This window comes from Trichosurus vulpecula, chromosome 5 (genome assembly GCF_011100635.1).
Source record: "Trichosurus vulpecula isolate mTriVul1 chromosome 5, mTriVul1.pri, whole genome shotgun sequence".
Lineage (NCBI taxonomy): Eukaryota > Metazoa > Chordata > Mammalia > Diprotodontia > Phalangeridae > Trichosurus > Trichosurus vulpecula.
Genome location: NC_050577.1, coordinates 105,559,455 through 105,847,812, shown reverse-complemented (window position 1 = coordinate 105,847,812; position 288,358 = coordinate 105,559,455). Strand labels below are relative to the sequence as shown.

Genomic DNA, 288,358 nt, shown 5'->3' with positions numbered 1-288,358 from the left:
CTGAAAATTTCAGGGAAATTTATAGTCACCTGATCAGCCTCTGAGAGGGATATATTGATTGAGGGATATATGCCACTGTCCTCGTTCTCATTCTAAGTTTCACCATCGCAAGCACAGCCAAAAGATATCAAGCTTTTGGTCTCTCTACCATGTTTCAAATCGAGATCCATTTTCCCTAAATTTCCTTTGCAGCATTCGGGTATTTGAAGGTTTCCTACGTCGGTCTGTTTTGTTAGTGTGGCACCTCTAAAGCTGGTTCTAGCCCTTCCTTTGCTTCCTTTAAAAGGACTGGCTCTTCACTGGTCCATCCTTGGGAATGAGAAGCCATCTGTTCTTAAATGTCTTCGGCTTGGATTCTGAAATGTAAGTGACCAGGCATCCTCACAGCGTCAGCAACGACTTCATCAGCTTACTCCCCAAGTCCCTGGGAATCAGAAATCAATTCTGGGCAGAGCTAGTACCAGGATAAAGAATCATCCCAACACATTAGGGTGGGAGTGTTATCATTGGGACAGGATTAGGACCCTGTTGAGGGCCAAAAGTGTTTCCAGTGGATCAAACTGTAGGCTAAAGATAAATAGTAAATGCTCATTGTCAGAGCTGTTTGCAGGGAAGTTTAATTATTTTTTTCCAAGTATGAGACAGCATTTATTTCTTCCTCCAGAAACTGCATAAGAGGAAAAGAGCTCAAACCCTCCACAGACAAATATAAGAAACACAAAATTCTCAAATAGCTCATTACTTTCCTTGTATCCCACCCTTGCTCCCAACCAAAGTAAAGGTCCTACTAAGCAATATTTTGATAGCAAGTTTATTCTTAAGGATACACCAAAAAGTAATAGTCACTAATTGGCTGGAAATTTTTTTCTTTCTGTCTTTTTGAAGCAATCAGGATTAAGTGACTTGCCCAGGGTCACACAGCTAGTAAGTGTATGAGGCCAGATTTGAACTCAGGTCCTCCTGACTCTAGGGCAGGTACTCTATCCACTGTGTCACTTAGCTGCGCCTGGAAACTTCATTTCTCCGAAGAAGATCACAATAAGGAATAAGGAATGCTAACTGAAGCAGAAGATGAGAGGAAAAGAAAGGAAGCAGAGTCGGCAAATTCAGGAAAAGGAGTTGGCAGGGAGAGAAGCTCTGGGATCTCCCAACACAGGGATTTCCAGTCCACAGGAATGCTCCATGAAACGTGCACATCTCAATGGTCAATGAAGACTTGCTCAGAAGAGAAAAAGTTACAACTAAAAGGGTGGGGCTGGTCATGAACAGAAAAAAGACTGTTGAGCACCCAAGGGTGTTGGTGGGAGAGAGATAATAGCATATGACATTGCCACCAATCCCACCATCAAACTAGAGTTAGGCTACAGTTAGCTGTCTCCCTCCCTGAATGGCAAATGAAACAGTCAACTGCTTACATCATTGATGTAAGGGTTGGTCTATGCTGCTCATGTGGGTTAGGTGTGTCTACACAAGTCTATCTAGATGATCTCTCTCAAATTCTCTCCAACTCTGACCCTCATGAAGACGTGGTATTGAGTAATTGGTCTTAGACAACGAAGACAGTCTTATGCAAATGATCTTTGAGCTGTGGGTTACATTGTTTCCAAGTGACAGACGGAAGGATAACAGTTAAAGCAAACCATAATTTTTAACATGACTTTTTATAAGTGTACACCTTTTCCAATTTAAATTCATCTTTTGAAGTTGGACACAGAATATCAAATGATCCTCACCAAGCAGAGTTAGAGTCCCCCAAATTCTCTCTAAGTTTAGGACTGAAATTTCTCATCTGAGGCATCTTTGTTTCCCAGTTATATTTTCATCTATGTTTATGTTGAGCACCTTATATCCCCATTTTACAGGTGAGGAAAATTCAGAGAGATGAGGTAGAATTTGAACTTGAGTTTTCTGACTCCTTATAAGCAACACAGTAATTGAACAGGACATAAGCAGCAAGCACCATAGAAACACCACCAATACCTCCTTTCAATGTACTTTTTATTAGCCTTATAATAACTTCCATGGAAAGAGACCCTACTTTGTTATCCAGGCTAGAAGTTTCTGTTCTTTAGGTGGTAACCAAATTGGTACATTTGACACCATCTTGCCTTCTCAGAGGCTGCCCAGTCTACACACATTTTTAATGTCAAAAAATTCTACTCTTCATGAAAAGTTGCTATTTTTGTGACCCTTCAAGGTACACAACATACAGTGAGGCCTCAAAGTCTCCAGTTAGCATTACACCCAGGGATCATTGCTTTCAAACCTTGCCTAAGGTATACAAATGGCTTCTCATGTACTGATTCTGGACATCTTCCTTCTAAACATAGTTGAGGGCAGATTCTTTAACTTCCAAACTTCTTCACTACTTCCAGGATTTTAGACCCCTTCCAGAATTCCTAGGGGGGAAAGGAGAAACTCTCCTTATTGTGACCTTCTTTGCAAAAATGAAGTTTCCAAGATAGAGCACCAGCCCTGGAGTCAGGAGGACCTGAGTTCAAATCCAGCCTCATACACTTACTAGCTGTGTGACCCTGGGCAAATCACTTAATCCTGATTGCCTTCCCCCACCCCACCCCCCGTAGGGAGAGGATATTAGTCTAGCAGGGGTGGGGAACCTGTGGCCTTGAGGCCACATGTGTCCCTGTAGGCCTGGCCCTTTGACTGAATCCAAACTGGACAGAACAAATCCCCTTAATAAAAGGATTTGTTCTGTGAAGTTTGGATTCAGTCAAAAGGCCGTAGTTGAAGACCTAGAGGGCCACATGTGGCCTCGAGGGTCCAGGTCCCCCACCCTTGGTATGGTATAGACAGCTTCGACAGAAGTTCTTCTAAGGTAAGTTAGTCCCTTAATACAAAAGGATCTACTGGGCCTCTTAGCTGGAGAAGTAATGTTGGGACAAGCAAAGAACATCCATGAAGTTTGCATTTGAAAGGCACTCTGTGTTCTGAGTGCCCATCTAAAAGACATCACACTCTTCAAGCAAGTTGTTCTTGGAAAAATTCAGAACAGCTGGTACAAAATGGTTAGTGTAACATTCTTCAAGAAAGGATTCTAATTACCGAAGCTTTAGGACTTGATTTCTAGATGATTAGAGTCTATCTTTAACATAACCCTTAGATGCTCTAGGATTTTCTGCAATACGCAAGGGAAGGTTTGGAGAATAATTACCTATAACATTTGAATTCTGAAAATGCATAAATATGCCTTTAGCTGCTTGGAAACAAGGCATAGATCTTTCTTTGGTTGCGGTACATTGTGTAGCAGTGGAAGGCACTGGGGCATTGTCGATAGAGTACCAGACTCTCCCTCTTACTAGCTGTATGACTATGGGCAGGTTACCTCATCTCTTTGAATCTCAGTTTCTTCATCTATAAAATGGAGGTGATTATAATAATTCCTGTCCCACAGGATTGCTATGAGGATCAAATGAGATAAAACTTAAAATTTCTTATTATTCTAGAAAGTATTTTCTTCTAGAGCAGCCCATTTTCATTTACACTGAAGGCTTTCCTGACATGAATACACAATTTCTTCACAGAAATGAGAAAAGTTTTTAAGGAAAATTTTGAACTATTTTCTCACCAGCATTATGAATAATGCTTAAATCAATATAATAAGCATGAATAAATACTTTGCCCTTCATCCTTCCAGGAACATTAACAATTTCACCGTATATCCTGATATCATTCAAAATATACTTGCTTTATGAGTCACTTGGGGCAAGATGTCATCTTTTTGTCTCTTATCGCATTGGTGCTTCAGAATACCAAAAAGAGCCAAAGCCTGGTCTGGAGAAATAGCTAAATTACAAGGTAGCCAGGTAATGCAATGGATAGAACACTGGGTCTGGAGTTAGGAAGACCTGAGTTCAAATTCAGATTCAGACACTTACTAGCTGTATGACCTTGGGCAAGCCACTTAACCCTGTTTGCCTCAATTTCCTCATCTGTAAAATGAGCTGGAGAATGAAATGGCAAACCACTCCAATATCTTTGCCAAGAAAACCTCAAATGGGATCACGAACAATAACAAAAATAAGGTACATATGCTGCCACAAAACTAAATTTTTCCATCTTAGTCTCAAATCCTGCCAGGAATCTTGTACTAATTGACTGCAATAAGACTATTTTTCTTTCCTCCCTCTCCCCCACAAAATCTCTCTCAATAATTTTGCACAGGATTTTGGGTGGAGAAGGCCAGTCTTTTACCAATTTGTCACTAATCACTTTCACTAAATTTGACCATACAATCCTAGTTGATCAGCTACCATAGTAACTTTTCTTATCAGAAACAGCAGCTGAGCCTAGCTTTTTCTAGATCAAGAACTGAATACAGGATGATCTTCCTTTGTCATTCTTTCTCCTTTCTTTCCTGCTCTTCCCTCATCCCATCCCTGAGCTACATACCCCCCTAGGCAACACAATAGTTCTCTTGAAATGACAGCTGGAGAGGGCTAGAGAGGGACTGTGTTTGTTCCTGTTGGCTGGGAAGCAAAGATAGCCCCTGGGAGAAAAACTGGGCAGGGCACGGGAGAAGGACTGCGGAGGCTGGGGAGCCAAAGGCCTTAAACAGAGAAGTCAGGAACCCCATCATTTCAGTACTGCCTCACAAAAGTGCTCTGAGTGACAACATGGGTGTAATTGGTTGAGCATCTTCAGTGTGAATTGCTGTAAATCAGACTGCCTCGAATTCCTTTCATAAAACAGGAACCTTTAAAACTTTATCCAACAGAGCATTTGATTTAGTAGGAATGCGCCTCTTGGGAGGTACAATTTGCAGAATTGCAGCCCTGAAGAACACAGCTTGTGTTCACTCACTGAATGAACAAAGCTCTATTCTCCTCCAAGCCTGTTGCCTAAGTTTGGGTTGGTCTCTTAATCTAAGACAGAGATAATATAGGTACATCTGTCATATGTCCCTGAAAAGTTCTGCATAGAGGGAGTTTAATTCCCTCTTGGCTTCCTTTCTCATTTCAGAGCTACTTTGCCTTCATTAGTGATGGATCATCAGCGGCTGGAGGCTCAGAATACCATCTTTTAAGCTTCTGCATCCCTGTCCTTGGTCCTGTAACTAACAGGTCTGTAAGTATCTGTGTAGTAGAAAGTCTCCTTTTCTGAGAGTCATTTAATACCAATGGAAACTTAAATCATCAAATTTAAATTTTAAATTTTATTTTTTTAAGACTGGGTTTCCCTACCTCACCCAGGCTACAAGTGCAGGGGGCACTCATACAGTCGCTCCCACTGCTGATCAGCAAGGGAGTTTTGATCTGCTCCATTTCAATCTGAGCTTAAGTAACTTGATGGCCTGGTGATTCACCATACTTATGCCTGATTAAGTGTAGACATGCAATTGGCATTTTAAATACAAGTTTGGATTTTAGGGGAAGAGGAAAGGAATAAGCATTTATATAGCACATACTATGTGCCATGCGCTGTGCTAAGCACTTCACAAATATCACGTTGTCATCGTCATAACAACCCTGGGAGGTAGGTCCTCTTGTTATCTTCGTTCTATAGTTGATTAAACTGAAGCAAAGGAGGTTAAATGACTTGCCCAGAGCCACACAACCAGTAAGTATCTGAAGCTGTATTTGAACTGAGGTCTTCCTGACTCCAGGCTCAGGGTTCTATCCACTATGCCCCCTAGCTGTCTCTTATTAGGGGAGAAGTTACCCCATTTCCATACTATGGAAAACACGAATAACATTGTGGTAGTAGAGTCTTGAATTAGATTTCAAGAGATCTCAAGCCAATCAACCAATCCAGCAACAAGCAATTATTAAGCGCCTATTCATGTTCTTGGTACTGTGGATGGTGCTAGGGATACAAAGACAAATGTGTAAAAAAAAAATCTTGGTCCTCAAAGAGTTTATAGTCATGGAATCAGAGATTTAGAGCTGGGAGGGACCTTAGAGATTGAGTCAACACCTCCCCTCCCCCACCCCACACACACTGTATTGATAAGGAAACTGAGGCAAAAGGAGGTTAAGTGACTTATCTGGGGTCACAAAGTAGGGGTCTGAGGGAGGATTTGAACCTATGAATTTCTGCCTTCAAGTCCAGTTCTCTAGCTAATAGTCTGCCCTATCTCTATCTAGGGGAGGCCAGTCTATTTATAAAATGAGGAACTAGATGATCTTTAAGGTCCTTTCCATCCCAGTGACTACGGGTGTTCCACACAGTTCCTATAGTGATTCATTCTGGCCTAGGGGAGATCCTGGGCTCTCAGAGACTCTATCAGTGGGGTCTGAGCCCCACTTATCGATACCAAGCTAGAAAGACTTGGTTTTGCAAGCCCCAGTCATAGCCAGAAGTGTGCAGGGCAAAGGTCTCCAGCCACATCTCACCCCCTACACTATTCCTAAGTATCTCCTTGAGTCCTGTCAAAGGTCCTGGGTGATTTGTATGGCCTTGGTATTAGCCAACAAGTGCATGATAAGAGTTAAAAAGTAATTTCTTCACTACAACCTAGATATCAAAACAAGCCTGAGGAAATTTCCAGTAAGGGGAGGGGTGTGGGGGGCTGGGATTTAAAAGAAAAAGAAAAAAAAATCCTGAGGATGTCACTTTGGACGATACTACAAAAACAAGGTAAAAGTTTGTTGATTAATCCTAAGCATGTTTGGGCTGGACAGTCTCACAAAGGAACTATAACACTCCTTGTTTCAGTATTATTTTAGAAGGGAAGCCCAGCAGCAGATGACAGCATCAGCTCCATAGTGAAAGCAGAGGATTAGGGGAGAGAGGAATAACTTCTGAGAGACAGTGAAGTATCAGGGAAATCCAGCTGTTTGCTAGAAGATAGAACAATAGTCAGACAAGTGTCTCACCAGCATGCAAATCCAGGATCTTGAAGTACCAGGTACCATGGGAGGACTGTATTTTACCTGTATGTACATGAAGGAATTTTCCTTGTTATTTGCTTTGCTCTCTCATCCTTGTTGAAAGGTTCATTAGTTGACTTGGGATAATAAGAGCTAGAATTTATAAGCACTTTACATATGTTAAATTCACTTGAAACCTGTAGAGCATTTGTAGTTTTACCTACATAACTCTGCAGACCCATTTGCCCTCCAAAGGCAGGAAGGAGGTTGGCCACTAAATGGTTAATTTGGGAGGGGAGAGAGAGAGAGAGAGAGGTTGACTCTCTGTGCCGGTCTCAGTTCTGCTTTTAAAAGACCAAGTTCAGGCTATGTGTGAGGTGTATGAATTGGGTGGGTTTCAATCAATCTTTCTTAATATGATATTAAAAGGAAGGGAAGGAAAAAGTAAAAGGAGGGGGGAACATTTATTAAGTACCTACCATGTGCTAGGCCCTGTGCTAACTGCTTTACAAATATCTCATCTGATTCTCAAAATAACCCTGGGAAGCAGGTGCTATTATTATCCCCCATTTTACAGTTCAGGAAACTGAGACAAACAGAGGTCAAATGACTTGCCCAGCTACTAAGTCTCTGAGGCTTGTTTTGAACTCAGGTTTTCCCAACCCCAGCAGGTGAATTCATACCTTATCAAAGAGCTCTCTTTGTGAACTGAGAACCTTTTTAAAGAATCATAGGAAGGATGCAGAAGTTTCCTCTTAAGCACAGCTGCTATACAAGTATGAATATAGATAAATATGGTAATTTTTAAATGAAAGGGGAAGGAAGGCTACAGAAAGTAGGATGTCTTTTTAGTTGGAGAGCCTTGCTGGGGCACTTGGAGGCTGAGTGGCTTGTCCACTGGTTCCCATTGCTAGTATAGTCCAAGGAAGGACTTGAACCCTTCTTGGTGAGCCTTCAAGAGGTAATTAAATGTTAGGCTGCCTCTGGGGACAGTTTTATACATAGTTTCATTCGGAGAAATAAGGAGGCAGATTCCTTCCTTTATAAGGTACGATCTTTTAGTCAGGTCCCTAAAAAGCAATAGGAATTCGGATGGCATCCTGTTTCTTCCAGTTCCATTTTGAGCACTGAATAGAATCAGATTCTGTCAGGAAATTCTCTGTGAGCTGACATTTCATTGGATACAAGATTTTTCGTGAGCCAATGACTGTGAGTGCCATTCACTGGTGTTACTAGGGCAAGCTGCTGCCGGCTGGGAAGCAGAAGGTAAGGAGGAAAATTACCAGCTGGAGGTTACAGAACTCTGGAGGCCTTAAAAGATATAAAAAGGGTAGGGGTGGAATTGAGGGAGCAAGGAAAAAATGAATTTTTTTTTAGACTTGACCATCCTTATGTGGAATATGGTCTGGAAAGCTCAGGTCAATTGATTTCAGGCTGAAAATAAAGCCCAGATCACATGTTTGATTCCCTTTGTGGCCCAATTAGCATTCCAAGGCATCATAAAGTGTTTCTGTGACTAACAGCACAATAATAGGATGAGGAATCAGATGGAGGAGTGTGGATGTCTCGATGCAAATCCATCATCACTGATGGGGGAAAATAACTGATGGGCCATAATGTCATAAATCACTTTGAGGTTTGAAAAGCACTTTACATAAATTATGTCACTGGGTGATCCCATCCACCCTGGGAGGTTTGTAATATGAGAATCATCCCCATTTTGCAGATGATTAAACTGAGGCTCAAAGAAGACTTTCTTAAAGGTACCCAGCTCACAAGTAGAAAAGCCATGATCCAATTCAACAAACACTGAAAATACCAAGCACATCAAATGACACAAAAATGTCATTAGTCCTTCAAGGTATTCTCAAATTCCTCTGTGTCTTTAAGTATATCTTGCTAGGTTAGGAGGTACGTATTTAACCACCAAGAGGCTCTACTAGCCACTACATTGATCAGGTAAAGAGCCAATCCCAAGTTGACCTTGGTAAGATGCTTAGAAGTGTCATGCTCTCTCTAGTTCCCATAGACTCGAGTATTAGATCTTATTTACTGAGCTCTGGCTCTAGGGGGTGTCCCTATCAGGCAAGGGACATAATTGGTATAGATTTACTTAATCAGACCCAGCTCTCAGCCACGATTCTACTGCAAAACCCCCTCCTCCTCCCTGAACTTTCCATATATCACTGAGCCGTAAACACTTAACCTTGGCATGATGTAGTCACTTCCAACAAGGACAAGCAGAGCATGTTTTATTGTATACACACCTTTGCTCTTGGTATAGAATCAATAAAGGCAATAAAACAATACAAATAAAATCTCCTGTTCAAATGGGCCCCTATAGTTTCTTCCAGAACCAAGCAGTTTCCTAAGGAGTCCTAAGGAAGGCAGAATCCAGTTTGCTTAGCCCCAATAGTAACTATTTACTCTAGCAGTCAACCAAAAAATTACCGTAAGCAATATTCAAACAATTCAAAAACAACTTTAGATGTACACATTTGGTAATCTTTTTTTAAAGGATTCTTCTTTTCTTTCTTTTTATTTTTTTCTTACAAGGCAATTGGGGTTGAGTGACTTGCCCAGGGTCATGCAGCTAGTAAGGGTTATGTCTGAGGCAGGATTTGAACTCAGGTCCTCCTGACTCCAGGGTCATTGCTCTATTCACTGCACCCCCTAGCTGCCCCCATCTGGCAATCTTTAAATGAGGACATAGGAAATCTGGATCTAAAATCTTGGCTCTTCCTTAGAGCATGGGGCATGGAGTTGGGGTCTGGTGCTTTTCCATTTGTTGTCCTACTATTGACAGGGACCTTAAACTGTTTCTTGCTGAGTCTGCCTATGGTCCATAGAGTATAAAGTCAACAAGTGGGCCCTAGCAAGGAGAAACCTACCATCACTCTCTCATCCCCCTGCTCCAATTCGTATTTCTGTTTAGCAAAAGGCATATCCTGACCCTTCTGTTCTAAGCCAAATCACCTTGTCCTGGACATCTCTCCCTTAATGTTCCATCTCATCACTTCCTCTTTCACAATCTCCTCTCTCATGTTCTAGGCATAGCCAAGGTCCCACTCTGAGTAGCAGAGGGCAGAGATGGCAGAGGGGAGGTACTGTGCAGAGATAAAATAACACAGTTTCTCCCCACAAGAAAGTTACGGTATAATGAGAGGTGGAGGGGTGTCAAATAAATATACTGTGATGTATCCTATAAGCAACTTAAAGTTTTTGAACAAGGCAGAGAAATGTTCATACTTGTGAGATGAGAAGATTATTTTGGTAACTGTGTGAAAAATGAATTAGAAAGAAGAGGAAACTAGAAGAAAGAAGACCTCCTAGTAGAGTAGTGTAATAAAAAAGGCCAGAGGTAATGAGGACCTGAATTAGGGTGTTGACTGTGTAAGTGGAGAGGGGAGATGGGGATGAATATATGTGCTATTAGAGAGGTAGGATCATAGTTCTTAGCAACTAATTGTATTTGGGGATGAGAAAAAGGGAAGAGTCAGTAAACTCCTTTACTCTCTTGAGGATTTTAATGATTCTGGCCCCTGGAAACATCCTTTTCTCTTTCCCCTTGCCTGCCTAAAGCAAGTCTATTAGCTAGAAATAACAACTGAGTACCCCTTACGCAAAGCTTTTGTTTTTATCTAAGACTGGTTTCCGGGCAGCTAGGGGGTGCAATGGATAGAGCTCTAGGAATCAGGAAGACTCAGTTTCCTGAGTTCAAATCTGGCCTGAGACACTAGCTCTGTGATCTTGGGCAAGTCACTTCAACCCTGTTTGCCCCACTTTCCTCAGCTGTAATATGAGCTGGAAAAGGAAATGGCAAAGCACTCCAGTATCTCTACCAAGAAAGCCCTAGATGGGGTCGTGAAGAGTTGGATACAACTGAACACCAAGAGGCCTTGACCACCATGATTTCTTTTTTCCTAGTCCTTGTTCCACCGTGAACTCCCAGCCTGAGTCTCTCAAGACTCATTGTTCTCTTCTTTCCTGAACCTTCTTCTCTCCTTACTCCCTTCTATCTCCCCACTCTCAGGTGTCTCTAGTTCATTGGCAGAGCTGAGATAACTGACATACCCTGAAACCAATGAATAGGTGACACCTTCTCCAATCCTGCCATTTGTTCTACCCACCTTCCTATGTTCTGGTTAATGTCTCATAGATCATGAGGGAAGTGGTTTAATAGAATCCAGATTCTCAGTAGAAAAACACCCCAAACATGTGGTAAATAAAGACAGGTTGATCTCTCTAATTATAATAGCTAACATTTATATGGTGCACGAAGGTTTGCAAAGTACTTCATTCGTTGATGTTTTCTAATTTTATCCTCCTAGCTCTGGGAGGTAGGTTCTGGTATCCCCATTTTACAGATAAGAAAACTGAAGCTGAGAGAAGTTAAGTGACTTAAGGGTCACACAGCTAATGAGAGCTTGAGGTAGGACTCAAGCTCAGATCTCTCTGATTCCAAGTACTCTATCGATTGAATCACCTAGCTGCCCCTTCCAGTCAGGGCAAGGTCATAGCACCACAGGAACCTCCAAGAAGCTTTCGGAGGAGCCCAACCTAGGTTTTAAGAGACCCTGGGTAGCAGGAAACTAGAGGAGTGTGGCAGCAGCTTGGGATTGTATGATGAAGAGGCTCTTCTGCTCCACTTCAGAGCAGGCATAGATATCCTCTGGCTACTTCCTGTTAGGCATGATGACTCCTTTAATTGGTGGCACCCATGGTGCCTGGTTCAAGGCAAGTGTTTAATAAGTGAACATATAATGTGGAGATAGTAAAGGCCAATCTCTTGCTCCTCAGGTTTCTTCCTCACTTTGGCCCAGAAGCATATACATACCTTTCTGAGCTCGGGGTGGTTGCGGTGGTGGAAGGGAGAATGAACGTCCTTCCCCACTGCAAGCAATGGACTCATGGCCTCCTAGACAATCCTGTGTCTGACATAGGGGTAACTTCTATTCCTTTCTTCCAGTATTAAAGGAAAGAAGACCCCATCCCAGATAAAAACTTGTCTAAGAGGCCATGAGCCCATGAGCCAGTGAGAGGAAATATGTCTTTCTCCTACGGACCCTCCAGACGTCATATCTCAAAATTGTCCTTAATACTTTGAGGTCAGAAAGAAAAGGGTTGAGGGGCAAAGACTGTCCCTTTAGAAAATCCACAGAGTTCTGGCTCAGCAACCAATTAAAAGGATCCTCAATGAGTAACAGGAAGTAGTCAGCGTATATGCACACCTGCTCTCAAGTGGAAGGAGAAGAGAGGATTCCTCTTTCACCAAGGGATGCCATCCAGGGAATGGAGGCATCCATGTCAGTTATTGTCCTTCCCCCCCAAGCTCCATGCTCCCAACTCAGAATCCCCTTTTCTGTTTAGTTTCTATTGCTCCCTGGATTCGAAGGTGGCTATCTCTCTGCTCCAGCTTTGGCTCTCCCATATCCTTTTGTTTTTGCTGCCATCACTTAATTTGGCCAGTAGAGGATATGCCACTCGATGCTCTCAAAACGACCTCCTCATCTCTTTAAATTTTCTCAGTTTCCTGGCTTGACTAGGTTCTCCCTATTTCTGTTTCCGTGAGGCCATACTCATAGATAGCCACAAGTTTTTTATAGGCTTTTACTAAAAGAAACAAAGGAGAAATTATCCAGAAACTACAAAGGAAAAGCTTTGACCTATTCCCTCAAATCTCTCCATTTGTTAATGGACTTCCTTCTCTCCCCCAAATGACTTGCTCTTTTCTGTGTATGTATTTTACATTTGGTTATTTGTATACCCTCTGCTTTCCTGCCACCCCCCCATTAGAACATAAGTGCCCTGAGGGCAGAGAGCATTTCTTTTTTGCCGTTATGGTCACAGTGCCTACCTAGCACAGTGCCTGGTATGAGGTAGGTGTTTAATAAATGAATATATACTATATACAATATATATAAATGAATATAGTAAATAAAAATTCTAGGAGCTCTTCCAGCTCTACACTAATGATCCATTAATTGAACTGAAAATTAATTCTAAATCTTAGCACTACTCCTCTGAATATAATGGCCATCCCCTCAAAATTTAGCTCTGTTTACTCATATGTACCATAGGCCCCATACAACTCAGGAAAACCTTGCTACTACTACAGATGGAGGGGGAAGGGGGCAATTAGGGAAAAACAATTATACAAATAAAATTCAAGCTCTCATCCAGGGCCTTAATTTGCTTTTATGTCAGTCAGTAGACCAACAAGCACTTATTAAGTGCTTACTATGTATCAGGCACTGGGCCAAGCACAGAAGATGTAAATTAAAGCAAAAAGAAAGACAGCCCTTACCCTCAAGGAACTTATATTCTAATGGGAAAGAAAACATATAAAAAGAAGCTGAAAAGGGAAGCGGGGCACAAGAAAGAAGATACCTGGCTTTGGGGGCATTATGGAGACCGAAGTCCATAGTGCAGCACAGTGAGAAATGAAGAGACGATTGACCCAGGTGGCCTTCTTAAATGGAGGTTCAGAAAGGGGCCATCCAATCAGAGGGAATGGCCCCAGGGGTAGAAGGTACTTCCAGAGGGTCAATTCCAGAGCTGCAGTGATCTTCCAGAATGAAGAAGTTTCCAGGGCATGATGGGGAAGTCTAGAGGACTGGTGAAAAATGAGTATTAATCACAACAGCATCTACATAGATTTGGAAAATTGCAAAACACTTGTATATAGACGTTTATTCAGTCTACAAACGATATTGGGTTTTTTTTGTTGTTGTTGTACTGAATTGTGCAGGAAATTTCTTCTGGAACTAGATAAAGACCAAAATGACTGTGCTTGAGTTGCATACGGAGGCAAAATCCCCTTGCTATAACTTCCTAACGTATGAAAGTCCTCAGTCCACAAATTAAGAAGCATTGCTTTACTCTATAAAAATGATGGAACAGTTTTACTTTTAAACTATCACAGACAAAATACTATGTCTATTACTATTGCTATGATTGGCTTAAGTAAGCTATGTACTATGCATATGTGACCGAATGCCACTGGCTGAAGACATACCGCCGTGATAGGTCACTTAGCATTTGCTCCAACTGAGTTAGGACAGAGTAAATTATTTCCAAGGCCCATCTTGTCCCTGGCAGCCAGTAGTCCAAGGGCATCACAATTTTTTAAAGCTGAATAAGTCTAAAAGAGGCACTTAGCAATACTTCGGGGGGCCCAGCAGATTCATCAACCTTCAGTCTACATTTCTGCCACAATCACAAAAATCCCTAGAGACCTAACATAGAGATCAGCCCATCATAGAGTTCTGAGCTTTTCTCTTGTCCTAGCACATCAAGAGATTTCCTCAACACCCCTCCATCCCGAATTCTTTCCACCTCACCACTAAGAGCGTAATGAAGGCCAAATGTCCTGTTCAGCAATGATCTGTCTCTGACAAGAATGACAAGTTGAATGAATGAATGAATGAATCAACAAGAAAGGCTTTAAATGTTTTCTGTGTTCCAGGCACTGGCTTAGAGTGCTAAATTCTGGGGATACAAATGCAAAAACCAAGACAGTCCCCACCCTCAAGGAATTTATTTATATTCTAATAAAGGAAGAAACACATATAAGATAGTGGGTTATTTTGGTCCAGGAAATAATGGACATGTGAGTGGGTAGTTGACTTGACACCTGCTTTCCAGGAATGGCAGTATTGATTGGATTACTGTAACCATAGCTAGAGGTATAAAACAGAGGAGGATAGGGGAAAGGTACCATGAAAATGGCAGAAGAGCAGCAGTTGTGAATCCTGGGAGCAATACTCATAGACAGCCATGAGCTTTTATGAGGTCTCTATTTAGTCCTATAGATTTCTTCAAAATCAAATTAAGGCCATGGATGAAGGCTTGAATTGTATTTGTATAATTGTGTTTCCCTAATTCCCCCCACCCCTCCTCAGCCCTCACTGAACCTGGAGTGGCAAGGTCTTCCTAAGTTAGATGGGGCTCATGTTAAATATGAGTAACCAAAGTCAAATTGGGCAGGACTAGGTGGGGGTAGGGGGCGGAGGGAATGGTTTGGGGACAGCCATTATATACAGAGAGGTAGCACTAAGATTTAGAATTAATTTTCAATTCAATCCATACCTAGCTACATATAGAGAATTCTCACCAATCAGGAACTGAGGATAGGAGGGGGAGTGCTGGGTAGGAGAATAAGACTCTAAAGGAAATGTCATACAAAGATTCAGTGTGAGTTGGTTGTTCCAGTTGGTGAAGGAACCCCTCATCCCTAGGCAGACCTTTTGCATCTTTCTATAATCTCAGTCCCGACTTTGCCTGTTCTCTTGTCTCTCTTCCTGTCCCTGGTGCAGGATACCAGGTTTCTCCTTCTTGAATCTCTTCCCTTACCTCCCCATTATTTACCTGGGGAACTTAGATGTCATTTTGGCACAAGAGAAAGAGGATGGGATAACCCATCTTCTCTGCCTGGATTCAAACAGAGCTTCGTACTTCAGTGGAACTGAGACCCATTTAGAGAATACATTCACATGCTGCATTCCACCTCATTATGACAATACTGATAATTTTCTATATGTCTGGATATTTTTTTTAGATACAGATTTATCCTTTATCTTCTTCCTCAATTTTTACCTTTGTAAAAAAATAGGAAAAAAATATGATCTTCTGTTTTTCTCTCTCAGAAAGAGAGGAAGAAAACAAAGAAGGAAGGATGGAAGGAAGGAAGGAAAGAAGGAGGGAAGGAAGGAAGGAAAGAAGGAAGGAAAGAGGGAAGGAAGGAATGAAAGAAGGGAGGGAGTGAGGGAAGGAAGGAAGGAAAGAAGGAAGGAAGGGAAGGAAGGAAGGAAAGAAGGAAGGAGGGAAAGAAGGAGGGAAAGAAGGAGGGAAGGAAGGAAAGAAAGAAGGAAGGAAGGAGGGAAGAAAGGAATGAAAGAAGGGAGGGAAGGAAGGAAGGGAAGGAAGGAAGAAAGGAAAGAAGGAGGGAAGGAAGGAAGGAAGGAAAGAAGGAGGGAAGGAAGGAAAGAAGGAAGGAGGGAAGGAAGGAATGAAAGAAGGGAGGGAGGGAAGGAAGGAAGGAAAGAAGGAAGGAAGGGAAGGAAGGAAGGAAGGAAGGAAAGAAGAAGGGAAGGAAGGAAGGAGGAAAAGGAGGGAAGGAAGGAATGAAAGAAGGGAGGGAGGGAGGGAAGGAAGGAGGGAAGGAAGGAAGGAAAGAAGGAAGGAGGAAGGAAGGAAAAGGGAGGGAGGGAAGGAAGGAAGGAGGGAAAGAAGGAAGGACAGAAGGAAGGAAGGAAGGAAGGAAGGAAGGAAGGAAGGAAGGAAGGAAGGAAGGAAGGAAGGAAAGGAGGGAAGGAAGGAAGGGAGGAAGGGTAGGAGGGAAGGAAGGAAGGAAGGAAGATTCAGGTATAAGGTACCATAAGATTTCAGTCAAAATGTCTCAAATTTTTGATGGTAAAGATATTTTTACACTAGAAATTTGATTGCTGTTGGTAATAGAACAGATCACATTCTAGGAGAAGTTTAGTGTCAAGAGCCACCTTTTAGACATGTTGTCACAAACACAGTTTGATTTCTAGATTAACAGAAAACAATCTTTTTCTTTTCTTCCTTCTTTCCCTCCTCCTTCTATCTACAGCACAAGATGGTGCTGCTTTTTAAAATATCTTCAATGATTAAATAACTGTTTAAACCCAGAATCAAAATTCCCTAGCGACTTAGAACTGAAAATATTATCTGTTTTATTTTTGTTTTGAAAGCTATTTATCTGCAGTGTCCTTCTGACCCTGTCCAGTCTTTCTCCTAGAAATGGAAACTAAGGCTTTGAAGTTTATGACTTTCATGAATTTCAATGGAAATTTCTTGACCCTGGATTCTGATTTATAGGAGATCAGCCTTGACTCTCATTTCTAATCAATGCAGTTTCTTCAAGTGTCAAAGTATTTCTTCTTCCTCTTTCTTCCCATAACATCATCTGACAACATTTAAAAATAATGTTTTGCTTAAGTATATATTTCAGGGTGGTACAGCCATTCTCCTCCCTCAAAACAGTGGAAAATAAAGGAAGCATGTCTCTTTTTTTGTACCCAGAACCTTAGGGTTCTCATCTCCCTTTGTTGATTCAAACTAGAATCAAAGACCTCAGGCTAAGCCACCAAAGGGACCCCAGGATGGAGAGACCAGCCTTATAAGCCAACTGTTCATCCACAATTGGCTCCTACTTCTGAGAGAAAAGTCAAAGGGAAAGGACAAGAAACATGTAATTCCCTATTCAGAGCTGTCAAGGAGAAACTAAAAATACATGGTTTCCTTAGTTCCTTTCATCTAAGAGCATCGGTGTGGGCCAGACCCCACGGACATCCAGTGTCTAAGCAGAGAAATAATCTCAATCAAACAATCAATAAGCATTTTTCAAGTGTCTCCTATGTGCCAGGACCCGTGCTAAGTCCTAGGGAACAGATCTCTCCAGGAGACTCTAGGAATAGCAAAGGTCAAGAACAATGTCTTCTGTTTGCCTGTCGCCCTCTCTTCAAAGTGAAATAAGCCAGCCAAACAGGCAAGAACAGTCAACTCCTTTAGTCTATTATTGCTAGAAGATTTTGAATTTCCAGAGCGATACCACCAGATTCAATGCAACAGATATCTGGGCACCTAATAACTAAAACTCATTTTTATATTGTAATATACGCTTTACAAAATACTACTCTTAACAATAGGTTTTGGAGAAAAGTAGCGAAGGTTAGTATTGTCCCCAATGATAGGGGCAGCAAGCTAGTGCAATGGGTAGAGAGCTGGGCTCGGAGTCAGGAAGACCTGAGTTTGAATCCCGCCTCAGACATTGATAGTTGTGTGACCATGGGCAATTCCCTTAACATCTCAGTTGTTTCATCTATAAAGTAGGGATAATAATAGCATCTGCCTTATAGGGTTGTTGTGAGGACCAAATGAGGTAGTAAATGTGAAGTGCTTTGAAAACTTTAAAATCCTGTAGAAATGCTAGCTATTAGACATAGTGAAACTAAGCAGCCCAGGGTCACACAGTTAACGAACATTATATTGTAAAGGGTTGTATGCATGTGCATTGCCATTCATCAGTAAGGCTATGAGACTAATGCCCATCATGAAAATCAGTCTCTATTTTATTTACAGAGGTTATTATCCAAAGAAGTTTGAGTGTGTAGATCCTGCCTCCCCTATGAAATGTCAGGTCCTTTTGCACATGAGGATGTGACCCTGTTGTGTGAGACAGAAGAAATGGGACCAGAGAGAGAATTCAAGGGAGAGGCTAGGCAGGGGGAGGAGAGGATTTTGGTCCAATTAGGTGCCCTTCTTTAGATCATTTCATTTAGATATCCCCTCTGTCTTTAACCCTCTTCTACTTTGTGTCACACTAGTCTGTGTCCATAACCTTATCCCCACAATAGACTCTAACCCCAGTGGAGAGTAGGGGCTGAATTGTTTGTGTGTTCAGTAGCCAGTCTAGTTCATGGCACGCGGTAGTTGCTTCACAAATATCGGTTAACTGGAAAGACTTACATGAACTGAGGCTGAATGAAGTGAGCAGAGCCTGGAGGACGTTATACTCAGTAACAGTGACATTGTGTGATGATCAGTTATGAATGACTTAGCTCTTCTCAGCAATACAATGATCCAAGACAATTCCAAAGGACTCATGATGGAAAATGCCATCCACATCCAGAGAAGGAACTTATGGAGTCTAAATGCAGATTGAAGCATACTATTTTCACTTTCTTCGGTTTTTTTCATGGTTTTTTTCCCCTTTTGTTCTGTTTCTTTCACAACATGACTAATGTGGAAATATGTTTTACATAATTGCATATGGCTAATCTATATCAGATTGCTTGCTATCTTGGGAGGAAGGAGGGGAGAGAGAGGGAGGGAGAAAAGTTTAGAACTCAAAATCTTATAAAAAATGAATGTTGAAAGTTGTCTTTATATGTAATTAGAAAAAATAAAATACTATTTACATTTAAAAAATAAATGTTGGTTAAATTGAATTATCCATAACCTAAACAATCCAAATTTCATTTAACTTTTCTTCTTGTTAACTGATTACTTTTGTTTCTCTTCTTGGGACTCCCTCCATTTCTCTCCCATTTCTCCACATTTTTCCTAAAGAATGAGGTTACTGGAACTGGGTATGGCACACTAATAAGAATCTGACTATTGGAGAGTTCAAGACAATGATTACTTCCCAGCTTTTACATATCAAAATCCTTAAAATAAAGCTCATTATCATTTAGAGCTATCCACAGTGCAGTGCTGAATGGTTCAGCTTGTGGTCAACTCTGACCTCCAGATGTCTTTCTGTTCCACCATTGCCTAATCAGTCCTCTCTGATGTATATATATTGTGTTTTGTTTTGTCTCTGAGCTTTTTATCTTTCACAGACCAACTGTTTGTGGAAGATAACAGATAAGAGAAAGAAGGGACAACTACTTAATTTTTATTTTGTTTTTGTCTCCTCCAGAGAGGAAAACGGTCTTCAAACTGAAAATGATGGAAAGAGAGTGTGGTGACCCAGGATAGGTAAGGAAACAGTAAGTTGCTTTAAATGAGTTTTCTTCAAGCCAGACAAATTACATCCTGGGAGCCTAAAGCAACCAGTAGATGTGACCTCAGAGTTAGTGTTGCTAGTCTTTGATTTATCGTGGAAAATGGAGAAGGTACTAGAGGAATGCAGATGGGGAAATGTTGTCCTGTGTGTCTTTTTTAAGGAGAAAAAAATAAATCTCAGAAATTACAGACCAGTCAACTCGATGTTGATTCCTCAGTGAAATTCTAGAATGGGTTACTAAACAGATGTGAGCATTTAGGAAAGATTGTGGTGGTTCCTGGTAACCAGCGTGATGGTGACAGTAGACGTGATGTTTGGTTCTAGCCAGCTTAAATCTTCCATCTGTCTTTCCATTGTCCTTTGGTTTGCCTACTGTTGTTATCATTATTTGTTCTTCGTTTTTGAAGAGGACCATGACATCAAGGAGGTGATGCCATGACATGCAAGTGAATTGGATTTAAGTGAGAGAGGGCTGTGCAAAGTCACCAGTCTCACTCTCTCCTCTGGAGATATAGATCAGAACTAATGGAGGTGGATGCAGCGGGAGACTGTGCTTTTTAAGCTAAGGTCGTCAGCACAACAACCACCTCTGGTTCACCTGTAATTTTGAGCAGACTTAGCAAGGATATGATGACTGTCTTCTAGCATTTGAATGTCTGTCATATGGAGGAGGCTTTAGACTTTGTCTACCCCTATAGGAGAGAACGAAGAGTAATGGGGAAAAGATGAGTAAAGACAGACTTAGCTTTGATATAAGGAAAAACTTCTTATCTAAAAGTAGAATGCACCATCTTAGGTGGTAATGGAGTGTCTCCTTTCTAGGTGTCTTCAAGCAAAGAAAGAATGATCAATCACTTATCTGTTATATTCTAGAGTTCTTGTAGAAGTTAGACTCGATAGTTTTTGAGATTCCTTCCAATCCTGTGGTCTCCTGGTCTTCCATGATGATAGTAGTAGTACTAGTACTAGTAGTAGCAGTGTTTGTGGTAGCAGTAGTAGTGGTGGTGGTGGTAGTGGTAGTAGTAGTGGTTGTAGTAGTAGTAGTAATAGTGGTAGTGGTAGTAGTGGTGGTAGAAGTGGTGGTAGTAGTAGTAGCAGTGGTAGTGGTAGCAGCAGCAGTACCAGCTATCATTTACATAGCACTTTAAGATCTGCAAAACACTTTACATATGGCATTTCATTTGATCTTCACAGATTGTTGCTGTTTGTCCTTTTTTCTCAAAGAGGACCAATGACATCCAGAGGGTGATGTCTTGACTTGCAAGTAAATTGGATTTACTTGAGGCAGAGCTGTGGAGAGTCATCAGCCCCACTCTCTCCTCCAGAGCCATCAGATTCCAGTGGCAAAACATAGGTCAAGACAACTGATGACGGCTCCCTACTCTTTACAGAAATCCTATGAGATAAATGCTATCATTATCCCCACTTTGAGAAAACCAGGGCTGAGAGAAGTTAGGTAGCTTACCCAAAGTCACACAGCTAGTGAATGACTGAGGCATGATTCAAACTCAGATCTTTCTGATTCCAAGCCTAGCACTCTCCATGTACTTCATCTCCTAGCTACATGGTATCATGTATCATCATCACTGTAAAGATGCTGGCATTAACAACACAGGATTTTGCAATAGCAAGTAGTTTAAACTTATTGAAAGTACCGGATAGTTTCCCAAATGAAATATAGCTGTTTCCTTCTCCAATGTAACTCTGAGCCCAGTTCATTGATCATCATCACCACCTGTTTATATACTGATGGACTTACTCCGTGGTCTATACATTCAACTCCACAGCCTCATTTGGGCATTTGCATTTTCCTCCACTTTTGTTCATGCATTTCATTGGGAAGTTTTATACTTTCTCTGGATTGATGCAACTAATGCCGTGTCATTTGAAAATAGGAGCATTGGAGAACCTCTGATTCAATAGGGAATCCTTCTATTTTGTCTCTTTTGTTGTCATGGACAATGTCCAGGGAGCGCAGGTCTCACTATTTTCTGTTTGATATGTTGAAAAGCTGTTGATAAGGCAAAAAAGCACTAAGCTCTAAAATCAGGGAACTTGGGTTCAAATCCTGCCCCTGATGATAACTACCTGTGTACACTTGGCCAAATCACTTAACTTCTTCAGGTATAAAATGAGGGGGTTTGGCTGAATGGCCTCTGAGAGCCCTTCCATTTCTATATCCTTTATTATATCATTTACAGAGTAACTTGGGCAGCTAGCTGGTGCAGTAGATTGAGTTCCAGGCCTGGATTCGGGAAGACTCATCTTTCTGAAATCAAATCTAGCCTTGACTCTTACTAGCTGCATGAAACTGGGCAAGTCGCTTAACACTCTTGGCTTCACCTGTAAGATGAGCTGGAGAAGGAAATGGCAAACCACTCCAGCAACCTTGCCTAGACAATCCCAAATAGGGTCACAAAGAGTTAGACAGGACTATAAAACAACAGCACAGAACAACATCTTCCTTAGCATATTTTATTATTTTAATGGATGCAGAGGAGATACTCTATTTGAGGAGAGCTTTAAAAGGAACATTTCGTAACACAGCATCGAATCTTTTCTTTAAAAAAATGAACAGTAGACATGGTGGGATCTGACATTCAGTCATACATCCGTACAGTATTCATCATACATACAGTCATTCAGACATACAGTGTAACTATAATGATGTGGTCTGTAATCAAAAATTAGCCATGAAGGCATACCTGTTCCCTTCTCATGTTTTTATCAAGGATATCCTTAATGCATGCATCAATCCATTCTCATAAAAGATTTTAGAGAGATTATTTAAATAGGCCTAGGGATTAGTATCTTCTGATAACTTCCTAGATCACCCCTCTCCCTTTGTTTGTTTGTTTTTTTCCAGTAAAAGCAGCACTTGGTACTGATTCCATTCTTTTGGATTTATTTCCTTCTTGAAATGGAGAAGGAGGAAAGAAAAGGAAGGAAGGAAGGAAGGAAGGAAAGAAGGAAGGAAGGAAGGAAGGGAAGGAGGGAGGGAGGGAGGAAGGAAGGAAATCAAAAAAGAAAAATAATTCCTGAGTACCTTTTATTAAATTAATTTTGAACTTAGATACAAAAAGACAAAAAAAGAACACTTCCATGTACACAACACAACATAAAAAGAGGATTCAACATAAAACCATGAATTTCCATTTCACACTGTTTATGTTTTTTGAAAAAATAAATACTACATGCACATTGTTTTTGAAGCTACCCTGCTTTTCTGTGCTCCCTTTGAAATTTTATTTTGTTCTCTGCTGTGCACTTTTTACCCTGAGTACCTTTAAAATTGGATTATCTCCAACACCAGTGTTTTCTACAATCATGTATTGAATCAGTTCCAATAACCTTTCTGAACTCCAACTTCCAGGTTACATTGCTACTTCCTCACATAACACATTGGATACTGAGGTGGTAGAATCCAGATGTGATAATTGCCTAATACCTCAATGAGAATAGATCACTAAAGATACGAAGCAGATCTGTACTATTTCTGGTCCATTTGTTGTACTCCTTGTGGTTTCATTTACAAAACACCTATTTTCAGGATGACCTGGATTAGTAGGATCTCACTCAAAGATCTCTGTGGGTTCATTTTATCCTCAATTACATTTTGCTGTTTTCTGAGGCAACACCATCAGAAGTAATTTTCCATCATGCTCCAATGTAATGTCTTACGAATGAGTTTGCATTCTAAACAGGTGTTGTCCTTGGCTGCCATGTCTCTCTGTTGGCAAGATTAAATGTCTACAGGTAGAAGCAGTTTCCAGACTTCTTTTGACCTCTTCATAGTATTGACTTTTCCCTGAGTTAAATTTTTCTAAGAAATGTTGACAAACTCAACCTTTATCCATTTCCCATTTTTCAGAATTGACAGCTCATTTAAAGAGGTCAGATTGGAGCTGCAACAATCTTACTCAATGTCTTCTCTTTGTCCTTTCTTCTAATTTGGTATCTACTTTAATCTCTGCTTTTGACTACACAGAGAGAGCCAAAACTTAAATGACTGCTCCATCTATAACCAGTTATTCCTGTTTGTTAAGACATAGTCAAGGACATCACAAACAAATGAAATTAGGTCTTCGACATGTCCAGCACCTCCAGATTCTTTCTGAAGAATGCTCCAAGTCACTTAACCCTGTTTACCTCAGTTCCTCATCTGTAAAATGAGCTGGAGAAGGAAATCGCAAACCCCTCCAACATCTCTGCCAAGAAAACCTCGAAAGGAATCATGGAGAGTTAGACGTGACTGAAATAACTCAGCAATGACAACATTTATGATTTATGATTTATTAAGTATGCTGCTGCTAATTCTGACTGAGACATTTACTAGCTCTGCGACCCTGGACAAGTCACTCAAACTCTGTGAGCCTCAGTTTCACCATCTATAAAAAGACCAAATGAGATAACATGTATATAAAGCACTTTGCAAACTTAAAAGGGCTATATAAATGCTAGTTATTATGATGATGGTGACACTTCCAAGTACTCTACAAGAAAGGTGTCAAACATGTGGTTTGTGGGCTATAGGCGGCCTGCAACACTTTCAAGTGTGGCCTGAACTAGATTAGAATGGAATTGGAAAATATTTAATAAAAAATAAAATAAAACAAAGATAATACTACATTTTAGTACTAAGTGACCTAAGTGACTATGTGGCCCACAGTGATCGTTATGTACAGTCCACTGGCCCCCATTTCTGTTTGAGCTTGACACCCCTGTACTACAAGTCCCTGAACTCTTTTTTTCTGGCCTCTTTCTTCATCCTAAACCATGATAAGCTGACTTCCTTATGAGTCCTGTAGAATAGATCACCAAATGACTTGTTTCTTGTTGCTTTTAGACACACAAGGAAACCAATTCCACCAAGTTCTAAAGAACATATTCCCTAATGCACCTCTAGAAGGAGAAACTGACTTGTCTCTCCACTTCATTTTGATGTCTTCACATCTTCTAGTCTCATTTCAGAGTAAGGGGTCAGTTCCTTCAATATTCTGTCAACATGCTGCTTCTTAGCTGGAGATTAAGGGTACTCCCAATTAAGTGAATGTTGGTAGATGTCGAAGGACTGTTTTCTGTTCCCTTTTCTGATAATATGCCATGGCACTGAAGAAAAGGACTAACAGGACTGATGACTAGTTTACATTTTTGTCTGTTTTCGTGAGTTGTTGTGGCTAAAAATATCTACCGTCCACCATCCCCTGTAGTCATGAATCTCTCTGTTCTTAAATAAATCCGTGAATAGCACACACAGTCTATCATTGGGCCTACACCTGAGAAGTTCTGTGTAACCCGCTAGAGATTTTTCTTGGCTGAAATAGCCTATACAAATTTAATTATCACCCTCAAATCTGGATAAGTTATCAGAGTGGGAATTTTGTGGAGGAGGTAAAATGATACAGAAGAAAGACCACTGGCTTTAGCATCAGAGGAAATGCGCTTTAATACCAGCTCTAATATTTAATACGTGACCTTGGGAAAATCGCTTAATCTTTCTGGGCCACGGTTTCCTCATCTAGAGGGGGTTGGACTAGATAGCAGCTAGGTGGTGCAATGAATAGAGCACTGAACCTGGATTTAGGAAGAAAGACCTGGGGTTAAATTCAGGCACAGGCATTTATATCTGTGGGGGCTGGAGCAAGTCACCTAACCTTTCTGCCTCAGTTTCCTCATCTGTAAAATGAGGGTAATAATTGTGCCTATTTCCCAAGGTTGTTGTGAGGATACAGTGAAATAATATTTGTAAAGTGCTTTACAAACCTTAAAGCTCTATAAAAATGCTAGCTATGATGATGACAGGGGTGGTGATGGTGATGATGGTGATGATGATATAAGGTATGTGATTCTATGAATATATATCAAAAAATAAATCATGTGTATCAAAAATTACAGGAAAATTGTCTATACTACTTCCTATGTCATCTATTAAAAGGATTAACAAACTGGGTGTGCTGGTGATACAGCAGGAATAACTATAAAACAGAGGAAGTATTTGACAAACTCCCCATCTGGCAGACTACTTAAAGGCAGGTTTAGCTATCTCACTTGCCCTGAAGTCCCTGTTGCAAAAAGTTCTCCCTCTCTGAAAAGTGGTTTTGTGTAGAAGGGTAATTCCAAATTGGAGGACAAGAGAGCTGGAGAGCTGAGTAAAATGGAGTGAAACAGGAGCAGTGGGAGAAATTGCAGAAAGAAAATTTCAGCTTAATGTGAGGGGGAAAAAAGCTTCCTAACAATTAATTAGAGCTGTCCAAAAGTGGAATGGAATACCTTGGATGCGTTGGGTTTCCTGTCAAGGAAGATTATGATACTCTAAAAAAGAATTTCTGGTTTTTTGCATCTGACTATTTCTGCTCTAGATATGACTTGCCCCTAGTTACCACCCTCTTTTCTCTGTTAACACTCCCCTCTTCACCCACCCCATTCCCCCACTAGTCCCTATCCTCAATATCTGGATGCTCCTTTGCTGGAAACTTCCAGCTTCCTTGAAAATTTCCTACTTCTGTGTGGCATCAAAGGTGGAAAGGTAAGATGTGCCTGTTAGAAATCCAACCCCTTCTTGCAAAACACCAGACCTTCTCCCACCTGAGAGAATGAACTTTGGCATACCCATATGGAATCTGGGAGGAATGACAAGAGCCTGATGTAACCTAGATGCTACCTCTGGAAGGTGCCTCTTCATGGACCATCCCCTTCTTCCTCCCATCATGGTCTAAAAATCATTTCATTGAAGACCCAGACACTGTATCCTGCCCCTCCAGATTCAGTTGTATCTTCAATCATGACTGTGATCCAAATATATCTTTTTCCTTCTTCCCTACTCTTTCTCGTTCGTGCCCTTAGATGTCTCATGTGAAGTTATAAACTTTTCCTTTTTTCTCATTTCCCTTGAGTTAAAAAGTCTATTAATGTCTATTAATGGCTGATCAGATTTTTCTGGCAAGCCCCATTTAAGATCCAGGCAAAACAGTGCTCTTTAAATGGAAGCTTGATGACCACTCATTGGGGATTTTATAGTGGGGATTCCTGCTCAGGTACAAGCTGAATTATATGATAAACCTTTTAGGCCACTTCCAAACTGGAGATTCTATGATTCAGAGAAAATGTATATTTTAGGTATGTACATTTTAAAGCTATAAAGAAAGATAATGCTGGGATCTCCCAGTATAAAGTGATGTCTTGATGTCTTTCTCTCTTCTTTCTCTTTTTACTTTCTTACTCTTTTCTTTTTCTTCCTTCCTTCTTTCTTCTCCTCCCTCCTTCTCTCCCTCTTTTCTTCCTTCCTGCATTCCCTCCCTTTTTTCCTCCTTCTGTCTTCCCATTCCTCCCTTCCTTCATTCCTTCATCCCTCTTTCCTTTCCTTTCTTCCTTCTTTCATTCCTTCCTCCTTTCCTCCCTTCTTTCCTTCCTTCCCTGCCTCCTTTCATCCTTTCGATTAGAGTTCTTAAGCCTCTCAAAATTGTTTTTCTTTATAATGTTGTTATTATTATATACATTTTTCTCCTGGTTCTGCTCAGTTTGTACTACATCAGTTTATGCAAATCTCCCCAGGTTTCTCTGAAACCACTCTTTTTATTATTTTTTACCATCCGATAATATGCCATTACATTTATATAACACAATTTGCTTAGCTATTCCCCAAATGATGGCATCCCTATAGTTTCCAGTTCTTTGCAATAAATATTTTCATATATGTAAATTCTTTTCCTATTTCTTCAAAGTTTTTGAGTATTGTGCTAATAGTGGTATCATTGGGTCAAAGGATAAGATGATGACTTCTTGTAATAGGCTAATCGCATCTCCTCTCCCTTTCTATTCTCTAGTTCAGATCTTTATTATCTCTCTCCTGGACTAAATCACGAGAATTTTCTAACTAGTCTATCTGCCTCCTGTCACTCTCTTCTTTAATTATACAGATTGCTGCCACATTAAATGCTCCTAATACATAGCACTGATCAAGTCGTTCTACTGCTCAAATGCTTTTAATGGCTCCCTGTAGTCTACTGAATACTGAACAAACCTGGAAATGAAAGTCATGCAAAATGTGGACCCAATAGACTTTTCTATCTTTCTCTTCCACTGCTTCTTTTATGTACCTTAAGCTCTAACCAAACAGGGCTATTCTCTTTCCCGCTTCCATCACTTTACTCATACCCTTTCTCTCACCATTAAGTTAAAGAAAAATATTAATACTGTATTCTGTATTTGAGGATCAAGTCATCCAGAAACAATTTTTATTAATTTAACATTATTACAGATTTAAGCATTTCTAAACCAGAAAGAAATGTTCAATCTTGTCAGCCAGACCAAACTGGCCTCTAATCTGTGGATGGCCAGAGCCAGACATAGCAGGCTAGAGACAGGAAAGTCAGGAATCAAAGAGAAGTTTAATTTCAAAGTAAAGGAGATGGCTTACAGACAAGGAGGGGATCCAGACATATGTGCCGGGGCCCCACTCCTAGTGGGGGTATCTTGGGCAGTGGGGCTGAACCTTGATTTATATATTGGTAGCTAGATAAAGAGTCAAACAGTATAGTGTAGCAACAGTAGTGAGACACAACTGTGAGGCCAGGTTGTCCAGTGACAAAAAGTTCATTCATAGCAGGGCTTCATGTCTGGGCCTGCTGGTGCTTGCCCCAGCTCAGGGACCATCAGTTTTGTGATTTAGTCACAGCAGTGTTCATCCAGAGGGTGAGCGTAAAGGATTGTTGTTATGCCAAGCTCAGGGCACAACTTGCTTGCTGAGCCTTAGCTCAGGAAAACGGGGTGTCTCCTAATATCTTATCACACTGTGATAAGTCCCAACTATCCCCCCTCAAAGGCCCCACCTCCACACATGTCCTATGAAGTCTCTTTGTCACCAAGACAATCTGAGATAACATTTATAGGCCTCTTGAACAAGGAAAAGTTCATAATATGTTAAATATAGTTTGGGATTAATATTCTACTCCATTAAGTAGAATAGTTACTTAATAATGACTCATTTCCTTCCTTGAGCACTCAAGGGGACCTCCTTGTGATCAACACCCTAATCTCTTCAGAATGGAAAAGATGATGATCTTAATTACACCAGAGATATTTTTTGTTCTAAATCTGATTATCGCCCTAAATCCGTATTCCGGGAGCCTTACTTATTTTTTCTTTTGTTTTTATTCCTGTTCTTCACCTTCTACACACTTTCCTAAGGGGAAAAGTCTGGGGGTTTTAGACTGAAGAAATGTATTTCCAGTTGAACTAAAGAAAGAATTTTAACCTGCGTCTATACTTCTACAACAACTAATCTGCCTGCTTAATTTCAACCTATCTTTCAAAGACCCTGTCAAATGTCATCTCTTCTGTTAAAACTACCTTGATCTCCCCCATACCCTCTTCAATTTGAATTCCACTTAACTTTAAACCTCATGTCTAAATTTTACTTTTTCATTCTACTTTCTGTTTTTAGTTACTTGTGTATCTTTTTCCTCCCTTACTAGACTGCAAACTCCATGATGACAAATGCCATTTTTATGCACTTGTGTATTTTTCATGGCACCAGCAGAGTGTCTTGAACATAATGGCCGCTGAATTAATGAGTGATAAGATATGTTGACCTAGGAGAAGAGGACAAGGTAATATCCTCTGGTCATGTGTCAGTTGGGATGGTTTTGGTATACTAATGATGATGAAGAGGACCATGACATCAGGAAGATGATGCCATGACTTTCAAGTGAATTGGATTTAAGTGAGGGAGAGCTGGGCAAGGTCACTAGCCTCACTTTCTCCTCTAGAGCCATCAGGGTCCAGTGGCAAGATATAGATCAGAACAACTGGAGATGGCTCTGGTTACAGTGGGAGACTTTAAACTAAGGTCTTTCTGAGTTCTCACTTTGACTGAGGCAGAGGCCATTGAGTGTTTAAGACTGATTAAGAAATGAACCAAGGAATGGCCCCTTTGTCTAATAAAAATAATTAATCTGGGAGGGGAAGACTCTCAGGGTAACTGGCCAAAACAGAAACATTTATTATTTACATTCACCCTGAGCTATTGGGGCCCAAAAAATGACCATAAAGTGGTGCTTGGACTGGGATCTATTGTTAGCCAATCAATGAGAGCCAGAGTGAATTGGGTTTAAGGCATGGTCTTCAAGAAATAAATCTACCCAGTAAACCCCAATATATCCTTCTAGGTTTCAGTCATCAAAATTTACATTCCTTTGGGCAGAGCACCCACAGGTAAGGGCATGATGCCCCATGTGGATGGAAGGAAGAAGAAAGGAGAGGAGAGGAGCTGAGTTGCCCAACTGGGACTGGCCAGTCGAGTCTCTAGTGGGGCAGCTCGGACTACTCAGAAGTGGTTGTTTGTCCTTTGTTCTGGAGGAGGACCATGACATCAGGAAGATGAGGCTATGGCTTGCAAGTGAATTGGATTTAAGTGAGGGAGGGCTGTGCAAGGTCACCAGCCTCACTTTCTCTTCTAGAGCCATCTGGGTCCAGTGGCAAGATATAGATCAGGATGACTGGAGATGGCCCCGAGGCTGATGCTATGATGTGCTGAGAAGACTTTTTTAAGCTATAGGTTCAGAGAAATGTCTAGAAAAAAGAATTGAGGATGAATTGGGTTAGAGTTGGGGAAAACAACCTGTTATAAAAGTCTTAAAGACTAGCTAGTACAGGAGGATGTAAAAAAATAATACAGAGTTGAAACGATGGGAACTGAAATGGACTAATAAAAATGGATAGGTCCGTCCAAGAAAATGAGTAAGGGATTATGTGCCAGTAGCTGGGTTAAAATAGTAACTTCCAAATTGATGGTGCTAGGGCTGTTGGGATATACATCCGAAGTGTTGTAGTCCTACAAGTGAAATCTTTAGACTAGAAACTGGCATTGGGAGCTTCTGGAAATTCTCTGAACTTCAGTTTCCGCAGCTGTAAAATGTTAGGGTGGAACTAGAAAATCTCTAAGGCCTCTATCAGCTCTAATTCCTATGAACTCTTGTGTTAAACCTTTGTCAACATAAGATTGTTCCTGAAACTTTTCTCTGTTGTATCTGGTTGTTTGCAAAGTGTTGGGATTGATTTTCACGAGTGACCTAACAGCATCCATTCCTTTCTTTTGTAATCACAATAGAGATATAGATATATTACCCTATAATGCTCTAAACTGTGGTAAAGGAATGGATAGCATACACTGGACCTTAGTGGATGAGATGGGGAAAGATTTAGTAAAGTGAAGAAAAAAATGAAAAAGTAAGCAAAGGGAAAAGGAAACAAAGAGGATCCCAAGACTTTCTGTTACTTTTCACGGATACTAGCAGTGAGAAGGTCACCTAGACAAGCAATGTCAGGAACTCCGATGGAAGTGTGCTGACAAGAATGCTGGATTTGGTGTAAGAATATGGGTTTGAATCCCAGCACTGCCTACCATTTTTGGGTAGTCATTTTTACTTGCCTAAATCTCAGTTTTTCTATCTGCACATTGAACTAGATGATCTCTAAGGACCCTTACAATTCTGATGTTCAGATAGCCAATAACTTTCCACTTGTGGTTATGCTTCAAGTAAGTTAAGCAATAGAATCTGTCAGAAAATAGATTATGAACTTTGGGGTTGAACTGAGAGCAAGAAATGTAGCGTCGGTCCCATATAACTCACAACCTGTGATGTTAGTGTACCTGTCTTGGGCAATTAATTATATAGTTCATCATATGAGCCCCATCAGTTTTACTTTCTATTCCTCAGCCATACCAAGAGATACATAAAAACTAACTTCAGAAGTATTTAATTAAGACATAAATCAATGTAAATTACATGGAATGAAATTGTGGTAAAAGGATTTTCTGCCCCTCTGTGTGTGTGTGTGTGTGTGTGTGTGTGTGTGTGTGTGTGTGTGATTTCCCATGGGAAGATGGGATGGAAACTTTCCTGGAAAGTAGGGAAAGTGTCCATCAGTTCATGGGTGGTCAAAAGAAATTATCAATCAGCCCCTCATCTCATCTTAGGCAGGTTGCAAAAACTCCAGTCCTTGGGGTTGTCAGAATTTCTGGGTTAAGAAAATGTCAGCGCTCAGCTTGGCTGGTTTTTTTTGTCTCCTACTTTCAGTCGTATCCCAGAGCTTGCTTCTCCTGTGTCTACTTATCCCTCTGCTCATTCTTCTCTTCCATTTGTATTCACACCACTCCTGTGGCTTTTTCAAACCCCCCACCTTGTATCCCACCCTCCACCAATCAGTCTTCCCATGGTGATGTTAGCATTCTGCAGCCAGATATAGAGTCTTTCTAGGAAGCATGATCCAGACAATTTCTCCTAATTAGCAATATTCTCTTAGCTCCAAGCGTTGTAGATAATGAAATCCTAGGAACCTTTTTTTTTGCTTAGTCACCCACTCTATGGAAAGAAAGGAGTGTTTGATGGGGAGGAATAATGGCCGTATCCCTTATTTAAGCATCAGACTGCTATCCTTGGTTTAGGGCAGTTCACCAAGTGGGAAGAAAAGATGTGGCCATAAGTTGACTTGGTGGGATTCCTGACAGCACTTAAGATTGTCTGATCTCTGCTGCTCAATCCCTGTCCCCTCCTCAACTCCCATTCTTCCCCTAGTACATCCTCTTTACCAGATGTCTTTGCTCCGGACTCCATCTCTCATCAGTACTGTGTTCCTAATGTAGATAATGTTCCTAAAATATAGACCAAAATGTCAGAGAAAAATAAATGGGAGAGATGAGAGAAAACCAGAGATAGTTCCTCCTCAACAACAGAAAAAGTCAGGGAGGGATGTTTGCTTTACAATTTGTTGTTGCTGCTGCTTCTTAATGTAGCAAATCAAGTTCTTAAGCTTTGCTGTCTGAGAATCAGAGACATTTCCTCTGTAGATGAATTTTCAGGATCTCTAATGTTCCCCCAGAAAGGATTCAAGACCTGAGGCTCTGATGTTTAGAAGCTAATACTGTTGGGTAGAACTAGCTTGTTACTAACTGATGTCTACTGTGCTGGGGAGATTAGGAGACCCAGAGTCGGGGATGCTGCTCCTGCAGGAGTGATCAGTTACTTTATGAGCTGACAATGTTTCATAGTTGTCATTTCTTACAGCATAGTAATATTTCAGTCGTGTACCCCAGTTTGTTTGTGTTTCCCTGCTTCTGTGGGTCTAAGCAGCAGGAGAACAGACTGATGAGAAGTGGGAACTCAGAGCTTCTCCCACTTGGTGCTGAAGGCAAGATTTCAAGACAACAAACACTAATGGGCAGTCAAATACTTTTCCTTCTTGTCCCCATCTCTCCTTTTCCCCCTGTTCCTTGTATCTTCTCCCTTCTCCCTCCCCTCCCCCTAAAATGTTATAGTCTTCTCTTGCCCTCCCTCTGACTTCTCCCTCCTTCCCCTTTCTTCTCTTCCATTCCCTCTCTGCCTTTTCTATTTATTCCTCTTCTTTGCTTTCTCTTTTCTGTACCCCAACCCTGTGCCTCCCCTCTTTGCTACACCCCCTCCACCTCACTTAGAAAGAGAGGAAGGGAAAATGGTGAGCCCTGCATTCTGCTTATCCAGTGGCAACATCCCTGCTGTGAAGGTGCCCAATGAAATCACTCGGAAGCAGTAGTAACAGCTCAGTTCCTCACAGGCAGCTACAGTTAAGTGCCACTGTCTGCTGCCAAGGTGTCTTAAAGGGATCTCTCCTTACCTCTGCCTTTCCTCAGCTTCCTTTTCTTTCACACATTTTTTCCTAAATCTCACCCTTTCTTGCTTTGATTTTCCTTCTTTTTCTTTTTTCACCCCGATTGCACCCTCTTTCCTGTCTTTCTTCCTCTCGTCCCTGTCCTATTGTTCTGCATCATCTCTCTTTCTCTTTTTCCCCTTCCATCTTTCACATCCTTCCCCCCCCCTTTTTTCTCTCTTTTACCCCAACACATCATAACCACAGATCACATATGAGAATTATAGTACCTGTTTGTGCTGAGGAAGTAGAAGGCATCCTGGAAATCTGCTCTCACCAGACATCAGTCAGTCAGTGACAGATTTTTATTAGCACTGTTGGGGAATAAGGTGTTTACACATAAGGGAACTGTCCGGATAGTTGACATTTCTTCCATAAGTACCCAAATTTTTAGTGCCTTAAACATTTCAGATGGAAACCTTTCTGATTTGTATCAAATGATGACATGCCTCCTTAAATGAAATATGTTTGAAAAAATATAAACTTTTCTTGATGCAGAGAGAGAGTGACAGACAGACTCAGGGACAGAGAAAGTCAGAGACAAAAGCCAGGGAAAGATCAGCTTAGTTAGCTTAATGCTCAGTCTCAGTTCCAGATGTCTTTATTCTGATGGGTTCCTCAGGAGCCCAGACAGTTATAACTGGGACGGGGTGTCTTGGACTTTGTCCCAGGACACCAAAAAGGTGGGGGCGCAATTCTTCTGCATCCTCTTCCCAAGACTTCCTGGTGTTCTGCGGGGATGGTAAGGAAACTTCACCCAGATCTACTATCTGCCTCATTGCCACCCCTACTATCTCATCTGCCTAGGTGTTGCCCAGGGCCACTGTACCAGGTAGGTCTTCCTCTACAGGAAAGATCTACCAGACCCTTTTCTCTCTCTGCCCTTTGACTCCACCCTAAGTTTTCCCAGGTCTGGCCCCCTCTCCTAGGGATCCGTCTTTTTTTCCTGGAGGAACCTACCCCACTATAGAACCCCTGGCTTGCCTGTCATTTTTTTTCTCTTATGGGATCACACCTTCACCTATGACCAAGATTATACTGAGTGACTAGATAATGAGAGTCTCATCCCTTTCCTGGGACATACCTTCCACCCTTAGTCCTATTCTTTAACCTCTGGACCTCTGCATCTGAACCTAATTAGCAGGTAGCCATATCTGTAACCCACCCCCTCCAGAGGATTGCCTTGTACAGTTGTGTAAGAAGGCCCTTCTCCTCTACCACTAAATCTACGCCCCCCACCTTCTCCAGTGTTATCTACAGGACAGTACCTGAAGCAGGATCTATCTTCTGTTCCCCATCTTCTCTACTTTCAAGAGGTAGGGGAGTGTTGTTCAGCATGACTGGGCCCGAAGGGCCAGCACTTCTACCAGGATCCACCTTTTACTAATAGAGTCTACCCCTCTTCTGTCCCACCTTCAAATCTCCCTCACTTGACACCTGACACCCTCTTTCCTTCCTCCTAGAGATTACACAGTGCTGCTGGACTATGAGGGTCCCATCCTCTGGCCCCACCATCTTCAAGAGGTTGCAGGATAGGACCACATGAGACTGGGCAAACTGTCACTTGTGCTCCCCTTTCCCTAACCCACCCCCCACCAGGAATTATCCCTTATGTTAATGCAAAACCTGGGGGGACTGGACCCTATATTTCCTGCTTCTCTCTTTGCCTTCAGGAGGTGGAAGTTGCTAGATGAAACTGGGTCTGCAATACCCTCCACACCACTCCTACTTTGCTCCAGAAATTCCTGGTTATTGCTCAGACTCAGACTCTAGTCCTCAGGTTTTTACACGTTCAAAAACTCAATTTTATCAGTTTACCCAGAGGGTATTAAGCCTCTGAAGAACTGATCCATGAACCCAAACTTACAAAGACACTGATTTATATACCAGAATGTCAAGTTATTAATTTACAGTAGAAAATAGCTTTCTAGTGACTGGAATACTGATGGCCTCTATCCAGGGTACCTTTTTCCCAGTATCAACGTAGCTGAAAAAGCAAAGTATCCATCAGATGGTAGCTAAGTAAGGTTAGAATCAGAACCAAGGGAGTTGGGTATTCTCATAGGGTGTTTAACCCAGGCTGTAGTAGAGTCCAGAAAATTATATTGACTGCACTATACTGTACTTTTCTAGTGAGTGGAATATTCAACTCAGCCAGGTACAATGTCTCTCACTTGGATACCATTCAGTAAACACTAATAAATTCTTAAGGCTTCAGTCTTCTTTTTCTAGGTTTTATTCAGGGCACCATTCTTTGGAGATAAGAATACCACTTCAGATTCTTTGCAATTAATTAAATCATAATGATTATCCATTAATTTCATTTCAGTTTCCATGATGAGATTCTGGAAACATCCTAGACTCCTCAGCTACACAGTCTCAAATTCTTTAGACCCTGTTCAAGTCACACCATGCTTACAATGTGTGAACCTGGGCAACTCAGTCTGTTCAGTCCCTTAGGCAACTCTGTAATGCAGCTCTCTATAAATTGTAGAGAAAGTGTTGAGCTGCATTCGTAGAGGGAATTTCCTCACCTGAGAATTCCCTATACAACTGAAATCACAGGGCCAGCATCTAGCCTAGCCCTTCAAAAAGTGACTTTAAAAAAAGTCCTTGTCCCAAATTCTTAGGCTATTTCATTGTTGGAGCTTGCATTTTTCTTTGCACAAGCTACACCAATTATGAACATTAATTATTCTATTGTGCTATATAGTTCCTTGATGTCTTCAAAGGCTATTGAGGCATACAGAGAGGTATGTCCCTACGCTAAATGCCTGAGACTATGCTTTTTAAAAAAAAATGTTGTTCATATATATATTTACATGACCTTCATTTCTGAATACATCTCTCTCCTCTCAGCAAGCCATCCTTCATAATAAAATAAAAAAAGAAAGAGAAAAAGATAGTTCAACAATGCCAAAGAATCCATCTGCCTGTGTTTATGGAATATGCAATATTCTGCACCCACAGTACTCTATCTCTGCAAAGGAGGGAGGGAGGTATATTTTCTCAACTCTTCTCCAGGGGTCAGTTTATGAAGATTGCACAGCATCCAATTTTAAGGGTTGTCATTGGGTATAATGTTTCCATGCTTATTTCACTGAATCTGTTCATATATCTTCCCAAGCTTCTCTTCATTCCTCACATTTGATATTTGTTAATAATCCATTGCAGACATATACCCCAATTTATTTGTTTCCTCACTTCTAAGTATTTATAAATTGTGGCAGGGCAACTCTCCCATATCTCTACCCTACTCCCTTCTTCCCACTCTCAAAATGGCAAGGGGGGTACGGTTCTGCAGGGTGGATCAGAAAGGATTTGATTGTTCATTGCCAGGTAGCACCCAGATCCTGAAACAGAAGCAGAGACCAGAGAAGAAGAAGGTTCTGAGTACCCCAAAACTGGTAGTTATAGAGAATCCTGGTAGTTGGAAATTAATGAGGAGAAAACTGCTTTCTCTCATTATACTTTCTCTGCTTTCCTCTGTTCACATAGTCCAAGACCCTGGAGTAGAGTCTGGATACATTCTAATTCTCCTAATCTTTTCCATGATTTTGGGGTAAATGTGGTTCAGGATTTTTCCTTGGTTTACCACAGGAACTGGGAGGACAGGAAGAATTTTTGGAAGATGACTGAAAGCAGATAAAATATTCAACTCTTTTCCTTCTTTTATCATTTCAATGAACTATGCAGGCACAATTTTTTGAGTATCTGAATCCTGTGAATATGGGGGGTTGTAACTTTAAAAAGGAAAATCCAGATATGGGCCCTAGAATTATAGGTTTTATAACTTTTTATCATTTGAAAAATATTCCATATTATGCACTAGACACATTCTGAACCTGGCAAGTGTGGTTTCAAACTGGTCAGTTCCACTTCACTCCTGGAAACTGGGCACCATCGTGTGTGGAACATGCTGGGTGTTTGCTTGCAGAATGCCCTCTAGTGGCCAGAGGAGATACTGCAACCTTTTGGAAGGCTATCCCATTGGAACGGAGGTGTTGCTGGATTGGTGGTTTAAGGACAGTGCCACCTGGTGGACTACTTAAATATTATATACCCTTCACTGGATAATTAACCCAGTGACATTCAGTCATCCTGTAGGCTTAAAGACTGCAGCATGCAAGCTGCTTTGGATTGCTGCCAATACTGCAGTGCCCTAGGTGTCACATATAGGGCAACAAGGTATAACATTTTTCCCCCTTGCTTTCACAGAACAAGAGAATTTATGCCTCCGATTGAATGAGGAGAAAAAGAATGAAATTACTACCATCTTATGCCTACAATTACGCAAATGTAACATTTTAAAGGTCTCTAACAATAGTATGCTAAGAGGCACAAAACAGATAATGTTATTTTGGGAAGGCAGACTTTTTTTTGCTTAATATTATATACCTACTTCCCTGAGCACAGAGCTAAAGAGTTTCTGTTTTGAAACAGATGAAAAGAGATGATTTCACAAATGTCTCAAATTTAGTTGTTTCTCAGCTTTAAGTGGAAATTAAAACACTTAATATCGATACAGATACTGTCTTCAAAGTGTAGTTCCAAAATCAAATGAGATAATATTTGTAAAGTGTTTAGCACAGTGCCTGGCACATAGTAGGGAGTTAATAAATACTTGTTCCCTTCGCTTTGCTGCTTCCTGTGCCATTTTTGTCCATTTTCATGTAAATCCTCCATAGGGGGTCTATCCAACATTCTAGGAGCCTCTATTTCCTAACATTTTGTGGGTACTCATACAGCACAAGGGGCATCATTTTCTTATCCCTTTTTCTTGCTCTATGGCTGCCCTACCTATCTCCTCCAGTCATACATCTTTTTGATTCTATCTTTTATTCTGTTTCTTACATGAGATTGATAATATCATTGGTAATATGCTACAACCTATTTATGTCCAACATACATCTCTGCATTGCCCTTTGCATGACCCATAATTTTTATTCTTCTGTGATTATGGTATTCCATGAGTCACAGCCACTGGAAGAATATTGGTGTTAAAATAGACGGGATTTGAAGCTGAACATTGAGTAATTGTGAAGATTGATCTTGCCCCAGAGAAGAGATGAGGAAGTACCTCTCTCCTTTTGGTAGAGTTGTGGAAACTATGGGTGCAATATGTCTCATGTACTGTCAGATGCAGTCAGGATCTGATTACCTGTTTTTCTTTGTCACAAGGGAGGGTTCTTTATTTTCCGAGGGGGAGGTAATGTGTATTATATATATATATGTATAAAATATATACATACACACATATATACACACATATACATATACAAATATTTCTATAAATTGCTAAGCTATAAAATAAATGACATCAATAAAATTTATTTGAATTTAAAATAAAATTGTTTTAAAAGCAAAAAAAGATAGGGTTTTTTGTTGTTGTTATTGGATTTCCAAATGTATAAATCCCCAAATACAACCTAGTCCCTTTTCCTTCTCTTTATTTCTCATTCCAGCTCAGTGGGCTCTCCATCTGCCTGAATGTCAGAGTAGGGATTGTAAAGTAGTGGAAAGAATATCGAATTGAGAGTAAGAGGACCCCAGTTTGAATTCTGACCTTGATTTGATAACTACTAGTTGTGTGACTTCAGGTAACTTACTTCCCCTCTCTGGGCCTCTGTTTCCTCCTGAAATGAGAGGGTCATACTGGATGTCCCTAAGCTCCCTTCTTTATGTGCTATGTCCTATGATCCTAGTCTAAGCAATAGTTATTCTTCAGCCATTTGTTTTTTTCCTGCATAGATTGCCAAACCCAACTCTTTTGAATGATTGTGCATCTTACCTCAAAAAATCAACAAGATTCCCAGACTTGATATATAATAAGTGCAAAATCATTCCCAAGTTCTGGCATCTGGTAGACCTCCTCAACTCTAGGAAATCACATTTTTTGTTTGAATTCTGGGCTTGACATCATTGGTAAACACACATCTTCTTTTATGCTAATTAGTAATCATGAGGTTTGTTTTTTTTTTTCAACACTTACCCTTGTAGTCACCTCTATCCAGGAATCTTGTATGGCCTTTATACATTTAAGGCACCTTGCTGGAAGAGGGTCTTCATTTTTGTTCTTTTGAGTTGACTGCTTTTTGATAATCCAGGAAAAAAAATCCACAAATTGTGGCTTCTGTAGTCTCTGTAACTTTCAGTCAGTTGTATGATTGTCAAGAGATGGTGTATAGATAGGAATAGTGGATAAAATCCGGGTCGTATATAAGACATAGATTTGGCCTGCAGGCTGTAGTCTGACAACCCCTGGAGTAGCTGGTCTTCAGAGTTCTTTCCAGTTCTATATCTACAATTCTTTTAATATCCTCTGCAAAAGTCTTCCTATTCCCCTCTCAGAGTATCTTTTACAATGCCCTTGGCAAGTGTGAAAATTATTCTCATAGCTTGTAGTGGGTCAGTATTATTTAATATTATTTTATGTTTTCACAAAAGTCTGTCTCCAATGCCTCTTTGTGGTATGGAGCTGCCCTGGCCTCTCAAGGACGATGCCAGCAGGCCTCAAGATCTGGCAGCTTCCACCATGCTGGAAAGGTTTTAAGAACTCAGACAGTGTCTGCTGGTTTTCCAATCCTCCTGGCTAAGAAAGAGCTGCTCATCGCCAATAAGTTAGCCCACTAAATAATGAATTATTGGACCATGGAAAGATATTAAAATGAATTTCATAATAAATTCTGGAGCTGTTTGCCCTTTTAAATTTGGAAAATTGTGTGTGTGTTTTTAAGTTAGTCAACAAGCATTTTATTAAGCACTTCTTGTTGTGCTAAGTTCTGGAGATTCAAAGGAAGGCAAAAATATGGTCCCTACCATCAAGGAGCTCACATTCTGTGGGGGAGACAACATGAAAAATATTGTGTACAGACAAGATATATACAGGATAACTTGGAGGTAATCTCAGAGGGAGGTCACTTGCCTTGGAGGGGACCAGGAAAGGCTTTTTGCAAAAAGTAGGATGTTCGCTGAAAGGTGAAGGAAGCCAGGGAAGCCAAAGTGCAGAGACCAGGAGGGAAGGCATTCCTGGCAGGGGTGACAGCAAATGAAGAGGCATTGAGGGCAGAAATAAGAAGACCAGTGTCACTGGTTGTAGAGTATTCAGAGGAGAGGAAAGAATATAGAAAGAAGTAAATGTAAGAAGACTGGAAAAGTAGAAAAGGGCCAGTTTGTTAAGGGCTTTAAAAGTCAAAAACATTTTATATTGGATCCTGGGGGTAGCAGGTTGCCGCTGGAGTTTATTGAGTAGAAGGGTGACTCAGTCAGATCTGCAATTTAGGAAGCTCACTCTGGAGAATGGACTCCAATGGGAAAAGACTTGAGGTAAGGACTGAATGTATAGTTGTTTCTCAAGGCTTGTCAAACATCAAGACTGAATTTTTACAAAATTCTTCAAAAACAGATTTTGTCCTCTCCATTGAGTAATAAAAATTGCTAATTAAATACAGCCATTTATAGTATTCAACACTGTCATGTAGATAATTTGCATTTTTGTATTTTTACTAAAATTTTTAATTAAAAAAAATTAGTGTGGCCTAGGAAGGTGATTCTCAGTATAAAAATTGGCTTATGCAGATTGACCAATCTTCATTAATTTAATCATTTTAAAGATTGCTTAAAATTGTAATTGTTTAGGAAACTCTTCTTTCACAACATGACTAATGGAAATAGGTTTTACACGATTGCACATATATTAACTATATGAAATTGCTTACCATCTTCAGGGAGAGGGGAGGGGAGGAAGAGAAGGAGAAAATTTGGAACTCAAAATTTTATTAAAAACAAATGTTAAAAATTTTCTTTACATGTAATTGGAAAAAAATACTATTAAAAAGAAAAAAAAGAGTTGCCTGGAGTAATCAGAGATTAAGCTACTCTTCCAAGGTACTACAACTAGTATGAGACAGGTCTTGACTCCAAAGGAGGTCTCTCTATCCACTCTGCCCCACCAGGCTTGGGAACCTCTTTCTTTTATTCTTTCAGTTTTTATATTTAATTTATTTATTTTCAGTTTTCCACATTCATTTCCATAAGTTTTGAATTTTCTCCCCCTCCTACCCCTCTCCCTCCCCAAGACAGCATCCAATCTGATATGTGCTCCTCACATACATTCCTATTCAACACATTTTCACATTAGCCATGTTGCATGGAAGAATTAAAACAAATGGGAGAAATCATGAGAAAGAAAATAAAACAAAAGAGAAAATAGTCTGCTTCACTCTGCATTCAAACTCCATAGTTCTTTCTCTGGATATGGGTGGCATTTTCCATCATGAATCCTTTGGAAAAGTTTTAGGTATTTGAATTGCTGAGAAGGGCTAAGTCTATCAAAATAAGTCCTCACACAGTGTAGCTGTTACTGTGTACAACGTTCTCCTGGTGAGGCAGCTAGGTGGAGCAATGCGTAGAGCACCTGCCCTAGAGTCAGGAAGACCTGAGTTCAAATACAGCCTCAGACACTTGACACACTTATAGCTTTGTGACCTTGGGCAAGTCACTTAACACCAATTGCCCTGCCTCCAAAAAAAACCCCAATGTTCTCCTGGTTCTGCTCCCTTCACTCAACATCAGTTCATATAAGTCTTTCCAGGTTATTATGAAGTCTGCCTGCTCCTCATTTCTTATAGCACAAGAGTATTCCGTTGTATTCATAAACCACAGCTTGTTCAGCCATTCCCCAATTGATGGGCATCCCCTCAATTTTGAATTCTTGGCTACCACAAAAAGAGCTGCAATAAATATTTCTGTACATGTAGGACCTTTTCCCATTCCTATGATCTCTTTGGGATACAGCCCTAGAAGTGCTATTGCTGGGTCAAAGGATAGGCACATTTTATAGCCCTTTGGGCATAGTTCCAAAATGCTCTCCAGAATGGCTGGATCAGCTCACAGCTCTACCAACAATGCATGAGTGTTCAAACTTTTGGGAACCTCTTTCTACAGAATGAAACCACGGCTGAAAGATGGTGGTGGCTTGTCTGGTGTGTCATCTACAATAAATCACAGCTGCAAAGAAAGACCTGTTAAATGGACATAAAGTGGCAGAAGGAGAATTTGAATACAGGTCTCACTCATAACCCTGGGTTCTTTGCTCCATGTAGCTAAATAGTGTTTTCAAGTGATTTCCTGGGTATTTTTAATGGACTCCCTTGCTGTGGAATTGTGCAGTTAAAGGTCTAGGCTGTGTTTTCTGCCCGGCTGGTATTTTCACCCTTTCAGGGTTATAAGGGAGATCACATACATTCCAGAATGCTTCATTAACTTGAACGGATGCAAGTCTCAGGATGAGAACTGAGAATTAACGTATAAAAAACTCAGAAGGGGCTCTGGCCCAGCCTTCCTTTTCCTTTAGCTTTCCTTTTACAAACAGGAGATCCCTTTGTCTTCAGCACAGCACCCTAATGGGGTCACTAGAGAAATCATTATCTCCGCCATTGTACAGACAAGGAAACTGATCCACACCGCAGTTAAAGAACTAGACTAAAGTCACACAGTTAAAGATAAAGGCTGCAGTTGAATGTCCTGACTCTCCACACAGTTCTCTTTCCCAGATGCCCAGATGTTTTGTGCCTCATTTTCACTGAAGCAGTTCCTTGACTGACAGGCAAGTTCATCCCAGAAAATGAAAAGAAAAAAAAAAAGAAAAACGGAGCCAGGCAGGGATGGGTAGAGTAGAAAAGCCGGCCTCTTTCAGCAGCCAGCATTCCTTATTTCTTGCTGAAGTATTGGCACCTTTAAAAGCCTTTGCTGTCCTCACCAACCTCCCCACTCAATCACCAGCAACAGCTCCTGGGGAAAAAAAAATAAGGAAAGAAATCAATGTATTAAATCTCAGCTAAGCTCAGAGGCAGCTTTCCCCACACCTTCCCTCTGGCAGTGTCTCCTTCCCTTTATCTGAATTAGGCCCTGGGACAAGGCCTCTTCCTCTCCAGGACATCACTAGCATAGACAAAAGGCACCAGACTTTGGGAGAGTCTAGTCATTAGTGTTCAGTGAGTACTTCACTATTGTCCTATCCCCTTTTCCTCTCACCCACAGCTTGGTGGCCTAGAAAGAATCCGGGTTCAAAACCCTCCTCTGCACGCAAAAGCTACATGACCATTTAATCTATGTGAGCCTCAGCATTCTGTATCTGTAATATGGAGCTAGTAAGGCTCAGGGTACCTGCTTGAGAAGTTCATTGTGAGGGAGAGGCTTTGTAAACCCTCAAGTAGTATGCTTTAAGTAGGCTAATAAATAAGTTATTATTTTTATTTCTAGGATTAGTATATTTACCTTCTCTCTATATACCTTTAGACTTCTACTGTCTCTCTCCTCTTTATCTGTGCATATTTTATCCCATTCAATATAAAGCTTCTCACTGTATGTGTGTGTATGAGAGAGAGACAGAGACAGAGAGACAAGCAGACACAGAGACAGAGACAGAGAGACAGACACAGTGAGAGAGAGAGAGAGAGAGAGAGAGAGAGAGAGAGAGAGAGAGAGAGAGAGAAGAGCTAGCTAGATGTATATGTGAGTAGGGTTGTATACAACCTTTATAGAAATGACTCTGCATTTCTATCCAGTGCATAGAGATTCAGTCAATGCAGCAAACTCACTTTGAGGGCCTGAATTCTATGAGATGCTGACAAGGGTTGGTTGTAGAAAGATCATAGAAAGAGTTTTTAGGGATTATCTAGATCAACCCCTCATTTTACACATTGTAAATGTAGTCATTTGCCCGACTTCACACAGATAGCAGTGGCTGAGCCAATATTTGAACCCGGGTTTCTGACTCCAGCACTGGTGGGTTTTTTTTTCATAATGTAGTGGTGCTGCCTCTCAAGAACTATTAAAGAAATATAAGGGATTATAGTATAGATGGAATGACAAAAAGACCTGAGATTTTAAAGGGAGCAAGACCCTCAGAGATTACCCAAGCCAGCCCATTCTATAAATGAAGAAACTCCCACTGGTGAGTTCCTCCTGGAAGCTCCGTTTTGAAGAAGGACCTAGACCAGCCATCCTTCATTCCTCTCCCAGCTTGGCGTCACACTCTGGATTTCACTACCTGCCCTCATTTAGATTCCCTGTGTTATCTTCCCCAGTTTGAACACAGACTCCTTGAGGGCAGGGAAAGTCTTTCCTTTTGCTTATATCTGTCATGGACAGACAAACCACAACAACAGCCCCCAGCACTTAGCTAAAACATGTTAAGCACTTAATAAATGCTTATTGATTTCTTGTTGACTACAGCCTGAGCAGAAATCAGGACTCAGGACTCAGGTCATAGGAGCACAGATCTAGAAGTGGAAACAATCTCTGCTGCTGTCTAGTCCAGATTTGAACTCAGGTCTTCCTGAATCTAGGCCTGGCACTCCATCTAACCTATCTATACCACCTAACTATCTCATAGCAGGTGTATGAGGTGTTCAGGGAGGACTAGCGCCTCTCATATGAAGACTCGCTGAGCCCTTTTCAGGGCTACTCATCCATATTGGGTGTCCAACTGATCACCCAACTCTCACCTATGGCTCTAAGAAGCTGTATTATGTGCAGGGGCCACAAGCCATATCAGCAGACGGGCAGTTGAGGGTAACCGACAGGCCTCAAACCTGTTGGTGAGTTAGAGGGATAGCTACTCCAAGCATGTAAAGACTTCCCCCAGTGGAATGGACAGATGAGAGCAATTTGTTCCGATGGCCACAAAGGCAGTTCAATCAGGAGCTGTATATTGCTTAGAACTTGATCAGACACTGAAGACACCAAGGTCACCCGCCGCATCCTGGGCCATCACCAGTTGTCCTGACTTTTGTCTTGCCACCAGCTATCGATGACTCTGGAAGAGAGTGAGGCTGACCAACTCTGCCTCACTTAAATGAAGCTCCTAGCAAGTCAAGATATCATTCCCTGATATCATCGGTCCTCTTCAAAAACAAATGACAAACAAACAATACCATAAGCTAACTTAGGACTCACCCTCAGATCCATTGACTCCAAATTCAGCTCCAGTTCCACCATACTGTGCTTTCTTGAAGAAGAGTAATAGTCTGGCACCTTCTAAGAGACAGTTAATAAGCTAATCCCTCCTTCATGCTGGTCCTCCAGTTTTTCTTCTCTCCCTTCTTCTCCTCCTCTAGCTCCTATATCATGTCAGAGCTGACGGCACCAGATGCCAAAGACATTAATTCAATCCAGGAGCAACCCCATCATAGCACCCAGGCTAAGTCCAAGCCAGCCCCTAAACTAGAAAGTCTTACAATGGACAGCTCCTCTGAGTCTGGAATCCAGGCCTTCAGACTCTAAATACATTAATACCACAATTACCACTTCTTCTTTTTTTCACTGTACCACATTGCCTGAGAAATGGAGTCCTGAAGCTAGGTGACACAGTGAATAGAGCACCGGCCCTGGAGTCAGGAGGACCTGAGTTCAAATCCAGCCTCAGACACTTGACACACTTACTAGCTGTGTGATCTTGGGCAAGTCACTTAACCCTAATTGCCCTGCATTTCCCCCCCTCTGAAAAAAAAGAAATGGAATCCTGAATCAACAAACAAGTGTTTATTAGCAGTTACTATGTGCGAGGCATTGTTCAATGTGCTGAAGATACAAATAATCCAACCAAACAGATTTATACACTGGGAGTGTTCTGGAGTAAACATCCCTAACTTGTTCCCTAAACCAAAAACTAGAGAGCATGAGCTCACATCACACCCTGGATTTAACACCCCGGGATTTAAATTGATGATACAGCATATTTATCTTCTTTTCTTCTTACCCGTTCTGCCTGAGTTCCTAGTCCTCGCTATGTCCCCCCTGTTGGTGCTCTCCAGATGAAATTAGTAATTCTGCACACTTCTGATTGTCTCCGAGGAGTTTCTCGCCAAAGAAAGTGATTTTATTGGGGAATGTGTACATGTCGCATTTTGAAAGATACTGCTCCGCGGTATAATCTGCAGGTGGCATTATGCTCCTGAGCATGGCACGGTGCCTAGTGACTAAAATATGTTCTTTCCAATCTCTACATTTCTACAATCTGTGAAAAATAGCTTAAGCTAAAGTGGTGAAGGCTCAGTAAGCCAGAAAAGTCAGAAGCAAAGTTCCTGTGGCTCACCTACTTCTGCATATTTGAAAACTGACGTATTATTAAACAAAGCCTTCAACTTGAGTAACATCACCATTTATCCCCTTTGCCTTTTTTTTTTTTAGTATGGCCTAGGATTTCACAGGCATAGGGAATTGCTGGCTAAGAAACTTCCTGAGAAACCTAGGCAATCTGGAACCTCCTCTAAGAATTGAAAGTCTGAGAGCAAGGATTCTTAACCATGGGGTAGATTTCAGGGGGTACATGAACCTGATTGGGTTAAGAAATTACCTTTTTAATTTTCACTATCCTCTCAATAAAATTTAGCTTTTCCTTCCATTACAAATGTAGGGAACAAATCTGAGACCCTGGCCCTTTTAGGCTTAGGCCTTTTCATATTCTCACTTAGAGTGAGGTAACTCCCAGTCAGTGAATAGGCCTCTTTAAGAAGTGAGTCAAAGCATGGCCCCTTTAATTAGAAAAAATAATCAAGCTGGGAAGGGAAGACCCTCAGGGTTGCTGTTCCAAAGAGAAAAAGTTACCATTGACATTCACTCAAAGCCAGGAGGGCCCAAAATACAGCCATTAAGTGAAGCTTGGGCAGGGACCTATTGTGGTCCAATCTATGAGCTTCAGAGTGGGAAGGGAGAGGAGAGAAGAGGAGAAGAGAAGAGAGGAGAGGAGAAGAGAGGAGGGGAGGGGAGGAGCTGTTGCCAATAATCTCAAAATATCATTAATTCTCATCACTACTTCAAAATTACTATAGGAGGTATTAGATATGCTACTAGATCCTGTGTGATTGCAATCTTCTTGCCTATATGCTTATGTAATATAGCTAATCAACTGCTGGGGTCTGTAGGATTCACCAACAGCAACTTGAATTATTAAGGACCTACTATGTGCCAGGCACTGTGCTAGGTAGTGGGGATACAAAAAAAAGGTGAAAACAGTCCCTGATCTAAAGGAGCTGACAGTCTAAGTTCACTAGATTGCCAAAAGAATTCAGGACACAAAAGAGGTGAAGAACCCTGTCTTGGAAAATCTCCTAGGGCACTAAGAGGTAAAATGTTTTTGTTCGGGGTTACAGAATCAGTTTGTGTCAGAACTGAGACTTGAACTCAGGTCTTCCTGACTCTGGGAATTCTCGCTATCCACCTTTGAGGCTATCTTCCAACCATTTCCTTACTGATGCTATTTAGAAGAGACTGCAATCATTTAATTCTTTTTGAGCTAGAAGAGATGGTTGATATTTCTGGTCCAATTCTCTCATTTTACAGATAAAGAAATTAGAACCCAGACAAGTGAAATGATTCATCTGTATCCCCAGAGCTTAGCACAATGCCTGGCATATAGTATATGCTTAATAAATGTTTACTGAATGAGTGAGAAAGGCATCTGGTTAGAGGCCAAGCCATCACAAGAATCCAGTTCACCTGGTTCCCAGTAATATGCTCTTTCTGCAGTAACACAGTTAGCAGCTTCCTAGTTTGACTTAACTGAGACAAATATTCCTTTCCATTAAAACAAATCTTCTCTCAATAAGAGAAAAACAGAAGGCTGCTCTTTCTCTGAATGTCACATGCAACTTCTCAGAAACTAGAGAAGAAGACTTGACACACCTCTATATTCAGTTTCTATTCCCAGGAAAAGCTATTTAATCCTCCCCTTTCTCCTGACCCCCCTCACATCTTCTCTCCTGCTCTACCTTCACAGAAGGAATGAACCAGTTATGTTAGACTGAGAGGGGAAGGGATGGGGGTGGGTAGTGGGAAAGAATGCGAGTAAGAAGAACTATGTTTAGTGTGGTACTTTACATTAATCTGAGCCATGAGATTATCCAGCCCCAGCGTGAAGCAGATGAGGAAAACTGAATAACTTTTCTCCTTCTCTACATTTGGAGCATCATGGTGCCTCCTTATTATTCACAGTGCACCTATGTCATTTTGCTTTAAGTATTATGAATTCCAAAGTTTGTGATATAGAACCATGTTCATCTGCAAATACAGAATGCATTCAAAAACCAAATAGAAATGCTGGGTTTGACTCTCCTTTTTAAATTATCCCACACTACTGTTCCTCTCCATCAGCAAGCCTAAATCCTAGTACAATATGTGAAGATGTGGCTTAATAGCACTGTTCATGTGGAAAAGACTTAAGGATTTTAGTGGACTCAGTATGAATCAGTTGTGTGGGATGGCTGCCAAAAAAGTTAATGCCAACTTAAGTTGCATTAGTAATAGTGTCCAGGGGAAAAAAAAGATATGTAATAGTCCCACTAAACTTTGTGTTGGGCATCATGTTCAATTTGGGGTACCATATTTGAAAGACATTGACGAATTGGATCACGTCCAGAGGAGGATGCCCCTAACAGCATCATATGAAGATAATTGTGTTGCAGTGGAAGATGCATTGAATTTGCAGTCTGGGGACTTTGGATCAAGTCCAGACCTTGCTTCTTGTTACTTGTGGGACCTTAGGCAAGTCACTTAATATCATTTTTCTCATCTATAAAATGAGAGGGTTGAACTAGGTGACCTCTGAAGTCTTCCAGCTTGATTTTAATCTATGAAATTATGAAGGATGACTGGAGGCACTGGTGATGCTTGACCTAGAGAAGACATGACTCTGATGAGGAGTCTGGCACTCTACTGTACCACCTAGCTGCCTAGAGCCAGGAAGACCTGAGTTCAAATCTGGCCTCAGACACTTACTAGATGTGTCACCCTGGATAAGTCACTTAACCCTGCTCGACTCGGTTTCCTCATTTATAAAATGAGCCGGAGGAGGAAATGGCAGACTGCTCCAGTGTCTCTGTCAAGAAAACTCCAAATGGGCTCACAAAGCATCAGACACAGCTGAAACAAGATAACATCAACAAAGGCCTCTTTCAGCTCTGCATATACCATTGAAGAGGCTAGATGACCACTTGTCAGGGATAATTATACAGGGGATCGTAGTCTGAGTGATTGGATTAGATGATTTTAAGGTCCCTTCCCACCCTAGGAATCTCTAATTCCATAGGTGCCAAAAGATCAATACAGAAAAGTGCATGAGTAGAACAAAGAGAAACCTATCAACACACTAAAATGTATTGACCTACTATGTGTAGGACACTGACAAAGAGGTGGATAAGAAAGGCTTCACGAAAGAGTTGGTCTCTAAGATAGGCTTTGGAAAATCAATGGAACTTCTACACAGGACCGTGGGATCAGAAAGTTAGAGCTGGAAGACACCAGAAAGATGAACAAATTCAACCACATTTTACTGATGAGGAAACACTAGTCTGTTGGAGTTGAGTGACTTGCCCAAGGTCACACATCTAATAAGCTGAAGAGCGTGGATTCAAACTCATGCCCAGTATGCTATGCTTTACAACATGCGGCCAATTGCTATTAAGTCATTTTAATTCTGTCTGATTCTTTATGACCCCATTTGAGGGTTTTCTTGACAAAGATACTGGAGTGGTTTGCCATTTCCTTCCCTAGCTCATTTTACAAATGCAAAACTGAGGCAAACAGGGTTGAGTGTCTTGCCCAGGATCACACAGCTAGTGAGTGTCTGAGGCCAGATTTGAACTCAGGAAGGTGAGTTTTCCTAATTCCAGGCCCAGCCTTCTATCCACTGAGCCATATAGCTGCCCTCTCCTGCCTCCTAGGCCAGTGCTTCAGAGCAACAATTTCTCAAAGTGTGGCCCCCCTCAAGTGGCCACATTACTCAAATTTACAGGATATATTTCCATTGGAGCCAATGACCATATTTTACATAATTGAACTTCAAATGCTGTAAATATATGTGTCCATATCAGGATATTCTATATGCTCTAATAAGAATTTAGTCTTTCTAAGACATTATTTTCCTTTTCCAACTATGTATCTGTGTGAGGCCAGATCTTTATATACTTCAACCAAAAACAACATATTGCAATAGATTGAAAATAGAGGTAGTTCTAAGAATCTAGCTGTTTTCTATTAGACTGACATTAAAGAAACCTGCAAAAGAATATGTAAAACGGTGCTATTCTCACTGTTTTTTGTCTTGGAAAATAGAGTTATTTTTCATAAAATATGTTATATTGACATGTAACGGGCAATATGTAAGAGGCCTCAGTGGCTAGAGAGCCAGGCCTGGAGTCAGGAAGACCTGAGTTCAAATCCAGCCTCAGACACTTACTAGCTATATGACCTTGGGGAAGTCACTTAACCTTGTTTGCTTCAGTTTTCCCATCTGTAAAATGGGCTGGAGAAGGAAATGGCAAACCACTGCAGTATCTTTGCCAAGAAAACTCCAAATGGGATCTTGAAGAGTTGGACACTACCTAAAGGGCTGAACAACAACGATGTAATTTGAGGTCCAGTACTGTGAGGCCTCTTTGTTCCTACTTTTCTTCAGCATTTCCCTTGAGATCCTCGACATTTTGTTTCTCCAGGTAAATTTTGCTGTTATTTTGTCTAAATCTATGAAATAACCCTTCGGTAGTTTGATTAATTTGGCATTAAATCTGTAAGCTAATTCAAACAATGTGACTATTTTTATTACATTAGCATGGCCCAACCATTAGCAATTACATCACATGGGTTCAGGTGTGGTGCCTCCCTTTGTATCAGAGAAGAAGTCTGAATTTTTTCTCCTTTTGGGGGGGCGGTTTACAGCACCTTATTGTAAAATTTGGGTCGATATTATATAATACTATACATATATTTTATGGATTTCTGAGTTTCTAAACTTTTTCTGTGCTGTCTGCTGGCCTTCGTGTGTTATCTGCAGCTTCTGCAAAACTCCCTTTTAATTTCTTGTGTCAACCTGCAATATATCAAAACTGCAATGGGGAAAGTCACAATGTGGAAGGGATAACTGTAATAGCAATAAGGAGTGGGTCTGGGATTTCACTGGTACAGAGAATTCACTGAAGAAATTTCTTCTACCTTTTCTGCAACTTATGGTCACTTAGAGAGTCACCTGAGGCATAGAAAGGTTCTAAATGACTTGCCCAGACCAACGTAGCCAGTCTGTTAGAAGTATGATTTAAACTACTTTTATGTAACACTATATGGTAAATGAATATAATAGAATACTACTGTTCCACATGTTAGAAGTAACTCTTTATGGCTTTCTGGTCAGTTTATATATTTACTACTCCTCTGGGTAGTTAATATTGCTCCAAGTATTTGTCTTCCTTTATTTCTGTGAAGTGTTTTATACTTGGAGTCACGTAAGTACTGAGTGTATTTTGAAAGAAGGACTCCCAGATACTTTTAAAATTCTGTAGTTATTCTGAATGGGATTTCTTTTTTTGGCCTTTTCCTACTGGGTTTTGTTAATGACATACAGAATGACTGATGATTTTTATGGGCTTATTTTGTATCTGTTGCTTTACTGAAGTTATTAATTGCTTAATTTTTTTCTCTTTCATAATTATGAATCTGAAAAACACCAACAAACATGAACTTTTCCTTATACAACAAAGAATAAAATTCCCTAACTGATAAGTAGTCCAGTGATATAAACAAACAGTTTTCAAAGGAAGAAATCTAAGCTATCAATTGCCGTATAAAAAAAAGTTCCATGTCACTAATAATTTAAGAAATGGAAATTAATGCAATTCTGAGGTTCCACCTTAAATTTATCATAAAGATAAAAATAACAAATGTTGGATAGGCTGTGGGGAAATGGGCATATTACAGTAAGGTACTGTTGGTATGGCCGTGAAAACTGATCTAGACATTCTGGAAAACAATTTAGAAGTATGCCCCCAAAAGTTAGTAAACACTGCATGCCCTTTGACCTAGAAATACCACCACTAGGTCTATACCCCAAAGAGATCAAAGAAAGAAGAAAAGAACCCATATGAAAAAATATTTATAGCAACTTTTTGTGTTACAAAGAACTAGAGACTAAGGGTTTGCCCATCCGTTGTTCCATAGGAAATAATGAAAGGCTTTATTTCAGAGAAATTTGTTAAGACATAAGAAACGATGCAGAGTGAAGTGAGCAGAATTGGGGGAACAATTTATGTTAAAAAATAACATTGTAAAGATGAACAACTTGGAAAGACTTAAGAATCTGATCAATGTAATGATCAATAATGATTCCAGAAGATTGGTGATGAAGAATGCTACCCTCTTCCTGAAACAGAAGGAATGGCCTCCAAATGCAAAATGAGCCATACATTTTTGGACACAGACAAGGTGTCCAAATGTTTTGATTGACTGCATATGTGTTACATAAATTTTCTTTTGCTTTCTTTTCCCCCTTAATGGGGAGGAGGTAGGAGAGAGAGAAAATAAATGCTTGTTGATTTTTTAAAATTAATTTTTAAAAAGAAAAAACAAAATTAAATAGTTGAAAACTACCTTACTCAGGAAAAAAGAACAAAAAAAAAGACTACATGCAACCATGAATCTCCATTAGGTACATGTTTTTTTTAAAGTGTAAATTAAATTTAACATAGTTCTAAAACCACCTTGCTTGTCTGTGCCCTCTTCTGAACTTCTTGTTGCCCTCATCTTTGTATTTTAAATTTTTCATTGATGCTTTTTTCCTTTTCTCCTTTTTTTTGACATCACTGTTATCTATCTCTCTACTTCCTCTTAGGCCTCCCACTCCCCTCAAAAATGATTCCCACCCAAAAAAAAGCAGCCTCCATTATAACAAATACACATCATCAAGAAAACCCAAACCACATAGGCACTTCTAAAATGTACATCATATGATGTACTTTTAGTCCATCACCTCTCTGCCAAAAAATGGGAAGCATGAGTCATCATTAGTTTTCTGGGGTCATGACTATTCATAATGTTGATCCTAGCTCTTAAGTGTTTCAAAGTTATTTTCCTTGATGAAGTCCTAATTATCATATAAATTATTCTCCTGGTTCTGCTCACTTCACTCTGTAGCAGTTCTTTCAAGTTCTCCCAACTTTCTCTAAATTTGTCTCTTATCATTTGTTACGGTAGAATAATATTCCATTATATTCCTGTACCAGAATTTAGTCAGCCATTTCCCCATGGATGGGTACCCACTTTGTTTTTAATTCCTTGTTGTAACAAAAAGTGTCTCTATAAATATTTTTGTACATATAGGTCCTTTGCTTATTTCCTTAATTTCTTTTTTCTTGATTTATTGCTATAGCTAGCCTTTCTAGAACTATATTAAGTAATAGTGATGACAATGAATATTTTTGCTCTACCCCTAATCTTATTGGGAAGGTCTCTGCTCTTCTCAATTATATATAATGCTAGTTCTTCATTTTTAATAGATAATCTGTACCATCTTGAGGAAAGGTACAGTATTCCTGTGATTTATGGAGATTTTAACATAAATGAGTATTGTATTATAAAGGGTTTTTCTAATTTTATTGATATAACCCTGTGATTTGTAGTGTTATTTTTATTATGGTCATTGCATTTATAGTTTTCCTATAATTGAACCATCCCTATATTTCTACTATAAATCCAAGCTGATTATGTGGATAATTTTAAAAAAAATATGTTGCTTTAGTCTCTTTGCTAATATTTTATTCAGCATTTTCATCAATATTCATTGGAGATATTGCCCTATAGTTTTCTCTCTCTGATTTCTCTCTCCTTAGTTTAGTATCAAGACCATACTTATATCACAAAAAGAATTTTCTAAGTTATCCTTTTTCTCTATGTTGCCAAACAATTTCTGTACTGTTGGAGTTCATTGGTCTTTGATTGTTTGATAAAATATACATGTAAATCCATCTGTGCCCAGGTTCTTTTTTGGGGCGGAGGGGGATAAGCATTTATAATGCCTCCTATGTCCTAGGCACTGTGCTAAGCACTTTTTACAAATATTACCTCATTTGGTCAGTTGACTAAAGAGGAAACTGACAAATATCAGTTCATTAATAGCTTGTTCAAATCCTCTGAGTTTCAGTTATTTAAATTTTCTACATGGTTTTATGTTAACCTAGGTATTTTATATTTTCGTAAGTATTCATCTGTTTCTTTGAAGTTATCAATTTTTACTTTATATTTGGGCAAAATAATTTTGAACTGTTTCTTCCCCTGTTATTATTTTTCCTTCTCGTATTGGTAATTTGATTTTCCTCTCTTTTTAAAAAATACAATTAGTAATAACATAGAGAGCCTTTTTAAAATAGCTCCTAGTTTTATGTATTGATCTGAAATCTTCAGAACCATAATTTCTTACAGAACAGCAATATTCCATAATATTCATTACTATAATTTGTTTATCTATTACCCAATCTGTAGTTACCTATTTTGTTTCAAATTCTTTGCTACCACAAAAAAAAAATGCTGCTTCGAATATTTTGATATATATGGGACTTTTCTTGACTTGACCTTCTTGATATACGCCCAGCAGTGGCATCTCTCAATCTTAATTTTAACACAGTATTTTATGAGTTTTCACTAGTCAACAACAGCTGAGATTTCTTGTTCATAAACCATTCCATGACAGCCAAGTGAGGAGATTGCCATATGTAATTCCCATCCTGACCCAAGTTCTATCACCCTCAATTTGTGCCATGAACATAAGCAAAGCAGCTTCATATCTCTCTGCCATTTTCTTGCTTCCAAATGCTCAAAAAGTGATTAATGCATACTTCCTTTTCCAACCCTAAGTATATTAGCCTAGATTTCCCAAGTCAACACGTACCATTTTAACAAGTCAATTCACATCATCTCCTCCCCAGCTATACTGTGATTTTTTTAACAACAACAAAAACTCAACCATTTTTTCTGCCTGACTCCCTTTCAACTCATTTTTTTTAATCAGCAAGAATTTGAGGATGAAGGGCCAAGATGCGGAGGTACAAAAAATCGAGACAAGTGAAGGCCATAGAGGGGATTCTACTTCTATAATTTACTAGCTATGTGAACATAGGCAAACCACTTAAGCCTTGTGGCCTGTTTCCTCATCTGTAAAATGGGAATATTGCATATGGTACCCTGTTTGATCCATACAACAACTCTGTGAGGCAGGTGCTATTATCACACCCATTGTACTGATTTAAAAAAAAACTAAGTCTAAGAAGAATTAAGTCCTTTATCCAGTATCACATTGCTCGGAAGAATCTGAGCTGGAATTTGAAGCCAGGTGTTCCTAATGCCATGTCTAGCACTCCTATCCACTATGCCATAATGACTTTAAAAATCTTTAGAATTTGGGGTGGAGCCAAGATGGCGGCTTGAAAGATCTTTAGAATTTGTCTCACTGTATTGTTTATGAGGCCGAAGTGACATAATGTGTATGAAATGCTTTGGAAACTTTAGAGTAGGAAATAAGCATAGGACATTATTGTTATGACCATCATCATTATAATTATAGTGGAGGGACAGAGCCCAGCTTCATTCCTCAGAAAAGGATTATTGGGCCAGGTAGAAGAATAATAGCTTGTTGCATGTGGTCCACATCCACATTCAGAATGATGATTCCAGGTTGTGTTCATATAGAAACTTTCTTCTGATGATTCCCAGTGCCCTCATAACTCTCTATTGTATCCCAGGACTTGGAGGGACGGTTAACAAAGAAGGACACTGTTTTTAGAAGCTTTATCATTTCTGTTTGCCTTATCCCAGCACCTATTCCCAGGGGTATACTGGTAAATGTTTAACAACTGGCTCCAGGGGAGGGGGGAAAAGAAAAGGGGAAAATGTATACATGACATACTTTTAAGTTTAATCTGCATTATTACCATTTTCTTCATGACTTTTTAAAGTCTAGACAATCAACAAAACAATAAATCCAGCCCTGCTTTGTAGCATTTGCTGATTTCCAAAGTATAAATGCTCACACTGAAAATTTAACGATTGGCTCTCCCAAGAAAGGTACAAGCTGGCTCCAGCACATCCCTGCCTATTCCTCTAGTATTTTCTTCCCACACTCAGCCAAAAAATGTAACAGAGATAAATCTGGACACTTGTGAGATGCCATTTAATTTAGGTCTCAATCATGGGAGTTTATGGCTAGGATCTTTGTGATGATCTGTTCTATCTCCATTCTACAGATAAGAAAAATGAGGCCCAGAAAAACTATATTACCCTAGGTCATACATTAATTTGTGGCACACCTGTGATCCAGGGCATATTCCACTAACACCCACATCAGTAAAGCAAAGATAATTATTCCCTTTTTAAGATGGAAAAAAAACTCCTTTGTAGAAAGGTCATGGTGTTCCAATGTTTTAAAAAAGGAAATCATTCTCATAACAACAGCTGACATTTATATGGTGCTGTACAGTTTACATAAATTCTCCCTTGGTCCTCACAACAGCCCAGTGAGCTTAATACACAGATATCATTAGCTCCATTTTACAGACGAGGACATTGAAGGACAGAGACATTCAGTGATTTATCCGGAGTCACACAGCTAACCCAGGACTTTAACACTGTTCTCCTGACCACAAATCCAGTTAGCTTTCTTCTACTACTACGACGATGATGACGACGACGACGACGACGAAGAGGAGGAGGAGGAGGAGAAGGAGGAGGAGGAGGAGGAGGAGGAGGAGGAGGAAGAAGAAGAAGAAGAAGGAGAAGAAGAAGAAGAAGAAGAAGAAGAAGAAGAAGAAGAAGAAGAAGAAGAAGAAGAAGAAGAAGAAGAAGGAGAAGGAGAAGGAGAAGGAGAAGGAGAAGGAGAAGGAGAAGGAGAAGGAGAAGGAGAAGGAGAAGGAGAAGGAGAAGGAGAAGGAGAAGGAGAAGGAGAAGGAGAAGGAGAAGGAGAAGGAGGAGGAAGAGGAGGAAGAGGAGGAAGAGGAGGAGGAGGTGGCGGTGGCGGCAGCGGCGGCAGCAGTGGCGGTGGCAAAAAAAAAAGCTTGAGTCTGCATTGAGAATTCATTAGTTCTCTCTCTGGAAATAAACAGCATTTTTCATTCTGAGTCCTTTGTAATTATCATGGATCATTGTATTGATCAGAGTAGCTGTCTTTCACAGTTGAGCATTAGCATATTTTATTTATTTCATTAAACATTTCCCAGTTACATGTAAAAAATTTAACATTCATTTAAAATTTTTTTGAGTTCCAAATTCTCTCCCTTTCTCCTGTCCCACACCCCTCGAGAAGGCAAGCAACATGGTATCAATTATATATGTGAAGTCATGCAAAATATTTCCATATTAGCCATGTTAGAAAAGGAAACACACACAAAAACAAGGAAAAAGAGAAAGTCTTTAAAAGCATGCTTGAATCTGTACTCAGAATGCAGCAATTCTTTCTCTGGAGATGGACAGCATTTTTCATCATGGGTCCTTTGGAATTGTCTTGGATTATTGTCTTGATCAGAATAGCTAAGTCTGTAGATGATCATCACTACAATATTGCTATTACTATGTAGAGTGTTCTCCTGGTTCTGCTCACTTCACTTTGCATCAGTTCATATAAGTCATCTCAGGTTTTTCTGAAAACCATCCTGCTCTTTATTTCTTATAGCACAATAGAATTCCATCACAATCATATACCACAACTTGTTCAGCCATTCCCCAAATGATTACCATCCCCTCAATTTCCAGTTCATTATAACCACCAAAAAAAAAGTTGCTATAAATATTTTTGTACAAATAGGTCTTTTCCTTTTTCCCCTGATATCTTTTAGATCCAAATGTAGTAGTATTGCTTAGTCAAAGGGTAATGCACAGTTTTATAGCCCTTTGAGCACAATTCCATATTATTTTCCAGAATGGTTGGACCAGTTCACAACTCTACCAACAATTCATTAGTGTCCCAAGTTTTCCACATCCCATCCAGCATTTGTCATTTTCCTTTTCTGTCATATTAGCCAACATGATAGTTATGAAGTGGTACCTCAGCTGTTTTAATTTGTATTTCTCTAATTATTAGTGGTTTAGAGCAATTCTTCATATGACTATGGATAGCTTGGATTTCTTCTTCTGAAAACTGCCTGTTAATATCCTGTGGCCATTTATGAACTGGAGAATGGCTCCTATTTTTTTACAAATTTAGCTCAGTTTCCTATATAGTTAGGAAATGAGGCCTTTCTTGTGGAAACTTGCTGTAAATCGTTTTTCTCCAGTTTCCTGCTTTCTTCCTAATTTTGGCCGTTTGGGTTTTGTTTGTGCAAAAAGTTTTTAGTTTTATGCAATCAAAATTATCCATTTTACCACCTGTGATTTTCTCTGTTTTGTTTGGTCATAAAATCTTCTCTTATCCATAGCTCTCACAGGTCATTTTTTCCCATGCTCCCCTAATTCTCTTATGAACTTTCTTACCCATAATATCTAAATAATTTTCCCATTTTGACCTTATCTTGGCATAGATTGTGAGATGTTGGTTCCTGCCTAGTTTCTGCCAGACTTCTTTCCAGTTTTCCCATCAGTTTTTGTCAAGTAATGAGTTCTTGCCTCAAACGCTTGAATCTTTGTGCTTATCAAATATTAAATTACTATGGCCATTCACTACTGTGTATTGTATGCCTAATCTGTTCCACTGGTCCACCACTCTATTTCTTGGACCATATTAGATTGTTTCGATAATTACCACTTTATAGTCAACATTCTAAGAGAAAGATATATACCAATATCTTATTACTTATTTCTCTTCTAGCTCTAGTCCTTTGCACTTCTCCATCATGACCTGAGCCCAGTACCTTCCCTTCCTTCCCCTCTCCCCCCATTTTTGGTTGGCTTCCTTTTGCGTGTTGTCTTCTTCCATTAGATTATAAACTCTTTGAAGGCAGGACTTGTCTTTCTTTTTCATATTTGTATCCCTAACACTTAACACCATGCATGGCACATAGTAGGTGCTTAAATAAGTGTTTATTGACCATTATGATATTACATGAGGATTAGTGATTTCTACATAAGACTATCTTAATAAGAAGATAGGTATATTAGAACTGACTAGGATCTTGAAAGTTGAGCTAAATATGATTTTTTTCTCCGAATGAAGTATTTATTGAGAGTGTCTACATTGTGTAAGTTCCTGTGCCAGGACCGGTCTTACCAGTGACTCACATGAGTTGTTCCAGTGGGCCCTGCTATGTATTAGGAGATTTTTATTTAATTTGAGCATTTTCATTATTGTGTACATTTTTATTTATTGTGCACTCTTTGGTTCAAGCTCTCCTACAATTGTAGTAATCAGGTTACTAGTCATCAGGGACCGAATTGAAAGAGCAGCAGTTAGATAAATTGAATGACAACCCAGAGCGCTGTCTGTCAAGTAGAAATGATCACAATCTAAAGTAAGTAAATTTAGGCAAAAAGCCAAGACCATTAACCTAAAATACAGTCATTACCAGCAACTAACAAGTGCCCAAGGCTTTCAGTGTGCAGGAGCCCAAGGAGTATAGATTTTGCAAGGCAATTCCTATGCCCCTTCAAAATGGTTCCCCTAAAGTGCCCCTCATTAACATATTCACCTTTTGCAAGACTCTCTTCTTAATTTCCTTGTTCTTTTTCTCTTTTTCCCTCTTACTTTTTTTCTTTCTTTTCTAGCTCAATTAGTGATATTTATGGTACTTGCTAAATCACAGGCCGTATTGTAGCCATATTTCCAATTTTAGGGGAATTTCAGAGCTGATCCCATTCACCTCTCTGATTACTGCTCTCTATTCTTGTTCCACTCACTTTGCTGAGACTGTACATCTACATCCACATCCCTAGGAATGTCCAAGGACTTCTGCCATGGGACCCCAAGCATAAGATTCTTTGATATTTTTCCCCCTTTGTACTACATTGAGATTTCTGAAATCTGGTCACTCTATGGGACTTTCCAGTCTACTGAAGCAGTTTCTAACATCTATTTTCAGGTTCTACTCCAATGTTTCCTAAGCTCCTCTTCGTGAGTCTAGTTGTCAATAGTCGTAGCATGAGGTAATAGGCCAGAGTGGTAGCAGTGGTGATGTAGAAGAAAGGGCCCATCTGAAAGATATTATGAAGGAAGAATCAATAATACTTTATGATTAATTGTCTATGGGAGATTAAAGGAAGGGAAGAGAGTCAAAGGTGGCATAGATCTTAAGCCTCTGGGACCACTGACAGAGATAGAAAGAGGAACTAATATGAGAGAGGAAATGATGAATTAAATTATACATGAAACACATTTGTAATACATACCTTAGACATATTTAAATGAACTACGTTGCTTTTTTATTTTTTAACTTAAACTAGTATCCATAAATCTGGGAAAATCTCTACATTGGATAGCCCAGAAGATGGGCACCAGTTTCCTAAGTTCTAAGTATTCAGATTGCAATGTACACAAAAGAAAACTGACTCTAATCTATCTTTCCAGGCTGACTATACTTTAGTCTTTCTAGCATGTTCTATGTTCCATCCCAAATGCACCACTTGCTCATCCCTCTACATAACATTCAAGCTCCCATCTCACTACCTTTGCACAGGCTGTCCCCCATTCTAGGAATGTCCTCCTTTCTTATTATGTCTTATCTCTCAGAAATTCTAGTTCCCTTTAGGGTTCAGCTCCAGGGTCACTTCCTATAAGAAGCCTTTCCTGAACTGGATCACTGTCAGAACTTCCCCCCTCTAAAATTATTTTGTATTTAATTTATGCATTAATTTATGTTCACAAGTATTCAAAGTAATCGAAAGAGACAGAGACAGAAACAAAGAGAGACAGGGGGAAAGAGGAAGAAAGAAAGGGAAGGAGAGAGGGAAAGGCAGGAGGGAGGTGGAGAAGGGGGGAGAAAGGGCAGGGCACAGAGGAAGAGAGAGGAGGGCAGAGACAGAGAGAAATGTAGACAGAGACAGACACACAGAGACAAAAAGACAGAGAGAGAGAGAGAGAGAGAGAGAGAGAGAGAGAGAGAGAGAGAGAGAGAGAGAGAGAGAGAGAAAGAGAGAGAGAGAGAGAGAGAGAGGAAGAATTTTGGGGAGGAGAAGGAAAGGGCTAAAAACTTTAGGAATGTATCAGGAAAGGGAGTGGTACCTGAGCTGTTTTTTAAAAGTTAGGGATTCTCCAAGGTAGAGGTGAGGAGGGAGAGCTTTCTAGACATGGGAAACCACTTGTGCAAAGGCACAAAAGTAGGAGATGTAATTTTATTCACTTTACTTATGTCAGGCAGGGGTACTATTAAAGCCTTGTACCTCTCCGGGCCTCTAAGCCACATCTCACCAAATATCAGTTACAGCTTTATTCTGAGGACCACTGTTTTCAATTTTTCTCTATGTAAGCACTGGGAAGGTCCTTTTTGGAGGTCATTTCTCAGAACTCCTTCTCCACCTAAGTGATGTTATAGATATATTGAGTTTGAAGTGGTGACAGGGGAGTCAAACAGCAGCAGGAAATACAGTCCTAGGGCTTAGGAAAGATGTTAGGGCTAGAGCTGAAGATTTGGAAGGCACCACAACAGGATCATATTAAGCTGTGAGGATGAGCTTTCAGGGGGAATTAGTATAAAGGAAGAAAAGCAGAGAGTACAAAACTGTGTCTTTGGCAATACCCACAGTTTGACTGCATGAAGGAAGATTTTATGAAGGAATGGCACTGTTTTATAATAGAGAGTCAGAAAACCTAGGTTCAAAACCTGACTCTGCTAAGAATTACAGGTCTCAGTTTTCTCATCTCTAAGATAAGGGAGGTGGATTACAATTCAGTTTTTAAAAAGCCATTAACAAGAAAATATTTAAAGTAACAAAGTATCTAAAGTCCCTTCTACATCTTAAGTCTTATCACATGGAGAGGAGAGAGAAGAAGAAATAGGTGAATGTAACATAAAGAAATGAAAGAAGGAGACATATTTAAGAGAATATTTAGTGTCAAATGCATCAGAACTTGGATCCCAGAATCTAAGTAATCTTGCAGAAGGTGGGATTTCAGTTGAATATTGAAGCAATCCAAGAAAACCAGGAGACAGAGGTGAGGAGGGATGGTTTTCCAGTGTGGAGGACTGGCAAAGAAAATACAGAACTGGGAAATGATGTGCCTAGAAATAGTGAGGAGGCCTCTGGAGCCAGATTGCTCACTACTTGGAGGGGAGTAAAGTTTAATTATAGAGACTGTAAAGAAGGGAAGGAATCAAGTTGTAAAGGCTCTAAATGACAAATGGAACACCTTCTATTTGATCCTGGAGGTAACAGGAAGCCATTGGTAATCATTGAGTAAAGGGTAGGAAAGTCACTTTGGCAGCTGAGTGAGAATGGACTGACTGAAGCAGAAATACTTGGGGAGAGGGGATCAGCCAGCAGGCTATTGTCATAGTCCAGCTTCTGATCTTTTACCCCCTAATCGGAAGACTAGTTCTACCAAGCCACAGCTCTGGTTAGACCTAGTTATTTCTGACTTGCCTACAAGGCTGGGAGTGTGTGTGTATGTGTCACTTCTGCAGAAACAAAACTCCTTCCTCTATTTCTCACAGTTGAGACTCAAAGAAAGCCGGCTAAGTCAATAGTTGGAGTGGAAGAGGGAGAGTATTCCAGAGTATTGAGAAAAGATCCTTAGACCTGACATGGCTTGGAAGGGGGACAGGAAAGGAGGGCTCGAGAAGAAATAAGAATGTCTGGAATAGTCACTGTGGTGAGTGAGATTGCATGTTGATTAGGTATATATAACAAAAGGATTGCCTTCCTGAAGTAAGGACCCAGATGAGATCATATAACATGACTTTGTAGTGAACGCAGTCAGCCCAGTTTCATGATTTCCTCCAACTGCCTAGAAACAGAAAGAAGTCAAATTCATTGACCAGTGGTTTGCAGATTACTCTCTTCCCTTTTCTTAAAATCAGAATATTTTCCCCTTCTCTGTTCCTGGAACTCTTCTCCTGATTTCCAAGATCTCTCCAAGACCATAGATAGCAGCTCAGGAATCACATCAGTCAGTTCTTTCAGGACTCTAGTGTAGTTTGTCCAGGCTTGGTGAATGAAACCAACTGAAGACAGCTAAGTACTATCTTACTCTTGAATTTCTACTCCCTGAAAACCATTTTTTGTTCTATCCCCATCAGTCCAAATATCCTTCTTGGAAGAGAAAACAGAAACAAAATGATATTTGAGTAATTCAATTTTCTTACCACTGACCATTGCTAGTATCCGATTCCTTCCAAACAATGGTCCTGTCCCTTCTTTGATTCTCCTCTAACTCCACCCAGCTTGCTGAGTAACTTCTTCATATTTTGTTTTAAATCTTTAGGCTTCACTGTCTGTTTCCTGTCGCCTAATATTCTGTGATTTCATCAGCATGGCCTGGGGCCAGGGGAAACAATAATTAATCCCCCCTACTACACTTACGTGTTTGTGCCAGTTATCCAGTTATCAAGCAATAAGTATTTATTAAGCATCTACCACATGCCAGGCACTGTGCTAAGCACTGGGGGTGCAAAGAGGGACAAAAGACAGTCCCTGCCCTCAAGGAGCTCATATTTTAATATGCCATTCCTCCATATTCATTCTTACTTATTCTTGTGTCCATCTTCTATAAATGTGTTTTAAAGATCTAAATTGGTGGATGAGTTTCCAGGGTGCCTGAATCAGTCTTTTTAGGTAGTTCTACCTTTTTTCTATTCATCTGGAAATCTGCCTGCTTCTCCAATATTTATTCTTTTAAAAAAAATTTTATTCTCAATTTAACTACCCCCAAAAAACCCATTTCCAAATGCAAAGTGGAACAGAAAAAGGGGGCCAAATAAGAAAAAAAGAATCTCTATTACATATGGCTTGCTTTTTTAAAATGATGAAATAAATTCAATATATTACTTTTAAAGCTATCCTCTGTGTTTTCTTCTGAGTTTCCTTCAGTTTTCTTCTGTGCATTAAAATGCTTCAATGATCTTCTCTTTCTTTTTTCCTATCACTATCCCTAGCTCTCCTCCACTAAATAAATTTTTTAAAAGGCACGATCTTTATAATAAGCATAGTCAAGCAAAACAAATGCATACATTTGCCATTTCTGAAAATGTCTGTCTCATTCTGTACCTTGAATCTTATCACCTCTCTCATTCAAGAAATGGATAAGCACACTTTCTCATCAATCTTCTGGAGTCGAAATAGGTCACTGCTTTGATCAATTCTTAAGAAGTCTTTCGAAATTATTTTCAAAATTTCATTCTTAAGAGTTTCTCTTCTCTCTTGGGCTAACTTTCCCCCACAGAATATTAGACCATTGGATTCTACCTCTCATACTTCTGGATCCTTTGAAATCTGTTCTTTCTAAATCTAAGGTATAGATGAGACTATATTGGGCTTTCTTCTGGTCATCTTTCACAAACTGTGATGAAGTGGTCACTTGTGTCTAAGGTTTCAGTAATTTCTCTTTCAGCTACCAATTCCTCTTTGTTGATGAAACTAAAGTGTAAAACAAGTTGGTTCCTTCATCTTCTGAAAGATGAAAATGTCATTAAGTTAAGGCACAAATTTTTCAGCTGCTCTGTCTTCGGCAGAACATTTCCCATCCTCTACTCTCACCCTCATCTTTCTCTCTCCAAGGGAAGAATGAAAAAAGGTCATCATCTAACTGTCACCCATGCACGTGAAACCGGGAGGAATTCCATTTTATCTACAAACTCTATTTGGGAGGAAAAAATTAGAAGGGTATCTCATCACCCCACACTCTCCCAGCCTTCCAGAAACCCTGAACCACCCTTAGTAGACCTTACTCCTTACATATACAATGCCCTTGCCATGTACTATATGGAACTGAGGATGAGACAAGGATCCCCAACTATTTAAGGGTGGCATGAAGGGGGTCCTAAAACCTCTCAGTGATGGGCAGTCCTTCCCATGAAGACCTGGTAAGGGGCTGCAACATGAAGTAACAGAGATTGCACCAGTTTGGGACTCAGGGATCTGGTTTCTAATGTACCCTACAATTAACTATCTGTATATCTGTATACCTAATTTTCTGAAGTTCAGGTTTTCCATGTTTAAATTGATCTCTAAAGACCCATTTTCAGCTTTGAAATGCCTTCAACATTGGCCCTCAGTGACACCCAAGTTCAAGGTTCTCTGGGTCATCATCAATTCAAATCCACAGCTCATGAGCCTCCTGCCACTGCTTTCCTTTTTCCAGATGAAATGAGATTACACATTAATTCAAAATAAAAGGCACTTAATTAAAACAATATAGCAAAGTAAATAAGGAAAATCCTCCATACACATTTGGAAACACACTCTCCCACAGTTTTCTTTGCAGATGGAGGGAGAAGGAACATGTGGACAATTCACACTCCTAAGGATACATCCCAACAGAATCATTCTTTTACCCTCAGAGTCTCTGCTTGCTGCTTCCATGTAGAGTGGCTGGTGTTATTTCCTGGGCTGCTGTTTCTCCCCCTAAGAACTACAAATTCATTGAATTTCACTCCTAGTTGGCCTCTTTTTCACAGGGGAGTGGTCCCAGCTCTTTTGTGAAATAAACCATAACTTCAGGGCTATTTCAGGTAGCTCTACAAAAGAAAACCCACAGGAACTCTGTGGAGAGCAGGGCTATAAAGTCTTTGTTTTCAAGATCCTCTTTGGATGAACATGCAATACAAATTTATTAAATACAATTTGGCAGGGAATATGCTAAGTACAGGGGATGCAAAGAAAAGCAAAAACATAGTCCCTGCTCTCAAAAAGCTTAGGGTGAATGCATGATATAAATAACACATGCACATAAACAACATGCAAATAACTGTACCTATATGATATGTACAATGTAAATGGAAGGTAATCTGTGATGGATAATATTAGCAACTCTGATGCCAGAGGTCACTCTCCTTGAAGCTGCTTCCTTCTTCAGCGGACGGTCTTTCTCTATCCATGTCAGTCTGGAGGGTGTCTCTACTCTCCACTACAGACAGTGCAAAGGTAATGGTCCAGTAGCTTTCTTCCAAAGCTATGTGGTTGATAGGAGGAGGAGGAGGAGGAGGAGGAGAAGAGGTGAGAGAAATATTCCTCCCTGTCCCCTTGCTATAGTCTCCTCCACAGGTTCCTACTGGTTTGAAATCTCTCCTAGTCTTGAACTACTTCTCTAAATGTTGTACATTTCCCTCTGGACAAATTGCTGCTACCATACTCTCTCTGAGCCTTAGCTGACTTCCATGAACTCCTCAAGGTTAGCTATTTCAAGTTCCCAGATGTGTGGCTAATTTGTTTGCTCAACCAATTCCTTCAATTCCTTTATTGACGCAATCAGAGATGTAGGTGATCACTGTATAAAGAGATCAGGGCTAGAGGCATCTTTAAATTTAGTTTAATACCTCATTAACATCTCATGATTATATTTTATCTTTTCACTACAATTGGGGGGAGGGGCAGAGTAGGGGACCACCTACCCCCCCCCTTATCAATCTAATGTAGCATCCTTTCTGGGATTCACTTCCTCAACTTGAACTCACAATCAAGGTTTAGAGTCCGAAGATAGTTGGCTGTCTACTATCATCAAGGTTCTAGGAGGAACCCTAAGGGGCTGAACTTCTAGTACTATTACTCCAAAGCCCCCACTGGTGTGCTCCTCGTTAAAAATCAGGCAGGTGCATCCATTGGCTTTTAGAAAAAGTGTTTAAAGAGTTAGTAAAGTAAGAAAAGTTGGTACGAAACATTTTCCTTCAAACCTGGGGCACACTATTCTACAAGTATATATAATTCAAACATAGTATGATGGCAGTAGGTAACGTGAAAAAAAAAATGTCTAGCAAAAGGTACCTTCTGTTTCCTTCCCCTGGAAATCCTCTTCTCCATTTGTACAATCCCTTAGGTATAGCTCTCTGCTGGGCTCCAACAGTCACTGACATGTCCATAGCCAGAATTTCTCTCTGCCATGAGGGGTCATGAAGTCTTAGTTGAATTTCTTCAGATAACTATTGTTCTATATACAACTGCAATAATTTCCACTGCTACTGGCCACTACCACTCCAATGGACACTGCTACTGGATTCATTCAGTTACGGCTACTAATGAGATTTCTGGATTACCCGAACTCCTAAGGTGTTCTGGACATGTCTACCTCAGAATACTTAGTTGCCTAAGATTCAGAGAGAACAAATGCAAAGAGACAGAGGAGGTCAGGTACTCACAGTCACCGTGGCCAAGTGGGAGACAAGGCAGCCTCCTTTCCTCCACTCAGCTCTCAGAAAGGCTGCTCAAAGTAGCCCTGCCTCATCATAGTGACAAAGGGGCAGCTCACTTCTTATCTATGTCCACTGAGTCCTGGCTCTGTAATCCCTGGATCATTAGTTCTTTTGGTTCAGTGATAAACTAGAAGACTTTTTCTCTTCACACATTGCAAGCCAATCAGTCACACATGACTGGGAACAGGCTCTCCAAAGTTTCCACATGGTCATTTAGACAGGAATCAGGTGGAGAATATCCCTGAATTTCCCTAGGACTAGACCCCATAGACCAATGCACTCCTAATTACACTAAGATATAACAAAATTAAGCAAAGAAGACAAAGTGATTTTCTTCCACACTCCTCAGTCCATTGAGATTACCCCTAGAACACTGAGTAGTAATTGCCCTATAGTTACTTGACCTGCAAAGGGCAAGTTGGGGGAGTGAGCCCAGAGAGGGTGCTACATATTCTTTATGTCCCCAGAATCTGTCACAGTGTCTGACACATGGTAGAAGCTTAATTAATTCTAGTTGCTTGCTTCCTCACTCCTTCTGCTATGTACGAAGCACTGTACTCGGCTCTGGAGGGACAAAGACAAAAAGTGAAATCTTCCCTCTCCTCAAAGAGGTTAAATTCTGCTGTTAGCCATCTGATAGCTTGAATGGCTCTGGAATGCTCCTTGGCAGAGTCTCTTTAGTCCTAAGAACTGACTACATAAGGCCTGAGGCCAGTTGAGGCTTGCTCTGGGGTCTTCTCTTGGTAAGAGAACATTTCCTCACAATGCACTTAGTTAGTAACCTTGACATTTTTGTGCTGACAGCAAACTAGTGGGTTATAAACATATTGATTTCTTATTACCAAAGTCTCTTCTTCCTCCACTGAGGGCCTATTCCAGTGGCCTAGAGATGACCCTGAGCTTTCGATGTCCATGTTATTGGAGCACAAGCTCTGAAAAGCCTTAAAGACCTCCAGGATGCCCAATAATATACTATGCATCTGGAGGGAAAGGACAGGGAATGGAATAAGCATTTCTATAGTGCCTGCCATGTGCCATTATCTCCCTTTATTGGTACAACAACCTTATTATTATTATCCCCAATTTTATAGTTGAGGAAACCGAGGCAAGCAGAAGTTAAGCGAGTTGTCCAGGGTCACACGGATAATAAGTGGCCAGGTTTGAACTCGGGTCTTCCTGACTTCAGCACGCTATGACTCTAAGGACAAGGCTAGCTAAATTCAGAGAGTTCTTCATCATAAGATTTCCTTCATCATGATAATGATGATGATGGCCATATACCTAGGCATTGAGGGGTAAATATATCATAGCTGGATGTTAGAACAAGAAGAGACTTTATTTCAATTTCATCAGTTTACAAATGAGGAAACTGAGACCCAGAGAGGTGATGTAACACACCTATGAAGGGAGTGTTCACCCTGATGAAATCCTGGGTCATTTGAAATATGAAAGCTCAAAGTCTCTCCCTATCCTTTCCTGTGCTGGAGCAAATAAAACCACAGATCCCTCAAAATGAATAGCTATGGTGTTACAGCTAGGTGGCGCATTGGACCTGCTGGAGTCAGGAAGACATAAGTTCAAATCCAGCCTCAGATATTTAATATCGGTGTGACCCTGGACAAGTCACTCTACCTTTGTCTGCTATGATAATAATAATAGCTAGCACTTATATGGCACCTACTGCATGCCAGACAATGTGCTAAATGTTTTACAAATATTGTCTCATCTGATCTTCACAAGAACCCCCTGGAGGTAGGTGCTATGTTACCCTCATTTTATACATGAGGAAATAGGCACATAGAGGTTAAATGACTTGTTCAAGGTCACGTAGCCAGTAAGCATCTGATGTTGGAATCGCGTTTAAATCTTCCCGATCCCAGACCCAGGGCTCTCTCCACTGTTCCATCTAATTGCTTCAGCTTCCTCACCTGGAAAATGGGGGCTCTAATAGCACCTCTCTCCCAGGGTTGTTGTGAGGATCAGATGAGATAATCTTATAAAGAGCTTTGTAAACCTTAAAGTTATACATAAATGTTATTATAAGAATTTTCCTCTGCCCCTAGAGTTCCGCCTATGTACTCCTCTAGCCCCTGCCCTCAAATGCTTTCCTACACATAAAATCAGGTTCTAATGAACATCTAGAAGAATCTGGAAAGGGAAAAGAACTAATGAAATTGCCTCAGAAATGTGCACAGAAGGTGGGGAGAGGCAGTCCTATTTTCTTTGCTTTGTTCATGATGAAAGGTTTTCTAAACTAATATTAACATACAAGAATCCCTGGTCTTTGTTTAGTACTTGATGACAGATTTTCCTTTTTTTTTTCCTTAATAACTGCCCACCTGTCAGTAGCACAGGGTATGTAGCAAAGTAATTGTTCCTAGTCACCATGTTTGGCTCTGATGTCACGGCTAATGAGGATAGATGCAACCCTTACAACAAAGTGTATTCTACTTATGGTCAAAAGACTTGACTTTGCATCCCAACTCTGATGCCCTCCAGCTGTGTGACCAAGGGAAAATCGCTTAAGTACTCTGAGTCTCAATTTTCTCCTTTATAAAAATGAGTTGGTCTAGAAGAAGGAGGAAAGAGGGGAGAGAATGATGGATTTTGGGTCAGGGGATCTGAATTCGATTTAGTTATCTCACTTACTACCTATGTGACCTTGAGCTTCCTCTTTCTGGGCCTCAATACCCTCATCTATAAAATGAGAGGCTTAGACCAAATGACCTTGAAGATTTCCTCAGCTCTAAGTCAATCTGATCTCATGACAGCACTAGATAGAGCGCTAAGCCTGGAGTCAGGAAGACCTGAGTTCAATTCTAGCATCACATAATTTACTAGCTGTGTGACCCTGGGCAAGCCAGGTAATCTCTGTTTGCCTCAGTTTACTCAAAGCTAAATGGGCATAAGCACCTACCTTGCAGGGTTATCATGAGGATCAAATGAGATTATATTTTGTCAAGTGCTTGCACATAGTAGGTGCCTTATAAATGCTTATTCCTTCCCTTCCCTTCCCTTCCCTTCATGGATTATCCCTTCCTTCCAAAATCCTTTTCAGCTCTAAATCCTTTTTTTTTTGGAAGGGTTTGTTGTTAAAGAGAGATCAGTGTCACAGTGAAAAGAGCACCACATTTAGAGTTAGGAAACCTGGGCTCCAGTCTCAGTTCTAATATTTATTGCTTTGTGGCCATGGACAGAAGTCACTTAATTTTTATGATCCTTATTTCCTCATTTGTGAAATGGAGATGATAATATTTGCACTTAAAAGTCCAGCATGGAATAGTGAATAGAATATTAAGCTCTGAGTCAGGAAGCCCTAGCTAGGTTCACATCCTGCCTCCAACATATACTAGCTAGGTGACCCTGGATAAGTCGCTTGACTTCTCAGTATAACAGGCAACTTTCAAAGAATATAAGTGGCAGAGCAGGTATAATTCTGCATTGATATAAGCTCTCTACACTAATGAAGTCATAGGTCTGGTGATATGTACTTAGACATATATGTATATATACACAGAACACATGAATGATAATTTACGTATACTATATATGCGATATATAATATGCAGAACATATAATGTATTTTATACATATAATATATATGTATAGTGTAGTGGGCAACTAGGTGGCCAGTGAATAGAGTGCCAGGTCTGGAGTCAGGAAGATTCATCTTCTTGACTTCAAATCTAGGCTCAGATACTCATTATCTGTGTGCCCCTGAGCAAGCCACTTTACCCTCTTTGCCTCAGTTTCCTCATCTGTAAAATGAGCTGGAGAAGGAAATGGAAAACCACTCCAGTATCCTTGCCAAGAAAACCCCAACTGGGATCACAAAGACTAGGATACAAATGGAAATGACTGACCACTGGCCCTGGAGTCAGGAGGACCTGAGTTCAAATACAGCCTCAGACACTTGACACACTCACTAGCTGCGTGACCTTGGACAAGTCACTTAACCCCAATTGCCCTGCCTTCTCCTCTCCAAACAAACAAACAAATGAAAATGACTGAAAAATGTGTCTGCATTTAGATGTGTTATAAACCATAAAGAGCTATATAAATGTGAATGATTGACAACGCTAAAGTACTGAAGATTTGAGACTCCTAAGATCCTATTTGGTAGGTCCCAAGATTCCAGGCAGCCTTGCCGCAAGCTTAATGCCTCAGGGAGGAGCCCGTACTAAGTCCCAACCCCTGCGTGCTATCGTAGAGCAAACCACCGAGCATTGCAGAAAGGTCATTTGCATCAGATTCAAGTCGTGACATTCCCAAGATCGCTAACAATCGTGGAAATAGCTGTAGGATGCTGGCCCATCAGCCACAGGCAGAGTTAAAATACATTCATGCAGTCTTCAGGCCCAATTTTCTTTTCACCACCTGGTCTTGAGAGCCACCTAGTGGTCAGTGTTCCCAACTTGCCAACCAGATGTCAGGATTTAGGCCTACTCTAAAGGATTATGGTGATGCTTGTTGTATCTGAGATGGGACACTTTGTGGAAATACCATATAACTGAGGATGTAAGGATTATATGTCAGAGAACAGGAAAAAAATACAATTTCCCACAACACTATGTGTGTAGTGACCTGGGATAATGAATGAGCTTCACGCTGGGCGTCAGGAGACCTGAGTGCAAGCTCTGGCTCCATTACAAACTGCTTGTGGGTTTTAAGGGAAAGTCACCTAGTATCTTGAAAGCCTTATCTGTAAAATGTTAAAGTGGATGACCTCTGAGCTGAACTAAATTCTTTGATCTAAATAAGGTCCTCTCCATAGCCAAAAATCTGTGATCCAATAAATATATGTTATACCCCTTTCCTCCCACCCCATGATACTATAGACCCAGTAGCAGCAGGAAATGCATTGCTCCCCCAAAGTAGCGACTGCTTCATCTTTGCCAGGAAGAATTTGTTATATTCTCAGTATAGCAGACTCTCAGTATTCTATGGAAAACAGGTTCCAACGCTCCCTGAGAATAAGGAAAGGCTCTGTTGGGGGAGAGGGAGAAGGAGGCATATAGTTTCTTTTTGCCCATATAGACATATAAGATTCTGTTTTCTCTTTGCCTCTTTCCTTTTTCCTATCACTGGGGAGAGGCAGAGATTGGATGGGGAAAATGCTAAATGCTAACCACTGAACTTGAACTGGACTATTCCAGATAAGAAGAAATGAAATGAATTAGATTTAAACATTTCAAACTCAAGCATTGGCAAGCCACAAAACACGTGCTGGAGGCAAGGCGACTCATGATTTTCAATGGTGTGTAGACTGTTAACAATCCTCTAAAAAATATGACAAAGTTGATAGGATACAGTGGCCTAAAATTCTACAGGAGCAAGACAAGTTGGTACAGAGGGGGAGAAGCTCTCAAGAATGAAATTCTGGAGACAGGAAAATAAATAATTCTGATGAACAAAATGCAAAGTTAACTAAAGAGCTATACAGACAACCCATTGACTACCTTAGATTTTTATTAGATGTATAGAAAATATAAAAGCAAGGTCAAAGAATAAAATGACCACAGAGGTATTGCAGAGTCCTTCGTAAATAGTGTAGAGAGCAAAGCCATAAGCAGAGGGATACAGCCAAGGCTTGACTCCCAGGGTACTGACATCGGGGGAGGGAGAGACATTTCCTTCCTCCTATGGTTTTGGTACATTTTACTTTTCAGTCTTTCGCTGCTATATATACCACCAGGGGCTGGGAGAAAGTGAGAAGGAAGGAGAATGTGGGGACATGGGTCAGCGGAGAGAAAGGGAGGATGGGAGACAAGCCAAACACTGCCCTAGGGTGCCCATAGTCATGAACAGAATATCCTCTATGCTGCTACCACATCATTCCCCAATCCCTCCATAGCTGTTCTATGTGAAAAAATTCCTAGTTATACTTCTAAGTGCTAAAACTCAGAATGAGCTGAAGCTGGCATTTGAAAGCTAAAAACAACCAAAAATCAACTGACATTAGATATTCTACAGTAGGAAAAATCCCATCACATCCCTCAGCCCCAAAATCTTCCATTGCAAATACTCCCCACTGTCAGCAAGAGCTGATGGATTCAGAGGGCAGAGTGAAGCATATTTTCTTTTCTTTCTTTCTTCTTTTTTGGACATGGTTGATTCAGGAATTTGTTTCGCATGACTATACATATTTGTAATGACATTTATGTTTCTTGCCTTCTCAATAGGTGGGAGAGGATAGGAAAAATAAATAAGGAGTAAAAATAAAATAAAAGTGAATTTTTTTTCAAGGGAAGAAGAAGGGAATAAGCATTTATATAGCGCCTGACAAATACTAACTCATTTGACCCTCTCAACAACCCTATGAAATAGATGCTGTTATGATCCCCATTTTATAGCAGAGGAAATTGAGTCAAAGGTTAAGTGACTCACCCAGGGTCGCACAGCTAATCTGTGTGTAATTAGTCATAGGCTAATATTTGAACTCTAGACTTTCTGTCTCAGGTCCCAGTCCTCAAGTAACTGGGCCAAGAGTTGATACAATTCCTGAATAAAGGATCTCTTCCCATGGGGATCGTCTCTTGTCTGCAGCAGCCCTTCTGCTGGTTAGTGTCACTGCCATGAAGCCTGCAGCATCCCCTCCACTAGTAGTACTATCATTCTATTGGTTTAATCTTCTAAATGTCCTACCCAGTTCTTTCCGAGTGCCTCAGACATCTGCTCGGTGCTTGAAGCTCCCCCACTGGTGGGGCAGTGTGGTGTGGTGGATGGAGCACTGGCCTTGGCATCAGGAAGAGCTGGCTTCACATCCCAGCTCCAACACTGGGTGACTGAGCAAACTACTTAACTTCTCTGAGCCCCATTTTTTGAACCATAAACTGGAGAGAGTACTTGTAGCACCTACCTTTACAAAGTGGTTCTAAGGATCCAATATGTGAGTGTGTGTATACAGACACACACACATATGTATGATGTAGATGTGTATATATATTTATATGTGTGTATATATTATATATCTTTGTAAATCCTGAGGTCCTATGCAGATGGGAGCTACTAATATTAATGAAATTCCTATCTCAGAGTCCACAGCCCTTGAATTAATGGGTTAAACTCCTTTTCAGTCTGTCTCTCATCTGTTTTAAGCTCAACAAAATGGAGAGAGTGAAGCTCAGAAGTGGGATCATTGTTTCTCCTCAGAAAGTGATACTCACTTATTGCAGGCCTGGAAGGTGGAGCAATAAACTCCTCCCAAAGTCTTCCTTTAAAGGGTTCCAAACCTTTGGTACTTTCCTGCTCACTCCCCATTTTCCATCTGTGGTTCTGCTTGGTTTTGACTCTAAGGAACCGAGTGTCCCAACCCACCCTCTCCCTCTGCAGCTTCCTTTTGTGTGCAATCTTCCCCCATTAGAGTGTAAGTTCCTTGAGGGCAGGGACCATCTTTCTTTTTTTGATTTTACCCCTTAAACTTAGCACCGTGCCTTGCTCTTAGTAGGTGCTTAATAAATGTTGATTGAATTGAAAATTTAATTGAAATACTCCCGGCTAAATCCCTTTGGTGACTTCTCTTCTTGACTATAGGAAATCCAACAATCCTGACTATCCTCAGAGAAAGTGACACCTTAACATATCCATAGCTTCCTTCTTTCTCCCCAGAATAAGTGTTTTTTTTTTAAATTTACTTATTTTATTCTGAACTTAAGAAATAAAACAAGCATTTCCATAATATAGTAGAATAGAAAAAAAGATGATTATACATGAAACTGCAAATCTATTATGTGCAACTTGATGTTCCTTTTAAATATATAATAAAGTTATCATCTAAATTTCTAAAAATCACGCACCAACACGCCCTCCGCTTCGGTCTTGGCTTGTAGTCTTTTCAGATTTGCCCTTAGTGCGGTAGCTGACCTTGATATTGCGTTTGTCCTCATTGAAGGTGTCTGACAGCATGGCTGAAAACATCATGCTAAAAAGCGTGAGAGCAAGCACACAGCCTTGTTTCACTCCTTTGGTGACTAGGAAAGCACAAGAGCATCGTCCGTTATTCAGAACCCGGGCAAGCGTGCTGTCATGAAACTGACATACAATACTAGTGAACTTCTCTGAGCAACCAAATTTTGATATAATTTTCCATAAGCCCTCATGACTGACTATATCAAAGGCCTTGGTCAGATCTACAAACGTCATGTACAGAGACCTCTGTTCTGCTCTTGGCATTTCTCCTGGAGTTGTCAGGCAGCAAATACCATATTGACTGCTCCTCAGCCCTTTCTGAAGCCATACTGGCTCTCGGGTAGATGACCACCTTCCAGGTGAAGGATTACCCTATTAAGGAGGACTCTGGCAAGAATCTTGCAAGCAATGACTAAGAGAGAGACAACCCCCCCCCACCCCCGCCATTGTCACAGAACAATCCATTTCCTTTACCTTTATAGAGATGGATAATGGAGGCATCCTTGAACTCTTGGGGGATAACCTCTTCTTGCCATATAACCCAGAAAATTTCAGTCAGCTTTTATATGAGCAATGGACCACCCCCCCCACACACTTTGTAAATCTCAGCTGGAATAGAATCAGCACCAGGTGCTTTGCCACATGAAAGGAGCCTACTGGCATTCAAAACCTCTTCTTCCCAGTGGATAGAATACTGGGCCCGAAGTCAGGAAGACCTGAGTTCAAATTTGACCTCAGGCACTTACTAGCTATGTTATCCTGGGCAAGTCACTTCAATCCTGCTTGCCTCAGTTTCTTGTTCTGTAAAATGAGCTTGAGAAAGAAATGGCAAGCCACTTCAGTATCTTTGCCAAGAAACCCCAAATGGAGTCACAAACCCAACTGAAAATGACCAAAGACCGCAGTGGAGGGAGTGTTGGTGTGTAATTTTTTTTGTTTGCAGATGATGGTGCACTCAGTGTAGCCTCTAAAGCTGAGATGCAACAAAATATGGATCATTTCTCTGCTGCTTGTGCTAATTTTGGCCTAACAATGAACACCAAGAAAACACAGGTATTCCATCAGCCAGCGCCACACCACTCATACATGGACCCATTGGTTACAGTAAATGGAGAGGTTTTGAATGCTGTGGATAAGTTCACTTACCTTGGCAGTATGCTTTCTAAGGAAGCATACATTGATAATGAGGTTGACACACGCATTGCCAGAACTAGCTCAATGTTTGAGAGGCTCTGAAGGAAAGCGTGGGAGAGAAGAGGTATTAGACTGACTACTAAACTGAAGGGTTACAGACATGTGGTGCTGACCTCATTCATTGTTGTACGCGTGTGAAACTTGGATGGTCTACCAGCCTCGTGCCAGCAAACTGAATCACTTCCATCTGAATTGTCTCAGGAAGATTCTGAAGATCACCTGGCAGGATAAGGTACCAGACAATGAGGTCTTTACCTGAATTAAACTGCCAAGCATTCAAACTCTACTGCAGAGAGTGCAACTCCGATGGGCTGGCTACATTGTTCAAATGCCAAACATACATTTACCTAAAAGAATATTTTATGGAGAACTCACACAAGGCAAGTGCTCATATGGTGGTCAGAGGAAACGTGAGAAGGATATTCTCAAGGTCTCTCTTAAGAACTTTGGAATAGATTGTGCAACATGGGAGACATTGGCACAGGACTGCTAAGCATGGTATGCCCACATCAGAGAAGGGGCTATGCTCTATAAGAAAAGCAGAATTGAAGTAGCTCAAAAGAAAGGAGAGATGCACAAATTTAGAGAATCGTCCCCAAATTTCACATCGACTATTTGTGCATGATTTGTGTTAAAGCATTCTTAGCTCCTATGAGTCTGATCAGTCACAGCTGGATACATTGTAACTTGACTCTAACACAGTGATGGCATTTTGGTCCTCTTTGAGAACAAAGGACAATAACCAAGCCACCTAGCTGCCCATCTTACATATAATAATAATAGCTAGCATTTATATAGTAGAAGATTTTTTTAAAAGGCTAGCATTTATTAAGCACCTACTATATGCCAAGCACAAGAAACCCTGGGAAGCAAGTGCTATCATTATCCCCATGTTAGAGATGAAGAAACTGATTTTAAATGACTTGCCCAATGTCACACAGCTAGTCAGTGTTAGAAGTAGGATTTGAACTCAGGTCTTCCTGACTCTGGGCCCAGTGCTCTGTCTACTGTAGCACCTCTCTCTAAAAACTTTCCTTGGATTTTTTTTCTTATGAATATCTTAATATCTATAGTGTCATAAGGATAAGGATGAGTGTGGCATTCAGTTGCCTTTCATCCTTAATACATAGCCAATCCTTCTGCCATTTGGTCTGTATTATATGTATAACTGGGGCAGCCAGGTGGTGAAGAGGATAGAGTGGAGTCAGGTAGACCTGAGTTCAAATCTGGCCTTAGACATTAACTAGCTGTGTGACTCTGGGCAAGTTGCTTAACCCTGTTTGCCTCAGTTTCCTCATCTGTAAAATGAGCTGGAGAAGGGAAAGGCAAACCACTCCAGAATCTCTGCCAAGAAAACTCCAAATGGGGTCACAAAGAGTCAGACATGATTGAAACACCTGAACAGCAACAAAATATGTTTAACTCGGACAAATGTGGCATACAGACAACAAGCCAGGCCTGGAATGTGGTAGGAGCAGAAAGATGACATTTGGGAAACTGCAGATCTTTTAACGATCTCATACCGCTCACTGCCACAAAAGTCCTTTTTTAGGATCACAGATACAGAGCTGAAAGGGACTTCAGAGGCCATGCTATCCAAACCCCTCATTTTATAGATGTGGAAACAGGCCAGAGAGGGAAAAAAAAAAAGCAAATTGCCCAAAGTGACACAGAGAATGTCAGAAACAGGATTTGAACCTTTGACCTCAGACTGCAGAACTAGTGGTCTTTCTACTGTGCCAAGCTGTCTCCCTCTTTATGATCACTCATTTCGCCGGGTGATGTTATATGGATATATATCAGGGAACTTGGCAAATATGAGAATAATAAAGATGGGTTTTAGACTGGCTCATAGAAATCCTATATGTGAGGGTTACACTAAAAACTGGCATTTTCATATACTTTCAGGTTTGTAGCATGCTTTAATACATTGGTCATTTTAACTTCATGGCAGTCTTTGGACATAGGTACTATACCATTATTAGCGCTGTTTTACATATGAAGAAACTGAAGGTGGATCTTTGTACAATCCAATTTACAAGTAACAGCTAATATCAATTTAAGACAAAAGTGATTGGGTAAGAAGAGATCCTTCTACGTATCATTCTCCTTATTCAGTACACTCCAGTGGCTTCCTATTGCCTCTAGAGTGAAATCCAGTTATCTCTTCCATACCAAGGGGGTTAAAGATGAGGCGCCCCAAGATCTGGAAAATCCATGTAAAATCTTTTGGCCTTCCTTTCATACCAGAGAAAACATCTGAAGAGTTTCTTCTTCTTTTATGGGGTATTTACAGTACCTCATTGTAAAATTTGGGTTAAGTATTTTTCTGTGTCATCTGCTGGCCTTTGAGTGTCATCTTGGGCTCCCACAAAACTCCCCCCAAATTCTCATTTAACTTCTTATGCTGACCCTCAATATATTGAAACAGCAATGGGGAAAGTCGTACTGTGGAAGGGATAACTGTACATGTATAAACTCTTCTGTGGAGCTTTTAAAACACTTTGTCACCTTACTCCAACCTTCTGGATTTGTTGCATATTGCCCCCCCTCCCACACCCTGTGATCTAAAGCCTTCTGTTCTGTCCCTCACCAATGAGATTTCCCTCTCTTAACTCCCTGTCTTTGCAGCAGTCTTTCCTCGTGCCTAGAATGCACTCCTTTCTCGCCATAGAACTCCTTCAATTATCTCCTTCTATATGAATGAAGCCTTTACAGATGCCCTCAAGTGCTACTGCCTTCCCTCCTCAATATTTATTTATTCTCTTTATATCTATTCTATATATGCTTGTGCATGTTCTTGTTGTCTCCCTCATTAGAATGTGAACTTGTGAGTAGGAATTGTTTTATTTATTACATTTGTACTCACAGTGCCTGTCACATAGTAAGCAATTAATAAATGATTTTTTTGAGATAATAGGAATAACCTGACTCCAGTCTACATTTCCAGAATGATTACTATCAAGAAATTCTTTCTGCCAAGAGGAATGGGACCTCTTGGGAGAGCTGTACCCATTGTTAGGGGTCCAGTGACTATAGGTCAGAGATAGGAGGCCAAACTGAAAGCAAGGAAATGTATTTTCATGCAACAGAAGACTGTTCTTCCCGATAGCAGCTTCAGTTTCCTAGGATACAGAGTTAGTTTTTATAACTTTTCAGCCCCAGTTAAGATACACAGCCAACCAGTAGAATTTGGTAGCAATTTAGGATAAATAATGTCTTTCACAGGAGAGGGAAGGGTGGGGAAAAGGGGAATCAGCCAAAAGGGAAAAAATAGGGTTGTGGGAGAATATTTGCCCTGCAGTTTTCAGGATTTGTTATCAGAATGAGAAGATTATTTTCTGTTCAAGGGCAGGAGATGAAGGGAAGTGACTAAATACTTTTACAATTACAAAAACAAAACAGCAGAGTTAAGGGAAGCATTTTAGACAAGACAAAGGGGCAGATAAGTTATAATGCATGAAGCCATCCATTTTTATCATGTCCTTGTATAGTTGGTTATAGAGGAACTTCTCTTAACTCCAGCACCTTCCCTCATAATTATTTCTTATTTTTCCTGTATGCAGCTAACTTTGTATGTATTTATTTGTATGTTGTCTCCTCCATTAGATTGTAAGCTTCTTGAGGGTAGGGATCATCTTTGGCCTCTTTTTTGTATCCTCAGTGCTTAGCATAGTGCCTGGCATATAGTAGGTGCCTAATAAATGTTTACTGATTGACTTCTCCTTTGGTAATGATTGGAGACTTTTTTTCAATAATATTTTATTTTTTCCCCAATTACATGTACAATTTTTAACATTTTTAAAAAAGTTTTGAGTTCCAAAGTCTATCCTTCCCTCTCTCCACAAAGGCAGTAAGCAATCAAATGAAAGTTATGTATGTTCAATCATGTAAAATATATTTCTACATTAGTCATTTTGTGGAAGAACACTCAAAGAAGAGAGAGAGAGCGAGAGAGAGGAAGAGAAAAAATAGTATACTTCAGTCTATATTCAGATGCCATCAGTTTTTTCTCTGAAGGTAGATAGCATTTTTCATCATGAGTCCTTTGGAATTGTCTTGGATCATTGTATTGCTGAGAACAGCTAAGCATTCACAGTTGTTCATCATACAATGTTGCCATTACTATGTACAATGTTCTCCTGGTTCTGCTCACTTCACTCTGCATTAGTTCATGTAAGTCTTTCCTGGTTTTTCTAAAATCATCCTACTTGTCATTTCTTGTAGCAAAATAGTATTCCATCACAATCATATACAAATTGTTCAGCCATTCCCCAATTGATGGGCATCCCTTCAATTTCCAATTCTTTGCCACCACAAAAAGAGCTGCTATAAATACCCTTGTACAAATAGATCTTTTTCTCTCTTTCTCTTTTAAATGTCTTTGGGATACAGACCTAGTAGTGGTATTGCTAGGTCAAAGGGTATACACAGCTTTATAGCACTTTGGGCATAGTTCCAAACTGCTCACTGAATGCTTGGATCAGTTCACAAAGCCAACAGCCCATTATTGTCATTCGGGACTTTTAGATATTAAACTACAAGGTGGTTGGGGGATTAGTCCATCTAGATCTTATGAAATGATTGTGGTTTCTGTTTTATCCCCTCCGTACAGGTTATTCTTTATTCACTTCACTTTCTGGCCAAACTGGCCTTCCTGCTAATTCTTACAAAAGACATTCCATCTCAGATCTTGCTGTTTTTTTCAGATTCTTCACCTTCGCCTCTCAGAAGCCCAAGCTTCCTCTGAAGCTCAGCTAGAATGGCACCTCTTCCTAGAGGCTTTTGTTGTTCTCCCCAGCTTTCCCATGTCCTGAAATTACCATGTACATACACATAGGTAAGTATATGTGCATGTGTTGTTTTCCCTTATAGAAATTAACCTCCTTGAGGTACTGCTGAGTGTCTGGAACATGGTAGACACTTAACAAACGAATTTGATTTGTTGAACCTTCTTTACAACAAGACTGGTGAGTCCAGGTGTGGAAGGCAGGCAGGACTGTGTGTAGGAAAACCTGGGTTTCAATCCCACCTCAGACATACACCAGCTTTGTGACCTTGAGAGAGTCACTTAACCTTTCTGTGCCTCAGTTTTCTCATCCATAAAATGAGAGCGTTGGACTAAAGTCTCTTCCAGCTGAAAAGCAAGGGATCCTATGAACCATATGTCCATTGTGCTTTTGGGAAAATGGAAACACTGCTTGAATGACTTGCCCCAAACACAAATTCATGTGGATGGATGGATGGATTGGAGGAGAGAGAAGAGGGTGGGGAAGTGGGAGGAATGTGTGGGGAGGGAGAGAAAGGGGGAGAGTGAGGGAAAGGGAGGGAAGGAGAGGAGAGAGGAGGAGGAGGAAGGGAGGAGGGAACGAAGATAAAGAGGGAGGAAGAGGAAAAGAAATGGGGGAGAGAAGGGAAAGAGGGAGGGAGGAGGAAAAGGAGAGGAAGAGAAAGGGGGAGAGGAGAGAGGAGGAGGGGAAGAGGAAGAGAAATGGGGGGAATAGAGAAGGAAGGGGAGGAAAAGAAGGGGGAGACAGAGAAAAAGGGAGAGAGGGAGAGAAGGGGAGAGGGATAGAAAGGGGAGAGGGAGAGAAAGGGGGAAGAGGAGAGAGGAAGGGGAAGAGGAGAGAGGAAGGGGAAGAGGAGAGAGGAAGGGGAAGAGGAGAGAGGAAGGGGAAGAGGAATAGAAATGGGGGGAAGAGAGAGAAGAATGGGAGGAAAAGAATGGGGAAGTGGGAGAAAAAGGGGGAGAGGAGGGAGAAGGGGGAAGAGGAAGAGATGGGGAGAAAAAGGGAGAAGGAGGGAGCAGGAAAAGAAGGGGAGGAGAAGGAGAGAAAGGGGAGAGGGAGAGGAAGGGGAAGAGACCGACGGGAGGCTGTTCCCGACCCAGCCGCTAGGGGAGAGCGGGCGCGCTCCTGCTGGCATTATCGCCTCTCACAGCGGGGGCGGCGCGGGCTCCCGTGACTCGGGCGGGGCGCACCTGCAGCGCCGCGGAACCCGAGCGCAGGTGGCAGCGGTTTTCCGGCCCGAGGGGGAAGAACTTAAGTCCGCACACCGGAAGGGCGGCCCGGAGCGCAGAGCGTGGAGCGGGGAGCGAGGCCGGTAGAGGCGCTGCCGGGCGGCGGGGCAGGCGGTGAGTTGAGCGACCCGGGAGCCAGGGCGGGCTGGATGTGCGGCCGCCCGGATCCGCGGGCTGAGCGTGAAGTCCAGGTCCCGGTCCGAGTCCAGCTCCTCTGGGGCCTCGTCTGCCGGGGGGAATCCCAATCTTCCCCACTCTTCCCGGCTCCATCCGGCCGAGGCTCGGACACACTTGTTCGTCTGCGTTTCCATTCACATTTGGCTCCTTAAACCCTCCCGCGGTCAGACACACGTGTGGAAAGGACGAAAACCGAGGAGAGTGGGCCGATGACCGACCGCCGGCAGCAGACGTGTTTGCTCCTGTCCGCTGGCACGCTGCGTGCTTTATTTATTTTCTTCTTAACGCACGGCGGTCTATGCACATGTTTTATCCATTCTATTAGATTGTAAAGTACTAACGGACCAAGACTTAGACTTGATCTTGTGTCCCGGGGCCTTCCCGATTTTAACGAAACAATGAACGAATGAATGACGTTATCTTACGTTTGTGCATTCCATTCTATTTTCAAAGCACATCTACCTTTTTGATCCGCTCAACAACCCTGTGAGGCCGGCAGGATTGGTATTGTTCCCACTTTACAAATAAGGAAACTGAGGCTAGGGCCATACAGGAAACTGATCTTACTTAGTCTAGCGGTCCATCCGTTGCCACACTATCCAGTGACTCCTAGGACTGGGAGTCAGGGTATCAGGGTTTCTGGTCTGCCACTGACTTGATGCATCATCTTGAATAATTCACTTAACTCCCTTGGGTCTGTTTCCTCATCTGTTGTTATACAGGAATAAATCATATCTGCCCTGTTTACCTCTGGCCTTTAGGAGGCTATAAGGAGATGGTAGATATGAAAGGAAAGATAGGAAGTGGTTTGCAAACCAAAATTATTAGTCCCACTATTTAAAACTGAGGAATTCTGGGGTTAGGGTATAAGAATTCTATCAATACTTCTGTCTCCAGTATGCAGTACGTAAGGCAGATTGTTCAAAGGGAATGAAAGTTAACTGATAATCACCAGTTTCTTCTCTGCCTGTATTGTTTCTGCTCTAGGTTAATTCATCCAAATCAAAGATATTCCTAATGATTCAGACCGTTTTTTAGTTGATACCGTATTGATTCATAGCATTCACAGCATCTTCCTTTACTTGTCTTGGGTAGAATGGAGAAAACCTTGTGTCAGGAGCCAAGTAATTCTCTCTCTAGATATTTCAGCTACTACATTCAAAGCAAGGTGCTGGATTTAACCTGAGGGAATCTCAGCTAGTTTGAGGGACCTCAGGTACTGTGTAGTCCAGACCCTACACAAAAGGACTTATTCTATCATACCTGACAAGTGGTCATCTAACCTTTGCCATTCAAACAGATGTGGATCTGGTTGTTTTATTATCTAATTTATATCTCTCTAAAAGAATAGAATAAGATACTTTATCAAAAGCTTTCCTAAAATCTTGGCAAACTTTATCTATAGCACTTTCCTCATGTTCTAGTTCAGTAACTTGTCAGAAAAGGAAGTGAGGTTAGTTTGACATGATCTATTCTTGATGAAGCTGTGCTGACTCTTTGTAGCCACCGTTTCCCTTTCTAGATGTTTACCAGCCATCACTTTGGTTCATTCTAGAATTTTCCCAGGAATTGAAGTTAAGTTCACTTAGTTTACAGATTGTGTTAGCTTCCTTTTTTTTTTTAATTGTAGTATTTGCCCATTTCTAGTCTTATAATTTGTTTCCTCTTTTTCCATGATCTTTCAGATGTTACTGACCCTGCCAGCTCTTTTCTTACTCAAAGATATAATTCTTCTGGGTCAGGCAACTGAAAGATCTGAGTGTGTCCTAATACCCCTTTCTGATAGGAAGGAAAGTACAGAAACACCTTGATGTTTAGGTGGCTCAGTCTTGGAGCCTATCCCTAAATAAACTTTTCTTGAAGTCTGACCAAAGAATTAAGTATTCGGCTAGATCTGACTCAGTAGAGACAGAGCTGAATCTTGGGGCACTTCGCTAGGTTAAAGAAAGGCAACTCTTTTTGACTTCAGTTAGGAAATACTTGTCTTTCAGTCCAATCCATTCTTTTTTCCTAACTTGCTGTTTTTCAGCTCTCCCTTTCCTCAAACTACTACTCTTTGGTAAAGAAGTCAAAGTGTGAGAGTGGTTAAGGTAAAGACTACATTCGTTCCTGCTAAGCCTTCCTTATTAAATAATATTGAACCAGTGGTAACGAAAGGGAAGGGCTTCTTACTTTAGTCTGTGTTCTTGCATATATACAGTTTAGCCTACTTAAACTTCTCTGTAGACCTTAGGTTGTGGACATCTTTGAGGACTGTGGCATTACAAGACTCTTAAGCATCAAGGGATCTCTAGAAGAACATTTGTATTAAAAAGGTGAGGGTTTGTACCACGGAGCAGGTTGATGTTAAAAGTATGATACAGTTTTCTAGATGTAGTTCAACCTGTTTTCTTCGTCCTATTCCTTTCTGGGCTCCAGTTCATTATCTGTATGAAGTACCTGTCCCAAATACATGTACTAATACGCTACCTTGGTTAATGGCCTGGCCGTCTACCTAAATACCATAATCTAGACAAAAGGCATTTTTTTTTCTTTTTATTTTCCTTCCTGGATTGATAATGCTGATATCTTTTGAGTAGTCATGGATCATATTGAGGAGGCCTTGGCTTGCCACATTCAGTACTTTGTCATTCTGGAATGATACACCTGGAGAACATCTTCATATCTGGTCCTCATTTGGTCCCTTTGCAGGACATCCTCCACTTTACCTTTAGCAAGCATATTCTTTCTGATTTGTGCCTCATTGGACAGTGATCATCGGAGGGGCATTGGATAGTTATCTCTGTAGTTGCATTTATCATGGAATCTTATGTGATCCTATGGATAGGAGGTAGCTTATTTGAGGAAAGACTTTAAAAGTGCATTTTGACCCTCCCAAGTCTGGTGTTTCTTGTAACCAATAAATATTGGGCCTTGTAATTCTCTGCAGCTTTTAGTCAATTAGGGGATTGTAAAGATGAGGTCTGCTGTAGAAAACTTTTTTGTGAAAGGCAGTCTGTTCCCTTCCCCTGCTCCTCTCTCCTCTACCCCTTTCATCAAGGATACCCTGAAATGTGTTTAGATCATTCTCACAAAAACTTGTATAAAGATAAGAAAGTGAGCATGTGCATTGTAGTCGTTAATGTCTTATAGATTGCCTTTTGTGGACATTAATGTTGTTTTTGATATTTTTCCATTCTTTTGGTGCCTTTCCCTCCCTGAGGTATCTTATACAATGATGGCTAGTATCATAGAACTAGAGTTGGAAGGCACTTTGTAGGCCGTTCATTCCAGTCCCCTCTCTGTACAGATGAGGAAACTGATGTCCAGAGAAGTCAGTTGACTTACCAGGGCCACACAAGCAGTTAGTTGTAGAGCTGGGATTTGAACCCAGTAGCTCTGACTCCAAACCAACTGGAACCATTGATTTTTCGAGCCAGGTTTTCCCCAGTCAGTCCACTGAGCTGTTTCTAACGTAACTGTGCTCCCTCGAAATCCCTGAGCACCTCTGTATCTAGAAACTTCTGTATAGTTCTATCAGTCAACAAGTATTCATTAAGTACCCGATCTGAGCCAGACACTCCACTAGGTACTGAGGATACGAGAACAAATGAAACTCTTCTTGCTTGGCAGAAGTTGCTAGGTGGCGCAGTGGACAGAACACTGGGCCTGCGGTCAAGAAAACCTAAGTTCAGGTCTGGTCTCACACACTTATATGGGTTACCTTGCTGTACTCAACAGTAAAGATTATAATGGCACCTCTCTCTCTGGCTTGTTGTACAGATCAGATTAGATCATTTAAAAGAACTTGGTATAGTACCTGACACAGAGCAGATGCTTTAAAATGCTTGTTCCCCTCCCTTCAAGGAGCTTGCTTTTCTTTTTTTTTTCTTTTTTTACTTTTTAAAAAGTGTTTAATTGATGCCTTTTATTTTTACATCACAGTTATTTCTAGGTCTATACCACTGTCCCGCCCTCTCCCCTACTGAACCATTCTTTGTAACAAAGAAAAACTACCTGATAATCACTCTGACATTCTCCTTTTGTACATCTGCCCCTCACTTCTGACAAAGGGAGACTACTATGTTCCCTTATCTGTTCTCTAGCACCATTTCTTTTTTGTTTTCTCAGTCTCTCAGAGCTCAGGTTCCTTGTTGCGATTTTTCTCCTTTCTATCATAACAGGAATTATTACTTTTCTATACCAGTTTACTTTTGCTTAGTTTTACTTAGTTTCCAGTTTTTTGTTGTTACCACGAAGAGTCCTGCCGAAATGATTTCGTTTTCATCTTTGAACTTCTTGGGGTATACATCTAGTAGAGGGATTTATTGGGTCAAAAGGTATAAACAGTGATGTCACATTTGCTTAATTCCAAATGGACAGCCAAAATGGATGGATGGATCATTCAGCTCTACCCACAGTGTGTGAGTATTCCTTTCTTCCCAGAACTCCTTCAGCACTATCCTCATTTTGTTTTCTTGGTCAGTTTTGAGGGTGACAGGTAAAGATGCAGAGTTGTTTTAATTTGCATTTCTCTTATTATTATTGATTTGGAGCAAGTTTCCAAATGGCAATTAATGTAATTTATAACTTGCAGTTCTTTCAAAAACTGTTCCTGTCTTTTGACCACTTATCTTTGAGGAATGACTCTTGGTTATTCCTTTTTTGTATCCTTGAGTGTCAAGATAGTGCTGGAAACATAACTGATATTTCATAAATTCTTCCTGTTGATTCAGTTCAGCAAATGTTTATGAAAATAATTCCAATATTAAACTATAAAGAGAGGAAAACTATCAGGGCCAAATATTGACCCTTTGAAGCTAGGTGTGAAAGTACTATTATTCTTGCTGAAATTGGAAGTTGAATCTTATTTCAAGACTGTTCTCGTCCCTCCATTTAGGAAACTGGTGGAGTTTGATAGTCTTGTCTATGGAGTCCCAAATCTCACGCTTGTGTGTACTTGGATTCATCAGGTGTGATCTTTCTCAGTTTACCCACACAGAGCAAAATGAGTGTGAGAAACCAGAGACTCCAGCCAATAGCTGCTGCAATCCAACCATCTTCATCCATTCCATGCTTACAGCACTGGGTAGCCCTAGAGCAGAAATCTACATTACAGCAATGTGCTATCAATGCCGAGTCTGACACAGGAGAAGGAACTGATGAAGAGTTGTGTGTTTCTGCTAAGCAAGTTGTGTAGAAGGACACAGACAGGAGAACGAGGCTGATAGGAACGTATATCACAGAGGAAAGCTGCTTCATGGTGGAGATGGGAGGCACCTGTCCAGACTGCCCTAGTACTGCTTGTCCTCTGGAAACCTTGAAAATGACTCTCAAGGAGCTTGCTTTTCAGACTGGAAACTTCCAGTTTCCTAATCAATTGGTAGCTCTCTGCTTATCACTTTAGTTGCAGGAAAACAATCTGGCCTGCCTGAGTGAGATTCCTCTGATGCTTATAAATACGCAAGTTACCCTGAAGCATAGAGTGAGGATACCAAGGAATTTGAGATCATCATGAACTTCTTCCTCTTGCCATTCCTTGAAGTCCATTGTAACCAAGGTTCCCTGATGAAACCTTGGCTGTTTCCCAGTCTTGCCCTTCCCTGTCCCATGTTGGAGGTATCAAGCCTGGCTCTGATGTGGGGAAGTCATTGTGTTGCTCTAGTTAGGACTTCTCAGTCCTGGCCCCAAGGAAGGAAGGATGTCACTGAGCTGCTTTTGGGGGTTGATTTACCTTCATTCAGATAATTGCTCAAGTATATTTTATTTGTTGACCCCACCTCTCCTTCCATCTTATGTGAGCCTAGGTAAGCCATGTGCCCTTCTCTTAAAGATGCTGAATGAAAAAGTATGGCTGGTTTTTCTAATTCTTCCATGAAGCCTCTTATTCCTAGCAACAAGCTCTGAATGCTTTTATGATTCTGGTTCCCATGAACAAATTTTCTTTGTGTTTGCTTAGACTAGTTTGCCCCCTCTTTCTAGCTTTGTCTTCTTAAGTGCTATACTTCCTTGTATAGCACAGAAGGGCCTGGGGTAGTGGGGTTTCAATATCCACTGTCAGTCATTCTAAAAATGCATGATTATAAAATACATTTGTTACATTTTTCACCTAGTTGTCCTCCTGTTAGCATCTATTGGCTGCTTTTGTGGGGGTGGGGTGTTGAAGGCTTCACACCAAAATCTGTTGGATTGTTTTTGCCCTGGTGTTTTTCACTGTTTTGAAGGTAATTCTGCTTATGCTTCAGGTCCAGTATAGGACTAAGAATATGAGTAGAAAGGACCATTAATTGGCAGGAGACAATCCCCCTGCCCCCAAAGGCCATTTTCTTAGTTGACTATACACATGCACAAAGTGTAATCTGATACAAGGAGGCAGACTCATCCTCATCGTTTCAGTGAGATTTGGTGGGATGAAATTCATGATTGGGAAATGGCCCTAATAAGAAAAAGAGAAAATATTGAAGTAGTTTGTTTAAGAAGATACACGAGAAAATTCAGGAACTGGGAGGGAAGTTATTACAGGGAACATTTGCATGAGAATCAGTGGAGGAAGGAACAAGTAATTTTTTTGTGAGTACACTCTAGACCAGGGGTGGGGAACCTGCAGCCTCGAGGCTATATGTGGCCCTCTAGGTCCTCAAGTGCGGCCCTTTGACTGAATCCAAACTTCACAGAACAAATCCCCTTAATAAAAGGATTTGTTCTGTAAAACTTGGACTCAGTCAAAAGGCTGCAGGCAATGACCTAGAAGGCCACTTGTGGCCTCAAGGCCGTAGGTTCCCCACCCATACTCTAGACCCATTTGTACAGAAGGAGGAGATAGAATTTGGGAATCTTGGGAATCCTATCTTGGAGGCATGATATAGGGCTGGGGAACTTTACGTATCAGGATATCTGCTGGAGTGCCCTGGCAAAAGCAGACTGCTTAATAAAATTCTTAGTTCACTGATAATTTGGTGTTTCAGAAGGTAGAAGAAAATACTTTAAATCCTTTAATGAGGCATCCTGTCCAGATGGAGGAGTCTTGTAATCAGCTTGTTCTTGTTCTTTATTCTGGTCAAACCACATGTGGAGTATTGAGTTTGTTCTGGGCGCGACATTTTAATAAAGGACGTTGAAAGGTAGGGAGTGTCCAGAGTGACAGGATTGTCGACCATATAAAGATCATATGAATGAACTAGAAACACTTAGCTTGGCCAACAAGTCAAGTCAACGAGCATTCATAAAGTGCTTACTTCACTGTGCCCAGTGAAGAAAATTGGAGGTGGTGGAGATGTGACAACTGCTTTCAAACATCTGAGAAAAAAAAATCTTGCAAAGAGGCATTAGACTTGTTTTTCCACAAAGTATATACCCATCAATTCAGGACTGGCTAAACCAGTTGCAGTATATAATATCACAGTGCTGTAAGGAGTGATAAATGTGATGAATACAGAGAAGCATGAAAAGACTTACATGAACTAAAAATAAGTTTCTTTTTTAAAAAAGCCTCTTTGTTTTTCTCTGCTTCAGAGAGCGGCACTTGAAGAAATGGGTGGAGGTTGCATCTGCAACTCTAGTAACTCTTGATGCTAGGAAAAGACTTCTAATAATTAGAGTTGTTCAGAGAAGAACGGGTTGCCTCAGAAGGTGGTATCTTCTGAGGGAGGCTGGATGAATGATTGTTAGTGGTGTGGTAGAGAAGAAAGGCTAAACTAAATGACTGCTGATAACTGTTAAAACCAAGTCTTATGCTGAGATTCCTCAATTATCTGAGGGGGAGGGGAAGGGAACGGGAACGGAGTTTTTAGTTAGAGTAATGGTGCTCAGAACTATCCTTTAGGAAGATTATAAGTGTTACGTTGTGAAGGTTGGGTTGGGGAAGGGATAGAAGTAGCAGGACCAGTTAGGAGAAAGTTACAGTTGTCTAGGAAAGAAGAGATAAATGCTTAAAGCCAAGGAGATTGCAGAAGAGATGAGAGGATCAATACAAGAGATATCATGGAAGAAGTTTTGATCAGACTTGACAGCTGATTGGATGTGGGCATGCTCTTGAGGAAAGAATTAAAAATTGAGTGTGGGTGACTGGAGAATGGTCATGCTTTAAACAGAAATAGAGAAGTTAGGGGAAGGTGCAGGTTTAGAGAAGATTGATTTCTGAATATGTTGAATGGGCCATCTAGGTGGAGATCTATATTAAGCAAAAATAAGAGAGGAAAAATAAGGAGAGGATTAAAAAGTGGAAAAACAAAACAAGTTTGAAGTAGGAGAAAGAATATGAATATTCTATGATTACCCTGGAGATTTTATGCTAATGTCCACTCTTCCCTTCCAGGTTCTGGTAAACTAGTTGGTCTACTAGACAAGATGACTCAATTTGTCAAAACCTTCCGGAACCATTGGAAGAAAACTACATTTGGTGCCTGTCTGCTGACCTGGGGAGGACATTGGCTGTATGGAAAACACTGGTGATTATCTGATTTTCTTTTTCAGGAAAAATAAAAAAGTGGCTGTAGGGGAGAGCTGGTATAATGAAACTAATTAAAACCTTGTACACTTTCTGTTCTAAATTTGAGTTCTTTTTTTAAACTCTTTTTGTAACCAGAAGTTATAGGAAGCTAAGTAGAACTGTCAATTAGTAAGTCATTATCTGTAGGTTAAAGAACAGAAGGTGAAGAAGGGCTGTTTTCTGCATTCTAAGTGGGGAAAATAGAATAATTTCCTATGATTGGGAGGAATCTAGGCTTAAGGATTTTTGTACTGCTTTCTAGGGTCCCTGCCCTCTTCCTAACCTGTTATCGCTTCTGCTTTTCCACTCACAAGAAGCTTATATCTCCTAACCCCTATTTTTCTGCTCCTATAGAACCTCTCATCATTCAGCCCCTCCCAGTCCATTAGCCTTCTAATGACAGTTGATTCCCTTGCAGCCTTGACTCCCTGGTCACTTAATGTGCTTTACTGCTGCCCTTATTCTACCCTACCTTGGTGCATCCCTCCCTAACCTTGTTTGCCCCCATATACTGCTATTTCCTGCCTTCTTTTTGTGTGGTATGATGCTGATGGAGAAAGATGCAAATCTCTCCCACTTAAATTCTATAGCCCTTTGTGCTGCTCATCAGTCCTTTTTATTGGTTCCCTGGCATAATCTGCTCAGTAGCTATTCCAGATTCTCTCTACTGTGTTCATTTTCCCTACGCAGAATCATAGACTCGTGAGGTCTTAGCGATCATCTGGTCCAACTTGTCCTTGAACAGGAATCATCTGTGCCTTCTGTGACAAGTGGTCTTCAGTGTTGTAGACTTCACTGGCTCTTGAGGCAACAGGCCAGATTGTTAATGACAGTTTTTCTTTACATTGAGCCCAAGTCTCCATCTTTACAATTCCTTCCCACTTTGCTAATTCTGCTTTCTGAGGCCAAGAGAACAAGTCTAAATCCTCTTCACCTGACTACCCTTACAATATTTAAAGACAGATGCTTTCCTCTGATGCTTCTCTTCTCCAGGCTAAACATCAACTGATTCTTGGACAGCTTGGTCTCCAATGCCTTCACTGTCATAGCTGCCCTCGTATGACACTCCAGTTCGTCAGTATCCTTCTTAAAATGTGGCACCCAGAACTAACCATAGTATTCCATGTAGGATCTGACCAGGACAGAGTACAAAGGGACTTCCAACCTCTCTCCCAGGGCTACTGTATCTTTATAATTTAATACCGAGGTTGTGTTAGCTTTTTTGCCTCCACTATCATATACCAATTCATATTGAGCTTCAAGTCCACCAAAAGCCCCTCCTTCATTCTTAGCACATCCTACTGCTTCCACCTTCATTCAATAAACATTTATTGAGCACTTGTTTAGAAATATGAAATTATAGACTTAGAATTGGAACAGCCCTTGGTGTTGTCTTCAGCATCTCCAAGTAGGTTCATAGGATTTAGAACCTCAAGGGAGCATAGAAGGGATGTAGTTTAAACCTTCATTTTTGCAAACGAGGGTGCCAAGGTCCATAGAGGTCAAGGGACTTGACCAAGGTCATAGATAGCGTAAGCAATACAGCCTAGATTTGTGCCCAAATTATTGGGAAGTTTTTTCTTAGGATGAACCAAAACCTGAGCTCCTGTAGCTTCTCAGTGTCTTTAGTTCTTCCCTCTCATATGGTATGGCTTTGAATCCCCTCACCATTCTGTTTACCAGTGTCTGCTGTGCTCCAGCTTGTCAGTGTCCTAAAGTGATGCCTGAAATGGAGGCAATTCGTATGAATGCCCTTCTCGTAGAGTTTAGTCATGAAAGGGAGAACTAGGGTAGAGATAGCAGGATGAGATGAAGTAAGGGTTTTTTAGATTGCCTCTGAAGTCCCAGCTATAGATCTAGAATCCAGCAATGCTTAAGTTTAGGGTACTTGTCATACTCTGCCCGTTGGGCCCCCTCCCAGAATTGCACGGTGGCAAGAATGCTGAATCTTTAATTAGGGGACTTGGGTTTGAATCCTAGCTCTGCTGCTTGTTACTTTGTGACCTTGGAGAAGCTTTTTGGCTTTTCTGGGCCTCGGTTCTTCATCTGTGAAGTGAGAGAGGTGGACTAGATATCCTCCCAGATACTTCCTGCCCTAAATCTATGACTATGACTCTCAACTATTGCAAATTCTGAAGTGGCATGCTCACTCGTACCACCGGTTAACCAGCCAGTTTTAGGAGGGTTCTCTGCCATGGGGAGTGCCACAAAGGTACGTGGGACATGTACCTTCTAGGAGCCTCTAGTATTTTAGGAGGAAGGAAATACTATATACAGTATGCTATATATAGTAATAACTTAAATACAAGGCATTTTATATCAAGTATCTTACAGTTAAGTGCTAGGAATAAGTGGTGTTAGGGAAAATGAGGACTTCCAAGTATAGAGATTGTACTTCTGATTAGGATGATCAGAGAAGGCTTCATGGAATTGAGCTTTGAAAAATGATTATGATTTCAGTGAGTGGGAAAGGAGAAAGTAGGAAGGTAATTCCAGCTAGAGGGAACAATATAACTGAATGCATGAAGCCTATTCCAGGGATGCCAAGCAGCCTGTCTGCTTTGACAAAAACAGAGTTTGTGTTGGGGAGTAGTGGGAAAGAGTTCTTTTTAAATTTTGTATTTGTTATACGGCTTTTTTTTCTGGAGATTTGTAAATTATTTCAATTAGTATTTTATTTTCTGTGTTCAGAAGTTCTTGGCAATCCTCTTCTATTTTTTCCTACAGTGTTTTTGTCCTGTCATGGTCTGCGGGAAGACCTATGATTCTTAAGTTGTCTTTAAACATCCTGTCTTTGAGATCTGTGTGTTTTGAAGTTTTTTTGCATAGTGAGCATGTTTTCTTTTCATTTTATTATTTTTTGCTTCTCTTCTATATAGTCTTTCATTTCTGTGTATTTATATTCCCAATCTGTTCTCTCTTTTGTTTCTTTGGTGAGACTTGCCATAGCAGATTCCAGTTTTTTTATTCTGCCCATTATTTTTGCTGTTCAGGCCGTATATTCTGCTCATAATTCTCATTTCTCACTTAAGCCACTCTTTAAACCACTTAAAACTTTTAAGCCACAGCATGTTGTAGTTCCATGTTCTCTTCACATTCTACAAGGTCTTTTGTCTCATCAAGTGTTGGATCATTTTCCTTGAACAGTATTTATTCATAGATGCCTGAACTTTTTTGCTGGATCTGGAGGTCAAATGGTTTCCCTGTTGATTTATTCTCTTATGAGTTTTCTTATTCCTGAGATCTTTCATAATTTCAATCACTCCAATTTTCCCCTAGTCACTTTCTGACCCTGTCCCTTCTGATGATTTCTGTGGGAGCTGGATCTTAAAGCATCTCACCCTGGGAAATTCACCATTCCTCCACCTAGATCTCTGCCCCAAGTGATATTTGAGTGGTCACAAGTGGCCCCAGCTGGATGCTTTGCTCTTGCCTCTGGCTTAATGGAGCCCTTGCACCCTCCACATGGTACCCTTCCCTGGTGTCCTGTCCTGCTCCCTCCGTTCATTAGTTCTCTGATCAGAAAAGGCTTCATGGAATTGGGCCTTGAAAAATGAATAGGATTTCAGTAGGTGGAAATGGCAGAGGTGTGGGTTTTAGGGGAGAAGAAAGGTGGAAGGTAATTCTGACTAGAGAGAATAGTGTAATTGGCCAAAATTGAGTGACCAAGATTATGGCCACTGAAACCAGGGCAAACTTCTGTAGCCTGGAGTCAGGGTCTTTATGGCACTGGAAGGAAGGAGGGGATACATGTGTGTAGGGGTGGCTTTTGTTGTAAACCTGTGGCAGATCCTTGGGTGTGCTAATGCTTCCTCACAGCTGGTAGCGTGGAAGGTAGGAGAAGGGTGTTAAGTAAACTCAGGGTCAGTGAGCGTCAGTTCATGAGTTTTGGGTTTTGTTTTGTTTTTAAACCTTCTTTTGGATTCTAGGTGTCCTAGACAATAGAGCAACTGAATGTTACATATTTAGTGCATGATTTCCATTTTGGAGAGGTTTGAGGTAACCTGGGGAATCAGAAAATGTGTAGTTCTTTATCTTGTTGATCACATGACCTGGAAGTGTACATTTTGTATTTGTTATAAAGTATGACTTAAGTTGATGTTATTTTGCTAAATAAAGTTTTCAGTTCTTTAGATGATCTTTGATCTCAGTGATGTGGGTAGTTCCTCCAATGATTCAAGTTTCTATAGATATTTTTTTTTTTTGTGCTAAGTTTTGGTTTGGAAAAGCGTTCTAATCACCATCTTCAATTCCTTAAACTACTCAGTGTGTGTAACCATGGTCCAATTGCCATCTGGCAGTCCTACTAGAATTACAAGGGCAATTCTTTTTTTTTTAAGCTTTTATTTAGTATTTTATTTTCCCCCAGTTACATTTTAAAACAGTTTTTAGCATTAGTCTTTAAAACTTTGAGTTCCAAATTCTCTCTTCCTTCCTCCCCTCCCCACCCCCCAGTTGAGAAAGCAAGCAATTTGATATAGGTTATATATAGATATAGATAGATGTATACTCATGCAAAACATAACCATAACAGTCACGTTGTGAAAGAAAACATAAACAAGAAAAAAACTCAAGAAAAATAAAGTTCAAAAAGTACGCTTCAGTCTGTATTTCTCTGGAGATGGGTAGCATTTTTCATCAAAAGTCCTTCAGAGTTGTCTTGGATCGTTGTATTGCCAAGAAGAGCTAAGTCATTCACAGCTGATCGTTTTACACTAGTGCAGTTACTGTGTACAAAATACATTCCACTTTGCATCAGCCCATGCAAATCTTTCCAGGTTTTTCTGGGAGCATCCTGCTCATCATTTCTTAGAATACAATAATTTTCCATCATAATCATAGACCATAACTTGTTCAGCCGTTCCTCAATTTATGAGCATCGCACAAGGGCAGTTCTTGAAGGCAGCCGCAAATCAGCCTAACAGATGATAGCTTTGACGGGTTTTTTATTCATACTGTTTGAAAATGAATGAAGTTAAAGAAACTTGTTAAAATATTAGGTGGTGAAAGAAGTAGGTGACTAGAAGCCTTCAATACATGGCTTCAACTGAGTTGTCATTGCATTGGGACTAGTAGTTGCCCAAAGTAAAGATGGCACCATTTAACCAAAGAATATGTAGGTGTATATTATAACTCTTCGCATATACCAATGGTTTTGTTTCTCGTTATTTTCCTTTTCATTGCCAGTTACAGAAATGTGTTTGAAATAGCCATATATTTTTATGTGGCATAAAATGGTATGCAGCATACCATTTTAAGTGACAATATCTTAATTTAATTAGTAATTTTCTTTCTTTCATGTCAGTCATGTCGTTGGTTTTCTCTGAGTATTTTGTGTGATGTTTTAAGAAAAATGAGTTCCAAATTAATTTCACATTTGCCATATGAAAATAGTGGATATTTCCTTTCATTAGCATACTGTTTCTTGCAGCATATACATATAAAAGATATAATGAAGCCATGGTAATGATCCTATGTGATTGGTCTGAGTATTTGAATTGGGCCCTGGCATATGGACCCTTAGTGAGTAGTAGATTCTCTAAAGTGGTAGCAGGATTCCTCTGAAGAGCATATTATTTTCTTACTTGAAAGGGGCAGCCTCTGCCTTGCGGACTACATGCCTGACTGCTCAACCGCTTGGTGAGCATAAAGACATACTACATGAATTGTAGTTCTGAAACAAAACTATCCAAGATCAAAACAGGATTAAAAGAGACCAGGCATAGCAAAACTATACAGATTCAATTTGTAATTAATTCCCAGACCAGATCTTGTAGAACATAGTCTACAAGGTATCCTTGTAGGAGTTCCCTTTTTCTTCTTTCCACAATAAGTTGTTTTGGTATCTTAAAGAAGATACATAACTACTGCAAAATAATTTTTTGTGTAATTAGCTTACTTATATAGAAAAGAAATAAATATTTGCAAGATTATTATCAGAGAAATTTGATACAAAGATTTTTTTTTTCCCAATTAACCACTTCCATCATCCTGGATGCATTTACATTGTCAGTGCAGAAGCTTTTTGATTTTGAGTTGCCTCTTTTTCGATAGACACAATATTATGTTCCTTCACTTAATCTTTTTCTTTTTCCTTAAGGTGGCCTGGTTCCCACTGGCATTCGTCTCCTTGCCCTTGATCTCTTCTTCTCATTTGATGCTTCCACTTCCTCTCCTCCCTGCAGATAGTCCTGGTCTTTAGTTTTTAAATTTTAATTTTTAGCACCCTTTTTCAAAAGATTTCTCTTATTTTCTTCATCATCTCTCTTCTCTTTCTGTTTACCGTAGACTCTCATTCTCTGATTCACGGCCCCTCTAATTATCTGGCCTCTCTTTTCTCCGTGTTCTTCATGCAATTCAAGGTGTCCGTTCCAGGCTCTCTCTCCTAGGTGCTTTCTGCCACTGCTTTGTAGGCCTTACTCCATGGATTCCCCTTTTCCATTGTGCTTTACTTCCAGAACAGTGCCAATTATTGCAGGTGTCAGAGAGGACACTGCTCTGTGGCGGAGCGCCTCTCCCACTATGCCCCTGATTATGCATCCCACCATTGATCTATTCTCCCTTTTGTTGCCTCCCCTACCCCACCCCCACACACATTTGCCTAGAAATCTCCATGTGTCTGTGCTCTCCACTCCAGGTGTAGTGCTCTCCATTCCAGGTAACCTTATTTTCCTGTCACTCACTTCCAGACTCCTTTCCCTCCAGGGACTAGATCCCAGCCTCTTCCCTCACTGGCTAATTCTTTGTTTGCAAACCTAGGTCTCTGCCCCAAGTGACTTTTGGGTGGTCAGAACTAGCTCAAACTTAGTGCAGTGCTCCTTCCCTGAGGCTTGGTAGGATTATTCATAGCCCCTCATGCATGGCTTCCAATTCCATTCCCTCTGTTCCTCACTTCTTTGGCCCAGTACCTGTAGTTCAGAGTCTATTTTCCCAGATACTAGCAGTTTAGAGCTTTGCAGCTCTGGTGCTTCTGGGTTGCAAATTTGAGCAGGCTTTTGCTCCTGAAGGGCTCTGGCCAAGCTGGCTATTGAAGGCTGAGTAAACTTCTGCAGCCTGGAGCCAGGGTTTCCATAGCACTGGAAAGAGGGAGAAGGTATCAGGGTGGGGGGAGAGGGTTTCGATTTAAGTCCCTGTCATGTCCATGGGTCTGCTAGTACAGCCTCACCGCTGGCAGTGTGGGAGGTGGGGGAAGGATGCTGAATGAGCTCAGTCAGTGAATGTCAGTTCTTGATTTGGGTTGTGGTTTTTTTTTTTAATCTTTTTTTTTTTTAATTCTGGGTGTTCTATTCCATTGAAACAATTGAAGTTGATTTATCTTTGGTGCTTAATTTCTCTTTTGGAGAGGTTTCAGCGGTAAAGAGAATCATCTATTTCCATTTAGTCTCTCTTTTCTGATTAGAACTTTTTTCCCCTGGTTCCTCCATAGTTTTCTCATATGATAGTTTATAGACATCCTAGAGTTATAGTTGTGCTCCTGGATAATACCCAGTTGATCAATTTCCTTTGCAGACGTGGTAGCAGAATGAATATGGCGCACTAGTGTGGTTCCATCTTGTATCATACACAGTAGAACAATTAGCTGCTTTATTCTATATGCTATATGTGCAACCTAAAATTGCATGAACTTTTGTAACAGCTGTCTCACGAAGTTCTCTTCTGTGATACTTGTGGATCAAACCCAGGTCTTTTTCCATGAACTTACGTCAAAGAATTATAGCCATCTGGCACTTTGATTAATTTATTTGAACCCCTGGTAGGGCTTTCTTTTTATCCTAACAAAACATCATTTTATTGGTTTTGGACTGTAATTCTAAGTCGCTCTATAGTCTTAAATCTTGATCCTCTCATCTGGAGTAGTGCTGCTACTACCTTATTTTTATGTCCTATTTTGAATTGCAGATAATAATACTCAGATTATTAATTTTGCAGGATTGCTAAGATTCACAGTGAGATAGCTTAATGCTTTATGAAACCTAGGCATCATATAAATGTGAATTATTATTACTGTGATATGATATGTAAAGAGCACTCATCCAGGAGTCATAAGACCTAAGTCCACCGGTGGTACTCACTAGCTGTGTAATCCGGGCTTAACAAGTTAAATGACTATTCTTATCCTTTGACTTTATTAATTGGGGAATGGCACTTATTCTTATAAATTTGACTCAATTCCCCACATATCTTAGAAGTAAGACCTTAATTTTTCCCCCCAGTTACATGTAAAGATAGCTGAACATTCATTTTTATGGGATTTATGAGTTCCACATTTTTCTCTCTCCCTCCATCCTCCCCAAGACAGCAAGCACTCTGATATAGATTTACTTTGATCTGAATTCAGACTCCATAGTTCTGTCTCTGGATATGGATAGCATTTTCTATCATAAGTCTTAGGATTGTCTTGGATCATTGTATTGCTGAGAACAGCTAAGTCTATAATAGTTGATCATTGCAGAATGTTGCTGTTACTGTGTACAGTGTTCTCCTGGTTCTGCTCAAGAAATAAGACCTTTCTCAGAGAAACTTGCTGCAAATATTTTTCCCCAGTTTCTTGCTTTTTTTTTCTCATTAGCTGCATTGATTTTATTTATGCAAATACATTTTAGTTTACTATAATCAAAGTTAACCATTTTACTTTGAACTTCTCTGTCTCTTCTTTGGTCATAAACTCTTCCCCATCCACATATCTGACTTATATTTTCTTCCCTACTTCACTGTACCCAGCTATGAATGTGTGTATATTCTTCCTTCCTTTAACCATTTCAGATGAACATGAGGCTCCTGTCATCTGTTCCCCCACCAGTTGCCCCCTCTGTGTTATATAAACTCCTTTTTATGCCCCCTGTTTATGTGATACGATTTTTCCCTTATTCCTCTCCCTTTCCTCTTATCCCAGTACATTCCTTTTCCCTACCCATTCCATTCTTCTCTTGAGATCATCCCAACACAAGAGAATCATACCTAGGTCCTTTGTCTGATTAGACCCTCTCTGTGTAACACTTGGTGAAGAAAAAGTTCTGAGGAGCTACACATACCTCCCCATTTAAGAATGTAAACATTTTAACATTATTTAGTGCCTTGTGATTTCTCATCCTTGTTTGTCTTTTTAAATTTCTCTTGACTCTTGTGTTTATATGTAATATTTTCTACCCAGCTCTGATGTTTTCATCAGGAATGCATTTCAAGCATTTCTCTAATTCAAAGTCAATTTTTTCCCCTTGTGGGATTATACTCAGTTTTAATGGGTAGATTATTCCTGGTTATAAGCTCAGATATTTTGCATTCTGGAATATCATATTCCAAGCTCTCCATTCCTTTATATTGGTGGCCACTAAATCTTGTTCAAGCCTGATTTTGTCTCCTTGATATTTTAATTATTTCTTTGTCTGCTTGAAATATTTTTTCCTTGACCTGAGAGCTTTGCATTTTGGCTATAATATTCTTGAGACTTTTCATTTTGGGGTTTCTTTTAGGAGGTGATTTTTAAATTCTTTCAATTTCTACTTTGCCCTCTGGTTCTAAAGTAACTAGACAGTTTTGATTTATGATTTCTTGGAATAATATGTCTAGGTTTTTTTTTTCCTTGGTTTTTGGGTAGTCCTAAATTATCTTTCTTCAGTATGTTTTCCAGATCAGTTGTTTTTCCTATAAGATATTTCACCTTTTCTTCTATTTTTTTTACCAGTCTTTTGGCTTATTTTATTATTTCTTGATGTTTCATGGAGTCATTAGCTTCTATTTGGCCAATTCTAATTACTTTTTTTTAATAACATTTTTCTAAACTGTTAAGCTTTTTCTAAACTGTTACTATTCTTTTCTTAAACCCTTAAGGTAGGTGTTCCCCATGGTTTGTCCTTGGTTCTCTTTATGTACTTTCCTTTGGCAGTTTTATCATCCTTTATTTTATATACTTCCACCTGAGCTCCCAGTGGCAATCTCTGATTCCCTCTTGAATGTCTTACAAGCACCTCCAACTCAATGTGTTTGAAAAAGAACTTATCTTCCCCACCCTTCACGCCCCATACACAGACACATACTCCTACCCCTACCTCTGACAAAACTTTGCCTTTGAAATCCTATTCATCTTTGAAATGGTACTTCCTCAATGAAGCATTTGCTGATTTTTTTCCCCCAGTCAGAATCTTTTTTCTTCCTCTAACATTAGTTAAAAGTAATAACAGCTCTCACCTGTATAGTACCTTAAGGTTTACAAAAAGGTTACTTTCCTAACATTATCTCATTTGACCTTCATAGCAGTGCTGTGAGGAGGGTAGTGTAGGTATTATCCCCATTTTATAGATAAAAATACTGAGGCTCAGAGTAGTTACACAATCACCCAAGAAACAAATGTCAGAGGCTTTGAACCCAGCTTTTCTGACTCTTAAGTCCATCATTCTATCAGTTCTGATTTGTACCTTTCTCCTACTCTCATTTTATTCCATTCATCTCCATGAGTCAGGGCCTGTTTCATTTTTGTCTCTCTTAGGCCCTCACACAGTGCCTGGCACATTGTAGGTGTTTAACAAATGCTATTTGAATGAGTGGATTTCATATTGAGCTCCTTAAGAATACAGGCTGTGTGGTATCTATCTCTGTATCTGCAGTGTCTGGCCTTCCTGGTATATAGTCTAGGACATACTAAGTAAATGTTGAAATGAAATGAAAATAAACACTAGTATGTAGCAAGGCCCTTGGCCAAGTTTCATAGTTTCAGTAGAGGTGAAAATAGAAGAATGTGTTTTCCTATGAGATGTTCCATTCATTTATTCACAAATATTTATTTACTGTCTGCTGTGTACAAGGCATTGTGCTAGAGGCAGAGAGGTTTTCAAAGGAAGAGACAAGATTGCTTCCCTTTAATTTATGCTCCAAGGGGAATTAAGATTAGTATACTGGCATACGAGTATTGTAGTATCAACTGTGTATATGATAGAAATAACCTCTATAGAAGAAGATCACTTCTGGGGATTAGATGATTAGAGAAAACAGCACAGAGAGGTCGGTATTGAAACCAGGCCTTTTCAGCATGGGTGGACTTCAAGAGGGGTAACATAGGGAAAAGGGTAATTTTGATGGAGAAAATTACTTGAGTAAGGGCTAGAGACGGGAAAGCACAGTGCTTCTTTGGATAGGTCAGCTTTCCTGGAGTGTCAGGTTAAAGAACTTAGTGGAAAAATAGGTTGAGTCCAGATTGTGGAGAGTCTAAAGGGCCAGAATGAATTTGGATCATAAGTACTGGGGAACCATTGAAGGTTTTTGAGCACTTAGATGATATGATCACAGTGGTGTTTTAGCATCATTAATCTAACTGCCATACACAGGGTAAATTGGAGTAGAGAAAGGTTAAGTCCAATTTAGAGGCTCTTGCAATAGGCCTGATCTAAGGGAGGGGAAAAACGTCTGAACCAAGCAAGAGTTGGAATACCAAGGAGGGGATGGATTTGATAGACATTTAGAAAAAAGAAGTGGGCAGAATTTGGTGACTGATTTGACAGGGGTAAAAGAAAGGGAGCACACAAAGTCTATTTGCATTCAGAGTAACTGTGGGAGAATGATGATACCATTAACAGGAACAGGGAAGTCAGGAAGAGGAGTTGGCCTCTGGGGGAAGATGGTAAACCCAGTTTTAGACATGTTGAATTTGCCATGTGCCAGTGGGACATCCAAATCGAAATGTGTCAGATCCAAGGTGAAATTATTATGCATGAGACACGCATGACTAGATTACTATTTTCTCTTTTAGGACAGATTAAGGATTTAGTAAAGTATTGTGGTTTTGAAATCGGGGTTTTGTGTTTTGTTTCTGGCATCTCCTGCGTCTTTGATGAAGAGGGGGATGCTCCAATTTATCACCAGTTCGTATTAGCCTCTGACTTCCTGGAATTAGCTGTCTGTGGCATCTTAAAAGCAGCATTTTTTTTAACCATTTCAAGGTTCTTCTCTTTCTGGGTGTACAAGCTGATGCTGAGATTTGGGGTATTCATGGGAGCTATTTAAAGTAGCACATTTGCTAGCAATTAAGTAACATGGCTGTAAAACTGGATTTGTTAGAAGTCAGTCTTTTTTTTTTCTAAGTGTAGTGTACATTTGTTATATTCCCTTTCCCCTCCCATTCCTTTTTCCAAATAATAGGTGCTAATGAATCTAAAACTTACTGTACCCAAGTCTTGTTTGGGGGGCTTATATATGTTATAGATTTAGTCTGGTTGTAAAGTAGAACCTGCTCTTTGGAAAGGATAGCAAGAGTTAGAACCAGAACTGTCCTCTGACTAAGGAAGCTTATATCTTAAGGAAAAAAAAGTAGTATTCAGATTTTCTCTTCAAGGAGACTGTTAACAAAGGTTGTGGGGGTCAGACCTCATCCAGACCTATTGTCTTTTGCAGAGCCAAATGAATTGGGATAAACAGCACTTTACGCCACTTATCCATAGAAGTAGTTTCTGATAAAAATTTTTCTAATGTAAATGTCCTTCATTAGTCTGCAAACAGACTGTTCACTTTTTGATAGTTATGTAAAGGAAGCATAGTATCATGGTTGTGGCTGGGGCTTAAGAAATATTTGTTGTTTAATTGAAATTAAAAATATCCAAAGGCCTTTTCTCAGTCTTCCTATTTCTTTACCTCCTTGCAGCTTCTCTTGGATACCTTCTACTGTCTGGGTTTTAACACCATCAATCGCTCTCTTCTGCTGTCCTTTCTTCCTATCTGACCACGCCTCCACTAAATTAACATCCCTGACCCCCATCCTCTGTGGGTGTACCCCAAAACTCAGTCCTGGGCCCTCTTGTGTCTATAATCTTTCTCTTGAAGATTTGACCAGATCCCACGAATTCAGCTTTCTCTGCAGATGACTCCCCCCCTCTCCCTCCCTCTTGAGTTCCTTTCACACATTTCCAACTGTCTGATGAAACCAAGCACCTCAAAAATCTTCGTCCCTAGATCCACTCTGTTCCCTAATTTCATTATCTCTGAAGAGGGCACCACCAGCCAACCAGGTTTGCAGGCTCGGTCATCTTCTCCCCTTACTTCCACGTCTTGTTAATCCTACTTCTTGCATGCACCACTTTCTCTCCATTCCCGTGGCTCCCACCGTCATCACCTCCCACATGGATAACGGAATAACATTCTCATTGTTCTCCTTGCCTTCTCCAGTCCATCCTTGACTCCACACAGCTACCAAAATGCTGTTAATAAAGTTCAATTTGATCATATTGATCCCTTGCTCAAAAGCTCTCTAGTGGTTTCCTCCTACCTCTCTGTTTGACATTGAAAGCCCTTCCCAGTCTGGCTCTAGCCCTCCTTTCCAGGGTTATTTTATATCACTCCCCTGCACCCCTGTTTATATTCTAGCCACATTGGCTTACTTGCTTTTTCTCATATGGGGTATTCTGTCTCCTCTCCTAGTGTCTCTACACAGGCTGCCCCCATACCCAGAATACCCTCTTTCCCTCCTAACCTCTGACTCAGAGAATCCATAGCTTCCTTCAAAATTCAGATCAAACACTAACCTTCTACATGAGAAATTGCCCTATTCCTTCCCCAGATGTTAGTAACTCCCCCCACCTCCCAAAAATGACCCAACATTTACTTTTTTTTTTTTAATGTGTTTTCTGCAATAGAATGAAACCTCTTTGGGGACAAATGTTGAGTTTTTTTGGTCTTTTTAATATCCCCAGCACTAGCACAGTAGTTCTTTAATAAATGCTTGTTGATTGACCGATGGATGTAATCACTGACAAAAGAGAAAGGAGACATGGCCTAGGCTGGCTGATACAGCTAAATGATGGATAAAATGAAACGGTTGGACCAGACATGGAGGGGAGGGCAAAGAGGGAAGCAAGAGAAGTTTATGAATAAGGGAGCAAAAAGAAGGGAAGAAGTTAGTGAACAGAGAATGGGTCACTGTAAAAACTGGAAGTAAGAAGCTAGTAAACAATAGATCTGCCAAAGAAGTGCAAAGAGAAATGAGTAGAATACTCCTATGTGGCATGAAAGTGGATTGTCTGAGGTTCAGAAGGCCTTGCCTCCTCAGTGATGAAAAGAACTTGGGCCTCGCTTTGGCTTTTCTAATTATTGGGACATGGGTGGTATCCTAGGAACAGGCACTATTATGGTAACATGAAGCCAGAATAAGAAAATGAACCTACAAAAATTAGGTACCATAAAGGGAGAGAAAAAAAGATATGAGCATGAAGCAGGGGTTTTTAACCTGGAATCTGTGGACTTTTTAAATTTATTAATATTTTGATAACTGTATTTTAGCATAATTGATTACTTTTGTAATGCTTTATATTTTATTCTTATTAAAAACATTCTGAAAAAGGGTCCATGACACGCAAAAAAGTTAAGAACCCTGGGCATATAAGAAGAGGAAATCTCATGATCTTCATTTCTCTACAGGTCAAAATGAGTAAGGGAGAAATGAGTAGTGCTAAGGAAAAATAATCCTCCTCTACTTTAATCTGGCGCTTTTTTAAATTAGGGATTTCCTTCAGAGATTGAAGAAGCATGGTGGAAAGAACACTATGCCAGAAATCAGGACACTTGGGCTCTGTTTCATACTTTGTAAATAACAGCCTGAACTTGGGCAAGGCACTTAAATTTCTTAAAGTGGATAGTGAACTGGATGTGGTGTCAAGGAACTACAATAATATTAGACATCCGGTCACATGTCTTAATAGAAAATTGTTGCTGGGTGGAGAGTATTTTCTTTTTACCCAGAAGAAGTATGTGGTAGACTTTGGGGTTTTGAGTCACCTTAAGAGCTCCACATTTTTGTCTAGGAATAATGAACCAATCATTAGCTCTGACATGGGTTAAGACAATGAAGAATTTTTATGGCAAATTACAGAAATAGTCCTAAAAGCTTCAGGATTCCCAAATAAATACTTGACGTGGTCTTAAGAGCAAGAACATATAGGGAAAGACACTGTGCAATATGGACAGAAAAGCATGAACTGAGCACAAACTCATTCTAGCTAAAGGGATGTTGTGTATTGCCTCTTAAGATATGAAATACTGTGTGTGTGTGTGCGCGCGCTAGCCTGTGTATGTCTCTGTGTGCTTGTGTGTGTCTGTTGAGAAGGGACAGAGAGGAGACAGAAGTGTGAAGAAATTATTTTATATTTCTATTTTAAGACCTTTTAAAAAATTAAGTGAAAATAGAGCTGAGCAGAACCAGGAGAATATCATACGTGATTACAGACACAGTATCTCTGATGACTAGCTTTGATAGACTTGGCTCTTCTCAGCAATGCAAGGTTCCAAGACAACTCCAAAAGACTCATGATGGAAAAAGCGATTCACATCTAGAAAAAGAATTACAAAGTCTGAATGCAGATTGAAGCAAACTATTTGCTCTCTTTTTTTTTTTTTGCTTTTGTTTCTTTTTTGTTTCTTCTTTCTCATCGTTCATTCCATTGGTTATAGTTCTTCTTTACAACTTGATTATTGTGAACATATGGTTAGTGTGAAGGTAGATGTAGAACCTGTATCGGATTGCATACCATCTTGGGTGGGGAGGGGAGAGTAAAAGTGGGGGGGAGAAAATTTGAGACTCAAAAACTTGAGGAACTGAATGTTGTAAACTAAAACTAAAAATTAGGGAGAGTGTTATCCAGCTTTATATGTAACATATTTATTACTTATGCATTGACTTGAATATTTCTTTTGTATTCTTGTTAAGTAAATGGTCATATTTAAGCTTCCCCAAAAAACCCGAAAAATTAAGTCATTAATTTAAAAAAAAACAAACCGAAAATAGAGCCTCTTTGAAAACCAGCTTTGTTAGAGGCCAGGTTGCAAAAGGGTTGCTGTTTCATGGATACAATCCTAAGATTTATAACTGGAAGGGACCAACCCACTCTTTTGGACAGGTGACTGAGGCCTAAAGAAGTTGTGACTTGTCCAGGGTAAAGAGTAGCAGAACCCAGGCCTTGTGTGATTCTACATCTAGTTGTCTTTCCATCACAACAGGACATTTAGGTATCTTATGTAAAATAGAAATAAATCACCTAGGTGGGAAAAGAAAAAAACAAGTTAGGAAAAAAAGGCAGTCACTGGGAAATCACTGTTCTAAATGAAGGGCATGTAGTGTGATCTTTCTCTTTCTTCTGCTAGTGAAATGAAAAAGGATACCGGAACCTTGAGCACCCAAATTGCTGACCGAAAGTACAGGGAAGGAGATCTAAAGACTGTTCTAGGATTAACTGGAAACATTGCCAGATAAGACTGTGCCTTCAGCTGGGAAGGAGCTGTGGATCAGGTCTTTAAATCCAAGTGAAACCAGATCCAGCTGAAAACAAGCCTGAGGTGTTAGTTATCAAGTAGGTGAGAACTGAGGAGCCAGAGGTCAAGGCAAGGTTATCCCTTGATGCCTGTAAGGACCTTTGACATATGGGGTTGGTTCAGGACAATAAGTGGACATGTGGAGGAAGGTTCATGGCAAGTTATTGAGCTTGTTCTCTTCAAGAGACTAAACTAGAACTAGATTAAACAGTTAAAGATTGTTGAGAAAGGAGCCCTTATCATAACTATCTGTGTACAGTATGTGCTTTTTAAATTGTCCTATGTTGTGTATCCAATTTAAATATAGTATTCTTTAACATTTAATTTATTTTTTAATAGAAAAAACAGAATTCAGTTGGAAAATATTCTGTAGGCTCATTTATTCAGTTAACCACAGCTGTGGGAAATTTAGGTATTTAGACCAGGAAGCTATTCACAAAATATCATTATTCACCTACTGGTGAAAATCTTAATTGTAGACAAACTGTTTATAAGGAAACAGCCTCTAGAATGCTAGTCTGGAGCATATAAAGTGAAAATAGGCATCATATTTGTCAATAAGGATCAATTCTGCATCTCCACAATGATCTGAAAATGAAGTAACAGAGAAATGACAGCATGGGAAAATTACATTAGATAACAAGAAGCATTTCTGTTAGTGAATGTTATTCAACATTAGAATGTGATACTCAGCAGAGCAGTAGTATTATCTCTTCAAATGGACTTTTAAAAATAGGATAGATTCTTATTTGACCAGGATAAATTAGGTGTGATCTGGCCTAAAGGAGAGAAGAGCTTACATTATTCTGTAGCACATACATCAGCAGCCTTTTTTTGGTCTGTGCCATCTTGAAGATAGAACTACAGTAGTTGGTTGTCTTCCACTTGGTTCTCTCCATGCTTCCTGTTGTGCCACCATTACTTAGTGGTATTAATGGAAATTCTTACTGTGCAGTGAGAGTGAGGACTTCAAGAAAGTATACTCATTGGACATCATATCAGACATGATAGTCTACCATAACACATTTTGTGTATCTGCAGGGGTCTGCCAGTTTTGGCTGTAGTACCTGAGAGATTATTATTGTTCATCAGGATGATGGGAATCTCATGTAAATATAGAGATCCCATTCTTAGAAACATTCAAGAAGACCATGAATAACAATAGATCTTGGATGGCTCAGACATCTATTTGCTTGTGGGTTGGAAGATAGAGCAAATCATTTCTTGAGGCCATTTCTGGGAGCTTCTCTTATCATTATTAGGATGCAAGTTCTTTGCAGGTTGTAATTATTTCATTCTTTGTCTTTGTATCTTCAGTACCTAGCATAATATCTTGCATATAGTCTCCACTTAATCAGTATTTGATTAATTGATAGTACATTTTCCTGAAGGAGTGGTGAGCTAAAGCCATGTACCTGGCAGACTACTCATAGTAGGAATTAGAAACCAGGAGTATCGAAGGTTGAGTTAGAATGGCATAGAATACTAGATACCAGCTGGCATTTGTAGTGATCTGGGAACATCTTTCAAGATATGTGAGAAAATGGCAGGCATATATTATATCTGTATACCTATGTCAATGGGATGGGGGACTGACCTGTGCAGAGACTAGCAGACACAGTACTTGAGCTTTGGTGTCTTTAATAAATGGATACCTGCCTGGCTGCTTTTTAGCACTTTTCATGATCACATAAAGCACTGTGTAATAAAGAGAAAAAAGATTAAGGTCATAGTTCTGCTACATTTTGCTATAAATATTCCAGGAAAGATGCATTTAGACTGCAGATCTTTCAACAAAGCAAAAATGTTGTCTGTAAAATGGGACCAGGTATATCTTTTCCATGGTGCTAAGCTATATAGTATCTGTTGCCTTAAGGATTAAGGAAAAAGGTTTTTATTGGCACCCAATGTATTGCTACTCATTCCACCTTGGCTCAACTCCAGAGAACAGATAATATTGCTAGCTGGTTAATTTCATTTCTACATTTTATATCCCTGCCAGCTTCTTGACTTGAATTTTTCACTTTCAGCAATTTGCTAAATCCAGTTAATTTAAAAGTGGTTTTCGATTTTAAATTCTCAAGTGGAAATGTGGAGAACCTTTTGCCATTCCAACAGTAAATTTTGACTCCCAACTTTCCTTTATATCAGATTTATCAAACACACAGGGCAGCATGTATACCCCTGGGTGCTGCCCAAGCCATATTAAAATGTAATTGGGAAAATGTTTAATGGAATAAAAATACAATACAACATAGATAATGTTAATTTGTAGTTTCTAAGTAGGTATGTGATCTGAAGATACACAGCTTGATATGATAACATTGAACAAGTAGTAAGTGCCTACTGTGTGCCAAGCATTGTGCTAGGCAGTGGGGGTACAGATACAGTGAATGAAACAATCCCTAGTTACAGTGAATTTATATCCTAATGGATAGACAGATTGTTCTAAAAGCCTTACTGCTAAAACTTAAAACTGCCAAGACTTTTGGGACACCCTGTCTGTAAGTATATATAGAATAAATGTGCAGAGAATAAGTACAGATGAATACAATGTAATTTATATATTGCTTTGGAGTTTGCAATGGAGTTTATGTATTGCTTTAAGATCTACAAAGCTCTTTTTTTCACAGCTTTGTGAGATGGGTAATTAATATTATTTTCTTTATTTTGTAAATATGAGACCTAAGGCTCAGAGGGGCTATCTTGCCCAGAGTCACACAGCTGCTATAGGCCTTCACTGTGAATCAAGTTCTAATAGCCTGTATGGATGGCACCTTATTTCTCACACATTTTATGATACTCATAGAAATCAATGTAGTTTAAATAGATAGATTGCAACATATAGCCATCAGAAGCACTTTTTCATGACTCTTTATGGAGTTAGATACAGGCATATATCCCTCACATAATCTCATCCCAACCAATTTTGTTTTGCAGTAAAGTCACTAATATAGCCAAACCCTGTTATAACATTATAAAAACCGCACCATGATGTCATTTGACAGATCGTACAAGACATAAATTGCATGCTTTATCTGCCCTCTATAATGATGTCTCACTTGCTATATTATTTTTGTGCAACCAATTGATGGCGTTAGGTAAGGAATACTGTCAGCTATTTTGCCCTTGTTCTCACTGTGCTATTTAGAAGTAAGACCTAGTATCTCCAGTAACAGTTGGCAGATAGATCAAGGAAAATGAAGGTTTTTATGAGGAGATCTGCAGGGAGCAAAAGGTTTTTCATCTCTTGGTTTAGCCAAAAGATCAGAAGATCCTGAAAACCATTCAAACATCATGAACAATTTTTCTTCCTTTGGGGGTTTCCAAATGAAGAACTATCCATTTTCTACCAGGTTCCTTAATAACCATCTAAGCCTAGATGATCAATCATTTCTCTGAACCAAGGGGGGGTGGGTGTGTGGGTGTGGGTGGGTGTGCATACACACACACACACACACACACACACACACATACATACAAACATACACACACACACACACACACACACACACACACACACACCCCTCTACTCACTCGGTCATATGTCATTCTCTGAAGTTTATTTTTCTTTATGGTTCTACTCCCACCCCAATCCTTTGCTGCTCCACAGGGCTGCCAGAGGACACAGCTACTGGCAATGTAATGTTTAATTTCAGTACAAGAAAATAGTCTTGTATAAGTTGAAGTGGTTGTTATAAATGCTATACTTGGAGTCTGTTTTTGCTGTAAAGCATAAGTTATATTGGCATGCTTTAAAGGAAAAGCTGGTGCTACAGATTGCTGCACAATTTGCTTTTAGATCGTAGTGGGAAATGTCTTTTTGGGGGGGAATCGGATGGATCAGTATGATTTCTCTCTCTCTGCAATGTTGTTATTGTAATACAGTCATCTTATTCTGCAGTCCTACAGTAATAAATAAAACATTACAAGTGCCTTGGAATAAATTTAGAGCAACCCTTTATCTGTGATAGTAGAAAAGTTCATGCCCTGTAAGTCTTTGGCATATGAACATCAGTAGATTTTCCTGACTTGGCGCCTTCTAAATTCTTTCTTCCAAAGGCCTCCTCTTTGGCAAATGAGAAATTGTCAAAGAACCCTTAAATGTGAAATGAAATTTTGCATCCCTTTTCAGATTTTTAAACTACATTTTCTTATTCCTTATAGCCTATGGATTTTTTTAAAAAAAATCTTTGTACATTTGTGTTCTCTTCTGTTTTCCCCCTTAGTGATAATGTTTATGCATCTCCTTAAAAATTATTATTATTTTATTCTCTGCAGTATATTTTGGTCTTAAAGACCCCATGTAAACTATGGTGGACCTAAAGGGTAAAGGGTCCACTCCTAGTGTTCAAACTTTCATTGTGATTATGAGACTTGAGTATGCTGTAGTCAAAACATCCTGATTCTCAAAGTTGTTATTGATATAATGTACTGGATATTTTTTTTTAATTTATTTATTTATTTTTAGTTTACCACACACGGTTCTACATAATTTTGAGTTCCAGATTTTCTCCCCTCCCTCCCCCCTCCCTCCCCAAGACGGCCTGGAATCTCATATAACTACCATGTATAATTTCGCATTGAATTAATTTATACACTAGTCAAGTTGTGGAGAAGAAGTTGTGGAATGAATCATGAGAGAGAAGAGACATAACCAAAAACCAAAAAAAAACAAAAGAGAAGCAAAAAAGGCGAGCATGTAGTGCGCCTCAATCTGTATTCAAACTTCACAGTTCTTTCTCTGGATGAAGATAGCATTCTCCATTGTGAGTCCCCTGGAGTTGTCCTTGCACCTTACGTTGCTGAGAAGAGCGAAGTATGTCAGGGTTGGTCCTCACGGAGTCCATATATCTGTGGTTGCGTACAATGTTCTCCTGGCTCTGCTCCGCTCACTCAACATTATGTCATGTAGGTTTTTCCAGGTTGTTACGAAGTCCGTATCATTCCCATTTCTTATGGCACAATAGTATTCCATTACCTTCATATACCACAGCTTGTTCAGCCATTGCCCAATTGATGGGCATCCCTTTGATTTCCAATTCTTGGCTACCACAAAAAGAGCCACTATAAATATCCTTGTACATATGGGTCCTTTTCCCGCTTGTGTGACTTCTTTGGGATACAACCCTAGAAGTGGTAATGCTGGGTCAAAGGGTATGAACATTTTTATAGCCCTTTGGGCATAGTTCCAAATTGCTCTCCAAAATGGCTGGATCAGCTCACAACTCCACCAGCAATGTAACAATGTTCCAGTCTCCCCACATCCTTTCCAGCATTTATCATTTTCCTGTTTTGTTATTTTAGCCAATCTGACAGGAGAGATGTGGTATCTAAGAGTTGTTTTGATTTGCATTTCTCTAATCAGTAGTGATCCAGAGCATTTTTTCATATGCCTATAGATAGCTTTAATTTCTTCCTCTGAAAACTGCCTGTTCATTAATCTATCTATTCAGTGCCATACCAATCGAACTACCAAAAAATTATTTTACTGAGCTGGACAAAATAATAACAAAATTCATCTGGAAAAACAAGAGGTCTAGAATATCTAGAGTATTAATGAAAAGAAATGCTAGAGAAGGTGGCCTAGTGATACCAGATATTGAACTGTACTACAGAGCGGCAGTCATCAAAACTGCCTGGTCCTGGTTAAGAAACAGGGGTGTGGATCAGTGGAATAGGATAGGTACACAAGTAGGAGAAATCAACAAGTTTAGCAATCTACTCTTTGATAAACCCAAAGAGGCCAGCTTCTGGGCTAATAATTCATTATTTCACAAAAACTGTTGGGAAAATTGGAAAATGGTAGGGCAGAAACTGGGCATAGACCAGTATCTTACACCATATACCAAAATAAAGTCAAAATGGGTTCATGATTTAGGAGTAAAGGCCGATACTATAAGTAATTTGGGAGAGCAAGGAATAGTCTATTTATCAGATTTATGGAAAAGGAAAGAATTCATGACCCAACAAGAGATAGAGAGCATTACAAAATGCAAAATGGATAATTTTGATTATGTCAAATTGAAATGTTTTTGTACAAAAAAAAGCCAATGCAACAAAAATTAGGAGGGAAGCAGAAAATTGGGAGAAAATCTTTACAACTAGTATCTCTGATAAAGGCCTCATTTCTAAAATATACAGGGAACTGAGCCAAATATATAGGAACACAAGCCATTCCCCAATTGAGAAATGTACTGGATATTTTTAACATCAAGTGATCAGACAAGGATACCTACATCAATATCATTTGTGAAGGAAGCTAGCTCATCATCTCAGTGTTGGCTAGAATTGGGCTAAACTTGTACAAAGAATGGCTAGGTTCCATTCACTCACCATCTGCTCTGTCTTGGACTTCTACCACTCTAGCTTCTGTCTCTAACATTTGTCTGAAGGTTACCTTTTTCTGGCATATCCATGGGTTGCTTCTCTTGCTCAGTGAGGATTATTTTACCTTTCCATTCTATGGCACTTAGTTCTGCTTTTACCAAAATCTTCCAGTTGGTATCTACTTTACATGTAATCTAATCCAACCCCCTGCTCCAGTTAGGAAATTCATTTGCAAATGGTTAATAAGGTCATCTCTTCATTGAATGCACCCAAGGAACAGGAATCTGATCCCATGAGGCTATCTATCCTAATTTCATACTGTCTTGACTGTAATTTCTCACATAGAGATGAAATCTCTCTCCCTAGCACTTGTACCCCTTCTTCTACAGTGGTGTAAAGTAAATGTGATCCCTCTTCCACATGCCAGCCCTTCAAATCTCTGAAAGCCCAGAGGGGGTTAAGTGCTTTGTCAAAGATGACCATTTATAGTAAAGCTAAAGCTAGGACCTCTGCGTCCTGACTTTTCACTTTACTGCCCTTTCCATTCTGATACTCCGTTGTTTGGAGAATGACAGTCATTCTTAATAGAGACAATGGAAGAAAAATTGGAATTCAATGGTTCCACTTTCTGTGTCATACATTAACTGTTAATACCAATCTGCCTAAAGTGGTGGTTCAGTCCTTTCTTTGTTTTTCTTGCTACAGATCCAACTTTGGAATCTGTTTTTATTGTCCTTAGCATTTTGCAGCTTATTTTGGGCTTTGACTATCTTGACATTATCTTAGAGGACCCAGCCCTCTTAGATTCTTCCTTGGTTCTGTGACCTTCATCCCATTTGCTGTACATCTGCTTTATTTTTGAGTTCATCAGAGTGATGTGTAGCCGTATACATATCTTAAATGCTTCTTCCATATCCTGGATAATTTGTCATAAGAATTTCACTGTAGGGAGCATTGGTCCATCCTTATTGAGCTACCTTTCTTTTAGAGTTTTGGGCCATTAAATTATGTTGACCATTGGCTTGGACTTTTTCAAATCTGCTTTCCTAAAGCCTAGGACGTGTTTGACTGAACCAGGAATTTCTCTCCTTGGCTATCATGAATACTAAAATAACATAGTCACTTTCTCTAAAGGTTCATGTTAATAGCAAGTTTTTACTTATTAGTGAGAGGTAGGATTTGAATATGAATTTGTTTCTTTGCTTCCTCCACCTTTCTTCTCCCAGCTTTGCTCCTGACTTCAAAATCGTGTTTCAGCCGCTGTCTCTTCCTGGATCTTCCCTCAGTGCCTGGAGTCCTCCTGACCCTGAAACATCCAACCATTCCTATAGCTTTGTCCCCCTAGAATATCCTTTCCCTAGTCAGTCTTCATCTCCTACTGATGAGTTCCTCTTTAAGCCTCCATTTTTGGCCTAGCTAGCCAACCCTTCAGGCTCTGCTTCTGATTTTCTTGACTTCAAAACTAACATTTCTGTCTACCTCTTGTACTTAAAAACCATCATTAATACTCTCCCCACTTCAGCTCCCTATTATGGATTGTCTTCCTCCATTAGGCTTGAGAGCAGGGACTGGTCTTTTATTTTTGGCTTTGAAGGTCAAGTGGAGAACTTCATATTTGAACCTGGAAGTGATAGGAAGCCATTGGAGTTTATTGAGTGACCATGGTCAGACCAGTACTTTAGGAAGATCACTTGGGCAGCTAGCTGAGTGGAGAGTGGATTGGAGTGGAAAGAGACTTGAGGTAGGAAGACCAAATAGCAGGCTGTTGCAATAGTCCAGCTTTGAGGAGATGAGGTCCAGCACTGGGGTTGTGGTGATTTCAAAGGAGAGAAGGCGGCATATGTTAGAGATGTTAGGTAAAATTGGCAGGCCTTGACCATAGGTTAGATTGGGGGGTTGAGAGTAAAGTAGAAGTCAAGCATGATACCTAGATTACAAACCTGAGTGACAGGGACAGTGATGGTATCCTTGACAATTAAAGGATAGTTAGGAAGAGGGGAAGATTTAGAGGAGGCAGGAGATAACGAGTTGAGTTTTAGACATGGTGAATTTAAGATGTGTACTGGACATTCAGTTTGAGATGTCTAATAGATATTTGGAGACATGAAACTAGAGGTCAGCAAGATAATTAAATTCTCATAAGCTGATGAGATTACCAAGTGAAGGGAGAAGAAAAGAGAGCCCAAGACAGAGCCTTGTGGGACACTGATAGCTAGGGGGTGTGATCTAGATGAAAATCTGTCAGAAGAGACTGGAGAGTGGTCATATAGATAGGAGGACAACCAAGAGAGAGAAGTATTATGAAAACCTAGAGAGAAGAGAGCATCCAGGAGAACGATGGTGCCAGAAATAGCAAAGAGGATAAGGGTAAAGGATGAAGATCGAGAAAAGGCAATTTTTGAGATTTGGCAATCAAACATCATTTTTTGCTATCCTCCCCTCACCTCCCTTCATGCTGAAGTCACCAAATGTTGAAGTATATGTTGACTTGGTTTTGAGAATCCTGTCAAGTTCTCATAGAATTTCTGTTTCCTCTTCTGCAATATATGTTGGCACATAAGACATAATTACTTTATGGTAGTAATTTTGCTTATATTGCTCATGATCAATACAAGATAAGATGGCCAAATGTCTCATGAAGTAGTGTTGCCTTTGGATTCAGAATAAAACTAAAATCTGCTGGATTCTTTTTCCTCCCCCCAGAAAATTTGTAAACTGCCCTTGCATTTTTTTGATTTAGTGAGAATATGAATATTGTTGCAGTTCAGTATCTCTAGTAGTATCTGAACTCATTGGACTAAGCTCTTACATTTATAGTACCTACAGTCGCATTAATGTTTATAGAAGCCTGTATCATTACTGTCTTCTGTCCTCTTTTCTGCTACTTAACCACTGTTGCAGTAGAAAGTGTCTGTAAAGAACAGGGGTTGGGGGATGGGGGTGGGGGTTCACATTATATTTTACATTGTTTCATAAGCGGCCACAGCCAAAGATTTTGAAACCCAGTAGCCAACCTACAACTTGCAAGCATCTCTCTATATGTAATTAGTCAAGTCCTTGGACAGTAGGTGAGTTCAGACTATCACCAGGATTGTGTTCCAGGCCTTTTTACCTTGCTAGAAATAGCCAAAAATTACAGTCTCTTGGTGTAGCCTTTGAGAGCCCAGGAGCTCCTCCACAAAATGATGAGGACTTCTCCGAGTCCCATAACTAGAATTTAGGTTTTCAAATGAGCATTATTCTTTTCAAAATTGGTCCTTTGGGAGGTTTTACACTTATTCCAAGGATGATGCTGTTACACGGATGATATTTTGAAGCCTTGTTTTGGAATGATTTTTAATCTTATGCCACATTCTTTCAAACGTCTTTATTAAAGTTGGCAAGGAAGATTTGATATTAGGGTGGATTTCAATTTTTATATGGTCAGAAGTCATTCAAATCCCAGTTTGGTATGCGTTGAGGGGTAGTCAACCTGATTATACTGGTTTCTTTAGCCAGAACGAAGTATGGTTATTATGAGGGTGATTTTCTTAAAATTTATAAACTGATTTGTATAGTCACTTCTTCACATCCCATTCCATTTAGTGTATTGACATTCGGCAAATTTACCTTCATAAAGCAGTTTGGTTTAGAGTAGCACTCTGAGAACTCGAAGCAGTTATTAAGATTGAGAAATCTTAGTGTTGAATTGCATTGCAAATCACAAGTCTTTCTAAAAATCATTTCTAGCAGATTTGATATTTTATAAAGAACGTTTATAAAGAAAGATATGTTTAAAAAAAAACCTGTTACAAATTCACATATAAGTGTCCCCAATGTGACTGGGACCAGAAGAATTGGATTATAATTAAATTGTAGGTTTGTTCTGTCTTGAGCTAATAGATTTGTGAGAGCACAGACCATTGAGATGGGGCCTGGTATTCCCTGAAAAGGAAATGGAAATCCCAAATAAGAGAGACTCAGAGTCCCAGACAGTGGAGAATTTAAGAACTCATAATACATTGTTGAAGTTTATTAGAGGCTAGGGTAATATTTTCTCAATCCCCACTCTTTTGGACTTCTCTATAGCATTTGATACTGTTGATCACCCTCCTTTCCTAGGTATGCCTTTCTGTCTAGGTTTCCATGACACTGCTCTCTGCTGGTTCTTATCTTACCTGTCTCAACATTTCTTCTTAGTTGCCTTTGCTGACTAGGCCGTGTCCGCTAACTGAGCATCCTCCAAGGCCCTGTCCTTGCCCTTCTCTTTTGCCTTTATATTATTTTACTCAGTCATCTCATCAGTTCCCTGTTCAGTTATCATCTCTGGGTATATGATTCTTCTAAGCTCTCTTGATTTCATTTTGCATCATGAACTACCTATTCGACATTTAGCACTAATTGTGTCGTAAAGAGCTTAAACTCAACATATCCAAACAGAACTCTTTTCTCTTTCCCCCAAACCCTCCCTTTTTATTATTTATTTTTTTCTGGAGCAGGGGAAGGCAGGGCAATTGGGGTTAAGTGACTTGCCCAAGGTCACACATCTAGTAAGTGTGTCAAGTGTCTGAGGCTGGATTTGAACTCAGGTCCTCCTGACTCCAGGGCTGGTGCTCTATTCACTGCACCACCTAGCTGCCCCGAAACCTTCCCTTCTTCCTGAGCTTTCTTATTACTGTTGGAAATAGCACCATCCTCCCAGTCACCCAGGCTAGAAGCCTAGGTATCATTCTCAGCTCCTCTCTTGCATTCATCCCACGCATCCAATCTGTTGCCAAGTCCTGCCAAATTGACCTTCCCAATATCTCTCTTCTATACCCTCTTTTGTCCTCTGATGCTGCCACCCTAGTGTAGACCCTCATCACCTCACACCTGGAGGCAGTAATATTCTAGTTGATCTCCCTGCTTCAAGTCTCCACTCAGCTCAGGTCTGACCATATTGCTCCTCTACTCATCAGTCCCCAGGAGATCCCTGTTTCTTCCAGGTTCAAATGAAAAATCCTCAGTTTGGCTTTTAAACCCCTTTATAATTTTAAACCCTTTCTACCGTTCCAGTCTTGCTATACTTTACTGTACTTTGTGATCCTTGCTGTGATAACTTGCTGTTAACTCACATAAGACATTCCCTTTTCCTGATTCCCAAGTATTTTCACTGGCTCTCTCTCCCATGCCTAGAATACTCTCCCTTCTCATCCCCGCCTCTTGGCTTTTCTAACTTCAAAACTGAGCTCAAATCTTACCTTCTATTTGAAACTCTACCTTCTCTCTTACATTGCCTTACATCTACACTGTAGATAACTTGTATGTTCATAGTTGTTTGCATGTTGTATCCTCCATTAGATTGTGAGATTTTTGAGGGCAGTGACCATGTTTTTTGCCTTTATATCTTGAGAGCTTGGCTTGATGCTTGGCATATAAGTAAAAAAAAAAGTTCAAATGAGGGTTGTTGGATGGACAAAGTCATGAAATATACTGAGGTCTCTGAAAACAAGAGAAGCTAATTTAGAAATTTTTGATGAGCAGAGTCAAAGAATAATAGTTATGTTTGGGATTAGGTGACTAAAGAGAAAAGTTTCCACTTAAGGTGTCATACCTGTGACTGAAATGAACCTCACCTCTCCAGTGATCAAAGTGGCTGAAAGAAATAGCTTAGGTGAAGATGGGGGCAGTATAAATTCATGAGTTAACTAGCAAGAAATAACAGTAACCAGTTGGATTTAATTTAGAAAAGGAACCAGTTGACTGTGAAACTGGGAGGGCTTAGCAAAGAATGATTAATGTTTAATATAGAACCAGTAATAATAATAACAATAACAAAATAATGATAGCGATGATGGTGATGGTGACGATAGCTCACATTTCTATAAGGCTCTAAGATTTACAAGTACTTTCCTTATGGCAACCTTATAAGGCAGAGAAATGTCTTTGGCCCCATTTTTTTAGGTGAGGAAGCATAGAGGAAGTGCTTTTAGGTGCTTTGTCCAAGGTCACTCATGACTGAGTCTAGCCCTATATTATACCATACTGCCTTCTGGCAAACTAATTCAATAATATGCAGCTTTGCTCCTGTAACTTAACCTAGTCTTTGAAATGGAATGGAAAATCTTTATTAAACACTTTTTGCTAAGCACAGGGACACAGTAAAACCAGGAGTTTCTGGGAGCTCACATTCTGATTGTGAGAGGCAACATGAAGTTAGGGTGGCAGCATCAGAGGACAAAATCTGTAGGATCTGTAGAGCTGCTTTTTCTTTTTAAATCACAGGTGACAGAATATTAATGCTGTTAGGACTATACATAAAAGATAGCAGCCCATGATAATGGAAAAATATATAGAAGTGTAGAGAATATACATATTAGATTATTTTAAGGTGATAGCTTCCTGTTACTTCTTTTGCTATAACCCACTTAGTACTTGGCCTTTCTGTCTGCCATGAACTAAGCATGAACATGAGGAACAGGAAGAATAGAGGCCAGTACCTTTAGGATAAGCAGTATTATCTGAGCGCTGTCACCTTAAAATACATCTGCCATTTCCCCATAAATCCACATTGCCTTCTCCTGTGTAACCAAAAACAAAAAGTTAAGCAAAACATGTGCAACATTTTGTGCCTCTCTATGGAGAGTTGAGAAGTGGATTTAATCATTTGTTCTAATGGACCATGATTGGTTATTACTGTTAACCTGAGGTCAGTTGCCTTTTTAGTCCTGTTTTAGTTAGTGTGGAAATTGTTTTCTTCATTCTGCTTTCATCACCTTTCCTAAGTTCATACAACTTTTCTCATAGTTTTCTGAATTATTTTTCTTTGTCATTCTGTAGGATCCAGTAATATTCCATACACGCCACAGTCTATTCAGCCATTCCCAATTTTATAGGTACCCATTTTTGTTTCCAGGCTTCTTTGTTTTGCTTCTGCAGAAAAGAACTGCTGCAGTATTTTGGTAAAAATGGCATCTTTTGGCCTTTGACCTCTTTGGGGTATATGTCTTACAGTAGGATCTTTGAGTCAAAGGTCATGAACAATTTATTGGCTCTTCTACCATAGGCTAAAACTTTTCCAGAACAGTTAAGTAGCATCTTGTTACCTAGGTGAGGGCTGTTGAAAGTCTGTGGTACTGTTGGCAAGCATAGATCATTTTAACAGATTTTGCCAGCGTGGTCAGAGCCTCCCATCTCTGAAGTTTATACATCAGTGAAAACACTGCCTTCCCCTCAGTATCCCAGAGCCCACACTTAGTCTTTGTTTCACTTTTCTTCAGTGACACAGAGATGCATATCCATGATAAGGTGAGACGTGGCTGCTTCCTCTTGTTCGTATTTTTTTTCAGTTCCTCAAGGGTTCACATCTCTGGCCATGTCACCTGGTCAGTTACAGGATAAAAGATCTGAACTGAAAGGTACCTGAGAAATCATCTCATTCAGTCTCTTCATTTTGGTAAAAGATGGTAAAAACATCTTTGTGGATTTATACCCCAAGATCCCTGCTTCTTTATCCCTCTCTTCCCAAGATCAATATCTTGTGGCCTTTGGGCATTAGTATTGGTTGGTTCAAAAAATGTATTAGTGCTTCTTGTTAGCCTTGCAAGCAATCACACACAAAACATGGGGCCTGCCTTTACATAGTATTACAGGATATTGGACACACATGGTTCTTTTTTGTGTTGTGGACTCCTTTGACTATCTACATATGAATGCCTTCTTTGAATGATGTTTTTAAAGGCATAAAATATATGCACTTTCAAAGGAAACCAATGATATTGAAATACAGTTATTGATTTTTTTTTAAGTTCATGGACCCCAGGTTAAGAACCTTATTTATAGGGTATGGAAAATTTGTATCATGAGGCCCCTTAAAAATTCAGGAATATAATTAGCAGGCAATGATGTCATAAAGTCAGTATGTGTATGTTTCCAATGCTTTACTTGAGACCTCCTTTGTAGGAAGGGTCATTGCTCTGGCAGTCATATCACACATGATCAAAACTCATGATGGTTATGACATTCCCTTCTCTGGGCTTCAATTTGCCTTCTAATACATAGTTGCACAAGCAAATGTTGATAGAATTTGGCCAGTGAGTCTTCTGTTCTAGGGTTGCCTTGTACACTGTGCTGTGTATATATTATTATATGACATGCATTGGGCATACAGAAGCAGAAAAGAAAAAACTCTTTCACTCAAAGAGATTTTCTTCTACTGTGGACCTGACCTAAAACAAACTAATGAAAGTAGTTAGGAAAGGCTTCCTGTATGAGGTGGTGCCTGACTTGAGCCTTGTATGAAGCCAAGATTTCTGAGAGGTAATGGAGGGTGTTCCAGGCATCCTTCGTAATGGCACAAAAGTGGATAATAGAGTACCAAGTCTGAAGGAACAGCAAGTAGATTGAATGCGGAGGTAATAATATGAAATAATTCTGGCAAAGTGGCTGTGAGCCACATTATGAAGGACTTTAAATGCCAGGTTGAGAACTCATTGTATCATTCTGGAAGGAGCCTAGATTTTTGAGCAGGAGAGTGTCTTTTGCTTTAGGATCAGTTATTTTGGCAACAGTATGGAAGATGAATTGGAGAGGGGAGAAACTGGAACCAGAGGGAGAAATTTAGAGACTTATTTCAGTATCCTAGATGAAAGTTGATGGGGAACCTAAATGGAATCATAGCTTTGAGACTGAAGAGAAGGGGATGAGTGTAAGGGATGCTATAGAGGTAAAATTAGCAAGGCATAATAGCTGATGTGAAGAATGAGGGAGAAGGAAGAGTTGAGAGTGACTGCTCAGTTGTTGACCTGTTTTATTAGAAGTTTGGTGATACCTTCAATTGAAATAGGAAAGTTTGGAGGAATATTTGGGTTTGTTGTTAATAATGTTTTTCAGGGGGAACAAGGGTACATGTTGGATATTGTGTTTTGTGTTGGATTTTTAAATAAGATGCTTAAAGGACATCTAGATGAAGATGTCCAGTAGGGAGTTAATGTGTGACTGGAGTTCAGGTCACAGATTGGGACTGATTTGGGGATTGAATACAGAGTTGGGAATCATTTGTATAGAAATGACAGTTGAATCTGTGGAAGACAATGAGCAAGAGACAATGTAGAAAGAGGAGATAACAGAAGGATTGGAACAGAGCCTTAGGGAATTCAGGTTTAGGGACCTTCTGTCCAAGGTCCTATGGTTACACTATATTAAATTTATGTTACAAAGCTAGCTAGGCCAGTAGGCTTCTTGTTTCATTGGAATTTTAATGAAACTTTGTTCTTAGATAATACCATTCAAACTAGCAGCTTTTATACCTTCCAGATGAGTGGAGTTTAGAGATTCTTGTAGGTTAGCAGGATGTTTTTTCTGGCCTTGCTGTATCATAAGAAAATAAGTAGGCAGCCCTTTTCCTGTAGCTGTGGTAAAAAGCAAAAACCTGTTTATTTTATTTGTTTTAGTTCAATAATAGATACAAAAAATGGATTCGAATTTGTGTTGAAATGTAAAGAACACTAAATACATAATGTTAGTGAAAAAGCATAGAGAATAAAAGAATGAAGGTATAATCATCTTTTTTTCTTTTAATTTTTTTTTAAATAAATTGCCTTTTGGTTGCCCAATCCAAGTACAGATTTTCATAATGGCCTAGAACCACTTGAAATTATCTTAGTACTGCCAGCAAATTACATCCATTCTACACTGAGCCTTCTATTGAAAAGATTGTGGAATTGTTAGCCAGAAGAGCTGCCTGGTGCCGTAATGACGCAAACTGTATTTAAAAGCTTCTTAAAAACTTTGAAGCTAAATAGATGAACTTTTTTTTGACACTTTCCTTTGAATTTTTTTCTAAACTGATCTTTGTTATGCCAAAAATGTTCTACTTATGATATCATGGATGGTGACATTAAAAAAAAGAGAAGTCTGACTTTAAATGAAATAGCAGGAAAAAGAAAACAGATTAAGAAACAAATTATTTCACTATTATCGAATGACCAGAGTAATTTAACTGGGGAAGGAATGAAAATGGAGATTGTAGAAATAAGCAACATAGAATTTTCTCCAGAGAAATTATTTTTCAAGTTTTTTCTATGCTATGTTATCTGCTCCTTATGACTTTCTTAGTAATTTAAAAGAAATGTTTACATATGTTTTGCAAAACAAACTCTTTTATTTGAATCCTAAACTTTTTATTGAAAGCTAATGTCCATTTCCTTTTTTCTTTTACCTTGATAGTGATAACCTACTAAGGAGAGCAGCCTGTCAAGAAGCCCAGGTAATACCATTCAGTGTGATAAAATTAAATTCCGCCTTTCTTATCTCCGTTGTGCAGTACTTCACCCAGACTGTTCCAGGGTCTTTGGCCAGATATAGTGCCTCACATGACTGGAGTTGGGGCTATTTCTTCCTAAAATGTGGGGCTACCTCAGGCTGTGAGCCAATTTCTTCCTAAAATGTGGGGCTACCTCAGGCTGTGAGCCAACTCCTAATGGAACACTAGCAGATTAGCTATCTGGTGAATAACAACCCTTCCTTTCCTTCTTCCACCCCTATACCTCCCAAACTTACTTTGTTCTATAGTAACACTTATTAGCTGTGTGACCTTTGGCAAGTCACTTAACCGTGTTCGCCTGAGTTTCCTCATCTGTAAAGTAAGCTGCAGAATGAAATGGTCAACAGCCCCAGTATCTCTGCCAAGAAAATCTCAAATGGTGTCACAAAGAGCTAGACCTGACCGGGGGCGGGGAGGGGGCTAGGGGGTGGAGACTAAAATAATAACCACAAGGCTGCATATTTGGCCTAGCTCAGCCTCCTTTGATTTGCCTTTGCATGGAATGACCTCTGAAGGACTGATCCAGCTGTGGGCCGTCCCTACATCTAGATAAACTTTGAGGATTGTGTTCATGTGTGGTACTACATTTTGGGACTTGCCTTTCAAAGTTTATTAAGTGATACTATTAAAATCCATCTCAAGATTCTTTTTGTTGTTCTAGACCTGTGTTTTTATCCATGTGGGAAGTTGCCACATTTATCTGCAGTTCTCAAGAGAGCATCATGTTGGCTTTATATTTTGCTCCCCTTAGCATTAGAGCATAGAACTCTTCTAGTGCATTCTCTTCATTTTATAAATGAGTAAACTAAGGCCTAGTCAGTTAAATGACTTGTCCAGGGACCCACAGGTAGTAAGTGGAAGTGTCAGGATTCAAACCCAGGCCTTCAGACTCCAAATACATGCTGCCTTTTCTGTGGGTTTGTGGCTTTCTTTAATCAAGATGTGTCACAAGTTTCAAGGAGTTGGTGACATTTTGAGAATACATTGTGTCCATTAAGCTTATCCTGTCAGAAATACAACAAAAGAATCATTAAAATCATCAATGGAAAAGAGAACAGTACATTGAGCTGGAGAAGTGGGTGGCAGACAAATTCACATTTGTTCCCGAAATATTTTCAGAGATTACACTGATGTTTCATACTATTAATAGATTCCCACTAAAGTGGGAGTGATAAAACCACTTTAACTCTGTTTTAAAACCTTGTCAAGTTTTCCCTTTTAAAATGTTGTTTAGAAATGTTTTGTTCTGATGGGGACATTTCTTTTAGAATTAGTTCTGAGGAACCCTCTTGCCAACACAGCCTTTATAAAACAGGCTGTAAATATTTCAGGTTCAAGTGCCACCTAAGCGGTTGGGGAAAGTGTTTTTTTTTTTTTTTTAATTGAAATTGCAGGTAACAGCTAAGCTAGCAAGTAGCAGCTATTTCGGAAATTCCTCTTGGGAGAGGGAAGATGACTGCTTTAAGAAATGAGAAAGTTACTTGCTTCTGATTGGGAAGTGGCAGTCATGCAGCTTCACCAGGCTGGTATAGAGTTGCAGTTATGAAGCCATAATCTCCCCCTTTTCAGCTGTTTGGAGAGGGAGCGTAGCTCTCTAATGGCAAATCTTCCTTGCTCATAAAATAAGAAGTCTAGAAGAATGTCTTTCTAACTAACCTGATCTAAAAAATTTAGGCAAGTAGATAGACCAGATTTGAATTAGAATAAGTAAGAAAACTGACTGAAAAGTAAAGAAAAAAGCCATTATCATTGGTAGGAAATTGGAAGGACTTTTAACTCCAAGCTAGCCTGAAGTCTCAGAAGCTTATACCAACTCAGAAAGAATTTTATAATATTAATAGTTAAGCTAGAATACAGCTTTCTAGTAAGGCTTATGGATCCTACTAGAGTTAGATTAAATCAAAAATTAGTGGAAAAGCTTCCAAATTTTCAAGAATAAAGCAAAGACAAGTAAATTTACCCTAAAGATTTTCATTGACCTAGGCAAACGAGAGTTCTCATCCTATCAGAAAATGATAGGCTACAGGGGTAGCTAGGTGGTGCAATGGATAGAGTAACAAACCTGGAGTCAGGAGGACTCATCTTCCTGAGTTCAAATCTGGCCTCAGACCCTTACCAACTGTGTGACCCTGGTCAAGTCACTTGATCCTCTTTGCCTCAGTTTCCTCCTCTATAAAATGAGCTGGAGAAGGAAATGGCAAACCAATCCAATATCTTTGCCAAGAAAACCCCAAATGGGATTACAGAGTCAGACATGACTGAAAAACTACCAAACTGAATAGATTGTTTATTATATCAGCATATGAGAAAGTACCCACTCAAAACCATTGAGACGTCGCTTGATCACCAAGCAGTAGATTCTAAATAAAAGTACACAAGTAAGCAGAGTGAACAGCTAGCTGCATAATAACCTTTAACTTCCAAGAGTGCAGAGTCACCAGTGAGACCTTTCCTTTGCATTTAAACACTTGGTTAGTTTGTTTTATAGATAATAAAACTTGTGAGAACAAAGATGGTGGTGTTTTTCATCTTAGTATTCCTAGAAGCAGCCAGGTGCCCCATTGGATAGATTGCTGAGCCTGGAGTCAGGAAGACTTGAGTTCAAGTCTATCCTCAAACACTTACTGGCTCTGTGACCCTAGGCAAGTCACTTAACCCCTGTCTGCCTTAGTTTCCTTAATTGTAAAGTGGAAATAATAATAGTGCCCACCTCACAGAGTCAAATGAGATATTTGTAAGCACTCAGCACAGTACTTGGCACATAGGAGGCACTATATGTGTGCATTTCCCTTCCTCTCCTCCAGGACTGCTAGGTGCATTGCCCAGCACAATATGTCATTGGAAATGAATGAAGGTTACTGAAGGTAGACTTCATTTTGTCCAAATTGACCCTCAGTTGACCACAGGGACTAGATCATCCTTAGATCCCCTTTCCCTTCTCTTCCCCTACTCTCCAACTCCCTATTCCCCAACCCCAACATGAAATTCAGAACAGAATTAGGAAGGACAACTTATCCTAATAATCAACAAACAGGCCATAGTCCTACTAGATCAAGCGGTCTGGAGCCCTTTATCTACACTACACATTCAAAAGTAAAGCTAGTTTTTCAACCAGTCCTTGGAGACCCTTTATTTTATAGTCTGGCTCCTGAGGACTCGGATATGGTTGGAGGAAGAATCTTCATTCAGATTACAAAAAGAACAAGTTCTTTTCTTAAATTTGCTCAGGCTTAGTTGTCAATCAGAAGCATTTGTTAAGTGTCTACTGTGTGCCATGGAACAACCATATGCTGCTTAAGTCTAACCATAGAATTTTTTATAATAAAACATTGATATATCATCAATGCAATGGTGCAAAAAGTGTGCAGAGGCACATGTACGGAAGTTCTGTGGCTACTGAGTTTTCAGCTGCCTCATTTGGTTCCGGCATGGCAAAGCAGCAGTGTGCTTCCCTATCTCTTTCCAGGATTGCAGTCTAGGCAGTAGCTTCTGCCAGGAGCAGCTCTAGTTTATACTCTGGGAGGTAAAAGGCTTGAGTCCTTTTCAAGTGCACCCACAGACCTGTAGTACCTGTTGTGTACACTAATCATGAGTGAGCTAGATAAGGAGGTTGGTAGAATTTCTTTTCCGTCATACAGGGTAGGGTTAGAGGTTATGCTTATGAGTCTTTCAGGTAGACTGGCTATTTCTGTTTACCTATGTCTTCTCCCTTAAGGGGGAGGGGAGATCCCTTATTTGGATTATACCACTACCTGAAACATTCAGGGAGTACTTGTTTTTAACAATAACAATAAGAATAGAGATAATGAAGACCAAAAGGATACCCTGTATATAAGGACCAGTTGCTTAAATGTAGCATTCATATTTTCTCCCCTTTCCCTGGTCCTCTTTAGTCTTTTTCTTCACCATTTGTTGCTTATGACTGATTCTTTCTTCACCTTGATTTGCTCATTTTGAAAGACCTACTTCTGCTTCCACCTTCAGCCTCAGTCTAGTATTTTTCTCCATCCACAAAAGCTAGCAATTTTTCCATTTTATATACCCGCTCTGACACTCCTCCCTGCCTTGTCCCCCTCCTTACCCCCACCTTTTATCCTTGTATTCTCATCACCTTTCTGTTCTCTTTTATGTCTTGTATCTTCTTTCGGATCTGTCTCTTTGCTTTGTAGGAGCATGGAATGACTGCTACAAGGTTATGAAAAGGAGGTAGTAGATTGATAGGTTTTTATATATAACATAAAAATGGTCTAGTAAACACCAGCATTCCATATAAATAGCCTTTGTAATTAAAGAGATAAGGATAATACTTTAAAGACCAAGGAAATGGTGAATGGATTTAATTTCCCCTCTGACAGACTATAGCCTCTCTGGCCGTGTCTTCTTGATCATGGCCCTTGATATTGCTCTTGCAGAAAAGGGGAAAAAAAGGTTAAAATTAACTTATTTCTTATGTTAAAATGCCCTTGGGAGAAAGCTTTCTGTTGCTCAATTTCAAATCTGTTTCCCTGGAGGGTTTTTTCTTCCAGTGCCTGGGAATCTGAAGGAAAGTGACTTGTTTTGTACTCTAGAAACCAGATGTCTATGAACCTGCCTTCTCTTAATTTATACAAGAAAAAGTTGGAGTTGAAAAACCATATCAAAAAATTAATGAAGAGTGCAGATAGAATAAGGAACAAAAACTTGAGATGGTCAATAATCTCGATCTACTCTCAACTTGATTCTTAGATTCTCATTCCTACCCATTTCAGGATCCTGTGACTTCTAATTACAGTCATATTTATTTTCTTTTTGTTTGATTTTTACTTATTTGTGTACATGGTTTTTCCCTCCTGGTAGAACACAAGCTCCGTAAGCTCAGGGACTCCTTGTTTCCCCCCTGCCCAGACCGTAGGTTGACATTCAGTTGACTCTTGTTGAATTGAATCTGTCTTCACTGTACCCAGTCCTCATGGCTCTAAATAGCTGTGCCGATTTCAAGTACCGGACCCAGTCCATAGTAGGGTTTCTTCCCTTTTCTAGTAGGAAGACTACTGGCACCTTGTTCTGGCACCTCGGCCCTAGCCGTTTGAAGGACATTTAAGACACACATCAGCAAAAATTTGTCCAGACCTAGTTACCTGCTATTCCTATGCAGTCTTTTTTCTGCCCTATTGCTACCCCAGCCTTGTGAGCCATCGGGATGGTGAATCAACCCAGGATCACAGGGCTACTCAAGATCAGATCTCATCCAGATGCTCATTGGTGCCCGCTTAAGGGATCCTAGCTTTTTGTACCCACCTACTGATTCTTCCTCACTGCCTCAAGGGAGGCCCTCCGCTCCCCTTACAGAGAAGGTCTTTTTCAGTGATCCTATCCTAACAGTGCCATAATTTTAGTATTTTATATGCACAGTAACAACCCAGACAATTTGACACACAGTAAAAGGGTCATCTCATTCCACCTCTCATAGGTGAGAGTTTATAGGATTGAGTAAATAGTTATTGTCATATGACATTTAGGCATGCTGCAATTTGTAAATATAGGAACATGGAGGCATTCACTTCATCTCTGGTAAGGCTAAGTGCAATACAGGTTGAGAATGAGTTATTTTGGCCCAAAATATGTTTAGTAGCTAAGTAAAAGACAAGGGAAAATCCATTTTTAAAACTTTTATTCTCTTAGGTATTTGGAAATCAACTCATTCCTTCGAATGCACAGGTGAAGAAGGCAACTGTCTTTCTCAACCCCGCAGCTTGCAAAGGGTAAGCATGTGCATACTGTGTGTGTGTGTGTGATAAAATATAAATTACTTACTTTGCTAACTCAAAGATCTGAAGCATTCCTCCACTGGTATCATATCCTTTTGATGACAACATAGATAATCTTCCAGCATGGTCGTAGTTGAAACATGAATCACCCTTGGGCTGAGCCTTTTTAATTGAGCTAGCTTGACTTCAGACACATTAAATTAATCGGAGAACCTAGAGGACCTTATAAGACCTACCAGTACTTGATTGTCATTGCTTTTGAGAACCTAAGGTTGGCACCACACCATGAGATACTAGAGAAGAGTTTTGGATAGCCAGAGTTAATAAGAGAAAAATTATAACTCAAAAAGATAATTAAAATCATCGGGAGAAGTCAAAGGAACTAAGTTTCTTACTTTTCTTTAGTCAAACCTGATCCACTCTGACCCAGGTAGCTGGGATCAGAGGAAGGCAGATGATACAAAACCATTGGTAATAGGAAGTTAGTTATGGCCCCTTTAATACCTGACTTGTACTTAAATTTTGTTACTATGAAAACTGATTTTTTTTTTGATAAATGTATTGATAGGGTAGTCATCTTGGAAAACCACATTCATTCAATAATGTTCCTCACTCTTGTGGAAAAAATTTAGAGCTGTTAGGCACTCTAGGGTTGAGTTCAACCCCTTCCTATTTACAGGTGAAGAAACTGAGGACCAGAGTAATTAAGTAATTTGATAAGATACTAAGTGTCAGAGACAATATTTGAACCCTGGTCTTCTTGACTCCAATCCAAAGCAGATCCACTATGCCATATTGCCTCTAAGCAAGATGTAAAATGTGGCCTAGGTACTAGATTCAGAACTTGTTGAATGCCTGGATTCAGGATAGTGTCCAGTATTAAACTGGTAAGATGAACAAGGGCTATAGTTATAAAAGTAACAAGGATACAAAAATATGTCAGCCCACGACCTGATTTACATTCAGCCTGCTGAGAAAATCAAGGTGACTGACTTTTTTCAGTACATATCATTTTGAAATACAAACTTGTATGCAAAATGCACATGCTATTCAAACTCTAGGGCATTTTTTTTTATTCATCCTGGCCCTACTTAGTCATACCAAAAGTAGAATATAAGCTCCTTGAGGGCAGGGACTATTTTCATCTTTGTGTATTATCTAGCACAGGTTCTCTACCCCTGATCTAATACCTAGCACAGTGTCAGGAACACAGAGTAAGGTCTTCATGCTTTATGAGTATTTGAAATGTCACTAGTTTGTCCCCTTGACATAATTATAGGATGGATTAGAGAGGCACAGCTTCACTTCAACCCTTCGTAATATTTTAACAACCATAGCAGTTGTAAAAAAAAATATATATCAAATGAAAAGAATAGTCTGTTTATCCTACAGCTGAAAAAAATATTTGGAAAATATGTCTAGTCTAAAGAAGCAGCTGATAGAAGCAACAAAATAGCATTATACAGGTCTTCTTGGTCTAGTGTTTTAGCTGGTTTTAGAGAAACATGATTTCATGGTGCACTGTTACAGGGGACAGTAAGTTCCATGAGAACTATGGTATTGCTGAGCAAATGTTCTTGCTGTGGGATTGTGTTATATTATAGTAAGGCTTGGTTATGATGCTGTTGCTGTTATTATGGAAATATACTTGTCAGGATAGTATTATGTAGGGTATGTTTAAATGTCACACATGTATATACATATATAAATATATATTTCACCTATATTTTATATATGAAAGACCTGTGCGTGTATATACTTGTATGAAAATACACACAAAGAAAAAAGTACCAAACAAGTGATTCCCTAGACAGAGGAAGAAATGGATGACGTTTCTGATATAGATTGTAATATATAGCAGTTAGATGTTTTCAGTTACTTGGACATCTCTTACAAGATCTGGTACAATAAAAGTGAGCACATGATAATTTTTTTTAATTTATGTATTTTATTTCAGCAAAATAAATAAAAACAAAGTATGTGCCCTGAAAATAATAAAAAAATCAAATACATAGAATATGTATTTTCATAATTTACTATTTGTTAAAAAGAAAGGGAAGCTCAGGCCTGTCAAGATAAGTTACCTGAACAGGAGGCAGACAGCCCAGCTGTCTTGAATCTGCTCCAGCAAAATACTGAAATTTGGTCTAGGCTAAATAATGATCAAGAAATCCAGTGAGAAACTACTATAAATGACTTTTTTTCATTTTGGAACTGCACAGAAGGTCAGCCAGAAGCCCATATAAAATAGGAACAAAGGCCCCTCCGACAAAGCCAGCACCGGTACAGGGTATCCTCTTGACACAGCCTTAGACGGGACAGGTGTGGCTTGCATAGCTCTGTATCAGGAGGTAGCAAGAATGAAAATTACCCTGAGAAAGTACCAGAAGAGAGATCTCAGAAGCCCTAGGGAGTGGCAATGGACAGTGACCAGCAGTGCTTCAGTGCCCAGACCTGAGTAACCTAGGCCCAGAAAAGACTCTGAAAATCTAGTACCCCAAATCTTAAGTTCCAGTTTGCCTTATCCTGGGAGGTAGAGGTAAACACAAGAACCCAGAGGATACAGGATGAGACCAGGCAAAACCAACCACCTTGCCCAAAATTGTGGCAAGGGGTAGAAATGGGCCTTGGTACAAAATTTCAGTTCAGGAATTAAAGCTAAAGAGATGAGGAAATCAAAGAAAACAATGATTGATAACAAAAACTTTGCAAAGCAAATTTAGAGATCCCACAAAAAGAGTAACTAACAATTGCAAGTAGATGCTCAGAGGCTAAAATAGATTTCCCACAAATACTGTATCAGTACTTGGAAGAAATGAAGCAAGATTTAAAAAGAAATGCAAGCTCTGAAGGAAAGATTTGGAAATAGAGTAAGTAGCTTGAAAGAGAAAGTGGTAAACCTTACCCAAGAAATGGATTTCCTGAAAATCAGAAGCGACTAAACAGAAACCAATGAATCTTTGTAACAGCAAGAAATATTAGAACAAAATCAAACAGGTGAAAATATAGAAGAAATATAAGATATCTGAAATAAAAAATAGCTGACCTCAAAAGGAGAGAGGTCAGAATCAAGGAAAGAGAATTTAAGAATCATTTGGATTCCCTGAAAACCATGATTTTTTTTTTTTTAAGGCTAGACACTATCTCAAGAAGTCATAAATCAAAAAGATTCAAATCTATTACCTGAAGACCATGTAAAGATATTGTGCTGATCACTTTCTGAAAGGAAGCCCAAAATGAAAAGTCCCTGGAATTCACAGTTAAAACTAAAAGCTTCCTTGTCAAAGAACTGCAAGCTTCTAGAAGGAGGCATTTCAGAGAGGAACTACAGTTAGGATAAACAAGACTGGCTACTGGGTGGTACAGTGATTAGAGCACTGAGCCTGGAGTCAGAAAGACCTGAGTTCAAATCCAGCCTTAGACACTTAATAGTATGTGACATTGGACAAGTCACTTAACCATTACCTGCCTCAGTTTCCTCATCTGTAAAATGGAGATAATGATTGTACCTATCTCCCAAGGTTGTTGTGAGGATCAAATGATATAATATTTGTAAAAAGCCCTTAGCACAGTTCCTAGCACATAGTAGGGACCGTATAAATATCTTGGAATATAATATTCCAGAAGGCTAATAAGATAGGTTTAGAACCAAGAATAACTTAGAATAACTTACTTGACAAAGCTGAGTATGATACCACAGGGAGGAAAAATGGAATAGCAGACTTTAAAGCTTTTTCTGATGAAAAAGACCAGAGCTGACTGGGAATTTTAAAATATAAACACAAGAGTCCAGAGAAACCTAGAGAGGTAAATTGATTTGAGCATTGGGAAGGAGTGTTATGGGGGGAGAAAAAGTAAGTGTCCCTTCATGTCTTCAAAGGGTATTAAATTAAAAAACAAAACCCAATAATCCAGGGAGTAGATTGATTCCATCCTGAGAGTTTGAAGAGGAGAAAGAGAACAGAGGGGTAAAAGGAGAAATACACTGGTGTAGAAAGGAGGAAGAAGGGAATATAACCTGGTATTTTTCATAACTGGGAATACATGAGAAGAAGAATATACAAATGTGGAGGAGAAGGGGTGAGAGAGAGGGCATCACATGAACCCTTCCCTTATCTGAAAGGGATAAAGTAAGATTGAACACAAAGTGTAGTGTAGAATTGCATCACAGTGAGGGAAACAAGGGAGAGTAAGGAGGAGGTTCAACGGGAGGTTAATATTGGGGAGGGAATAACCACAAGCAAAACAATAAACTTCCTGATCCAGAAGGAGCAGTGATGGTGGGGGAGGGGAGAAAAAGGAGGCAAGTCAAACTGGAGTGTCTTGGATTGCCTCTTAGACATTTGGGAAATGGCTGGGAAAATGTGGCAGATGAATGTAATGCAATACCATTGCACCATAAAAAAATGATAAAGGAGATGGTTTTAGAGGATCCTGGGTCGTATGTAAATCCAGTTGAACCAGGAAAATCATTTATGCAAAGACAGCAATATTGTAAAGAAAAACAAGCGTGAAAGGCTTCAGAACTCTGAGTTCTTGAGGACAGGGTCTGCTTTTTGCCTTTCTTTGTATCCCCAATGCTAAGCACGGTGCCTGGTACATAATAGGTTCTTAATAAATGCTGATTGGCTGACACTAGAGGCCCTCTGATGAAGCTGTCCTGTCAGGTGACAAATATGAGGAACAGGGATGTTTTGGGTTGTGGCCACTGTTTGGATTCATTTTGCTGGACTGGCCTTATTTGATACAAGAAATTTTTTCTTTATTTCTCTCAGTTTTTAGTGGGGGTGGGGGTGGGAGTTGCTAAAAAAGGAAGACGACGCAGAGCCAAGATGGCAGCTGGAAAGCAGGGACTAGTGTGAGCTGCCTGCCAAGTCCCTCCAAAAACCTACAAAAAATGGCTCTGAACCAATTCTAGAACTACAGAACCCACAAAATAGCAGAGGGAAACAGGGCTCCAGCCCAGGATAGCCTGGATGGTCTCCGGATGAGATCTCTCCTGCACGGAGCTGGGAGCAGAGTGGAGCAGAGCCCAGCGTGGGCGGCGCAGACCAACCAGACCAGGAGCCAGGCGAAGCATGCCCTAGCACCCTGAATCAGTGAGCTGCAGCAGTTACCAGACTTCTCAAACCACAGACACCAAAGACAACAGAGAAGGTTAGTGGGAAAAGCTGCGGGAGTGGAAGGAGTTCACGGTTCAGCCACTGCCCCAGGGGCCAGCAGAGGTGGGGCAGCTACAGAACTACAGCTGCAGTTGCTTCCGGCCCCAGGCCCACCTGGTGGGAGGAATTAAGTGGCGGATCAGAGCAGGAGTGAAGAACCTGCTGAACATCTAAGTCCAGTCCAGGTTGGGGGTTCTTGGGGAAGGAGCAGTGCTGGTGTGGCAGAGCTGGCGCATCCCCCCAAGCTTGGAACATAGTTCTCTTAACTTTACAAGCAGTCATACCCCGCTGAAAAACTCAAGGGTCAAGTTAGTTGGCTGGGAATATGGCCGGGCAGCGAAAACACACCCAGATTCAGTCTCAGACTCTGCATTCTTTCTTTGGTGACAAAGAAGACCAAAACATACAGCCAGAAGAAGTCAACAAAATCAAAGAGCCTACAACAAAAGCCTCCAAGAAAAACAGGAACTGGTCTGAGGCCATGGAAGAGCTCAAAAAGTATTTGGAAAAGCAAGTTAGAGAAGTAGAGGAAAAATTGGGAAGAAAATGAGAAGGATGCAAGAAAACCATGAAAAACAAGTCAAGGACTTGCTAAAGGAGACCCAAAAAAATACTGAAAAATACACTGAAGAAAACACCTTAAAAAATAGACTAACTCAAATGGCAAAAGAGCTCCAAAAAGCCAATGAGGAGAAGAATGCCTTGAAAGGCAGAATTAGCCAAATGGAAAAGGAGGTCCAAAAGACCACTGAAGAAAATACACTACCTTAAAAATGAGATTGGAGCAAGTGGAAGCTAGTGACTTGATGAGAAATCAAGATATTATAAAACAGAACCAAAGGAATGAAAAAATGGAAGACAATGTGAAATATCTCATTGGAAAAACCACTGACCTGGAAAATAGATCCAGGAGAGATAATTTAAAAATTATTGGACTACCTGAAAGCCATGATCAAAAAAAGAGCCTAGATATCATCTTTCAAGAAATTATCAAGAAGAACTGCCCTGATATTCTAGAGCCACAGGGCAAAATAGAAATTGAAAGAATCCACAGATCACCTCCTCAAATAGATGCCAAAAAGAAATCTCCTAGGAATATTGTCACCAAATTCCAGAGCTCCCAGATCAAGGAGAAAATACTGCAAGCAGCCAGAAAGAAACAATTTGAGTATTGTGGAAACATAATCAGAATAACCCGAGATCTAGCAGCCTCTACATTAAGAGATCGAAGGGCTTGGAATACGATATTCCGGAGGTCAATGGAGCTAGGATTAAAACCAAGAATCACCTACCCAGCAAAACTGAGTATCATGCTCCAAGGCAAAATATGGATTTTCAATAAAATAGATGACTTTCAAGCTTTCTCAGTGAAAAGACCAGAGCTGAATAGAAAATTTGACTTTCAAACACAAGAATCAAGAGAAGCATGAAGAGGTAATCAAGAAAAAGAACAAGAAGAAGAAATTGCAAGGGACTTACTAAAGTTGAACTGTTTTGTTTACATTCCTACATGGAAAGATGATGTGTATGATTCATGAGACCTCAGTATTAGGGTAGCTGAAGGGAATATGCACATATATATATATATATATATGTCTATATATGCATATGTATGCATATTTGAGGGTGTATGTATGTATATATGTATGTGTGTGTGTATAATACATATATATATATATATATATATATATATATATATATATATATACAGAGAGAGAGAGAGAGAGAGAGAGAGAGGGAGAGAGGGCACCAGGTGAGTTGAAGATGAAGGGAAGATATCTAAAAGAAATAAAATCAAATTAAGGGATGAGAGAGGAATATATTGAGTATTGAGAGCAGGAGATAGGGAGAAATAGAATGGGGTAAATTATCTCGCATAAAAGTGGCAAGAAAAAGCAGTTATGTAGGAAGAGAAGAGAAGGCAGGTGAGGGGGAATGAGTGAATCTTGCTCTCATCAGATTTGACCTGAGGAGGGAATACCATACATACTCAATTGGGTATCTTACCCCACAGGAAAAAAGGAGGGAGAAGACAAAAAAGGGGGGATGATAGAAGGGAGGGCAGATGGGGGTGGAGGTAATCAACAACAAACACTTTCAAAAGGGGACAGGGTCAAGGGAGAAAATTCAATAAAGGGGGATAGGTTAGGAAGGAGCAAAATATAGTGAGTCTTTCACAACACGAGTATTGTGGAAGGGTTATACATGATACGCATGTGGCCTATGTTGAATTGCTTGAACTTCTTAGGGAGTGTGGGTGGGAAGGGAAGAGGGGAGAGAATTTGGAACTCAAAGTTTTAAAAACAGATGTTCAAAAACAAAAAAAAAAGTTTTTGCATGTAACTAGAAAATAAGATATACAGGCAGTGGGGTGTAGAAATTTATCTTGCCCTACAAGAAAGGAAAGGAAAATGGGATGGGAAGGGAGTGGGGTTACAGAAGGGAGGGCTGACTGGGGAACAGGGCAACCAGAATATATGCCATCTTGGAGTGGGGGGGAGGGTAGAAATGGGGAGAAAATTTGTAATTCAAACTCTTTTGAAAATCAGTGCTGAAAACTAAATATAGTAAATAAAAAAAAAGAGAAGAAAGGAAAAAAAAAAGAAGAAGAAGAGGAGGAGGACCATTATGATACTTTTGAAAATACACAGAAGGGAACAGAAGGAAATTCAGAAGAAAGCACAACCAGGGCAATTTTGAATGTGACATGTAAAATTTATTATACTTTCTTTTAAGCAAGTGGTGATTCATGGTTTCATATAGTTCCTTGTGTTTTAATATGTGTGTGGAAATGTACTTTCTTGGTATTTAAGTTCATGATAAAAAGAATTTCCTGCCCAAAACAGTTAAAGGAAGACTATACTTTTAATAAGTACCAATATTATCCCTTGTGTATAACCTAAGTTGTCATTTCTTCTATCTTCATTTATGTAATTGTAGGCAATGTATAAATTATTCCCCTATGCCTGCTTTATTTCCTACTCTGCATCATTTAATATAAATCCTGCCATATTTCTTTGAATTCTTCATGTTTTGCTATTCCTTACCACACTGTAATATACCATATTTTATTAGGCCATCTTCCAGTCATTCATTGGACACATATTTTCCAACTTCTATTACTATAGATATTACTGATGTGATTGTTTTGGTACAGATAGGGCATTTTTTTCCTGTTAATGACTTTCTTGGGGTATAGTAGTAGTATCATTATGTCAAAAAGCATGAACAATTTTGTAACATCTATTGTGTAATTTCATATTGCTCTCTAAACTGGCCAAACTAGGTCACAATTCCACCAGCAGCAAATTAGCATTTCTGGCATTATATCTGGCATTATAGTGTTGGTGATGGTGAGCATCATTATTTTGCCCTTGATCTTAATGGGAAAGCTTCCAGTGCTTTTCCATTACAAATAATGCTGGATTTTGCTGTTAGGTGCTGTTGAATCTTTCATCTGCTTCAGTTATTACTATAAGAATTTAGATGAAACCTGGTAATTGATCCCATATGTAAATTATATTATTTGGAGCTTTTGCCTACTAGTAATACTGTTCTCATTGATACTAGTCATTTCTGTATCTCTTCGGTCTTGATTATGTTTCATTTCTGTTCAGTAGACATTTGTTAAGTGTCTTTTGTGTGCATAGTATTATGCTAAGGGGACTTGAGGATAAAAACAAAACAATGTTTGCTTTCAAGATGCTTGCATTCTATGAGAGATACAGTTTGTATTCAGATAAGTAAATACATATAATTTCATAGAATGTTAACAAGTGGGATGATCAGGAAAAGCTTCTCAAAAGTGGTAGCAAGTGAATTAAGGTTGGAAACAAGATCCATAGTTGCTAGATTGTTGTGATTCATCTCAGGAATTGTGGGGAATAGGAAAGTTACTAAAGGATGGAACCTGGAGCCAAGGCAGTGCTTTGGAGACCTGGGAGATGGCTTGTGTGAATGCGCATAGTAGAGGTTGGAGTGTGGAGTTAGGGGGCAACTAATCAGAGTGGATTTCACTCCGTTTGTCTAGAAAACTTAATTCCATTTGGGGAAGACCCAGTACCCATCCTACTGTTCCAGTGGTGAAAATAGTCTGTTTTTCTATCTTCTTAGTGTTAGAAACTAGCTACATAAATGGATCAATGTATTTTTTTAACATCACAACCATTTCCTTAAGTCATGCCTTTCCTAAAAACAAAGAAAAACAAATGGACAAAGTGCATTGCAACATTCCATTGTCCCCCATTTTTCTACTGAGCATAGACTTGAGTCTTCAGTTTTCTGGATCTAAAATTGTTTGTTGCAATTAATCTGAGTGCAGCCTCCATTTAGAGTGGTTTTCATTTACGTTGTTGAATTCATCGTTCATATTCTTTTCCTGGTGCTGCTTTCTTTGTGTCTCTGAATTCTTTATATTTGTTATTTCCATAGCTTAGTAATATTTAATTGAATTCATATATCACAATTTATCAACTACTTCCTAATTTGTGAGCACTTATTGGTTTCCAGTTTCTTGCTACCATAAAAAGTGTTGCTATACATATTTTAGCATATATGAGACTTTTCTTTGACCTCTTGAGGACAAATGCCAGTTGTGGAATTTCAGGGTCAAAGAATGATTTATTTAGTAAATTTTCTGAGTTTTGTACTTCCTAAAATTCAGTGGATGGAGTAAAGCCGTAAAGGTCCATAGTGTTATTTCATATTCTTTTCTATAGGGGATGTTATAGGCTTTTAAATCTCCCTTTGAAAGACTTGTTAAAAATATTTTTTTCTTGATTTTTCTCTATCTACAGAAAAGCCAGAAATCTTTTTGAAAAGAATGCTGCCCCAATTTTACACTTATCTGGTATGGATGTGACTGTAGTCAAGGTAAGACCGATTCATGAATACACCTTTACACAAAATGGACCCATAGAACCGTCCACCCTATATCTCTAGACCTCTTGAATGAGTGAATGAATGAATGAATGAGTTCCTTTATTCAGTATCTACCATGTGCCAAGAATTGTGCTAAGCACCAGGGATACATTACTAAAATGGAACTTGTCCCTGCCCTTAAGGAGCTTACATTCCAATATGTAGAGACAACATATATAGGGAAGTAGTGACCAGGGAAGGATGTTTTGATTTGGGAAATTACAGAGATGGTGAGTGCAACCATAGGGGAGTAGATTGACGTATCTGTTCCAGGAACAATGACAGACTTTAATGGAGGCTGGGAAGGCTAAGTGAATCATTGAATTGTTGCTCGGGCCAGGTTCCAGTGACCACCAGCAGTCAGGGCAGGGGGGATACCTTCTCCAAGGGCTGGTTTCTGATCAGAGCAGCATGGCAGTTGATATAGGAGCTAGCATCCTAACACTTAGGGCAGGGCTGTCTTTTTGTTTCTTTTTGTATCCCCAGCACTAAGCACAGTACCTGACACATAGTAGGCACTTAATAAATGCTTATTGAATTGAATTTAAAGAATCAGTCTTCCTCCTTGTGTGGCCCTCTTCCATCCTTTGGTAACTTTCCCATTCTCCACAATTCCTCAGAGATAAACCACAACAATCCAGCAACTCTGTGTACAAGTTCTTTTGGTCCTTTGAAACCAAAACCACTTAATAGGCAGGAAGAGAGTGAGACATGATTTCGCCTTCTCGGGCATGCTAAAAAGCGAAGGTCAAAGTACTCGCTGGTGCATCTTTGGCATTATATTATGAAATTATTGCTTCTTGGATGACAAGAGTTGTTATAACCGGGGTGGCTAGGTGGCTCAGTGAGTAGAGCACCGGCCCTGGAGTCAGGAGGACCTGAGTTCAAATCTGGCCTCAGACACTTGACACATGTACCAGCTGTGTGACCTTGGGCAAGTTACTTAACCCCAATTGCCTTGCCAAAAAGAAGGAGTTGTTATAGCCATGAGAATTTTCTTTTCCCCCTGAAAGTGTAAAATTCTCAAGGCCTGGGGATTATTTCAGTACCTGACCATATAACCATAGCCCCTCAGATAGGCCTTCCTTTCTTTCTTTAGAAGGAACTCTAAAGGATCACCCTTTTAAGTGCTCAATGATTTAATTAAGAGGAAGAAGGAAAAACAAAAAGGAACAATACTATTTCAGAGACTCCTGTAAACACAATCTTACTATGGAGTGTTTGTTACAAATTGGTGATGAGCCACTCAGAGATCAATAGACATATGTATGTAATTCTGTCTTGCTAACTTTTTTATAAGGCTGCATTCATATTTTTACTCTAAACTCTATTTTTATCAATTTATTGCTCAGAGCTCCTAAAACAAGAATGTTGCACACATGTATTTTAAAAACTAGTTCCCCAGACTTAAGCTATAACTTCTTTCTGTGATCAAATGCTTAGTATGTGCTATCAATTTCACTCCCTTGAGTAAAAAGCTAGGCCCCAGAGTCATCTCTAAAGCATTGTTTCACCTGGATTTGTTGCAGCTACTGTACAGCTAGGTTTTGCCCATATAAATGTTTCCCGTGTAGTCTCAGTTGGATATGGTTTTCATTTCTTTTAGTTCCTTGGTGACTTTTAAAGTATTGTTCTGTCACAAAGATAAGCACATTTCATTTTTTTAAGTGGCCTCTATAGGTCGATACTTAGCTCTAAGCAAATACAAATACTGTCTATATATGTTTAGGATTTTGTATGCCAGCTTTACGGATAGCTAAGCACAAATGTTGCTTCCTTCCCAAATAGCATAGTAATATCTTTACTGTCCTCTGAAAGAAAATATCTCTTGTGATTATTCCACACACCTGTGGAATAATAGTATACCCACACCTGTGCATTTAGTTTCCATAATGCTTTAAAAAGAAAAGTATTATAAACTTAGCCATGAAATGAGCACTTGCATGGGAAGCCAGGAGCTTGGTTTCCTCACCTGCCCCTGGTCCTGACCGTACACTTTTAGATAAGTCATTTAATGTCTCTGGGTCTCATTTTCTTCACATAAAAAATGTAAGGCCAGAAATCTCTGAGGTCTTTTACAGGGCTTAGGCTTGATTATTATTTTGTTAACATTTTAGTTATCAATCAATTACTTTTTGAGGGGTGACTAACTTAAAAGTTCAAGATTTTAAACTTTGGGCACTCGTGGTCCTTGGATTGGTCAACTGAGCCAGGGCTTTATTTCCATTCTAGACAGATTATGTAGGACAAGCCAAGAAGCTGCTAGAATTAATGGAAAACACAGACATGATCATTGTCGCAGGCGGAGATGGAACTCTGCAGGAGGTAAGACTGTTTTGCTGTTTGAAGGGATGTTGAAGATGTAGGAAATGGACACCATGTCTTAGTGTGTTGCCACTGAGGGATGGTTATGTTCTAGAAAAGTGATTTCTTTCTAAGCTCTAATTTTTAGGATAGTTACTACTTTCTGAAATGTGTGTAGTGGTAAAATTTCTGCCATACTCTTTGCCCACTTCTCTAAAACCTAAATTCCAAGGAATAATTTTTATTCCGTGTAAGTTTAATACTTTTCATTTAGGCATGAGATAAAATGGAGAAAACTTTTTTTTATTGTGATATCAGTATGTCAACTGTGAGAGAAATTTTTATGATATGACATATGAGTGAACCTTAAGGTATACCCTTTCCCATACCCCTTCTCATTGTTTGTAAAGTGGACTTAAACCTAGTTACACCAGCATTGATTTTTCTTTTCAAATATATGTATCTACTTTTTCATATATTTGGTTTCACAAAGGCAGTGAACCTTTTTTATTGAAAGGTTTGCCATTTCTCTGCAGCAAACTCTGACATCTTTAATTAAAAATCAGAAAGCTATTAAAGACACAAAAATGCAATCCTTACTGCTGCTCTACTCTTTGGCTGCTGCCTAATGAACATCAGTACCTAATTTCAAGGCTTTATCTGGTATAATTTGGTTCCTTTTCCTCCCAGATCACAAAACAAGAAGACTGCAATAGTTAGAATTCTGTCTGATGCTTGTATTAGAAATTCCATGAGCTGTTTTAGAGATCTTTTTAACACATTTTGTTGATGGTGCATTTTGTCTTTACATCATAGTCATTCCTGGGAGATCTCTTCCTCCATCCCCCTCTCATTTTGAACTTTCCTTTGTAGTGAAGAAAAACAGTTAAACAAAACATCTGACAGAGGGACTGTATCTGATCGTGTGACAACATTTTGCCTTAGTACTTGCCTCTCTCCCTGAGGACTCTTCTCTAGGACTATCAGGGGTTTTTAATTTTCTCAGTTTGGGTTCTTTTTTAGTAATATTTTGAAGTACAGTGTTGTAATAATTTTTTGTGTATGTTCTTTTGGTTCTGTTTATTTCACTCTGAAATAGGTCATATACATCTTTGCCTGTTTTTCTGAATTCCTCCTGTTCATTTCTTACTATACAAAAATATTCCACTGTGTTCATGTAACATAGTTTTGTGTCCATTTTCTAGTTGACAGATGCCCTTTTTATTTCCCAAAGATCATTTTTTAAAGGCTGCACTAATAACCTGAATAATTGTTTTTGCAGTGTAATAGTGTAATAATCTTTTTCCAATGAGTTGTATGATATTTTGATCAGGTCAGGAAAATGTCACATAGGCACTTTGGCTATAAAGGATAAGAAAGAATGACTTCAGTTTGATAAATGTCTATTAAGCTGTTTGATTTTGGGAGATAGAAGGACAAAAATGTTTTTTAGGAACAATTATAAACAGTACTTGTATTCAAAGTACTCACATTTACTAGGGAATACAACTTTTTTTTTTTAGCTTTTTTTTTTAATATATTTTTTCTTTTTATTTTTAGTTTGCAACACATGGTTCTACATAATTTTGAGTTCCAGATTTTCTTTTCTCCCTGCCCCCCTCCCTCCCCAAGATGGCATGGAATCCCTTATAACTTCCATGTATAACTTTGCATTGAATTAATTTACACACTAGTCAAGTTGTGGAGAAGAATTGTGACCAATGGAATGAATCATGAGAAAGAAGAAACAGAACCAAAAAAAAAAAAAAAACACAACCCAACAACAAATACAAAAGAGAGGAAAAAAAAAGGGGTGGGGGAGAAAAAGGCGAGCATGAAGTGTGCCTTGATCTGCATTCATACTTCATAGTTCTTTCTCTGGATGTAGATAGCACTCTCCATCGTGAGTCCTTTGGCGTTGTCTCTGCATATTGTGTTGCTGAGAAGAGCAAAGTCTGTCAGGGTTAGTCATCACAGAATCCATATATCTGTGGTTGTGTATAATGTTCTCCTGGCTCTGCTCCGCTCACTCAGCATTATGTCGTGTAGGTTTTTCCAGGTTGTTATGAAGTCCGCATCATCCCCATTTCTTATAGCCCAATAGTAGGGAATACAACTTTTAAAGCAAGTGAACATAACGTAATTTGAGAAAGAACATTAATAATTACATGGGTCAGAAAGATAGGAAGATGAACCTAACCAGAGCCTGGAAAGAGGGGAAATATTCTAGCAGAAATTGGTATATAGGGAAAGTGGTTTGTAGGCTTAATGGATGAGACTGGGCAAAGTCATGAGAAGTAAAACTTGATGGTATTTAATGTTTGTTGCTGGCGTTGTTTTAGTCTGAAAATGAGAGGCTGATAATTTAGTTTTGAATAAACTGAAAAAGTTAGGAGGAGGGGAATTTCAGCTAGGTTATAGGGAGAAGGATCATTGGCTTTATTGAAGATTGTGGAGTAGTGTGCTGTAGGGAATGTTTCTGAGAAGTTTGAAGGAGTGGAGTCAAGGGAGAGGCCCCAAACTGGCCTTAATTTTTCTAGTGTAAGAGAAAGCAAAATGATCTGCTGTAAATGGAGACGGTGAGGGGATAGCATGGGACTCGAGTAAGAAAAAAGTTTTAAAACAGTTACATTGGAGGTTAAGATAGAAGTAGCACAAAGATGAATTTTTGTAGGTTTCTATTTAAATTGAATCTAATTCTGCAAGGTAAAGGAAATGCTTGCTAAAATCTCTTCCACTGCTTTGTAGGTTGTTACTGGACTTCTTCGAAGAGTAGATGAGGTAAGCATTTAGAGCTTCTAGGCTCTCAATTTTGAACATTTCTCCTTCCTTTTCTTTCCTTATTCCTTTGTCCTTATTTCCTTTCCCTCTATCTTCTATACTCTTCATTGAAAGAACTTCCTAGAATGGGCTTCCTTGATTTGGGGGAGAAAAAGTACTCAGGAAGTACTGATTTCTCTCTAACAAGGCATTTTTATTATGTCAAAGTAGATTGTTCTACATAACAGGTCCATCTAGGGCTTTTCCAATAGCTTGTACCCACTGTTGCTTTACCATATAATCTTTCTCCCTCCCAGCAGAAAAAAAAATCATTTTCTAAAGAATCTTTTCTACAGAAACAGTCTTTGGGAACATTTCTATGCCCATCATTTTTATGGTATTTGCTGCATTTTGGTGCCCTTGCTACCTTCCTTGTCTCACTCGCTCCTCATTTCTCTTTGCCTCATTTGGGAATTTCCCATTAGAATCACATCAATTACAAAACCAGAGGAACCTGGAGATGGTTTTTTCTGCTTCCTAAAGAAACTTGAAACGCTCTCTTAAGTGGTGTGGTAGGGAAGGTGAAAACAGTGATTAAAGTGTCAGGAAGTTTCTCACCCTGGGTTACTTCCTAGAGGGCCCAGGGAGAATCTCCTTCATGAGACTAGAAGTCAATGTGAGTAACCAAATTGAAGAGGAAATAAATTTACTAATGTACTAGGGGAGATTGCCTTTTTGTTGTTAGTTGTACTCTCTTCCTAGTGTACAGATTTGATCTATATAGTTTTTCTGACCTCTCAGAGTACACAGCTAATTAAGCAGCATTCTTCAGCATTTAACTGGACCAATTGAAAGCTGATTACTGGGAGTAATGGGAGGTTCAGCTGTTTGTTGACTGCTCAACTAGGCTATTAATGAAGCCTTCTGGAAAGTCCCTTCCAGTCACATCATATATTTCTAAAATGGTGTCTTTGCCTCCTCAGAAGCCAACTTAATTTCTTTTGTAGGTCGGATTCAATTGAGTCATATTGTAGAGCTTCTGGGTTCCCTTGGTCTAGAGTTTTTGACCCAAAGACAGCTCGTGGGGAATGCAGATTTTTAAGCCATCAGAGTGCAGTAGTGTAAGTTGCAGAGTTGTGTAAATTAATTACTTTAGAACATCTTGCTGTAGCATATTACAGGTCATGCAGTTTATTATGATTGGTTTATAACATTGGAGTCTTCATGGTATAAAGGAAAAATAATGATTAAAAAAAATGGGTTTTTTAACTGAAAAGGATAGCTATGAATCATCCAGGTAGAACTCAAAGGGCCCTTAGAGGTTATGTATTACAGCCCTTCATTTTGCAGGTGAGGAAGTTGAGGCTCCAAAGGATAAAGTGACCTGCTGACCAGCATAGTGTCACCTCGTAGTGACAGAGCTGGGATTTGAACCCAACTCCTCTGAATCTAAATCCAGTGTTCTTTTCATTACACCACTGCTTCCCTCTGTCATATTTAATTCTGTTTTGAATGATTGTCCTTTGTTCTCAAAGAGGATCATGACATCAGGAAGATGATGTCATGACTTGGAGGTGAATTGGTTTTAAGTGAGAAAGGGCTGTGCAAAGTCACTAGCCTCACTTCCTCTTCTGGGTCCAGTGGCCAGATATAGATCAGGACAACTGGAGATGGCCCAGGGTCTTGAATGATAAAGCAAGTCTATCTCATAGACCTGTGGATTTTTAAAATTTAGACAATTAAATAAAAATATTTTAAATTAAAAATATTAAAATTAAATCTGATTTAATTTTTTAAATCAAATCCAAGTGTTTGAATTCTCTACTCGGCATTTGCAAATTGGGAGAAGGGGGTACTTAATTGATTCTTTCTGTTTATTGTTATTGTATTTCCATCGGTCTATATCAGGGATGTCTAAAATGCTGCCAGCAGGCTGCATGCGTAGAAATTTACATAAATGCTTTAGTAAACAAAGCTGAGCTCCTGCAAAGCTCTCACTAAAATGGCAAATCAAAATATATTGTCTATTGTTTCAATAAAAACCTAAGGTGGGACAGCCCTGGTCTATATGATCATGGCCCTATTCATCTCACAAAACACTTTTCTAACTTGTTGGCACTAGTGGGTTCTCCAGAATCTTTCTGCCAAATTCTAAGTCATTGTTCATTGATTGACTGGTTTGAAGAAGTGCCCAACTACTGATACCTGCATGCCATTTCCAGGAATGGGGATTGCACTGCCATAACTAACATAGCTATGGTCTTTTTTTTAACCTGATTTTTTCCTGTTTTTTTCCTTTTTTTTCTTTTTCTTCACCTCTCCAGGTTACCTTCAGTAAGATTCCCATAGGATTTATCCCACTGGGACAGACCTGCAGTTTGAGCAGTACTCTCTTCCCCGAAAGTGGAAACAAAGTCCAGTAGGTTGTGTATGTGGGAATTTAACATTAATGAATGTGAGGGAATGGAAGGAAGAACTCACGTGTATGACGTAGCTCATGTCAAAGTGTTGTTAGCTGGTAGTCACATATCAAAGATATAGAAACAATAATTATGTGAAAGAAAGTGATAATGATGAAACCATATGCCAAAATTTATGGGTTGTCACTAAGGCAGTCCTTGGTGGGGGGGAAATTATATCCCTAGAAACATTATTAAGTAGAAAAGGAGAGTATCAATAAACTGAATATTCACTTAAAATTAGCCAAAATAAACCCTAAATAAAGCAAAAAAAAAAAAAAGAGGAAATTCTGAAAATTAGAGGAGAAATTGGTAAAGTAGAAGCCAAAAAGATTATAGAAATGATAAACAGAACTGAAAATTTTAAGTCACAGAGAAGATCCAAGATAGAGGTAAATTAAAATAGTTGTAAATGTCCTGGTAGGATTTGTAATTATCAAGAAAAGGGTTATTATGGGAAAGATAGTTCTTGAGGTCAGAGATAGGAATTTGAATAAATGGCTTCTCCGTCCAACAGTAATGCTTCTGGTGCCCCCTGTCAGTAGAACTTGGAATTGGAATTGTTGTTTGCTTTGTCTTCAGTGATAAGTAATAATGATCCCTCTTTCTAGGTCCCATTTCCAAATGTACTCTTGTGAATAAGATAGGGCCAGAGAATTGAGAGTAGCCATTGCTTGAATTAAACCCATCCTTTGGTCTCATTGGTATAATCCTATGAACAAATGAACTCACAACCTAATATTGCCTTTCAGGGGTAACTTCAGTAGGTGAAGTCTTTATACCCAACAGAAGACAAATAGCTCTGGCCCCTAAAATATGATAACCACAAACATAATTTCTTTTAATAACTTTTCATCAGGTGAAGAATCTTGGAGTAAGAGTCAAGAGACTCTTCTGTTCCCTCTTCTTTCCCCTTAAAAAAAAAAGTTTTATAAACCTAATGTGGTGCTAAAGTGCTCTTTTGGTTGTTAGTACATCTGTGTAAATTTCAGAACTGTTTTCTATTTTTCAGGCTTTCTTTAAAGTTTATTTTAGGGGCAGCTAGGTGGCGCAGTGAGTAGAACATCGGCCCTGGAGTCAGGAGGACCTGAGTTCAAATTTGCTTTCAGATACTTGACACACTTACTAGCTGTGTGACCTTGGGCAAGTCATTTAACCCCAATTGCCCTGCCTTCCCCCCTCCAAAAAAAAAAGTTTTTATTTTATTTTAGTGGTTACAAAGTACTAGGCCATTTAATGCTTCTCTGTGTATATAAGTGTTCTGATCTCCAAAGAGTACCTCAGATATTTAGCAGGTAAACAAACTCAAATCACATCTTTCATTAAAACTCCTCTAGTGATTTGGCCCTTAATAACAGCATGTAGCATTCAGCTCATCCCCAGCCACCCTGAAACCAGGGATAGATGCAAGAAGCCTATTAAATTAGCTGGGCTTGTTCTCTTCAGGTAAGATTCTCAGGGAGGCAGATGAAACACATTGAATTGATAAGAGGTTTATTTACCTGACATAAACCTTCTGTGCCTTGGATCTTGATTGCTTTGGAGGTCTTCTCTTTCCTTCCTTTCAGTATTGATCAATTGACCTGCTTTAGCCAACATATCCTTGCTATATAATTTAGGAAACCTAGAGGCAGAACCTTTCCCTTGGAGGGAAAATTTGTCTTTGGAACTTTATATGTATCCTTCTCCTTTCTACCTATTCCTTTATCCTCATTACTTGTGGCCTGAGGCTACTCTTTTTCAGGCAGAAGGACAAACTCACATTTTTAGGCTTGCTTATCCCATAATTAAAATATTACTGTTTCTTTTGCTACTTTTAAAAATTAAATTAAAATTAATTTGTAAGCATATCCAAAGGCTCTTGTGTAATCAAATCAGCCAAGCCTAGGTTCAGAATGTTTGCGGCCTCTGGTAATATGGCAAATGCCTGAGGCCATCTAAAGAGAGCAAGATACTGCTTTTTTGTACTGCTGTCAAGATGTGTTGCACTGTAATTACCTTAGAGGAAAAAGAACCTTGAATGTCGGGGTTGTTGAGGTAAATGAGTTAAGGATCCTATCCATTCTGGTTTTCATACTAAAGTGTGGGGATATACTGAAGTGTTACTTTTCGGGTGCTTTGGACAGTTGCTGAACAATGACACTTAAGGCCAAAAGTTGATTGACTTCTGCTCTTCACTTTAAGAAACATTTTGGAAATGATATGCCTGAATTTTTAAAGACACAACAGTGTTCTCTACGTGAAGGTGAACATAGTTCTTTTAATCAAAAACTACTAAACTCTTTTAAATCTACAGTAGTGTTTCTAGGGTTTTGCTTAAGGTAAATGAAATATTTTTTTAGAGCCGTCAGTGTTTCTGGTCAGTTTCTTTTTGAGATGAACATAATTGAAATGACTATACAATTTCCCCTTTCCTCAAGTGGCTAATGCCATACTTTAAACTGCTAAGTGCTCTATTTTCAGAAGATAAGTAATTCAGCCCCTTGAAGACAAAAGAGAGGAAGTTCAAGTGGACTCCAAACTGCTTTCTCCTTTTTCTATTTCTGGAGATGAGCTACAAGTAGCCCCTGCACAATTTGGGTGGCTAGGGGATAAGAAATTTAGGTTCATATTTTACCCCTGAGGCCCATTAGCTATTTGAGCCTGGGGAAATCACTCCTCTAAGCCTGTTGCCTCACCTGCCTCATCATTATCTAATAGCTATAGTATTTACTTCATAGTGTTGGCATGAAGATTATTGATAATGTACACAAAACACCTTGTATCTAAGTACTTTGAAGTGAGAACTATTATCAGCTCTTACCTGGGTGATTTAATTCTCAAATATCAAAAGAAAAAGTGAATTCTCTCTTAAATTTTAATCTGGCTACTTGAGAATTCAGACTATATATAACTTAAGCAGCTGCTCAAATATGCATGTTTTTGAGGCCTTTTTTCAATCCTCATTCTCCTCTACCTCTTCTCTCCTCCTTGATAATATTCTTCCCTCTAGGTTTTCAGGACACTGCTCTCTCCTGGTTCTCCTGCCCACCTGACTGCTCCATCTCTGTCTCCTTTATTGGTGCCTCCTCCAGAGCACACCTCTAACCTTAGGTGTCCCTCAGGAATCTGCCCTAGGCCCTCTTCTCTCTTCCCTGTAGACTGCTTCACTTGGTGATCTCATCACCTCCTTGTGTACTTCATTACCACCTCCATGTTGACCTTTCTCAGATCTCTCTGTCCTGCCCTAACCTCTCTGCTGACCTCCCATCTCAAATCTCCAGCTGCCTTTCAGACGGCTTGAACTAGATGTCCAGTAGACATCTTAGACTCAATATGACTGAAGGACTAAACAACCATGCAGTGACCTGTCCACTAGAGTTCTTAAAATGAGTGCTGCTTAATTATTTATCTTGCCTGTAGCTTGTAAGGTGCTTTTCAGCATATAGTTCCAAGCATTTATGCACCTGTAACGGTGATAGTTAGCCTCTAAGGGGAAGTGTGTACTAGAGATCTGGGGGACCGAATGTCCTGAGATTCTGTAGTTGGAGGAAACTTCAACTCTCATATTTCTTATACTCATGTTCTTTGACTCTTAAAGGGATGTTTTTGTTCAGTGACTTCAATGTCTTGGCAAAGTACTAAAATTATTATTGGTATTTTTATTATCATAATGTTTTGGCTTCATTCCCATAGTATTAATTGCTAATAAATTCAATAGCCAGTCGTCTTTATTCTTTTGTCCATATCAGGCCTTTCTGCTATATTTGTGTCTGGTGTCTGACCTCATATATAGCCTATCCCAAAAGTCTTAGGGCTATTTTAGGCTATTAAAGGTAATTAAATAGCTATCTGAATAGGTGCTTAAGCTATTACTTAAGGTAGTGTGGAAAAATTCACTAAGACTTTTAGAACACCTTGTAGAATTCTTTTCTTTTGACTGTTTAAATACTAGGAGAGATATGTGATCCTTATTATTTCTTAGCCATCCCTCACCCCTCATGCCTCCTCCCACCAACACGCTAAATAGACTTTGCATGTGTCTCTTCTGTGTGTCAGTGCAATTAGGAAACTCCTGTTCAGAACCTGCTTTTCAGACCCCAGCAGGTTTGTGAGCATAGGCAAGTTCTTTCAGACCCTGTTTTCACATCTGTAAAATGGATAGAATACTACAGTACCTGCCTCACAAAGTTAGCGAGAGTATTTTGCATACCTTAAAGTGATATATGAAGGTGAATTATGTCTTTTAGGCACATTACAGATGCTGCATTGGCCATTGTGAAAGGAGAAACTATTCCGCTTGATGTGCTGCAGATCAAGGTAGGCAAAGCCTTTGAATTTCTGCTGAGGAATTACTTGCTGTATCCAGGTTCCTTTTCTAGTGGTGAAGTTCCCTTTTAAAAAATTAGCAGCAGGGAGGGTCTAGTATGTGTAGGCAAAAATAAAAATCCATTGCCTTGTTCTAGTCGTTAAAATTATTCTGATATTTGGAGCTGACTGTTTATACATCGAAGGTGTATAAATCTTTATGTTTATAAAAGGAGTGCTCTGTACTGAAGTAAATGCTCAAGGCCCTTTAAAATCTATTCCAAGATGATGGATAAGATTAAAGCATACTTTAAAAATGCTGCTAGTTACAAAGGAAGCTAGAATCTGCTCTCAGACGTTTCATGTGGCTCTTTTATTTTGCCTGCTTGAGATAATGGTACAAATGTTGGGCATTTTTTTCTGCTTTCCTTTTTCTGCCACCACCCTCAGCCAAGCCTGTATGTTCTTTTTATATGACTGCTGTGTGATACAGCAGAGAAAGTGTCTGGAGGCCAAAGATGGAGTAGTTTGGCATTGCGACAAGGCGAGATAGAGAGGACTCTTCTTGACCATACCTGTCATCTCAGCATCTTCTCTTTTGTTTTTCTTTTTTGTTTCAAATGCTCCTATTTTGTGAGTTGATTCAGCCATTGTTGGTTTATAACTACTCTTTATACTGCTAGTATGGTCAAGGAAGTGAAGACCATCCACAGATCAGTTCTTAGGTCCTTAGAAAATGTCTCATTCCAGACTACTTTGGTTTCTTTTGCACCCAGCTAAGATAAATGTGGCCTGGCTTCCTGGAGCAATCTCTTTGTAGATTAGGAAAATAATTATTAACTGCAGCTTCCTTCCCCCTGTGCCACCCCTTCCTCCCCTCCCCCTCCCCCATATAATTATATCCATGTAGTCCTTTTCAAATTCCAGTTAGGCATGTAGTTAAGAATTCTCTGGAAGGTATTGCAGTTGAGTGAGACATTTTATTCCCATCAGGTCAGTCGTGTGGTAGCTGATAGGAGTAGAATCCTTGCTAGGTGACACAATGAATAGACTCCTTCCTGGAGTCAGGAAGACCTGAGTTCAAATGCTGCCTCAGACACCTGCCTTGGTGTCTCCATCTGTAAAATGGGGACAGTAACAGCTTTTACCTTCCAGGGTTGTTGTGAGGATCAAATAAGTTTATATTTGTAAAATGATTCGCAAACCTTAAAAGCACTACGTAAATCTTAGCCAGCATCAGCATCATCATTAATATTATTATTGTACCTGAAATGTACATGGAACCATGACTGGCTCTCTTCTTTCTAATGTCCATTTAGAGACTTTCTGGTTATATCCACGTAGAACTGTTTTTATTTTTTGTCTTTATTTCCCGAACCACTATCATTGCGTCTTAGACATGCTAAGTGTTTAATATAAATGAATGAATGGCATGTAGGATAAAATGAGAGGGAACATCATTTCCCTGACTACCCTCTCCTCCTTCTTTTTTTCCTCACAGCTTAAGTGCTGTTCCCTGAAGTGGGGTGACATGTATGAGACCCATAGTCTTCAACTGTGGTAGGCTTCTTAACAGTCAGTGGTTAATTCCTCCTTTCGTTTGAGGTGTTCTTGACAAATAGATGAATGCTTCTTCTAAGACCAGAAGGAGCTGATTTCTGTTCCCTGCCCTAACACTGCTCAGCTTAGTTAAATTCCTCATCAAGCCTCCGGGCCAGGTTCACTTAGGGAGTTAATCAGTAGGTGAAGTTTTGTTCATTGGCAGTGTTCAGTTATTTCAGTTGTCTGACTCTTTGTGACCCCATTTGAGGTTTTCTTGGCAGAGATACTGGAGTAGTTTAGCCATTTCCTTCTCCAGCTCATTTTTACAGATGAGGAAACTGAGGCAAACAGGGTTAAGTGACTTGCCCAGGGTCACACAGCTAGTAAGTGTCTGAAGGCAAATTTGAACTCCGGTCTTCTAACTCCAGGCCCAGTGCTCTAGCCACTTTTCCACCTAACTGCTTCATAACAGGTGAAGTATCCCTATTCAGTTCATTTAAATTCTTTATAGGTGAAGGTGTGCCCCTGGTTGACCCTCTAGGTACCTAAGAGACTAGAAAGATGAGTAAGATATGGTTCATGCTCATAAAAAATTTTTAGACTTACAGGGAATAAAACAAGTGTTGTATCTGGTATCACTACTACCTGAAAGGTGATTTTCTAGGTGAATATCTGTGGGTCAGTGTCATTCTCCCTTTCTTTATGCAGGGTTAAGTCTTCCAAGACCAGTTACACTAAGAATAGAATCTCCCAGGCCCAGAATTTCCTCTGCTCCAGCCCCAGGTTCCCACACAACCGTTTAGAAGGCTCATCTTCTCCAAGTCAGGGATATATTCATCTTCAGCCCAAGAAAGTAATTCTTCATCTTAGAACCTCAAGGTGTCTTCTCACCTCCCTGCTTCAGTCAGTGTTTCATTCCCCTTCTGCCATTTTCCTACAACCTGCTATTGAAAAATGTTCAACTTCATCAGCAAAAGACAGCGTGGAGGCAATTTCCAAAATAGTCTTGGAGGAATTTGGGCAGGATGTCTTCTTGATTTCTCCTTTAACAGAGAGTGGTTGTGTTGTTGTTCCCCATATAAAAAGTCCACCTGTGGATTAACAGATCACACCTCCAAGTGGCATTCATTTACTGTTGAATAATCACTGTAGTGCATCTGCCTCTTAACCCGGCTCCTGCCACAGTTTTCTCAGGTAGGGACAAGCTGTTTGTGTAGTCTGACTGCCTTCTTACTGCTAAGCCTTCCCAGAAGAGAGACTCAGGCTTGAAGGACTAGGTAATTAATACACTGCAGCCGTCTTAGCCCTTAAGGATCCAGACTTTCCTGTGCTAAAGGAGTGTTTTTAAATGGTATCCCTAAGTGTATACATCTAACTCTTCCACTCATAATTTGAGCAGTAGCTCTTTGAGAACTTAGATTTTCATCGCTCCTCTTCCCCATTTAGTCTGTGTCTTGGCTGTAGTGCATTATGATGCCAAGTCCTGTCAGTTCTTCCTTCACAGTATTTAACACCTGATTCTCTGGACTAATTCAGTAGCCTTTTGGTTTTTTTTTTCTCCTTCAAGTCTCTTCCCCCATCTAGTCTGTCCTCTACTCAGCTATTGAAGCTGTTTTTCTAAAGGGGAGGTCTGACTATGAACCCCCACCCCCATCTCACCTCCAGGAGCAAATATAAAAAACTCCGGTTTTCAAAGCCCTTCATAACATGGCCCCCTCCTACCTTTCAAGGGGTCTTACCCTGTACTCCCTGCCATGTATTCTTTGATCCAGCGTCACTGACCTCCTTGCTGTTCCTTATACAAGACATTCCACATCCCACCTCCAGGTATTTTCACTGGTTGTCCCTCCTACCTGGAATTCACTCCCTTTTCATCTCTACCTTCTGGCTTCCCTAGTTTCTTTCAACTTCCAATTAAAAATCCTACCTTCTACAAGAAGCCTTTCTAGATCTCCCCTTAATGTTAGTGTTTTTCTCCTATTGATTATCTCCAATTGATCTAGTATAAGTCTTGTTTGTGTATACTTTAATGTTGTTCTCCCCATTAGACCATGAGCTCCTAGAGAGCATGGACTGTGCCTTGTATTTCTTTGAACCCCTAGTACTTAGCACAGTGCCTGACACGTAGTGGGCACTTAATAAATGTTTATGGCTAACTAGTACTATATCTGGCACATCTTCCTTTACCTATATAATGGGTTCATTGTACCTAGTTAAAAGAGAAGGGATCACTTCTCCCAGAATGGAATCCTTTGGAAGCAAGCCTAGATTTGAGGAAAATTTGACCTCCCTCCCAGAAACCAGACCTTTACACACAAAAACAACCTTGTGTGTTGACAAACTGGTACAAAATATCACCCTTCCTCATAAGATAAAGTAGAGGACCTGGGACCTGTACTCCCTGAATACTGAATTGGATGTCGTTATACTTGGCTCTTTCTTAAGATTTTCCTCAGAGGAGACATGTTGCTGAGAATGTTTTCTCTTGCTGAAAATGACACTTTTTCCTTCAGTGTTTCACACTGTCCATTTGTTTCATCATTCACAGTTGGCATCTCCTCCATTGATGTAGCTCAAAACTCCTACAAGTTTTAGGAGATAAGATGCTGTGGCCAGAAAAACTTATCACTGGGTCATTAGCCTTTTGCTAATGAACTTTTCAGGATTTAGCTAGTCTGGTCCTCAGATAGTAGACACACAGCCCATCCCCAGATCCAGACTCAAGCACTGCTGGGACTTAAGTTTCACCATCATAGCCTTCAAGAGCCCAGAGCCATCTATCTTCATACCATGATGAGGCATCAAAATTAGCCTTTAGTCAAAGATGACTATTGAAAATTCATAGTATACTTTCCTTCTCTCCTCAATAATTTTAATGTGGCCCGCATTTTCTTCCTGTGATTTTGAGGAATTTTTGGTTCTATTTTTTATTTTTTCAATTAGCAACCTTTAAAAAAAATTATTCTGGCCTTCCCCACTATCCCTCCTCCACTAAGTGAATTTTAAAAATAAATAAAGCTTTCTATAAATAGCTGCATAGTCCAGCAAAATGTATTCCTATGTTAGCCATATCTGAAAATAGATTTTAATCTCGTCAGGAATGAGTGGTATGTTTCATCTTTATTTTTTTGGACTTGTGGTTAATCAGAGTTTTAAAATTTTACAGAGTTGTTTTTCCTTACAATGTTTCTGTCATTGTATAAATTGTTCTTTTTCCACTTACTTTGCTCTGAATCAATCCATATAGGTCTTCGCAGTTGCCTCTGAATTTGTCCATTTCATCATTTCTTATGGCACAATAGTATTCCATTATATGTACCATATTTTGTTTAGTCATTCCCTAATAGGAGGATATGCCTTTAGGTTCCAGTTTTTATGTTTTTAATAAAATATCTAAAAACAAAGAGTGAAACTTAGCCTAAAAACCACTTGTGGCATATATAAGAATAGTTCTCCTATAGCCTTGGACCCATCTGTATTCTTTCTATAGAGTTTAGTCTATATCATTTATCTTTGATTACTGAATATTTCCAGACCAAAGGTTCATTTCATCAAAGTTCATGTCACTACTGTTTTTCTGTCTGTGTCTTCAGGGAGAATTGTTAATTGCTCATACTTAGTTTCTTCTATCTCCAAAGGTGTCCTCAAATTAAAGCCCCTATGAGGTGAATCTCATATGTGACTTTTCTTCTGCAATTATACTTTTCTTAGGACTCACCCTAAATTTCTGTCCTACACAGTATCTTACTTTCATATCAACCAAGGCATAATCTTCCCATCTGCTCCTCTAATCTTTCCTTCCCAGGAAATCATCCTGCACATCTTAAGATGAAATATGGGCAACCATACATACCTTGATACTGAGACAGGCACAAAAAGTTTATGCTGATAGTTCTGCCTCTTTTGTCATGATCCACTGGGAGCTGGTATCCAAAAGAGCCAACCCAGCTGATCAACAAACTTTAGCTCTTCTGCTTCGAGTGAGATGGCAAACTATAAAGTTAAAACCCAAAAAAATGACTGTTAAAAAATTTAAAATTATGTTAGTATGGTTGCATTTGTTGGGATCATTAACCTCATTTCCTGTGTTTACTTAACTTACAGGGAGAAAAGGAGCAGCCAGTATTTGCATTATCTGGTCTCAGATGGGGATCCTACAGAGATGCAGGAGTCAAAGTTAGCAAGTAATGTAGTATTATTTTACAAATATGTGATGTTTTTTCTTTCTTTATATTCTCTTTATTAGGGTTTTCATTGAGTGGTATGATCATAGTTTTTTGAAAAAAGATTCTATTCATTTATGGTTTTAGAGATACCGTATTTCATTCATTTTCTGTGTTTTTCCTACCCCATTTGGCAGACTTCTAAGTTGAGTTTTATTAATTAATTAATTTTTAGTTTCCAACATTCACTTCCACAAGATTTTGAGTTCCAAATTTTCTCCCCATCTCTCCCATCTCCCTACCCCAAGACAGTGTGCATTCTGATTACCCCTTCCCCCAGTCCTCCCTGCTATCACCCTCCCTCCCCTTCTTATCCACTTTCCTTCTATTTTCCTGTAGGGCAAGGTAAATTTCTTTTTTTTTTTTAATTTCTTTTTTATTTTTAGTTTTCAACATACTCAGTTCCACAAGTTTTTGGATTCCAAATTTTCTCTCCCTCCCACTCTTCCCACCAACCCCCCAAGATGGCATGTAATCCAATGTAGGTTCTACATATACCTTCACATTGCCCTTATTCACATAATAGTCCGGTTGTAATGAAGAATTATAACCAATGGAATGAATCATGACAAAGGAGAAGCGAAACAAAAGAAAAAGGAGAAAAAAAAAGAGAGAGAACAAAAAGTTTGTCTCAATCTGCATTCAGACTCCATAATTCTTTCTCTGGATTGTGCATAGATTTTTCCATCATGAGTCTTTTGGAGCTGTCTTTGAACCTGGGCAAGATAAATTTCTAAACCCCATTGCCCGTCTATCTTATTTCCTAGTTGAAATAAGTTGAGTTTTGTTTGAATTATAAGAGTAGAGGTTATTTTTGTGGAGGCCGGCCATCCTTAACACAGAGAGATTGGGAGAGCTTCCCAGCTCATGCTGATGTTGTCTGAGGAAGGCAGTAGAGTCACTATTTCAATGCAGGCCTTCTGAGGGGGAGAGTGTCCAAGTTTAGAGCCATGATCACGGTGTCTTTGTGACCTGATTGGCACAAGGGAAGCACTTCATGGGTCTTGTTTCTATACCAATGCGTAGAAGGGCTTCTCCGAAAGAGGGAGCACCCTTTTTCTTACACTAGGAGAGCGAGGGATCTCTGCCTTGGAGGGTAAGGAAAGAGGTTTGGTCATATAATAGCCTGTCATAGAAATAAAAAGTGGGAGTATCGTGGATCTCTCATGGAAAATGAATTCATTTGTGGAGATCTCATCAGGGACTATAGAATTGTTGCAGTTAGTGAATCAGTAAACATTTACTAAGTATCTGCTACATGAGGACATTGTCCACAGTTCTGGGGGAGATAAAAGCATAGCTGAGACATGGGCCAGTCTTCATGTTGCTTATAGTGTAGTAGGGGGTTGGGACACAAACACAGAGAATTAAACAATATTGCATAAAAAGTGCAAAACAAAGTGGTGTAAGAGGTTCTACAGATGGTTGTGTTACTGATCAGGTGATCAGGGAAGGCTTCATGGAAGAAGTGACATTTGAGCTGGGCCTTAAACAAGTATTTTTCAAGAAGCAAAGATTCCATGACTAAGAGAGAACATTAGGAAAGGCCTGAAAGTGGGAAAATGTTTTCAGGAAAAAAGAGAGTAGTCTGATTTTGCTGGGTTAGTCATAGAGGAGGGATAACAGGAGGTAAGATGGGAAAATGAAGGCTGATGCCAAAATATTGAGGGTCTCAAAAGCAGGTAACAGAAGTATGGATTTTATTCAGTAGGCAATAGAGATCCACTGAAAAGTTTTTATTTTATTTTATTTTTTATTCTGAATTTAATGAATACCAACCAAAAAAGGAATATTTCCCTAAATAAAGCAGAACTGAAAAAGAGGGTGATATCTGAAACTGAGAATCGTCATTACATATAGCTTGCTGTTTAAGTATATGATAATTCAATATGTCACTTCCAAAGCAGTCTGACTGCTTGTATTTCCTTAAAAACTTTGGGTTTTTATGTATCTTTTTTAAAATGCTTCAATGACCCTCTTTCCTTTTTTTTTTTTTAAACATCTATCCTCCACTCCCCCTCTCTTCCCACCCAACAACTTCCCTTAAAAAAAAAAGAAAAATATTATCCATAAGACAAATTATCATTGAAGCAATGCACATCCACACATTTGCCTCCATGTATATATGTATGTCTATACGTAAAGATGCACATACGCGCGCACACACACACGACACACGTGTATATATCATTCTATACCCAGAATGTATCACCCCATTTTCAGGAGGTGTGGGTTGTGTACTTCATCAAAAGTCCATAGTTGGTTACTACAGTTATCAGAATTTTATCATGTCTTTTATCTTTGTTTTTCTTTACAGTAGTGTTGTTACTGTATGAATTGTCTTAGTTTTGCTGACTTTACTGTACATAAGTTCATGCTAGTTTTCCCAGGTTTTTTTTAACTGTGACTTTTGTCATTTCTTATGGTGTAATAGCATTACCATGAAAGTTTTTTGAAAGAGATGAGCAACACAACCAAATCTATGCAAGTGAAAGCTTCTCTTCTTTTGTCTTTAAAAATTAAATGTTTTGTTGAAAATTTTATAGCCTCCTAAACTTTAGTAGCCATTTGCAGTTTAATTTCAGTGAATAAAATATAAACATCTTCCCTCCTCCCCCAATCTTTTATTGCCAACTCTCTTTGCTCCCATTTGTCTTTTTAATCACATTTGTTCCTTTTGTCTTTCATGATTATCTCTGTCCCTTATTTAGGTAAGAATTTCCCCCCTCCGTCCCTTCCAGTCATAGTTATAAAACATATCTCCTTCCTTTGTCCTCTAAGTTTTAATGATATGACCGTTTCATCTTTAAATTATTTATCCGTTTGTAATTTATCGTGGCTTGTGGCTTATGGCATAGTGTAGTTGTCTAAAGCCAGAGTTCTTAACTTGCTTGTGTGTGTCATAGACTTCTTTGGCAATCTGGTGAAGCCTCTGGATCCCTTCTCAGAATATTTTTAAATGCATAAAATAAAATACACAAGATGACAAATTAAATGAGTTATATTGAAGCATAGATACCAAATACATTTTTAAAACAAATTCACAGATCCCAGGGTTAGAACTCCAGGTTTAGACCTAATTTCTTCTGGACTGCTTTCTGTTTTTCCCAGTAATTTTTGTTATATATAGAGTCCTTACCCTAGTAATTAGTGTCCCTGGCTTTATCAAACACTATACTACTATATTCAGTTGTTTCTAGATGGTGTTGACTATCTCATCTCTTCCATTGGTCAATTTTTATATTTTTTAAGGACTAAATCTCTTGATGATTACTTTTTTTTTTTGGAAGGGAAGGCAGGGCAGTTAGGGTTAAGTGAATTGCCCAAGGTCACACAGCTCGTTGAGTGTCTGAGGCTGGATTTGAATTCAAGTCCTTCTGACTCCAGGGCCGGTGCTCTACTCACTGCGCCACCTAGCTGCCCCAATGATTACTTCTTAATAGTATAGTATGAGATGTGGTGTTGCCAGGTTCCCCCCCACCCCCTTTTAAAAAAATATTCTTTTTAAGATTCTTGACCTTTTGTTCTTCCAGATGAATTTTATTTCATCTATATCTATAAAATAATCCCTTGGTAATTTGATTGGTAGTTTTAGATAATATCAGTGTTTTGTTTTGTTTTATCATACTGCCACAGATCAAACATGAACAATTAATATTTCTCCAATTATTTAATACTTTCTTAGTTCTTCCTTATTCCAGTAAAAAGTGTTTTGTTGGTGTCATTCTATGTCCTGAGTATGTTGCCAGGTGTTATTAGTAACATACAGAAAGGCTGATTTTTGTGGGTTTATTTTCTGTCTTACTACTAAGGAAATTTATTCCTGCAGCAATGTGAAAGACACATCATAGCAGGGAAAGAGTGAAGGTGAGATGGCTTGTTGGCAGATTATTGCAAGGATCCTGATAGTTGTCCTAGGGTGGTGGCTGTAGGACCTAAAAAGAGGGGACACATTTGCATGAGATTGTAGAGGTGGGCTTGACAGGACTTGGTAACTGATCGAATGTGAGAGTTAAGTTAGAGAGAAAAAGAAAAGGACAACCTTAAAGTCTTTATGGGGGAACCTGAGTGCAAGCAGCACAGGTAGCACAGAGCAGGGGCAGCAGCAAGCTCCTCTGAAAGCAGCCCAAATATCCATTCCAGGGCTGAGTGGTTCTTCTTTCATGCCTCTGCCAGGAGAAATAGGACTTCTAGACTGTCCCTTTGCCACCATCACACAGAACTCTCTGCCTTTGAGGTTTACTACATCCTTTGTTATGACCTGATGCAATTCCTTCTCACAGGTTTTCAGGGGTTCACTACCTGGTTCACAGCTTCCCTTTCTTTCCACACCTCTGCAGTTTTACTTGGGTACTTCCCCATACTTATCCATCTTCCCTCAAATACTCAGGCTTGCCAGTTAATCACTCTCCTGAACTCCTGTGAACTTTTACCTTCACTCTGTCTTAGTATTTGCAAGGATAGCCATACCCTTGATCCCTCATAATTGTTTTATTTCCATGATCCATAACTGGAATTTCTCTCCTCAGTCATAACCTATCTTTTAATCTTTCCTTCTGCATCCTAAATCTAGCCTTTATTGTCACTGTAACTTCTAGTCTCTTTCCCACTTCCCATATTCCCAGTCTGTCACCCTTGCTCTAACCTTCCTTCTTTTTCTTCTCAGGCTTGACCTTGTGGGTAACTCGGTCATCCCTATATTATCAGCTCTCTCTGCATCCCTCTTTGTCCTATCAGCAGTTTCACCTAGCCAGCCCCAACCCTGGGTTATTCCCACTATCTGCCTTCTGCATTCTAACTCTTGTTTACTGAACATTTTTGGAGAAAATGAACTGACTGCTGACTCGATTCACTACAAATTTGTCTAATTTCTTTTTTTTGTTTTTTTTTTTGGGGGGGGCAGGGCAATTGGAGTTAAGTGACTTGCCTAAGGTCACACAGCTAGTACATGTGTCAGGGTCGGATTTGAACTCAGGTCCTCCTGACAGCTGCCCCCAGATTTTTAAAATTTCAAAAGGATTCTTACTGTAGCAAAGTAGTTCTCTTATTTTTCCTTGACTCACTCTTTCACACTCTCCACAGTAGCTGTTCCCAACCTTCTCTTCTCAGAACACCTCCATCATTGTCTCCTGCCATCATGCATCATAAACTCCCTCTTCTCCTCAGTTCCTGCACCTCTTTTCACTTAACCCTTCTCTTCCCCTTTGGACTAGTCTCTGAGGAAGAGGTTAAAGTGGTCAGCCCTTCTCCTTATGCTTCTGAGCCCATCTCCTCACACTTTTAGGGAATTGGTTTTCTTCATCCTTCCCTCTCCCATCTTCAATCCGTCTCTGCAAATATGTTTCTCCCTAATACTTGAAGGAAAAAAAACAACAACCCTTTTACTTGACCCTGCTTGTCCCTCAAGCATTGGTCCTATTTATTTCCTTTTTACAGCCAAATTCATAGAAACGTTTGTCTGCATTCACCTCCTTTTCCTCACCTCCCACTTACTTCTCCACCCCTCACAATTAAGCCTCAAACTATTCCACTCAATAAAACTGCTCACTTCATAGTTAACGGTTTATTAATTACCTGCTATATCTCATAGTCTCTTGTCAGTTCTCATCGTTCCTGATCTCTGCAGCATTTGACATGGTTGACACCTCTTTCTCCTCCTGCATACTTTCTCCTTTTTGAGTTTTTGTGGTGCTACTTGATTCTGATTCTTCTCTTATTTGTCTGACCACTCCCTCTCAGTTTTCTTTGCTGACTTATTATCCAGCTCCTGCCAACTCTGCTTGGGCATATCTGAGGTCTGTGTCCTAGACCCTTATCTTTTCTCTTTCTGTACCTGCAATGAGGTGGCTCAGTGGATGTAGCACTGGGCCTAGAGTCAGGAAGACCTGACTTCAGATGCAGCCTTGGACACTCACTAGCTAAGGGACGCTGGACAAGTCACTTAACCCTGTTGGCCTTAATCCACCAGAGAAAGAAATGGCAAACTGTTCTGAGATCTTTGCCAAGAAAACCTCATGCAAAGTCATGAAGAGTTAGATGTGACTGAACAACTGAATAGTATCCAATGATTTAATCAGCTCCTGTGGATTTATTTATTCCCTCTGTGCACATGACTCCCAAATCTACGTATCCAGCAGCCCTCCTTCCTTACTTAAACTTGGGTCTTATTTCATCAACTGCTGCAAAATATCATCACTTGAGTGTCCAAAATAAAACTCACACATACAGTCCCTCCCTCCCTCCCTCTATCTCTCTCTCTCTTTCTCTCTCTCACAGGTCCTCCTGCCTCTTTCCCCTCCCTCTTCAATCCATCTCACACACAGATGCCAACTTGATACTCAGAGCACAGGGTTGTCTACATCATTCCACTGCTCAGGAAGCTTCAGGAGTTTGTTGCCTCTAGGATCAACAGTCAACTCCTGTGTTTGGCACTTAAAGTCCTTCACAGTCTAATTCCTGCTTGTCTTTCTAGATTGGCTTCCCATCAGTGTCCCTCACACATACTACACTTTCAGCAAAACTAACTTGACTTCTCCTTGTACAATGTTTTATCTCTTGTGTCCGATATTGAACTGACAGTCTGTCATGTCTGGGAATGTTCTCACGCCTCACCTCTAGTCCCTGCTCCTGATACAGAAGGCCTTTGAGATCTCCCTCCCCAGGTGTTAGTGCTTCTTCCTTCCCAGAATAACTTTGTATTTTGTTTGTATTTGCTTATGTTGTTTCTGTGTTGCCATTACATTACCTCTTGCCTGGCAGGGACTATTTGACTATTTTGTCTTATTTGTCTTATTTTGTCCTCAGGCCTTAGGGGAATAGATTTGTACTTGGTAGGTGCTGAACAACACCTGTTGAATTGAACTGAGTAATGAATTGTATCTTTGTACCTCTTCTAATAAAGTCTGTCACAGCCAAGTATTTTGTTAGTGCTTACCCTCTTTAGTTATGGAGATATTGTTACGTTCTGCACATCATCCTTGTATGTATTTCCTCATCTTTCATTTGCATCTGTACTACAGTTTTGTTTTTATTTTTTTAATTTTACAAAACCTTCTGTTCAGTACGTAACCAAATTTCAACATCTCAGCACATAGAAAACTTGTTAGTAGCCTTTTTGAGAAATGTGTGAGTGGGCAAATGGTGCAGCTGCCAAGATGTATTAATCACCACCGTAGTGCAGATACAGCTAAGCACTGATAGAAATGTCCTACAGACTTGGCTGGGCATGTGGCTGTGCTCCATCTGGTGACAGCTGTCTGATCAGGGCATTTTAGGATGCTGCTTGATATACAGTTTAACGTCTTAAATGGGACCATCCACCAACTGAAATGCCCTGATTGGTCAATGGAAAGAAACCAGGCTGACAGGACTGTTTCCTAGCCTGCTGAAGAATTGCATAGTGTCAGGTCATAGCTATTGGAATGTGAGGGGATCTGGAAGTTTAGAAACTAGAAGCCTTAGCAGGGAAATGGGGAAAGTTCACCTGTTTTGCAACTGAAGAAATAGAACTTTTGTTGGAAGTAAACTGTATAACCTGGAGAGCTTACCTATTCAGGAATAGAGAGAAGGTCCTCACTTTCTTATCAGTGGGGATCATCTCATTCTCCTGATTAATAACTTTAATAGCTTTCCATTCCCTAATGGATCAAGTCATACCTTCTCTTTCAGGTTGAATTGGAGGTGACAGTAAAGACTCCACCATAATCTGGCCCTATCCTACTTGCCTGATCTTGTCTCTTATTATTCCTCAATGCACTATGAACTCCTTAAGGGTGAATCCTTTCTGTGAGGATGCACTGGCCTTTCATTTGCACTTAATTGTTAGTTACATTGAATATGTATACATGTCTCTGGCTTTACTCTGGTCTTTCTTAGACCTGCTTGTTTCTGATCTTTTCTCATCTTGATGTTCGTACCATGTATTTAGGCACAGGATCATATTCATTTTAATGCTTTATCATGTAGTGGAATTTTGTAGGGACCCAAAAGGGTCATCCTTACCGATCTGGGTTGGGTCCCATAATAGCAGTAAGGAGTCAACCAAGAGTAAAATAGGTACCATTTCTTCCAGCTAACCAGGGCAGATTTCTAAGAGGGACAGCGGTCTACTCTGAGCATGACTACATAAGGGTCCCCTTATATAGAGATTTTTAGGGCACCTTCAATAAGTTTAACATTATTCAAAGTAATATTGTATGAAACAAAGAAAAGAAAGATGCTTATTCATAAAACAGATGGTTATATGAAAAGAATGGTATATTTATTGGGGAAAATGTGTGTTCTTAGCTATTGGAGATGGATAAGGGCATTAATGTCTGAGTATAGCTATTCTCACTTGAAGAAATCTGCCTGTTGGACCACATGGGAATAGGACTTTCCCAGGACTCTAGGATCCTCCACCTTCAGTAACTAAGTCTTTTGGTTTCAAGAGGTGAGAATGGAAACACTGAAGGACACTGCTGTAGCTGTGTCCTTCAGCTCACAATAAAATAGCTGAAGTCAGTGTGCCTGGACTTCTTTTTTCAGGGGGAAAGTGGGGAGGATCTTTGCCCACTTCTCTCATAATCACATACTTTACAGTGTTGTTCTGTATTATTTTATGTGTTGTCTCCCTGACATGATTATAAGTTCCTTCAAGTCAAGGATCAAGTCACATATTTCTCTTGTATCCCACAGCATTTGGCACAATTCTGAGCACTATTAGGAGCTCAGTAAGTGTCTGTTGAATTGTATCAAGGGCAGATAAGGTGGAGTGAGAAGTCAGTTATTTATGAACTTTAAGATAAGGATCTACCTTGGGAGCCTCTCAAACCCCGTTGCTAGCTGCCTCTCCCCTGCAACTCATCACATAAAAATTTACTGCTTACATACCGTTTTAGACTGTAGCTTAGTCCCCCATTCCAGCACATTATATTGGTACTAGCAGCAGTAATCCTTGCCTTCATGTACAAAGACCACTGCTGCCTTCTCCATTGTCTTTCAGTGGATCTGGCTTCTTCTCAGGGTTCTAATGGCTTAGTTCACGACCCAGCCAAGCCTTTTCATTCTTCGCCACTCTTGCCCATGTCTTCCCATTAAGCCTTCTGGACTGACCTCTCATCATGCAGAAATATCTGTTATTGACCCAACGTGCCAGGATAAGATGATTTTTTTTTTACTCACACAAGTTCATTTTTCTGACCTTAGGTCTAGGTATGTCCCTCTTAGCATTATAGTCTTGAGGTACTTATCACTATGTATGTGAGGGTACAGATATTTACATTCATGTGTGAATGGTGCAATCAGATGGATAGGACTTTTGGAGATGTTGCCGATCATATTTTCTGATCAGAATTTCATCTTGATCCATTTCAGATACTGGTATCTTGGACCATTAAAAACCAAAGCTGCTCACTTTTTTAGTACTCTTAAGGTAAGTATAACACAAAATATGGAAAATTGCAATTAGGACTCTTTTCATTTTGTTTGTAGTAGAAAAGGGAAAAGGGGGTGAGTGGGACATATTTCATCTCATTTTGCAGAGGAATTGCATATGTACAAGGCTACATCTCCAAAACAGGAAATATACACAATCTATTTGCTGGCAAGTTGTCTTGTCTCATACCTACCCATTTACTTTCATCCCTGCCCCCATCTACCCTTGTAACACTACTTAACCTATTTATTTATTTTCTGCTATTGTTGAAATCGTAAGCATGCTGACTTATCTTTGTGTAGATATCTATTTATCTGGAAAAATGTGTGTGTTAATATAAATGTGTGAATAAATGTGCCTAGATAGACTTGTCTGTGTTTAGATTTGCATCTCTCTGTATTGTGAACAGATCTCAAATTGGAATAGGTATGTATTATTAATATTATATATAAGCTAAAGGATAAGTGCCTTTTGTGGGTTGATTGTGAAGGGAGAGTCAAAATAGCTAACTGGGTTTTTAGGTTGTAAAGTCTGGGTAGAAATAGACACCTTTCTTAAGCGATAATTACAGGAGGCTTTATATCAGGGGCTTTTTTTAAAAATTTTTTTTTTATCAGGGGCTTTTTAACTGGAATCTGAACTTCAAAATATATGCATGGTTTTAATATATTTCATGTCAATGAAACTATATTTCAATATAATTAGGAGTTTTTTTTTAATCCTATGTTTTTTATTTATGCATTTAAAAGTACTCTGGGAAAGTATCTACAAATTTCAACAAAAGGGTCCACGACACAAAAAAGATTAAGAAATTGCTTTATATAGAAGAGTTAGGGTTAAGAAGCCATTTATATGAAGAAAAGAACGAAAGTTTTAGGATTTGAGGCCACAAAGGGTAATCTGGAATATGAGATTTTGGTGGCAGTAAGCCACTTAACCTCCCTAATGCTCAGGCAACTCTCTGAGTTTATCAGTTGCAGAGAAGGTGCCAGCCTGCATTGGTTTAAAAAAAAAAAAAAAGGAGTTTCTTTACTCTCTAGCCCTGAAATCACAGGTCCAGTTCCCATCTCTGCAAATGAAACATTAGATGTCTTTACCTTTGGATGCTCTCCAACTCTTGAACCACAAATGACTCTTTTAGGACCTCTGTTTTCTATATTAGAACATCTTCTTACATGCCCATTTACAGGCTGTGTATACACACGCACACACATACGCATGTGCACATGCACACGCACCTCTGCACTGCTGAGCTCAGAAGTTCAGAGGGGAGGAGCTAATTTGTGAGAGACAAATGAAACCAGAGATGGCCTAATTATGGATTTGGAAGCAGAAAATTAGTATCTTTGTCCTTCACTTAAGTAATCCTTGATATAACTCAATAGTTTTGTTTTTATTAGCATCTGTGTGTGTGAATTGAATTTGCTATGGAATGATTCACTCCACACACTTACTACCATTGGCTTTGGCTTCTTGGTGTATTATCTTCATGGTTTTCCATCCTAAAAGGAAAGACTGTCATGTACTAAGTTGTTGGTTTGAAGGAAAGATTCCTTAAATCTTTTTGTGATGAGGAATCAGCTTTAGGGATTCAGTCTTCAGATTCCTTCTAGGGCCACAGATTTCACAGGGAAGAAAAGGAAATTGTTGCCTTTCTGCCCAAGATTTCCCAAGAGTTGTCATTAGCAACATTTTTTTAATCTTCATGTTAATCTAGGAGTGGCCTCAGACACATCAGGCCTCCATCTCGTATGTGGGACCCACTGAGAGGCCGCCCAGTGAACCAGAAGAGAAGCCTCCCAGGCCCGCTTTATATAGGAGGATATTCCGAAGGCTTGCATCATTCTGGACGCGTTCTCAGGATGGTGAGGGAGATTATTTAGAGGAATGGGATACCTTCTCTCTATTCAAAAGTGCCCTCAAACAGCTTCCCTAATCAATCAATAAGCATTTATTATGTGCCTACTATGTACAAGCGCTATACTGGGTGTAAGAGATACAAATAGAGTAAAGCAGTCCCTTCTCTTGAGGAGCATACATTCCAAAAGTAAATATAGGCATTGCTCAAGCTGGGAAAGACCTTCAAAGGTCATTTGGGTCATCCTTTGCTTCTAGTCAGTACAGCACTCAAACTGCCAAATAAACTAGTCTGAGTTCTCTGCCCCAGCAGTATTCATTATATGGCAGCATATTAAGCCCAGCGGATGGTGGTTAGAACCTCTTGTGTTGTTGTGTTTTGTTTTGTTTTTTGTGGCAAAGAATGGGCTCCCTCTTCTTTATTCCTTTTGCTGCTGTTCTTGGTTGGAATGTTTCCTGCATGGGTCTTCCACAGTGACTCTAGCTCTTCCTCTCCTCTGTGTATAAGTGAGGTGTGCAATAAATAAAGCAGAGGAAGCAGAAAGACTGGGCCAGCAGAATGAAGTGGAGCTGAGCAGCTGACAACCCCAGTCATTTATTTTGCATTGGTAGTAGTGGAGCACTAATGGAAGTAATTGACCTGTGCCTAATGGATTCACACAGCCGACTCCCAGAAGGTAAAGCCAGAGGTCTGGAAAGAAGTGCAGCTGTCCACCCTTGAATTATCCATCACAACACGGAACAGTCGACCCGACCTGATGGTAAGAGGGTCAGGTTATAAATCGGTATTTTGTGTCCTTAAGTGAGGCAGCATAGGTCACTTGGTTTTTCTACAACTCAGTGTTTTGGTTTGTACCATGTAAACGAGTGAAAGGATAGAGATGGAAGGGGTGGGGGGAGAGGTATGAAGGGGGCCATGATGTGGTGGGATCCCATGGTGTGGGATGAGGCTAGTGAGGTATGGAATCATAGAATGTCAAAACTGGAAAAAACCTTAGGGAACTTGGAGTTCAGCTTTTTCACTTTCTAGGTGACAAAGCAGAGGCCAAGGAGGTGAGGGTTCTTCTGGAGCCTCTGACTAGGATCTAGATCACCTGATTTCCAGTCCAGCTGTCTTCCTATCACAATGCAGTACCTCCCCAGCCATAAGCCAGCCAGCTTCTTGGGCTCTAGTAGAAATTTCCAGCCCTGCAAGTGTTGGCTTAGAGCAATCTTCAGCTTTTCTGCCCTTGAGGCCACTTTGACAGGGCACAATCCCTGTAGGCTGTCAGCATAAATTTTAAAACACAGTTTTATGTGATCTGCATTGTGATCCAGCCCAAGGACCTAGATTACATATTTTGGAATCACTGACTTAGAGAGTTCCAGGATGATTGCTAAAGTGCCTTAGATTTTTTTACATTGGTGAACTAACAGAAAAAGCATATCCTCTTTGTCACTTGTTGTGATGGATGATGTTAGCATCACAAATGGACTCATGTGTAAAAACCAGTGAAGTCACAAACTAGTCAGCCCTTCCACAAATTGGCGGGTGCTGACGAAGAGGATAAAAAGCCCGATCAAGATAATAACATTTTAAGAATTACATATTTTTGGGCAGCTAAGTGGCACAGTGAGTAGAGCACCGGCCCTGGAGTCAGGAGGACCTGAGTTCAAATCCAGCCTCAGACATTTGACACATGTACTGGCTGTGTGACCTTGGGCAAGTCACTTAACCCCAATTGCCCTGCCAAAATGAAAAAAAAAAAAAGAATTACATATTTTTGTTGAGTCTATTTCATTTATTCATTTATATGAATAGCAGTTCTTATATAAGGTTACCAGCGTTATAGAAGTTGGGAAGAGTAGAAAATTTTCCTGTGTCTACCAGGATGTGCCACATAACCATTTAGAGACTCTGTTGGCTTTACCTTTACGTCTTTGCTTTTTGTATCTATGGAGAAGGAGAGGTGGCATCAAGATCTAGATAACATATTTGTTTGTGTGGAATAACTTGAAATTTATAATTTGAATCTAAAGTTAAAATCAGACAGAGAAAGAGGAGAAAAGAGCCCCAAGGGTGCAGATATAATGGACATTCTGGTGTAGACCATCTAAGAAAAGCTGATTGAAAAAAAGGTACTGCAGCTTAAGTTTTAAATATTTCCTTAGTTCCCTTTGTCACCATTGTCTTAGCCTCTCAGACAGAGGATGATATCTGACTTTTGCATCTGCCCATGTTACCATTTTGGACAGATGATAAGTTACCATTGGGAAGCTCAGTGATATCTTCTTAAATTTGATGTGTAGTGTCACCATCTCAAAGCTTCTGGGTGGAGAGGAGTCACTGGTGATTCCAGACGCCGCCCCAGTCTTGTCATTCCTGGAAGAGCAGTTGTCAGTGGAGGCAGAGCCATCTTCTACTTTATGAGACCTATTTTTAATTAGAGTTCCTGCTAGCCCCAAGCTATCAGACTGATCAGATTAGGGCTGGTCAGGAAGAATGAAGACTAGGAGTCTTGGGGAAGCTAGGTGGCGCAGTGAAGTAGAGCACTGGCCCTGGAATCAGGAGGACCTGAGTTCAAATCTGGCCTCAGACACTTGACATACTTACTAGCTGTGCGACCTTGGGTAAGTCACTTAACTCCAATTGCCCTGCCTTCCCCCCTCCAAAAAAAGAAAGACTTGTATTATATAGGATTATGTAGGAATACATCAGGTTTTATAGGTTAGATGAGCTTGAGGTTGCTTTCCAGAGGAGCAAATGGGATTAGATAGCTGTCCAACCTTAGGTTTTTATTAAAACAATAGACAATTTACACTCTCTCTCTCTCTCTCTCTTTCTCTCTCTCTCTCTTTGCTGATTTTGTTATGGTCCAGTGTGTCACTATGGCCCTTGCAAAGAAGCTTTTGGCCACTCCTACCTAGAAAGGGAATGAAGTGATTACTGGCCTATTTTTAATGAAAGAGAGACTGTGGAATAGTGGGTAATACTGCCGTATGAGTCAGGGACACTTGGGTTGAGATCCCATATGACCTATATTATCTACATAACCATGAGTAAGTCACTTCTCTGAACTTCAGGCAGCGATCAAAGTTGTAAGCAGATTACCCTCTGCATTGGTGGAGGGAATTCCCAAACTGACAAAATCACAGGTACTTGAAATACTGCATATGGCAGCTCCATGGAGTCGTGGTTCCAGTGCTAGACTTGGAGTTGGCAAAGCCCAAGTTCCGGTCCTGACCCAGACGCTTAAGGGCTGCATCGTCTTGGAAAAATCACTTAATCTAAGCCTTAGTTTCTTCATCTGTAAAATGGAAATAATAGTGGTATCTCTCTTGGAGGTTCAAATGAGGTGATTGATATAAAGCACTTGGCAGACCTTTGAAGGCCACATAAATTATTATTGTTGTCATTCGTGCCATTTGATAAGTGATAGTCCTCCTGAATATCTCCCAATGAACTTAGTACAGGAAAGCAAGAATTAAACTGAGGGTCATCCAGATACTGTCACCAGAAGAAAGTAGGCCATTGGCTGCATGGGAATCCTACGTGATGGCGACACGGAGAGCTAGGCTTCCACTGCTGGCCAATGACTTCCCATGACTCAGTCACCAGCAGGTTGTAGAGGGACCTGCACAAGGTGACCACATAAGGTATCCTTTCTTCCCACAGTTTATATCGTACACCTTATACGTGGCTCTCCACCGGGTGGCATCAGTAAGAATAGATAATGTGAAAAACATTTCCATGGCATGAAAGTGACTAATCAGAGGGAAGGTCTGCAAAGGGGATCAGGAATGACATTAGTAATATTACTAATTGTTTTTAGTGATCAGTCTCTGCTGTGAATATCTCTGAATTATTTTGGCTTAGGAAACAAGAAACAGAAGTGAAAATCAGGGTCCCTGAAGGGAAAAGTCACTGTAAGATCCATGAGAGCAAGGACTGTGTCCTGTCTAAACTTCTCTTCTTCCCTCACCTAGCATAAGCCTTTCCCCACATTCAACATTTACTAAGGCCTTACTGAATTGGATTGAACCTCTTTTAGCCATGAACAATCCAGGGATAATACCCAGGCTAAATCTTATTAGCTGCAGTGTTAGAAGCGCTAAGAAGAGTTTTCTGAACTCTCTTTCTCAGGGCACAGAAGATTTCATGAACATTTGCATTGAGCCGGATGCTGTCAGTAAAAGTGACTTCATAAGGATGGGGTAAGTGCAAGGAAAAGAGGCTGGTTTGGGGGATGATGGGGGTGAGGTTTTAAGACCCTAGTGTTCTCTAAATTCACCAGTGGTCTTGAGAATCAAAAGAAAGAATCAGATGGCTTTGTTTTTGTCTTCTGCTTGGATTTTAGTTTAACTTTTCAGATTGGACTTCCAGCAATGGCTCCACCGCCCACCTTCAGAGTCCTTTATGAAGAAAGCATATATACTTCATACCAGCCTTAGCTTTTAACCTGCAAAGAAAGTGAGAGAACTTAATGACCAGCTCACCTTTTTCGTTTCCCAGGACTGTAGTTAATTACATTTTGTAAATGCTTCCTGTGTACCAGGCATTGTGCTAGGCATGGTGGATATAAAGCCAGAAGTGAAGCAAGTCCCTGCCTTCAGTCATTCCAGGAGAGATGCTGTGTCTGCATATACGCAGCACACCAAGCAGATAAAGGGAACTTGGGGAGGGGAAGAGGTGGAAGACACTGGCTGCTGGGCTTCAAAAAAGGCCTTGTGCAGAAGAATTCTTTGAAAACCCCACCCCTGCCAGACCTTGGATCACACACCCTTTCCATAGGCCTCCACTACACAGTCCTGCTGGTCTAGAGAGGCTACCGCAGTACTGGGCCAAGGGATGGGCTTTCCCTGCCACTTGGCTGGTTTTCTTTCTCCGTGCTCCCTCTACTGCCTGAAGAGGGGAGAAGCACATTCATCTGCAGCAGGGGTCCCCATGGTTACTGTCGTATTTACAACTCTAAGCTTTGGCATCAGGGAAGGCCTCACTTGAGTGAGCGCCATTCCTGTAGTCAGTGCAGAATCTTCAGCCTCTGGATACAGCCTTGGGTTTATCTGCTGTATGTGGAAAATGCCTTTCATTTTCTAGAGAATAGATAGAAGCTATGGTTTCTATTGTCACTGAAGCCAGATAATGATGAAATCTCCTGTCTTTAAGTGTGGCATCTGGTGATGGCTAATCCTAATTATGTGTGCCAGGTTTTGTCTCGTGCAGTTTGAGAACAGGAGTAGATCCTTATAATGGAGTGATTCTGTTGTATTGGTGGATTTTTGGATGGCATAGGAAAAGAGAGTCATGTGTAGTGCTGAGTTCCTCCAAAAAGGAACATTTTAGCCATATTAGGACAGTTGGAACTATGAGGGCAAGAACAGGGAAAGAGGAATAGGGAGGAGACCTGCGATTTGATTAGTAAAGGGAACTCCCAGCTGAGGAAAAATACAGGTCAGTAGCTTTTCTGCAACCTAGTCTTAGAGAGTTGCCTAGGACACCGAAAGACTAAGTGACTTGTTCACAGTTCCGCAGCCAGTATGTCAGTGGTAGGACTTGAACACAAATCTTCCTGATTCTGAAGCCAACTTTCTAGCCCCTTTCCCATCAAAAGATACAGGCATGGTATAAAAATATACATATGTGTGTATGTATGAATTAAATTCATTATTTAAGAACAAGAACATGAGGAATCATCTGGCTTTATTTAGGTGAGAAGAGTTTGATGGGCCATGTTTTCTAGTGGGATCATAAAGAGAGTCCTTTGCATCTCGCTTGTGGAATCAATTATCCTTTTTTTCTGGCCACTCCCTTATACGAAGAAAGGCTTCATTGGTGTTGTGATCCCTCTTGAAATCCACAAAACAGTTTGAGACAAAGCCAGGAGACCAGTTTTTCTCCTCAGTCTGCTACCTTGACGAAATAATTTAAACTTTTTGGGCTTCTATAGCCTCATCTTTAGATAATAGGTAAGGAGAGAGACTAGAAGATCTTCAAGTCCTTTAGAGCTCCAGAATTCTGACTCTAAATTAATTTGGAAGGACTAAAAGAAAGATCATTTACCCTTAGTTGGTATCTTTATTGTCTTGAAGTATTATTAACCTAGCTAGAAGAAAAAGAATATTGAAAAAGAAAAACAAAGGTTTTGGGTTTTTAATTTTTTTTTTCATTTATTTGAATCCTTTTAGTCAGGGTTGTACTCAGAGAAATCTGAGGTTACTAAGCCAGAGCCTATATTCCAACTGTGTCACTTCTACAATGTCTGTACTGGTAGGAAATATTTCCCCCTTTTCCTAACGTCACACTTCCTCTTACTTTTTTCCCCGGAATTTCTGCCAGTGGTTATCTGGCTTCTGCCCTATCTTTTGATTTCTCCTATTTTTTCTATTGTCCCTCTCATCGCCATCTTCTCCATAGTTACCATTCAGGTTTTTAAATCATTTGCTTCTCAAGAGTTACTAAGTCTTTTGGTGATTTCCCAGAAACGTTTTCTTCTCAGATCCAGACTTTCAACCTAGGTCATGTGTATCATACAATGATTTGCTCGTCTGCCGACCGCAGATACCTTTGTCTAATCCCATCAACTACAGACTAGTGACCCTATAGCAGAGGAGGCTCAGAGTGGGTGAAAGTTATTTTTTGTCTCATTCTCATTAAGCAAAATATCTGCTTTTACTCACTACAGGGGAATGGCATCCAATGCATCTGAATAATTGATGGCAGAAAAGGTAGAATAAGATCTGGGATTTCAAGACATTTTTTAAAAATCTAATGAAGGTTTCACATTTGAAGATATAATATTATAGCTAGAAGACTAGGAAATAAACATTGGATTGATTCACTTTGATTTCTTATTTATCTTTTCTCCATTTCTTAAAGAATTTGATATTTGATGCCTATGCCTTTGACTTGCCCAGTGGATTTGGGAGATTTAATAAGGACTTAGTTTAGGTGTAGTACTAGATTCAAATACTGAATTTTTCATTGTATTCATGTGACGATGAGAGATTACAAGCCTCTACAAGGGAAAAGCATTGGAATTAGAAGGCTTGAGTGCCACCTCTTCCCCTTAACTGTTGGCATGAGCTTGGAGAAGTCACAGACTCTCTGAACTTCAGTTATTAGTATTAAGTGCTGACTGTGCAGAGATCCCTGCGCTGGCTGCTGGGAATATGCCAGTATCTCAGCCCTGCGCTAGATTAAGATATGGCAGTGGGGGATGCAAAACTAGATTATAAATATTACAAATAAGGCTGGACTAGGCTGTGTGCTGGATTTTGGAAGTGGGAGAGTTGGATTTGAATTGTGGCTCCACAAGTATTAAGCTGGCACGGTGCCAGGTGTGGGGGGTGTAACAGTGGAAATAGTCCCTGTCCTCATGGAGCTTACATTTGTAGGGGAAAGCAATTTGTGCACATATTAATGTGTACAAAATAGAAGGGAATGCCTTAGCACCTGAGAGGAGTCATACAAGGCCTGGAGTAGGAATTGACATCTGAGCTAAGCCCAGAAAGAAGCTTGAGGGGTTTTAAGAGTTTGGGCGAGGAAGGGAGCACATTCCAGGCATGGAGGACAGCCTGTCCAGAGGCATAGGGATGGGAGCTGTAACATCATATGTAGGGAGTAGCAAGAAGGCCAGTTGGGTTGGACCAGAATCACTTTGGTAGCTCTGTGAAGGATGGATTGAAGAGTACTTTTGACAAAGGGTAACCAGTAAGGAGGCTATTGTAATAGCCGAGGGTAGGAAGGTACTTGCTGGCAGTGTTACCACGAGCAAATCATGTAAGCTCTCTAAGACTCTGTGATGACCCTGTCTGTAAAACAGGGGTATTTGGACAGTTCACTTCTCGGTGTTGTTATAAGAAAAGTGCTTTGGAAATCTTAAGGCACTATATAAATGTGGTTTAGCATTATACTTACAGACTCTAAAGGGCTATACAATTTGAAGAGATTTCTTAGCAATTCTTAGATGAACATCTGATTTGATTTAGAATAAAAGTTGTCTTTTGATTGAAAATTAAGGTGCTGTTGAAACCTAGGTTTATATCAAGAGGTCAAAGATGGTAAGGAGGAGGAGGTATGTTACCTGTTTTATTGTTTTTTGTTATTTTTCCCAACATAGTTTCATTCTGATTTAGTTGATGAATTTCCTTTTAGATTATTTAGAGAGCTCAGGACACGAGCAGAGGCAGTACTGCTTTGAATTAAAGAACTAATCTTTGTTATAGTGCACAGTCATGTATTCTCACATAGGCTTTGGTAACACATTGTGTTTCCAAGTCTCCAGAGTTGAGTGAGAATTTGTGTCTGAAATGGACACTGGCCACCATAGGCCTTCTTTGGCTGCCATGTTTGGTTGTTTGGGAATTTTCTATCTTTGGCTTCTGTGTGCTCAGGCCTTAGTTCCACTTTGAGTCTACTACTTTATTGCATTGTAAATTCCTAATTACAGTTACTTCTGGCCGTTTCTAAGCTTGCTTTTTGCTGCTTTAACAGAAGTCAGAAGATGAGAGACCCCCACGTGTGTTGTGAAGGCTCTGAGAACCTCCAAGCTAGCCGATGTACATTGCTTCTCCCTGAGGTAAGAGTTCAGGGGGTAGCAGGCTTGCATCATCTGTCTTTTAACTCCTCTAAGGCAACATGACATAGTGGAATCAGCACTAGATTGGAGCTGGAAGACCTGACTTCAGACTCCAGCTCTGACATTTACAAGCTGTATGAAGAAAGGCAGGACCCCCCGAGTGTTTTCCTCCTTTAAATGTGAGTAACAGTATGTGTACTTACTGCACAGGGTTGTTGTTGCCTTGTAAAATGTAAAGCATTCTATAAAATGCAAGTTCTTATTCTTATTCCTCCTTAGGATTGGGGTTTTTTTCCGAGATCCTAGCCTTCAATGTTAAAGGTCCTTTGTCACTCTACCTTAGAAAGGACAAGGAAAAGTCACTTCCAAGGCCAGGATTTGATATTTGCATCATGGGGCATTCTAATTTCTTTTTTTTAAGTTATGTAAAACATTTCTGTATTAGTCATTTTGTACAGGAAAACTTGAATAAAAGGAAAAAAATAAAAGAAAGTGAAAAATAGCATGCTTAAGTCTATATTCAATTAGTATCAGTTCTTTCACTGGAAGTGGATAGTATGCCTCATCATTAATCCTTTGGGGTTGTCTTAGATCAGTTTTCGCTGAGAATAACGAAATCATTCACAGTTCTTCATTGGACAATATTGCTGTTACTGTCTACAATGTTCTCTTGGTCTTTAACTGTGCATCAGTTCATGTAAGTCTTTCCAGGTTCTTCTGAAGTCATCCTAATTGTCCTTTCTTAGGGCACAATAGTATTCCATTACAATTATATACCACAACTTGTTTAGTCATTCCCAAATTGATGGGCATCCCTTTGATTTCCAGTTCTTTCCCACACAAAAAGAGCTGCTACAAATATTTTTGTACAAATAGGTCCTTTTCCCTTTTTGGGGTATGTCTTTGGGATATAGACCTTGCAGCAATATTGCTGGATCAAAGGGTATGCACAGTTTTTGGTAGCCCTTTGGGCATAGTTCCAAATTGTTCTCTAGAATGGTTGGATCAGTTCACAACTCCACCATTAGTGTCCCAGTTTTCCCATATCCCCTCTAGTAGCCAACATTTTCTTCTTTTGTGATGTTAGCCAATCTAACAGGTGTGAGGTGGTACTTCAATGTTGTTCTAATTTGCATTTCTCTAATCAATAGTGATTTAGAGCATTTTTTATGTGACTAGATAACTTTGACTTCTTTGTCTGAAAACTGCCTGTTCTTACCCTTTGACCATTTATCAATTGGGGAATGACTTGTATTTTTATAAATCTGACTCAGATCTCTTTGAGAAATGAGGCCTTTATCAGAGATACTTGTTGCAAAAATTTTCCCCCAGTTTTCTGCTTTCCTTATAATTTTGGTTGCATTGGTTTTGTTTGTGCAAAAAATTTTAGTTTTATGTAATCGAAATTATCTATTTTACAATTTGTAATGCTCTCTATATCTTCTTTGGTCCTAAATTCTTCCTTTATCCACAGATCTGACAAACTATTCCATGCTCTCTTAATTTGCATATAGTATCATTTAATTTGCTTATGGTATTTACACCTTTACTTGTAAATCATGTACCCGTTTTGACCTTATCTTAGTATACAATATAAGATATTGGTCTATAACTAGTTTTTGCCATACTATTTTTCAGTTTTCCCAGCAGTTTTTGTAAAATAATGAGTTTTTGTTCCAAAAGCTTGGATCTTTGGGTTTATCATGTACTAGATTACTGTGGCCATTTACTATAATGTAATTTGTACTTAATCTATTCCACTGATCCAGCACTCTATTTCTTAACCAGTATCAGATTGTTTTGATAATTACTGCTTTATAACGCAGTTTGAGATCTGAAGATGGCTCTAGAGAATAAAATGAGGCTGGTGACCTTGCACAGCCCTCCCTCACTTAAAACCAATTCACTTCCAAGTCTTGGCATCATCTTCCTGATGCCATGGTCCTCTTCGAGAACACAGGACAAACAACAACAAACAACAATGGCTATACTACCTTCTCTCACATTTTTTTCATTGATTCCCTTGATATCCTTGAGCTTTTGTTATTCTTATTATTTTTTCTAGCTCTATAAAATAATTTTTTGACAGTTTGATTGGTATGGCACTGAATAAATAGATTAATTTGGGTAGAATTGTCATTTGTATTATATTGGTTCAGCCCACCCATGAGCCATTAACATTTTTCCAGTTGTTTAGATCTAACTTTATTTGTGTGAAAAGTGTTTTATAGTTGTGTTCATATAGTTCCTGGGTTTGTCTTGGCAAGTAGACTCCCAAGTATTTTATATTGTCTACAGTGATTTTAAATGGAATTTCTCTTTCTGTCTCTTGCTGCTGGACTTTGTTGGTAATATTCTAATTTTTAAAAATAGGTTTTCTTGATCTTTCCTGACAACTTATGATATCTTGAATAAAAAAAAAAAAACAACTATAGACTAATAAGTGAAGATGTCCCTTTTACCAAGTGATTTGTTAAAACTGTTACTCAAGGTTACATATAGACTTCCATTAAAATTCTCCGTTGGAAACATCAAAATATACATCTGTCATTATCTCCTGGAAGCCTTCTAGTTTATCCATTTCCTAGCCCACTTCTGTTTAGGACTTGCCTCAAGATCTGAAACCAAAATATCTCTCATTATCCTCCAGTAACAACATTACACCTCTAAATCTGCTCACATGCAATAACAGCTTTCATCTGTATTCTATGTGATTTCATAAAATCCATACAATATGACATACTTTAACTCATCTGTGCCTTCTTTATCCTATAAAATTGTCCATGTTCCCCCTTCAGTCCTTCACAGGGGAAGGGGTGAGGTGTCCATGCAACTTGCTGTGGTTCTTCCTCAAGTGTAGGTCTCTCAGTGTTGCCTGAATACCAATGGAATTTAGCCCTCAACTGTCATGTTTTTTGTTGTTGAGTTGTTTTTTCAGTCGTATCTGACTCTTCATGACCCCATTTGGGGTTCTCTTAGCAAAGATACTGGAGTGGTTTGCCATTTCCTTCTCCAGCTCCTTTTACAGTTGAGGAAACTGAGGCAAACAGAGTCAAGTGACTTGCCCAGGGTTACACAGCTACTAAGTGTCTGAGGCCAGATTTGAACTCAGAGAGAGGAGTCTTCCTGACTCCAGGCCCAACCTCTACTGTGCCATCTAGCTGCCTCTATTATATGATTAGCCCATCTCCTTTTCCAGTCATGGTTTTATCTAATGATTATTAATTACACTGCTATTCTTGCATGATTTTTCATTGGTAATTGCAGCTTACATAAACCTATCATATGCATTTCTCTTGCCCTGACTCTGAACTTTAATTCTTAGGAGGCAACTAAGCTTCCACAACTAGCCATGTAGCATCACATGTAACAACACTGACAAGATGAGCCTGTGTTTCTGGAAGAAGCTCATTAAAAGCACTACTCAGTGTCCCAAAGGAATTCCTCCTGCCCTCCCCTGCTTTACCCTATTCAGTTCTGAGCAGAGTTCATCCATCTCCAGTTATTGTTCACTATATATGCTGATGAATTAGAGGTAGAGATTGACCATCCAACTGTACCTCATAATTTTAACAAGTCATTCTCATCTACTTAGTTTTCCTGTGTGAATATACAAAAACTTATCTGAGTAATAATCTAATTTAGGAAGATCTACAGTGGCTTGGTGCACTCAGCATAATGTCATCTGCCAAAAAGAACCATAGCATCAATGGGGAATCCCTCTTCCCTTTGTACTCTACACTGGGCAGATATCCTCCATGATGGTGGCAAATGTATGCATATCTCCATGTTTTATGCCTTGCTTAATATAAATAATCAGAGGGCTTTTGAACAAAGTTTACCAACGTTGTAACATCTCTTATGAAATCTTGTGTGCTTTTGACATCTGTGTGGGATGAGCCTTGGGATATACATGGGACATATCAGTGCCAAGAGCTAATGGAAATAGTTACGGTTGGAGTTGCCTCAGTTTCAAGTCATATTCTCGTGTTAGGACGTGTTCAGGATTTTGAGGTACATTCCTCCTCAAAAGACTTGGGAACACAGTTGTACTACATGCCGTTGTTTCAGTCTAGTACTGTGACTTTTGAGTTCTCTGCTCTGGGATTCCTCTTCTCTACAGGGAACAGGTGGGTCCTTCAGCATTGACAGTGAGGAGTTTGAAGCCATGGGTGTGGAGGTGACGCTGTTGCCCAAGAAGCTCCAGTTCTTTTGTGACCCAAGACAGAAAGAGAAGATGCTCCAGATGCCTGCGCAGTGACCGTAAACCAGGGGACAGAAGCCGACTCTTCTCGAGGAGTGGTGGGGGCACTGCGCTGTGCTTTGCTACTGCACTTGGGGTGAGAGGTGGGACCACACTCAAATAGCATCACCCTGTTATCTTGGGGGCTTCTTCTTGTGCAAAGTGCCCTCTGCTACTTGGAGCACCCCCAAATGTCCTGTTTACTATCTGTCATGTTGCCAGCTTCCATTAAAAGTGTACTTCAGTTTTTGTCTCGACAGTCTGCCCTCTTGGATGTTGGTTTCCCATGGTGTATATCCCAACTTTCAAGGAGTTTCTTACTCTGTCAAACAGCACATAATGAAATGGAAAAGGGCGGAGGCATCTTTTACCCCCAGCCCCCAAAGTGCTTCTCTGATGTGTTAGCATGACCAGAAGGTGACATTTCTTCCTTAAGGCAATGCTGGTGGAATGGAAGCTCAGTCAGGTCCTACCCAGCTGGAAAGCGTTGAATACAGGCTTAGTAGCGGACTCTGCTTCTCTCTGGGGCCAGTCTGGCCATCTCATCCCCACCTTTTCAAGAGATAACAGCCTCTGGTCACCTACAGTTGTGCATAATCAGAGAGGGGTTTTTACATTATGGGATTATCCATACTGATAAAATTACAGCTCCTTCAGGTATTGAAGCCACTTGCTCCCTGTCACCTTTAGGTGACTCTGTTCCCTGGAGGCTTTTTCTGTCCCTGGTAGCTCTTGAGGTGATGCCCTTGTTTGTAAGGCCTTGTTTTCATTTTCCTCTTGACTTGACCCTGCCTTAACAGAAAGCACATATATAGTGGCTTCTCCCTTAAATTGGAGTATGGCATTGCGATGCACCTGATTTTGAACCTTTAAATAAATATAAGCACAGTTCAGGAAAGGAAAAACAAAAAGTCCTGATGGAAAGTCTGCTCTGAGCAGAATTTTCTTTCCAACCCATTACACCCTGAAAAAACCAAAACATACCCCCCAAGCTTACCTAATTTATCTTAATGTATATTTCTGTATTTCATTTGTGCTTATTTTCTTAAGTAGGAGCTTTAAAATAACTTAAATTTATAATGCTTTCAGGTTTTCAAAAATGCTTCCTTTCCAGCAACCTTCTGACATGTTATATGTAAATATTTATCTTCATTTTTCAGGTAAAGGTTCAATTAGATTAAACAACTTGCTCATAGTCACATATTAGTATTTGAACCCACTTCTTCTGACTCTAGACCTGTGTTCTTTGTATGAGACTAGACTGCCTAATTTTGAGTAGGTACAAATATACTTAAAGACAACCTATCACTCCCCTTCTCCTCGGCCCCTGCCCAGGGTGAAGTGATCATGATTATAAAAAGTAGTAATTTGTAGTTGTAGAGAGAAGGATCTCCAGATTTGGAATCAGAAGACTAGGATTCAAATCCTGGCTGTCTTTTAGTAGCTTCTGGACTGTGGGCTAGTTAACAGAGCTTTTATTGCCTCAGTTTCTCATCTGTAAAATGAGAAATACTTGCACTACCTACCTTACAGGGGCATTGTGAGAATCAGCTGATACAATGTATATAAAAATATAAAGAGCTATTAAAATGTCAATTATTTCGCCCCCCTCCCCATGCAGTATATAGGATGTTTTCTATAGTAGTGCCTACAAACAGCAAAAACCATTACTTTCCTCCCTCCATGTTTTGACTTCTGAGTTTCTTTTCTGAAACAGAGTAGCTACACAGATTTCTGGGCTCTTTTCTCTACTACTTTAGTCTTTTACCTAAATTGTGCATTTGGATTGACGGTGGAGAGGATGTATTGAACAGAATTAGTATTATATACTGCTACCATCCATTCCTGTTTTTAGTATCAACATCTTTAAGTGGAAGTACATTTCCGGTTTTTGTTTTATATGTTATACAGCTTTATTTTACTGGTGAAATTATAAGACCAACTCTTCCTATGTGAGTTTGCTCTTCTATCTCTTGAAGAATATAAATCCATATTGTGATGTTATTTCTTTGCTTTTATTCATACTGTACCCTATCTTATAAAGAAACAAAGAATTATCTGTAGGGGTAGCACTGAGCAGCAAGAAATCTGGTTTCCAAAGTGTTCTACTTAGAACAACACATTTTTATAAATGTGTTGATGGTAGTTTGCTTTGACAAGACTAGAAGGAAGGAACAGAATATTTTTTTCATTTGTTCCAAAGTTGCTTATAAATAGTAAATGGTCTCAGGGTACAACACTGCCCCCCACCAAAAAAAATAGAATGAAATAAAACCTAACCTTTATCATTTACCAAATTTAGAAAACGGATTACTACATTGCAGTAAAATTTTTAGCAAATGATACTGGCCGCATGACCTTGGATAAATGACTTAATTTTTCAGTACTGTAAGCCATTATTGTCAAACTCTAATAGAAACTGGTATTAATTTTTTTTACTCCATCCAAGTTCACTACCTCCTAAAATATATCGTTTGTGAACCCCACATTAAGAATCCATAAAATAAATTATAGACAAGATCCTGACAGGCATTAGCAAAGGGAGTTTTCTTGTACCAATGAAGTCAGTTTCAGTACCTACCCCCTAGTATTTTCTTGATTGCATCCCTTACTCCTGGAGTTGGAATATTCAACTAAAGTGGAATAATGAATCTTTCTCTTTAAGATGAACTTGTAAATTTATCCTCTGTCCTTGAACTCCCAGGGATGGTTGCTGTTCCAAAAGGAATGGTGGACCGCTAGGAGCAGCAACCTTTCAGTGATGACCCAGGGATAAACATGACGTTGCAGCCCAAACAAGCTCCATGACCCAGCATAAGCCCAGGCAGAGGCAGGCGCCTCACCACCAGCCACAGAGTGATTACTACAACCATATTCATGTTAAAATGTGAACTTTAATTGTAAAAACTATTTTCTGTAATATAGTCATATCAACCTCCGTAGACCACTTGGCTCAGATCTATACAGGCATGATATAAACGATACAGTAACCATTTGTACAACAGAACAAATTCAAGTGCCATTTTTGTCTTATCATTAGGGTCAACCCCAGCCTTCCTTGGGCCTTTGGAATTGACACAGCTCAGAGTTAGCAGGGTTTTGCAAGCATCGTCATTGGAGTAGTATTCACCCTACTAATTTTGTGGTTTCATATGTGGTAGGTAAAGACTCTTCAGGGAAAGAAATTTTGGAGAGGGAGGGAAAAAACCATCAGGTGTTTGTTATTGCTAGCATGACATTAATAGATGTGCTTTCCATCTTTAAGGTGTTCAGGAGGCTACCCTGGTCATATGGTAAGAGAAATCAGATTATGTTTAGCTACATCAATTATTTTTTCTTTAATTTAACAGGTGCTTCTAGGATGACCAAAGAATGTAGTGAATAAACCTAATCCTTGTGGTGGCGGGGTTGGACATTTCTTCTCCTCTCCCCCACCCCAGCTCATTGCCCCCAACCTTTCAACGTTAGAATAAAGGTCAGATACCTTTATGTATCTGTATACCTATTATGTATTTATCTGGTTAGGAACATGCGACTTTACTGCTAAGAAAATAGATTTCTTTTGCAGTTGGTGTAACTAGCGTGTTGTTTCCTTCAGGAATAACTAAACCTTGTTTCCTGAGAAGAGAATATTCGTTACCTGATGACAATTTCCATCCCTCTGCCAAGATATTTAAATCATACTCCTGTGGTTTCTTAGGGTAGGTTTCCTTTATATAACAAAATGGCCTTCTTTCAGCATTGTAGTTTTGAAATCCCTTAAATATTTAGTCACTTACTGATAGAAAAATAAGATCAACTTGCAGGATTTTCTAACAATTTTCAATAATCTTCTATAGCTCTTTAGAGCATAGACCTATTAGTAATCAAGGTAAGATTTCTAATCACATCTTTTAAGGACATGCTGAAGGGCATGGACTATTCCCTTTCAACTTCTTGTCCCTCCATGTCTGTATTTGACTGGGGTAACATCGGTTTTTTTTAAAATAGGAAAAAGTGCTACAGGTCATCATAAAGGATGCACGGGCACTATGAAGGTAAGGGGGCTGCTCTGCAGTCACAGTTGGGGAGGCTGTAGCTTTTACCACCAAAATCAAGGTATGCTTGAACCCATCCGCCAAGTGCAAAGACAGATCTTGGTGATAAGACACCTATTCATGACCTCCATCCTTGGGTCTCCCCAGTTTTTTTGTTCTTCCTACTAGAAAGCATCAGCTCTTGGGAGAACACTCTCTTCATGCCCCTCAGTCCTTACAGGCATGAGTTATTGAGATTGGCAAGACCTCTGGCATCTATAAACCATGCCCAGAGCTCCACTGTGGCCTAGAGTGTTAAGTTTTTACCTTTCCTTGGCTGGGGAGCACCACTACCATTAAATAGGTCATTTTAGTTGTTCTTTAAAGAAGGTTCCCCCAAAAGACTCCTTTAAAAGCAAATAACCTCATAGTTCTAACTATTTTAAAGGATTTTCTAGTTTGCTCAAAACATAAGCATCTTCAATTACTACAGCTTCTGTTAAAAAGAATAAGAAGGCCGTAAGGCTTTAAATTTATCTTCATCCTCCACTGCCCACATTGAAATGTGATAGATCAGTAGTTGGTATGGGAATTTTCATACTATATAGGTTTTTTACATATGTTTCGGCCTCAAATTTTGCTTTATTTTAACATAGGGAAGAACAAGAATTCTTACATATGCAAATATGTACCACAGATTCTATTTAGGCAAATCCCTCATGTTCCTTTTAATCTCTAGCCTGCTTCTTCACCCCCACCCCCCCACCCCCCAAATTGGAATGAAAAACATCTGTGATGCTTTGATGGCTCAAGTCAATGACTGTTTACTATGGTTCAGTAGCGTACAAAGCCCCTGGTCCAGTACTGCAAACCAAGAGGGGTAATCACCGTCCTAGGGAACAGGAATGCTTCAGGTATAACTAGATCAGAAAGCTCATGTCAGACAGATTTGAATCCTGTCTCCTTGCCTTACAGTGATGAGTACTGCCATTGTTCAACTCTGCAAAGTGAGCCGGACTTTAAAGAAATAACACGTTTGGAGTCCACAGAACGACTTGTTCTAGCTAATGCCTCTTACGTAGTTCTGACATCCTCTGTACCTAAGCGAGTGCCTCTCCATCATGAGGCCCAGGCTCTTGGTTTCCAGCCTGCTCCAAGGGATTTGATGGTGATGGTTAGACATAGGTGTGTAAGCTCTGCAGAGATTAGAGGGTAAAAGCCTTACCTGCTAGCATAAGGCAAAATTAGTGGGTAATGACAGAAGGGGCTGGATTGTACCTCAGGTTGAATATATATCCCCAAAAGTCTCTTTAAGCTTTAGATCCTATGCGTTGTGGGGGCATTTTAAAGACAGTGTATTACTATCACATATATATCTTCATTTCACAGTACTTGAATTTCACACCCTAAAAGCCAGGCTCAGCAAACACTTCTTAAAAAAGTGGAAGCCTTTGTCAGTCCTGATGGTAAGAAACATAATTTACTATTTCCTCATTGTTCTTCCCAACTGTGGCAATTCATCTGGTGGATCATGGTCATAGATATTCATATTAAAATAACATAGTGAGAGGGAGAAAGTGCTTCCCATAGCCCAGGCTATGGAAACTGAGACTGGCTCCCAACTGAGATCCAACAGAAAGAATAGCTTCTACCCCACCACTTCTGTGGGCCTAGATTGTGAAAGGTCTCTTTATAGCTTACAGAAGCAGGCTGCTGACTGCAGCTGACTAACAATTCCCCTCTTCTTCCCCCAAGTTAACAGGAGGGCAGTCACTCCCCACTTACAGCGTGGCTGTGAAAGACATCCAGACAGAAAGCTCTCTGGGAACTTGGATGTACCCACAACTCACGTTCAGTGGTTTCTTGACCACTATACCCTGAGAGAAGGCACTGTTGAGGTTCCTTCCTATCTAGGAAGGGAATAAATTAAACTTCTCTGTCCCCACTTCAGTTACTAGACTCAAGAATGCCATAAATGGCCCTTCCTACTAAAGATAAGTAGGGCCTTTAAAAGAGATCACATCCATTTCCTTACCTCTGTTTAATGTGATACTCTGACCAATTGAGCTAACTAGCCCCAGTACTCACTAGATTCTGTCACAAAAGGTCTCCCGTAACCCTTTGAAGAGTTTAACCTTCCTTTCAGTTTCATGCCACTTTTCTATGCTATAAAATAAACCCTGCCCTTTAAACCCAGCAACACATAGCCCTCAGTGGAAATTAAATGGTGGGAAGATTTTTGAAAATGGGCATGGTAGTCAACTCCTGCCCTCATCCAAGATATAGCCTGAGCTATATAGAATGAGGGAAAAGGGAATGAATGGCCTGTAGTAGTCCTAGAAAGGTGTCAGGGCCTCATTCAACTCTTGCAAGTTTCCTATGACATTCATACCAGTTTACAGTAGTAAGTAGATTGAGAAGCATACTTGTGTCCTGCCCTACAGTCACTGCCACCAAAAGGATACTTCATTTAGTTGAAGCAACTGTCACCAAACAGGAAATCATGATGAGATCAGAGGATCAAAATCCTAAAATGCATCCAGGGACTTGGAGAGGGTATCTGGGCCCTTGCCTTCAGGTAAAGGTCTATTTCAGTCATACTGGGCAGATGGTTGTCTTCTCTTGAATGTTGCCGGTTAACAGAAATTCTACAACCTTCCTGAAGTCCATTCCAGTGTTTTAGAGAAGTGGGCTTCCAATAACTTGTCCTGGTAACAGATCTTCCACTCAATCTCATCCCTGAGTCACTCTAGAAGATCTCCTTAAGAAATCAGCTTTCTCTCTCACTTCCCAAGGTCAGACCAGGCCAAAAAACCTGGGCAGCTTTGGGGTGAAAGTTCTATCAAAGCCAGAATACAAAACCAAGGTCATTCACAATTTGAGGGATAGGAAAGGGGGGAAAAAGGAAAATGTAAAAGTTACACTTGTTGAAAAGTATAAATAATGTTTTTTTTTATAAACTTGTTAAAATAAAAATGAATCCTTTGGGAGCCAGTGGGGTAAACTCCAGGGGTGCACTTCTCTTCACATGAGGGAGTCATTTCTTCACCAGCCGTCTCTAAGGGCAGCAGGGATTATCAATGACCAGCATCACATCAATGCCATATGCTTCCAGCAGGTCTATAAGGAAACTTCGGTCCCCTTGGGGGTCCAGGCCCATGCCCCGGGCATGCTCTGCTGTCAAGGTCTTGTCCTGGCTTGCAGAGACCTCTAGCAAAGTCTGGAATATCCTGTTGTTCTGCTCCAGGAAAAACCTGCAATGCCCAAGTTATAGCATGAGAAATGGAACCGAGGTCACCCACATAATTATCAGAAAAATTCAAATGTGAAGACATCATTGATACTTCTGTTTTCAAGGTATTTTAAAGCATTTACTTTTTAAAAGGCAAAGGGCATTTTAAGGGGGCTGGAAGGGACAAGAAGAGAACAATTACTTTTGCCTGGAGCGACAGCTTTAAACTGAAAATTAAGAAAAGAGGGAGAAAACTGTTGATAAAGATCAACTAAGCCGAATTTGAAGATGGTAACAGATATGACATAAGATGAACAGTCATGGAAAGGTCCAAGAACTCATTGGAGACAGTGTCCAGAAAGGGATAGTAATAATCCTTTAAGGAAGTGGTAAAGAGGAAAATTCATCTAAAAAACCTTAGCTTCCTTCAAGGATCAATTTATTAAGGCCCTTTCCTTGAAGTTCTCACTAATCCCCTTAATTGGTAGTGGGCTCTCCTGCCTACAAAAACCTTGTATTTATTTTTCTTTATATTAGTTGCCCCTAATGCAGGGGTTCCTAACCATTCTTTGTGCTGCTAAGTATCAATCTGAAGAAGCCTATGAAGTTCCTTGCCTACATTCATAACTGAAGGAAATGCTCAATTTCAATTAGTGAAAATTAAGGTGTAATTTTTTTCCCTTCCAGGTTTGTAGACACCCCCGCCCCAATCCATCCATGGACCCTCTGGGGGTTCAAAGATCCCAGGTTAAGAACCTTGGCCTAGGATAATGTAAGCCCTTTGAAGGAAGCACTCTTGTTTTTTCTAGCATGTAGCATAATGTTTTGTACACAGTGATAGATGATTTCCTTGGTATAGGAAGTCCCAGGTAAAGAAACTTTCTCCTACCAATACAGATTAGAACCTTCTCTGCAATTTCTAATCTTAAGAGAACTGCCTAGAACATTGAGAGGTTAAATGAGTTGCCCAGGATCACTTGATTCCAGCTTTAGCTACCATGGCATACTGCCTTGTACAACATATCAGGTATTTAATAAAAATGTACTGAATTGCCTGACAGAATCAGTGAAGATCATGAAAGGTCTTGACAGCTTAGAATGAATCTAAGAAAATATTTTTAATACAATTGAAATGAGTAATTTGACATTTAATTGGTATAAATCTACAAAATACAATGGGACAGTAATGTCAAGACAGCTGAATTAATAGCTTAGTATCTAAAACCCTGAAAATGATCATCCCAGCGACTGGCCCAGAACTAGAATAAATAAAAACTTACAAAAACAATCTGTTTGAAATAATGCCTATTTAATAAGAACAACTGCTCATGATTGGAATCACTAATCTTATTTCAATTAGAACTCTGCCCGCAATGATACTAAATTGCCTATCTTTTGACCCAGTGCTACCCTTAGAAAAATATAGCATTTTTTTGGAATGGCCAAAAATGAACCCAAGGAGGTATTATCAATCAGGAAATGGCTGAATAAATTATGGCATATGAATATAGTGGAATACTATTGTGCCATAACAAAATGACAAAAGGGATGGATTTGGAGAAACCTAGGAAGACTTCTGAGAACTGATGCTGAGACTGTTAACTAACACTGTAAAAGGAACATCCGTAACTCCTGAAAAAGGGCCAACTTACAGAACAAAGAGGTCTTCTTCACATGGGTTGCAGTCCTCACCCACCTCTTGAGAGTACAACAGCATCTGCCTGTTTTAAAAAAGAATGTAGTCAAGTATTTGCATATGCACAGCAGACTGCCTGAGAAGCCCAGGATGTGATGCATACAGCTGGGTGGTTATACTAGACTTCCTGACCAATTCAAGGGGCAGGCCCAGCAGTGTGAAACCAGGTGAGTAAAAACTGGAAAAGAAGGAACACAGAATACAGGCAAGGGAGAACTAATCAGAGCTGGAACACAGGCCTTCCCTTCTCTTTTCAACCCCTTTCAGTTTGCCCAGAGGTCATGCTAATTGCGCGTCTCCTACTTAAGAGGTAGGGCACTCTGGCTGTAGAACCGTGTAAAGCAGATGAACAATATTAAGTCCCTTGGCCCTCATCAAGTTGGGTAAAAAAAGGGGACAGCATTACAGAAGGAGCCTGACTTCCCTAGGAGGAGGTTCTTCCTTTTTACTTCCCTTCATCTAAGTATTACACGTTTAGTTCTGAATGGGCAGAAAAGTTCCCAAAGAGTGGGTAGGACAGAAAACCTGTATATTTCCTGCTTACAAAATGAAGGGCCATCCCCTTGTCCCATAGGAGTTTCCATTCTCCTCTTGGCCTGGTTCCTGAATCTTCTGCACCATGCCCCAAACTCTGACCTCCTTTATTTCCCAATCCTTTCTGCTCCATTTTCTGTTTTTTTTTTCTCCAGTGCTTAGTAGAGTACCTGGCACATAGTAGTGGTTAATGTTTCTTTCTTTTCCTCCTTTTCTTCTAGAGTGAGGTATATAACAGGTAGTCCTGGGCTGAACAGTAGAACAATACTATATCTCCATTCTCCCTGTACCTTATTCCCAAAGCAGGTTGCCCACATTTTACCCCCACCTGTCCTACCATTCACACTGGCACCTCTCCACTACCTCTGCTCATTAAGTCTCCGGTATTTTTCTTTATCAGCACTATTGAGCTTAAGCAGTGGCTGCAGGTGTTCATGGTGTGTCTTCACATTCTGGTTGTCCACATAAACATCATACAAATCGTGCTTCTCTTCAAAGATCTTCTCTGTTGTACCTGTAAAAGCCAAGGTCAAGAATCAGGAAACCAGGTTGTGGTTTCATAGTTTTATCAAGGAATTCCATAATAGTTTCCAAGTGGTCCAGGAATAAGGAGGAAACAGCACTTGATAAATGAGATAATGGTGCATAGTAGGCACTTAATAAATGCTTATTCCCTCCCCCCACCCAAAAAGATAGGCTCTTGAAGAAGAAAATGTAGTCAAAGTCAATAAACATTTTTTAAGAGCCTACTATGTGCCATGTACTGGGGATACAAAAAGAGGCACTCTAATGGAGGAAGACAACATGCAAATAAATATATACAAAGCAAGCTATATACAGGATAGATGGGAGATAATTAACAGAAGGAAAGCACTAGAATTAAGAGAGGTTAGGGAAGGCTTCTTGTAGAAGATGGGATTTAAAGGAGGCCAAGGGAGATCAGGAGTTGGAGAGGAGGGACAACAGAAGGACCAGAAAAAAAAATGCCCTGGGGCCAAGAAATGGAATGTCTGACTGCCTAATAGAGAATTTTGTATTTGATTCTGTAGGCCAGGGCTGTCCAAAACATGGGCCGTGCAGCCCACCTGTGTCCATCACAAACACAGAAATTGACACAAATGCTTTAGTTAAAGCATTTGTGTCAATTTCCACACCGGTAGTAAACACTAGCAGGCACTGGGGGCTGAATGCAGCCCTCGGGCCAAACTTTGGACAGCCCTGCTGTAGGCAACAGGAATTCACTAGAGTTTGAGTGGGGGGAGAGATGTGTGACATGGTCAGACCTGTACTTTAGGAAAATAACTTTAGTGACAGTGGTGGATGGGCTGAAGTGGGGAAAGACTTAAGGCAGGCAGACCCACTAGTGTGTTTTTACAATAATCAAGGCTTGAGGTGATGAGGGCCAATAGAGTGGTGGCAATGTGAGGAGAGCAGAAAGCATAATCAACAGAAGTTACAAAGGTGAAATCAGCAGGCCTTGGCAACAACTTGGAAAAGGGGGATGAGAGAGAGAGGAGGGTCCAGGATGACTCCTAGATTTCAAACATGAAGAACTAGGAGGATGGTATTGCCCTCTACAATGATAGGGAGGCTAGGAGAGGGAAAGATAAGAATTTCTTTTTAGGGCACAATGAGTCTACTGGATATCCAGTTTGAAATGTCTGAAAAGCATTTGAAGATATGAGACTGAAGGGCAGAAGAGATAATGGCAGAAGAGGTAGATCTGAAAATGGTCAGCAATCTATGGAAGCTGATGAGATCATCAAGTGAAATAGTATAAAGGGAAATGGAAGAGGACCAAGGACAGAACTCTGGGAGACACCTACGGTTATAGGGTGTGATCTGAGGGAACATAGGAGACAGAAGGAATGGTCAGATACATAGGAGAACCAGGAGAGTGATCCATGGTATCAGTGGCCACAGAGGTCAAAGAGGATGAGGATTGAGAAAAGGCCACTGGATTGGCATCTAAAAGATGATTATTGGTAACTGTGGAAAGAGTGGTTTGGGTGAAATGATAAGGTCAAAAGCCAGATTGGAAGAGAGGAGAGAAAGTGGAAGTACCTACTCTAGACAGCCTTTTTGAGGAGTTTAGCTACAAAGGGCAGAAGAGAGAGCAGTAGTGGAGATGGAAGGCCCAAGTGAGTTTTTTTTTGAGAATGGGGGAGACATGGACATGTTTGTAGGCAGTAGAAAATGAGCCAGTAGACTGGGAGAGTGAAAATAAGTGAAAGAAGGAATGATGGAGGGGGCAATCTGTTGGAGGAGATGGGATGGAATGGGATCATTTGAACAAGTAGAAGAGTTAGCCTTGGTAAGGAAAAAGGCCACTTCATCATGTAAAATGAGTGGAGAAAAAAATGGCAGAAGGTATATGCATGATATGTGAATGGAAGAGGGAGCCCATGGATTCTGTTTTTTTCTGTAAAATATGAGGGAAGGCTCTCAGCTGAAAGTAGGGGAAGGGGAGGTTTGAGGAGAGAAGAAAAGATTTGGAAGAGATGCTGTGGAGAGTGAATTGATGAGGGACGTATAGTAAGTAGGGTTGCCCAGCAGCAGCCAGGGCCCAGTTGAGGTTATGTAACAAATTTTTAGTGGACTCGGTCAGAAGGTTGTCCTTCCTTAGGTTCTCTACATCCCAGCTGGGAGATTGGGCTGGCAGGAGGAGGCCAAGTTGTCTTGTGCTGACCCAGTTGCACTTGGTTCCTTTGGAAGGTGCTCAGACTGGCCCCTAGCAGATTTTTCTCAGGAGACACACTGTGCCCCACAGGGCATGAAAGTCTGGTTCCATGGGCTAAACAGCCCTTCCAAAAATACTCCAAAAATACATAAAGGAAAAGGAAATACAGATCAGAATGAAGGGCAAAATGGAGTCATACTCACAAGCGACATAAGATACTTCTATCTCTAGGTTCTCAATATCTGCTACATTCACGTAAAAAAAGGGTTTGGATTCAGGAATTGTTCCTCCTATGCCTGGCAGAGAGACATTGGCCAGGCAGCAGCAGCAATATACTGTGGGCAAGCAGAAGAGAGAGAGATACCATTTAGAAGTGACTGCCACCATTTATCTCTTCCCCCCTTCCCCCAAACACTGTCTTCTTTTCTCTGCACCACCCCAACCATTGCTATGGGACCAAATAAAAGCATCCTTCTCTAGACGTCACTGAAAAGGTCTAGAATGCAAAATGAGGCTTAGTGAGATCAGAGGTTAAGCATGGCCATTATTCTAAAAGTATAAATTCAGTATTTCTATATAAGATAGTATACCAATGGAATGAGTAGTATTAGCCCTGGGACAGCCCAGTCATTGAGACAGGGTATAAGGTCAGTAGAAGCCAAGTTTAATTCTGATATTTATTTTTCTCCTTCGCCTCCCTTTATCTCTTTCAGTTGTTTATAATAGTCCTACCTTAAAAAAAATTTAATTTTTAAAAATTAAAAGAAATAGTCCTACCCGTAAAAGTTCTTCTCCGCCTGTGATAATGGTTTCCAACTGGTATGACTAAAACTTTAATAAATAGTATTATCCACACCACAGGATATGTTGAGACTGTGGATTATTATATCTGATTTCATAATAAGGAAACTGAGTCATGAAGTTTGAGGATCATAGAGCTGGAAAGAACTTTAGAGGCCACTGAATACAATCCTCTCCTTTTATAAGTGAGGAACCTGTGGCCCATGGTCACATAATACCCTACTGCCTCATATAAAGAGTTAGCATCTTAGCTTTCCACAATGCCAACTGTGACAAATGGGAGACTAGGTAGTATAGTAGATGGAGTGCTAGGCTTGGGGTAAGTAAGACTTGAGTTCAAATTCTGCCCAGTTACAATCATTTGTCTCTCTCACACTGCCTCCTCCCTCCATTAAATTAAAAAACTTAAAAGAAAATCCTTAATATTCATAGCCTAGTGAAATAAATTCACATACTGACCGTGTCGAAAAAAAATGCATGTCAAGTCAATCAAATCTACCAAGCTTTGTGATTCCTAAGTAAGTCAACTGACTTCTCTGGACCTCACTTTCCTCATGGAAAAATGAGGAGGTTGGACTCAATGACCTCTAATGGAATAGTCTCAGACCTCATCTGTAATGCGAGGAGATTGGATTCCTCTGAGGTTCCTTTCAGCTCTATATTCAACCTATGGCCATCATATATATGATCACCAATATCTCACCAAAAGTAAACCTCCCATTCCCCTCACAGGATATACCACCAAACAGCTGCTCAAAGCTCCTGGTGTCACTACGAGCATTGTTACCTCAGTAGAGGTGCCAGGTCCTCCCTATTTATTATTGTTTAGTATTAACATCACTCGAAATGATCATCACCAATAAGCAGCTTAGAAACCACTCAATTCCTTCCTTCATCTAGTCCTGCCTAGCAATATCCATGGAGTCTAACACTGGTCCTAGTAGAAACATTCTCAGAACAGGGCGCCTCTCCCTTCCTTTAGATGTCACTTACCTCTGTAGCACACAACTCCCACAGGTGGAGGAGAGAATATCAAAATGCGTTTTCGAAGCAAAGCAAACTTCCAAAGGATCAGGATTTGCTCTCCAAAGAACTTAATAAACTGAGACATGCAGCCAGCTGGGTGTGTGATCTGCAAAAGATAAAGACATGAACAGCTAGGTGGAAATGCCACAGGGAGAGATTCAGCACAAGCATGTACAAGTCCAAGAAACAAAGTAAAGAAGTACCCCTCAAGCAGTCTCCAGAATTATGATGCTAAGAGTCTGGCTCCAATCCAACCATATCTGGAATACAGTATTCTCTTCTGAATGCCTTATTTAAGTCAGGGCATGAACAAGGTCAAGCACATCCAGAGTAACCTAATCAATACTGCAGGGTAAGGGGACTCAAAACTTGTCATCCAAAAATCAGTTGAAGGAACCAGAAACGTTTAGACTAGTTACAGAGAGGCTGTCTTGGTTCCTTCATTAGTTCATCTTCCTCTTGCCCTCTTCTATGGAGAAGAGCCTATTGTGTGTATGTCCCTAGGTTCAGTCTCTGTTCATTTCTCTTATGCATTCCCATCATTTCAACTATCACTTGTTTCTGGATGACTCCTAACGCTACATCTCCACATCTCTACTTAGATCAGGGATCCTTAATCTTTATGTCATGGATCTTTGTGACTGTTTGGTGAAGCTTATAGATTTCTCAAAACATTGTTTTAGATGCATAAAATAAAATACATATGATGACAAAAAAAACCAGTTCTACCGAAACACAGCTATCAAAATGTTTGCCCCATCCAAATTCCCAGATCCCCTAAATCTGTCTATGGCCCCCAGGTTAAAAACCCTTGACATAAGAGGTTCCACTGTTATGTCAAACCAAAGTTGCCTAAAACCCCATCCCAAATTGTTTCCCTGTCCCAGCTTTACTCTCTGTTCACCATACCACTATTCTACCAATCAACCAGGCTTAGAACCTTAAAATCCTTTATTTCTTCTACCAATTTTTAAAAATTATTTTAGTATTTCATTATTTGTATTCCTTCCTCCAATTCCCCAGATATCAAATCATTCCAAAACCTGTTTATTCTTACTTTAGAATGTCTCCCAAATTTGTCTGCTTCCTTTCCATTACCATCATCCCTCATCACACTACAGCAAAAGCCACAGCTACCCTGCCTCTAGTCTAACCCCTCCAGTCCATCCTAGACATAAGTTAATTCTCCTAAAATGATCCTTTATCATGTCACTTTTCTATGACCTTTTTGTTTTGGTGATGCCCCATTAAGAGATAAACTCCAGATTCCTTAAGGATGAATTATAAAGCCTTTCACATTCTGAACCCAACCTCCCCTTCTATCCTGATCTCCTATGTCTCACCTGACATCTCTCTCACAGTGACCTCTGAACATACCTTGTATTCTTCCACCGGTGTGACTTTCTTCCTACTTAGGATATTCTCTCCCCTCTCTACCTAAATCAGGATTTTTCGGCCATGGCAAGTTTTTGCCAATCAACCATGCTACTAAAGTTCTTTATTTCTTCCACATGTTTGCAGATTGACTGTCTGATCCTCCTCTGGATGGATGTATAAACACTTATTTTTTTTTAAACTTTGTCAAATGTTTTGCTTAAATGTTACTTTAAAAATGTTTAGGGTTCTTTTATTAAAGTTTTTGGTATGAATGGAGGTATTTTATGCTTAACGTTCTATATGCCAGAGCAACTAATTCCCAAAGATTCATAGTACATTCAACGAAAAGTTCTGCTTAAGCCTATATAGAAGCAAGGCTAAATGAAGCAGTAATTATGAAACCATTAAGTATTAGTGAGCAAAGCACCGAATTGTACCTAGGTATTTTATTTTAAAACTCATTCTTTAGGACAGTTTACTTCTTATTTAATGTGAATGCATCACTATTTTAATAAAAATCCCTTTGTATTTAAGGGTAAGTGAAGATAGAGGCTTGTGTCTCAGTTGACCACCCTTTCTGAGAAGTTTGGCCAATAGGACCATGAGGCCATAATCAAGGCATCACTCCTCATATGTGGTCCACATATGTTCTAAGTTCTCTAAGAAGAGAATAATCCAGTTCTGAGCTTGCATACATAATATAAACAAAAGAATTGTGATTGTTCAGCATGAAGACATGTTTAGTTCAAGGGTTAGACTTTTTAATATCTATAGCCAATGAGTTACTTATTTACATAATATATATAATAATTAGGATACTTAGTATTTCTGCTCAGCTCAAGAATAAATCAATAGGCCTTCCTCGTTGGACTCTGTTGTTTCCTTTGGAACATGGTAAGGGGTTCAAATGTCACCTCTTATGCTAACTGCCTATAGTGAATTTGGGCAAGTTGCTTAACTTCCTTGGTCCTCAGTTTTCTCATCTGTAAAGTGAAGAAGTCCAACTTTAAATGGTCTGAGAACTCTGTCAGATCTAGATCTACGAATCGGGTTGCTGTGACCATTTACCTATTTTAAAGATAAAGCTTCAGCACAGCCACCCTGGAAAAACAAACAGCTGCTGTAGCCAAGGCACTTCTCTCACCCTCCAAAGCTGCCCAAGACTGTGCTGGGGCCTCACTCACCTTCATCTCCGGGTACATGTATCGATGGATGGAGGGCAGCCAGTGAACGGGGTGCACAGAGTTGGGTTTTCCTTCACCAGCATGAAGCACACCTTTTTTGTCCTCATAGAACGCAGCCAGATGAGAATAATGCCCCGGCATTTCCAGCTGGTGTCTGCACAACACACATCCACGCACAGTGAGAACAGCTTGGAGAACTGACATATCTCCACCTTTGTGTTCATGGAACGAACACCAATGCTTGCAGCTAATACCTAGGACAGTTAGGCTTTGCCACATACAAGTGAAAACTCTAGTTTCTAAAATGAGCCTCCTTCTATATTCTCACCAGAGTTTTGGTTTAGCTCGATTGCTTTTGGGGACTACCACCAGCACAAAGCTGCTTCCTAACCTGATTGGTTTACCAACAGTACAATGTGGCCACCGCCAAAGGGGATCGGTTCTCAAGGACCAAAGAGCTAGTACTCTCCCACTGCTCATCTGCTACAGAGCTGATTTTTTAACCCTTTCCAACACAGCTTTTAGCTCAAAGGGCCTTAACCTTTTTTCAGGTCATGGACCCAACCCCCATCAGTCCAGTGACACTGATGGACTCCTCAAAATAATGCTCTTAAATGCATTAAATAATTAGGATTGCAATTATATTGAAATGCAGGTATCAAAATGTTTTTGTAGATCCAACAACTATAGTAATTTTTAATGTAGCCATAAGCACAGATTCTATTTGGAAATATATGCCATGACTATATAGTATGCAACAAAGGAAGGACCAGGCATTTATTAAGCCCCTGTATGCCAGGCACTGTGCTATACAAATATTAGCTTATTTGATCAACACAACTCTATGAAGTAAATGTATTATCCCCACCTCACAGGTGAAAAAACTGAGACAGACACAGGTTAAGTGACTTACCCAGGGTCACCTTGCTAGGAAGTATCTGAGGCTGGATTGAACTTGGGTCTTCCTGACTTCTGGCCCAATGCTCTACCCACTGTACCACCCACCTGCCTATATTCATAATTGAAGGGAATGCTAAATTCCAGTTAGAGGTAGTCAAAATAAAGATGTAATATGTTTCCCATCCAAGTTTACAGACCCCTCCCCTAAAAGTCTTTGGGCTCCAGATTAAGAATTAAGATTGTTTAAGCCATAGAATTCACCTTCTCCTGCCTCACTAATCCTTGGGTAGCTAAAAATGTGAAAAACTTGATATTCTACATAAATCTGAACAGGAAAAATTTGGAACAAGTTTTTGGAATGATCTTCAGGCAAAGTCATGTTTTGGGTTTGTTTGGTGGCTTTTTTTAGAGGGGGGTATTCCCCCAGAGAAAATCAATGAAGCCTGCATTCAAACAGCTACTCAGGGAGAAGGTGCTCTCTAGAGGACAACTCTCATTCTGATTTCGGGGCGTGCTATGTCTTTTTTCCCCCTTGCATATGGAGATAGCCATATAATGAGTAACAAATGACTGCTTTGCAGCTTTTTTATGACAATTTCCCAGTCCTCTCACCACCTAAAAAAAAAAAAAATTAAAGAAATAGAGAGTAGCAAAGCTCTTCCTCTAAGGGATATTTGACTTTTCTGAGAATAGGGCACATCACAGACCTCCTACGGAGCTGGATAACAGCACATGGAAAGCTTAACTGAAATTTGAAACTGTCCACAATGATTAAGTCAAGATATGTTTAGACAAGGCAAAACCACTACAAAGAACGCTGCTGAGGGGAAAACCCAAATTCTTTTATAAGATCAACTATTGATTACCTTGGTTAATGAAAAGGTTCAGCAAAACAGATAACACGATGGGGCAATGAAACCAGTTTTATTTACTAATTTTTTGCCCAATTTGTTTTATCTGTTTTAAGTTAAGCTGTCACTTTACATTTTACCTGACCCCATGTTCAAAGAAAAGTCAGCTTCTCAAGGCACTTAATGGTTGTCTCAGATGCCAGCTGACTGATTTCAATATGGAATATGAGGAGGAAGGGAGAGAGTGGGGAAAGGATAGGAGGGGAGAGAAGGAGGAAGAGGGAGTGGGGAGAGGCAGGGAGGGAGAGAGAGAGGGGAAGACAGAAGGGAAAGGGGTAAGGAAAAAAGGAGTAGGATGGAAAAGGAGAGGGACAGTGGGATGGGGAGAAGCAAGTGATGAATTGAAGTGCCTACCATCTTGAGTGTTACAGTTATACCAGCGCTGAAAATCCTAGATGTACTAGGATGTAGAGTTCTCTAGACAACTCATTATAGAAGGGAAACTGACAAGGTAACCAGGATATCCAGATGTGGGAAACCAAGATGGTGACTTGAAAATCATGCCTTGGGGGTTCAGTTAAAGGAACTGAGATGTTTAGTATGTTCCTGGGAGTAGGAGTTTGTGAAGGTAATGATGTGGTAAATTAATGCTGTCTTCAAATATTCCAAGGGCTGTTGCAAGGGGAAAAAAATCAGACTTGTTCTGCTTGGTTTTGAAGGGCAAAACCAGAATGAAAGGATGGAAATTATAGAAAGACAGATTTTGGTTCAATACAAAGAAAGATTTCCTAACAGTTTTAAATTAGAATTGTCCCCAAGACAGAATGATTAAGGCAGGGAAGGGGAATGGGAAGAGGAAGCTCTCCATTACTGGAGGTCTTTGAGAAAAGACTTTGTGGTCCTTTGTCAAGGATCTTGTACGCAGAACTCATGCTTTGTACATAGTTAGACAATGACTTCTGAGGTCTATTCTGATTTTGTGACTCTAGGATTCTGCCAAGTTCCAAAGCCCTGTAGCAACGCCAAGGAACACTGGAAGGTAAATAAGACTTTAAAGTATGAACAAGTAAGAGATCCTTCAAGATAAGTACACAGATAAAGATGAATGGACTGAGACACCAACATATCTACAATTCACTTTCAAGAGCAATGACACTGAAGAAAAAAGTAGGTAGAGATTTGCCATTCATTTGGGGTAGAGCACACTGCTGTGCTTGCCAGACTAACCCCACTTGACCAGAAGATCTAAGGTACTGGGCTCTAGTCACCTGTACCCTCTCTCTCTACCCTTGACTTGTCAATAAATCAAGCCTATTTTTGAAAAGTATTCTAGGCCCTGTCAAGCAGATAGTGGTGTGCTCCAGGTGGATCATGGGACTGGAAATCAAGAGTCTGTAGAATGACAGCTAGGGGGCTCAGTGGATAGAGTGCCAGCCCTGGAGTCAGGAGGACCTGAGTTCAAATCCAGCCTGAGATACTGTGTGACCCTAGGCAAGTCATTTAACACCAGAATGCCGCCAAAAAAAAAAAAAGGAACGACCAGCCATTAAACATCTAAGAATTTATCATCCCCTTAAAAAAACAAACCACGAGTCTTAACTGGAATCTCTGCCTTTGCAAACAAGGAAGAACAAAAATGTCATAACTTAACTATAGATGGGCGAGTTCACTGGCTTCCAGTCACAACCTTCAGACAAAAGCAACCTTGAGGCACTCCAGGTTTCTTCATGTTAGGTCTCCAACCTTGGGCTCTTCTGGGGAATGGCACACTTTCCCTTTGGCATGGTTCCCCAAGGGAACTTGGGAAGGGGGAAGGGTACCACTGGGTATAACTCTTCCTAAAACAAGGCCCAGTTTTATCCAGCCTCCAGCTCCCTAAACAAACCTGTTTTTACCTAACCTAAGTCTTTGTCTTCTGATGCTGCCACATAACTCCAGCCAAAGAAGAAAAGGGCAAAGTTTGAACTGGTTTTCAGCTGCCTAATGGGCTTTTGATAGGAAGGGAATGGAGACCCTTTGGGAGGAGTAAAAGGAAAAGTTGGGGGGAGTAGAGTAGGGAGAGGAAGGGAAAGAAAATATATAGCTAAACTTCAGCTGAGAAATATGAATTTTAAAAAAAGGCTTTCCCCAATTGCCTACATAAGATAATAATACATTCAAAAATTGATAAGATGCTTGAGAAATGTTAGGTTCTGAGTTAAAATTCAGGGTATGTAAAAAGAAGTTAAAAGTGTTATGAGTTCACTACAAAACCATTTCTGTCTGATTTGTACTTGCTTTAAAAAGTTGTTCCAAAAATTTCCTACTTGGATGTTTACTTGAAGTTTCTATTTCAATCAACAATCATTTATCAGACACCTGCTTATCGCTGAGCATGGTGCCAAGCTTTTGGAGCAATACAAAAATTAAAACCCAACAGTCTTCCTGAAGCTTTCAATCTAGCTGTTTATGAAAATGTCCATTTTTCTACAGAAAAATATAAAAATCAGAGACAGGATGATGTAGTGGAGAGTTCTTGCACTGGCACAGGAACCCTTGAGTTCAAATCCTGCCTCTCATGCCCACCACCTGTGTGACCCTGGGAAAATCACTTAACCTCCTTGAGCCTCTGGGCCCAGTTTCCTTATCTGTAAAATGAAGGGGTCAGACTAGATGGTTTCCAAGTTTCCTCCCAGCTCTATAGCTATGATCCTATGACACTTGGTTACGTATCTGTGAGGAAACACTGGAGCAGCAGCTCAATATCTTTAATGTCAAGCAGTTATTAAGTGCCTACTATGTGCTAGGTGGTACAATGGATAGAGCTCTGGACTTAGAGTCAGGAACACCTGAGTTCAAACCTGGCCTCAGACACTTACTAGTTATGTGACACTGGGTAAGTCACTTAATCCTGTTTGCCTTAGTTTCCTCATCTGTAAAATGAGCTAGAGAAGAAAATAGCAAATCACGCCACTTGTCTCCAAGCACTCCACTCCACAAGAAAACCCCAGATGGGGTCACAGAAGAGTCACGACTGAACAACAACGGGCTAGGCACTGTCCTAAGAGCTGGAGATACAAAGAACGGCAAAAGACAGTTCCTCCGAGAAGCACGTGCTTCCTGAGACCACTTACAAAAACCCACTGCCCTGGGATGGGGGAACCCTGTGGTCTAGTCCCAGCTCTGACATTGACCAGCAGCTATACAAAGTAAAACAAATCTCTTTGGGTCTAGTTTCCTCGTCTATAAAATGCCAGGGCCTAGATTCCAATGACCTTGTATGGCCTTATGGTCTTTTCCAGTTCTAAGAATCACATCTTTCACTTGCCACCTGGTGGCAGGATAGTAAAATAGTCATGAAAGTTAAGAGGGAAGAATTAAGCCCTTTAAATGCCAAATGAACAAAACCACCCATCAAAAAAAAAATCCTCTACAGTCTCAAAGTTAAAGCTCTGCAATAGAAATTATTTTTGTGCTGTTAGTTTGGCTTTTAGAAGGCATTTTGGTGTCCACTTCTGAATGTAAGTATGTGAAGTTCTGAGAATTTACTTCAAGCAAAGAACAACCACATTGTAAATGTATAAAGATTTCCTAGAAAAGTCTCTGATTTCCCAGTCTGCTACACTCTTCCACACTGTGCCCAACAGATAAGGAATAACCTGCACTTCTCAAATTAATACAAGGGATGATCTAAGAAAAATGAGGTTCTTTTTACACACCTAAGGCAAGTGAGTGATTGTTTTGGTTAGGGTAAACCAAGTTCAAGCCACTGAATACTTTAATTAAACTACAAGTTTAAGTAATAGAATATAAAAGAAAAATCTCACTCCATGGTTGACTTATGTATTGTGGGGAAGTGGTCTAAGCTTTTTAAATAGACTTAAAATCCTTTTGTTAGAAAAAAATTCCTTTGTAATTGTATTGTCATAATGAAACTTGACTGGTGAGTAAGAGCTTTTAAGATAGGTGGAGTTTATAAAAGTGGACACACACACACAAGGTACAACTTACCGGACTTGATTCTCTAAAAAGTGCATGTATCTGTAAAGGAGGGTATAGGAAGGCGAAAGAATGCCCACGGACTTCATACGTGCTCCACGCTCCAGTTCACTCTCCACAGGCATGTTAGCAAAGCAGGCAAGGCCAAAGAAATGCCCTTTCCGGAAATAGCTGAGGGAAACCAAAATGGTCAAAAAAGAACAGGAATACTCAGAAACAAGGGTTTTCTAAGTGTTGGGAGGGGGAAAGGATTTGCTCAAAGCAGTCTCCTCCTCTATTTAATAAGCTTACAGCAAAGTGACCTTTAGCTTGAAACTTCAATAGACCTTTGGTCCCATGCATTTATGACTCTCTAACAGGCCAAAAGACTACTCCACATTTGGGGAGAGGGGTATAGAGGAATAGGTTAGTGGGTGACAATACACTCAAAAAAGCTCATCAGGAAGGGGATGATTTCAGAAAAATCCCTGGAAGACTTACATGAACTGATGCAAAGTGAAGTGAGCAGAACCAGGAGAACAATCTACATAGTAACAGCAATATTGGTTTTTGGTTTTGGTTTTTGTTTAGCTTTACAATGTACAATTTATTTTAATGGCTGAATATTCAGGGGTTTTAGGAGACAGATTATATGCCAGTGAGATGTCATATTTTCACATGGTTAAGTGGAAATATATTTGTCTCAACAAAAGACATCTTTGCTTAAGTACTCTTTTTTATTGTTTTTGTTTTGCTGAAAAGGCCACTGAATGAGCAAAATGATCTTATTCGATGGTGGTGGTATCATATTAGATGCCCCTTCCCACGGCAATAACAGTGCACATAAATATTAGTATGAATAATGGATCAGGGTTGGAAATGATTTAATAACATTACTTTGAGTAGCACAACTGTTTCAGACAGTACTCAGACAGGTATGTGAAATGTAGTAAAGCAATTATATTTAAGCAACTTTAATTATGATGAACACTATCAAATGAAAACTGGAAAGAAAATTACAGTAGAAACCTTTTGTAAAGATAGGACTCAAAAATGCATATTTAAATTCTCGATACCACAAGGTTTACAAATTAACACTATTGCAGAGTAGCCTACTTTGCATGAACAGATATTTGCAATAACAAAATAAGTCAAGCATGCCATGTGGCAGTTTAAAAACCCAAACAGCATGCTTATTGATATATACAGTATAACTCACTACCTGCTAAAATAAACATAAAGATTACAGTATCCAACATCTTACTCTACAATTAAAACAAACAAACAAAAACCTCAAACAAGAAACATGACCAACGAGAGTGGAAAAATAGGATTTATGGAATTCTGATTCAAACTCATACTCTTATATTTCCCTTGAAATTTCCCTTACTTTTTTTTTAAAAGATGGTTAATGTGGAAATGTGTTCCACATGACTTCATATGTATAACAGGGTACCATATTTCTTACTTTCTCAACGGGTAGTAGAATGGTAGAGGGAGGGCAAGAACTTGGAAAATAAAAATTTTTTAAAAAGCTCATCAGTAAAACTTTTCATTTTCTTAATGCAAAGAAGAAAACCAGAAAAAAGGCAAAAGGGAACACAAAACAATTTTATTGCCATTTTGTTAAATTTCTTATTTTTATTGTTAGCAAGAATAGTAGGAATAATAGCAGCATTAATATAGTACTTTTCAGGTAAGGAAATGCTTTACAAATATTAACTCAGTTTATGCTCACAACAGCCCTGGGAGGTTTTGTAGATGCTTTTACCATTCCTAGGCTGCCAGAGGTGGTGAACTGCCCAGAGTCTCACAGCTAACAAGTACCTGAAGCAACATTTGAACTCAGCTCTCCTGAGTCCACCGCACCACCTAGCTGCTTATCCTCCCTATCACCTAGTTCACAACTTTAATGGCATTCTCAACCCCTCGCTAACACCACTGGCAAATCTTGTTTCTATCCTGATAGAACACAGCTACCATCACAGGACCACTCCTCATCCCCTCTCCCCTGAACCACTTTAATACAGTCTTATAACTGGTCTCTCTGGTCTCTCACATTTCGTAATTAATCGATAAACATTAAGCATCTCTTATATGATAGGCATTGTTCTAAGTCCTGATGATACAAAAAGAGGCGGAAGGTGGTCCCTGTCCTCAAGGAGCTTACAACCTAATCCCCACTCCAAGCCATTCTGCACTCAATCACTAATGTGATTTTCCTAATTCCTATCCAGCACCACCCTTATCCACTCAAATGGCTCCCTATTAACCTGCAGGATCCAATACAAATTCCTTTGTTCGGCATTTAAAGCCCTTCACAGCCTGGTCCCTTTATACTTTTCTAGTCCAAGATCAAGCTATACTGGCATATTGTTGTCCCTCCATCGTAACACGCTATCTCCTAGGTTTGCATTGGCTGTCCTTGTGCCTGGAATGTGCTGCCTCTTCCCCTTGACCTCTTTAGTTTCCCTGACTTCCTTCAGGACTCAGCTCAAATCCTACCTTCTGCTGGAGGCCTCTGCCAGTCCAAAAGAGCTGCTAGTGCCTTCTACTAGGATTATCTTCAGTCTGCTCTGTAGATACCTGGCCTTAACGTTTGTTTGTTGAATGACTTACTGAATATACATGTACCTTTTAAGAAACAAGCTATACATAACAAAAGTACATAGTTCTTTATATTAATAATATGTACTAAGCTACAACAACGGCACCTCCCTCAGCACTGTTGAGAGGATCAAACAATAGCTGTAAAGGGCTTTGTATAATGATATATAAATGTTTATTTTTATTATAATACAATCTTTTTTCTTGTTCTTTGTATACGTTGTAACCAATGACTAAGTTCATACTAAAAAGAAAATTTTAAATTATAAAAAGCTATCCTGATTAACTGTCGGTGACTAAACCTGTCCCCCAGATGAATTGGTTGGCAGTTAGAGAGGCCCCTGTGAAATGTCACCTATAAAACAAATGATCCTCATTTATTCATAGCACCTGACAAATATTAAATACTTAATAAATGCTTCGGTTGGCTAGCTATCATTGAGAACTTGGGACTTCTTTTTCTCTTTTTCCTCCATCTTTTATGCAAAGGGTACCTCGTCAAATGGTTAGAAAACTCTCCAGGACCACTTCTCCCCCTTAAAAAAAAGGGCTCAAATAAGATTATCTCTAACTAAGCCTTTGAGGCCAGTGCTTAAATACAAGGTTGACTGAACTTTGTTCTCTTTTCACTCTTTTCAGTAAGTGCTGAACAAATCATCCTAGATTTGGGTTCCCATCACACAAAAAAGGAAATAATGACCACAACGGGGGAACTGATAGTCACTTTCTAGAAGAATTCCAGAGGACGATAAAGGTCTGTAAACAGCTGAGTTATCTTCAAATGTTGCCATTAACTAACATGTGGAAACCTCAAGTTCTCTACTTTAGAACTGGCAATTGGTTTCATGGAGGCTTCCCTCTCCATCTCATCCACAAGACGAGAAATACAAATGGGTCAATTCTGCCTCTTCCCTATGGCAAACAGGCCCATTCTTGTGGAAAGAATGGAGGAAAAATAAAGAATGGGGTAGTTAGCTTACTTTATGGTATTTTAGCGACCAGAATAACTACCCAGCTCTAGATGGAGAGTTGTTCCGTTTCAAAAAGCTTCATGAGTCAGAAGCTCAGCAACTGGTAGTAAAAAGAAGAGTTTAGGAGGCAACATCTCCAGAGTTTGTAGCATGACACAAAATGGACAGGACTCAGTCTTTGGGAAATGGACATCGCATTGGCTAAGGGAGTAGGGAAACATACACTTCATTCCATGTACTATGATTGACTGTCCAGACTTTCCCCATAGTGCCAGAGCAGCCTCCTCACCCTGGAAGTACACTGGGTCCCAGCAATCCCTTCCTCTGACTGGCCAGTTCCTCCAAGAACCTCCATTTAAAGGAAAACGCCTAGATTCACCATGTCTTCATTCCTCTCTGGATTCTACTCTCGACTCTCCAGTCTTTCTCTACCATAGCCCTTAGCAAGTACCTTCTCCACACTCCCATCCCTTTGTTTTTCAGCTTCCTCCCCTATAACATAACCTCCCTGAAGCCAGAGATAGCCTTTCTGTCTGCTTAGTACAGTGCCTGGAACACAGTTAAGTGCCTAACAGATGCTTGTTTTATATACTATAAGTACTGACAAGTAGCAAGCTAACCCCATAGAAATTACACTCTTAATTTCTTTTAAAAGTTGTTTTGTCATCTTGTTAACAAATAGTCAGTTTCTACTGCTTGCAAAGCTTATTCTCACAACACCCCTTGAGGAGTAAATAGTACCTGCAATACTTCTCAAAGCCTGGAGTTTAAGTGCATGTGTATTCCCTTTATTTTTACAATATGGAAATCAATGCTAAAAAAGGTTAAATAACTTGCCCAAGGTGATACCACAAAAACATATCAGACTCAAACCTTGGCTCCTAGATTCCACATCCAAATGCTTTTTCCCTCCACAGTGGCATGCAGCCTTTGGGTGTGGGGTCAGAGGTAAGAAGGCCATGATCTGAGAATGTGGGTAGGGAATGTGGAAGTGGTACTCTCTCCCCACCACAGGCTATTAAAGGAAACAAGTTGTGCAGTCACAAGATCCATGCATGCTAGCATGGTACCTTTGGGGAACATCATCGTCATCTCTTGTTCGGAGTCTTCTGGCTAATATATCAGATTGCATGCCATCTTGGGGAGGGAGGGGGAGAAAATTTAAAACTTATGGAAGTGAATGTTGAACACTAACAATAAATTAATTTTTTCTGGCTAAGTTCAACATCTCCCTGCCCTCCCCAACCCCTACAGCCTGAAGATGCCCTAGACTAAAAGAATGATGTTCCTCTTCCAAATGACTCCTACCCAGGATGCTCCAGTGTCAGATTGGCAATGAATGGGAAAAAACCCACTGTAGTTGGCATCTTTTCCCTTTATTTTCTCCATTCTCCTAAACTGGAGGGCTTGATCAATAGGAAAGTGAGTTATCTGCCCACATTTTAAAATGATGCTATGACTCCATATGATACAGAAAGGCCCAAGACATCAAAGCCTGGCTCTTCCACTCACATGCTATGTGATCAAGGGTTAAGTCCCTCTGCCCTCCTGTACCCCAATTTCCCTGTCAAGTAATAATAATTCTAAATACTGGCTGACATTTATTTGGGACTTTGTTTTTTAAATACTTTACATAAAAGATCTTATTATCTAATTTTCATAACAACCCTGTGAGAGTTAGTTAGGGTCAGGGTTAATAATACTAGAGGCAGTATCCTCATTTTACAGATGAGTAAACTGAGCCTCATGGAGATTAAAGGATTTGCCTGTGGTCACAGACATCCTTAAGTGTGTGAAGTAGTCATCAAACCATCTCTTTGGACAGTATGTGTAGCACTCTTTCACTACTGCCTCTCAACCAATATGGTATTGAAAAGAGCACTAGATCCTGAGTCAGAATTCTAATTCTGACATACCATGGTGACCTTAAAAAAATTATTTAAAGTATCAGAACCTCACTTTCCTGTAAAATGAAGAGAGTGAACTAAGTGAAATCTAAAAGTCCCTTCCAGCCCTAAACCCTCAGATTCTGTAACACTACTAACTGACTTCTTGTAGAATGTAAAGTAGTAGCATCAATCATCAGGCCGCTCTACATTTGTGCTGGTGACATCGACAATGGTCCTTGCCTTACATAGGCATAGGGTGTTTTCTCTCCTTATTTCCTCTTTCAGCGTAGCAGAGGTTGTGGTCAATGGGGCCATGCTATTTCCTTCCCTTCCTCAAGGCCGGGTATGAGTCATGGTTTCAGCCCATTGATTCCAGAAAAGCTACTCCTTTCACTCAAGTTCCTTCAGCCTACTTTTCACAAAAAGTCATTTGTTCAGATTCTTCCTTGAAAATATTTTTTGTATCTGGCATAGTACAACTGAAAGAGAGACTAGAGAATCAGAGGACCAGAGTTCGTGCCTTATTTAAACAGCAACTAAAAGTCTGATCTCACATTAAAATTGGCAGCTGGGTTTTGATACCCAAAATCTAAAATATTAATTTGGACCCAAAGAAAACGTCATTCTTTGATGAAAGTTTCAAACCATTATGTTGGGGGTGGGAGGCGAGGTGGAGGTTTCATAATTTTCTAGAAGATAAAGAATTTTCTGGAGGGGGAGAGTAGCAAGGAGGAACAATAGTTAGAAGGATATGAGTTCACAAATACTTACATGAAGTCAGACTGAATTTTATGGGACCCACTGGCCATAGACTTGAATTCAACTCCTTCCAGATCAATATCTTGAGGCAGACACCATTCCAACATGTTACCTATGGAACATAAAGGTTCAGTCTGGAAGAAAGCGCTTCCATAAAAGTGTGCAGTAGAGCAGGCCACTCAAGACCCATGTTGTTCGGCCTGAAACAAACCCCTTCAAAATGTCAAAGTGATTTACCCTGCCTCTCACACAATCAAATATTTACTGGAGCGTGTGGCAATAGACATTACAAGGGAACATTGATTTGTCAGTTTTACATGTGGAGCAAAAGCATCCTCTATGTCCTGTAATTACTTTCTCTTGAATCCGCTGATCCATTTGACTACACCAACCGGCTTCTTTTTCCTTTCACTGCCACATGATATCTGTACCACTGCCCTCATTTCAGCAGGCTCTCTCCAGACTTGTCTTCTGTCCATACCACTCTAGCTTAAAATCAACTTTTCTGAGGACCTTGATGACCTTACCAAATCCAACAACCCTCTCTGTTCTCATATTTCTCACCACTGCTGACACTGAATATGTCTTCATGAAACTCTCTACTCCGTTGGTTTCCATAATATATTATGCTAGTTATCTCATCACTTAAGTGGCTCTTTCTTCCACCCATCTTCCCTGCCCCTACAAATATAGGTGTTCCTGAGATTCAGGTCCTCAATTCTCTGTTTTATCTTTTTCTTTTCACCTCATCACTTCTACCCAGCATATATCCCAAACATCAATCTCCAGTCCTAATTCTTCTCCCAAGTTTTAAACCTGCATTTCCTATAGTCTTTTATAGACATTTCTACTTGAACATACAACCCCATCAACTTAAAAGTCACCATACCCATGGACTCATCATCCTCTCCAGCAACAACAAAAACTAGTCTTCCTACCCCACAACTTCCTTCTTTCTATCATTGACATATCCAGTTTCTCAGCCTGAACCCCTGGAGTCTTTCCTTCATTCTACCATCTTATGTAGCTCATTAAGTCTGATTAATTCTTCCTTCAAAATATTTTTTTTTGTATCTGGCATAGTACAATGGAAAAAGAGACTCTAGAGTCAGAGGACTGGGATTCAAAGCCCACTTTTGCCACATACTAGACTTGCAACTTTAGGCAAGTCACTTTTAGGAAAGTCATCTTTAAAATGAGAAGTTTGGGCTACCAAGCTTCTTAGGTCCCTTCCAGCACTAGGTATAACATTTTGTGATCCTTTAATTTCTTTTTTTTTTTTTTGGCTATATGCCTTCTGTGGACTTTTAACATTACAGTAATTTCCATTTGCACTCATCCCATCCCCGCCCCTTAAGCCTTCCCTTGAAGGGAAAAAAATGTCTGACCAATAAGGCAATTGTGTCAGCCAGTATATATTGCATTCCACATCCATAGTTTCCCACTTCTCTACTGAGAGACAGGATGCTCTGTTCTCCTAAACAAAGATTATCACTACAAGTAATCAAGAGAGATCAGCTGGCCCCTTCCAGTATTAGGCACAGTATTGAAGTCAGTGTATATTGTTCTCCTAGATCTGTCAAAACTCTTCCCATGCTTCTATGAATTCCTCATATTGTAAGTTCTTTTGAAATAAAAATATTCCGCGATGTACATATATCACAACATGTTCAACCAACCCCTAATTGATGGGCACCTCATCCATCAATATCTAGTCTTTCTGTTAATAATAACAACAATAAGTAGTATTTATATACTTACTTTAAAGTTTGCAAAGTGCTTTATAGATGTTATCTCATTTTATCTTCACGGTAAGCCTGGGGGCTATTTGCTATTATCATTTCCATATTATAGATGAAGAAACTGAGGCAGAGAGTAAGCGACTTTCTTAGGGTCACACAGCTAGTATGTGTCTGAGGCTGGATTTGAACTCAGATCTTCCTGACTCAAGGCCCAGAACTCCACCCACTTCAACACTCAACTGATCCTACAAAGGATGCCATTCTCAATATTTTACTATATGTGGGACCTCCCCCCCCGCCCCACCATTGACTTTGGAGCACACACTTTCTATTCCTCCCCCATCATCCCAGTCCAAGCCCCTGTCATCTCATATCTACATCATTACAGAAGTTTAGAACTGAAAAGGACCACACAGATCATTTTCCTCATTTTCCAGATTCAGAACCTGAGGCCCAAAGTGACTTATACAATGTCTCTACAATGGCAGAGCCAGAGCTAAAACTAGGTCAGCCTCTCTCCCAGGCCAGTGCTCTTTCCTTTAAACCAGACAGCCTCCCTTTTGAATCCCCAACACGGTATAATGCCTGGTGTCCTAGTTGTTGCTGAGTCATGTCCAACTCTTCATGACCCTCACACGGGATTTCCTTGGCAAAAATACTGAAGTGGTTTGTCATTTCCTCCTCCAGCTCATTTTACAGATGAGGAAACTGAGGGAGAGTTAAGTGATTTGCCCAGAGTCACACAGCTAGTAAGTGTCTGAGGTCACATTTCAACTCGGATCTTCCTGACTCCTGGCCCAGCACTCTATCCACTGGGCCATATAACTGCTTCTTTGTGTCCTAGGAATATTCAACTATTAATCAGATTTAACAGCTATATTTGCATAATGTCCACGATTATTTCTCTGTACACTAATGGAAACAGAAAACGATCTCTCCAAAGACAGAAAGTCTTTGCTGAAGCAAAAAGCCCTTCTTCTAAATGTTGACATATTTACTCAGTGACTATTTACACATCAGAGCTGTAAATTTGATGGTACCTAAAGAGTCTTTTAGGTTACACTTTAAGGCTCTCCATAAGTCACTGAATTCGTAGATTCTGTATAATAATGATAGCATTTTCTTGGAAAATGGATGAGGCAGAACACAGTAGTTTACTTCCAATTATCTTGTCATATAGTCAAAATTTGAGTTTCACAGGGAAAATACCATAATAATGAAATGCTGGAGCAGACACGATCCTATAAGCATCAGATAAACAGCATGAATTAATTCCTTACAGAGTCAGAACAAATTCCTTACTCGAGTGCTCATCTCCTGGGCTTTAAAATACCATAATCATAGGATCACAGAAGTAGCCAATCAGTAAGTATAAGGGGCTATTACATTCCAGGCATGGTGCTGGGCACTGGGGATCCATGTACAAAGGAGGAGACAATCTTCCAGATAAGAACTTACATTCTGATGGGAGAGAAAACAAATGCATCTATAGGTATGTACAACAAATACAAAGTTAATAAATACAAATCTATACAAAGTAGTGGAATACAAAGTAGCTGGGAGTATGGGGTGGATCAGGAACGGCTTCATGCAGAGGATGATGCCTGAGCTGCATCTTAAAACAACAGAGGGACCGTGATGTGGATGTATTGAGAGAGCACCTTCCAGGCCTGGGGGCAGAGTCAATGCAGGTGGAGTGGGCAGGGTGATGGAGGAAGGAAGAGGGAGATGGATAGGTAAATGAAAGAAAGAAAGGCAGAAAGAATGTTGCATGTGAGGAAGAGAGAGAGAAGGCTAGTTTGATTGAATCACAGCGTGCAAGATGAGGCTAGAAAGACAACTTGGGGCCAAGGTTGTACATGGCAGAGGGAAATATTTAACAAAATCAGTAAAAACACAATTTTTGTTGTTTAGTTGTTGTTCAGTTGTGTCTGACTCTCTTCCTGACCCCTTTTGGGGTTTTCTTGGCAAAGATACTGGAGTAGTTTGCTATTTCCTTTTCCAGATCATTTTATAGATGAGGAAGCTGAGACAAACAGGGTTAAGTGACTTTGCCAGGGTCACACAGCTAATGTCTGAGGCAGGATTTGAACTCTGGTCTCCCTGATTCTGGGCCTAGTGCTCTATCTACTGGCCACCTAGCTACTCTAAAAACACAACAGAACATTGATAATGTTCCTCCCAGAGTTGTTATGAGGAGAATATGATACAATATTTGTAAAGTGCTTCACAAACCTTAGATCATTATATAAATGCTAACTTTTGTCATTACCATTACTTTTGAGGATTAGACTCTCCCATAGTAAGCCTTTTTCTCCAGGGGACAACTTTCTGCTAATGCCACAAAGTGACATACAACTCTGCCCTGGGCAGACTGACGTAGTTCACTCATTTCAGTCATGTCCCCTTGGCAAAGATACTGGAGTGGTTTACCATTTCCTTCTCCAGCTCATTTTACAGATTGAGTAAACTGAGGCATAAAGGGTGAATGACTTGCCCAGGGTCACACAGCTAGGAAGTGTCTGAGGTCAGATTTGAATTCAGGAAACTGAGTCTTCCTGACTTCAGGCCAGGCATGCTCTCCAGTTTGCCACTTGCCACCCAAATAATACCTGCTAAAAGGCTACTTGAAGCCCAACACATATTAGCGCCCTCACAAGTCTTTTTTGTTGTTGTTGTTCTTAATCAAAGCACCAATCAATCATGCCAATAACCACCAGGCATTTGGTAAATACCTATTATTGCCAGGCCCTGTGCTGTATGCCAGGGATATAAAAACCAAAGGGAGACAAGTCTCTGCCCTAGAGGAGCTTATATCTTACAATCGACATATTCACTTTCGTGTCCCCTATGTCCATTACCAGAAGAAACCAAGGGAATTCTATCTCCAGAGGCAGGCAGACACCCTACTAGATACAGGCTTCCATTCTGAATGGGCACAGAGATGGAGGAAGGGGAGAAGAAAAGGGAGGCATATGGAATCAAGCCTCACTTGGAAAGGGGGCTCCTGGTCGGGTGGGACTAGGTGGCTTCTGAGATCCTTAGATCTGAGGAATGTTCTCCCTTAGCTCAAGGGACGGAAGAGCTGTTAATCCACCCCAGAGAGGGCAGGGAAATTAGATAAGGACAAAAAGATGCAATACTACAAGGGACTCTGACCTGATTCATACAGAAGGAACTCAGTAATAAGCTGAGGGGGCCAGCTAGGTGGCATGATAGAGGACCAGCCCTGGAGGCAGGAGGACCTGAGCTCAAAGCTGGCCTCAGACACTTACTAGCTGTGTGACCATGGGCAAGTCACTTAACCCCAATTGCCATAATCATAATAGCACCAATACCTTGTTGAGGAAGCTGGTAAGGGAGAATAAGCTGAGTTCTCAATTTAGAAACCACTATAGAGCACAGGACCAACTTAAAGGTAAGAGGTCCTAGGTTCCATTCCCAGCTCTGCTACATATTACTCTAGTCATCTTAAAAATCACCATTCTGGGCCCCCATCTCTTCATCTGGAAAACAAAGTGGCCAAACCAGACAATGTCTAAGATGCCATCTTTAAGTTCCACTTCTGGAACATTCAGATTCTTGAATAACAACTACTCATATGTCTGTGTGTCTTATAACCTCAGGAGACACCTAGGTTCAGTTATTAATATCTCTGTTTTAAAGATGAGGAAATGACCCTCATCACAAACTGGCACTCAATACCAGGGAAACTTATGGGCAGATAGGTGGTGAAGTAGATAGAGTGCCTGGCCTGAAGTCAAGAAGATTCATCTTCCTGAGTTCAAATCTGGCTTCAGATACTTACTAGCTATGTGACCCTGGGCAAGTCACTTCACCCTGTTTGCCTCAGTTTCCTCATCTGTAAAATGAGCTGGAGAAGGAAATGGCAAACCCCTCCAGTATCTTTGCTAAGAAAACCCCAAATGGGGTCATAAAGAGTCGGACACAACTGAAAACAGCATCAACCAGGGAAACTTTACTTGCTCATATTCGTGGCCCTTCCATTTTCCAAATGGCATTGAGCTGGGACAAGGAGACATCTCTGGGCCTTTGTTATTCCAGCAGAAGGACTTAGCCCAATGTAGGCAATTTCCCACCCAGGTGGTGCCTGAGCTAATTGCTGCTACAATCAGTAAGCTTCCTTCCCTTCCCCCCATCCAATTTTCTTCCCAATTCTCAAAGATTCTAAGGTCTCCTCTCAAACTTAAGGAGAGCTACATGGGGTCTTTTCCCCCCTGAAGTGAAGCAGAATATGCTTAGGACTGTGGTCATTTTATATTCAGTACCTGTGCTCCTAGAAGACTGGAATGAGGTTATGTTTTCTTGATTCACCATATAGCACGGGAGCTCCAAAGATGGGGAGCAATGGGGGCCCTGGATCACAGTGCCACCTACCAACCTCACCCTGAAGCCAGTGAAGCCGAAGGCCTTATTTAAAGTGTTTGGCTGAGAGACTGTCTTCCCTTAGTGTAGTCTGGCTTTTACTCTCTCTGTTCATTTTTGAGGGCTGGCTGAAGCACCACTCACAAAGGACTTTATCACAGGAATAATGACATTACAGATGTCCAGAAAAAGATCAAGTTAGTAAGTAAAGTGGCACTCAGGCTGGAGAAGAGCCCGTTCCCTGTGCTTGCCATTCCAAGTATGGAATGCACTGCCTGCTCACCTCTGCCTCGTTGAATCTCAAGGTTCTATCAAAGCTCAGCTCCAGGACTACATCCTACCCAAAGTCTGCCCTGATCCCTCCCCCTCTTAGCAGATGTCATCACCTCCCTCATCCTCAGAAATGTCTTTGCATCTACTTTGGACAGAGTGTCCCAAAGGTTTTAGTGCCATCTTAAGCATAAAATGGCACTAAGGTTTTTGGGACACCTGTGTATATTTTGTATTTACTTTTCTGGATACATGTGGACCTCTCTCCCTCCAATGGAATGGAAGGTCCTAGATGGCAGGGGCTATTTCAGTTTTGGCTCTGTATCCACAGCACCTAACAAATATGGGAAGTGCCTAGCAAATACTTATTGAATGAATGGAGATGAGAATCAATCAACCAACATTTATTAAGTGCCTACTACATGCCAGGCACTGTGCTAAGCACTGGGGATACAAAAAAAAAAAGCCAAAGACAGTCCCTGCCCTCAAGGAGCCTATGGTCTAATAGGAGAGACAGCATACAAACAAATATATACAAAGTAAGCTACATACAGGATAAATAGGAAATAATCAACAGAGGGAAGGCATTGGAACTAAGAGGGGTTGGGGAAGGCTTCCTGTAGGTGAGATGTTAGTTGGCACTCTAAGGCAGCCAGGGAGATCAGTAGTTGGAGCAGAGAAGAGAAAACATTCCAGGCATGGGGGAGAGTCAGAAAAAATGCCTGGAGTGGAGAGATGAAGGGTCTTGTTTGTGGAACAGCCAGGAGGCCAGTGTCACTGGATCAAAGAGTACCTGTTGAGGAATAAGATTTAAGACGATTGGGAGGTAAAAGAGGGCTAGGTTATGACGAGATTGGAATGCCAAATGGAACATTTTCAAAACAATTCTGAAGTACCACATCATATCTATCAGATTGGCTAAAATGACAAAACAGGAAAATAATAAATGTTGGAGAAGATGTGGGAAAATTAGAACACTAATGCATTGTTGGTGGAGTTGTGAACTGATATAACCATTCTGGAGAGCAAATTGGAACTATGCCCAAAGGGCTATAAAATATACTCTTTGACACAGCAATACCACTTCTAGGGCTGTATCCCAAAGAGATCATACAAATGGGAAAAGAACCCACATGCACAAAATATTTATAGGAGCTCTTTTTGTGATGGCAAAGAATTGGAAATAGAGGGGATGTCCATCAATTGAGGAATGGCTGAACAAGTTGTAGTATATGGATCTAATGGAATACTATTTTGCTAAAAGAAATGATGAGCAGGTGGACTTCAGAAAAATCTGGAAAGACTTACATGAACTGAGGCTTAGTGAAATGAGAAGAACCAGGAGAACATTGTACACAGTAACAGCCACATTGTGTGATGACTGACTTTGATAAACTTAGCTCTTCTCAGCAATGCAAGGATCTAAGACATCTCCAAAAGCCTCAAGATGGAAAATACTATCCACATACAGAGAAAGAACGTGAGGGTCTGAATGCAGATGGAAGCATACTATTTGCTCTCCTTTTCTTGTTATTTTGTTTCTTCTCTCGTGGTTCCTCCCATTAGTTTTAATTCTTCTTTACATCATGAATAATGTGAAAGTATGTTTAATATGAATGTATATGTAGAGCCTATATCAGATTGTATGCCATCTTGGGAATAACGGAGGTGAAGATGGAGAAAATTCAAAAATCAAAATCTTATGGAAGTGAATGCTGAAAACTAAAAAAATTATTAAAAAAACCAAATAGAGCATTTTGTATTTGTTCCTGGAGGCAATAGGAAGTCTCTGGAGTTTTACTGAGTAGAAGAGAGTGGGGTGATAAGATCAGACTTGCGCTTTAGTAAATCACTTTTGTGGCTCAATGGAGAATGGATTAAGACTGGGAAGAGACTTGAGGCAGACAGACCCACCAGCAAGGAATTGCAGTAGAGTAGTGGCAGTGTCAGAGGAGAGAAGGGGAAGTATTCAAGAGATGTTGACCAGTTTTGGTAACAGCCTGGATGGATGGGGGCTGGGGGGGTTGACAGTGAGGAATCCCAGATAATTCCTAGGCTGTGAGCCTGAGGGACTTGGAGGATGGTATTGCCCTCTACAGTAGTAGGAAAGGTAGAAGTAAGAGAGAGTTTAGGGGGAATGATAATAAATTCCATTTTGGACATATGAGTTCGAGATGCTTACTGGAAATCCACTTCAAGATGTCTGAAAGACAGTTGGAGATACAAGATTGGAACAGGACAGGTATATCAGAAAATGGTCAGTAATAAGATGGTAATTAAATCCATGGGAGCTGATGAGATCACCAAGTAAAGTAGTACAGAGCAGAGCTTCTTAAACTTTTTCCACTCAGCCCTGGCATTTTGTGGCCTGAGGGCATGCACAGTGCAAAGTGTGCATGCTTTGTGTTCAGAACCAAGGCTGCAATGAAGTTGCCCAATGTAAGGGCAAATGCTGCCAAAAACACCTTGGATTCTTTACTCATTTGATTTTTAATTAATTTTTGGTCATTGCACGTTCAGAAATACTCTGGCCAAACCCACCAGCTTAAAAAGTGCTAGCGAGGGAGAAGAGGGTCCAGGACAGAACCCTGAGAGACACTGACTATTAGTAGGTGTGATCTGGGAGAGCATTCAGCAAAGGAGACGGACAAGGAAAGATCAGATAGGCAGGAGAAAAACTAGGAGTGGTGTCCTGAAAACCTAAAGAAAAGTGTATCAAGGAGTGATCAACAGTGTCAAAAAGCCACAGAAAAATCAAGAATGAAAATTGAGAAAAAGCCATTAAGCAATCATTAGGAACTTTGGAGAGAGCAGTTTCAGTGGAATGATAAGGTCAGAAGCCAGACTATGAGAGGTTAATGAGAATTGGGTTGTTCAATTGTTACCAAAAACTTGGATCTCTGGTTTTGTACTCTTTTTTAATGAAAGGGGCAGCCACAGTGGTTAGAATGCCAGGCCTGGAGTTAGGAAGACTCCTCTTCCTGAGTTCAAATGTGACCTCAGACACTTCTAGCTCTGTGACTGGATAAGTCACTCAACCCTGTTTGCCTCAGTTTCCTCATCTGTAAAATGAGCTGGAAAAGGAAATGGTAAGCCCCTCCAGTATCCTTGCTAAGAAAACCCCAAATGGGGTCATGAAGAGTCAGACATGACTGAACAATATCAAGATTCTTTTTAAAGAATCACAGAATCTAGGAGACCTAAAGAAAACCCTCTTGAGATTTGGCCTAGTCTGTACCAGGACAAATACTCTTGATAGCCTGGTGAAGTGGAAAGAGGGGTGGATTTGGAGTCAGAAAAGCTTTGTCACCTATGTTGGCTTTGGGCATGTCACTTGATTTATTTCAGCCTCTGTTTCCTCATCTGTCAAATAAGGAAGGTAGACAAACAAACCTAAGATCCTGTTGCTCTCTGCCCCAGATATCATTTACAAAAAAAAGACTTTAAAACATAAAATATTAGCTGTACATCAGAAGGCAAAGGAAATGTTAAGAAAAGACCTAAAGAAGGTAAAATTTTGAACCTGGAAATTAAATCAATGCTAACTAGCTTTTCCCCAGTGTCTAAAGACCATTAGATTAAGTACTCAATGGGGGTGGGAGGTGGGAGTATCATTTCATACACACCCTGTTATTTTACTTAATTCTCCACTGAGTTCCTAAAGGTTAAAATAGAAATCATGGCCAATGACCACAAACTGACTTCCCCAGGAAACCACAAGCTCAGCAGGTGAATCATCAGCAACCTGGGAAAGATGTGGTCAATGTGAGATTAATAGGAAAATGAAAAGCGGCCACAATCAGGTTTCACTGCCAAACCGAATGGGAAAAAAAAGGAAGAAAGAGGAAGACAGGGTTAATAACCATTCCATAGGGGTAGTTCCATTTTGGATAGAAGGAACTTTCTCCCTGACTCCCTCATAAGTTTGCTATGTTCTTAAGTAAAAGAATCTCAGGAATCAGATGGTCAACAAGCATTTATGTAGCTATTCTTAGGTGCTAAGCACTATAGCAAGCACTGGGAATAGAAACAGACATAAAAAAACACAGCCCTTGCCCTCAAGAAGCTTACATTCTAACGGGGAAGACAACACATAAAAAGAAACAGAAAGGGCGGTTGGGGAGAAGGCTGGGAGGGAGGGGCAAAGTAGAAGAATTCCAAGCGCAGCCTGGAGAGGATGAGACATGACTGGCCTGGGTTCCCTCCTTAAATGGAGGTCCTGGAAGGAGCTGGCCAATCAGAAGGAGGAGTCGCAGGGACAGAGGGTACATCCAGTGTGGGAATTGCTGGTGAGGGAGGCTACAGGATGAAGAATTGGGGCATGGTAGAAGAAGTCCAGAGAGTGGCCTGTACAGAAATGTAAATATTATACCAAAGAGCCTTCCTGTCTTGTCCGTCATCCATCGGCCATGTAAGTAATTTATTCTTTGCCACAAGTCAGATGACCTGGGTTCTGTTCCAAGATAGGCCATGGACCAACAGAAGGATAAGAGCCCCATTTCTTGATCTCTACACCCTGTGATTTCGTTTGGTTACAGAAGCAAATAAGTTAACAAGCAAAAACGTACTTCATTGACTACATGAAGATGCTCCAAGGATTAATAATTGTTTATAAAATGAGAACCACAAAGGCAATCGATGCTACAGCATTTATGTACCGTCTATGTAAACAGATTTAATATAATCTTTCAAACACATGAATGAGAAATGTATCACTAAATTAACAAAATATTAGGTTAATTTATGCACTTTAGGATGTGTAGTAAAACTTAGCATGGGATCATAAATTTGGAGCTCATCAAGGTCAACCCATTCATTTTATAGATGATGAAACTATGACCCAGAGAGGTTAGGTCAAACAGGTAGGGAATGTGTTCAAATGTATTAGAATCTAAGCCTTCCAGACTCCAGCTAGGAGACATGGCAGATATAGCATTGGGCCTAGAATCAGGAGGACCAGAGTTCAAATCTGGCCTCAGACACTTACTAGCTTTGTGACCCTGGGCAAGTCACTTAACCACCATTTGCCTCAGTTTCCTTAACTGTAAAATGAGAATAGCAGCACTGACTTCACTGGGTTATCATACAGATCAAATGAGATATTTGTGAAGAGCTTAGCATATAGCAGGAGCTAAAATATTTAAATGCTTGTTCCTCATTCCCCTGCCCCTATCTCCCAAGTCCAATGCTCTATAGCATCAGTGCTCTTCACCGTGCTATTTCTTACACCACCTTGTAGGGCTTCTAGCTAGATTTTATTTCTCTAGCATCCTAATTTTCTATTCATGGCATGGGATTACCGCCAGTGTAGAAGAATCTCTTAATTTATATATACACAGCTATCTCGATTTATCCCAGAGATGGGTCTTGAACCACTTAATGCTTCTTCCTTCTGTTCTCAGGCCTCTTCACCTCCAAAAATACCAGTGAGAAAAGTCAAGCACTGATTTGTGTCCAAAGCCAGCTTGGCTGGAGTGATTTGAATGTTAAAGTTGGAGTCAAGAGGACCTGAGTTCAGATCCCTCCTCAGACACATAACTGTCTGTGTGAACTGGTCCAGTAAACGAGCATTTATTAAGAGCTTACCATGGGCTAGGGACTGCTCCTGGAGATCCAAAGAAAGGCAAAAACAGTCTTGGCCCTCAAGAAAATCACTATATGACGGAGGGGGCGGAGAAGGTAGGAGAACATGTGAACAACTACATACAAACAAGATACAGTCCATTCTGCTATAACTGAACATACGTGCTCTTAAAAATTACCAAACTATGCAAAACTAAGCAATAAAAACCATAGGGCTTATGGGGGAAATGTGGTTGGGGCACGACACTCAAAAACCCTGTCAGTGACATAAAAAATAGGGGAAACTAATGTTAAAAAGCAGCAATTTTACAGGTGTTAAGTGGTTAATACATAAATAATATAATAAATAGTGGTGGCACCAGACTTTGTGGGTTTAGGTCAACCTTCCTCCATCCACAGTACCCAAAGATAGATGACAAATACGTTACTTTATCTTGAAAAGGATCTTAAGTTTTGTTGCTGAAGTGGGCTTGGGATGGGTTATAGCTTGTAAGTTAAAGGGTTATTATCCAACAATGCAGAATAAGGTGGTAAACTGAGGTCACTAGTAGGTGTTTGAGGCGTGTACACTTTGTGCTCAGTTCATCTAGATGTGGTTTTCTGTGTCACAATGAGTGAATCAACTAAGTAAGCTTGATTTTTACCTTGTATTCAAATTGTTTCCTAATAGATCAATCAATCTGGAACAAATCAATGTTTTCAAATCAAGAATTAGAGCAGAATTGACTGTGTACACAAGACAACTCAGAGGTAATCTCAGAGGGAAGGTGTTAGCATTGAGAACTGGGAAAGGCTTCTTACAAAAGATGGGGTTTTAGCTCAAACTCCAAGGAAGTCAGAAATGCAAGGAGGCTGAAAGGAAGAAGATTCTAGGCAGGGACAACAGCTAGTGACAATGCACAGTCAGGGGGTGGAGTGCCATGTTGGCAGCCAGCAAGAAAGTCAGTATTACTGAGTTGTAGGGTATATGAAGGGGAGTAAAGTTTAAGAAGCCTACTCAAGTTCCTTCCTTAACATCTCAGTGTCTCTGTTTCTAACAGAATGGAGTTAATAATAATAACCAGGAATCTAGGTGACACAGTGGATGAAGCACTGAGCTGGGAGTCAGGAGACCTCAGCTCAAACAGGACTTCAGACACTTATTAGCGGTGTGACCCTGGGCAAGTCACTTAACCTCATTTACCTCAGTTTCCTCATCTGTAAAATGAGCCAGAGAAGGCAATGGAAAATACTTCAATATCTTTGCCAAGAAAATCCAAAAAAAAGGGTCATGAAGAGTCAGACATGACTAAAACAACTGAACAATAACAACAACAAATAATAATAACAGCTAGCATTTCTAAAGAGCTTGAAGGTTTGCGAAGGGCTTTACAAATGTTAACTCATTTAATCTTCATAACAACTCTGTGAGATATGTAGTATCGTTATCCCCATTTTACAGATGAAGTAGCTGAGGCACAGGGAAGTTAAGTGACTTGCCCACTGTCACAAGTCCTGGACACTATGCGATGGGTCACCACCTGCCTCACAGGGTCATTATAAAGGATCCAATGACATACTATATGTAAACTTTAAAGCTTACACTATGTAAACTTTAAAGCACCATATAGATGCTAGCTATTAACAGTTGTCACAGTGGATGGTGACAATAATAGTAACAGTAGTGACCTTGAACAAGTCATATAATCTCTATGCCTCAGTTAGCTCATCCCTTATACTTCCTTCTACCTTTGAATTTCTTGTCCCTTTGCTCTTTCACGGCTCCCTCTCTCCTAAACCTGAAAACCAAATACAGTTATCTCTTCCACATCGAGACTTTCAATATTGCTGGTTGACCTAGGAAATTAAATGGGAATTTCGGGGGAGTTTTGTAGAAGTCACAGATGACATGGAGTCTATGATCAAATTCTCAACCCAAATCTTACAATAAAGTACCATAAATGCCCCATAAAGGAAAAAGAAAAAATTCAGACTTCTTCTTTGGTACGAAGGGAGGGCCAAAAACTCCTAACTTCACCAACCTATCCCACCCCACCACCATGTGGAAGGGATAACTGTACCTCCTCACCACCACCACCACCACAACTAACCTCCACAGAAACTTAAGAGTTGGAGGGGACCTCAAAGTTCATCTACTCCAATACCTAACCCAACAATAATTCCCCCCTCCCACCTTGCCCTTCATCATACCCAACACAGCCTCTGAAGGAAGACCTCTGGTGAGGAAGAACCAACTGCCTTCAGAGACAGCCCAGTCCACTTCTGGACAGTGCTAATTCAGTGGTTCTCACAGTACAACACTAGGACCCCTAGAAGTGCTTTATCCACTGTGCCACCTAGCTGCCTTGAGGGCCTCAATAGTTTTCAAGCGTGCAAAGGCACCCTGAGACCAAAATGTTTGCCATTGATCACGTCTAGAAAATATGTCCCAATCTGCACTTACATCTATCACCTCTCTGCGACTAACAGACATAGACCACAGCTCCCTGTACTATTCAGGAATAGCATGAGTTTGTCAAATACTTTGCTAAAATCTAGGCAAACTTATGTAAAGTGGGACTTTTCTACCCATCTAGTAAACCTGTGAACAAAGGAAATTAAATTAGCCTGGTGTTCCTATGGAAAATCACACTGGCTCTTTGTAAAAACAACCTAATTTTCTAGATGTTCAACTAACCATCCCCTTAATAATGTTCTAGAATTTTGCCAGAATCAAAGTCAAGCTCCCTGGCCTTTCATTTGTAGATTCTAGCAACTTCCTTTTTTTTTTATTTATTGCTCTCCAATCCTGCAGCATCTCTCCCCTGTCCTTCAGTCTCTCAGAGATCACTGGCAGTGGTTCAGCAATGATATTTGCCAGTGCTTTCAGTACTCTGTGATTTAGGACTGGGACTATTTACATCAACTCCTGAAGGACAGCTAGGTGGTCTCTTACTAGTTCAAGGTTAAGTACTCCCTGCTTATGTGGGGGTTCAGCTCCTCATTAGTCACTTTTCTTCTGCCCTTTCTAATCCAAGGATCACTTTTCTTGCCAGAGAAACAATAGGCAAACTAAGAAATGAGCATCCCCTCCTGTCTGCCATCCATGATCATGCTCCCAACCACATCAAACAGTGGTCCTATCTCTTCTTAGCTCTTCCTCTTAACCTCCAAGGATAATTTTTTTTAGATTCCTTATTTTCTGTCCTTAAATTTTATCTATTAGCCTCAGCTCATTCTGACTTTCAGTGCTTCAGACATTATTAATACCCAACCATGCCATTTTCACATTCACCTTTTGTCAAAATCTAAGTTTTGATATCCATATTGTTTTCTTTAGACAACTCCCCCTCATCCGTGTCTGGGGAGTTAGATCTCCTTGTATTTTATTCTAGAGAGCTTCCCACCCCTCCTGATGTTTCCTGTAGAATTTTAATCTATGGGACTCTACCGTTCCTTTCTCTGAACCCTTTGAGGTCCTATCTCCCAAATTCTGAGGGTCATATCGTGGCTTTCTTCTCCTCTATCACCAGTTCTAGGATGGAAGGCCACTTTCCCAGCCAAAGCTCTCATCATTTATGGCCCAGGAACCAGTTCCTTCTTGTTGGTGACAATCAATTCCAGAATAGAAATATCTCTTGTACGTTGTGCTACTTTTTAAAAGATGTAACACCACCAAGGTAAGTCAACCTTATTAGTTGCTCTGGTTTTGGAAAATGTAGGGTTCCTGAGGGTGTCTAGATAATTGACTATCTAACCCAATCCCCTTATTTTACACATGAGGAAACTGAGGCTTAGATTAATTACCCAAATGTACACAAGTTGTAGGGTACTAGGTTGACACAGTAGCTAGAGCACCAGCCCTGGAGTCAGGAAGACTTGAGTTCAAATCTGGCTTCAGACACTTATTAGCTTTGTAACCCTGAGCAAGTCACTGCACTCTGTTTGCCTCAGTTCCTCATCAAAATGAGCTGGAGAAGGAAATGGCAAACCACTCCAGTATCTTTGCCAAGAAAACCCCAGACGGGGTCATGGAGAGTCAGACATGACTGAAACAACACAAGTTGCAAGTATCTGAGCCGAGATTTAAAATCCAGATTGCCTGACTCCAAATCAAGTGCTATTATTCCCATGTCCTTTTTCTGGGTGTTTTACAGCATAGTCTGATGACAATATTTACTATTTCAGATGTTACTGATATTCAGCCAAATGTCACCCGCCATGCTTCCCCTCTGGTTGTTAAATATATATTAATTATAATACATAAATTAATAATAAAAATAGCATGATATAAATTAATCTCTGCTATCAAATAACTTATATGCACTTGTACTATTAATCTGCTCTCCACCCATTTTCTGCCTATTTACTTATCCTATTAATTTTGAATAAGGTATGTAGCCTTTGGAAGCCACATTACAGTCAATGATACTGGCCCATCAAGTGTCCTTAATACTTATGAGGTCAAATTTGCTTGTTAGGATCTCTAGTACACCTTGCTTATTAACTACACTTTGGTGTATAGATCTGAGGCCAGGAGTATGGCTACTAGCTTCTTCCTTCGACTTTTATCTCCTATGAATTTCTGAGTTTCTCTTTTGTTACTTTTCTTTCTACAAAGTAACTACTCTGTATCATGTCTAGCTTGGTGGATAGAAGCTCTCTGCTTCTTTCCTTTTCAGGTTAAAGCCCGTTTCATTAGGTTTCTAAATCCCTAGGCAGATAAATACTTGCCTGCCCTTGTTAGATACATTCCACCCCTGGCCAGGAACCTATCATTCCCTATATTCCAAGCAGCTCTCAGTTCCCTACTGGGCAGAGAAGCAGCTACTCTAGCAAGTCTTACTGACTAGGCAAGTGAATTCTTTTATCTTCTCATTCTACACAAAGCATATTCAAAACTTCCTTTTGGGAAGGCCAGAAGCAATCATAGGCAAGCAGGGCTTATATAAAAAGAAAAGTAATTTGTACATAGAAAATGGGCAGTTTTTATGTATATATGTGTATATATACAATGTATGTAGATATGTGTGTATTTATACACACACACATATTCCTCTTTTCTTTTCAACTGTATATATGAAAGTGATTATGTTATTCGATGTTTGTTAAGTGCAGAATTTTTAAAAGGGAAAAAAGAAAATTCTAGTAATTTCCTTTCTTCCTCAAGCTTCTAATTGTATCTCAGCATTTCTCAGCTGAGAATCCAGTTCACTACTTTACTGAGAAGGATGAAGATGTCCAGCTTTCTTCTTTCCCACTTGAAAAATGTCTTTTCCCACCTCTTTCCCCCTTTCTTTTCATCTTAGAAAATGAGGTGTTATTCCTCCTCGCCAAAGCCAAAACTCTACCACATGGGCCTAAAAAGATGTGTAGTAGAAACAATGCTGAACTCTGAGACAGGAGACTCTGGTTCAAATTCCATCTTTGATACTAGCAGCTGTTGACCTCCGAGGAATGACGTTATAGATTCAAAGGTGCTGAGAGATGATCCAATAAGTGTCAGAAGAAGACAAGTAATGGTGATAGGTGACTCCCTGATGCAGGGCATGCGGCTGTTATTTAGAGAAGAGGCTAACAGTAAAAGGCTGTCTTCCTGGAGCAAGTATCCAAGGAATGACAGGGAACCTACCAAAACTTGTCAAACTGGATCAATTCTGGCGATTTGTACAGGTACAAATTACAAAACCAGAAAGAACTTGGGAAGCCTTGCCAAAAATTATGAAGCTTTTGGCAAGGAACTGAATACCTTAGGGAAGCGGGTGCTCATCAAAGGCAAAGGATTCAAAAGAGAAAGATGAGATCTGGAAAGTGAGTTGCTGGTTAATAAGATGGTGTCTGAGAAGGGGAATTGGATTTCTGGGACGCAGGTCTATATAGGAAAAACAATTTTTCCTAGGCCACGATGGAATGCACATTAGAAACTGATAGGAATATATTTGCCTGAACTCTAACAAAAATAATCAAAAAGGGAGGCAGTGAGACATAACGGACCCTATACCAAGCTAAATACCATAATTATAATATAGAAAAAATGACAACAGACATACCAGAAATTCACAGATCTTATTCAAGTAAAGAGTCAATATTCCCAATTTGTTTATAGTATCACCCTTTACGTCTAAATAATGTACCTATTTTGACCCTATCTTGGTATACAGCGTGAAACGTTGGCCTACACCTAGTTTCTGCCATACTATTTTCCATTTTTCTCAGCAGTTTTTGTCAAATAGTGAGTTCTTATCTCAGAAGCAGGAGTCTTTGGGTTTATCGAAAGGAGCCACTACTAAAACCCATCATCTCAGATGTCTCTATACACAAATATAGGTAACATTTTGTAAACTAGAGCAAGATGCACTAGAAATTCTAATATTTGTATAAAGGAAAAAAAGGAAAGTCTGACTTCATGGATCCCATTGAGACCTGGTAGAGCAAGACCCCTCAATGAAAGGTTCTAGAGGTTTACTCAAAGGTAAGTGGTGGTAGTAGAGTAGCATGTTATTCACACGAGGAAATCCAGAAACCACAAGTATGGTGAGGTACATTCATGCATTTGGATGAAGATAAATGGTGGCAGAAATGAAAGTGATACTGTCATCACAGTACAATACAGACCACCTGCACAGGGAGAGGAAACTAAATGAGGAGTCTGAGAAAGGGACCACAAGCCTAGCATGATATACAATAGTGATGAGAATTTCCATTATCCATATACCTGCTGGAATTCTCTACTAAAGGAAGAAGGGTCAGAAATTCCCAACTTAATTCCACACTGGAATTAATTTCATTCTTGCAAAGGTAGAGCAACAAACAAGAAGGAAAGTCAATTCTAAATCTGATTCATACTAACTAGGAGGAATCAGTTGTTAGGGTGGAAACGATGATCACTTCATCTTAGAATTTATTAAAAAGGAGGAGAGTAAAACTAGGAATTGTCTGACATCCAGAACTATTTCCAATGGGTAGAAATCATGAGAAGGCAAATGTTAAAAAAAAAAAAAGAAAACTTCCTTTCCTTGCTATAAGAAAAAACTTCCTAACAATTAGAGTAGAATCTCAAAGTAGAATGAACTGCCTCAGAAGGTCTTCACGCAAAATCTGAATAATAGTGTCAGAAACATTGTAGAGGACATTCTTGCTGTGGTTGACATTGGACTAGATGGCCTCTCAGGTGCCTTCCAACTCTTGAGATTCTGCAGTTGTGCAACCCTGGCTGCTAGGCGGTGCCATAGTACACAGAGCCGGGCCTAGAGACTGAAAGACTCATCTTCCTGAGTTCAAATCTGGCCTCCGACATATATTAGCTGTGTGACTCAGGGCAAGTCACTTAATGCTGTTTGCCTCAATTTCTTCCTCTGTAAAAAGACCTGGAGAAGGAAATGGCCAACCACTCTAGTATCTTTTGTCAAGAAAACCTCAAATGCGTTCACAAAGAGTCACAACTTAAACAACTAAACAACAACAGCAAAGCCCTGTGTAAATGTGAGCTGTCATTATTTCTATTGACTCCTGCCTTTCTCCTCTATATTCCAAACTTGACACCCTTGCTACCTAAAGTAATCTTTCAAATGCACAGGTAAGATCACCCAGTATGACTTTTAATTGCCTGATGAGTAAAATGATGACATTTGAGGTGGCCATACCAGGTCTTTTATGCTGCAGCTTCAAACTAGCTTTCCAAACTTATTTCACAGCACTCCCCTCCTTCCTAAATTCCAAACTTCTCTGATTTCACCTTGCCTGGCTCCTGCCCCGGTGACTTTGCACACACCCATCTCCTGGCCTGGAATAATATCTCTGCCTCCTACTTTCCCCTCCTTTTAGGCTCAGCAGCTACCTCCAAGCATAGTTCTCTGATCACACCCGATAAACAGGATCTCTATTCTACCCCTGCTTTGCACTTAATCATTTGCTAACTTCTATCAAAATCACCCATATACATGTGTTCTCTCTAGCCTCCTTCCTAGAGCATCATCTCCCTGAGGACCCAAACCATGTGGTTTTCCCTCACAGTGCACAGATGTTTGTTCAAATGAAAAAGAAGCCTCAGACATCAAAGAGAAACAGTAACACCTCAAAGAAAACTTGCCTCTTCAAGCTTTCTCAGCCGTCTACACTCCATTTTTTTGTGCCAATAGTATCACCTAAGGAAAATTCTACATACAGGTGTGCGCATTGACTATAGACTGCTGGGGTGGTAGCATGATGGCAGAGTAAAAGCAGAGACTTGCTTGAGCTTTCCTCCAAATGCCTGTAAAAAATGAATCTTAACAAATTCTAGAGCGGCAGAACCCACAAAATGACAGAGTGAAACAAATTTCAAGCCCAAGACAACCTGGAAGGTTGACAGGAAAGGTCTACTGCACCAAGCTGAGAGAGAAGCACAATCCAGCACCAAATGGGCCCCAGTGAACCTGGAGCAGGCCTCAGGGAACTGAATCGCTGGCAGCTGTAGCAATTTGCAGAATTTTTAACCCACAAATGCCAAAGACAACTTAGAAGGTGAGTAGAAAAGGTCTGTTGGACCTGTGTGAGAAAGGAGCACTCTCAGCCCACAGACAGTGGTGGGGGATCAAAGGGCTGATCATAGGGGGACTGCAGCTCTTTGCTGGCACTGAGACAAGATTCTCTTGCTTTGCCCATGCTTGCATCTGTGTCGAGGTCCTGGAGTAAGAAGGAGTGCTGGCAAGGTGGAACTTGTGACAGCAGTGGAGAGAGAATCCTCCTCACAGTTCCAAGGCAGAAAAGAGTGCTTGTGGTCACTCACAGACCAGAGCACAGACTAGGAGAGGAGTAAACACCTCTCCTTTGATCATACCACCTTGGAAGAACTGAAAATTTACAGGTCCCTAAAAGTATCTCTGAAAACAGCTGCACAAAACCCCTGAAGCTTGGGGGACAGTACACTCGCCACACTGGAAGCAAAGCCCTGTCTTAAAAAAGAGTTAAATAGTCAAGTAATTGACTGGGGAAATTAGCAAACAACAGAAAAAAAACTCAGACCACAAAATCTTACTTTGGGGATAAAGAAGATCAAAACATATAACCAGAAGAAGTCAACAAAGTCAAAGCTCCTACTTCCAAAGCCTCCAAGAAAAATATAAATTGGTCTCAAGCCATGGAAGAGCTCAAAAAATAAAGGAAAAATTGAGAAGAGAAATGAGAGTGATGCCAAAAAAATCATGAAAAACAAGTCAGCAGCTTACTTAAAGGAGACCCAAAAAATATTGAAGAAAATAACACCTTAAAAAATAGACTAACCTAAAAAGCAAAAGAGATCCAAAAAGCCAATAATAAGAATGCCTTTAAAAGCAGAATTGGCCAAATGGAAAAGGAGGTCTGAAAGCTCACTGAAGAAAATAATTCCTTAAAAATTAGAATGGAGAAAATGGAAGCTAATGACTCTATGATAAATCAAGAAATTATAAAATGAAACCAAAAGAATGAAAAAAATAGGAGACAACGTGAAATATCTCATTGGAAAAATAAATGACCTGAAAAATAGATCCAGGAGAGATAATTTAAAAATTATTGGACTACCTGAAAGCCATGATCAAAAAAGGTACCTAGACATCATCTTTCAAGAAATTATCAAGGAAAACTGCCCTGATATTCTAGAACCAGAGGGTAAAATAGAAATTGAAAGAATTCACCAATCGCCTCCTGAAAGAGATCCCAAAAGGAAAACTCCTAGGACTATTATAGCCAAATTCCAGAGTTCCCAGGTCAAGGAGAAAATATTGCAAGCACTCAGAAAGAAACAATTTGAGTACTGTGGAAACAAAATCAGGATAACACAAGATTTAGCAGCTTCTATATCAAGGGATCAGAGGGCTTGGAATATGATATTCCGGAGGTCAAAGGAGCTAGAATTAAAAGCAAGAATCACTTACCCAGCAAAACTGAGTATAATACCTCAGGGGAAAAAAACAAACATTCAATGAAATAGAGGACCTTCAAGCATTCTTGATGAAAATACCAGAGCTGAACAGAAAATTTGACTTTCAAATACAAGACTCAAGAGAAACATGAAAAGGTAAACAGGAGGGGCAGCTAGGTGGCGCAGTGAGTATAGCACCGGCCCTGGAGTCAGGAGGACCTGAGTTCAAATCCGGCCTCAGACACTTGACACATGTACTAGCTGTGTGACCTTGGGCAAGTCACTTAACCCCAATTGCCCTGCCAAAAAGCAAAAAAAAAAAAAAAAAAAAAGAAAAGGTAAACAGGAAAGAGAAATCATAAGGGACTTATTAAAGTTGAAATATTTACATTCCTACATGGAAAGATGATATTTGTAACTCATGAGACCTTTCTTAGTATAAGAGTGGTTGGAGGGAATATGTATATATATATACATATATGTATACACACACATTTATAAACATATGCAGAGGGCACAGGGTAAGTTGAATATGAAGGGATGATATCTAAAAAATAAAATTAAGGAGTGAGAAAGGAATGTACTGGGAGGAGAAATGGAGAGGTAGAATGGGGTAAATTATCTCATATAAAAGAGGCAAGAAAAAGCTTTTAAAATGGAAGGGAAAGGGGGGAGGTAAGAAGGAATAAGTGATCAGAAGCAAACACTTTTGAGAAGGGATATGGTGAAAGGAGAGAATAAATGGTGGGGGGCGCATGATAGGATGGTGGGAAATATAGTTGGTCTTTTACAACATTACTATTATGGAAGTGTTTTGCATGACCACACATGTATAACATATATTGAAATGCTTGCCTTCTCAGTGAGGGTGGGTGAGGAGGGAGAGAGGGTGGGAGAGAATTTGGAACTCAAAGTTTTAAAAGAGAACGTTAAAAATTGTATTTATATGCGATGGGAAACAAGATATACAGGCTATGGGGTATAGAAATCTATCTTGCCCTACAGGAAAATAGAAAGGGAAGGGGATAAGGGGGGTGGTGATAAAAGGGAGGGCAGATTGGGGGAAGAGGTAATCAGAATGCATACTGTCTTAAGGTGGGGGGAGGGCAGAGATGGGGAGGAAACTTGGAACTCAAAATCTTGTGGAAGTGAATGTTGAAAACTAAAAATTAATTAATTAATAATAAAAACTTTGAATGTAAACCAAGGGCCAATAAGCATCATTAAAATGTTTTCTCAGAAGATGGAGCACTCAAAGGATGAAAAACAAACAAACCATCATCTCTTAGGGGCATTTGTTCCATTTTGTTGCCTCCATTTTCATATCTACCCTAGTATTTGGGGACACAACTCTATGGTCTATGACAATAATAGCTTAGGGGAATAGAAGAGCTACTTCCTACCAAAAAAAAAAAGGGAAGAAACAGAGATAGATGATGTCCTTATTTAAAACTGTCTCTCCTCTCACACCACCTTCCTCCCATTGAGCCAATGACAAAGAGCAGCTTTGAAAGAAAATGGAACTTGGGTTAAATTTACCATACCACCATTCCTGTTCCTGATATCCACTATCATTGAACATTATCCACTATCATTACAGGGACCAATCTCTCAGAAGCTTTTCTATACATACAAGTATACTATCACCTTTCCCTGCCCCCACCCCCCAACACAGTCCCTTCAAACCCAATTTTATTAATTGTGAAACAATTAGGGACAGATGGTGTAACAACAATGCTACATGCCGCTACTGCGGCTGTGTAAGGCCAATAACACCAGCACACAGGAGGGCTGCTAGCACATGTTCTTTGATCTGCTTTTCTATGGAAAGTAACATTAAGGGGTTTATAATCTGACTTTAATTAAACATTCATATATCATTCCCTTAGTTCAGGGGAAAAAGTTAGTACCATGAACTTCAGGTAAAACACAAACAGAAATTACAAACAGAGAGCATATAAACAGAGCAAATAACACAAATCAGCAGACAGAGGTTCTGTCTGTCCATAGCAATACATACATACATACATACATAGTTACCAGAGAGAAAAGAACCAACACCTTGGTTTTCAAGCTCCTTAACAATGGCTACCCAGAGTCTCATCTGGTCAAATCATGCAATACTCTTCCAGTGACTGGGCCCCAAGAAAAATGCTAACCTCAGAGTACATATACACTTCTTCAGGGTCAGAGGGCCTCACAACCATGTGACCTAGGCCTTCCTTTGACTTAAGCTGGTCATCACAGACTCCCAATTCAATCAAAGACTCTTGATTGAAACAAAGGCAAGACTCAAAGGCACTTGATTGTCTTAGTGCTGAGAATCACTCCAAAACAAAAGACAACAAAAAATCCCACTTTGCTTGCCACTACGGATGGGCACCACCTTCTTTTTGGTCCTGGTCTTTTCTGTTCACCAAGGGCTACTGGTTCAGGGTAGCTCTTTCCCTTCCTCCACAGATCAAGGGTACTCTAAGCATAAGTAGTGTTTGTAAAATGTTTAGCATCACAAATGAAAAGCTACAGTTATGTATAAATTCACCCACTGCAAAAACCTTTCATAAATTCAAATGAGCTAAACAGCGACTCTCTTTAGAAAAAATTCTAGAGGGGAATTTCTTACCCCTTCTCTAGACATTCTTGGCAACTCCTTTTCTTCCCAGTTCCTCTTAGACTCTGACCAGGGACAGCTAAGTTTAGTGCTCAAGTCTATTAGTGGGTGATCATGAGCAATATTTTCCTTTTGAAAATTATCCTTTTAATCTAGAATTGATGGTACAACGATTTCTAGAGTTCTCTGGCTAGTTTTGTCCTGGACAGTTCTTAGGCCTCAAACAAAAGGCTCTTCCTACCAGCAGGAACCATCATCTCTGGAGATCCTTAATGCCAACTCCCTAATTAGGTGGGGCTGAAAGATAAAAATCTCACCTTTTATAGTCATTCCCAAAAGAAGGATGGATGTGCTTACCCTATCCTTGCATGTAATAAAATAAGGTACTCATCTGCCACCCAGATAATCACTTTACATGCAAAATCTCATTTGATCCTCACAATCACCAACAGGAGGTCTAAGTACCACAATAGAGGAGAAAACTGAGGTTCACAATTGCCCAAGGGTTACACAGAAAATAAGTAGCTTTGTAGGAATTTGAACTCAGGACTTCAAATCCTTTCTCTTTCTACTAATCAAGCAGCAACCCAGAAATTAAGCTGAGTGGCCACCACACTAGTCTGAGATCTTTGGAATAAGGGTATCTATTCTCATTTTCATCCTATAGAAACACTCCCATCAACCAAGCACAGCACTACATGCTGGGGACATAATGACAACAGTGAAGTGGACTATTCTTTCAAGAGCTTATGACCTGGCTAGGAAAGAGAACACGAGCCAGCACGAGTGTGAGTGTGTGTGAGTGAGTGAGTGTGTGAGTGTGTGTGTGTGTGTGTGTGTGTGTGTGTGTGTGTGTGTTTTAGGGACAGAGACTGGATCTGTGATTTCATTGGCAAGGAGAGCTCTCAGATGAAAAAAGAAACCTACCTTTCCCAATTTAGGTTTCTACCTTCTCTGCAATTTATAGTCTTAAGTTACCAGGGCACTAAGGGATTAAGTGGCTTGCATGGAGAAAGCACGTAGCAGGGACAAAACTTAAACTCATGTCTTCTGGGTGCCCAGGTCAGCTCTCTATTCATCCACAATGCAACTCTGCTTCTAAATAGAAGGTAATTTGGTGGAACAAGAGAGCCATCAGTGAACACTTCAAGTATAAGTTGACTTGTGAACTGACCCTTGAGGGAAATGAAGGATTTTAGGAGGCAGAGTTGAGGAGGAAGGGCATTCCAGGCATGGAAGACAACCAATGGAGAGCTACAAGTGTGTCATGTTTGGAAAACGGTAAGTCTAATTTGGTCTAATGGACCACAGTTTTCATCAAGAGGAATTTCTATTCTGAAGGGTTTAAAATGCCAAAATTGTTTATTCTTTATCCTTGAAGTAACAGGGAGACACTGCGAATTGAGGGGGAGAATGACATGATCAGATCGGCACTGCATTGAAGTCACTTTGACAGCTGTGTGGAGGATGGATTGGAGAAGAAAGACTTGAAGTGAGAGATGGCAAATCATGGTTGGAGCCATATGAATGGAAAAAAAGATGGATGAAATAGACTTGGAGGTAGAAGCAATAGACTTGGGGGTGGAAAAATGACAATATTTGTCACAGATATGCCGCAATAACCTAGAGAGGGGAAAAAAGGGCAACAAACCAAACTTGCAAACTTGGGGCAACTAACTGTAATTGGGATAACTCCTGACTAGAGGTGTCCCACAGGGCTCTGTCCTGGGGATGTTTCTCTTTTCCACAGGTGATCTCATAAGTTCCTATGGGTGTGATGACCATCTCTGTGCTGATGATTCTCAAATTTACCTATCCTGCCCTAAACTCTCTGCAGACCTATGAACTGTAATTTCCAAATGCCTTTCAGACAGCTTGAACTGACTGTCCAATACACATCTTAAACTCGACATGTCCAAAAGGAAACTCATCATCTTTCCCCTAGATTCTTCTCTCCCTTCTAATTTCCCTGTTACTATAGAGGGCAACACCATCACCATCTCAGTCCCTCAGTCTCAAAACCTAAGTGTCATCCCTAACTCCTCACTATTTCTCATCCACTCTATTGCCAAGGACTGTCTGTCACCTGTGCAACATTTCTTGATGTGCCCCCTTCTCTGTTCTGACACTGCCATCACTCTGGTGTACACCTTCACCACCTCACTCTGACTTATTCTAATAAACCTATTGGTACATCTGTCTGCTTTAAGTCTCTTCACCATCCAATATTCTTCCATTCAGCCACCAAAGTAATTTTTCTAAAGATCAGACCCTGACAGGATACAGGCCCAATCTGAGACCTTTGCCCCTTACCCCAAAAGAGTTTGGGTCCCATTTGTCTAAAGGGCCCTGGAAAACCCCACCTTGAAATCTCCTTGGATTTCCCCACTTCATTTCCAGTTCGCTAGAGGCCATAAGCTTTTCATTATCTATCTGCCCAAATCCCTTACTTCTGGATTGCATTCAGGCTACTTCCCACTCTTGATTTTATCAATCCCATTCCCTTGGTTCCTGTGGCCTTACCTCTAGGCACCACAGCCTACTAGCCACTCCCATCAAGATCCTCCCTGGACCCTCCTCCCCTCACCCCAGACTACTTGGCCACCCCTAGATCCCTCCCACAGTCTTTCAGTATATAAGATGCATCTGGCCTCCCTGAAGTTGCGCAGATTCCATCTAGCCTGCTTCCCTAAGCGTTACAAAGGCTCAAGGTTCAATCCGGCCCTCTGGCATTAGCCATACAAAAGGCTCAGATTCTTTAAGAGTCTAGCCGATGCTGAGATTTCTTAAGAGTATGGCCGATATGGCGGATTTTTAATAAACTTTGTTTTTCTTTGGCTGAAATAAGGCCTGGGTTGAATTCATTCAGGCAGGACCGACCTGTCGATATTTCTGGGTCCCCCAGCACCCCTAAACCTCAACAACCCCACGATGTCACTCCTACTCAAACCACAGAGGCTCACTGTTACCTTAAGAATCACGTCATCTTCCCTTTGGCTTTCAAAGCCCTTCATAACCTGGTCCCTTCCTACCTTCGCTGTTTTCTTACACTTTCTCCCCCATGTACTCTTCCATCCAGTGACTGGCCTCATTTCCATTTCATGAACAAGACACTGGTTCTCTCCGCTCAGGACTTTTTCTCCCGCTGTCCCCTTCATTTCTGGGTTGCTCTCCCTTCTCATCTCGCCAAAGCTCAATTAAAATCCCACTGCCCCTGGCATCCTTTAAATTCCAACCAACATCCCATCGTCTACAGGAAGCCTTTCACCTCTCTTAATTCCCTCCCTCTTTCAATTATTTCCTATTTCCCCTGCAAATAGGATGCTTATTTGCTTGCTTGTTGTCTCCCCCATTAGACTGTGAGCTCCTTGAGGGAAGGGACTGTCTTTTGCATCTTTTTGTATCTGCAGTGCTTGGCAAAGTGCCTGGCACACAGTAGGTGCTTAATAAATGTTTATTGACTAGCTGGAAGGGTGATAGTGCTCTCAAGAAAAATAGCGAAATTTGAACAACATGTGGATAGGGTAGGGGAAGGATAATAAGTTGTTTGATTTATGTTATGTTTGAGACGCCCAGGAGAAATCTATACTCACTCTATCAGTACTCCGTGAAATACATAAAGTAACAGGCATTCGAAAACTTCTTCCTCCCTCTTCCCCTCCCCCCCCCCACTCCCAATAGCCTAGAAGAGGCTTTATTTAAAGAGGCTTCTAGCTTAATCTCTTAACTAGGCTTCTAACTTCAGGAGATCCTGAGATTAAAGAAAAAAACTGCACTTATCCATTGGGACAGAGTCCCAGGATACCTAAAGGCAAGTTTCAAGAGAAGGTAGCCACAGGAATTCTCTTGTCAAAGAGGCGGGGGGAGGAACTCTAGTCAGGTTAGAAAAACCTGGTGATTACTCATGTCCAGGGTAAATGAGGCAGAGCGAGCACCGCTAGGTGGGGATGGGCTGTGGGCACAGCTGGGAAGCCAGGGGATGGAAATTTGTAAAGTCAATGGAAAGGTGAGGGAACAGCCTTCCTAAAGGGTTACAGCAACCCCAAGCGGGGGGAAGTCACCTGAAGAGCAAGCTAAACAGCCGCACACACACCTCCCCACCCAAGCCGGAGGTGGGCGTGCTCCCTGCTCAGGTAACGGAGAGAGCCCGCTGCCGGAGCCGGACTCAGCGGCTTGCGGTGTCAGACTCCGCAGCCCGCGGGGCCCCAAATCCCCGGAACAGTGACCGAGGCTATAACTCCCCCCGCTCCCAATGGGGGCCCTACGAGGCTGGGGTGCAGGTGTGCTGGTGCGATGCGCGCGCAGCGGAGCCTCTCTTCTCCCCCCCCCCCCACCCCCCATTCGGCGGCCAGCAGCTGCCAGGCCGACAGCCCAGGTGGGCTCCGGCGGGGCTCTTACCAGTGCGGGGATCGAAAGTGACCACGAACACGGCCACCACCTGGTCCTCCTCCTCCTCCAAAGACAGACGCCCGGACTGCTGCCGCAGCAGTTCCCCCGGACCGAACTCCGCCTCCTCCTCTTCTTCCTCCTCCTCCTTCTTCTTCTTCTTCCCGGGCTCTGCAGCCCGCCGGGCCCCGGATGCAGGTCCGCTTCCCAGGCCCCCGCCGCCGCCCCCGGCGCCCCATCCCCGGCCGCCGGCCTGGAGCTCGGGGGCCTGCGGCAGGGACACAGCTGGGCCCTCGGCCCAGCGCAGAAGCGGCGCCTCGTCTCCCTGCTCCACCATGGCGAAGCGAGGAGGAGCCGCGGGCGGGGAGGGGGCGGGGGCAGAGGCGGGCTAGCGGGGATGCCCGGCCCGGCGGGAGGGACCCTCTCCGGCCTCGGGCTCTAGCCCTCCGCTTTCCTCCACCTCCTCTTCCTCCTCCACCTCCTCCACCCCAGCTACCCGCCTGAGCTCACCTGCGCCCGTGCTCCCCACCCAGCGGGCCACCCTCCCTCCTCCGGCCAGGTGCCGCTTTCCCAGCGAGCCCCAGAGGATAGGCACTCTTGCATTTTTCCGTTTGTTTCTCTGATTGGGGCTGCTGGTCCATGTGCACCTAAATACACACACGTGTGTAGATTGGATCATTAAATATTGATGGGCGTTTGGGGGCATTGTGCATGCACCATATACGTACACAGTACGTACACAGAGATACACCGCAAGTATATAGGCAATACACATATTTTATCACATGTGTATTATATTCAATTACATATAATACATATTGTGTAATTGTGCATTACATTTAAATATAATATACATTTAAACATAAATACATTGCTTAATAGTGTATATATATTGTCTCATATATATTCACACTGCATGTACATATATGGCATATGCCTTTATTATGGTGTATGTACATATATATACACAAGTATTTATCTATGTAAATATCACACTTTCTTTGCTCAGAAGGTGTAGAAAATTCCAGGTGAGGAAAGTCCCACTAACAAAGATCAACAACTGTTCTTAACTTATAGTCCTAGGACACCAAAAGGATTTGTTACTTGCCCAGGGTCACAGAGGTTGGTCTTCCTGACTTTGAGGTGGTCCTATCTGCTACACAACATGGCCTCTCTACAGTGTTCCCATATATACCCCAGTATATATGTGTATGTACCCTATATATTATAATGCACATGTAATACCTGTCAAAGCTTTAGTAGCCTGAAGAGGTGGAACAAAGGGTGATGTTATGGAGCTGGACACTCTGACTGTCCCTGTATTATCTGGGCTGAGAGCCTCAACTCTTGGAAGAAAGGTTGTATGCATGTATGTACATATGTAGGTATATTCAGTTTCCTGAAAGGACCAGCAACAGACTAGGCATCAGTGAGGTTCTGATCCTGATGCTGAAACTGTATGGCCTTAAGTAATTTCGACTCCATTCATTTCAATCCGTAGAATCATAGATCTAGAACTGGAAAATAGAGATTAAATTCTTGAATGAAGCAAAAGAAGAAATTATTGAGGATAGGTTAAGCTAGGTGGTACAGTGGATAGAGCACCAGGCCTGGAGTCAGAAGCACCCAAGTTCAAATCTGGTCTCAGACACTTTCTAGTTGTGTCACCCTAGGCAAGTCACTTAACCCTGTTTGCCTCAGGTTCTCATCTGTAAAATGAGTTGGAGAAAGAAATGGCAAACCACACCAGTGGCTTTACTAAGAAACCCCGAATAGGGTCAGGAAGAGTCAGACACAACTGAACAACTACAAATAACAGTTTTAATTATGTAATTTTAAAAATAGCATGATAAAATAGTATCAAAATAAAAACACAAGTTTATTTTAATGGGGATAGTCAGAAGAAACGTCTGATTCACTGGTCTGGGGGCAACTCCTATGGAGCTGGGCATGTGCTTTGGTTCCTTCCAGAAAAGACAAGTGCTTTGGGATGACTTGGCAATTCTTAATTCTTAAGTGTTCACTATCACCAGTGATGGCAGTTGCATTGAAAATGATTGACAATTGAATCAGGAGGAGTCATCTATTAGAAGAACAAGGAGAAATGTTTTCTGGCCTTTGGGGGTCCTACCTACATTCATCTCTCCCTTGGACTTCTAACAAGGAGTGCAGGGGTAGAGATTTCTTTCCCTCCCTCCCCAAGAGACAATGGCAGTAATAAACACATGGAAATGTGAATGTGTTTGCCTGGACAAACTTTCAACTAAATCTCAAGACCTCAGCTCCCTCTTCTACCTTTCTGTTTCTCTAATCAAAACTCACCCAAACACCAAAAATTAAAAATGGACTTTCCAGCCCTGGCAGTAACCTCATAAGCTCAAGAAGTTCCATGTTTCCTAGTTGGGTGCAGGATGATTTTCACCATCTCAAAGGAGAAAAGTACCACTGCTAGGAGGGTTTTTTTGGTTTTGGTTTTTGGTTTGGGTTTTTTTTTTGCAACAAAAGAACTAAAAGTCCAGGCTGTGCAGCAGCTGGCTTGTTCTTGGAGTTGCTTAGACAGTATAAATCCTAAGTAAAGGGGAAATATCCTAAATATCTATTCAATAACCCCACAAAATTGTCTTTATCTATTAGAAGACTTCCTCTAATGTGGGAGCCATGAGGCAAAGAGAAGCTTGACTCCCAGTCACCCTCCTTCCTGCCTCCCTGACCATGAACCTATCTGGTAAATTCAAAGCCAAAGCCTATTGTGGAAAGGGACTTACTGGGCCAGGAGTTACATTAGGAAAAATGTTTTGTGAAGTACTTGCCAGATGAAAGCTTAATATCCAGAATTTACTTATACAAATTTATAAGGATAATTACCAATCCTCACTGCTTAGTCAAAAGGATATGTGGTAGGATAAGTCACAGAAGCCAGTCTCCTGGTAGTTTAGGTCTCATATTGGAATGTATTATTTATCAGTTTAGAAGAGAAGGTTTACTTAGCCTTGTTGAGAAAGTAACTCAATAAGGAACAGCCCAACAAAGAACCTGGAAGATTCAGCCTCCCTAACCTCCATATGGAAATGGTTCTGGTCAACAGATTAGGGTGTGGTGCTTCACTCAGCCTTGGGAAATCTGCCAAGTCTGGAAGGGCCCTGACTCCAAATGTGCCAGCCCAAGGTAAACAGGGAGCCTCAGTTATTACAACCTGAGGCCACTAGAAAGTTGCTTCAACATTGATGTAGCTTGAGCCTTAGCTCCTTGGGATGATGAAGTTTTGAGTGTCTTCCCAGGATGCTACCTAGGTACTTAGGAAAAGAACTAACCTACATGCCAGGAGGTGAGAAACCCTGGCCTATCACCTAATTCACCAAAGAGAAAGCCAAACTGCAAATAAACACCTGAAATAGGTCCAGTTGCACTAATAATTAAAGAAATGCAAATTAAAAGAACCATGAAGCCCAATCTCACCTAAAGGAGATGTCATAGTGTGAAACAAGTAGGTAAGGAATCCAAGAGATCTAGGTTTTAAGTTCTGGGCTCTTCTACTAACTCTCCTTGTGACCTTCAGTAAATCACTTCCCCTCTCTGGGCCTCCATGACACCTGTAAAATAAGATGGCTGAACCAGAAGATTTCTAAGATCCTTTCCAGCTCTAGCCTTCTGTGATTCTATACTTTGGGAAAGATGACACTGAACAAAATGGAATGTTAGAAGAAATGGGGAAACAGGTCCTAGGAACGTCAAGATTGAACTAGGAAGGACCTTAAGCCATCTAGTTCAACCTGCCCATTATGCAGATAAGGAAACTGAGGGCACAGGTAGGTTGAATGACTTGCCCAGCATCATATAGGTAGTAAGTATCAGAGGTAGAATTTGAATTCAGATCCTCTGTCTCCCCAGTCTGGGCTCCTTCCATGGTACCATTTCTCCTTTTCCAAGTGACAGTCGCCATGAAAGTTGGCCCAGTCTTTCTGAAAAGCAATATGGCAAGCAACAAAAGTCATAAAACTGGCCAAATCCCGTGATCCCATCCTTTGGAATCTCTCCCAAGTAAATAAAGAGACCTATTTGTATAAAGATGTTTATAGCTGTGCTATAGGAAAAAACTGGAAACTACCTAAACGTTTCACAGCTGGAAAATGACTAAGCAGACTGTGTTAGATACACTGAGGCAGGGAGGATGATGTGGCCACACAGAAGGACAAACTCAAAGAGCAAACAGGAACTTGGAAAGATCAGTATAGGATAATGCACAGTAAAAAGGGCAGAACCAGAAGCTCTGTGTAACAACCAACTGCAACTACGTTTGAAAAATTGTATGTGCACACACGTGACTATAAGGATGCCAGGTGGGCAAACAATAGGTGCCATCAGGACCTGTATGTAAACTGCATTGTTCTTATTGTAAAGGCAATGGTAATTTTTTTTTTAATCATCTGCTACTTGACACCATTCCTGACAGGACTGCTTGCCCAAGTTTAGGCTTCGTGGCAGAGCAAACACCATCCTGGTTCAATGCCATTCTTCTCAAGTAAACCAGGAATGGCAAAGAGAGAATTAGAAGTAAAGGCATGTAGGTAATATCTGATCCCTCTCTAGTCTTTGTAAAGTCCCTGAAAGACCTGAGTTCAAATCTTGCCTCAGATGCTGATTAGACGTTGCCCTGAGCAAATCACTTAACTCCTGTCTACCCGTTTCTTCAAGCATAAAAATGTATAAAATAATAGGATCTGCCTCACAGGGCTATTGTGAGGATCAAATAAGATACTTGTGAAAACACAGCACCTGGCACATAGAGGGTTAATAAATACTATGTGGCGCAGTGAGTAGAGAACTGGCCTTGGAGTCAGGAGGACCTGAGTTCCAATGCGGCCTCAGACACTTGACACACTTACTAGCTGTGTGACCTTGGGCAAGTCACTTAACCCCAATTGCCCAGCCTTCCTCCAAAAAACAAAAAAAACAACAAAAACATAAACAAAAAAAAAGAAAAGAAAAAAGTGCTTGCTTCGGCAGCACATATACTAAAATTGGAACGATACAGAGAAGATTAGCATGGCCCCTGTGCAAGGATGACACGCAAGTTCGTGAAGCGTTCCGTATTTTTTTTCTCTTTTGGTTTTGTTTCTTCTTTCTCATGATTCATTCCATTGGTCATAATTCTTCTTTACAACTTGACTATTGTGTAAATAAGTTCAATGCGAAGTTATATGTACAAGATATATTGGATTCCATGCCCTCTTGGGGAGGGAGGGGGAGAGGGGGGAAGAAAATCTGGAACTCAAATTCATGCAGAACTGAGTATTGTAAACTAAAAATATAAAATATTAATTAAAAAAATAAATGCTTCTTCCATCCCTTCTTTCCCCCTTAAATTAGTGGCATTTGAAACAGCCAAATTCAATTTTTTTTTCCAATTCTTTACTCGAGGTACAACAATTATTCAGGACTGACTCTCATGTAAGTAAACAGTGCATAGCACTTTTCTTGAAGGAAATTGAAATGTGTTATAGACAAGATCTCTTTCTTCCTTACCACATCCCTGTGAAGCAGATAAAGGGAGAATTTTTTTTTCTTCTTATGAATGGTAAAACTTGGGCACAGGAAAAGGCAAGGAATTTCCCAAGATCAAATGACCCTTCTCACTTTTTAGCTGAAATTCATCAAGGATTTAAACAGCTGAGACTGGACATTGAGGACTAACTTTGGCTAGTTACCAATGACTTTGAGAAAGTTGGGGTACCAGGATGACCAGAAGAAAAGGTAAGATGATATGGACACAGTACTTAGAATGAGCCCATTACTATTCCCCTGGAATTGGCTTCTTCCCAAGAATATCCATGTGTGTGTAGGTGTACAGTATTTACAGGGATGACAAAATGATGTGATTTCAGGAGTGCCAGGAAAGCTTTGTCAGTTGATCAATAGGCATTTATCAAGCACCTATTACATGCCAGGCACTGTGCTAGGCAATGGGGGATACAAATGCATAGAATCAATCAACAAATATTTATTAAGCATTTGCTCACTACTCTGATAAAAAGCCAGCCATCTCCATCTGGCCCATTAACAGCTTGCTTTTCAATTAACAAGCATGTATTTTTCTCTCCCTCTCCCATCTCCCTACAGCTAGTGGAAAGAAGAAAAAGAAAACACAAAACCCTGGTAAAAAATATGCATAATCAAGCAAAATAAATCTCCATGCTAGCCATATTTTAAAATGTCTTATTCTGCATATTGCATCCATCACCTCCCTGTCAGGAGATGAATAGCATGCTTCATTCTGAGTCTTCTGGAATTGTGCTTGGTCACCAAATCGACTAGAATTTACAGCTTCCCAAGGAAGACCATCAGGTTTCAGCAATCTGGACTCCTCCCCTCCCTGATCTCATGTCAATACCTATAATCAGGTGAGCTAGAATGCTTTTAGTAAGTAAGAACTACCAGCATTTGCTGAAGGGAATTTCTCATCCTGAGTTCTTAGAGAGAACCCAGGGAGATTCTCACTTTCTAGTGCAGGGGTGGGTCCACTATTACACAAGTCAAATAAAGTGAGTAGCCAAATGGAAAAGAAAAGAAATTTACTAGTACACTAAGCAGGACCACCCACCCACTTACCCAGTACCTATTTAGATAAGCCCCTTATCTAGCCCCCTAGAGTATAAAACAAATCAGCAGCATACTGGTAACTGGACCAATGGGGTGTTGCTCTGCCATACTGGATTTCCAGTAATGGGAGGCTTAAGATTTTATTGTATAAGCTACCTGCTCAATTAGGCCAGTGGTGTGGCTGGAAAGCCCTTTCCAAAGAAAGAACAAGGTTATCATTTTAGTCACACAGGATGTTTCTAAAATGGTGTATTTTGTCTCCTTCCATATAGTCCAGTCAATATCTCGATGAGAAAAGTAGATGAATTGCCAGCTTCCACAAGCTCTGGCTACAGTCAATGGTCACAGACAGCTCTCTCTCCTCTCTGTCTCTCTCTCTCCTTCTCTCTCCTATGGACTCTAACTCCCTAGAGGAAGGGATAGGGAGCCTACTACCATGCAAGGTGCTCCCCCCATGGCAGGCTCTCTCACAGTTAGGCCTTATTATCTTTCCATGGTCCCTCATAGCCCTCCCCTCCTCCAGTGACTCAGAGAGCAGAGCAGTCTGTCTTTTCAAAATGCCTACCCAGCAGACAAAATCATGACATCTCGTCCCTGTTGAATCTTGGCAAATCTCTCAGCTTTCTGATTTGACTCCAAGTCCTGGGTTCTGGGAGGAAGCCAGAGGAATGTAACTGAAAACTTCTTCCCCTCCAGGTGAGTTTTACCTTCTTAATATCATTAAGAATTGACACTGGACCTATGATTTCATTGCTATAGAAAACTCCTAATGCGTAAATTCATTTTTGCCCAAGCAGGTTGGCACCTTTTCTGTAGTATATCTAGTCTTAGTTGCCTAGAACCCAGGGAGAGGTTAAGTGATTTGCTGAGGTTACATGGCCAGTATGTGTCACAGGTGGAATTTGAACCCAAATTTTCTTGGCCTCAAGATCAGCATTTTATGTTCTATGCCATGTTGCCTCTTAACATGATTGTCAAGCTTAAGGTATACCACTGATTGCCATTGCCAGCTCTCTGTTTCTGTACCATCCTCCAGCTCCTGCACCCCAATCAAGTCTCTCCCAAGGGAAGAAAAAAAATAGGGAAGACCTTTTCTGCATTTGCATGTCGCTCTCTAGCCATAAGAGCTAATGGCCACTCAGAGCTTCCAGGGCAAACCCAGCTCCCCACATCCAAATAGGAATATGACTATATTGATTTACACCTGTTCAGTTACACACACACACACACACACACACACACACACACAAATGAGGAAGTAATTTCTAACAGGTAGATATATTCAGCTAAACTCTTCTGTCATCCTTAAAGTTAATACAAATTTTCAATAAGTAACCAAACACCTAATTTTTATTACAAAATTAAATTAGATAAGCATATTGAATGTAAGAGCTAGAAGAGGGCTTAAGAACAGTGGAAAGAATGCCAGACCTGGAGACAAAAAAGAACTGAGTTGAAATCCTGCCTCTGACACTAGTTGTGTGACCTTGGGCAAGTCACTTAACTTTGGTTTGTCTCTCACTTTCCTCAATTATAAAATGAGGATATTAGTGGTATGTACCTCCCACAATTGTTGTAAGGATCAAATGAGACAATATGTGTAAAGCACTTAACATTGGTGCACTATATAAATGCTTATTCTCTCCCTCTCCCTCCCAGGCAAACCTTATTTTATCATTAGAGTATAGATAATTGCCCCTACTTTTTTTGAGGAGACACACACAGGTCCTTTCCTAAGAAAACAGGTTCCAAGATTCAATAAACACCATAATTTCTGCCTAGCTACATAAATTAACTCCTTCAGTTCCTGAGACTAGAAAGGGCATAATCCGAATATTCTTTAATATAGCTGTCATAAAAGCTATGAAAATGAACGCAAGTAGCCTTCTTAGAGTATGAAACTGAGCATGATGCTCCACCAAACATTCTAGTTAGGTCAGATCTTCACAGCAAAAGCAAAGCAAAACAAATACAATAATTGAATAAAGCAAACTGACCAGGTCCTAAGGTGTGCTGCTGCTGAGTAATAAGGATGTGGGAGTGTGAACATTGTGATGAAAGCCATCGCTATCATGAACATTTCAGGAAAATTTACTGCTGCTAACAGCGAGTCTGGCAAGAAGCACATTGGCATGCACAATACAAGACTGAAAAAGCAGTAGGCAGTGAATAAAGTTCTGGATTTAGGAATCAGGAGGGAATCTGGCTTTCACTCCTGCCTCTGATACTTACTAGCTATGTGACCATGGGCAAGTTACTGAGGAAGTTAGATGTCCAGGTGGATAGAGTGCCAGACCTGGAGTAAGCACTTACCAGCTGTATGACCCTGGCAAATAATTTAATTAACCTGTCTGCCTCAGTTTCCTCATCTGTAAAACAGGGATAATAATAGTACCTACTAGGGAGGTTGTGGAAATAAAATGAGATAGTTATAAAAGCACTTTACAAACTAAAGTACTCACTATATGTTAACTATTGTTATTTTAAAATTATCTTGGCTAATATGACAGAATAGGAAAGTGACAAACACTGGAGATGATGTGGGAAAACTGGGGATATCAATGCATTGTGGATGGAGTTTTGAACTGATCCAACCATTCTGGAGATTAATTTGGAACTATGCACAAAGTGCTATAAAACTGTGCATACCCTTTGATCCAGCAATATCACTACTAGGCCAAAGATCATAAAAAGAGAAAAGGATTTACATGTACAAAAAAATGTAGAGCAACTCTTTTTGTAGGGGCAAAGAATTGGAAATTGAGGGGATGCCCATCAGTTTGGGAATGGCTGAACAAGTTGTAGTATATGGATATAATAGAATGCTATTATGCTGTAAGAAATGATGAGCAGGTGGATTTCAGAAAAACCTGGAAAGACTTACATGAACTGATGCAAAGTGAAGTGACAGAACAAGGAGAAAATTGTACACAGTAACAGCAACATTGTGCAGTGATCACCAATGACTAACTTAGCTCTTCTCGGCAATACAATGATCCAAGACAATTCCAAAGGACCCATGATGGAAAATGTTATCCACATCCAGAGAAAGAACCGATGGAGTCTGAATGCAGATCAAAGCATACTATTTTCACTTTATTTTTTCATGTTTTTTTTTCTTTTGGTCTGTTTCTTCTTTCACAACATGACTAATATGGAACTATGCTTCACATGATGGCACATACATAACCTATATCAAATTGCTTACCATTTCAGGGAGAGGCCAGGGAGAGAGGGAGAAATGTTAAAAATTGTCTTTCTATGTAATTGGAAAAAATAAAATATTATTAAATTAGACCAAAAAAAATCTAAGCCTCAGTGTCCTCATTTGTAAAATGAGGCTTAAAAATATCTATAATGTCTGCTTCTCTATGGGGTGAGGAGCAAAGGACACCATGCCTATAATTGTCAGCAAAATATTTTTAAATGAACAACGGCAGCTAGGTAGCACAGTGGATAGAATGCATGACTTGGGTGTCAGGAAGACCTGAGTTCAAATCCTGCCTGTCACTTAGTGTGCCCTGGGCACATCACTTCAATTTGTCTCTACCTCGGTTTCCTCATCTGTAAAATGGGCTTAATAAATAACCTACCTCACAGACTTGTCATGAGGATCAAATGAGTAAGCACCTGTGAAGGGATTTACAAATCTGAGGAGTTACATAAATGCCAACTGTAATAAATTAAACAGCACTTACGATCATAGACTCAGAACTATGACCTTGGCCTCTGGTCCAATTATGTTAAATAGAAACTGGGGACACTAATCTGTACATCTGTACATTGAGTTATAGAATGTATGGGCAGCTAGGTGGAGCAGTGGATAGAGGGTTGACCCTGAAGTCAGGTGGACCTGAGTTCAAATCCAGCCTGGTCAAGTCACTGAATCCTGATTGCCTCAGTTTCCTCATCTGTAAAACGGGCTGGACAAGCAAATGGCAAACCAGTCTAATACCTTTGCCAAGAAAACTCCAGAGAGTGTCATGAAGAGTCTGAAACAAGTAAACATTTTAAAATGCGTTGTTATCTATGCTTTACTGTGTTTTAAAATTCATTTTGTTGATGTTTCCCACTTATGTTTATTCTGGTTGGGCCCCACTCAGCAATGTTGCTGGCAGCCTAAGGTGTGTTTGACATCTCTGGTCAAGTCATCTAGTCCCTTCATTTTAGACATAAGGAAACTGAGTCCATTAAATGTAAAAAATGACTCGCCCATGGTAGTGATGGAGGAGTCTGGCATTTGAACCCGTATCCTTCTGACTCCAAATTCCATCATGTTTCCACTCCTTAATGTGGAACAAAGAAGCATCTGATAGAGAAGTCAAATCAGTATGGGAAATTTAAGCAACCTCAAGAGTCAAATAGGCAGTATGGCCCAATGGACGAGAGTTGGCCTCAGGTTTAGGAAGACCTGGGTTCAAAATCTACCTCTGGTACCTACTGACTATGTGATCAGAGGCAAGCCATTTAAACTCTTAGGGTCCCAGGCAATTCTGTGAGACTATAAATTGCAGAGAAGACAGAATGTTGCCCTACCCCGATGAGAAAATCCCCACACTTGATTCAAATCTAGCCTTAGATCCTAGGTGTGTGGTGTGTGACCTTGGGCACTTAACCTGCGTTTGCCTCTGCTTTCTCAAATGTAAAAGGGGATAATAGCACCTGCATTTCAGGGTTGTGGTGAAGATCAAAGAAGTAATATTTGTAAAGTGGTTAGTGTGGGGCCTGGCACATAATAAGTACTATATAAAAGCTAGCTTTTACCTGATGAAATCACAGGTCCAGACTCCCCCCTTCCCCCCCCCCCCAAGTCCTTTTTACTTTCCTTGGATCACGGTGATATCATCTCAGTGAGTCATATTTACTCTTATTTTTTTTCCCCTAGGAGCAGTCCCAGATTTCTAGGAAGGGGAAGCAGAAACAATAGATTAAATAGGACCAAGAGAAATATCACTGCCAGAAGGCAGATCACCTGGCTCCAAACGCTACACTGGAGACATCCCCTCTTCCCAGTCCCCACTCCCAGTTTCACATGTAGAAGAAACATGTAGTTTCACATATAGAACATAGTTTCACATATAAAAGAAACATGTAGTTTCACACATAGAAGAAACATATAGTTTCACATATAGAAGAAACATGTAGTTTCACATATAACTCTTTGCAGAGCTTGGTCTCTTTTCCTCATCACTTCCCCAGCCCACACTATACAAACCCATGGCCTCTCCTCTTTTGGAGACTTTCAAAAAGAGAAATTATAAACAACAATTGTCAATAAAAACAAATCTTCAAACAAACATTAAACAAAGAGAAAAAAATCTTACTCCTAGACCTTTGCCTTTAATATGGTAGAAACAAATGTGATCCAGAAAGAAAAGATTTTCATTCTGTGAGTAACTTGGTTTTTCCGGAAGGTGGTGGGTGTAGCAAGCGTGGCTTCCAAGGGTGAGGAAGGGCAGGTGGGTGGGGTGGAGCTGGTTGCTGATATACAAAAGTCATTCCCTGTGTTTTATATCCCTGGACTTTCCAGGGGACCGAGTTCTGACTGAGCTCACCCTGAGTAACTGAGGCACAGAAGCAAGATACCCTGCTAAAAACCAGCAATCCCCGCCCCTCCCTGCCCCCAAATTCCTCTACTTGGAGATCTTTGGAATTAGAATTAGATGATAGAAAACTGGGAGGGGCTTTCAAAAATTCTAGTCTTACTACCTCATTTTACACAAGAGAGAACAGTGCTCAATGGTGAGGGGAAGTGATTTACCCAAGATCGTAGCAACTAGCAGGTCTGGGACTGAAATCCAGAACCTGTAATAGCCTCTAGTTTGGGAAACAAATCCCCTCTAAAAGGGGTAAGCCTGTCAGTTATTTGTACCTTAGCGCCAATTGCATTAAACCTTTCCAAGTTTATCCTTTGGGAGGTTTCTATAGGAGGGAGAATCAAAGGAAGGAGAGGGGAGAAAAAAAACTATTTTTGTCTCCATCTTTGTTATGAGTACTGGAGAATTCTCCTCTCAAAACTTTTAGGATCTCTTCCTTAAGCAGGCAGAGAGTCTAATTAAAAGAGGCATTCATTTTTCTTATGAGTGTTCTTGCTTGATTTTAGAAGTTTGGGTGATAGTTTTCTCTCTCATTTCATTCCCTTCATTTTTCTTTCCAATAATTGTCCCCCTCCCCTAGGTTATCGTGAGAATGAAATGAGAAACTAGTGAAAGATATTTCAAAATATAAAACATTACACAAAATAGAGCTTTAGTAATAGTAGCAGTCTTCTTCTTGGGAGTAATTTTTATCCATCTTCTAATTCTAAGAGTGGTTAATCTTCCTCTCTTGCCTTTTCCCTGACAGAACACATGATCCCTAAAGACCCTTCCAATTCTAAAAACCTAAGATTATTTTTGGTCTGTCCCTTTATCCTTCCTAACGGCCGTTTGATCACTTGTTCCTCTGAAAATTTAAGTGATACAGCCCTTGTGAATCTGTGTCGGGGGGTGAATATGTCAGAGGATCCAGAGAAGTTTGCCCTGTTAGGGACCTGAGCTAGAGCCAAAGTCTATGTGAGGCTCCTTAGCTATGGTGATTAAGTACCGGTGGGCTGAGTGGTAATTACAAGCTGTTAGCTTAAAACACGGGCAGGTGAGTATTTATAAATAGTGTGTGCTAGGCTTACTGCTCACTTATTTCTCTGCAAGAATAGACTTCATCCCAACCTTTTGCTAGTGGGATTTAAAAAAAATACATCTAGGAAATGAAATCCATATTTGGCTAGCACGTGAAACATAGGGGTAAGGGGAGAATGAGTGGAGGACCTAGAAGGTGGGACTGTGGGATAGAATTGGTTTTAATATCTCATAGCCTCTAAGAAGTTTTCTTTATTCCACATGCAGTGAGTCCTGTAAACTGAGTTACAGAGGTGGGTGGTGTTTAAGTTGTATCAATCGTGTACAACTGGTAGGTAATATTTAAGGTGTATCAATGGTGCATCTTGACCTCTATTGAATAGAGAGAAACCTACAACTTGAGAACCAAATTTTCTCCTATTCTCTCTTTGCTGCAGACTCCTGACCAGTACTTTGAAGCCCTTGTGGCTGAGATGGAAGGAAATAAGAACAAAGATGACCTGGTGCTGAAATGGAATGTCTCTTTCTCCAGTGAAAAAGATGCTGGGAACCTAGGAGGAAGGGAGGAAGGAAAAAACAGTAACAAACTCCAGGAAGCAACCAAGAGCTCCACTCAGTGTTCTCCGCCAATTTCCCATTGGCCTGCATCCTCATTTCAGACCCCAGAGAAGATCGGTGAGCCTCAGTCCCCGTTGACTAGGGTGGTTCCTGAGGAGATGCCCACGTGCATCTCCAGTCAATCTACACCTCCTCACAGCAATTCCAGAGAGAGTCCTGACCAGACAGCGAATGTCTCCTTGCCGCAGAGTCCTTCGGCATACCCTTTCATTGACATCTCTGGGACCCCAGTAGCATCCTGGAAAAAGCTGCAACTTTATGACTCTCCACGTACACCCAAGGTAAGCATATTAGAGAGCTGATAGCTAAAGTCTGTCTGTCTCAAATATTTCCCTTTCGGAGATACAGTGTGTTTTTCATTTTCTGAGGGGAAAAAAGAATATAATCCCTTTTATATTTCCATTAAGTGTTCTATTTGTGAATCTTAACAAACTTTAAGCACTCTAACCTTTTCTTGAGATGATCAGTCAGTCAATAAACATTTGTTGTTGAGTCATTTCAGTGGTGTCTGCCTCTCCACGAACCACCTTGGGGTTTTCTTGGCAGAGATACTAGAGAGATTTGCCATTTCCTTTTCCAGCTCATTTTACAGATGAGGAAATGAGACAAGCTAGGTTAAGTGACTTGCCCAGGGTCACACTGCTAGTAAGTGTCTGAGGTTGGATTTGAACTTGGCTCTTCCTCTCTCTAGGGCCTGCATTCTATCCATTGTACTACCTAACTGCCCCTCAATAAACATTTATTAAGAGCTTAACTGTGCTAAGCATTGGGGTATACAAAGAAAAGCAAAAGATAGCCCCTACTCTCCCGGAGCTAAGAGAGCAGACAAAGCAAACAATTTTGAGCAACAATTATATGCAAACTAGCAATATTCAGGTTAAATTGGAAATAATCAATTAAGGGAAGGCAGACCATGAATGAAGATGGTCAAGACTTGAGATGAAATTTGCATAACATTTTATCCACATTAAGGAACACTTCTAGTTTATCCTTTTTTTAAAAAATAGGATTTGTTGAGATCTTTCTTTTCATAGACCTACATTTCTTTCTGGTCTCCTATTCCTATAGAGAGCCATCCCTTCAAGCAAATGAACAACAACAAAAAAAAAACTTTAAAAAGAGGAGTGAGGATATAAGGAGGGAAATTAAGCAAAATTAACCAATACATTAAAACAATTCTAACTTTATTGTAATGTTCCATATTTGTGGACCCAACTTTTGCAGGGGGGAGGGAGGGTTACCTTCTTATGCCTCCTTTTTTGAGGTAAAGCTTGACCATTATATTTCTGAAATATTCAGTTTAGACTTTAATTGTTCTTTTCACTTCCATTTTTGTAATTTTTGTATGTATTATTTTCCTAGTTTTGTTTAGTCCATTTTGCATCAGTTCCTGTAATTCTTTCCAGACTTCTCTGAACTTAGGTTTACCTTTTCCTATAGCACAATAATAGTCTGTTTGTATAATTGTTCAGCCATTTTCCAGCTGGTGGGCAACTACCTTATTTCCAGTTCTTTGCTACCACAAAAAGTATGAATATTTTGGTGCTTTAAAGGAATCTTTTTTTTTCTTTGTCCATGACTTCCTTGGGGTTAAAAGTGAAGTCTCTAGGTCAAGGGATTAGTCACTTTATTTAAATCCAAACTGCTTCTCTGAGTAGTTAGAATTCGAAGTTCAACCTATGATGGTTTAGCGTGCCAGTCCTTCCACCACCCCTCCACCATATCTCTGTTAATTTGCTGGGTGTGAGGTGGAAACCCTCAGGGCTGTTTTGATTTCCTTTTCAGCAATTTAAAGCATTTTTTCCTATGGTTATTAATAGTTTCTCTTTGGGGAAGTGTCTGTTCCTATCTTTTAAAGACTTGGGCCTCCCAGTACATTTTTCAGATCATATAAAGAATAGCGTATAAAGCATATAAAAAAGAGCATATGAAAGCATATAAAGAATAGCAAAGCCCTATTGAAAAGTATGTATTAAATGGATAGGGAGGCTCAGACTCCTTTATCCCTTTTAATTGATGATCAGTTGCTGATCTCAATAAACAAGGATGGAGTTTTTTTCCCCTCACTCTTCTGGGGTATTTCATTTGTTGGCTTTTGTTTTGGGCTTTTTTTTAAATCACATAAGCACTTCCTTCATTCTCAGGTGTCTCCAAGACTTGGTTCTCTGCCATCTGTATGATCGTCTTTAGTTGGCCTTTTGTTCTACTTTCCCAGCCATGGTGCAGTGGATAGAGCACTGGGCTTGGAGTCAAGACCAGAGTTCAAATGGGGCCACAGCACTTACTCCCTTTGTAACCCTGGGCAAATCACTTCTCCTTTCCTCAACTGTAAAATGGCAAGAATAGCACCTGCCTCCAGGGGTTATTTGGAGGATCATCTGAGATAATATTTGTAAAAAAGTGCTTACCACAGTGCCTGGCACCCAGTAGTTACCTATATAAATGCTTATTCCTAGCTGCGTGACTTTGGGCAAGTCACTCAATCCTGTTTGCTTCAATTCCTCATCTGTAAAATGAGCTGGAGAAGGAAATGGCAAACCACTTCAGTGTGTTTGCCAAGAAAACCCCAAATAGTTCATGAAGAGTTGGACATGATTGGAAAAACAAATGAACAACCCTTCCCTTCCCCTGGTGATATTTGACATCAATAAATAGTTTGCTTTTTGGAAATTCACCCCTTGAAGGGCTAGTTGTATGGCTCCCATATATTTTGTAATTTTTAAAAATTTATTTATTTTAGTTTTCAACATTCACTTCCATAGCATTTTGAGTTCCAAATTTTCTCCCCATCTTTCCCCTCTCCCCATCCCAAGATGGCACGTAAATTGATATAGGCTCAACATATACATTCATATTAAACCTATTTTCAATTAGTCATGTTGTAAAGAAGAATTAGAACCAATGGGAGAAACCAAGAGAAAGGGGGAAAAAAGAGAGCAAATAACATGCTCCAATCTGCATTAGGACTCCATTGGTTCTTTTTCTGAATGTGGACCAGATTTTCCATCATATGTGTTTTGGAGTTGTCTTAGATCCTTTCATTGCTAAGAAGAGATAAGTCTATCAAAGTTAGTCATCATATAACGTTGTTGTTACTGTGTACAGTGTTCTCCTGGTTCTGTTCCCTTCACTCAGCTTCAGTTCATATAAGTCTTCCCAGGTTTTTCTGAAGTCTGCCTGCTCATCATTTCTTATAGCACAATAGTATTCCATTACAGTCATATACCACAACTTGTTCAGCCATTCCCCAACTAATGAGTATCCCCTCAATTTCCAATTCTTTGCTACCACAAAAAGAGCAGCTATATTTTTGTACATGTTGGTCCTTTTCCCATTTGTATGATCTCTTTAGGAAACAGACCTAGAAGTGGTATTACAAGATCAAAGGGTATGTACAGTTTTATAGCCCTTTGGGCACAGTTCCGAATTGCTTTCCAGAATGGTTGGATCAGTTCTCAACTCCACCAACAATGTATTGGTGTTCCAATTTTCCCACATTTTCTCCAGGACCTATCATTCTCCTGTTTTGTCATGTTAGCCAATCTGATAGGTGTGTTGTGGTACCTCAAAGTGGTTTTGATTTGCATTTCTCTAATCAATAGTGATTTAGAACTCTTTTTCATAGATTGCTTTAATTTTGTTACCTGAAAACTGCCTGTTCATATCCTTTGACCATTTATCAATTGGGGAATGACTTGTATTCTTATAAATTTGATTCAGTTCTCTATATATTTTAGAAATGAGGCTTTATCACAGACACTGGTTGTAAAAATTCTTTCCCAATTTTCTGCTTCCCTCCTAATCTTGGTTGCATTGGCTTTGTTTGTACAAAAACTTTTCAACTTAGTGTAATCAAAATTATCCATTTTGCATTTTGTAATGTTATCTCTTGTGTTATAAATTCTTCCCTTCTCCATAAATCTGGCAGGTAAACTATTCCTTGCTCTCCCAGATTGCTTATAGTATCAGCCTTTACATCTAAATTGTGAACCCATTTTGACTTTATTTTGGTATATGGTATAAGATATTGGTCTATATCTAGTTTCTGCCATATTGTTTTCCAGTTTTCCCAGCAGTTTTTGTCAAATAGTGAGTTCTTATCCTAGAATTTGGGGTCTTCGGATTTATCAAACAGTAGATTACTGTAGTCATTGACCACTGTGTCTTGTGTACCTAAGCTATTCCACTGTAGATTCCATATTTTTTACACCTGTCATTTGCTAACATAGCTTTCTTCCCCCTCTTTCCCTCATTGAATTGTCCCTGATAGCAGTTAAGCAAAATTAACCTTCTTGATTCTATAGAATAAGAGCTGGGAGAGAGTGTATAAACTATCCCTACTGTACATAAACTGAAAATGCTGCTGGCATTCAATAATTTATGGCTGGCCAGGAATAAGGGTTTAAAATTACTTTCAAAGAGATGACACTCGATAGACTGTTAGCTGTTTCCATCGGGTAGCAAAATCCAAGGCAACTACCTTTAATGAATGTTTATGCCTCCCATAAATGAATGGGTATGGGAGAGAGATGTCCTGGAAGAAATTCTTAGTACTTCTAGAGTTGGAAGGGATCTTGGATCAACTATTTCAGGAGTTCTTAACCTTTTTTATCATGGACCTCACTGGCCATCTCGTGAAGCCTATGGATCCCATTTTCAGAATAACATTTTTAAATGCATATAATACATAGGATTATGAAAGAAACAATTATGTTGAAATAGTTATTAGCATACTTGTGCATGGACTGTGCAATGAAAATGCATGGACCCCAGATTAAGAACCCGAATCTAGTCCAGAGCCCTCATTACACAGAAGTGGAAACTGGATGTGAGGTGGCCAGGTTTAGCCAACTAGTAAAAGTGGCCAACCAGAATTCAAACTCTGTTATTTTGATTCTCTAAAAATCCAAAGATCTTTACACACCACCATGTTCTGGTCAGGAAAGTTTGTTTTTGTTAAATCTACTATGTGCTCAATGTTTGATACCAAAACGTATTTTTAGTCATTTTGGTTTTCGTATGGCATTTGGCAAATTTTGCAGTGCTTTCCCATTGTTTCATTTGATCTTTCACAACAATCCTTTGAGGTAAATGTTGTTGTTCATTCTTAACCGACTCTTTGCGACCCCGGGGAACCATACTGTCCATGGGATTTTCTTGGCAAAGATACTGAAGTGGTTTGCTATTTCCTCCTCCAGTAGCAAACGGAGGTTAAGTAGCTTGCCCAAGGTCACACAGCTAGGACATTTCTAAAGCTGGATTGGAATTCAGGTCTTCTTGACTCCAAGCCCAGTGTTCTACCCAGTGAGCTACCAGCTGCCTCTTGTAAAAAGTACTTCTATTTATCAGTCCGGATCTCCTACATCTTACTACTGAGGAAACTCCCTCGTTTATTGTTGCTGTTCAACTGCATTTTTTTTGGAGGCAATCCAGGTTAAGTGACTTGCCCAGGATCACATAGCTAGTAAGTATCTGAGACTGGATTTGAATTTGGCTCCTCTTGACTCCAGGGCCAGTGCTCTATCCACTCTACCACCTGTTCAGTTGTTTTTTCTAACTATTCATGACCCCATTTGGGTTTTTTTTTTGTCAAGGATACTGGAGTAGTTTGTCATTTCCTTCTTCAGCTCATTTTACATACAAGGAAACTGAGGCAAACAGGGTTAAGTGACTTGCCCAGGGTCACACAGGGTCAAGTTTATAAGAATAAGAGCCATTCCCCAATTGATAGTCAAAGATAGACAAGATTCAAAGAAAAAAAAACTCCAAGTTATCAATAGATTGGGGGGGAGTTCTGAATTACTAATAATTAGAGAAATGCAATTCAAACAGCTTTGAGGTTCTATCTCATGCCCATCAATTAATAAAGTTGATTCAAGAAAAGAAAGAAAGAAAAGGACAAATGCTGGAGGTGCTGTGGAAAAACGGGTCTAGTAATGCACTCTTAGTAGAGCTTTGAAACAGTAGTCATTTTGGAAAGAAGTTATTAAACAGTGCATAGCCTTTAACAGAGCAATGCCACTCCTAGGTGTATATCCAAAGAAAGAAGACACAAAGGAAGAAGAAAAAGACCCATATGTTCAAAAATGTTTGTGGCAGTTCTTTTGTGGTGGTGAAGAACAAGAAACTAAGGAAATACACATAGAAGCAATAGATTAGGGGGGAGTTCTGAATTACTAATAATTAGAGAAATGCAATTCTTATAAACTTGAATCTATTCCCTACTTATCTTGAAAATGACACCTTTAGCAAAGATACTTACAAAAATTTCCAAGTTAACAGTCTTGAAGAGTTGCCCACAGCACTCAGTTTGTGGCTCACTCAGGATCACACAGGCAGTTAATCAGAAAGCACTTGCTTATATGTCAGGCGCTGTCCTAAGTACTGGGGATACAAAAAAAGGCAGGAGGGGGAAAATCAACAACAAAAAGTTCCTGCTCTCTAAGGGTTTATATTACAATGGGGGAAGACAGCATGAAACTATCTAAGTACATAGAAGATATATACAGGGAATATGAAGGTGATCTCTGCTAAGAAGCAGAAGACAGGTTAGAGAGGAAACCAAGAAGGTAGAATTTGAGCTGAATCTTAAAGTAAAAGTCAAACGAGATGGGGTGGGATAGGGCAGAGCATCCCAGGCTTGGGAGACCATAGAAAAAAACAGATATGGAAGTGTCCTGTCCAGTGAAATGCAATAGGTAGTGAATAGATATCAAAGGTGGAACTTTAGATCAGGTTTTACTGACTCTGAAGTAGGCTCTCTCTCCACTGCGAAACATTTTCCTTACACAGTTCAGTGACGATTCAGTCATACTTGGGGTCAAATCATGACCACTTTGTACTCTGTGAGAATTTCCTATATATTAATGTCTATATTTTCCCATATCCTCATGAAAAATGTAGAACAAGGGATTTAACCTTTTGCCCGGCACAGATGCCAAGTTATCATTGGTTTCTACTATGAGATTTTTTTACCCCCTTTGGCTTTGTTTTCTGGGGCCTGGTTAGGTTGGAGGCCTTTTATTTTGCTTCCCCTGTCCCCCTTTTCACACCACACAGAGCTATCTAATTTAGGGGAAGCCTTCACTTTGTAAAATATTCTGCTGATTTGTATGATCTGAGAGAATTGTCACTTTTTTAAAGGAGTTATCTCTGCAACATAATATTGAGGCCTGGATTATACGAGAGAGAGAGAGAGAGAGAGAGAGAGAGAGAGAGAGAGTGTGAGAATGAGTGTGTGAGTGTGAGTGTCTTAGGGTCAGGGTTTCCAGCTCCTATATGTCCTATATAGTGGCTTTCATTTACCTAATGTGGAAAAGTGACTGAGAGATGTAGAACTGTTTGTATTAGAGAGGCAGTGGCGGGGGGGGGGGGGGGGGGGGGGGGGGTCAGGTTGTGGGAAAAGACAGAGAGAAGGGGGAGGAGGGGAAGACGGACAGAACCCAAGTGAACAAGTGCAAGAGTGTGCACTTATGCCTAGTAATTGGGAAGACGTGCATTCAGATCTTGCCTCGGCCTAACACTGGTTGGTCACTTAAACATCTCAGTGCCCTGGCAGTTTCACTGTGAGCTCCCTTTACCATTGGAAATTATAGGTTAAAAAAATTAGTCCAATCCTGACATACGTTTGAAATTTAATTTTGTTGTTATCAAATCAGACCCTGCTAACGAGTAATATATATTCTTCTGGAAAGCCATGTACAAGAAGTTCTAAGCACTTCCGATTTACACCTGCCATTAGCGCATACCAGACGTCCCCATCAAGTCAGGTCAATGTGAACCCCTTCACTCCAGAATCCTACAGGAGGATGGTCTCTCAATCCAGTGGCAAGAGGAAAATAAGAGGAGAGTCGTGAGTGTCATTATACTTTTCTGTTTTTTTCCTCTTTTAATTTGTTTTATGTGCATTTCTAATCTCTCCTTCCACTGAACAATTGAAAAATAAAAAAAAATTGAAAGAAAGAGACTAACAAATATGCTTGGTCTAAAAAAACAAATTCCTGCATTGGTTATGCTTAAAAATGTATGTCTTTCTGCAGTTAAGCTCATCACCTCTCTCTGAGAGGAGGCGCATGTTTTAACTTTAGTCTTTTTAAATTTGTGGATTGTCACTGCATTCAATAGAGTTGGTTTTCACTAATGTTTTCAATGTAAAAGTTCTGCTCACTTCACTCTTATCTGTTCATAGAGACCTCAGTTTCCTTTGTAACAATCTATTTAAGAACTTCTTATGACATAATATTCAATTAGAGTCATATACAAACATTTGTTTAGCCATGCCCCAATAAAGGAGATACCCCCCAAAGTTGCCATGGCTACCATAAAAAGAGCTGATAAAACTATTTTTGTATTTTTTGTTTTTAAGAATAATTAACTATCCTGACTTTTGAGAGAGAGTGAAGAATTTTCAAGAAAATTGAGATTTCAACTTTAATCAGATTTAAATTCTCAGTATGTGTTCCTGTTAACATACGAAACCTTGACAATTTTGGCTAAAACCCTTTGCTTTTTGCAATGGAAGTCCAGAGGTATTTGATATTTAACAAAGATGTGACAATCCTTGAGTCTATTTTGCGTGTATTTATATGTTACGTGTGTATGTATGTGCAAACATGATATCTGTTTTTGTACCTCTCACTGATAGAAGTAAACTCCTTTAGGGCATCATAGGAGGTTGGATTCATTATATTCCCGCTACCTGAAACATAGTTGCTTCACAAATGCTTGTTGACTGAATTTTTTTTTTCCCCAAGGTGAACAGTTGGTGAAATCGGATCCTCTTCTAACTGCTATTGAGTATTGCGGGTAGACATAGTACCTTATGTTCACAGGGTGGGCATGTTGTCTCGAGTCCAGTTTGTATTCAATTTATGGGGACTGTAGGGAAAAGGATTTTGAGGTATTCATAGATAGTTGGGAGTCATGTGGGAGCTAGATAGCTAAACAGTTGATTTGAGTTGCCCTACAAAATAGTTTGGGAGGTAGAAATTTCTTAACTTGCTGTGTGTTTCAGGACTGCTTCACTGTTTTAAAAGTATCTTTTTTGTTTTTCTAAAATGTAGGGAAAGGAAGCGTACTGACAGAAGCAGTCTGTTCTGTTAAGAGACTCCTTATGCTAACGTTTCTTAAGTTGGGTTTTATTTCCTTTATGGCTAGGTCTGTTGTGTTGACCAGTATAGATTCCCAGGATAATATCACCAGAAGCATCAGTAAATAGAACTTCTGCACAAGTTACATTATTAGCCTGCTTCCGGTGCTGATTATTGTAGCGTTAACGTCTCTTTGAAATGTAGCTATACTACTTGCTACAAGCCAGAAATGACATTTAATGTAAACTTCTAACAGTCAAGGTGGTTAATTTTATGGCCAGTATTAATATATGGAACTTGAAAAGGAGATTAGCTTCAACTAGACAAACATACCCACCCTAGATTTTGCTCGAACACGCTTGCGAATTTCCCTTACAAATGATCAAGTAAAGGCATTGATATTTGGGTGAATCTTGTCTTCTGGTTGTCTATTTTCCTCAACATTCCCTTCTGAGGCAATAAAAATCAACCCTCAGAAGGTTTAGTCATTGAAATTGTCTGAGGGAAAGTTAGGGTGGGCAGGTTTATCTCCTTGAGTGCGGAAATTCAGAAGGAATTGACATTCATTGTCCTTCAGCTGCATGGAAACACAAGAGAATTTAGCATTTAACAAGAACCACTAGCTAAATAGGAAATTACCAGTTTGACAGCAAGTCCCGAGGCTGTTAATGCTCTAGAAACATTTCTCTCTTTTTTTTCTGATCAAGAAAGCAGACTTTTATTACTGTTGAGCCTGATGTTATCTTACGCTAAACTTGTCTTATAAGAAACTTTGTATATTTAATCTGTGTTAAGTCTGCTTATTTTAGACTCTTGAGTTGAGGACCTCAAAACATCACAGCCCAATTCTCCCCCAAATTATGAGTCACTTCCAATACATGGTTATCCAGGCCTATGACTATACTACAGTGAGAGTTAGGGAGTGTACGGTGTTGTTCTAGGGTCACTCTCCTCCTCCCACAGGCAGATTGGGTTCCTAGAGGGGAACAGATTACTCCTCACCTCAGGCTTCTAGGGGTGACCTTGAAGAGTTGGGGTTGATTTCTAATACCTTTTCTTCCAAGTTCCTATCTTGGTAGTGTGTTTCTCATTAATTAAGTCAGCTGGAGTTAATTAGCTTTTAGTTAGGGCTATTTAAAAATGTGATATAACAGTTGATATAAAAGATCCCCAAGTGGCAAAGAGGTAACTCACAGCTTGTGGTTAAAGGGAAGTCCCTCTTTTCCTTTCATGTAGTTCTTAGAAGTTCCCTTTAGTTGAACTCTATTGAGCTCGGAGAATAAGTACCCTAGTAGAGTCCTGAGGCTGCCTGTCCCCTTGTCAGTCAATAAACATTTATTAAGTGCCTACTGTGTGCCACATACTATGTGAAGCGCTGGGGATACAAACACATGTAAAAACAAATACGGTCCCTGCCCTGGAGGACCTTACAATCTAGAGGGGGAAGACAACATATAAAAGGTGTTGGGGGTGGAAGGAAGGGGAGAGGAGAAGGCAAAAAGAGCATGATGGAGAATCAAAAGAAGTTTAGAAGCAAAGTAGCTGATGGTAAATGGGGAGAAGATTGCACTGAGATTTCTCCTTAAATAGAAGTCCTGGAGCCCATAGTCCCAGCTTCCGGTCAGAGGGCCCAATCAAAGGTGCTGAAGGAAGATACTGATGAGATGAGAGTGCTAGGCAGATTCAGTCCTGCAGAATGAGATTTCCCAAATGAGTTTACTACGGAAGGAAGACATGATGGAGAGGTTCAAAGGGATCCAAAAGCAGCATAGATGTTGGTAAATGTGGCTAGAGTGTCTACTGTTACCATGACTGGGGAGACTAAATCTTGGGGGCCTTTAAAAGGTCTCAAGGTTTTCCTTTGGCCAAGAGAGATGGAAGGTGAAGACAGACTCTTTCCCCTTACTCTTGGGGATCCCCTCTCAAGGAGCTTAGTGCTGTTGCACCACCACTGGGCTGGCTGGTTAGCAAAAATCAGCTAGCAGTCAAAGTGCTACCTCCCCACAGAGCATGACTGATTCTCTATAACCAGCCACATGACTTCCTCTTTCATACCTTGATTCAATATAGGTGTCTAGAAATTGTTTACACTATTAATTCTATAACTCAAAGAGTTTCTCACTTGATAAAGGTATTGAATGAGTAGTTACTTCAACTATGGAGTTGAGGGGTGTGGGGCAGCTTTCTCATTTGTATATATTCTGTTTGGGTTGTTTTGTTTTCTAGTGATGAATCTGACTTCTCTGAAGACAAGGGAGTACAAGGACTGCCTGCCAAGGTGAGTGAGGGTGTCTTTACTCTGACGTAGGCATGAATATCTCATGAGATTTGCCATCTGTTTGTAAACCACACAGTGCCTGGATCTGTTTGGATTTTAATCCAGGGTCTTTTTGCTATTACATTAACGTCTATATCTTTGTAACCTAGGATTTCTTTTACAATTTCATTAGCTCAGGTATTTTTCCAAATCTAATGGCTGCTGCCCCCATCTGACATTAGGGAGAAGTAAGAACTGATTGATATAAAGAATCAGAAGTTTAGAGGAGGAACACATTCCAATTAGAGAAATGTGGGCAGGAGGTTGACTTAAAAAGCTGGAGTTGGGGTCTAGGCTGCTAATGGAGTCCATGAATGGTTTCTAAACAGAGTAGGAATTGGAAAAACCCGATTCACAGAAATTGTATGTGTATCAAGACTCTTGAAAATAAAGAGATTAGGGAGAGGGAAAAAGGTGCTGTAGAGCCCAATTTGAAGTAATTGGCTAGATTAGTTATATAAATTTGACTTTCCAGAAATCCCACCAAATACATTGGTAACTTAAACTTTCCCCCCTTCTGTCTTCAACTTGAGGAGGCTTTAGATATCAAACATCTAAGCACTAGAAGGGACTTCAGAGGCTCCAGCCCATACCTCCAATCCATCATCAGAGGTAGGCTTGAAGACCTCTATTCAGAGGGATCCTCTTACCTCCCCAGGGATCCCATCCCACTTTGAATAGTGGGATCAGCATGAGGAAGTTTTGTTGAGTCATTTTGCGGTCATGTCTGACGTTTCATGTCCCCATTTGAGGTTTTCTTGGCAGAGATACTAGGATGGTTTGCCATTTCCCTGTCCAGCTCATTTTACAGATGAGGAAACTGAGGCAAACAGGATTAAGAGACTTGCCCAGGATCACACAGCTAGTAAGTGTCCGAGACCAGATTTAGTCTTGGGAAGATGAGTCTTCCTGGTATCAAGTCCAATATTCTATCCACTGTGCCACCTCGCTGCCCAGATCTCACTGACTCCTAAGTCCAGTGCTTTGTTCACTCTGCCACTGATCCTTTAAGTAGAGGAGGTAGCTGATAGAGACAGGACCTCAAATCTTATGTAGAGCTTAAATTTCAAGTGAGATAATTGACTACTACTGTAGACTTCTCAAGTCCTGTGTTTTTAAAAGAAAATACTTTCATAAAGTTTTAAGAAAGCCATTCTTACCATTATATTTAGAACATATTGAAGGGCAGTGCTAGAGATGGGAACACTTGGGGGAGGGCAAGAGTAATCTAGGCCCTAGAGCAAATGACTTTGGAATAAGCTTCTATTTAGAAATGTATAGAAAAGAATATAACTAGCAGATCTTGCAGAAGATGAGCCTGCAAGACTTGTTAATGATTGAAATTTGGGGAATTAAGGAGATATAAATCAAAGTTAACTTTATTCTTGGAGGTCTTCTCAATTTCTCCTGTTGTACAAGTGGTATTACTGCCATCCCATTTCCCCAATACTGTTATTAAAGATCAAGTTTGTCTTTGGAAATTGTAAAAACCAAATCCAATTTTAGGAACCATTGGTTTATGGGCAGTTTAAACATTAGAGGTGAGGAGTTCTTTAAAGGGATAACAGGGGAAGAACAGAACACTTAAGATTAAGCTTGGAAGAACAAACATCTGTAGTAATTGTTTGGGGCAAGAAGAAAAGAAAATTGGGTGTGAGAAGAAATAGTAGAATATAGGGTTACTGAAAATTAAGGTAATGAGGAGAAAGTCATTGGTGTCAAAGGTTAAGGAGGACCAATCCCTTGGATTTGGTTAGAAGATTGCTGCTGACCTTAGAACAGTTTAGGAAGGCAAGATGACTAAAATCCCTTTCTATATCCTTCCCAGCACATTTCATGCCATCCTCCCTTCCTTCAATCTTCTCAGAGATGTGTCATAAGAGAAAGCAACATGGTTTCCCGCTACGAAAAAGAATTCCTGGAGTTAGAAAAAATTGGAGTAGGAGCATTTGGCTCTGTCTACAAGTGCATCAAGAGGCTGGATGGATATATTTATGCTATTAAACGCTCAACAAGACCTTTGGGAGGATCCTCAAATGAGTAAGTTTAAATTTCATTGCTTTGAAGTAGAGGAATTTGTCCAGAACATTCAAGATTTCCATTACAATCTCATAAGGAGGTGATATTTCAATATATCCTTAGATACTTAATTGCAGCACAGCTTGAAGCTCCATACAAAATTTTCTTGCTTTTTTCCCCAGTGTTCTTATTACACTCATAACATTGGAGCAGCTAAGTGGTGCAGTAAGAGAGCGCCTGGAGTCAGGGAGATCTGAATTCAAATCCAACCCCAGACACTTGCTAGCTTTGTAACTTAACCACTGCCTGCCTCAGTTTCCTCACCTGTAAGATGGGGATAATAATTCCATCTACCTCCCATGGCTGTTGTGATAATCAAGTGAGATAATATTTGTAAAGCATTTAGCACAGTGCCTGGCACATGGTAAGCACTATATAAATGTTAGTTATTGTTATTATTAATTATTATTATTATAAGATTCCTAAAACTTCAGGTTTAGAGGCAGGGGATTAAATCTTACAGAATAATGTGATGATGCTTTACACTCAGCAGCATGATCCGTACACAGCTCTTGGTTGCTCTGGCTGTTGTTTTTTTAACTTTGCGTAAATTAGCCCTCTGTATGTGTGCCTGCCTTGAGAGGACCCTTCTAGGAATATCCAATGGGTCAGGAATTCTGCCCATAAAACATTCATGGTGGCTTAAGGCAGTTCCTTTTTAACTTGCACAAACAATTGAAGCATCCAAGATCCTGTTTAATGAATGAGAAAAATTAGCAACTTTGCTTTCTATTTCTTGTTCTAGAACTGAACAATTGGTATGTAAGTTCTGCTTTGACTATGGCATTGGGAAATGAAACTGCATTTAGCATTAGGTTGTTAGAGCCAGATAACATTCTTGTGCGAAGAGGAACAAAACATTAATTAGCCTTGAATATAAAAATACTGAAGTTGCCCATTCTTCTCATGGAAATTAGCCATATAAATTAGATTATCTATGACTTTTACAATCCCATTGGGATGGAATAAAAGAAATCAGTAATATGGAATTTATATTTTGGACCCACATCTTTAGTCTTGATAGTCGAGCTGAAACTGATCATGTTCCATGTATTTCTCATTGCCCTCCCCTCTTTTATGTTGCTCACTCTTCCTTAAGGCCGGCCCTATGTGTTCATATATTCTTGGCTATTTTATAGTTTTGTTGGTAGGACAAAAGGCTAAAATCCAATTATCCACTGAACTCTAAAGAGTCATTCCAGGATGGAGGAAAGTATCTTTTTTTCCCCCTATTGAAATATGGTCGATTATTGTGACAGTTCAAATCCTCCCCTTCCCCACCCCCTTCCACTTTGTAATGGGACCAGAAATAGAAGCACACTTGCCTTCCTGGCAATAACCACTGAGAAACTGTCTCCTGAAGCCATCATTATTGGTTTTTATTTTCTATATGTGTGAATGTTTCCAAAACATTTTGTACATGTTCTCATTTTGTTATCCTTCTGTCTCTAAGAACCTCAGCTTTGCGAGAAGTTTATGCACATGCAGTGCTTGGACAGCATCCCCATGTTGTCCGTTACTATTCTGCATGGGCAGAGGATGACCATATGATCATTCAGAATGAGTACTGCAATGGTGAGTACTGGGACTCTCATCTCTGGGGAGTAAAATGAAATCTAAGGTCTTTGGGAACTGTCCTCCATTGATGGCACCTCATGTTATGGTAGCTACCAGTGACTTACAGAAATGATTTTCTACTATAGGCCTACATAGGCAGCATGCCTATGGGATGATCTCAATGGTGCTCTTGCCCAGGGGTAGAGAAATGAAGTAGGTGAACTATGCAAATCCATATTCTGCTCCTTGACTTCAACTATGACCAAATCTGGCATATGGCTGTATCTATACTATTGCTTCCTCCTGTTTTATGTTCAACGTCTGATCCAAGTTCCGTAGTTGCTTTTCTTTAAATTATAAACTTGTCATTGTTAAACAACTTGTTAGAAGTTTATAAAATTCAGATAAAATTATATCAGGGTAGATATGGGATAGTTCACATGTATAGGGTATGGAAAATAATTCAACAAAATTCTGTTAAATACCTACCATGTACTGGGAATACAAAGACGAAAAATGAGTCTTGGCTCATTACATTCAGGTTGTGCATTGTAAAGTCATGTTCAGTGTATTGGCTATACTGAGATGGAACTGTTGAGCTCTGTAAGAGGAGATTCTTAACCTAGAGTCCATAAACTTTTTTTTTAATACTCAGATAACTGTATTTCAACATACTTGATTTCCTTTATAACCCTATAAATTTTATGTACTTAAATATTATTCTAAGAAGGTATCCATTGGCTTTATGAAAGGGATCTATAACATAAAAAGGTTAAGAAAACCTCCCCTGCTATAAGGTAACTTTAAAGGCCTCTAATTATGGGATCAACTCAGAAGATCTATTTACTTCTGTACCTGCCGTGTAAGCCTACAGTAGGTTAAACTTAGAGGACTAGAGGATCTCCTTTGGATATGGATTGGTTTGAAATCCCCAGGATCCGTAGATTGACATTGTATTGAATGGACCTGCCTCGGCTTAAAACATATTTCTCTCAAAAGGTCTTGAATCCTAGTGGTGATAGCCATCATATCCTTGTCCCACCTCCATCCCCCTGTCCTGGCTCACCTCCTACACCCCACCTTCCAAAGAAAAAAGCTGGTTATTTCTTCCATAGAACACTATTGCACTTCTAGTAGCAATACCAGATAGACTATAAAGCTAGGTCCCAATGAGCATGAATACATGATCTATCCTTAAGTGGTTGCGTTATTCAAATTCATACTTTGTTTATGCATTGGGCTGGAACCAATAAAGCACATTTTACATAATTATGACTTCAAAGAGTTCCAGTTAAAATACTTTGAACTACTTTAGGAGATTCATTATTCACATTAATTGTGACCTAGCTTTAGTGCCTTGGGTTTTGAGTGAAGTAAATTCTCTTTAGGTCTAACTAGTCAAGAATAGTGAGTCATCTCACCATTCACATTGGTTTTTCTATAAAGATGCAATTCTTTATCCTTTTGTTAACCAACTACTCTGTATGGTTTGTTTTGATAAGCCTGTAGTATGATTTAAGGAAATATTACAACCTATGTACCTTCTAACTAATGTAGGATTCTAGGAGTTAGAATTAGGCTCTTAGCTTATCTAGTGTTCTCATCTCTACCTCCTCCTTTTACTCATTTTGTAGATGGAAAAAACTGAGTACTGGAGAAATGAAGTTACTTGCTTAAGGTCTCTCATGGGATGCAGGGTTTGAAACCAGACTCTCTGTCTTCTAATTCAGCGCTCTCCACAGAGTACCATGTTCTGTCTGTTGATTCTGACATTGGTTAGAGAAGCATTCATGGCATGATGAGGTAGACGGCCAGTTTTGGAGGCAGGAAAACTGGGTTTCAAATTCTCCCTCTCATGCATACTGGCTGGCTGATGTGCCCCAGGGAACGTTAAATTACAGATACTGCTCTGTATAGGGAATTGAGGGGAGTTTCCACACTGGGTTTTGGAATGAATGATAATGAATCTACAGGGCCGGACCACCAAAAAATGTCTCTGATTTTTAGTTTTCATTTACCTGGTGAGCTTTTGAAAAGAAGGCCCAGTTTTCAAGTATTCAAGCGGCTGGCTCTTTCAGTGTTGGAAACACTGTGACTGCCCACCTATTTATCCTGAGCTGTCCAAATTACAGTCAGCTTGATGGCCCCATGGATAGAACATGGGGCCTGGACTCGGGAACACCTGAAGTCAAATCCCGCTTCAGATGCTTGCTAGTCCTGTATCCTTGGGCAAGTGCCTTACCTTCTTTATGTGTCAGTTTTCTGATTCATAAAATGGGGGTCACAAGAGTACCTACCTCTCAAAGTTGGTTGTGAGGATAAAATTATATGATACATATATATAAAGAACATGAAAACTTTAAAGTGCTATATAAGTACTACCATCATTATCATCATCTTGCTGGGCCTGTTTATTTCACTTGAGGCTACCAAGTGCCATCAGAGTCCCATGTTAAGTCAATTCAGCAAGAAGCATTAAGCCTTAACGAGGTGCCAGGCATTGTGCTAGGCACAGTATATTCCTCGGAATACTAAAACAAACCAGAAGTTGTCTCTGTAATCAAATAGTTTACTTAGGGGGTGGGGGAAGAAAGAGAAAGAAAGGAGGAAAGAAGGAGAGAGTCTTCTGGCTCTTGAGACGTTAAGAAATATAATTGCCCTCACCTCCCTACCTGCAACTTCAAGCATTAAGTGACTTCCAGGTTCACTTTGGGGTGCTTCCTCTCCTTTCTGGGAAATTATGCTTTCCAGTTTATCCCCCAGAATTGTAACAATGAGACTCCAAAAAACATGAAATCCACATAGAGTATTTCCTCCTCCTACACTATCGATGCCTTCACCTTCCAAATAGGATGTGATCACTTGGGTGACTTAAAACTTAGTGAGGGGTTCTAGTTCTCTGTGTATTTATTTATTCTCTTTCCAGTCATCCATCCCTCACTTTTTCCTTGTATTTATTCCTTCCTTTCTGATGAATATGTCATCCATATTGAATTATTTCTTCCCAAGCAGGATCTTAGCAACTTTTTTTTTGTTTGATAAGCTGTTATAGCCCTCTAGCCCTCAGAAGGAGCGTGATATATGGTTCCCTTCCAAGTCATAGAAAATAGGCTTTTGAACAGAACCGTGTCTAAATGCAGTTTTACACAGTGGCATCCTCATAGATCTGTCATCTGCTTTAGCCCCACCTCCTAGAAAGGTCCTTAGGATTTCACAATGATTTCACAAATGTATAGCACTCAGGATACTGTAAAGGACTTTGCTTGTACTTCCTCAGGAGGTAGGCATTATAAACAGTAATAATTCCACTCCAGAATTGTTCACGGGTCTCTGCTAAACAAATCATTTGTAAAGAACACGTGGTGGTTTAAGACAGTGGGAACGGTGCAGAGTTATTCCAGTACTGTGGAGGGTGTTAGAAAACCACTCCTTTGGCCTTTCTTTCTTTTTTTCAAAGCCTTTGCCTTCTCCTCATGCCTCTCCCAGAAGATTTCTCTTTTACACAAAGGCACATGGGTTTGTTTTTCAACAGATTGGCTTATGTGCTTTATGATTGCCTTTGGACTCTCTCCATTTGACTTCCTCATGTTCTCTGCTAGGTGGGAGCTTGCAGGCCGCTGTATCTGAAAATGAGAAACTTGGCTGTTTCTTCCAAGAGCCAGAACTCAAGAATATGCTCCTGCAAATCTCCATGGGGTTGAATTATATCCATCACTCGGGTCTGGTGCACCTGGACATCAAACCCAGTGAGTACATCTCTGCTTCCAGAATTCTCCTTGCTACTACTGTTGTGTCCTTCCAATATCATCTGTTGTCAGAATATGTGGGTGTATTAAAGCAAATGTTTCTGTTCACAGGCATAGCATCAGACACAATTCTTCCTTCTGCTTCAATGGGAAGGAAAAAGGAAAAAAAGTTTAAGTGTGTGGGGGGTGGGTGGGGGGAACAAAACTTACTTATGCTTTTCACTTGATACAGGAAAAGAAAAAGGTCCTGCTACGGTTGTTAGTGCAAATCTGTACATTGAGAAGGTTTGCATACCTGTTTTTCATACTACTATTTCTATACCTTTTTGAGTCAAGAAATAGCTAGGATAAAATACAGTAGAGTGCTTTTAAGAACAGGAATTTAACTGAGCAGTCAAGTGTTAATAACCATAGTATTAGGAGTCGGCCTCAGTATATGTTTTCTTGCTTTTTAGGAGGAAAGAATGGCAGTATGATTTGCAAGTGACTTAATTTCTTTGAACTTCACTTTATCTATCTGTAAAATGGGAATAATGGCACCTGTTGAGCCAACCTCAGAGCGTTGTCAGGATGAAATGAGTTGAAAAATGTAAAATATTTTGTGAACTTGAAGGATTATATAAAACCAGTGGTGTTTTTTCTTTTTAGAGGAATGGTAGTATGTGTTTTATATTAATCAAGATAATTTCCATTTTTGGGGTGGGGAGGTGTTATCAACATGTATTAACTGAATGAATGACTAAAGTATTTATTAACAGCTTACTATATACAAAGCTAGCTGGGGGACTGAAGTTAAGTACCTTAACCTCTCAGTGCCACCAGGGAATTAGGGAACAGCTAGGTGATGCAGTGGATAGAGCACCAGGCTTGGAGTCAGGAAGATCTGAGTTCAGTTCTGACCTCAGACACCAACTACCTGTGTGACCCTGGGTAAGTCATTTAGCCTCTATTTGCCTCAGTTCCTCATCAGTAAAATGGAGGCAGACAGGAGAAGGAAATAATGAACCACTCGTGTATCTCTGCGGGGGAAAAAAAAACAAAACCCATGGACCAAGGTAATGGAGCCACATAGAGTTCCATATGACTGAACAACAACGGATATACAACCCGCTATGTTAAATGCTGGTGGAGATACACATAAAAAAGCTCTCAAGGAACCATAATTGCCATTCTTATGAGTGTTCATTTATTCTTGTTAGGTAGTTTAGCACTTGAAAAAGATGGTCTGATGAAAGAGTGTTCCTCCATGAGGAGCAGATGCCAGATTCTGGTCATAGCCCATAATCCGTATACAATCTAATTGAATTGCATCATATCAAAGATGAGAGGAAATTTCAATGAAGAGACAACAGCCATAGTTGTAAGGACAAAAAAGGAGGGTATTTGAGGAGGGGAAAAGAGTCCTGAAAGATGTAGTCATAGGCTAAAAGATTTTCAGGAGCCTTTATTCAAAAGAAAATATTTTCCAATTTTTTTTTCTCATTTCTGGGAAGAAGAGACATTAACTCTTTAATAAGTCCAACTCTGTGCAGGTAACATCTTCATCTGTAAAAAACAAGAAGATGATATCGCATATGTCTCAGAAGAAGGGGAGAATGAAGATGACTGGTTCCTTTCTGCTAATGTGATGTACAAAATTGGTGAGGCTACCTTCTCTCCATACCATTTGATTATGGTGTGATGAAATCTGCACTGATAATTCCGTTCCTGTTGTAGCACTTCTAGGAGAGATCTCCTTTAAAAGTGATGTTTTCTTTATCTTAGGTGATCTGGGCCTTGTGACTTCAATCCAGAACCCCCAAGTAGAAGAGGGAGATAGTCGCTTCTTGGCCAATGAGATTTTACAAGAGGTACAGCTGTAAATCAGGGAGGTAGTTGGGGATGCTATGTATTGACAGATGCTGAACCTGCTGACATTCAGATGTGCAGGAAATGTAAAAGTATCCCAATGATAATACAGAATCTCTTTCCCAGCCCAGATGTAGGAGAAAGACTACAAATAAATATTGTCCTAGATTAGCGGCTCTCAAAGTGTGGTCTAGGGAACCCTAGGGGTACCTGAGACTTTTTTCAAGTAGTCTGAGAGGTCAAAACTATTTTCATAATAAATATTTTAATTTCTAGTATGGTAAATATTGATAGACACATAAACAAAAGCTTTTTTGGTGGGGAGGAGTCTCAATTTTTAAGAATATAAAAAGGTGCTAAGACCAGACAGTTTGAGAACCACTACCCTAGATGACTCTCTTATTCATTATAGATCAGTACAGTTTAAGTATTTGTTATTAAACGCCTGTTAGATGATATAAAGACAAAAGATTTTTAAAAAATAGTTCTAGCCCTAAAGGACTTTACATGCTTGTAAAGAAGGTTTCATGCTGCTCTGAGATAAAATATCAATCAGTCAGTTAAATTCAGATGTTACCTTCCTGTCAAGCTCCTATTTTGTAAAGCCTTCATTTCACCCCTTCCCCACCCCCTAATACTTCTGATAATGCTGAGTACTTCTTGTAACTGCAATGGCCTTGGAAATAGTCTATCTTTGAAGATATCTGTCATGAAATATAGAGTAACGTGGCATCCATTCGTGGCTTTGATAATGGTGGAAGGGAAAGAATCCCCTTTCCTGTGTATCGTCCTTTTTTATAATGTCCTTCTCCTTGAGCATATTGTGGTTCTGTCAGGTTCCTCAAAATTCACAAGTGCTGGGGCAGCTAGGTGGAGTAGTGAATAGAGCACGGCCTTGGAGTCAGGAGGACCTGAGTTCAAATCCAGCCTCAGACACTTGACACTAGCTGTGTGACCTTGGGCAAGCCACTTAACCCCAATTGTCTTGCCTCCCCCATCCAAAAAAAAAAGGTCACAAGTACCTGTGGGCTGAGTATAAAAGTTTTTAAAATCTTTTTTCTTCCCTCCAGAAACAAAGAAACTAACTTAAAAGTCCAAAATGCACGTATTTATACTCATGTGTATTTGAGAGAGTGACTGAGGTTTCTCCCAGAGACCGTTTGCCCAGTCTCATTACCATAAGTAGACTCTTTCCCTTTTCTTTTTTTGGAAGGACTATCGATACCTGCCCAAAGCAGACGTGTTTGCCCTTGGATTGACAATTGCTGTGGCTGCAGGGGCAAAGTCATTACCAAGCAATGATGAGCCTTGGCATCATATCCGTCGAGGCAACCTTCCAGCTCTCCCACAGAAGCTCTCTGAAGACTTTTACAACTTGCTTGAGGTTGTATTTCTTATAATATTAGGTTGGCATTTGGGAGGTGGGGGTAATAGGTGAGAAGAATAGAACAGATTGGTACAGTTAGAGTGGAAGGAAGGGGAAAGAATTAAGATCCAAAGAGCAGAGCAAACAGGGGAAGACATCAAGGCAGGATCGGGGTTGTGAGGCTACACAGATTTAAACTTGGAGTGTAAGAAAGAATGGTTAAAAGCTGCTGTCTAACTGTCTGGACCTTTAAAAAAAATTTTATAACACCGTAAAAAGGCCACCTGTTTGTGCTTTTGGGGGAAAAAGGCACTTTCAGTTCAAGTATTTGTGTGCTACTTACACTCAATATTATGCTAAGGTTGGATGGTAGGGAGAAGAGGAAGAAGGGAAAAAAAAAAAGTCTACAGTCCCTATCTTCAAGGAGCTTTTCTCTCCCCTCACACTTTAAAAATACATTTTGTTTTTACTACTTCTGCACTTCCTTATATTTCATCTTCCTCTCTTTCAGTAGAGCCATCCCATGTAGGGAGATCATTCCAGCATTTCCAGGTAGGAAGAAAACTATGACCAAAGGCAAAGATGCGTAGGAATCATCTGAGGCAATTTGGCCGCCACTAATTGAAGTAGCTGGTCCCCATGATTGGTATTCATCAACAAGCATTTATTATGTGCCAGTCACTGAGGATTCAAATTTTAAAATGAGACCACTCCTGTATTTTAGGAGCTTTGATCCTAATAGGAAGATACAGTACATGTAGGGAAGAGGCAGGAAAAAAGAAAAAAGGAAGACTGGGGCTATGTGGTTGGAGAACTCAAATGCCAAGTTAAACTCAACCTTTAACGGGCAGTAATAAAGTGCGTGGAATGATGGGGTGGAAGCTGTGGGTTTCTTATATTGCTCTTCTGTGAATAACAAAACGGGGATAATAATAGCTCCTACCCTGCAGGATTGTCATAAGGATCAACTATCATACATACATACATACATATACACATATAGTAATTTAAAAATCTTAAATTACTTTATAAGTGATGGCTATTTAATTAGCTATTTTTCTCTTTTAAACAGGATTTATTGATACAATAAATGTTTTTTGTTTTAAAAAGAAGAGCATAGGAACATGGATTTTTAGAACTGGAAGGGACCTTATGTGGAAGCTTTGCACAGGATGGATTAAGAAGGGAGAAGCCAGAGACAAATGTAGCAGTGAAGCTATTGTTATAATTCAGACATGAAGTAGTTAAAAATGGGACAAGAGTGAACAGGAAGTCGATGGATGTTAGAGATTTTTCAGAAACAAATGATAGGCTTTAACTGGATGGAAGGGTGAAAGAAAGCATTAAATGTTCCCTAGTGCTTAGGCTAGAGAGATAGTAGTAACTTCATAAAAATAGAAATGTCTAAAAAAGAAGCATTTTTATGCAGGGTGAGGAAATTTATACCTGTTAAGATTATGGTAATTGGACATCCAATTAGAAATGTCTAGTAAGCGATACATATGAGACTGAAGCTCAGGTGGAAAAGTTAAAACAAGCATGTCGACTTTGGAGTCATCTATGCAGAGGCAAGACTGGAAGCTACAAGACTGGGCAAGCTTAAAGAGATACAGAAACAGATGACTGATCCTTTAGAAGTGATCCCAATTAGAAGCAAGAGGAAGAATTTCTGGAAAGGGATAATAGAGAGGACCAGTCAAACAATAAGAGGAGCTAAGTGTCAAAAGAAGGGAGTATCACAAAGAAGACCAGGTGGTTAATAGTGTCAAGGGGCATAAAGGCAGAGGTGTGCTGGAGCCATCTTGAACAGATTCAAGAAAGCCAACTCTTAGGTTTTCAATGTGATCATTTGCACCTTGGAAACTGGCAAATTCTACCAATCAAGGCTTGATTTATTTTTCTGTTGATTGTCTAGACTTAAAGGGATGGAGAAAATGTTAATGCAGATTAAAGTAAATGTGCTGTATGTACATTTTTTTCCTTAGAGTGCTGGTTGTTGATTACTAGCACATTATTGCATGAGAGGGGTCAAGTTTTAAAATCTTCAAAAAAGTACCTTAGATGTGGTTCTAATACTTTACTTCCTTTCATAGCTTATGATCCATCCTAAACCAGAGGACAGACCAACAGCAGCTGCTTTGGCTAGGAGCACAGTCCTTAGACCCTCTTTGAATATAACTGCAGAACTTCAGAAGGAGCTGGACAGAGAAAAGTCTAAGACGGCTGAGTTGGAGAGGTGAGTTCTGAATATTGTAGGCAATAAAGAATCTAGTCAAGGAGCACTCATGTTATAGCTTGGAGCCACATATACAGTTGCCACATTAATCAAAAGAGCCCAATGATTTCAGTTTGTTCTATGGAATCACAAACTACAACAATCTAATAGAGGAAACCAGTCTTGAAGAACTTCCAGTCTTGCCTGAAAGACAGTCTTGGCTTTTGAGTACACTCATGCCTTACTCATAATATGAAGAAAATGGATGGCTGCCTGCTACTACATCGGTGCTTTTTGGTTTTTTATTTTGTTTTTGTTTTCTCACTTTGGTTAGTTATATCTGATTGGCAAAACCATTATAAGGGAGTTCTTGTTTGCCACATGGCTGGTCTTGATCCTAACAGACTGTCTGTGAAAACAAGAAAATGAGGGGTGGCATTAATAATTTCGGTGATGGTTTCTGACTGGTAAAACTATCCCTGCCACAACTGGTAATAATTAGCTGGATCAAATGAAACAAACTTTTTTTTTTGTCTTAGGGAACTAAAAGAAGTTCATCTTGCCCAAAGCCACCAAGAAGATACCAGTCAATGTTCTCCTGGATCCCTTGCGGTCATTGCTGAAACTGGGTCAAGTAGCTCCAGTAGATTGGTGGGAGGGAAAACCAAAAGGTCACATAGTTTCACCTTTGGGAAATCTGAGTAAGCATAGTCCTGTTCTCCTTCCACACAACCTCTAGAAGAGATCCATTTCATGCTAACCAGCCTCACTTTGAAGTATGGCTCTAGAAATGTTTGATGGCTCCTCCAACCTGGACCTTCCTTGACACTACTTACGGCTGCTATGAAATGGAAAAGTGGCCAATAGGAACGACTGCAACTTCCTGCTGCAAGTTCTTTCTGGACTTTGTATCCTAGGTCTAGCTCTCCCCTAAAGGTACATTGGCTTTTCAATTGGATACAGACTTGAAAAAATAATACTAATTGGTAGGCATTTCTCTCTGCCTACCCTCACAACCCTACATGCCACCATTCGGTGCTGTTGAGCACAGATACAAAAGAGTTTGGGGGCTCTAAGAGATTGATGAAATGGTAAGATATTCAAGTGACTTTCCGGGCTTGAGAGGTGGTTGTTGTAGCACTTCCAAAAGGATCCTCAGAAGATATCATTTTGCCTAGAGAGAGAGATGGGATCTTTGCATCAACTTTAGAAATAAGGTCTGCTCCCAACAGAGAATTCCTAATGCATTTGGAACTAGTGATTCTTCTAATATATTTTCTGGTGGGAGAGAACATTCTCTGTTCTTCCCATAGTTACATGAGTAGTCTAGCCATTAATTGAAATGGGAAGTTATATTTGCAAATAGGAATACTTTTGAGGTTGCCAACAAGCTGTGACGAAACATTGGAAGAGGAATCTGATTTTGCCGTCTTCTCACAATCTTGCCCTTTTCCTTCTGGTGGCTGTTTGGCTTTAATTTTCCCCCCTAGGAATCACTAGTTTCTTTTGATTTTAAAACCTGAATTTGGCTTTGTTTCTAGTGATTTTTAAAGAGATTAATTTTAGTCCTTTCTCCTTTCCATCTTTTTTAAATGAACAGAACATATGTAAATAAAGGTTTTATTTTTCCAAAGCCAAACATGGGAAAATTCTTTTCTTTTGGACAGAACAGTTAGTAACTTGAAAAAATCATTGACAAAAGCACCTTTTATTCATTTGGATAAGAGTTCAAGAAGCTGATACCGAAAAGTCTTTGCAACATTTTTACATTCTAACAAGTAAACAAGTAGGCTACTCTATATACTATTGTCTATGTGAACATTTGACAAAATCTATTTGGAAATATCTCCAGGTGTAATGAAGACAGATGTTAATTGTCTAAATGTTATACTCTAATTGAATAGATCTAGACTTTTTCTTATTTTTGTTATTTAGTCATTCAGTTGTGTCTGACTCTGTGACCCCATAGACTTTGTCTCTGGGTTTTCTTGGCAAAGATACTGTAATGGTTTGCCATTTTCTTCTCCAGTGCTGTCACCATTTTACAGATGAGGAACTGAGGCAATAGATGTTGTGATTTGCCCAGGGTCACATAGCTAGTAAGTATCTGAGGTTGTATTTGAATTCAGATCTTCCTGACTCCAAGCCTGGTACTCTATCCCCTGTATCACCTCACTGCCCCTCCTTTTTCTTAATCCCATTCCCATTTTCAGAAGCAAATTGAAGAAAAAGTCCTGAAGTCCTTCCACCGCCCTCCCCGCCCCCCCCCCCCCTCCCCGCTATAAAATAACTTGATGAGGAAATGAGGCATGGTGCTTACTTCTACTGTTGCAGAAGAACTGGGATTCCTTTTTTTTTTTTTAAATTAACTGCCATCTAAGAGTAAAAAAAAAAAAAGGTACTTTCTGGGTGTTTTTCAGTACTCCCTCTTCTCCCACCATTCTTTGGTATATCCTACTTTCCCTCAACAGCCCCAATCATTTTCCTTTTGTTCACACCCAAATAATTTAGGTGATAATCCTTGCTGTGTAAGAATTAAGAATAGAAGTAGAGATAATGCCATATACTATGCATAAGAGGCCCTGGTTGTATTTTTGTATTATTGCTCTTAGCCGTAAGCATGGGAATAAAAAAGGATCTGTAATCCCCTTGGTATGGGGGAATTGTCATCCATCTCAATTATTTGTGACTTGGTAGATAAGTCCTTGGAAAATATCTGAATTGCATAGACTTAAGCAATTTGCCCAAAGATCAGTAGCTACTAAGTGCTGGAGACACAATTCGAAACCAGGTCTTCTTTAAACTAAGCCTAGGACTCCACTATATCACAGTCTTTTTCATTGGTAAGCATTAGTACATGAGTACCTGTATTTCCAACTATAAGCTAGAAACACCGAGGAACTCAGTCATTCTGCCCTGTGATGACAGGCTTCACCCATTCAACGAACATTTATGGGGCCCCAGCTATGTGCTTGCTAGGCATATAGAGAAATAAGGAAGTTTAACCAAGAAAAAAAATCAGGAGGTATGTGAATAGCTGTCTTCACATGTGAAGGGATTAGATTTGCTTTCTTTTGCCCCAGAGCCAAACAGCAGTGGGTGGAAGTTTGCAAGGAGGTGATTTTTTCGGCTTGATGTCAAGGAAAAACTTCTTAACAATTTGAGCTGTCCCAAAGAGAAGTGATCTGCTAAGAGAAGTATGATGGCTTCTCTCTCCTTGGAAGTCTTCAAGCAGAGGTTGAATGGTGACTGGTTGAATATATTATAGTAGGGGTTTCTTTCATGTATGGGATGGATTGTTGAAGTCCTTTCCAACACTCCAGTTGTGTGATAGAAAGACAATGAAGCAATCCCTACCCCTAGAGCTTTTATATTGCATTAGTGGGTGCACAAATTAGTGATGCACAAATAAGCAAATGCTAAATATATGCATAGTAATTTGCTGCACTATCCCCAGTTCTCCAACTGTCACTGTTTTTCCTTTTCCCTGCACTGTGAGGAACAACAGCAGGAATTTTGGGACTAGGAGACTAAGGGGAAATGACACTGTCTGGCAGCTTTGGAGAACGATGAGTTCAAAAAGAAAGGGAAGCAGGGACAGGTTGGGTTGAAGCTCCTTGCTAGACTTGGTTAATTCTACTCTCCCTTTTCTGTTATGGGTGACCTGTGACCAGATGAGGTAAAAAACCAGCCCAGCTTAGATTACCAACTTTCCTGGAATTCGCTGGATCTCAAATGCTAGCTTACATGACTCCATTGAGCAGAGAATTCCAGAGCTCCTAATGACCAATCTTTATGGGAAATGTGAGCCAAGCATCCTATGTGGTCATTGTTGTTCAGTCATTTAAGTTGTGTCTGATTCTTCATGACCCTATTTGGGGTCCTTTTGGCAAAGATACTGGAGTGGTTTGCCTTTTCCTTCTCTAGCTCATTTTACAAGTGAGGAAACTGAGGCAAACAGGGTTAAATGACTTGTTCAGAGTCATGCAGCTAGTAAGTGTCTGAGGCCAGATTTGAATTCAGGAAGATGAATCTTCCTGACTCTATCTACTACATTACCTAGCTGTTATACCCCACTTTCTGCCCAATGGGAAATTCCAACTGTACATGGTCTGTAACTCCTGATTTCTGAGTTGTTGTTGGTTCTTTGTTCTTGAAGAAGACCAGTGACAGAAGGGTGTGATCCTACATTGGAGGATGGTGAGGAAATTTTGGGGTTTAGGAGAGCAGTGAATTCACAGCTACTTGGTAGATAATTTGTCTTATGCATTGTTCCTCAGGTTATTAAGTACTATGATACCTATTGATTCTATGTTAAAAGTAAAAATAATATACGCAGCATAAGTGCTTCCCTAGCGAGCCAACTCCATTAGACTAAATGATTGGAGTGAAATGATTAAAGCACTCATTGAAACGTAGAACACAAAAAATGTAGTGGGTGGTGGGATGGGGGTTCAGAGCTAATTTTGATTGGTAGATACACAAATTCACATACCTTCTCCACCAGTGTGCAAAGTAGGTAAAATCCATTGGAGTGAGAGAGAAGAAAATATTAAAATTTCTATTTTCATCTTGAATGAGAAATCAGCTTTACAAATATTAAATATATAGACTGGCACTAGTGCCCCTCCCGCTCTTGATATGTATTTTAGATAGTCACACTGTCTTGTATACAATTATACAGAGGATCCTAAGAGAAGAGTGGGTGGTCCACAGCATGGGAGGATTGATAATGACTCTCTCACTTATTTGTTTATGGTACATTGTCATTTATTGTGATATATGTATCCAGTTAAGTGCATTTATAGATCACATGATCTAGTTTAAGCTAAAATACTACTTGAAGATACCATTAAAGTAAGTACAAATAGGCAATGAGATGGCAGAGCTAAGACCTTTTGTGTTCACAATGAGTTCTTCATCAGATACATTATGAGATTTAAAAACAATGACTACTCAAACTTGACAGAACTTAGCCAAAAATCTTAATTATCATAGATGGATTATATTCACTATCAATGACGAACCTCCCTACAAATATGCTATACTTCTGAGATCTGTTGATAGCATGAAGCCATCATAATTAGAAGGATATTTTAAAACCTGCTTGTATCACCAAAAATTATTTAAATGTGTTATTTACAGAATCACACATCTGTACAGATGAACTTGGAAACAATTTTCTAAACACATTTAAAAAATTTTTTTACAGATGAAGAATTGGCGAGTTTTGAGCCCATTTGTCAAAACTTTGAAAATGCAATCCCTTCCAATTGTTTTGCAAGAATGTTGCATTAGTGAAGATGGCAATGTTTTTAGTCAAATGTCAACAAAACTTTGTGTAACTGATGGATGAGACTGAAAAGTGAGTATTGTGCTTAAGGAAGTATAACCAATTATACATTTCCATTTGGATCTTTGTAGCTTTGTGGGCTCCCTTTGAGTTTTGAAAGCCATTCAAACTAAGTATTAATCTAAACTGAACTTGGAACCAGACCCTCAAATTGCTGTCTCAAGGGGATTGATTAAGTAAACGGCCCCACCCCATTTAAAGTATTAAGATGCTTGAGACCTGATACCTTTACCAGGTGAGAATACTTCTACTGAGTTAATCAATCATAGGCTTTAGACTGCGTGGGAAAATTCCTTGATCAACTGGAATTATGTTAAACAGGAAATGGGTTCAAATTGATGGAGGAGATCTGGCCATACCTTGTGGGTCACCCACAAAATATTGAGTGCATTTGGGCCTAAGAGACTCAAGTATCTGGTCTCAGAGAAGAGAGAGTTATTCCTGAGGAGGGCTTGTTTTGACTGGAGAACTTATGAACTCGAGAGCCAGAAGTTATTAGATTTTCCATCTTCCAACTGGCATCCTAGAAATATCTCTGAATTGGCTGGTGACAGTATCTTCATCCAGTGCTAAGGACAGACTAGGTGAGATGAAAGGAAGATTTTTCGAGGCTTGACAAAATATCTCCTCAGAAAAGCAACAACATACCTAAAGGAGCACAACTTGAGGACTCTAGCAAAATGACTTGCAAGAGTCAAAAGGAAAGATGTTCTATTAGCTAGGCATTGAATCTTGAAAGAGTGGATTTAAGGTTGGTCAATCAGCAACCATTTATTAAGCCAAGCGCTGGAGTTACACAGAAAGGCAGAAATAGCCCCTGCCCTCAAGTTGCTCACATTCTCTTAAGGGAAATAACACAAATAGCTAGGTGCAGACGAGGGATATAGAAGCGGATGAAATGTCATCTCAGGGGGAAGGCACCAGCAGCTGAGGGGACTGGGGAAGGTTTTCTCCAAAAGAGTGATTTGAGCTTATTCTTGAAGGAAGCCAGGGATGGTGAGAGGCAGGGATGAGGACAGAGCATTTCAGGCTAGGGGGTTATCCAGTTCAAAGGGTGGTGTTAAATCAAACACAAATTTGGCTAGCAAGAGTTTATACCATAAAGGTTCATAATTTCCCAATCATAGGGGGCTTCATGAAAAAAAACAAAACAAACAGCTTTTAGTAGCATGTGATGGTTTTAACATCAAGAAACTTGGAGAGAATAAAAAGGCTACTTGCTCCCAAAGCTTAGTTCTTAATGGCTGTGCTTATATGTGCCCACAGCCAGTATAATACTTCATGTCCTTGATACATTTTACCTGAGCAGTTTAGTTAGCTTTGCAGAGGATTGAATCATAATGCCGACTCCACCATAGGGGATTGCACATTTATAAAGAAAGTCACAAATAATTCTTTGCTGGGATTATGTGCTACTCCTCAAGGCCCTCCGTATCTTTATGGTTGAGGTTTTACTGGTATCTTTACGGTCTTAAATTAAACTACCATCTTTAATCCCTTCCTGGACTCTGAAGGAGTAACTCAGTCCAACAAATCCTTAAGTTCATACTCTGTGCAAGACATTATGTTCTTTCCTATTTTCACTCTTTTCACTCAAGTCTAGAGGCTGCCTTGAAAAAAATCTTTGAATTAGGACCCCAAGATTCTTCCCAAAGAAGAGATGAGAAAATTCAACTTTTTTAAGTGCTGGGAGACTACATGTGTGGAACATTATTTTTAACAGAGTCAGTTGATGTATTGGTGAGGGTTTTTTTTTTTTAATTCTTACTTGGATGAATTATTGTGGGAACAATGTTAATGTAGGATAAGCAACTCCACTTTGTTTTAAGGCTCCATTTTGTGACTAAATAGTTGTTTTTCTGTAATAAGATAAGGACTTTAATGATATAGTTTGGCAATAACGTGTGTTACCCAAACCTGGTAAACAACTATTAATGACGCGTGACCCCCAAAACTGATAAAGACCCATTGCTGTAAATGTGTGTCTCAAAATTGATAAACAACTGAAAAACACCAGCTAATGATGTTGAAGTGACTAGTAAACACCATAGAAAAGATTTTTAACTTGCCAAGCTAGCATAAGCTGCACGCATCTGGATAAACTCAGTTGAGTTCATTATAGAAAGAACCAATCAAAAAGTCTCCTAATTCCCTGGAGGATTTGGAAGTGTTTCATCTATATTCCAATTTAAATTTCTACTCCCCTTAACTAAAAGAAAGATAGAGAAATGCAGATTCAGAACCCATCATTTTCAAAATAGACTATACCACTACTGTCAGAGTACAGAAAGATGACTTTCTTTTCTCCAGATCATTCTGGTTTTCACAATATTACTCATATTTTAAAGGCAATTTTTCCTGTCTTGTGGGAAACCATAGGTTTTTTTTGAATTGGAAGGAAACTTGGGGATTATCTAGTTCACCCCCTTGTTATACAGATAAAAGACACTAATCAGAGAAATGTGATGTATCTAAGGTCTCACATTTCATTTGAACAAAGGTCTTCTGACCCTAAAATCCAGTGTCCTTTCTATAACATCACAAGTTCTGCTATAGTATTTATTATTATAATTATCATTATTACTAAAAACATTTTTTCAAAGATACATTTGTATAACTACTCTGTTTACTACCTAAATTCACAATCACTTTTTAGGGAGATTTTCAACATTTTAGTAGTGCTTTTCTAAAATGTCCTTTCTGCTGCTCTCAGCTGGAGGAATCTATGAATCAGTTTCACAACTAGAAGCCCTAGGATCCAGAAAACAGTAAAGAAATGCCTCAATAAATAAAACATACTGCAACTTAATTCTTCCATTAAGGAATGCAATTAGCATAGAAGTAAATATGTTTACCTTTGATGAAAAAGGCAAAAGGTTGAATTAGGGAAAAAAACACTGCTTCCCATTGATTAGTCTCAGGAGGTAAGGAAGGGTTAGGATTCAATTCATCTATATATTTTCATTACCAAAAGCTGCTCTCATTTCTTATTTGATCTGACAGTATAAAGAAATAATGTACTGATAATTCAAAAAGGCCCACGTAGGTCTGTATATTTTGGAATAGGTTGTGTTTAAAAAGATATTAAAATGGTTTCTATCAGCAAAGCCAGTAGATTGAGACTTAATGTTGAACAAAGCTAACAGTGTAAAAAAATTTTCATTGTGTTTAACAAAAATTACTTAAGATGGGTCTAAATTATGCTGATAAGAAGTGGGGGCAAGAACCTATTCTTCAACAAAAGCTGTTGGGACAACTGGAAAGTAGTTTGGAAGGAGCTAGGTATAGACCATTCTCTCATACCATTAACCAAGACAAGCTTCAAATGGGTTCATGACATAAAGAGCAACATCATAAGCAAATTAGAGGAGCAAGACTATACCTGTCAGATCTATCGGTTGGGGGAGAATTCATAACCAAACAACATAGAAAAGATGACATGAGATAAAATGAATAGTTTTTTTTCCTTTTAGAAATTTTCTTTTTTTACATATTTAATTTATTTTCAGTTTGCAACATTCATTTCTGTAAGTTTTAAATTTTTCTCCCCCTCCATGCCCTCTCCCTCCCCAAGACAGCATGCAATGCTATATGGGCTCTACACATACATTCCTATTAAACACATTTTCACATTAGTCATGTTGCATAGAAGAATTATAACAAATGAGAGAAACATGAGAAAGAAAACAAAACAAAAGAGAAAAGTCTGCTTCACTCTGCATTCTGCCTCCATAGTTCTTTCTCTGGATGTGGATGGCATTTTCCATCATGAGCTCTTTGGAAAAGTTTTAGGTCCTTGCATTGCTGAGAAGGCCTAAGTCTATCAAAATCAGTCCTTGAACATTGTGGCTGTTACTGTGTACAATATTCTCTGGGTTCTGCTCACTTCACTCAGCATCCGTTCATATAAGTCTTTTCAGGTTTTTCTGAAGTCTGCCTGCTCATCATTTCTCATAGCACAATAGAATTCTATTACGTTCATATACCATAACTTGTTCAGCCATTCCCCAATTGATGGGCATCCCTTAGATTTCTAGTTCTTGGCCACCACAAAAAGAGCTGCTATAAATATTTTTGTACATTTTGCAAAGAATTATTTGTGACTTTCTTTATAAATGTGCAGTCCCCCATGGTTGAGTCGGCATTATGATTCCATCCTCTGCAAAATGGGTCCTTTTCCCATTTTTATGATCACTTTGGGATACAGCCCTAGAAGTGATATTGTTGGGTCAAACAGTATGCACTAAAATGAAAAGTTTTGATCACATAAAACAACTATTTCTGCACAAACAAAATCAATTCAGCTAGAAAGAACAGAAGAAGCAGATAGGTAGGAAAAATTCTTTGCAGCAAGACTACTGAAAAGTCTCATTTCTAAGATATATAGGGAACTGACTCAAATGTATAACAATAAAAAATTTCCTCAATTGATAAATGGTCAAAGGAGAGGAACAGGCACTTTTCAGAAGAAGAAATCCAAGCTATTGATAGCCATATGAAAAAATGCTTTGTCACTAGTTATAGAAATGTAAATTAAAACAACTCTGAGGTTCTACTTCATACCCATCAGATTGGCAAAAGAGGCTCAGTGGAGAAAAAGGCACATTAATGCGTGGTTGGGGCCAACCATTCTGGAAAGTAATTTAGATCTATGCCTAAAAAGCTATTTAACTGGTAATACCCTTTGAATCAGAGAGATCCCTATAAAACCCTATTAAAAACATGTCTAGTCAAGCAAAAACATTCCTTCATTAGCCATGTCCAAAAAGATATGTCTCAATCTTCACTCTGAATCCGTCACTTCTCTTTCAGGAAGTGGGTAGCATGTTTCATAAATACATTAGAATTAGAATTGATCATTTGTGTTGATCAGTTTCCAAGGCTTTCAAAGTTGTTTGTCTCTACAGTATTATTGCTATCATATAAATTGTTCTGTTTCTTCTTACTTTGCTGTATATATCAGCTTGTGCAAGTCTTCCAAGGTTTCTCTGAAACTGTCCTCTTCATAATTTCTTTAGCTATTGTGGCTCAAGAGCACATTCATAACCATAACTTGTTTAGCCATTCCCCAATTGATGGACATCCCTTCAGTTTTCAGTTTTTTGCCACCACAAATAGAGCCTCTATAACGTGACTACTGTGAAAATGTTTAATATGAATATATGTAGAGCCTAAATCAGATGGCATGCTATCTTGGGATGGGGAAAAGGGAGGGAGGGGGAGAAGATTTGGAACTCAAAATCTTATGGAAGTGAATGTTGAAAACTAAAAATAAATTAATTTTTTAAAAAAGAGTTGCTATAAGTATTTTTGTATATCTGGTTCTTTTCCCTCCTTCTTTGATCTCTTTGGTGTACAGACCTTGTAGGGTTGAGTTTTGCTTTTTTTCTTTCTCAGTATGTGTGTGTACAGGCATGGGAGAGGAGGAAGAGAATGTTAACCTGAAGATTTAAAAAAATGAATATTAAAAAATGTGTTGAATTCATAAGTAGCTCTCAAGATGGCCTTCCAGATCTAGTGGGGGGTGGGGAAGGAGAGTCATATCAAGTATGTCATGAGGTAGCCCACATTTTTGGACAGTGCTGATTTTTAGGAAGTTTTCCCTTTTATATTGAGTTGGAAGCTGTCTCCGTGTAACTTCTATTGATTGGTCCTAATTCATCCTCTAGGGTCAAGCAGAATAAGCCTAATCTCTCTTCCCTCCTCTCCTCTCCCCTTCCCTCCCCTCCCCTCCCCTCTCCTCTCCTCTCTTTAACAACTCATTTGTAGTGAGATGGTATTTGAAGCCTTGAGAGTATAGGAGATCATACAAGGAAGAGAGTGTATACAGAAGAAAAGCTAGTCAAAGGAGAGTTGTTGAATTCTTCTTGTTTAAGGAGCGGCAGGGGGATGATCCTTCAGAGAGGAACAGGGAAAATGATTAGAGTTGAAGTGCTATGGAAGACAAAAAGGAGAGAGTACACTGCCCACCCCCCCCCAAAGGGTTGTTGTTTGTCCTTCATTCTTGAAGAAGACCATGACTTCAGGAAGGAGATGTCGTGACTTACAAGTGAATTGGATTTGAGTTGAAGGAGGCCTGTGCAAAGTCACAAGCCTCACTCTCTCCTCCAGAGCCATCTAGGTCCAGTGGAAAGATATAGATCAGGATGACCGGAGATGGCCTAGGATGCAGAGGGAGGCCTTGGCCTTCTGGAGTTGTCTGAGGCAATGCCCATTCAGTGATTAGGGCTAGGTGAAAATGAGGCAAAGAATGACCTCTTTTATCTGATCAAAAACAATAAAATCAGTCTGGGAAAGGATAATCCTCAAGGTTTCTGACCAAAACAGAAACAATTGCTATTTATACTCACTCTGAGTTATCAGAATCCAAA

The 288,358-nt window shown here is 40.0% G+C and overlaps 3 protein-coding genes and 1 non-coding gene across 4 annotated transcripts; 3 read left to right on the top strand and 1 right to left on the bottom strand.

Annotated features, from left to right (window-relative positions):
* Positions 1-82,241: 82,241 nt before the first annotated feature.
* AGK (acylglycerol kinase) lies at positions 82,242-181,527 on the top strand. The gene is made up of 16 exons (XM_036758483.1): positions 82,242-82,365; positions 90,722-90,854; positions 123,695-123,734; positions 129,453-129,532; positions 139,497-139,572; positions 141,853-141,945; positions 144,673-144,705; positions 147,009-147,103; positions 151,373-151,442; positions 157,077-157,156; positions 166,550-166,607; positions 168,328-168,475; positions 169,131-169,228; positions 172,591-172,661; positions 176,941-177,025; positions 181,149-181,527. The coding sequence occupies exons 2-16, from the start codon at positions 90,754-90,756 to the stop codon at positions 181,284-181,286; spliced, it is 1,266 nt and encodes a 421-aa protein (XP_036614378.1). The 5' UTR covers positions 82,242-82,365; positions 90,722-90,753; the 3' UTR covers positions 181,287-181,527.
* Positions 181,528-186,049: 4,522 nt separating this feature from the next.
* On the bottom strand, positions 186,050-238,922 carry DENND11 (DENN domain containing 11). The gene is made up of 9 exons (XM_036761413.1): positions 238,598-238,922; positions 209,761-209,860; positions 203,556-203,714; positions 197,815-197,968; positions 195,221-195,359; positions 193,630-193,761; positions 191,110-191,260; positions 190,169-190,237; positions 186,050-188,538 (listed from the first exon to the last, which is right to left on the bottom strand). The coding sequence occupies exons 1-9, from the start codon at positions 238,920-238,922 to the stop codon at positions 188,343-188,345; spliced, it is 1,425 nt and encodes a 474-aa protein (XP_036617308.1). The 3' UTR covers positions 186,050-188,342.
* A 4,651-nt stretch (positions 238,923-243,573) lies between these two features.
* LOC118852512 lies at positions 243,574-243,680 on the top strand. Its single transcript, XR_005010584.1, has one exon. It is a non-coding gene; the product is annotated as a U6 spliceosomal RNA (small nuclear RNA).
* Positions 243,646-277,339, top strand: WEE2 (WEE2 oocyte meiosis inhibiting kinase). Its single transcript, XM_036760618.1, has 12 exons — positions 243,646-243,672; positions 252,237-252,698; positions 260,112-260,269; positions 263,733-263,784; positions 265,691-265,863; positions 267,356-267,477; positions 271,059-271,205; positions 272,738-272,845; positions 272,970-273,055; positions 274,267-274,437; positions 276,513-276,655; positions 277,174-277,339. Exons 1-12 carry the CDS (start codon positions 243,646-243,648, stop codon positions 277,337-277,339), a joined length of 1,815 nt encoding a protein of 604 aa, XP_036616513.1.
* Positions 277,340-288,358: the final 11,019 nt, after the last annotated feature.

Coding starts and splice junctions, on each gene's coding strand:
- AGK (XM_036758483.1), top strand. CDS start 90,754: ATGACTCAATTTGTCAAAACCTTCCGGAACCATTGGAAGAAAACTACA. Junction 141,946..144,672: donor GAGATGGAACTCTGCAGGAG/GTAAGACTGTTT, acceptor ACTGCTTTGTAG/GTTGTTACTGGACTTCTTCG. Junction 151,443..157,076: donor TTGATGTGCTGCAGATCAAG/GTAGGCAAAGCC, acceptor CTTAACTTACAG/GGAGAAAAGGAGCAGCCAGT.
- WEE2 (XM_036760618.1), top strand. CDS start 243,646: ATGACACGCAAGTTCGTGAAGCGTTCC. Junction 243,673..252,236: donor GCAAGTTCGTGAAGCGTTCC/GTATTTTTTTTC, acceptor TCTTTGCTGCAG/ACTCCTGACCAGTACTTTGA. Junction 271,206..272,737: donor GCACCTGGACATCAAACCCA/GTGAGTACATCT, acceptor AACTCTGTGCAG/GTAACATCTTCATCTGTAAA.
- DENND11 (XM_036761413.1), bottom strand. CDS start 238,922: ATGGTGGAGCAGGGAGACGAGGCGCCGCTTCTGCGCTGGGCCGAGGGC. Junction 195,360..197,814: donor ACATGTACCCGGAGATGAAG/GTGAGTGAGGCC, acceptor TATCTTTTGCAG/ATCACACACCCAGCTGGCTG. Junction 188,539..190,168: donor GAAGAAGACCTCTTTGTTCT/GTAAGTTGGCCC, acceptor TGGGCATTGCAG/GTTTTTCCTGGAGCAGAACA.